Genomic DNA, 288358 nt, shown 5'->3' with positions numbered 1-288358 from the left:
GAAACCTTGTACACAGATAGAATAACAACAACATGTCCTAGAATTCAATATCTAAACCTTTGGTGACCTGTCATATTCTTAAAAACATGTAATACTCTTGTAATATTTACATTCAGGAGTTCTTCTAACAGGGTGGTCAGCTTTGTAATGATTGCCTTTAGGTATGGTGGATGCAGTTATAAAGGCTGACTTTAACTGTTCTGTTTTAATATTTAATTTAAGGATAGGATAGCCTTGGATGGACCAATAGACTCTTTGTTGTCCTATATATATATATAAACAAACATCATTCTCTTACAAACATCCAAATGTAGACACTAATAGAATAAAAAGTTACATTCTGATACTTATTTACTGATGGTATTTATTTCAACTATTACTCATTAGCTAACCCTTTTAATTTTTTTTTTAATTTCTCTCTAAGTGGAACTATTACGTAAATCATAAACTTGGAGAACATTCACTGTTTATTTTTATTTTCCCATTTTTTAAAAAAAAACTTATTAGATCATTTAGCATCACACACAAACATTGGGAATACTCTGCATGGTACTCTGACCACTAGAGTAAGTTCAACATCTCATCACTACAAATAACATTTATCACTCCACCGAAAACAAAAAGTTCTAGCGTTAACACCTTTACATTTTGCACTACTGAATACTAGTACATAAATAGTAACCTTCGACTCGAGGGGAAAGCACATTTGTGAAATACCGAACCAATAAATAACAATATCATTATGTTCCATTTGTGATTTATAACATTTATAGAGGTTTAATTCAGAACGCAAAAGTACTTCGAATATTAGAATAATGACAAAAACCTAAAAATGTTTTCTCCAAAATCAGCATATTATTAACCGTACTCTTATATATTCCATGTAAATAAAATGTTACCGGTGTAAAAAGTAACAATCATAAATGCCCGAAAAACTACAAGGTTAACTTACATTTTATTGGTTATTACAACTTAAATCTCAAGCTAACAGGGACACTTGTCTGCGAATCGAGATACCGTGTTTCTCCGATAATAAGACCTACCCATAAAATAAGACCTAGTGTGATTTTTGGGGATAGTTTTAAAATAAGCCCTAGTTAAGAGTGGCAGGAAGAGGAAAGAAATAAAAAATAATAATTTATTAAATAGTTTAATAGTTAGTTAATTAGTTTGTTTAAGTATTAATCAGTTAGTTTAATAATAGTTTTACTTTGTAACTTCATTTTTTTAATATATCAAAATAAGACATCCCCCGAAAATAAGCCCTAGTGTCATATTTTGGAGTGAAAATTAATATAAGCCATGTCTTATTTTCGAGAAACACGGTAGCTTCGCTAATTTACAATACTTTTCGATATACATGTTGAAAAATATCTTCATATATTAGCCGTGATATACTCTACTATTACAATTCTATAATTTCTAAAAATAAAATTTACGTTTTCGACAAAAATTCTAACGCAGCTAAGAGCATACCACACATACTTTGAACTTCACCCTGACTACGTCCATCATCACGATCCACCATCATTGTCTTCACAGAAAAGAATTTCACAATCTCGTTACCAGTCATGAGAGTCTGATTGACCTCGGCCAATCAAACAGAGCAGTAGCATCGCTCACTAGCGTAACTGAAAAATTCCGCTTTAAAAAAAAACGAAAACAAAATAATAACGTTCATACTTATATAGCTGATTTCTGTGAAAGTGATAATGAGAAAGAAAGCTGAACATATTCCAACAAAGTATTCTAGAAAATAATTCTAGCTTAGGGTAGAAATGGTTCTTAACGTTACTACAGTCTATCAACTCCAAACTATAATATGTAATACGCACAGATCGATGTAAACTTATCTTTGTCTTCTTCCTAGTGGCCCGGCATGGCCAGGTGGTTAAGGCACTCGACTTTTAATCCGAGAATTGCGGGTTCGAATCTCCGTTACACCAAACATGCTCTCCCTTTCAGCCGTGGAGTTGTTATAATGTACGGTCAATCCCACTATTCGTTGGTAAAAGAGTAGCCCAAGAGTTGGCGGTGGGTAGTGATGACTAGCAGCCTTCCCTCTAGTCAGTCTTACACTGTTAAATCAGGGACGGCTAGCGCAAATAATTCTCGAATAGCTTTGCACGAAATTCAAAACAAACCCAAATCTTCCTGGTTTAGAATAGAAAAACTGTAATTTTTTTATGAATAAATTTATACCGTGAGAAGTCACATTTTATTACATGTAACATACATAAGTCATTCTGACGTAGAGTCAGAAGCATCTATGAAGAAACGAACATTTTAACGCTTTATGTAAATTGTTTGTCCGAATTTCGTGCACAGGTCCACTAGGGCCATCTGTGCCAAAACATCCTAATTTTGAATTCGTAGATTAGAGTCAAGAGTACACGTACTGATCCAGATATGAACACTTATTTTTATAACAAAGTCACAAATTATATACTAAACAGTAAAGAATAGTTTGAACCAATTTTCCCAACAAGTATATCTGAAACAAACACAAGACACGTAACAAACTAAGAAGACATGATACAAACAAAAGAAATATCCATACATGAAGCAATAAAAACACATAAAACAAATCACCGGGTAAAGATGAGATACAAGCCATCCTCCTAAAAAAAGGCACTCCAAAACTGTTTGACTACCTAAAAGCACTTTTTAATTTATCACTATCCTCTGGATACATACCAATTTTTTAGAAGCATACTAACATATTAATGTTTCATAAGAAAGAAAAGCCAGCCAATAAACCTAATAGCTACCGACCAATCAGTCTGACCAGCTGTGTAGGCAAAATTTTAGAATACATAATTAGCAATAGACTCTCCACATACTTGAAAATAACTTCTAAATTGCCTGAAAAACAAAATGGCTTCAGAAAATTTAGACAAACAACCGATCACTTAGATTAACTGAAGAGATAATAGATAACTATAACAAAAAACAGTGCACTGTCGCCTGCTTACTTGACACTGAGAAAGCAGTTAACACTGTATGGCATAACGGTCTACAGTTCCATATGCATGAAATGGGACTACCATGTGGAATTACTCGCTGGTTATCTAACTTTTTGGAAAACAGAAAATGTAGAACAAATGTAGATGAAACATTTTCTGAGTACTTTACTCCAGAAGCTGGCATCGTTCAGGGAGAGGTGGTTAGCCACTGAAGGATCCTAATAATGGATCCTCATCACAGTTCACTGATGATGTGGCAGTCTGGAAAAGTCCTCGAACACCAGCAATAGTAGCCACAAACATACAACCACAATTAAATAACAAGTGAATACCGCCAAAATATAGAATAAAAGTAAATACAGCAAAAACACAACTTGTCGTATTTACCAAGCTGACAAAGCACAAAAAGGAACAGCTGTAAATATATATATAAATGGAACACTACTTCAGACTGCCACAGCGGCCATATTTCTAGGTCTAACCTACGACTCAAAATTAACATGGATTAGCCATTTAAATGAAATTACAATGTAAAGTCTGGCGAAGAATTAACTATGCTAGAAGTCTGGCGAAGAACAGTGAAGCATCAACGGACAATGTAATAAATATTTACACAACATACATTAGACCAGTAATGGACTATGTAGCTCCAGCTTGGATTACTGTAAGTGACAAAATAATCAAAACCAAGCTACAAAAATACAAAACACACTTCTCACAACAGTATACAGTTCCCAGAACTACATCAACTAATTTCATACACAAATATTCAAACATACCAACTATAGTAGATTGACTCCTACATAGTACAATAACGTATATTGATAAAAATGGATGAAAAATGAATTATTATGCGAACTAGACAGGTACTGCATACACGATGAAGATAGTCCTAAACATCTCTCCCCGATCAACATATATTTTAAACACAAAAATAAATTTAAATAATAATAATATATCTATAAAAGGGAAAAGAAAAGGCGACCATCAAACCAGACTTCCTACTGATTGGGCAAATAACATCTATGAAACCAGTACATGGACATTGCCATGAAAAGGGTCGGATAAATTCAGCCCACCCTGACCCTTAAGCAGTAGCCATACCAACCGACACTGCATGATCGTATAAGTAAAAGAAGGAGGCAGAGGTCAAAGCGCACCTGACCCTCCAGAGTGCACATGATTACCCAAATTCCGAGACAGAGAGAGAGAGTGCACGTCAGTTCGTGGGTTAGTGTTTCTCTTGCCTGATCGAATAATGGTATTTGAACGTTTCTCTTATAACACCAAAGTGCCTAATACGATTTTGTTTTCAAGTGATAACCGTTGAACATGAGATACATGACCTTGTGCGGCTCATTTCCATAAAAGTTTATCTGAATACCTTTTACCTACGCCATTACAGCATACTGTTTCAAACAAGACTGTTGTAGGGTTTTTTGGTGAAAATTCAGACGCCAGTCGCTTACTATTCCTTAACAATATTTCAATTAAGCACGTGTTTATCTCTATCACATACTCTGTGCAGCGCATGGCCAAATCATTAGCTTATCGAACTTTGGTTGTGTGCTTACATTATATCAATGACTTTCAAATCCCACTATTTAATTAAAGTAACCCACGATTAGACGACGGGTGGTGTTGACTAGCTTCCGCCCCCATAATTCATTAGTGGGCGATTAAGCGGATAGCCCTCGAGTAACTTTCCGTGAATATTCAAAACAATCATTCAAGCAATAATGTGGATAAAAATAAGAAAGAATAAGGTTACACTTCCTTTTGTTACTCTTGACATGATTTAATATTTATTACTTCAAACACATAGTTTCCCTATTGGACAATATTAAGTGTTTGGATTTACAATGCTAAAATAAGATGTTCGATTTCCACAAAGTTGCCACAACACTTAGCCCGATGTGGCTTTGCTATAAGGAAGTGCACACTCAAAGAAATATTCTGTTTTTCTAAAAGTAAGCCACCTTAACACATGTTTGGAACTATCAGTCAGTCTTATATTAAGATAAAATTTAACCTGTATTTTTCACTTGGTTCTGGATGTGTAAAAAATACAATAAATGTGATGGCTAGATAGATGGAGTTGAATATTTCTAGTGGTTTTATCTGTTTTATAAATAAAGAATAACTGTATTCACTTTTTTAAAGCCTGATTAGTGTGAGTGTGGTACAGCGGTAATTATAGAGATTTGCAACTCTAAAATCTGGGATTCAATTCCCACTGTAAAGATATCAGATAATCCAGAGTGGTTTCACTATAAAACAAACAAGGAAACTAAATACAGTTTATTAATGTCAAGCACAAAGCTGCACGCTGGGCTATCCATTCTGTGGCCACCACTGGTATCGAAACCTAGTTTATGGCGTTATGAAGCGTTAGACCTACCACTGAGTCACTGAAGGGTCAAAAAGTAGTTTTATGTTTGTTGTGAAGGTTAAAGTTCCATAAAGGGGTTTCTGGGTTCTGCCCACTGCAGGTATCGAAACCTAATTTTAACATTATAAGTTTATTGATCTGTCGTTGACCCACCACTCAACAGCTCTTGTGATACTCTAATCCGCGGTTCTAAAGTGCAAAGCACGATGTTTTTGCAACAAACAGACGCATATCACTAGGCAACACCCGGACCTAAAATGACTTTAACCGTTCAAGCAATTAATAATATCCATATCAAAATCTATTGTATTACACTGATTTTATAAACGGGTTGTTAGAAGCTGTAAGGATCCCTAATGGCACAGCGGTATGTCTTCGGACTTACGCTAGAAACAGAATTTCGATACCCGTGGTGGGAAGAGCACAGATAGCCAATCTGTAGCTTTCTGCTGAATTACAAACAAACGAAACAGTTAGGAAAGAAATAAAGACTTTTCAATATCTGTTCACTTATTTGACATATATAACATCTCGAAAATATACAAAGGTGTGGTTGTTTGAATTGTATCCAAAGGACAATTGTTAGAGAAAACGAGTTTACACGAATTTACCTAATGACAAGAGTAGTGATAAAGCCAGGAAGCCTAATCACGAGAATACACTGATGAAGACAGTAATCCTCGTCACGAGAATACAGTGATAAAAACAGTAGGCCTAGTCACGAAAATACAGTGATGAAGACAGTAAGCCTCGTCACGAGAATACAGTGATAAAAACAGTAGGCCTAGTCACGAAAATACAGTGATGAAGACAGTAAGCCTCATCACGAGAATACAGTGATAAAAACAGTAGGCCTAATCACGAGAATACAGTGATGAAGACAGTAAGGCTAATCACGAGAATACAGTGATGAAGACAGTAAGCCTAATCACGAGAATGTAGTGATGAAGACAGTAAGGCTAATCACTAGTCTGTTCATTACTGTTACTTAAAATAACATTCTGACTTTTTTTTTCTCGGCTTTTAGCGAAACAATTTGGGTACCAAAATATTTATTGCCATCAAATACTCACTAACTTACTCGCTTTTATATAACAAGATTAAAAAGTCACCAACTAACTCACTCCCTTTTATATAACAAGATTAAAAAGTCACCAACTAACTCACTCGCTTTTATATAACAAGATTAAAAAGTCACCAACTAACTCACTCGCTTTTATATAACAAGATTAAAAAGTCATTAACTAACTAACTAACTCACTTTTATATAACAAGATTAAAAAGTCACCAACTAACTCACTCGCTTTTATATAACGAGATTAAAAAGTCACTGACTAACTAACTCACTTTTATATAACAAGATTAAAAAGTCACTAACTGACTTACTCACTTTTATACAAAAATTGACGGATACATCAAATCTAGACACAATAAAATTTTGATCATTACACATCATGCCAAAACTCTCTTTTGCAAAACATTTAAGTTGAAATTTGATAAACATAGCTCACAACATGGCCCTCTATCCAGATTGTGAAGTACATGTGGCTTGAATTCACTGTTCTTCTAGATTCTATAAATCACATCTTTAATTCTTTTTACTGTAGTGTATACACCCAAAACATGTTTCATTATAGAGACGTGACTTCTGAATCTTCAACCCGCATCAGGTGTTAGGCGTGAGTTATTTACTTTTGTCTAATTCGACAGATCCAACTCGTTTCGTCAAGCTGTTCTCAAACACAAATATACCATACATATTTTTACTCTTAACGTACGATGAATAAGTGGTGTTTCAGCAAACAATTAAATAAATAGTCATACACCACTTTAGTCAACAATATGTTGTAGTGGCTGTTATAACACTGTTATAACAAGGATAAATATATTTTTACAGGTATATTTGAACATAATTTCTTGTCTTTGTTAAAATAACTATTTTGGTTAGTACTCTAGACCCTAAGAAGAAATGAGAAAAGGAACTTGACGATGGTTTTCTTCTCGGCTTACCATCTTGAGGATGTTTTAAAAAATGTTATTAAACTGCTATTGTAAATATTGCTTTATATTTACAGCTTTCCTGATTAGTTATTAACGGATTTTAAATAACTTGTATGTGAAAATTACATTTCAAAGAAGTCGTTTCAAATAGAGGACATATCTACACTGCTAATTTTTCACAATATTACACAGTTATAGTAAAAGTAAGGCCTTTAAGCAGTGACTTATGTCAGACAATACATATACTGCTATTTGTACACCTTTGGACCCTTTTACGTAAATAACTATTTGAGAAAAATGAGAAAAGTCTTCCTCGCTCAAGCGTATTTTAATGTGTTTTTTACTATAAAAGTTTCATAGTTTCACTAATAGACACATATAGAGGGAGTTATCAACACAACAGGCCATAGATATTGTGAAATGCACTTTGGGAGAACACGTTCGTGGGTTATTTGATATAGAGAACACCAAGTCTAGTTCACATAACCGTAGAGAAATAACTTATTCCTTCAAAGACATTAGCTACAAGCTCAGTTCACTTCGACACAAATTGTAGGCCTATGTTTGCAAACAATGTTTCAACAAAAACTGTCATAGTAAGGTACTTTACACAATGAAAAATATAAAAGAATATTTTTTATTGAAATCAACGTTTCGCCTTTGCGGCTTCTTCAGGGTTAGTATACATTTATAATATATATGTAAAAGGGTACATTTTCTTAACTTTTATCAAAATCTGTAAATTCCTTCAGTATGCACTACAAATGTTTAAAGACAACATAGTAATGTCCGCCTAACTTGCAAGTAAAATGATTTTTCTCGCCAATTAAGCGAGTAACCAAAATGATGTAATAACTCTCATTATTAACATTGAACTAAATTACTCACAGATTACTTATTGAATACTTCACTGAATTTTCATTCAATCTTCACAAAGTAATTGCTAGTATTTATAATATACTCTGTTTCTTAAAATGTCGCGAAATTTTTAGATGACTACTTGATCAGTATCCTAGGTTTTCCATATCTACTATTATTCTACAGTACGTGACATGGATTCTTAAGATGGCTGGTATGAGTATTAGAACTTTAATTAAAATAAATTACAAAACAATGTTTCGACCTTAGGCCGTCTTCAGTTTAACAAGAGAAAATTTGCAACTGATCGTTGCTAGGCGAATTTTTATGAGACGAGAGTATAAACGGGTATGGGATTGTAGAGGGCGTTAGAGGTGAATATCAGGTTATTAATTAGTATAGGTATAAAGGTGTTCCTTTATATTGGTTTACTTTTGACTTTAGTTGTTTAAGTAGGGCTTCTTTGATTTTGCGTTTATTTATATTTGTTTCTCGAATTAATATCTGAGTGTTTTCTATGATTATGCTGTATTTATTTGATTTACAGTGTTTAAAAACGTGTAAATGTGTATTTTTTTGTGTTATTTGAATCTGGTTTCCACTTTTCTGCTTGTTTCTCCAATATAGAAGTTGTGACAGTTATTGCATTGTAGTTTATAAATAATGTTGGTGTTGTCAGTGTAGTTTTCACATAGAAACTTAGTTTTGTACCTGGATTTTGAATAAATTTGGTGTTTACTGGAATGCTGTGTTTTGTCATAAGTTTTTTTGTTTTTTTTCTTTTCTTCCAAATGTTGGTTGTGTTTTCGCTGATATCGGGAATATATGGTATGCTGCAGTGTAAAGTTTTGTAGTTTGTTGTTTATTGGCATTTATTACCATTTGTTTTTTGTTGACCGTGTTGTTGATCTAGTTGTTTGTATATAATTTTCACAACGGTTTTTGGAGGAAGTTTGTTGATACTGATGAAGTGTTGTTTTATTTTGTTGGTTTTATCGGATGAGCATAGTTTTACAGCTGTGTTTATTTGGTTTCTTAATAAGTTGAGATTTTGTTTTGTTTAATGTGCTGAGTCCCAGAGAATGTGTAGACCAGTAAGGGTAATTTTTCTGTGGATTTCTGTTTTGAATTGTGTATCGGTTCTTATGATCTTGAGGATGAGAAATGCTATTTGATTAGTTTTTCGTGTTCACAGGTGAAATTAAGGTTGGGGTGTATGGAGTTAACTGGGTTGAAAATATTAAGTGCGTGTTATTTAGCGATCAATTCAGCCTTACACCCACCACTATACTTGTACAGATAGGTTGACGATAAAATTGCTGGATTTACACCTAAAGATCCAAGTTTTCAATAATGTAAGTTGTGTCTTTAGTCTACTAGTTGTTTCGTATTTTTTAAAATCTAAATAAATGTTAGTTACTAAGCTTAATAAATTATAGTATAATTCTATGGTATAAGTGTAGTTATTTATGATTTTTTTTATTATTCTACTGTATATATAAAACATAAAAAAGAATCTCGTTTGATATCCTCCACGTCGAAATTTTAAAAGGCTTAGCAACCTATGTGCAGCAACAACCGAGTACAGAGGACGTAGCGAGAAGAGATAATTGTCTGCTTTACTTTTAATTTATTGTTCTATATTTTAAGAAAAATAAGTTTAATAATTTATTTCTAAATAGTAATAATCTATATACACATATATAATAATTGAAATGTGACTGGATATTACAAAATACTTGCCCACTAAAACACAGCCAAGACACGGAAGACTTAAAGTCAGTTTTATATCACTGAATACGTGACCTGAGTGCACGTGCATAAATTTTACCCCCGCTAGTACAGCGATATGTCTACGGATTTACAACGCTAAAACAATGAATTCGATTTCCCTCGGTGGACTCGGCAAATAGCCCAATGCGGCTTTGCTGTAAGAAAACACACACACACACACGTTATGTAATGTTAGGTAGGCATGACTCGAAGGTCAATATAATAAAAATATATATATGTTCATCTATAGCGTTATCAAAGTTAAGCTATTTAAACTAAACATTTGTAATTTGTGTTATAATATTTAGTCATTCCAGCACGAAAAAAGGATAATTTATTAATTATTTCCTGATAGTTTTATGATGGTTACGAGGTTGGTTAAGTGACATACCCATATAGAGTATAGAAAGTAACATAAAATATAAAGTCACACTGAAAACAAACATTTGAAATAAATTTAGAATGTTTTAGAGATTACTCAAACCATGTTTGAGATTTTTGTGATGAAGCATAGTGTTTGTAAATATCATAGTATGAAATCACTTTGCGCTCTGACAAGTAACGAAACAGACTCTATTTTCACAAACAGATCTCTGGACAACCCATATCATTAAAGATCTGATTATTTGTACACACAATATTTGTAAAAGGGATAGACACACACACACACGCGCGCGTATGCATGTACACACAAATATGTGTGTTTCTTATAGTAAACCCACATCAGACCATCTGGTAAACCCACGGAGAGGAATCGAACGCTTAATCTCACCGTTGTAAATCCGTAGACTTACCTCTGTACTAGCGGGAGGTAGATATATGTAGAAATACATAATTTACTGTATAAAACCATTTAAGTGTTGGTAGAACTAAAGCGAGAAATATTATAAGAAATTTGAAAAGTCAATGTAACCCACTGGGTGAAAGGTTCCCATGTCAAAAATTATTTTGTTTTCTTGTAATTTATGATTATGTTTGTTTGCCGGGTTAATTATAATATTGAAATATAACTTGAATGTTGAGAGAGCGCTACACTGATCACATGAAATTTACACGCCAAGTTGAAGTCATAGGTGTTTGAAGAAATACAAGATTAGTACTTAAGCCTAAAGCTGTAAAAACATGCTAGTACAAGGTTAGTGTGTTAACTTATTTTAAAATTAGAAATTATTTGTGTTACCTGAATAAAAACATTTGTTTTCAAACTTGTTAAATACATAGTACTTTTATAAATATTAATGTCAAGAAGGCCACATTTATTTATTATTATTCACTGGCGTTGACGGTCTCATTTCGAACTTAACATTTTGATATTACATAATACATTGAGCGATTGTAATTTGCCAGTAATGATACGATGTAGGCATAATTTCTAAAATATGTTACTTAAGCAATGTACTCAATGAAAAGTTAATTATTTCTATGTTACCCTGGGTTTCATTTGCATACTGCCCTAGTTTTAATATATCAGTTTGGCCTTTAAGTTCAACTTACTGAAGCTTCAGGTTTCGCGTACATAACTATTCGCTATAATACCTGTTCAGCAATTCTGCTAACTTTAATGACCTCAGAAGATACCATTGTTCTTAAAGTTTCAGTAATAGATATAACCTCCTGCTCGGAAGTTTCCTAAGTACAGAACGAGTATTGAATAAAGCCTCGCGACATATTAGAGCTTCGTACCATTGCAATGTATCGTACTAGTAGGCTATACTTTCAATCATAAATTAGTTGTTTTATAGAGGGCACTATTAACTAAAATAATGTAACAATCCCAGTTTCGTCTAATATTTACTAGCAAAAAAACATTACTTAACAAATATTGAGTAATCAGTTTATGAATATCCAGTGAGTTTGAGTGCAGTATCGAAAAGTTGTTCACCGTTAGAAGTGAGATTTATCGTGTCCACTTAGTTTTAGGAATGATTATTTAGGATGTTCTGTTTGTTTGATGTACTTTAATCAAAGAAATATCTACTGACATGTTTGGGTATTTGGAGTTACCACTACATTAAGTATATACATACACAGTGGTATCCTTCACGGAACAATAAAGTAAACACTTTTATGTGAAAGAATGTTTGTTAAGCTTCGTTACTTTTTGTAACGTTCATCTGCAAATATCACTCACTTAGATGAAATATTCACTTCATAAACACGCATACAGCGATTTATCAATACAGCGAGTTTTGCTAAGACAATACTGTAAAATAGTCATTGTTAATATTCAGATATGGTAAAGGTAGTTTTAAAAGGGGTGATTTTTATGACCGCTATTTTGTTTCATCGCGATACCTACTTTTATTTATTATCGTGCTTAATAATTATCGAAGTGCCTGAACATCAAACGTTATGGTGTAAAATAAGTTAGATTGGTATAATTTCTATCAATTTGATACGATTAATCTATAGCTAGGGCGAAGATTAATAACATTATATTATTTATTCATATTTAAACCATTAACATTTGGAATTAGTTTTTGAATTTTGCCCAAAGCTATACGGGGGGCTATCTTGCGTTAGTCATACCTAACTTAGCAATGTAAGACAAGAGGGGAGGCAGCTGGTCATCACCACCCACCGCCAGTATTTGGACTGCTTTTACCAACGAATAGTGGGATTCACCGTACGTTATAACGCTTCCCCGTCATACCAAACATGCCCTTTCAGCCGTGGAAGCGTTATAACGTACATATAGTTTTATTATGAAGTACGATGAAAACTCCAACAGAACACTAGACTTTCTTATCATATATAGGAAGTAATATTTTTATATAATAATGTCACCACGCGTCTAGAACAAATATTCATTGATAACGTATACTCGAAATACAGGTTGTTGATATAATGGTTTTCTGTATCTTAACCTTCAGATGTCACTTTAGAAGTACTTATTTTGCAAGTGGTTTTGTAAGACGAAGGCCTAATATTCTGGAACAAATATCCAACAAGATACCGCTAAAATCCATATTTTGGACATGATGATTCACTCTGTCTTATCCTGTCCTTCATGTATACATGTTTTCATATTGCAAAGTCACACCGGGCTGTCTGCTGTATCCATCACGGGACTGTCCTGACAAAGTAAGTCCTCTTGGTAGGAAAGCGTTAAATCTATAAACTTGCAACGCTAAAATTCAGTTTAATTTCGCCATTGGACACAGCAGATGGCTGAACGCGATGTGCTATGATATAATCCATCAATTGTTTAAGTCCTTGTTTTACAGATGCGAACACGAAGAATCCTTTTAATAATGGAAACGAACATGAGATGTACTTCCTATATCCGTGTGTGTTTGTCTAGAAATGCACGGTAATAAGACGGACTTAACAATTTACAACCATAGAACTGAATCGTTTCTGGTAATTTTAAAAGGTAATATTTACAGTTTAAACTGCAGAAGTAACTTTAATTGAAAACACAAAACAAAACAATGTTTTATTCAATATTAAAATTCACCATTCGTCTATTTAATATTTGTTCCAACTTAACATGGCAGACACTGGTAACCATGGTAACCAACATTTACATAACCCTCTTGTAAAATGTAACAATATTCTTAATTGTTTAACCCTAGAATTATTAAAAAGGCTAACGTTTCTTGATGACGAGAAACCCACTTAACCTGAAGATGACCTAGGAAGGTCGAAACGTTGTTCTCTCCTTATCAGTAACGGTGTTACTACCCATACCAGCCGTTCTGAGATACAATAGTGTTAATACCCATACCAGCCGTTCTGAGATACGAGGCCAACGCTTATATTGTTTAATAACCTGATTCCATGACGTTTAGTGATAAGATGTGTTGGTGTCCCCTAAGTCTTTTGACGAAATTGTGATCGAGTTCAAGTCTCTTACTTTTCATGCTGGGTATTATAACACATAACAAGTTGTGGATAATACATTTTCTCTACATTGGGAAAACCCTCTAGACAGAACAGGTTCTGGTAATCCACAAGAAATGTTCCAGTTCTTCAAACTACTGAAAGAATATAAAACAACTGGACTGGTTGGCCATTACTTTATTGTTTAACACCAGTATAAACAATAAGGCTATTCATTCTCCTCCGACCGGTTCGAGCATTAGCATTGGTCACTCTGATGGCTAACTGCTGAGCTCTCTCGATGATTTCTTTCCTCTTTCTAGAAGAAACTCCGTGGGCAATTTCAGCACAGTACCGTCTGTTCTGCATCATTAACATTTCAAGATCCTATGGTTAAAATATAAACATGTATGTCTTTACAAACAGCCACACACTACTTGACAAGTAATCAAACCCAACATTTTTAAACAATCACCACATCACATCCATAGAGAATGTATAAAACAATAAAAATTGTCTCTAACACATTTCAACCACAGCTAAATGTTCAGTAACTTAATGTATATTAAGTAATTCTACATGTAATAAGAGTAACTTGTTGTAAGATGACCTGTCAATGTATATTAAGTTATTATACATGCAATTTTTACTTTTTCTGACAACTTGGATACAAATTTAAAGTAAATGTTAATAATATGATGTGGTGACTGTATCTGAAAATAATAATACTCTCAAAACACTTTGTGTAAGTCATTAATTCTATTTGTAGTTAAGTAATCAATGACAATATACCATTTAAATCAAAACCTTCAATTTCAGAAAACACCAGTGAATGTTGCATCTAAAGATTAACTCTTTAGCAGAGGAATGAAGAGACAGAAAAACTTTAACTAGCAATGTTTTATACATTGTAGTCCAAACCTAATGTCACAAATGTTCATAACATATGAATTCCAGACAGCCACATCTTTTTTGTTGGGAACCAAAATCGTGTCTTCTTCTACCAAACTCTTACAAGACACAGAAATGCTTTAGAAAATGAATTAATAGAATATTGTAATTTTAAAAGTACTACACAAGGGCAGTCTAGATTCAACAGAATTTTTGTCTACAAACTAATGCATGCTTCCAATACTTCTGGACAGATGAATGAGTTACTTTCTTTCCACATATACCCAAGAACAGATCTGGACACAGTGGTAATGAATTAACTATGGGAAAGGACTTGAGTAACATTGTTCTGGAGTCAACAGAAGCTTTCCTAGACACACAATACATACACCCAAGAACAGATCTGGACACAGTGGTAATGAATTAACTATGGGAAAGGACTTGAGTAACATTGTTCTGGAGTCAACAGAAGCTTTCCTAGACACACAATAATGGGTGAGAAAAACTAATTCAATTTTTTGGAAAGTTCCATGGACATAAGAACATACTTCATCGAACTAGGACGTCACCCTAAGAACAAAGTAAGATGCAAATAATTCAGTTCTGAGATACTTTAGGATCTAATTTTACTTTCACTCAAGCTACAGGATAAGGCAGTTTTCTTTGTGTTCTATACCAAGGTGTAACTATGAAACAAAGTGGTATTACAGTCCTGACCTGAACTTTTACCTGTGAAATTAGTAAAACATAGATGTAATAATCTTTTCTCCAATGTCTCACAACCAAAACAGTGGATTCCATATACAACTTTAACGATAAAAATGTCTGTATTATTCACCTTCTGATACTTAACATGACAAACAACTTGATTATAGCACTAAATTTGTAATTATTTTATCATTCATTACAAACATCTGTTAAATGGATTTTGTACTTCCTAACGTATTATCCAATTATAGTTTTAATAACAGCTGGAAGATACCAACACTTATGGTACATTGGTCCAGGTTTTAAAATGGAAGACAGTGATTGGTCCAAGTGTATTAAAATGAACAGGTGTGCTATTTAAGAAGTCAAACAACAGTAACAACTAATATAAATGTATCAGAACCAGTGTTTCCTCTAAGCTGCACAACAACTAAAGCACATCCTTGATAACTGAAAGGAGTCTCAAAATGTTAACAGCCTTAATGACCCTGGCAGTCAATAGGCCTAAAGCCCAAATAAACAAATGGCAGAATTACAGAGCAGCTAACTATGCAAGAGAGTTAATGGTCTAAACATACCACTTCCAATGTCCACATCACACTGACACTAGTGCATATGAAAAAATTAAACACTGATCAAAACTACACTGTGATAGTTTGGATTTCTGTAAACAGCGTGATACAACTAAAAATGGATTGTTTTTGTAAACAGTATTTAGAACACTTCTCTAAAAGTATATTTATACACTCAGATAATAATTAAAGATGTGCTCAACACATCCTTTTTACTAGCCGTACTGGAAAACAAAAGAATATGAAGCAATTTGGGACACTACCACCATCCAGAAAAACACCTGCAACAAGTAATTTTCCAGTTACAATAAATGAAGGAATGCAACATTGTAACAGGTGAGAATCCATGAAGGTCAGAGGCAAAAGCCATCTAGTATCCCTAGGTATAAGTACCTAACATAACCAAAACGATCAAGAAAGCGGGCCAACAGAGTACTAGTTTGTAATGATAAGGCTTTCAACAAATACACATTGTTCAACTTTCTTATACCTCAAACAGCTGGAGAATGAAGTAAGTTGTTCCTGGTATTGTATATGAAGACAAAGTCAAGTCACCAGACCTAACATGTACAAATTTCTGTGTGACCAAATGCAACAAAACTGTTGTCTGACACTGCTGGATGCATCATGGAAAGCCAGAAGGGATGTGCTGTGCTTTGGACAAAATGGCAGAGTAATGAGAGACATTCGCAATAAAAACTACATTTTAATATCAGAGTCCAGACATACAGTTGTCAAAGCAACATGGACCATAAACACATGGCAACATTCCAAGACCCACTTGTTCTCCAGAGAATGTTCATTGAACATGGACTAAAACACACAGCAATGCTCCAAGATGTACTCATTCTCCATAGAATGTTTATTGAACATGGACCAGAAACACAAAGGCTGACGTTCTAAGATGTACTCATTTCCCACAGAATGTTTATTGAACATGGACCAGAAACACAAGGCGACGTTCTAAGATGTACTCATTTCCCACAGAATGTTCATTAAACATGGACCATAAAACACAAGGCCACGTTCTAAGATGTACTCATTTCCCACAGAATGTTCATTAAACATGGACCATAAACACAAGGCCGCGTTCTAAGATGTACTCATTTCCCACAGAATGTTCATTAAACATGGACCATAAACACAAGGCCACGTTCTAAGATGTACTCATTTCCCACAGAATGTTCATTAAACATGGACCATAAACACAAGGCCACGTTCTAAGATGTACTCATTTCCCACAGAATGTTCATTAAACATGGACCATAAACACAAGGCCACGTTCTAAGATGTACTCATTTCCCACAGAATGTTCATTAAACATGGACCATAAACACAAGGCCGTTCTAAGATGTACTCATTTCCCACAGAATGTTCATTAAACATGGACCATAAACACAAGGCCACGTTCTAAGATGTACTCATTTCCCACAGAATGTTCATTAAACATGGACCATAAACACAAGGCCACGTTCTAAGATGTACTCATTTCCCACAGAATGTTCATTAAACATGGACCATAAACACAAGGCCACGTTCTAAGATGTACTCATTTCCCACAGAATGTTCATTAAACATGGACCATAAACACAAGGCCGTTCTAAGATGTACTCATTTCCCACAGAATGTTCATTAAACATGGACCATAAACACAAGGCCGCGTTCTAAGATGTACTCATTTCCACAGAATGTTCATTAAACATGGACCATAAACACAAGGCCACGTTCTAAGATGTACTCATTTTCCACAGAATGTTCATTAAACATGGACCATAAACACAAGGCCACGTTCTAAGATGCACTCGTTCTATGCAGAACATTCACTGTTTTCACAATACTTCAAAAACCATAATTATAGGACCTAGTTCTCAATAAAACTCAAGTTTGATTTTTACATAATTCATTCTCTCATCAGTACAGTAACAGTTCTACTTACCCTGGAATTATGGACAAGGACTTTTTTGAATCCATTGGGAAGAATATGTTTTATCTTTTTTGCAGTTCCATACCCGATATTGGGCATCAGATACTGACCCTTGAAACGTCTTCTAACCCTGTTGTCTATACCCTTTGGTTTTCTCCAGTTTGGCTGAAACCAAAACAACAAGAATTAGACAAGGTTTTAATCAGAATATTTTAATACCATTTTGCAAGGAAAACATATTTTCTATACCAATGACATAAAATATTTGCATTAATGAACACCATCATGTTTACATTTCTTCGAAACAGAACCTTGGCAGGGGTTTAGTTTAGAGAGAGAGAGCCTGAGGAACTCTCTCCACAACAGGGGTATTCAGGTAGTAATCACAATACATTTCTTCAAAACCAAAATAATTCATTAAAGGGTGGAGAACTTGATAATATTAACCTGTATTTAAGAGTCCATACAAGACTACACACACACACGAACCAGGATTAATTTCTGGAATAAGTCCTGAAGATTTATTTTTGGGATATGTTATTTATTTTAATGACAAAAATAACTTGCATTTCCTGTTTTAGTAAATGGTTGTGACTGATCAAAGCTAAACAACAAAACTGAAAAATATAGAAAATTAGCATACAGTTGTTCTTGCACACAAACAAACAGAAAAACCTCCAAAAGTTGAAATTTATTCTGTACAACAAAACCAATTTATTTACTTTCATAATACAATTTTCGATTTTGAGTTGGTATTAGAATGGTCTGAATAAAATCACTAGTTTGAAAAATTCAAAAATGTTTTCCTGATGATAGTACAGCACTTGTAAGTCACAATGATTTCACCAATTTTTAATGTTTTCCTGATGATAGTATAGCACTTGTAAGCCACGATGATTTCACCGATTTTTAATGTTTTCCTGATCATAGTATAGCACTTGTAAGCCACGATGATTTCACCGATTTTTAATGTTTTCCTGATCATAGTATAGCACTTGTAAGCCACAATGATTTCTCTGATTTTTAATGTTTTCCAGATAGCACTTGTCCAGAAAGCTCTCTTTCTCTGTTATTATAGCTTTTAGTTAACCTTAATCTACACAGGTCATGAGTCAAAGGCCATGTCATCACATTTGTTATCTCAGATTCAAAATTTTATTGAACTATTATGAATGTACATCAATAAGTTTGGTACAAACTGTAGATTCTAATACAAAGTTTATTATTATACATTGTTTAGTTCCTGAATTTAAAAGTAAATATAAAAGATAACATCAATGTTTGTTATGTGGAACACACTGCTGGTTAAAATTAAGTGTTTCTGATGTCAAAATACAAAGCAAGTCCCATCTTTACGATTCACTAAGATATCGCTACATGTAGAGTCAAACACAGTGACTTTACTCACATCTATGTTTTGGAAATGGTCACTTATATAAACTTACTGTTCATAAATGTACATACATCTAAATGTATAATTTTAAAAAATTTAAGCTGCTTTCATGAAAAACATGAATTATATTAATTTTTTATGGTGGTTACAAGATCAGTCAAATCTACTAATCTCACAGATATTCGTTAGTGAAAATAACAGCTAAATTATAAAGGTTTTTCTTAAGAAACATATGAAAACTTTCTGAACATTACAAATATTTTGTATGTGAAATTTGGTAAAAAAATATTCTGATTCATGAAAATATTTTTAATCTTAAAATTACTTCAAAAACATTGGATAACCAACATGCAAATATAAGAAAGGCACAAGAAATACACTCAGCAATTTAAAGATAGATACATGTACACTATAACCAAGCACAAAATGGTTATGAGATGAGACCCATGGACCAAGTCCGTGATGAAGAGTTGAGCATGTTTAGATAGAAGTCAGGACATAATGATGAAAGCTTAGCTAAGCAGTGTTGGAAAGCTTTATGTTACACATTTGATTTCTTTTAGAGCTTGCAAAAAAAAAAAAAACCTTATATTATACAGATGTTACAGTAAAAGTTAATCATGAATATGACTAAAATATGAAACATTAAAAGAAGTGAAAAACAGACATTAAAGACTCACCTTTATCTTTACGTATCTGTCAGACTGATGACGAATGAATTTTTTTAAGCCTTTTTTTCACAATTCTGTGTTTTACCAATGGTCGAATCGTCATTTTGAAACAATATCTGAAAACAATAAACAAAACTAATATCTTAACTCATAATTGCTGAACATAAGATTAATATAAAAGACATTTCAACTAATATTTATACATTGTAACTGACCCAGTTAAGAAAACTGGTTATATGTGAAAGGTTTCATCAGCTGTGTGAAGAACAGTCAATATCGTTCACTATGTAATAGTTTTACAGTCAAAGTGTTTAATATAGTTCTTCACTATGTATCAGTTTTACAGTCAAAGTGTTTAATATCGTTCTTCACTATGTAATAGTTTTGCAGTCAAAGTGTTTAATATCGTTCCTTCACTATGTGATAGTTTTACAGTCAGTGTTTAAGTGTTTATGTGATATTTTACAGTCAAAGTGTTTAATATCACTATGTGATAGTTTTACAGTCAAAGTGTTTAATAGTATAAAGTCCTTCACTATGTAATAGTTTTACAGTCAAAGTGTTTAATATCGTTCTTCACTATGTAATAGTTTTACAGTCAAAGTGTTTAATATCGTTCTTCACTATGTGATAGTTTTACAGTCAAAGTGTTTAATATAGTTTTACTTCACTATGTTTAATATCGTTCTTCATAGTTTTTTACAGTCAAAGTGTTTAATATCGTTCTTCACTATGTAATAGTTTTACAGTCAAAGTTTTAACATCGTCAAAGTGTTTAAGTCAAAGTGTTTAATATCGTTCTTCACTATGTGATAGTTTTACAGTCAAAGTGTTTAATATCGTTCTTCACTATGTGATAGTTTTACAGTCAGTTTTAATATCATCCAGTCAAAGTGTTTAATATCGTTCTTCACTATGTAATAGTTTTACAGTCAAAGTGTTTAATATCGTTCTTCACTATGTAATAGTTTTACAGTCAAAGTGTTTAATATCGTTCTTCACTATGTGATAGTTTTACAGTCAAAGTGTTTAATATCGTTCTTCACTATGTAATAGTTTTGCAGTCAAAGTGTTTAATATAGTTCTTCACTATGTAATAGTTTTACAGTCAAAGTGTTTAATATCGTTCTTCACTATGTAATAGTTTTACAGTCAAAGTGTTTAATATCGTCCTTCACTATGTAATAGTTTTACAGTCAAAGTGTTTAATATCATTCTTCACTATGTAATAGTTTTACAGTCAGTGTTTAATATCGTTCTTCACTATGTGATAGTTTTACAGTCAAAGTGTTTAATATCGTCCTTCACTATGTAATAGTTTTACAGTCAAAGTGTTTAATATCGTTCTTCACTATGTAATAGTTTTACAGTCAGTGTTTAATATCGTTCTTCACTATGTGATAGTTTTACAGTCAAAGTGTTTAATATCGTTCTTCACTATGTAATAGTTTTACAGTCAGTGTTTAATATCGCTCTTCACTATGTGATAGTTTTACAGTCAGTGTTTAATATCGTTCTTCACTATATGATAGTTTTACAGTCAAAGTGTTTAATATCGTTCTTCACTATGTGATAGTTTTACAGTCAAAGTGTTTACTATGTGATAGTTTTACAGTCAGTGTTTAATATCTTCACTATATGATAGTTTTACAGTCAAAGTGTTTAATATCGTCCTTCACTATGTGATAGTTTTACAGTCAAAGTGTTTAATATCGTTCTTCACTATGTAATAGTTTTACAGTCAAAGTGTTTAATATCGTCCTTCACTATGTAATAGTTTTACAGTCAAAGTGTTTAATATCGTCCTTCACTATGTAATAGTTTTACAGTCAAAGTGTTTAATATCGTCCTTCACTATGTAATAGTTTTACAGTCAGTGTTTAATATCATTCTTCACTATGTAATAGTTTTACAGTCAGTGTTTAATATCGTTCTTCACTATGTGATAGTTTTACAGTCAAAGTGTTTAATATCATTCTTCACTATGTAATAGTTTTACAGTCAAAGTGTTTAATATCGTTCTTCACTATGTAATAGTTTTACTTGTTCTTCCAAAAGTATATGCAGAATAATGACAAACTGTAGTGGACCACGGACAACAGTCTTAAAAATAGTTTTCAACCATAACTTAAGAATTACCATAATTATTACAAGACGACAATTAAAATATCGATTTCACATAATGAACGTAATACTGAATAGCACGTACAACGTTGGAATGTAATGTTACCAAACACACACACACTGGCTCTGCTAAATATTAGAAGCTGTTAATCTAGCTGATTTTTACCATTTATTATTCTATGAATACATCTCCTTAACAATGGAAAAACATGAGAGACCATTGTGTTTGATTTACTATATGAGCCATATCTTAGCATACAGAAGAGGTTCTTATTTTATATTCCAACTTGTTAGTATTAGTAATTTGAGTTCTTTATTTGTACAATGTTATAGACTTTACATTTTGACATTACAAACATTAATTTTAAACAGCGCTGCATTCAACATACTACGTGACATACAGAAATCAATATTTAGGTGTTTTTTAATATTTAATTTGAAATTAAGAAATCACCTCACATATAACATTAAAATTTGAATTATAACTTAATCTACAATTTGATACCAAACTTACTTATGCAAGTTCATGAAACAGAACTTCAGTCAAGTTCTTAATGCAAATAAACAAATTTAATGATATATAATGATAGAACCTTTTTCCTGTCTGGAAAATGATGTTAAACAGATAAAAGCTGACTTTTGAATTTTTGTTTCTTATACAGTTTCACTAGCGTGACAGCCAAGCTGGACCAATGGTCCTGTGTACAGGGTGGCCCATAAGTCTCTACCCATCCATGTTATTATGTTATACTAATGATGGGTTGAAGGCAGCTGTTACTGCAGCATTTGAAACAATAACTCCTGCTATGTTGAGGAAAATGTCTCAGAACATGGCATCACATAACATTATGCAGTGAGAATGAGGGACAGCACACAGATACACAAGATTTATGGATGGGTAGGGACTTACGGGCCACCCTGTATCTTTAACTTCTATTTATATATTGATAACATTTAAAATATTCAAAGATTATCTTTATACATGTAGAGTTATGAGATGTATTGTCCATTACTGGGTAGAACTTTAGTATTACTAGACTACCAGTACGTTTGTTTAAATTAATGGCCACAAAAATTATGATGTTTAATGTTATTGTGAAAAAACATGCATACATACTTATCTGTACTGAAGTAGCATTTCGAATTAAAGCACACTTTTAATTCACTTAGCTGTCACAGATATTTCTAACACTAACAGACTGATTGGCTAAAAATGAATTACCTTCAGCAGGAGTGTAGTCTAAAGGATAAGAGTGAATTTATCTTGGATTATTGGAAGTTTGGAAATCAGGACTAAAGGAGAAATCGCTTATTTTCTAAATAATTAAGGGTAAATCTATACCTTTACTTTTCTTAAGGGATAACGTGGAAGCAAAATCCTATATTGAATGGTACCTTGATGTTTTATACTAAGCCGCAAATATAAGTTACACAAAACCATAGTCGTAGCGATAATAGTATATTAATATTACCTGAAACAACGTTAGAGCTCGAAATAAGCCTAACCGAAGTAATCCATTTTCTATAAGCAAATATCAGAATATGCGGCAAACACACTGACATTTACCCCTTACATTTCGAAAATAAAGTCCTAAACATAACCTTTATTATTCAAATTAAAATTAAGTAAGAAATCTTATATATTTTAAAATAAATTAATACAAGATTATAAAAGATTCTCCTTGCCCTTTACTTACCCAGAGAGCCGACGTCAATATTAATGAGGAATGTAAAGAAATCTATTGGGAAAGTGCCATCTGCTAGATTTAAACTTTATATTATTATTATATTATATTAAATTCCATTTTAAACCAGAGACAACTATTATAGTATCATAAACAAAATGCATTTTATGTGTTATTTTTGTGATCATATCTCACAGTTAAAAACAAAACGTTGTATAGAAATGAATGTTATCTCAGAAATAGCTGTTTCTAAACTTCACATGGTTTATATAATTTTGACTAACATGAAACATTTTCCTCATTACAAAAGGCAATATAATGCAGTGGATTTTGAGCGCGGACATAAGATGAAAAGAAAAAAAAATGACGAAAGTTGATCTGAAAAATTATAAAATTATTTATGCAGCATGATGCAAAGAAATAACGTGGTGTCGAAAATAAGATCAATCATAAACTAAAGAATTACGATATCTTGAGTGCACTCTGAACAACGGAGATCTAGCTTCTGAAAATGTTCAAGTTTTAGAATTTCGTTATGTTTTCTAACTATTTTGGCTCGGCATGGCCAGATGGGTTAAGGCGTACGACTCGTAATCTGAAGGTCGCGGGTTCGAATCCCCATCACACCAAACATGCTTGCCCTTTCAGCCATGGGGGCGTTATAATGTGACGGTCAATACCACTATTCGTTGGTAAAAGAGAAGCCTTAAAGTTGGCGGTGGGTGGTGATAACTAGCTGCCTTTCCTCTAGTCTTACACTATTTAATTAGGGATGGCTAGCTGAGATAGCTCTCGACGAGTTTTGGGCCACGCCCCCGTTAGTACAGCGGTAAGTCTACGGATTTCCAACGCTAAAATCAGGGGTTCGATTCCCATCAGTGGGCTCCGCAGATAGCTCGATGTGGCTTTGCTATAAGAAAACACACACACACACTTTTTGCGTGAAATTCAAAACAAACATTCTCAAAGCTAAATTAAAATAACTTAAAAATTTAAAATCAGCCTTCATCATTCATATGCTTAAAAAGCTATATCTTAAACTCACTCAATTTTAGTACATCTTCAACATTCAAAGGAAGCACATTTCAGTACTCTGATTGTCAAAGTGTTTACGTTCAACCAAGCGCCTGTAAACGGCTGGAGTATCCATGACTCTCTATATCTTTGTTAAAATTGAAATACGGACTTCTTCATATTCGTTCAAATATCTATCGCGGAAGGAGCAATTTTTATTAAGAGCTGCAGAGCTGGATGCCCACATATGCAGTTGGTATAGTTCAATCTACCGTGCAAGTATTTTACGACACGTTTCCGTTTGCTTCAAAATTCAAGATATAAAGATGTCATATAGGAACCAAGAATTTATGATGGTTATTCGAAGTGATTATAAAAATCCAATCTGACTATTATTGACGATACGAATACGATACGATACGTATGAGAAACGAAAGTGCATCAACACCATTTATTCCCTTTAGGATCTTAAACGACTCAATCAAATCCTCCTAACTCTTCTTTTTTCAAGATAAAACAATTTAAGAGAATTCAGTCTCTCTTTATATGACAATTTCTCCATCACAGGCATCATTCTAGTGACCTTTCTCTGAACCCTTTCCAACATTTCAAAGTCTTTTCTAAGGTAAAGAACCCAAGACTGTAAACAATATTCCAAATGACCAATGACCTGTATGATGAAATTATAACCTATTAAGAGTTGTCTTTAATATTTCTGTTGGTACAACATAAAATTCTATTTGCCCAACCACTAGCAACATACTACTTGAATGGCTCGAGCCACTGATCAATCATTACATCTAAATTCCTTTCCTTCATAATATTGTTAAGGTTATTCCCACTCAAACTACACTTATAATTCAAATTATTATAGCCCACCTGGATTATCTTACATTTATTATAATTATAATCCAACTGGCATTTATTTTTCTTACTAACTAGAGCTAAATCCCTTTGTAAATCAGCAACATCCTCTTCGCTGCCAGCAACACCCAGCACCTTTGATATCATTTGTAGTTTTAAGTAACTTATCCATAATTCCTTCATCTATAATTTGATATAAATCAAAAAGAGTAAAAGTCTTAAGACTGGTCCCTGGTACTTGTGTCATTAATCCAGATTGACTGAACTTCACATGATTAGTTTGTTTTGTTTTGAATTTTGCACAAAACTACACGAGGGTTATTTGCGCTAGCCGTTCCTAATTTAGCAGTGTAAGACCAGAGAGAAAGAAGGCAGCCAGTCATCACCACCCACCGTCAACTCTTGAGCTACTCTTTTACCAACGAATAGTGGAATTGACAGCCACATTATAACGTCCCCACGGCTGAAATGGCGAGAATGTGTGGTGTTATGGGGAACTCTATATGAACTCCATTTGTTAAATGACTGTGCAAAACAACTTTTAACAGACTTTCCAATACTGATGTAAGACTGATGGGTCTGTAATTACTGGGACAGTTTTCATCACCTCTCTTAAAAGAGAAGTTACATTATCCAACTTCCAATCATCTGGTTCCTGCCCTTAACAAATGTCACATCTGATCAGTGTCTCCAGATAACTCATCTGGCTAATTCACAAAAGATGTTTTTTTTTGATTTTAAGATACAGTTGCCCAAGTCTCCTTGTATAATCGTGTGTCTATAAATTCACAATAAGAAACAAAACAACAAAGGAGTCATTGTAGCTTCTTAAAGTTCAAACTCTTCTTCTGTGAGGATTAAAAAAAATATTTCAAGGTTCAGGTTCGGCATGGCCAGGGGGGTTAAGACGTTCGACTCGTAATCTGAGGGACGTGGGTTCCAATCCCCGTCGCGCCAAACATGCTCGTCCTTTCAGCTGTGGAACGTTGTGATGTAACAGTTAATCTCACTATTCGTTGGTAAATGAGTAGCCCAAGAGTTGGTGGTGGGTGGTGGTAACTAACTGCCTTTTCTCTAACTTTTCACTGCTAAAATTATGGACGGCTAGCGCAGATAGTCCTCGTGTAGCTTTGCAAGAAATTCAAAACAAACCAAACCAAAATATTGTCAAATTTCATTATCCTAACCGAATATACAACGATAAACATCTGAGCATTTAACCTTTCACGTTTGTCATTTTATTTAACTTCACCAAATATCATAATGGGTCAACTATTTACCATAGTGAATATATATCAACTATAGTTGATGACCCTGCTTAGATCACATATAAACACAGTTGCTATAGGATATAAATAACTTCTTTTATCATGGTCATAAATACTTTAACATAATTCTAAGCATTTATCACACTACGTCATAACTGTTATCTCTGGCTGTCTTTAAATTCTAACTTTTCTTAAATTAACCACCCATTTTTAAGAACTGGTCACCGTTTATTTATTTCCTTTATAAGCTACTTTTCAAGTAATTCATTAAGTTTTAGCTATTTGTAGTACCAGCTAGACTATTGTAGTACCAGCTAGACTATTTGTAGTACCAGCTAGACTAATATATGCAGCCTCTAAACTTTGCAACTAGGAATAATGTGGCGTATAAAACTTTTGCTTCGACGTCTGGTAATTTCGCTAAGCAGGTACTTATGTGTTCTTGGGTTAAGGGCCGAAAACACCGCTAGCAGCGAAGGTACCCAGTTGATGACATAATCTTGTTCTTTCAACATTACCATACATTGGAATATAAAATGATTTTGGGAACTGATGTCAATTATTTTTAAACTATCGAACCAAATCTCCCTGCTTTTGTTTAAAATAGTGTTAATCTGTAGTATTCCGCTGTTTAGTATATTTGTTGAGAGTACAGTTCGGAAACTAGGTCATATTGTTAATCACAGGTTGCCAATTAAATTTCAGATGTCATAATGAACTGAGAAAGACAACCTAGAGTAGACCAGAAAGTTATCACAACATTTCTGTGACAAAATTTTTTTTAATTCTTAAAAAATATAATTCGTAATTTATCTGTTGTTTTCTTTGATGATATATTAAAAAATATGAAGCTAATTGTGCCTCTTAGATAATATTTATTTATTTTAGAGCAAAGTTACAGAATGGGGAAGGTCCATTGCTTGATTAATTGGTTGATTTAGTGTTTTATGGCAAAAGCAGCTGGGCTATCTGCGCCAAACGTCCAGTAAAAAAGGTAAAAGTAAAGTAAATGTAGTAAGATTCGTAAAAGGAAACAAAGATATAAACTAAACAGCAATTAAAAACAGAAAATGGCATAAAACCAATGTTGACATCCAGTCTACAAAGTTGTAAAGGGCTTTCTCTAGCAAAATGGTAATGATCATAACCTGCCAGGAAGACTTACAGGTAAGTACAAGAACCACCGTCAGTCACCTGAAGTTGGCCTTTCCAGTCCTGGTTCCGGTTTATGTGTCAGTGTGGCCAGTACTAAAAGGTAAAGTAATAAGAGTGTTAAATGACATGCAGCTAAAGTGTAATAACAACTCACCAGAACGACTAACGGGAAGTTCAAACGGATAGTTCAAACAGCAGCGTTAGTCACCTGAAGTTGGCCTTTCCAGGTCTGATGTCGAGTTATTTAATGTTCTGGTCATTTTTCAATGTCAAATTGAACTCGAGAGATTGAGACTCTGAAAAGGGAACCACAATTAAAAGGTGTAATGAATAAATATCAAACACTTAACTGAGGTTAAAAAGATTAATGGCCATTAAAAAACTAAAAACTTTATCAAGGTGGACAGTGTCACCATCACCAATGACACTGTCTAACGTTATGGACAAACCTGGTGCGGTCGTTGAGAGTCGTAACGATGGCAAGAAAGTAAAATGTAGCTTATTGTGATCTGAGTGTTACACAAACTACACACTGGTGAATCAGTTACAGATAAAAGAAAATGATGATTTAAAAAACTGTGACCAATGTGTAGTCTAGTTAGAACAACTTCCTCTTTCCGATCCTTATGAAAACTAGATGGCCAAAGTGCAATATAGGGTTTTATTTGGAAAAGCTTGTTGTCACGTTGCCCACACCAAGTGGACTGCCAGCTGGCACGGAGCTGAGCCTTGAATATAGGGCCATAGTCCATGTACAGAATAGACACAGTGGTGATAGTGCCAGAGCAGATAGATTTAGCTGCCGTGTCTGCAAGCTCGTTCCCGCGAATACCAACGTGGCCCGATATCCAGAAAAACTGGATAGAAGTAGATGTTAAAGAGAAATGGGCCAGTTGGTTTTGTATATCAGCGAGAACGGTAGTTTGAAGGAATCTTGGGATCTTTCCCTGGCTTAGAGAAAGGTAAGATAATAGCCTGGCACCAGGCATCAGGAGAAACATTCTCCTGCCAGATACGGTTAAAAAACAATTAGAAGGACATCAAGAGAAGCAAGAGATAGATGATGCAGCATGTCATAGTGTACATCATCAGGTCCAACAGATGTACTGCCAGACTGATGAAGGGCCATTTTCAGTTCCACCAGTGTAAAGGGACAATTATAGTCAAAAAGACAGTCAGTTTGAATGGAAAGACATGAACGCTCTCCCCGAGTCTTGATGGCAAAGAAGGTGGTGGAACAAGCAGAAGTGCTCGATACCTGGCAAAAGCTTTCACCTAGAATATCGGCGATGCTCCGGACATCAACTACCTCTTGGCCATCAGAGAGTAAGATGGAGAGGGGGACAGAATTGTAGTGCCCACTGACGTTTCGAATTCTGTCTCATATGACCTTGGAACTGGTGGTAGAAGATATGTTAGTTGTGAACTTAATCCAAGATTCCTTCTGGCTTTGACGTCTTACCCACCTAGCATGTGCACGGGCCTGTTGGAAAGCGATGCGGTTCGAAAGTGTGGGATATCTACGGAAAGTATCCCAGGTCCGTTTTTGAGCCTTTCGTGCCAAGTGGCAAGCAGGATTCCACCACGGACGAGGATATCGTGGAAAACGTGTCGAGGTTTTAGGAATACACTGAGCAGCTGCTTGTATAATACAGCCAGTTACCGCTGCCACACAGTCATCTATTGATGGCTGATTCACGATGGCAGGATCAAGTTCTGCGAGAGCAGTGAAAGTGGACAAATCTGCCTGATCCAGCTTCCAACGGGGCAGGCGGGTAGAGTGGCATCGACCGCGGCCAGTCTCTCTCAAGATTACAGGAAAATGATCACTGCCTAGTGGATTATTGTCAACCCTCCATGAAAAAAATGGGAGAATAATGAAGGGGAGCAAACCTAGAGATCAATAGCAGTAAAAGAGTGACTAGGTGCATGAAAATAAGTAGAAGAACCAGTATTGAAAAGAGAAAGATTGTGATCAGAGAGCATACGCTCTACAGAGCAACCCCTCCTATCAATAACAGCATTTCTCCAGAGGGGAAGATGTCCATTAAAGTCCCCAGGATTAGAAATGGAGACGGCAACTGTTCAACGAGTGCATCAAGGTTTGATTGATCATATGTCTCTCCAGGGGACAGGTAGAGAGAACAAACATTGATAGTGTGACCCAAGGAAACACGGATGGTTACGGCCTCCAAGGGTGTGTTGAGTGACAAAGACAGGGTGGGCACGTGTTGATCAACCAACAGTGCCACCCCTCCATGTACTCGACCATCACACAACCTGTCATTTCTGTACAGAGAAAACTGCCGAATGGAGACAGTATCAGCAGTTTTGAGAAATGTTTCTTGTAAAGAAAGGCAAACAGGATGGTAGGAAGCAATCAGCGTTTTGATATCATCCAGATTAGTACGTAAATCTCGACAGTTCTATTGTATCAAGGTGGCCATTTTTAATGACGGGTAGGCGAAGTGGCTGGAGAACCCTTCTGTTTACGACCACATCTTTTTTCCTTACTGTCCTTATTCGGAGGAGGTCTATCGACCTCCATGGATCCTGCCCTGGGTCGATTGGGCAGGTCTTTGTTGTTGGAAGGGGATTCCAGTGACTGAGGACACAAACAAATGATTGTTTTGCATCGTGGGGTTGAAGAAAAAGATGTATCAGAAGAAATGCCTGTATTTGAAACTGAAGGACGTGGATCTTGAGGTTTGTTGGAATGTATGGGAGGAACAGAGATGGGTGTAGAAGTCGATTCATCAACCTTTTTAACCATGGAGGTCAAAAGGCTTTTCATTTGTTTTGAAGACGATTCTCTTGGAGGCACAGAGAGATCTGTCTGCACTCCCACTGTAGTTGTGGAACGAAGTGCAACAGCATATATCCGAGATGGAGTGGCGAGCAGCAATTTCCAAGCCTCAGGATAACTAATGTTATGAGTCGTCTTCAAACGCTGCACCTCTTTTTCCTCCAACCATTTTGGGCAAGAACAAAAGTAGGAAGGGTGGGAACCATTGCAATTGACACAATGTGGGTCCGTGTGACACTCATAGGCATTGTGGTCCTTGCCACCACAACGAGTACATGTCAGGAAACCACGACAGGACGTCTTTGAGTGGCCGAACCTCTGACATTGTAAACATCGAAGAGGGTTTGGAATGTACGTCCATACCATGCAAATTAGATAAACTGCCTTGATGGTGGCAGGTGCACGTGGTGATGCAAATGTCAAAACGAGGATATTTGTCGGCAGTGTAACGGAGATGCGCCTCACTGCAGAAACTCCTTGAGTGAAGAGACCAGCGAGAATCTCTGACTCTGGGACATTCTTCAAATCCCTCTCAACAATAGCTCCTCGTGATGAATTCAAGGTAGCATGAGGGGTAACCTCAATAGGTATATCTCCAATTGCCTTTGAATTCAAAAGGTGTTCACTATCTTGGGATGTGGATGTTTCAACCAAAATCTCTCCAGATCGAAGCTTCTTGACTGACTTTGGAGAGCCAGCAAGTCCCTCTAGTCCCTTCTGAATAAAAAAGGGGGACATTTGCCTTAAAGGTTTTTCTGAAAAAGAATGTAATATAAGAAAATGGGGTACAGGTGTTACAGATGTTGAAGATTGCTGCTCAGAGTTTTCAACATGTGGTCGTTTACCTATTGACTGTTTTTTCACTATTTTATTTAATTTTTTTGTTGGAGAATCCATAGGAAAAAAGGAAAATTTCGGTACCTACTGACCCCACCCACCATGGAGCCCTACGAGGGGATGCACTACAATGTCATGCAAGGACATTGCAGCAACGCCAGGTTTCGTGAACACTATACCCAAACACCAGCATCAGACACAATGTCCACAACACCCGTTGAGAACTTCCAACACTGGTACTTGGTTGATTCTAGCCCAAGTGGACCAGCTGATTGACCCAAAGGGAGCCACCCAAAGGCCGCCCGTCTACAGGAATTAAAGACCAAAGTGGTGTGTTAGGGTTGGACCCTCAACCACCAGGATCCTCTCCTCCCCTTCACGGGTCGCCACGCACGGCAAACACGTGGGTGGATGTTTAGATCTCAGAGGAAGTAAACTGAAAGAACAGAACCTTCTCTGGGAGGTCCCCTCACCACGTACAGGAATCTACACGTGGGGCAACGATGCAATCTGAGTATTAGTTTTATAAACCTTTTAGTTTACTGCCGAGTTACCAGAGAACTTGTAAAAACAATAACGCCTCTTTGTTCCTTGATATTAAATAAAATATTAAAAAGAAATCATACTATATGGAACTTTTGCTTATATGATACTGGAAAAATATTTTTATTACGCGATGTGCAACCCCAACTTCGTTAACTTTTTATCCTGTGTGCATGTAGATTTACGATAGGTGTCACGATTTTCCCGTCACGGAGAACTTTATTATTCTCCATTCTCAGAGTGCATACATGACGTCATGAAACGTCACACGTCATACTATAATGGAACTCTTGCTTATAGGTATAATACTGGAATACTTTTTATTGTGCGATATTTTCATTTCGCCTTCACGGAGAACTTTTATTTTTCTACATTCTCAGGGTGTAGATATGATGTCATAAATACGTCACACGCGGATCTCATACACTAGCGCCACGGGTAATCGGCTAGTATATCTAATTTGGGAAATTAAATGCTGTGGAATTAGTTTTTTAAGAAATCCATTTAGTAATAAAATAAAAAGATTCATGTATTGCATATCAGTCGCTTATCATTACTACCTAGAAAATAAAGAACGACTTATATAAACATAAAGCTAAAATATTTCACCATCAATAATTACCACGACTAATACTAAACTTTTATGTGTCTAATACTGTAATGGGTGTGTTGAATATTACTTTCAAATTATTGGTGAAACAAATTGTAAATATGTAACTAATGTTTCCGTTTTTATTAAATGACTACAAAACTAAAACATTCGGACTCGATTTGGTTTGTTTCGAATTTCGCGCAAAGCAACTCAAGGGCTATCTGCGCTAGCCGTTCATAATTTAGCAGTGTGTTGTTGTTTTGTTGTTGTTTTGAATTAAGCACAAAGCTACACAATGGGCTATCCGTGCTCTGCCCACCACGGGTATCGAAACCCGGATTTTTGCGTGTAAGTCCACAGACATACCGCTGAGCCACTGGGGGGTTAGCAGTGTGAGACTAGAGGGAAGGCAGCTAGTCATCAACAATCACCGCTAACTCTTGGGCTACTCTTTTACCAACGAATAGTGGGATTGACAGTTACATTATAACGCCCCCACGGCTGAAAGGGCTGGCATCTTTGGTACGACGGGGATTCGAACCCGCGACCCTCAGATAACAAGATGAGTGCCATAACCACCGAACTAGAAAAATAATCAAAATACGTTTATATTTTTACAATTTCTCAATTGTGTATATCCTTAACGTATACCAGTTTTCTAATTTTTATAAAATAAGCACAGGGGGTAGATGAAAAAGTGGTCCTTTTTGAAGATATTGTTAATTTATCATATATTTTATTAGTTAACCCAAAAAATATGTAAAACTATATGTGTTTAGAACATATTCGATGACATCTGTTTAAATATGATCTCAAATCCTAATTTTAATACTGGCTTTAGTTAATACCAGAACTTTTCATGATTTTAGTTACATTTTCTCACAACACATGGTGTGCTCGTGCTGTAGGTTCTTAGATCATCTTATTCTGATTAGTCATAGCCTGAACAACGCCGGACAGTTATCTTACATAACTCAAAATACCCTAACAACGCCGACAGTTATCTTACAAAACTCAAAATACCCTAACAACGCCGGATAGTTGTCTTACAAAACTCAAAATACCCTAACAACGCCGGACAGTTGTCTTACAAAACTCAAAATACCCTAACAACGCCGGACAGTTATTTTACAAAACTCAAAATACCCTAACAACGCCGGACAGTTTTCTTACAAAACTCAAAATACCCTAACAACGCCGGACAGTTGTCTTAAAAAACTCAAAATACACTAACAACGCCGGACAGTTATCTTACAAAACTCAAAATACACTAACAACGCCGGACAGTTATCTTACAAAACTCAAAATACACTAACAACGTCGGACAGTTGTCTTAAAAAACTCAAAATACACTAACAACGCCGGACAGTTATCTTACAAAACTCAAAATACACTAACAACGCCGGACAGTTATCTTACAAAACTCAAAATACACTAACAACGCCGGACAGTTGTCTTAAAAAACTCAAAATACACTAACAACGCCGGACAGTTATCTTACAAAACTCAAAGTACCCTAACAGTGTTCCAACTGTAAAAAGATCCCAGAATTATTTCTCTATACATTAATCAGAGATATAATTCCACTGCTTAACAGGTGTTAACCTTGTTTTCCACGTCTGTAAAGTTTGTGTCAGTAAAATGAAACACGTATTACCTCTACAGATAAGACACAGGAATTATACATAAGTCAGATTTTTAGTAATAGTTAAAATTAGATATCACCAAATATTTTCAGGGAACTTCAGCTGTGTTATATCCGGAATAAATATAAGCAGTTATTCACAACAACTAATACATTCGATGCCAACAAAGCCTTTCATGAACTTCCAAGGGTCGCCAGGCTGGTTACGACACAACAAACACGGTAGTGGTTTAGCTACTTCTAATAACTTTCATGAACGACATTAATTAAGTTGATATGATTATTATTAATTATATTTACGTCATTTAGAAACCAGTGAAATGTTGTGTAATTCAAAGATTACGTATCGACATATTTAAAGGTTTTCAAGAAGTCAGTGTTTCAACTGCAATATACAGAGAAACCAATACTTCGAACATTATATAACAAACACGTGAACACCAGTTAGTGAACCAAGCTACCAGACTATGAAGATATAAATATGATATACATTGCACGAGGTAGTTGAAGACACATTCCGTATCTTGACCTAGAGACACGGAAATAACCAGCTACGGACTCCAGTTGTTGTATACTGAGGTAAAACCGCACTTATTTAGTGAAAACTCCTGAAGAAATGAATCATTGTCATCAAAACAGTTAGTAGGACGACGAGGAAGACACTGAGCGAATTAATTTCAGTGAAGACACGTGGGTAACACATGTCTTCATTGACCGTGCCATTGAGCCTTGCAAGCTCTGTAAGGACCAGTAACAAAGTGGGTTTTGGTTACAGCCCGATGGAATAGTCCATTTGTTGCTGGAATGTCCCATTTGTACCAATAGAGTTAAGATAACTACTTTTTAAAAATAGATTGGATAGACGTCTTCAATAATCTAAAAATATAATGACTGTTTTTCCGACTCAAAATCTTAAGCTAACTGTTCTGACTCCAGAAGATGAAAGTAATTTAAATCTACAAGAATTTCACCACACACAAAATACTTGTAAATACACTATTTGTGATCGATTATAACAGCGTTTCGCTTAAAACTCAATTATGTATAAAAGATAAACTTGTCAAGTTCTAGCTGTGCTAGAGTAGGTTTGATAATTCTTGTAGTAAAACTACTGAAAAATGTCTTAGTAGAATTGTTAATACAGTTATACGTATTATCACTGAGAGAATATTTCGTGTCAACTCAGTTGATACTAAACTAATGACGAGTCTATATTACTCAACATAATAGAAGGTCTTAGATCTTCAAAGTGATTTAGAATTAGTGTTGTTTGAAGGCAACCTCGAGCGTTTCAGTATAGATGAAATGCTCAGCTGTATACAAATAAATTCATGATGTGCTGAAAACACGTAGGCCCAAGAAGTTTTGATAAAACCTAAATAGGAATCCTTATAACCCGAGCTCCGGTTATGTGTTTCTATTTCAGTATATAAATAAAGTTATTTTACTTATATTCATTTATTTCTGTGTAAGTTATTTATTTCACACGTAAATAAAATTAATGATGAAACCAGTATTGCGTGATTAACTTTACATGTGATACACATTTTACTGTTTAATTACGATTGAAAACAATGAATTTTCTTTGTGTTGGTATTAACCGAATAATTTGATCTGACAATGTCAAAACGCTTCACTAGAGGGCTCAAATTTCATGGGTCGAATTTTGTTGTTCAGAGTTTCGCTAGAACGCACTCTGTATTGAAAAATGGTTAAGGCAGTAAAGCAGTAATAAACAACTTGATTGGGAAATACAAGATTGCTAAACAATGCTTTACATGTTAATTTGTTATTGTTAGAATTTTCACCTTTTAAACCATATACATTTTCGTTGCTAATAAAACAGGTGTACAATTACACTTGTATTAAAACAGTAACAAGATCATTATAACTTTTTGTCACCCGCTAGGACAGCGGTAAGTCTGCGGATGTACGACGCTAAAACCAGGGTTTTTATTCCTCTCGCTTGACATGGCACATAAACCCGTTGCGGTTTTGGTGTTAGAATAACACATACTATCGAATTTTTAAGGTGTTTAACTTTTACCTTACTTAGTTTTAAACATCGTTAACTTCAAAATGATTCAAAATCCAATTTCAGCTTAATCTTAATAAAGAAATATAACAACAAAAGAAAATGAACAGCAGTTTCGATATCGTTGGCCTGTAAAGTACGGTTAAATCACTTCGTTGCTTTGCGCTCAACAAGCAAGTTTTATACATTACCTAGCATGTGGGCCCGGCATGGCCAAGCGCGTAAGGCGTGCGACTCGTAATCTGAGGGTCGCGGGTTCGCGCCCGCGTCACGCTAAACATGCTCGCCCTCCCAGCCGTGGGGGTGTATAATGTGACGGTCAATCCCACTATTCGTTGGTAAAAGAATAGCCCAAGAGTTGGCGGTGGGTGGTGATGACTAGCTGCCTTCCCTCTAGTCTTACACTGCTAAATTAGGGACGGCTAGCACAGATAGCCCTCGAGTAGCTTTGTGCGAAATTCCAAAACAAACCAAACAAACAAACCTAGCATGTGCTGTCATCTAGTAGTAAATATTAATACTATATAGTCAATAGTCTTTGTCGTGTAACACAAATATGAAACTTTCATGTATTAAATTTTTAAACTGCAGTTTTTATTGTCCTTGAAACAAAAAAAAAAACGATATTGAAGCAATCAACGTAATTACTTAAAATACGTTCGGTGTATTTTATTTTTATGGAAGTTTAAAATTAATTTTAAAATAATGACCACGCAGTTTTTAACAAGAGACACTCCAGTTTGATTAATGTGAGCCAAGATGTCTTCAGTTAATACGACATTTGTATACGTAACACTGAATGAGATATAGCATGACGAATATATTTAAACAACTTTTACTCACAACAGTACTATCGTAATAAGACCAAATTCAAATATCGTTTTGGTAATAAATCTAAATTTATCTGGATGATAGCCTACATCATTTAGCAGATTCTTCTCTGAAGTTAGTTCATTGCGAACGATGTGTCAAACAAATAAATTCTAGTTTCATTACTATTATGCCTGGTACAGTCACGTAGGAATTTTCCATAATTGGAAGAGCCGTCCCAGCATGGCCAGGTGGTTAAGGCGCTCGACTCGTCATCTTAGGGTCGCGGGTTCGAATCCCTGTCGCACCAAATATGCTCGCCTTTTCAGCAGTTGGGGTATTATAATGTGATGGTGAGTTCCAGTATTTATTGGTAAAAGTGTAGACCAATAGTTGGCGGAGGGTGGTAATGTCTAGCTTCCTTCTCTCTAGTCTTACACTGCTAAATTATAGAAAGCTAGTGCAGATAGCTCTCGTGTAGTTTTGTGCGAAATTAAAAAAACAACAAATAAAATTAGAAGAGTGCATATAAAAGAAAAGGATGCTAATTATTACCACCAACTAGTATACTGCATGTTTGATGTGACGAGGATTCGAGCACATGATCCTCAGTCGAGCGCCCTCATCACCTGGTTCTGGCAGTCCGAATTCGTGTTACTTAACCATATAGTAATTTAAATTACTTTAGATTTTCCTTGAGGATACCTCGCTCAAAAACTTTCAGAAGTAGGCGGATATAAAGAATTATTGTTATTATTTTTGCCTGTTAGTAAAAATGTATTTACTTCTGTCTTGTATCAAAGGCTGGAAGTGATATTGTTATCACGAGAAAATGTAGCAAATTACAAAATAGCTGCTTTTTCACTGAAATTAATTCGCTCAGTGTCTTCCTCGTCGTTCTACTAACTGTTTTGATGACAATGATTCATTTCTTCAGGAGTTTTGTCTAAATAAGTGCGGTTTTACCTCAGTATACAACAACTGGAGTCCGTAGCTGGTTATTTCCGTGTCTCTAGGTCAAGATACGGAATGTGTCTTCAACTACCTCGTGCAATGAATATCATATTTATATCTTAATAGTCTGGTAGCTTGGTTCACTAACTGGTGTTCACGTGTTTGCTATATAATGTTCGAAGTATTGGTTTCTCTGTATATTGTAGTTGAAACACTGACTTCTTGAAAACCTTTAAATATGTCGATACGTAATCTTTGTATTACACAACATTTCACTGGTTTCTAAATGACGTAAATATAATTAATAATAATCATATCAACTTAATTAATGTCGTTCATGAAAGTTATTAGAAGTAGCTAAACCACTACCGTGTTTGTTGTGTCGTAACCAGCCTGGCGACCCTTGGAAGTTCATGAAAGGCTTTGTTGGCATCGAATGTATTAGTTGTTGTGAATAACTGCTTATATTTATTCCGGATATAACACAGCTGAAGTTCCCTGAAAATATTTGGTGATATCTAATTTTAACTATTACTAAAAATCTGACTTATGTATAATTCCTGTGTCTTATCTGTGGAGGTAATACGTGTTTCATTTTACTGACACAAACTTTACAGACGTGGAAAACAAGGTTAACACCTGTTCAGCAGTGGAATTATATCTCTGATTAATGTACAGAGAAATAATTCTGGGATCTTTTCAGATGTGCAAGTGTATTTTGAGTTTTGTAAGATAACAGCTCGAACTTTGTTAGGGTATTTTTAGTTTTGTAAAAAAACAATCCGAACTTTGTTAGGGTATTTTTAGTTTTGTAATAAAACAAATCGAACTTTGTTAGGGTATTTTTAGTTTTGTAATAAAACAAATCGAACTTTGTTAGGGTATTTTTTGTTTTGTAATAAAACAAATCGAACTTTGTTGGGGTATTTTTAGTTTTGTAATAAAACAAATCGAACGTTGTTAGTGTATTTTTAGTTTTGTAATAAAACAAATCGAACGTTTTTAGGGTATTTTTAGTTTTGTAAAAAAACAAATCGAACGTTGTTAGGGTATTTTTAGTTTTGTAATAAAACAAGTCGAACGTTGTTAGTGTATTTTTAGTTTTGTAATAAAACAAATCGAACGTTGTTAGGGTATTTTTAGTTTTGTAAAAAAACAAATCGAACGTTGTTAGGGTATTTTTAGTTTTGTAAAAAAACAAATCGAACGTTGTTAGGGTATTTTTAGTTTTGTAAAAAAACAAATCGAACGTTGTTAGGGTATTTTTAGTTTTGTAAAAAAACAAATCGAACGTTGTTAGGGTATTTTTAGTTTTGTAAAAAAACAAGTCGAACGTTGTTAGGGTATGAGTTTTGTGTGATAACACTATATAACACAAATTTTGTAGCTAGTTAGTATGTGTTATTTCTTAATTGCTTATGTTGTAAAAGTACATAAAATGGTCATTATTCCCTTCAAACTTTGCTTTTGTGACCTGGATAATGAAATTTAAAAATTAACCTATTTTCTAAATAAAAACGGACAAATTTGCACATTTTCATTTACATAAGGTCTGAATAAAACAACATATGAATCAAGATTTACATGTATTTATACTAAAGTTATACAGAAATGTTTAGAAGTGAGTAATTTTTCGACATTTGCGACTGTAATGTATATCACTTTTACGTGTCAGCCTCCAAATATAGTCTCCAATCATGTTTTCTTTATACGCTCCTTGGTAGCGGCGTTCAAAGTCCAGTATATCTTGGTGGAAGCGCTCGCCTTACTCCTCTGAGTATGCTCCCATGTTTTCCTTGAATTTATCAAGATGAGCGTCAAGGATATGGACTTTCAGGGACATCCTGCAGCCCATTTTGCCATAGTTCTTCACCAGAGCCTCAACCAGTTCCACATAATTTTCGGCCTTGTGATTGTCCAAGAAGCCCCGAACCACTACGACTAAGTATATCACTTTTACGTGTCAGCCTCCAAATATAGTCTCCAATCATGTTTTCTTTATACGCTCCTTGGTAGCGGCGTTCAAAGTCCAGTATATCTTGGTGGAAGCGCTCGCCTTACTCCTCTGAGTATGCTCCCATGTTTTCCTTGAATTTATCAAGATGAGCGTCAAGGATATGGACTTTCAGGGACATCCTGCAGCCCATTTTGCCATAGTTCTTCACCAGAGCCTCAACCAGTTCCACATAATTTTCGGCCTTGTGATTGTCCAAGAAGCCCCGAACCTCTACGACTAAGCTATCCTAAGTTTTTTCCTTCCTACTGAGCTTTTTGGGGAATTCTGTGCACTCCAGGATCTTCTTTATTTGTGGTCCAACGAAGTCACCAGCTTTGACCTTTGCCTCAGACAGCTTAGGGAAGAAGTCTTAAAGGTACTTGAAGGTTGCAGACTCCTTATCAAGACCTGTGATAAATTGTTTCATAAGACCCAATTTTATGTGTAATGATGGGAACAACACCTTCTGGAGGTCCACTAGTGGCTCACACTTGACATTGTGAGTATGTGAGAACTCGGTCCGTTGTGGCCAGTGCTTCCTGTTGTAATGCTCTGAGGAGTCCCTGCTGTCCCAAAGGCAAAGATAACAGGGAAACGTGGTAAAACCTCCTTGGAGACCAATCAGGAATGCCACCATTTTGAAGTCTCTGATAACCTCCCAGCCATACTCATCATACTTCAAGGCTTCTAGCAAGGTCTTGACACTGTTGTATTCCTCTTTGAGGTGCACCGAATGAGCCAGGAGAAGAGACGGATACTTATTCCCGTTATGGAGCAGCACAGCTTTGAGGCTTCTGGATGAGCTATCATTGAAGAGGCGCCATTCGTCCGGGTTACAGGCAATTTCAGTTGCCTCATACAAACCGGATACATTGTGGCAGAAGCAGAGCCCATCTTGATGAGTGAAGAAGCTAATAAAATGTCGGTGATGCTTCCTCTGACTTGTGACTTGCACACTTTCATCTAACAAATCTCACTCCTTGAGCCTAGATGTGAAAAGCTCGACATTCGACTTTGTTAGAGCGAGATCTCTGATTAAGTCATTGAGATCTCTTGGTTTGGAGTAGCAGGGGTTTCTCTCACCAGCTGAAGCTCTGAAATTGTAATCTGGATCTTCAAAATCTACCTCCTCTTCTGATTTGCTGCTCTCTTCTGAGGATGGCTACTTTCTCTCTGGCGGAGTGGATACAGGGAGCTCAGGGCAGTGTGGCTCTGAGGGATGGATGATGGAATGTCCGGATACATGATAGCAGCTGCATTCTTGCCAGCCTAGGTTACAAAAGCAAAGTTTGAAGAGAAAAATAGGTCTTTTCCATTTACTTTAGGCATAAGCAATTGGGAAATAAAACTTTCTGCCCAGGAATAAGAAAAAAGTAAAACTTCTGTTACATAATGTAAAACTTCGAACGTTGTTAGGGTATTTTGACTTTTGTAAGGTATCAGTTCGAACTTTGCTAGGGTATTTTGAGTTTTGTAAGATAACAGTTTGAAAGTTGTTTGGTTATTTTGAGTTTTGTAAGATAACAGTTCAAACGTTGTTAAGGTATTTTGAGTTTTGTAAGGTATCAGTTCGAACTTTGCTAGGGTATTTTGAGTTTTGTAAGATAACAGTTTGAAAGTTGTTTGGTTATTTTGAGTTTTGTAAGATAACAGTTCAATCGTTGTTAGGTTATTTTGAGTTTTGTAAGGTAACAGTTTGAAAATTGTTTGGTTATTTTGAGTTTTGTAAGATAACAGTTTGAACGTTGTTAGGGTATTTTGAGTTTTGTAAGATAACAGTTCGAACGTTGTTAGGGTATTTTGAGTTTTATAAGATAACAGTTCGAACTTTGCTAGGGTATTTTGAGTTTTGCAAGATAACAGTTCGAACTATGCTATGGTATTTTGAGTTTTGTAAGATAACAGTTCGAACGTTGTTCAGACTACGATTAGGAATGCTGAGGGTCGCGGGTTCGAATCCCCGTCACACCAAACATGCTCGCCCTTTCAGCTGTAGGGACGTTATAATGTAATGGTAAGTCCCGCTATTTGTTGGTAAAAGAGTAACCCTAAAATTTAAGGTGGTTGGTGATGGCTAGCTCCCTTCCCTCTAGTCTTACACTGCTAAATTAGGGACGGCTAGCATAGATAGCCCTGGAGTAGCTTTGCGCGAAATTCAAAAACAAACAAACGATTAGGAATGTAGTTGAAGGCGGTCTTAAAATTAAACAATGCGTTTCGTACTTACATTCATTTAAAATAAAAATATTAATAGATTTCTGATCCTAGAGTCCGATAGGTTCGGCAAATGTTGAACACTGGATTACACAGTTCATCATGAGTCCTCAGATCACCACGGGTATCGAAAAACAGGGTCAGAAAAACTCAGAATATAGATATAACTGTCCCTGTAATTTTGGAATTTTGATCAGAGAAAATGCTTCCAACCAGAGGCACTCGTTAGCAATAAATCTATTACTTTTATAACGCATTCCTAGCTAACAGTGTCAATCAAATTCCGGAGAACCACCACGTCTGAAAACAAGTAGAGCTTACTCTTAGAATGGGTTACGTTCGATATTTTTATCACTGTTTATGATTTTAGAAAAATTACCAAAACAAATTGAAGCTATGTGATGTGCTAAACCTACGTGTGCTGTTTAAAAGTGGATACAGTTGTTAACATGCTGGACTGTTTAGTTGAGATCATTGTTTATTACACTGGAGACATTGTTACGACTGTTTTATGAGGTAATACATTAATGGTAAAGTTAGATTATTATTTATTACACTGGAGACATTGTTACGACTGTTTTATGATATAATACATTAATGGTAAAGTTAGATTATTGTTTATTACACTGGAGACAATGTTACGACTGTTTTATGATATAATACATTAATGGTAAAGTTAGATTATTATTTATTACACTGGAGACATTGTTACGACTGTTTTATGATATAATACATTAATGGTAAAGTTAGATCATTGTTTATTACACTGGAGATATTGTTACGACTGTTTTATGATATAATACATTAACGGTAAAGTTAGATCATTGTTTATTACACTGGAGACAATGTTATGACTGTTTTATGATATAATACATTAATGGTAAAGTTAGATTATTGTTTATTACACTGGAGACAATGTTACGACTGTTTTATGATATAATACATTAATGGTAAAGTTAGATTATTATTTATTACACTGGAGACATTGTTACGACTGTTTTATGATATAATACATTAATGGTAAAGTTAGATCATTGTTTATTACACTGGAGACATTGTTACGACTGTTTTATGATATAATACATTAATGGTAAAGTTAGATTATTGTTTATTACACTGGAGACATTGTTACGACTGTTTTATGATATAATACATTAATGGTAAAGTTAGATTATTATTTATTACACTGGAGACATTGTTACGACTGTTTTATGATATAATACATTAATGGTAAAGTTAGATCATTGTTTATTACACTGGAGACATTGTTACGACTGTTTTATGATATAATACATTAATGGTAAAGTTAGATTATTGTTTATTACACTGGAGACATTGTTACGACTGTTTTATGATATAATACATTAATGGTAAAGTTAGATTATTGTTTATTACACTGGAGACAATGTTACGACTGTTTTATGATATAATACATTAATGGTAAAGTTAGATCATTGTTTATTACACTGGAGACATTGTTACGACTGTTTTATGATACAATACATTAATGGTAAAGTTAGATTATTATTTATTACACTGGAGACATTGTCACGACTGTTTTATGATATAATACATTAATGGTAAAGTTAGAATATTATTTATTACACTGGAGACATTGTTAGGACTGTTTTATGATATAATACATTAATGGTAAAGTTAGATTATTATTTATTACACAGGAGACATTGTCACGACTGTTTTATGATATAATACATTAATGGTAAAGTTAGATCATTGTTTATTACACTGGAGACATTGTTACGACTGTTTAATGATATAATACATTAATGGTAAAGTTAGATCATTGTTTATTACACTGGAGACATTGTTACGACTGTTAGATTCTTTATTAGAGTAGAAAATATAGATTTTGACATATAACAGTTAGATAAATTGACTTACGGCCTAACGTGGCCGAGTGGTTCGGGCACGAACTCGTAATCTGAGGGTCGCGGGTTTGAATGTCCGTCACACAAAATATGCTTGCCCTTTCAGCCTTGAGGACATTACAATGCACAATCAATCCCGCTTTTCTTTGGTAAAAGAGTAGTTCAAGAGTTGGTGATAGTTGATGATGACTAGCTGCCTTCCCTCTGGTCTTACACAGCTAAATTAGGGACGGTTAGCGCAGATAGCCGTCGTGTAGCTTCGTGCGAAATTCAAAAACAAACAAATAAACCTGGTTTGTTATGAAACATTTGGAAGCGACTGTTACAGCACTAGAATGAAATAAACCCAAAATATTCATACTTTAAACAACTTGAATATACTGGTACAACAATAAAAATCTTATTAATATATTGGTACAACAAAAAAACCTTATTAATATACTTGTACAACAATAAAAACCTTATTAATAAACTGGTACAACAACAAAAAACCTTATTAATATACTGGTACAACAATAAAACCTTATTAATATACTGGTACAACAATAAAACCTTATTAATATACTGGTACAACAATAAAAATCTTATTAATATACTACTACAGCAATAAAAAACCTTATAAATACATTGGTACAACAATAAAAACCTTATTAATATACTGGTACAACAATAAAAACATTACTAATACACTGGTGCAGCAATAAAACCTTATTAATATACTGGTACAACAATAAAAACCTTATTAATACACTGGTACAACAATAAAATCTTATTAATACACTGGTACAACAATAAAAACCTTATAAATATACTGGTACAACAATAAAAATCTTATTAATATACTGGTACAACAATAAAACCTTATTAATATACTGGTACAACAATAAAAATCTTATTAATATACTAGTACAACAATAAAAACCTTATTAATACACTGGTACAACAATAAAACCTTATTAATATACTGGTACAACAATAAAAATCTTATTAATAAACTGGTACAACAATAAAAATCTTATTAATATACTAGTACAAGAATAAAAACCTTATTAATACACTGGTACAACAATAAAACCTTATTAATATATTGGTACAACAATAAAAATCTTATTACTAAACTGGTAAAACAATAAAACCTTATTAATATACTGGTACAACAATAAAAATCTTATTAATATACTAGTACAACAATAAAAACCTTATTAATACACTGGTACAACAATAAAACCTTATTAATATACTGGTACAACAATAAAAATCTTATTAATATACTAGTACAACAATAAAAACCTTATTAATACACTGGTACAACAATAAAACCTTATTAATATACTGCTACAACAATAAAAATCTTATTAATATACTAGTACAACAATAAAAACCTTATTAATACACTGGTACAACAATAAAACCTTATTAATATACTGGTACAACAATAAAAATCTTATTAATATACTGGTACAACGATAAAAACCTTATTAATACACTGGTACAGCAATAAAAATCTTATTAATATACTGGTACAACGATAAAAACCTTATTAATACACTGGTACAACAATAAAAATCTTATTAATATACTGGTACAACGATAAAAACATTAATACACTGGTACAACAATAAAAACCTTATAAATATATTGGTACAACAATAAAAACCTTATTAATATACTGGTACAACAATAAAAACCTTATTAATATACTGGTACAACAATAAAAAACCTTATTAATATACTGGTGCAGCAATAAAACCTTATTAATATACTGGTACAACAATAAAAACCTTTTTAATACACTGGTACAACAATAAAATCTTATTAATACACTGGTACAACAATAAAAACCTTATAAATATATTGGTACAGCAATAAAAATCTTATTAATATACTAGTACAACAATAAAAACCTTATTAATATACTGGTACAACAATAAAAAACCTTATTAATATACTGGTACAACAATAAAAACCTTATTAATATACTATTACAGCAATAAAAAACCTTATTAATACCTTGGTACAACAATAAAAACCTTATTAATATACTGGTACAGCAATAAAGACCTTATTAATATACTGGTACAACAATAAAAACCTTATTAGTACACTGGTACAACAATAAAATCTTATTAATATCTGGTACAGCAATAAAAACCTTATTAATATACTGGTACAACAATAAAAACCTTATTAATATACTGGTACAACAATAACAATCTTATTAATATACTGGTACAACAATAAAAACCTTATTAATATACTGGTACAACAATAAAAAACCTTACTAATACACTGGTACAGCAATAAAACCTTATTAATATACTGGTACAACAATAAAAAACCTTATTAATACACTGGTACAACAATAAAAACCTTATTAATACACTGGTACAACAATAAAAATCTTATTAATATACTGGTAAAACAATAAAAACCTTATTAATACACTGGTACAACAATAAAAATCTTATTAATATACTGGTAAAACAATAAAAACCTTATTAATACACTGGTACAACAATAAAAAGCTTATTAATATACTGGTACAACAATAAAAACCTTATTTGATATATAATTTTGTACTGGAAACATTAATTATACCAGTTTCATATTTTCACATACACTCATATTCTTTAAACGTAACGTTATTACTTTGCTATCTGTTTGCAGGGTACTTATAGTGGAATTCTGTAGATGCATCATTACCGATAGAGTCACTCCCCCTATTTACAAGAACATTTGTTTGTTTTGAATTTCGCACAAAGCTACTCGAGGGTTATCTGTGCTAGCCGTCCCTAATTTTTCAGTGTAAGACTAGAGGGAAGACAGCTAGTCATCACCAACTATCACCAACTCTTGAACTACTCTTTTACCAAAGAATAGCGGGATTGACTGTGCATTATAATGCCCTCAAGGCAGAAAGGGCGAGCATATTTGGTGTGACGGACATTCAAACCCGCGACCCTCAGATTACGAGTTGGCGCCCTAACTACTCGGCCATGCCAGGCCTACAAGAACATAACAGTTAAATGAATAAAAAGAATGGCACGTTTCTTTGGAGGCCATTTTTGTATTTTGGAACTCCAAACGTTGCTTGGTAACAAATGTTTTTCGGCTTACCCCAAATCTCTTCAGATTTTTATCCATACCATTTATTTAAAAAAAAAAAGTGTAGTGTGATAACTAGAAACCTTGTTGTCTAGTGATATTTGTCTCGTGCAAAATTGTTAGATTACTCGCGTAAGACACCTGGTGGCGAGAGTAGCTTCATGTTCCTCTTTAAGTAATTATGTACATGTTAGTTTATATATATTTCTTGACTTCTACTGTCTCTCTTTAAATGTTTATTCTAGGAAAACGTTTTTGTAGACCAGCTGTTGTAGTGATTGATTAGTAGCTGAGATATGACACGAAGAGCAACAGACGGACAGAGGGAAAGTCCAGTGATAAATTGGAACGTGTAGAAACTAAACCATAATGTAGAAAGTGTGTAACAGAAAGGGCACATGTATAAGAAGATAATAACCAAAACAAAATATTCAACAGTTTTGGATCGAGTGAGTAAGAGTACAACCATGTCTAGTGTAATGTACAACCATGTCTAGTGTAATGTATAAACATGACGTATAGTTTTATGTTCTGGATAAACGTAGCTAGTGTAATGTATAAACATGATGTATAGTTTTATGTTCTGGAACTTTGAAGAGAAAAACAGGTCTCTTCCATTTACTTTAGGCATAAGCAATTGGGAAATAAAACTTTCTGCCCAGGAATAAGAAAAAAGTAAAACTTCTGTTACATAATGTAACACTTCGAACGTTGTTAGGGTATTTTGACTTTTGTAAGGTAACAGTTCGAACGTTGTTAGGGTATTTTGAGTTTTGTAAGGTAACAGTTCGAACGTTGTTAAGGTATTTTGAGTTTTGTAAGGTAACAGTTTGAAAGTTGTTTGGTTATTTTGAGTTTTGTAAGATAACAGTTTGAACGTTGTTAGGGTATTTTGAGTTTTGTAAGATAACAGTTCGAACGTTGTTCAGGCTACGATTAGGAATGTTGAGGGTCGCGGGTTCGAATCCCCGTCACACCAAACATGCTCGCCCTTTCAGCTGTACGGACGTTATAATGTAATGGTAAGTCCCGCTATTTGTTGGTAAAAGAGTAACCCTAAAATTTAAGGTGGTTGGTGATGGCTAGCTGCCTTCCCTTTAGTCTTACACTACAAAATTAGGGACGGCTAGCACAGATAGCCCTGGAGTAGCTTTGCGCGAAATTCAAAAACAAACAAACGATTAGGAATGTAGCTGAAGGCGTTCTTAAAATTAAACAATGCGTTTCGTACTTACATTCATTTAAAATAAAAATATACAACAATAAAAATCTTATTAATATACTCGTACAACAATAAAAACCTTATTAATATACTGGTACAACAATAAAAAACCTTATTAATACACTGGTACAACAATAAAACCTTATTAATATACTGGTACAACAATAAAAAACCTTATTAATACACTGGTACAACAATAAAACCTTATTAATATACTGGTACAACAATAAAAACCTTATTAATATACTGGTACAACAATAAAAATCTTATTAATATACTCGTACAACAATAAAAACCTTATTAATATACTAGTACAACAATAAAAACCTTATTAGTATACTGGTACAACAATAAAAATCTTATTAATATACTCGTACAACAATAAAAACCTTATTAATATACTGGTAGAACAATAAAAAACCTTATTAATACACTGGTACAACAATAAAACCTTATTACTATACTCGTACAACAATAAAAACCTTATTAATATACTGGTACAACAATAAGAAAACCTTATTAATACACTGGTACAACAATAAAACCTTATTAATATACTGGTACAACAATAAAAACCTTATTAATACACTGGTACAACAATAAAAACCTTATTAATAGACTGGTACAACAATAACAATCTTATTAATATACTGGTACAACAATAAAAACCTTATTAATATACTGGTAAAACAATAAAACCTTATTAATATACTGGTACAACAATAAAAACCTTATTAATATACTGGTACAACAATAAAAATCTTATTAATATACTCGTACAACAATAAAAACCTTATTAATATACTAGTACAACAATAAAAACCTTATTAGTATACTGGTACAACAATAAAAACCTTATTAATATACTAGTACAACAATAAAAACCTTATTAGTATACTGGTACAACAATAAAAATCTTATTAATATACTCGTACAACAATAAAAACCTTATTAATATACTGGTAGAACAATAAAAAACCTTATTAATACACTGGTACAACAATAAAACCTTATTACTATACTCGTACAACAATAAAAACCTTATTAATATACTGGTACAACAATAAAAAAACCTTATTAATACACTGGTACAACAATAAAACCTTATTAATATACTGGTACAACAATAAAAACCTTATTAATACACTGGTACAACAATAAAACCTTATTAATATACTGGTACAACAATAAAAACCTTATTAATACACTGGTACAACAGTAAAAACCTTATTAATAGACTGGTACAACAATAACAATCTTATTAATATACTGGTACAACAATAAAAACCTTATTAATATACTGGTAAAACAATAAAAACCTTATTAATACACTGGTACAACAATAAAAAGCTTATTAATATACTGGTACAACAATAAAAACCTTATTTGATATATAATTTTGTTCTGGAAACATTAATTATACCAGTTTCATATTTTCACATACACTCATATTCTTTAAACGTAACGTTATTACTTTGCTATCTGTTTGTGGGATACTTATAGTGGAATTCTGTAGATGCATCATTACCGATAGAGTCACTTCCCCTATTTACAAGAACATTTGTTTGTTTTGAATTTCGCACAAAGCTACTCGAGGGTTATCTGTGCTAGCCGTCCCTAATTTTTCAGTGTAAGACTAGAGGGAAGACAGCTAGTCATCACCAACTATCATTAACTCTTGAACTACTCTTTTACCAAAGAATAGCGGGATTGACTGTGCATTATAATGCCCTCAAGGCAGAAAGGGCGAGCATATTTGGTGTGACGGACATTCAAACCCGCGACCCTCAGATTACGAGTTGGCGCCCTAACTACTCGGCCATGCCAGGCCTACAAGAACATAACAGTTAAATGAATAAAAAGAATGGTACGTTTCTTTGGAGGCCAATTTTGTATTTTGGAACTCCAAACGTTGCTTGGTAACAAATGTTTTTCGGCTTACCCCAAGTCTCTTCAGATTTTTATCCATACCATTTATTTAAAAAAAAAGGTGTAGTGTGATAACTAGAAACCTTGTTGTCTAGTGATATTTGTCTCGTGCAAAATTGTTAGATTACTCGCGTGAGACACCTGGTGGCGAGAGTAGCTTCATGTTCCTCTTTAAGTAATTATGTACATGTTAGTTTATATATATTTCTTGACTTCTACTGTCTCTCTTTAAATGTTTATTCCAGGAAAACGTTTTTGTAGACCAGCTGTTGTAGTGATTGATTAGTAGCTGAGATATGACACGAAGAGCAACAGACGGACAGAGGGAAAGTCCAGTGATAAATTGGAACGTGTAGAAACTAAACCACAATGTAGAAAGTGTGTAACAGAAAGGGCACATGTATAAGAAGATAATAACCAAAACAAAATATTCAACAGTTTTGGATCGAGTGAGTAAGAGTACAACCATGTCTAGTGTAATGTATAAACATGACGTATAGTTTTATGTTCTGGATAAACATAGCTAGTGTAATGTATAAACATGATGTATAGTTTTATGTTCTGGATAAACATAGTTAGTGTATTGTATAAACATGATGTATAGTTTTATGTTCTGGATAAACATTGCTAGTGTAATGTATAAACATGATGTATAGTTTTATGTTCTGGATAAACATAGCTAGTGTAATGTATAAACATGATGTATAGTTTTATGTTCTGGATAAACACAGCTAGTGTAATGTATAAACATGATGTATAGTTTTATGTTCTGGATAAACATAGCTAGTGTAATGTATAAACATGATGTATAGTTTTATGTTCTGGATAAACATAGCTAGTGTAATGTATAAACATCATCTATAGTTTTATGTTCTGGATAAACATAGCTAGTGTAATGTATAAACATCATGTATAGTTCTCTATGCCTAAAATTAACATTAAATTAAACAAATAACATAAATATTTCAATTCTCTGTCGAAACTGTCAAACATGTTTTGTAAAATCGGTTGTTTTGCATATTTCGTTGACTAACATAATTTCAAGAGTGGTGACGCCATGACCACCTCTAGTGTGTGACAGTATAGTGCCCTTGTTAGATAAATTAATAAAAAACAAAAGATGTCGGTCAAAATGGTTAGATAAAACGTGTCCTACAAAAGTGATTTAATAATAGATATTTCCAGTTGACCTTTTGTACAAAACGTTTGACCACTCAGAGTGAGACAATAACTATACTCTAATAACGGTTTAGCCTTTCTCTATGTGAAAGTCGAAGTGACCTTTTACAGAAATGAGTAATTGTACTTTATAAGTTGTCTTCCGAAGTGACCTTTTACAGAAATGAGTAATTGTACTTTATAAGTTGTCTTCCGAAGTGACCTTTTACAGAAATGAGTAATTGTACTTTATAAGTTGTCTTCCGAAGTGATTTTTTACAGAAATGAGTAATTGTACTTTATAAGTTGTCTTCTTATACACTAGCCAATTTAAAACGTTTTGTGTGTTTTATCATGACAACTGAGACATTTTGGTTGTGTTATGACAGCAGAGACCTTTTGTTATATTTCACCATGACAACTGAGACATTTTGGGTGTTTTATCATGACAGCTGAGACATTTTGGTTGTGTTATGACAGCATAGACCTTTTATTATATTTCACCATGACAACTGAGACATTTTGGGTGTTATGACAGCTGAGACCTTTTGTTATATTTCACCATGACAACTGAGACATTTTGGTTGTGTTATGACAGCAAAGACCTTTTGTTATATTTCACCACGACAACTGAGACATTTTGGGTGTTTTATCATGACAGCTGAGACCTTTTGTTATATTTCACCATGACAACTGAGACATTTTGGGTGTTATGACAGCTGAGACCTTTTGTTATATTTCACCATGACAACTGAGACATTTTGGTTGTGTTATGACAGCAGAGACCTTTTGTTATATTTCACCATGACAACTGAGGCGTTTTGAGTGTTTTATCGTAAGAGCTCACATGTTTTGTTTCATACACTTCATTAGACAATCTCAGGTCTGAGATGTCTTTGAAACTAATTATCTTGTTGCTATCAACGTGATTATACACTACAACTCTAAGTTTAAATCTCTAATAGAATTAACTTCAGTGTTGGATAAGAAATGTTAACAAACTCTTCACTGACCATCAAACATACGAGTCTTCAACTGCCAAGGTCACTTCTTCGCTGACAAAATAGGGTTTGACAGACAACAACTGCTTTAATAAGAACGAAAGTCGAATAAAGCGGAGTAACATTGGACCCTATTTCATATTAAAACACTTGTTGAGTTCCAGGTTTGGCTAGAAACTGATGAGCGTCTGGTGTTGTTGTTCATTTGGTCGAACAGTTCTATTTGTAAATAAAGTGTCATGTGAATAGTATGGTTTAAATGGCTGTTGTAAGTTTTCATACAAACTCTCGAGACTTCCTGGAGAATGGTTATAACAGAACTATAGAGAAATAAGGATATTCAAGATGATTATCGTATCGTCAAATGAGCGAGATGTTCAATCAAATAAGTTGATGTTAAGAACATTCCAGTCGTCAACAACAAACATTACATTACAATGTATAAATAAAGTGTATTAACAATATATATTAATACTTCGCATGAATAAACAATCCAGAGTCTGTAGGTAAGATTGAATGGCTGCATGTAAGTTAATAGCACTAAAGAAATACTTCCCAGTTTGTTAGATATCTTTATAAACATTTTTATTATGTTGTATAATTACCTTCTTTGTAAGAGAAAGTACCCACGGTAGTCTTGGTGGTCCTAGTGAAATCAGCCATATAACACATAGGGTTTAATAACATTTATTGAGCTGGATAAGATATCATATTACACCGAGACAGAATTAAATACACTGTTTCTGTCTTTGTCCTAATCACTTCCACAGTATTGTAGTGTATTTTCTCTGATAATTTATTCTACTTAAAGTCAATCAGAGACGTGGCTCAGTTCGTTGTCATCGCAAGGTTTCCACAGTGACAATCAATTGGCAACCATTTGCTGCTGCCACATAGTGGTTTAATTAATGACATCGCAAACTGCACGTGCTAGAATGCGAGCACAATGCTTTTCACGTGATTTCGATGTCATTATGGGGTACCTTCTACTTTCTTGGCAAGTAGTTTCTCAGTTGCCAAGTAAACATCAACAACAAACACCCTTCTTCATGTGACGTCACCATTAAACAACACAATAAACGCACGTGTTTGTTACTTTACTCTTGTAAGTAACAGAGTAGATACCTTGTGGGTTATCGTATGAAGTAAACAAAGGAAACACAGATACGTTATCAGATGAAACTTTTCAGTACAGAACTTAGGCGTACATACAATATTTTAAAACAAAAGGATATCATAGGTATACTCATGGCCAGGTGGTTTAAGGCGTTATAATGTGACGGTCAATCCCATTATTCGTTGGTAAAAGAGTAGCCCAAGAGTTAGCAGTGGGTAGTGATGACTAACTGCCTTCTCTCTAGTCTTACACTGCAAAATTAGGGACGGTTAGCGCAGATAGCCCTCGAGTAGCTTTGTGCGAAATTCACAAACGAAAGAGATATACTTCTTTAAAACAAAATGACATTGTACATATAATCTTTCAAAACAAAATGATATAATAGGTATACTATTTTAAAACAAAATGATATAATAGGTATACTATTTTAAAACAAAATGATATAATAGGTATACTATTTTAAAACAAAATGGTTGAATGACTGTAGTGAACTGTACGTACTGACTAACACATAATGGTTGAACGACTGTAGTGAACTGTACGTACTGACTGACACATAATAGTTGAATGACTGTAGTGAACTGTACGTACTGACTGACACATAATGGTTGAAAGACTGTAGTGAACTGTACGTACTGACTGACACATAAGTTGAATGACTGTAGTGGACTATACGTACTGACTGACATGTAATGGTTGAATGATTGAAATGAACTGTACGTACTGACTGACACATAATGATTGAAGGACTGTAGTGAACTACATTTATCAAGTCCAAACAGACATGGAGTAATCCAAGTATTTCCCACTAGTTTCTAACCCTAAAGAGTACAACACCAGTATAGTTGAGGTACAGGGCGTCAAAGCAGATATTAGTACATGTGTTACTCTGAGGGATGGTGCCAAGTGTGCATACAATCGGTATAGCTGTTCCCCTGTTAAAAGTGAACAAATACATAGACTTCTCTTGACGGTGCGATTAAAAGGTGTTATTACACCCTATTTCTTTAACTATGCGTCAAGAATATCTTTTTTTTTCTTGTAAACTTTTAAGTTCAAACTTGTGATTATTTTAATATCGTGAAGAAACTGTTTCAAAGATAAAATATTCTATTACAAAGCAAATCTTCGATTTACAGAATTAGATCAGTCTTCCACGGTTCACTGTGTACGGCTCTAGAGAGAGCTATCTGTTCAGTTCTACCAGTTTCGCTGTGATTAGCATTAAAGGGGGCTATCTGTTCAGTTCCATCAGTCTCGCTGTGATTGGCATTAAAGGGGACTATCTCTTCAGTTCCATCAGTCTCGCTGTGATCGCCTCTAGAGGGTGCTATCTGTTCAGTTCCATAAGTCTCGCTGTGATTGGCATCAAAGGAGACTATATGTTCAGTTCAATCAGTCTCACTGTAATTGGCATTAAAGAAGGCTATCTGTTCAGTTCCATCAGTCTCACTGTAATTGGCATTAAAGGGGGCTATCTGTTCAGTTCCATCAGTCTCACTGTAATTGGCATTAAAGGGGGCTATCTGTTCAGTTCCATCAGTCTAGCTGTGATTGGCATTAAAGGGGAAAAACTGTTCAGTTCCATCAGTCGCACTGTAATTAGCATTAAAGGGGCTATCTGTTCAGTTACATCAGTCTCACTGTGTTCGGCTCTAGAGGGTGCTATCTGTTCAGTTCTACCAGTCTCGCTGTGATCGGCTTTAGAGGGAGCTATCTGTTCACTTCCATCAGTCTCACTGTAATTGGCATTAAAGGGGGCTATCTGTTTAGTTCCATCAGCCTCGAGGTGATTGGCATTAAAGGGGGCTATCTGTTTAGTTCCATCAGCCTCGAGGTGATTGGCATTAAAAAGGGCTATCTGTTCAGTTCCATCAGTCTCACTGTGTTCGGCTCTAGAGGGTGCTATCTGTTCAGTTCTACCAGTCTCACTATGATCGGCTCTAGATAGAGCTATCTGTTCAGTTCCATCAGTCTCACTGCGATCGGCTCTAGAGGGTGCTATCTGTTCAGTTCCATCAGTCTCACTGTGTTCGGCTCTAGAGGGTGCTATCTGTTCAGTTCTACCAGTCTCACTGTGATCGGCTCTAGAGGGTGCTATCTGTTCAGTTCCATCAGTCTCTCTGTAATTGGCATTAAAGGGGGCTATCTGTTCAGTTCCATCAGCCTCGCTGTGATTGGCATTAAAGGGGGCTATCTGATCAGTCCCATCAGTGTTACTGTTATTGGCATTTAAGGGGGCTATCTGTTCAGTTCCATCAGTCTCGCTGTGATTGGCATTAAAGGGGGCTAACTGTCCAGTTCCATCAGTCTCGCTGTGATTGGCATTACAGAAGCTATCTATTAAGTTCCATCAGTCTCGCTGTTATTCGCATTAAAGGGGGCTATTTGTTCAGTTCCATCTGTCTCACTGTAATTGGCATTAAATGGGACTATTTGTTCAGTTCCATCAGTCTCACTGTAATTAACATTAAAGGAGGCTATCTGTTCAGTTCAATCAGTCTCACTGTGATTGGATTAAAGTAGGCTATCTGTTCAGTTCCATCAGTCTCGCTGTGATTGGCATTAAAGGGGGCTAACTGTTCAGTTCCATCTGTCTCACTGTAATTGGCATTAAATGGGACTATTTGTTCAGTTCCATCAGTCTCACTGTGATTGGCATTAAAGGAAGCTATCTGTTCAGTTCAATCAGTCTCACTGTGATTGGCATTAAAGTAGGCTATCTGTTCAGTTCCATCTGTCTCGCTGTGATTGGCATTAAAGGGGCTAACTGTTCAGTTCCATCAGTCTCGCTGTGATTGGCATTAAAGGGAAAAGACTGTTCAGTTCCATCAGTCTCACTGTAATTAGCATTAAAGGGGGCTATCTGTTCAGTTCCATCAGTGTCACTGTGTTCGGCTAGAGGATGCTATCTGTTCAGTTCTACCAGTCTCGCTGTGATCGGCTCTAAAGGGAGCTATCTGTTCAGTTCCATCAGTCTCACTGTTATTGGCATTAAAGGGGTCTATTTGTTCAGTTCCATCAGTCTCACTGTAATTGGCATTAAAGGGGACTATCTCTTTAGTTCCATCAGTCTCACTGTGATTGGCATTAAAGGAAGCTCTCTGTTCAGTTCCATCAGTCTCACTGTTATTGGCATTAAAGGGGTCTATTTGTTCAGTTCCATCAGTCTCACTGTAATTGGCATTAAAGGGGACTATCTCTTTAGTTCCATCAGTCTCACTGTGATTGGCATTAAAGGAAGCTCTCTGTTCAGTTCCATCAGTCTCGCTGAGATTGGCATTAAAGGGGGCTATCTCTTAAGTTCAATCAGTGTCACTGTGTTCGGCTCTAGAGGATGCTATCTGTTCAGTTCCATCAGTATCGCTGTGATCGGCTCTAGAGGGAGCTATCTGTTCAGTTCCATCAGTCTCACTGTTATTGACATTAAAGGGGCTATCTGTTCAGTTCCATCAGTCTCACTGTGATTGGCATTAAAGGGGGCTATCTGTTCAGTTCCATCAGTCTCACTGCGATCGGCTCTAGAGGGTGGTATCTGTACAGTTCCCTCAGCCTCGCTGTGATTGGCATTAAAGGGGGCTATCTGATCAGTCCCATCAGTGTCACTGTTATTGGCATTAAAGGGGGCTATCTGTTCAGTTCCATCAGTCTCACTGTAATTGGCATTAAAGGGGGCTATCTGTTCAGTTCCATCAGCCTCGCTGTGATTGGCATTAAAGGGGGCTATCTGATCAGTCCCATCAGTCTCGCTGTGATTGGCATTAAAGGGGGCTAACTGTTCAGTTCCATCAGTCTCGCTGTGATTGGCATTAAAGGGACTATCTAGTAAGTTCCATCAGTCTCGCTGTTATTGGCATTAAAGGGGACTATTTGTTCAGTTCCATCAGTCTCACTGTAATTGGAATTAAAGGAGGCTATCTGTTCAGTTCAATCAGTCTCACTGTGATTGGCATTAAAGTAGGCTATCTGTTCAGTTCCATCAGTCTCAGTGTGTTCGGCTCTAGAGGATGCTATCTGTTCAGTTCCCTCAGCCTCGCTGTGATTGGCATTAAAGGGGGCTATCTGATCAATCCCATCAGTGTCACTGTTATTGGCATTAAAGGGGGCTATCTGTTCAGTTCCATCAGTCTCACTGTAATTGGCATTAAAGGGGTGTATCTGTTCAGTTCCATCAGCCTCTCTGTGATTGGCATTAAAGGGGGCTATCTGATCAGTCCCATCAGTGTCACTGTTATTGGAATTTAAGGGGGCTATCTGTTCAGTTCCATCAGTCTCGCTGTGATTGGCATTAAAGGGGCTATCTAGTATGTTCCATCAGTCTCGCTGTTATTGGCATTAAAGGGGGCTATTTGTTCAGTTCCATCTGTCTCACTGTAATTGGCATTAAATGGGACTATTTGTTCAGTTCCATCAGTCTCACTGTAATTGGCATTAAAGGAGGCTATCTGTTCAGTTCAATCAGTCTCACTGTGATTGGCATTAAAGTAGGCTATCTGTTCAGTTCCATCAGTCTCGCTGTGATTGACATTGAAGGAAGCTAACTGTTCAGTTCCATCTGTCTCACTGTAATTGGCATTAAATGGGACTATTTGTTCAGTTCCATCAGTCTCACTGTGATTGGCATTAAAGGAAGCTATCTGTTCAGTTCAATCAGTCTCACTGTGATTGGCATTAAAGGGGGCTAACTGTTCAGTTCCATCAGTCTCGCTGTGATAGGCATTAAAGGGTGATATCTGTTCAGTTCCATCAGTATCGCTGTGATTGGCTTTAAATGGGGCTATCTGTTCAGTTCAATCAGTCTCACTGTGATTGGCATTAAAGTAGGCTATCTGTTCAGTTCCATCAGTCTCGCTGTGATTGGCATTAAAGGGAAAAGACTGTTCAGTTCCATCAGTCTCACTGTAATTAGCATTAAAGGGGGCTATCTGTTCAGTTCCATCAGTGTCACTGTGTTCGGCTAGAGGATGCTATCTGTTCAGTTCTACCAGTCTCGCTGTGATCGGCTCTAGAGGGAGCTATCTGTTCAGTTCCATCAGTCTCACTGTTATTGACATTAAAGGGGCTATCTGTTCAGTTCCATCAGTCTCACTGTGTTCGGCTCTAGAGGGTGCTATCTGTTCAGTTCTACAAGACTCGCTGTGATTGGCATTAAAGGGAGCTATCTGTTCAGTTCCATCAGTCTCGTTGTGATTGGCATTAAAGGGGGCTATCTGTTCAGTTCCATCAGTCTCACTGTAATTGGCATTAAAGGGGACTATCTGATCAGTTCCATCAGTCTCACTGTGATTGGCATTAAAGGAGGCTATCTGTTCAGTTCCATCAGTCTCGTTGTGTTCGGCTATCGAGGGTGCTATCTGTTCAGTTCCATCAGTCTCGCTGTGATTGGCATTAAAGGGGAAAAACTGTTCAGTTCCATCAGTCTCAGTGTAATTAGCATTAAAGGGGGCTATTTGTTCAGTTCTACCAGTCTCGCTGTGATCGGCTTTAGAGGGAGCTATCTGTTCAGTTCCATCAGTCTCGTTGTGATTGGCATTACAGGGTGCTATCTGTTCACTTCAATCAGTCTCACTGTGATTGGCATTAAAGGGGGCTAACTGTTCAGTTCCATCAGTCTCGCTGTGATAGACATTAAAGGGTGATATCTGTTCAGTTCCATCAGTATCGCTGTGATTGGCTTTAAATGGGGCTATCTGTTCAGTTCCATCAGTCTCGCTGTGATTGGCTCTAGAGGGTGCTATCTGTTCAGTTCCATCAGTCTCGCTGTGATTGGCATTAAAGGGAAAAGACTGTTCAGTTCCATCAGTCTCACTGTAATTAGCATTAAAGGGGCTATCTGTTCAGTTCCATCAGTGTCACTGTGTTCGGCTAGAGGATGCTATCTGGTCAGTTCTACCAGTCTCGCTGTGATCGGCTTTAGAGGGACCTATCTGTTCAGTTCCATCAGTCTCACTGTGTTCGGCTCTAGAGGGTGCTATCTGTTCAGTTCTACCAGTCTCACTGTGATCGGCTCTAGAGGGAGCTATTTGTTCAGTTCCATCAGTCTCACTGCGATCGGCTCTAGAGGGTGCTATCTGTTCAGTTCCCTCAGCCTCGCTGTTATTGGCATTTAAGGGGGCTATCTGTTCAGTTCCATCAGCCTCGCTGTGATTGGCATTAAAGGGGGCTAACTGTTCAGTTCCATCAGTCTCGCTGTGATTGGCATTAAAGGGACTATCTAGTAAGTTCCATCAGTCTCGCTGTTATTGGCATTAAAGGGGACTATTTGTTCAGTTCCATCAGTCTCACTGTAATTGGAATTAAAGGAGGCTATCTGTTCAGTTCAATCAGTCTCACTGTGATTGGCATTAAAGTAGGCTATCTGTTCAGTTCCATCAGTCTCAGTGTGTTCGGCTCTAGAGGGTGCTATCTGTTCAGTTCCCTCAGCCTCGCTGTGATTGGCATTAAAGGGGGCTATCTGATCAATCCCATCAGTGTCACTGTTATTGGCATTAAAGGGGGCTATCTGTTCAGTTCCATCAGTCTCACTGTAATTGGCATTAAAGGGGTCTATCTGTTCAGTTCCATCAGCCTCTCTGTGATTGGCATTAAAGGGGGCTATCTGATCAGTCCCATCAGTGTCACTGTTATTGGAATTTAAGGGGGCTATCTGTTCAGTTCCATCAGTCTCGCTGTGATTGGCATTAAAGGGGCTATCTAGTATGTTCCATCAGTCTCTGCTGTTATTGGCATTAAAGGGGGCTATTTGTTCAGTTCCATCTGTCTCACTGTAATTGGCATTAAATGGGACTATTTGTACAGTTCCATCAGTCTCACTGTAATTGGCATTAAAGGAGGCTATCTGTTCAGTTCAATCAGTCTCACTGTGATTGGCATTAAAGTAGGCTATCTGTTCAGTTCAATCAGTCTCACTGTGATTGGCATTAAAGGGGGCTAACTGTTCAGTTCCATCAGTCTCGCTGTGATAGGCATTAAAGGGTGATATCTGTTCAGTTCCATCAGTATCGCTGTGATTGGCTTTAAATGGGGCTATCTGTTCAGTTCCATCAGTCTTGCTGTGATTGGCTCTAGAGGGTGCTATCTGTTCAGTTCCATCAGTCTCGCTGTGATTGGCATTAAAGGGAAAAGACTGTTCAGTTCCATCAGTCTCACTGTAATTAGCATTAAAGGGGGCTATCTGTTCAGTTCCATCAGTGTCACTGTGTTCGGCTAGAGGATGCTATCTGTTCAGTTCTACCAGTCTCGCTGTGATCGGCTCTAGAGGGAGCTATCTGTTCAGTTCCATCAGTCTCACTGTTATTGGCATTAAAGGGGTCTATTTGTTCAGTTCCATCAGTCTCACTGTAATTGGCATTAAAGGGGACTATCTCTTTAGTTCCATCAGTCTCACTGTGATTGGCATTAAAGGAAGCTCTCTGTTCAGTTCCATCAGTCTCACTGTTATTGGCATTAAAGGGGTCTATTTGTTCAGTTCCATCAGTCTCACTGTAATTGGCATTAAAGGGGACTATCTCTTTAGTTCCATCAGTCTCACTGTGATTGGCATTAAAGGAAGCTCTCTGTTCAGTTCCATCAGTCTCGCTGAGATTGGCATTAAAGGGGGCTATCTCTTAAGTTCAATCAGTGTCACTGTGTTCGGCTCTAGAGGATGCTATCTGTTCAGTTCCATCAGTATCGCTGTGATCGGCTCTAGAGGGAGCTATCTGTTCAGTTCCATCAGTCTCACTGTTATTGACATTAAAGGGGCTATCTGTTCAGTTCCATCAGTCTCACTGTGTTCGGCTCTAGAGGGTGCTATCTGTTCAGTTCTACAAGACTCGCTGTGATTGGCATTAAAGGGAGCTATCTGTTCAGTTCCATCAGTCTCGTTGTGATTGGCATTAAAGGGGGCTATCTGTTCAGTTCCATCAGTCTCACTGTAATTGGCATTAAAGGGGACTATCTGATCAGTTCCATCAGTCTCACTGTGATTGGCATTAAAGGAGGCTATCTGTTCAGTTCCATCAGTCTCGTTGTGTTCGGCTATCGAGGGTGCTATCTGTTCAGTTCCATCAGTCTCGCTGTGATTGGCATTAAAGGGAAAAGACTGTTCAGTTCCATCAGTCTCACTGTAATTAGCATTAAAGGGGGCTATCTGTTCAGTTCCATCAGTGTCACTGTGTTCGGCTAGAGGATGCTATCTGGTCAGTTCTACCAGTCTCGCTGTGATCGGCTTTAGAGGGACCTATCTGTTCAGTTCCATCAGTCTCACTGTGTTCGGCTCTAGAGGGTGCTATCTGTTCAGTTCTACCAGTCTCACTGTGATCGGCTCTAGAGGGAGCTATCTGTTCAGTTCCATCAGTCTCACTGCGATCGGCTCTAGAGGGTGCTATCTGTTCAGTTCCCTCAGCCTCGCTGTTATTGGCATTTAAGGGGGCTATCTGTTCAGTTCCATCAGTCTCGCTGTGATTGGCATTAAAGGGGGCTAACTGTTCAGCTCCATCAGTCTCACTGTAATTGGCATTAAAGGGGCTATCTGTTCAGTTCCATCAGCCTCGCTGTGATTGGCATTAAAGGGGGCTATCTGTTCAGTTCCATCAGACTCACTGTGTTCGGCTCTAGAGGGTGCTATCTGTTCAGTTCTACCAGTCTCACTGTGATCGGCTCTAGAGGGAGCTATCTGTTCAGATCCATCAGTCTCACTGCGATCGGCTCTAGAGGGTGCTATCTGTTCAGTTCCCTCAGTCTCGCTGTGATTGGCATTAAAGGGGGCTATCTGATCAGTCCCATCAGTGTCACTGTTATTGGCATTTAAGGGGGCTATCTGTTCAGTTCCATCAGTCTCGCTGTGATTGGCATTAAAGGGGCTAACTGTTCAGTTCCATCAGTCTCGCTGTGATTGGCATTAAAGGGGGCTATTTGTTCAGTTCCATCTGTCTCACTGTAATTGGCATTAAAGGGGACTATTTGTTCAGTTCCATCAGTCTCACTGTGATTGGCATTAAAGTAGGCTATCTGTTCAGTTCCTTTCGTCTCGCTGTGATTGGCATTAAAGAAGGCTAACTGTTCAGTTCCATCAGTCTCGCTGTGATAGGCATTAAAGGGTGATATCTGTTCAGTTACATCAGTCTCGCTGTGATTGGCTCTAGAGGGTGCTATCTGTTCAGTTCCATCAGTCTCGCTGTGATTGGCATTAAAGGGGGCTATCTGTTCAGTTCCATCAGTCTCACTGTGTTCGGCTCTAGAGGATGCTATCTGTTCAGTTCTACCAGTCTCGCTGTGATCGGCTCTGGAGGGTGCTCTCTGTTTAGTTCCATCAGTCTCGCTAAGATTGGCATTAAAGGGGGCTATCTGTTAAGTTCCATCAGTCTCGCTGTGATTGACATTAAAGGGTGCTATCTGTTCAGTCCCATCAGTGTCACTGTAATTGGCATTAAAGGGGGCTATCTGTTCAGTTCCATCAGTTTCGCTGTGATTGGCATTAAAGGGGCTATCTCTTAAGTTCCATCATCTCACTGTGATTGGCATTAAGGGAGGCTATATGTTGAGTTCCCTCAGTCTCGCTGTGATCGGCTATCGAGGGTGCTATCTGTTCAGTTCCATCAGTATCGCTGTGATTGGCATTAAAGGGAAAAACTGTTCAGTTCCATCAGTCTCACTGTAATTAGCATTAAAGGGAGCTATCTGTTCAGTTCCATCAGTTTCGCTGTGATTGGCATTAAAGGGGGCTAACTGTTCAGTTCCATCAGTCTCGCTGTGATTGGCATTAAAGGGGCTATCTGTTAAGTTCCATCAGTCTCACTGTGATTGGCATTAAAGGAGGCTATCTGTTCAGTTCCATCAGTCTCGCTGTGATTGGCATTAAAGGGGACTATTTGTTCAGTTCTATCAGTCTCACTGTAATTGGCATTAAAGGAGGCTATCTGTTCAGTTACATCAGTCGCACTGTGATCGGCTCTAGAGGGTGCTATCTGTTCAGTTAAATCAGTCTCGTTGTGATTGGCATTAAAGGGTGCTATCTGTTCAGTTCCATCAGTATCGCTGTGATTGGCATTAAAGGGGCTATCTGTTCAGTTCCATCTGTCTCGCTGTGATTGGCATTAAAGGGGGTATCTGTTCAGTTTCATCAGTCGCACTGAGATCGGCTCTATAGGGTGCTATCTGTTCAGTTAAATCAGTCTCGTTGTGATTGGCATTAAAGGGGGTATCTGTTCAGTTTCATCAGTCGCACTGAGATCGGCTCTATAGGGTGCTATCTGTTCAGTTTCATCAGTATCGCTGTGATTGGCTTTAAAGGGGGCTATCTGCTCAGTTCCATCAGTCTCGCTGTGATTGGCAGTAAAGGAATGCTATCTGTTCAGTTCCATCAGTCTCGCTGTGATTGGCATTAAAGGGGGCTAACTGATAGTGACTACTACAAACAAACCACTGATCCCATCTTTACTGCAACATTGTTATACATTCAACTGATAGTAACTACAACAAACAAACCACTGATCCTGTCTTTACTGTATACATTATTATACAGTCAACTGATAGTAACTGCTGCAAACAAATGACTGATCCTATCTTTACTGTATACATTGTTATACAGTCAACTGATAGTAACTACAACAAACAAACCACTGATCTTATCTTCTCATTATACATTGTTATACATTCAACTGATAGTAACTACTACAAACAAATGACTGATCCTATCTTTACTGTATACATTGTTATGCAGTCAACTGATAGTAACTACAACAAACAAACCACTGATCTTATCTTCTCATTATACATTGTTATACATTCAACTGATAGTAACTACTACAAACAAATGACTGATCCTATCTTTACATTATACATTGTTATGCAGTCAACTGATAGTAACTACTACAAACAAACCACTGATCCTATATTTACATTATTCATTGTTATACAGTCAACTGATAGTAACTACAACAAATAAACCACTGATCCTATCTACTGTATACTTTGTTATACAGTCAAGTGATAGCAACTACTAAAAACAAACCACTGATTTTATCTTTACATTGTACATTGTTATAGAGTCAACTGATAGTAACTACTACAAACAAGCCACTGATCCTATCTTTACTGTATATATTGTTATACAGTCAACTGATAGTAACTACTACAAACAAACCACTGATCCCATCTTTACTGCATACATTGTTATACATTCAACTGATAGTAACTACAAGAAACAAACCACTGATCCTGTCTTTACTGTATACATTATTATACAGTCAACTGATAGTAACTACTGCAAACAAATGACTGATCCTATCTTTACTGTATACATTGTTATACAGTCAACTGATAGTAACTACAACAAACAAACCACTGATCTTATCTTCTCATTATACATTGTTATACATTCAACTGATAGTAACTACTACAAACAAATGACTGATCCTATCTTTACATTATACATTGTTATGCAGTCAACTGATAGTAACTACTACAAACAAACCATTGATCCTATATTTACATTATACATTGTTATACAGTCAACTGATAGTAACTACTACAAACAAACCACTGATCCTATCTTTACATTATACATTATTATACAATCAACTGATAGTAACTACTACAAACAAACTACTGATCCTATCTTTACTGTATACATTGTTATACAGTCAACTGATAATAACTACAACAAACAAACCACAGATCCTATCTTTACATTATACATTGTTATACAGTCAACTGATAGTACCTACAACAAACAAACCACTGATCCTATCTTTACTGTATACATTGTTATACAGTCAACTGATAATAACTACAACAAACAAGCCACTGATTCTATCTTTACATTATACATTGTTATACAGTCAACTGATAGTAACTACAACAAACAAACCAATGATCCTATCTTGTCATTATACATTGTTATACAGTCAACTGATAGTAACTACAATAAACAAACTACTGATCCTATCTTTACATTAAACATTGTTATACAGTCAACTGATAGTAACTACTACAAACAAACCACTGATCCTATCTTTACATTATACATTGTTATACAGTCAACTGATAGTAACTACAACAAACAAGCCACTGATCCTATCTTTACATTATACATTGTTATACAGTCAACTGATAGTAACTACAACAAACAAACCACTGATCCTATCTTCTCATTATACATTGTTATACATTCAACTGATAGTAACTACAACAAACAAGCCACTGATCCTATCTTTACATTATACATTGTTATACATTCAACTGATAGTAACTACAACAAACAAACCACTGATCCTATCTTCTCATTATACATTGTTATACATTCAACTGATAGTAACTACAACAAAGAAGCCACTGATCCTATCTTTACATTATACATTGTTATACAGTCAACTGATAGTAACTACAACAAACAAACTACTGATCCTATCTTTACATTAAACATTGTTATACAGTCAACTGATAGTAACTACAACAAACAAACAACTGATCCTATCTTTACATTATACATTGTTATACAGTCAACTGATAGTAACTACAACAAACAAACCACTGATCCTATCTTTACTGTATACATTGTTATACAGTCAACTGATAGTAACTACTAGAAACAAACCACTGATCCTATCTTTACTGTATACATTGTTACACAGTCAACTGATAGTAACTACAACAAACAAATCCCTGATCCTATCTTTACTGTATACATTATTATACAGTCAACTGATAGTAACTACTACAAACAAGCCACTGATCCTAGCTTTACATTATACATTGTTATACAGTCAACTGATAGTAACTACAACAAACAAATCACTGATCCTATCTTTACTGTATACATTGTTATACAGTCAACTGATAGTAACCACTACAAACAAACCACTGATTCTATATTTACTGTATACATTGTTATACATTCAACTGATAGTAATTACTACAAACAAACCACTGATCCTATCTTTACTGTATACATTGTTATACAGTCACCTGATAGTAACTAATACAAACAATTCACTGATCCTATCTTTACTGTATACATTGTTATACGGTCAACTGATAGTAACTACAACAAATAAACCACTGGTCCTATCTTTACTGTATACATTGTTATACAGTCAACTGATAGTAACTACAACAAACAAACCACTGGTCCTATCTTTACTGTATACATTGTTATACAGTCAACTGATAGTAACTGCTACAAATAAACCACTGGTCCTTACATTTAATGTATACATTGTTATACAGTGATAAACGTTATTCTGAAGATCGCCTGTTTGTCTGATATTTATTGAATACTTAATGAGTAATTTTATTTGTTAAGAGTGTTTGCGTGTGTTTGGTTGGGTGTTTAATGTTAAGCACATTCCACATAATTGGTGATATGTGTTCTGGCCACCACAGGTATTGCTACCCTGTATTCTAGCGTTGTAAGTTTGTTTCTGTGCTTCTAGAGGACAGCGTGTTTGTGTGTGTGGTAGGAGCTGATTCTGAAACTTACAAACATACATACGAGGAGTTGAGGAACTTCAGAAATATCTTTATGGTAAAACTCTTCTGAGAACCTTAAGTGGTTCCTCATAAGTCGATTCTTTTACCCACATATCTTTTAAAGATGCTTTAATAAAGAGGACATTTGTAATGGTATAATTGTTTTGTTTTGTATAATTGTTTTGTTTTGTACAATTGTTTTGTTTTGTACAATTTTTTTGTTTTGTATAATTGTTTTGTTTTGTACCATTGTTTTGTTTTGTACAATTGTTTTGTTTTGTTTTTTACAAATGTTTTGTTTTGTATAATTGTTTTGTTTTGTATAATTGTTTTGTTTTGTACAATTGTTTTGTTTTGTACAATTGTTTTGTTTTGTTTTTTACAATTGTTTTGTTTTGTATAATTGTTTTGTTTTGAATAATTGTTTTGTTTTGAATAATTGTTTTGTTTTGTACAATTGTTTTGTTTTGTACAATTTTTTTGTTTTGTATAATTGTTTTGTTTTGTACCATTGTTTTGTTTTTTACAATTGTTTTGTTTTGTATAATTGTTTTGTTTTGTACAATTGTTTTGTTTTGTTTTGTACAATTGTTTTGTTTTGTTTTGTACCATTGTTTTGTTTTGTACAATTGTTTTGTTTTGTATAATTGTTTTGTTTTGTACAATTGTTTTGTTTTGTATAATTGTTTTGTTTTGTACAATTGTTTTATTTTGTACAATTGTTTTGTTTTGTATAATTGTTTTGTTTTGTACAATTGTTTTGTTTTGTACAATTGTTTTGTTTTGTATAATTGTTTTGTTTTCTATAATTGTTTTGTTTTGTACAATTGTTTTGTTTTGTACAATTTTTTTGTTTTGTATAATTGTTTTGTTTTGTATAATTGTTTTATTTTGTACCATTGTTTTGTTTTGTTTTATATAATTGTTTTGTTTTGTACAATTGTTTTGTTTTGTACAATTGTTTTGTTTTGTACAATTGTTTTGTTTTGTATAATTGTTTTGTTTTGTATAATTGTTTTGTTTTGTATAATTGTTTTGTTTTATATAATTGTTTTGTTTTGTACAATTGTTTTTTGTACAATTGTTTTGTTTTGTATAATTGTTTTGTTTTGTATAATTGTTTTGTTTTGTACCATTGTTTTGTTTTGTACAATTGTTTTGTTTTGTATAATTGTTTTGTTTTGCACAATTGTTTTGTTTTGTATAATTGTTTTCTTTTTTACAATTGTTTTGTTTTGTATAATTGTTTTGTTTTGTACAATTGTTTTGTTTTGTACAATTCTTTTGTTTTGTATAATTGTTTTGTTTTGTATAATTGTTTTGTTTTGTACAATTGTTTTGTTTTGTAAAATTGTTTTGTTTTGTACAATTGTTTTGTTTTGTATAATTGTTTTGTTTTGTATAATTGTTTTGTTTTGTACAATTGTTTTGTTTTGTTTTTTACAATTGTTTTGTTTTGTATAATTGTTTTGTTTTGTATAATTGTTTTGTTTTTTACAATTGTTTTGATTTGTATAATTGTTTTGTTTTGTACAATTGTTTTGTTTTGTACAATTGTTTTGTTTTGTATAATTGTTTTGTTTTGTATAATTGTTTTGTTTTGTATACAATTGTTTTGTTTTGTACAACTGTTTTGTTTTGTACAATTCTTTTGTTTTGTATAATTGTTTTGTTTTGTATAATTGTTTTGTTTTGTACAATTGTTTTGTTTTGTTTTGTACAATTGTTTTGTTTTGTATAATTGTTTTGTTTTGTACAATTGTTTTGTTTTGTACCATTGTTTTGTTTTGTACAATTGTTTTGTTTTGTACAATTGTTTTGTTTTGTATAATTGTTTTGTTTTGTACAATTGTTTTGTTTTGTATAATTGTTTTGTTTTGTACAATTGTTTTGTTTTGTATAATTGTTTTGTTTTGTACAATTGTTTTGTTTTGTATAATTGTTTTGTTTTGTATAATTGTTTTGTTTTCTATAATTGTTTTGTTTTGTACAATTGTTTTGTTTTGTACAATTTTTTTGTTTTGTATAATTGTTTTGTTTTGTATAATTGTTTTGTTTTGTACCATTGTTTTGTTTTGTATAATTGTTTTGTTTTGTATAATTGTTTTATTTTGTACCATTGTTTTGTTTTGTTTTATATAATTGTTTTGTTTTGTATAATTGTTTTGTTTTGTATAATTGTTTTGTTTTTTACAATTGTTTTGATTTGTATAATTGTTTTGTTTTGTACAATTGTTTTGTTTTGTATAATTGTTTTGTTTTGTACAATTGTTTTGTTTTGTATAATTGTTTTGTTTTGTACCATTGTTTTGTTTTGTACAATTGTTTTGTTTTATATAATTGTTTTGTTTTGTACAATTGTTTTGTTTTGTATAATTGTTTTGTTTTGTACAATTGTTTTGATTTGTATAATTGTTTTGTTTTGTATAATTGTTTTGTTTTATATAATTGTTTTGTTTTGTACAATTGTTTTGTTTTGTACAATTTTTTTGTTTTGTATAATTGTTTTGTTTTGTATAATTGTTTTGTTTTGTACCATTGTTTTGTTTTGTACAATTGTTTTGTTTTGTATAATTGTTTTGTTTTGTATAATTGTTTTGTTTTGTACAATTGTTTTGTTTTGTATAATTGTTTTATTTTTTACAATTGTTTTGTTTTGTATAATTGTTTTGTTTTGTACAATTGTTTTGTTTTGTATAATTGTTTTGTTTTGTACAATTGTTTTGTTTTGTACAATTCTTTTGTTTTGTATAATTGTTTTGTTTTGTATAATTGTTTTGTTTTGTACAATTGTTTTGTTTTGTTAAATTGTTTTGTTTTGTACAATTGTTTTGTTTTGTATAATTGTTTTGTTTTGTATAATTGTTTTGTTTTGTACAATTGTTTTGTTTTGTACAATTGTTTTGTTTTGTTTTTTACAATTGTTTTGTTTTGTATAATTGTTTTGTTTTTTACAATTGTTTTGATTTGTATAATTGTTTTGTTTTGTACAATTGTTTTGTTTTGTACAATTGTTTTGTTTTGTACAATTGTTTTGTTTTGTATAATTGTTTTGTTACGAATAAAGAAATAAGTTATTTTATGATCATTTTATACGAATTTATTAGTATCCATATTTATTGTTTTTTCTGTTAAGAATTCTATTCTGTAATTCGGTATTGACGTTAAACTATCTTCAAGAGGGGATTTTTATTACGTTCTTACGTACATGATTCTTGCCAACATATCTGATTGTTGTTGTTTTGTATTTATTTTGTGAAATGTGAATTAGATTGTAATGGTTTTCTGAGAACAACGCGTCTCGTTATGAAGCTGGAAACGTTCGCGTACAGTGAAAGAACTTGTCACGATACTGGTAGTATGAACCGTCGAGGTGTTGGACGAAGTTCAGCTCTGCGGTAAGGACGAGAACGAAACCCAGGTTTTGTGGAAGACGATAATTAATATCTATTTCCGAGTTAATGGAAATTGGTTTTTTTGGGGTGTTCGTATGAACAGCATGTGCGAGTTCAAGATCTAGTATAAAAACTGACATTAGCACGTGTTACATTCCTCGCTACTTTTCGCTCCTTCTACTGGTGAATCACCAAGGTGATCTACTGCGAGACAAAAGCATGCGAACAAAACCACTTCTAACTAATACTGCGCGTGCGCTTTGTCCTAGAACGTTGCGCAGATGCTCAGACGTAGCTACACAAAGTGCCGTCGTATGTGTTTTCCAACACTTTACCCATTGGCGGACTGAAACTACGTCCAAAATTCATTCCATTCACCAATCGTTAAAATCCATCCAAAGTTGGAGAATCGTTCAATGAATCCGGGCTATCATTAAAACATGGAAAACACAAGTTTATTAGGTGGACAGAGCAGTAGTAGTGAAACAGGCGTTGCAGTGGTCGACTCAGTTATATCTCTCGAGGCAGTCGGTGGCCGTGTTGAGCCTGTTTCAGATCCTCACGTGCTGTTGTCGGGTCACCTAATCGCTTCGGACGCTGTCCCCTCTGACTCGAACGCAATGATCGACGCTTCAGACTCGCGAGGTTTCACTGAACCTAACTTTCGAAGTCTGAGTGGCCGAATGTCTCCTGGAGTGTCGGCAGCTAACAGCTTCCTTACCCTCACAACTCTTCAGCCCCTGCCATCCATCTCTACCATGTCGGACAAGTTCGGTCGCTATGGTAATGTTGGGGGCACCTTTAGTCTGGTGCAGAACAGTAGTCTGGGAATGAACAGTTATCAATATGACAAACTCGGTCACATGGGAGGCATGAGCCCCATGAACATGGACTCCTCGTTCGGGGCATCTCATCACTCTGCAATGTTTATGATGAACGGCAATGGACTAGGGGCCATAGCAGAGCAGACACCCCGGAATGGTGTTCACTCCCCAGAGAAAACCCTGTCCCGCAGTGGCTATGACTCCTATGCACATCATCGAGACTTGTCACGCGGCCTGGGGTTCTGTCAGAGCCCCACTGTGGCGAATCTACCTTCTCCAACAAATGTGATGAATACGTTGAACGGACTAAATGCACCACCGTCGGCGCACCTCCATGCACCCGTGACACCTCCCGAACACCACGACATCAAACCCGTAAACGTGCCTAATGCCAGTTTAGGGGTCTCTTCCTGCATTGGAGAGAACGTCTCTCAGGCGAAGGCAAACCTGAGTCCCATTACGATTCAAAACAGATGCACTAATTCTGTTTGTAGCGGAGTAACGACGGGAAGTCGTCCCGTAGTGACGACCAAGAGCTCGGGAGGGCAAGCTCTTCACAAGGAAGAAGTCACAGAAGACACCGAAGAGATTAACACCAAAGAACTGGCCCAGAGAATAAGCGCAGAGCTAAAGCGCTACAGTATTCCTCAGGCGATATTCGCCCAGCGGGTGTTGTGCAGATCCCAGGGAACTCTTTCTGACCTGTTACGTAATCCGAAACCTTGGAGCAAGCTGAAATCCGGGAGAGAGACTTTCCGTCGGATGTTCCGGTGGCTAGAGGAACCAGAGTTCCAGCGGATGTCGGCCCTAAGATTAGCAGGTATGGATGTAACTCTGTGTGTACTTTACAATAAGACATTCTTGTGCCAGGACTGATTGTGTACATTGTACTTTATAAACATGTCTTCGTCATGTTATACATGATAATTTATAAACTGTTTTCGTCAGGTTATAAATGATGTTTGAAACGATACAAAACATGATTATTATAATATATACTTTAGTTTACTGTATCCCTGATTATTATAGTAATTAATGTAGTTTACTGTATCCATGTATCTGTTCGTGTTAATACAAGTTATATGTATCCGTGAAACATGTCTTTACTGTCTACCAGCAACCTAATGGTGAGATTATCAAATATCACGTGGAAATGCTTCATTGGAAAAGAGAATACATATCTTGATCGGGGATTGAACTTGGGGTCCTCAGTTTTGACCACTTCTCTTAGATTTAAGTTGTACAACTTAAGAAGAGGTCTCGAGCTGCTAACTCCTCATAGCTATTGTTACAATACGACATTATTTAAAGAGAACTGGAAGTGACCAACTGGCACTTTGAGTTACAACAACTTTGGCCCCTGTACATATGTCTTTTCCTGTGAGCTGCACTGTGAGGGAGAAACACGAAACCTGACAGTTGTTCTGTATCTATAAATCCGTTTCTTTTTATTTTCACGGAACATTTGGGATCAGTAAGTCCAACCAAATTTGTTTCTTGTTCTTCCAGAGATATTTTCTGGCTCAGGAAAGGTTCTTCATTTGACGTCACTTACCAAATGTTTCCTCTCCGATGACTCGTGACGTCGCTGCTCTCGTGCTTGTAAACACCTTCTACATAGAAAAGGTGGTGCGAGTAGACCGTCCATAGTGTCTCTTCATGCGTAGCAAATCTTCCAAGATGTCTTTTAATGATTTTTTTCTCGTAGGAGAGATTCCACTGTGAATAATACTGAGATAAAATGTGTAAAAGTTTTTAAGCTAGAATTTAAATCCTTCATCAAAGTGAGCCCTCCTTAAAATGGTAAACATGCAAGTATACCTACGACTTTAGATTTGCTCAGTTTAATAGATAGGCGGACTGTGCTCCAAGTTAGTCGATCTCTCTATCTTTCAGCTGAAGGAAAACAATATAAACAAGGAAGGTTTTGTTGGAATTGGAACAGAAACAGGAAATGTTTGGATGAAATTCTTTTATTAAAAAAACACAAATACGACAAAACACTTGCTTGAACATTTAACCATAACCTTTTTTTGTTAACCCGAAGATGACCTAGAAAGGTCAAAACGTTTTTCTATGCTTATCAATAAAAGTGTTAAAACCCACACCAGCCGTTATAAGATACACTTTTATTTCAAGTGGGTTTCTCGTCATCAAGAATTTAACCATGGCTTTCATATACGTGATCGAAAATCAATAAATTCCTAATTCGAATGTTTTAAGTTGTCGACTAGTTTTCTTGTAAGCTGTACATGACCTCTAACCTTTAATACTTCCCAAGTAATGCTATTCATGTAAAACTGCTTACTTGGTATGTATTTACTTTAATGTATTACAGCACAAACTGAGCTGTTAAAACACATGCGTGACAGTAAAGTTTTGAATTCCCTGTGATTTTCATATTGTTATAACTTTATATCTAAGGTGAAAGAGATTTCACAGTAAAGTTGTGGGTAAATGTAACTTAGAGAGTAGTGAGAAACACATAAAAAATAACTTAAAACCAGACGTCGTTTCCTGTTAGAGAAATTATAGTTTGTAAGTAGATTCACGTAACAGGAACGAACCTTGTGTTACAAAGTTTAAGAAATGATGGCTAATACTGGGTTGTATAAGATGGGTTTAATGTTTGTGTTATCCGGACGAAAATATATTATGAAACTGAAGACCCTGACTAAAAACACAAGATGAAGTTATTCTAATTCTGAACGACTGAGACACATGCTCATTATTAGAAGGTTCACGTTTTCTTTCTCAGGACATGAAATTCTGTAACTGTTCTCACACATTCACTACACTTGGAACAAAACAACTCGAGGATGTGTTCAGGCTGTCACACGAACTGATAAACGACCACTCTAACAGGGCAGCAGGTGACGCAGCAAGAAGGTAATTACTAAAGTAATCCTAGATTCTTTGTGACTAAACACGGCTGGAAAAATTTACTGCAGTAAAAATATCAGTTATTTTGTTTGTCTGTCCGTCATTTGTACTGATCCTTCTACTCACCTATCAAAAACAAAGGACTAAAAGCACGTGAAGCCACCTATAATAACAACAGACTTAGGAATGTGAAGTTATCTATAATAACAACAAACTTAAGAAATGTGAAGTCAGCTATAATAACAACAGACTTAAGAAATGTGAAGTCACCTATAATAACAACAGACTAAGGAATGTGAAGTTATCTATAATAACAACAAACTTAAGAAATGTGAAGTCACCTATAATAACAACAGACTAAGGAATGTGAAGTTATCTATAATAACAACAAACTTAAGAAATGTGAAGTCACCTATAATAATAACAGACTAGGGAATGTGAAGTTATCTATAATAACAACAGACTAAGGAATGTGAAGTCACCTATAATAACAACAGACTAAGGAATGTGAAGTTATCTATAATAGCAACAAACTTAAGAAATGTGAAGTCACATATAATAACAACAAACTTAAGAATGTGAAGTTATCTATAATAACAACAGACTCAGGAATGTGAAGTTATCTATAATAACAACAGACTAAAAGCACGTGAAGCCACCTATAATAACAACAGACTAAAGAATGTGAAGTTATCTATAATAACAACAGACTAAGGAATGTGAAGTTATCTATAATAACAACAAACTAAAGAATGTGAAGTTATCTATAATAACAACAGACAAAGGAATGTGAAGTTACTTATAATAACAACAAACTTAAGAAAAGTGAAGTCACCTATAATAACAAAAGACTAAAGAAAGTGAAGTTATCTATAATAACAACAAACTTAAGAAATGTGAAGTCACCTATAATAACAACAGACTAAGGAATGTGAAGTTATCTATAATAACAACAAACTTAAGAATGTGAAGTTATCTATAATAACAACAGACAAAGGAATGTGAAGTTACTTATGATAACAACAAACTTAAGAAAAGTGAAGTCACCTATAATAACAAAAGACTAAAGAAAGTGAAGTTATCTATAATAACAACAAACTTAAGAAATGTGAAGTCACCTATAATAATAACAGACTAGGGAATGTGAAGTTATCTATAATAACAACAGACTAAGGAATGTGAAGTTATCTATAATAACAACAGACTAAGGAATGTGAAGTTATCTATAATAACAACAGACTTAAGAAATGTGAAGTCACATATAATAACAACAAACTTAAGAATGTGAAGTTATCTATAATAACAACAGACTCAGGAATGTGAAGTTATCTATAATAACAACAGACTAAAAGCACGTGAAGCCACCTATAATAACAACAGACTAAAGAATGTGAAGTTATCTATAATAACAACAAACTTAAGAAATGTGAAGTCAGCTATAATAACAACAGACTTAAGAAATGTGAAGTCACCTATAATAACAACAGACTAAGGAATGTGAAGTTATCTATAATAACAACAAACTTAAGAAATGTGAAGTCACCTATAATAACAACAGACTAAGGAATGTGAAGTTATCTATAATAACAACAAACTTAAGAAATGTGAAGTCACCTATAATAACAACAGACTAAGGAATGTGAAGTTATCTATAATAACAACAAACTTAAGAAATGTGAAGTCACCTATAATAACAACAGACTAAGGAATGTGAAGTTATCTATAATAACAACAAACTTAAGAATGTGAAGTTATCTATAATAACAACAGACAAAGGAATGTGAAGTTACTTATAATAACAACAAACTTAAGAAAAGTGAAGTCACCTATAATAACAAAAGACTAAAGAAAGTGAAGTTATCTATAATAACAACAAACTTAAGAAATGTGAAGTCACCTATAATAATAACAGACTAGGGAATGTGAAGTTATCTATAATAACAACAGACTAAGGAATGTGAAGTTATCTATAATAACAACAGACTAAGGAATGTGAAGTTATCTATAATAACAACAGACTAAGGAATGTGAAGTCACCTATAATAACAACAGATTAAGGAATGTGAAGTTATCTATAATAACAACAAACTTAAGAATGTGAAGTTATCTATAATAACAACAGACTAAAGAATGTGAAGTTATCTATAATAACAACAGACTCAGGAATGTGAAGTTATCTATAATAACAACAGACTAAGGAATGTGAAGTTATCTATAATAACAACAGACTTAGGAATGTGAAGTTATCTATAATAACAACAGACTAAAGAATGTGAGGTTATCTATAATAACAACAGACTCAGGAATGTGAAGTTATCTATAATAACAACAGACTAAGGAATGTGAAGTTATCTATAATAACAACAAACTTAAGAAATGTGAAGTCACCTATAATAACAACAGACTAAGAAATGTGAAGTTATCTATAATAACAACAAACTTAAGAATGTAAAGTTATCTATAATAACAACAGACTAAGGAATGTAAAGTTATCTATAATAACAACAGACTTAAGAAATGTGAAGTTACCTATAATAACAACAGACTAAGGAATGTGAAGTTATCTATAATAAGAACAGACTTAGGAATGTGAAGTTATCTATAATAACAACAGACTAAGGAATGTGAAGTTATCTATAATAACAACAAACTTAAGAAATGTGAAGTCACCTATAATAATAACAGACTAGGGAATGTGAAGTTATCTATAATAACAACAGACTAAGGAATGTGAAGTCACCTATAATAACAACAGACTAAGGAATGTGAAGTTATCTATAATAGCAACAAACTTAAGAAATGTGAAGTCACATATAATAACAACAAACTTAAGAATGTGAAGTTATCTATAATAACAACAGACTCAGGAATGTGAAGTTATCTATAATAACAACAGACTAAAGAATGTGAAGTTATCTATAATAACAACAGACTAAAGAATGTGAAGTTATCTATAATAACAACAGACTTAGGAATGTGAAGTTATCTATAATAACAACAGACTAAAGAATGTGAAGTTATCTATAATAACAACAGACTCAGGAATGTGAAGTTATCTATAATAACAACAGACTAAGGAATGTGAAGTTATCTAAAATAACAACAAACTTAAGATATGTGAAGTCACCTATAATAACAACAGACTAAGGAATGTGAAGTAATCTATAATAACAACAGACTTAGGAATGTGAAGTTATCTATAATAGCAACAGACTTAGGAATGTGAAGTTATCTATAATAACAACAAACTTAAGAAATCTGAAGTCACCTATAATAACAACAGACTTAGGAATGTGAAGTTATCAATAATAACAACAAACTTAAGAAATGTTAAGTCACCTATAATAACAACAGACTAAGGAATGTGAAGTCACCTATAATAACAACAGATTAAGGAATGTGAAGTTATCTATAATAACAACAAACTTAAGAATGTGAAGTTATCTATAATAACAACAGACTCAGGAATGTGAAGTTATCTATAATAACAACAGACTCAGGAATGTGAAGTTATCTATAATAACAACAGACTAAGGAATGTGAAGTTATCTATAATAACAACAGACTAAAGAATGTGAAGTTATCTATAATAACAACAGACTCAGGAATGTGAAGTTATCTATAATAACAACAGACTAAGGAATGTTAAGTTATCTATAATAACAACAAACTTAAGAAATGTGAAGTCACCTATAATAACAACAGACTAAGGAATGTGAAGTTATCTATAATAACAACAAACTTAAGAATGTAAAGTTATCTATAATAACAACAGACTAAGGAATGTAAAGTTATCTATAATAACAACAGACTTAAGAAATGTGAAGTTACCTATAATAATAACAGACTAAGGAATGTGATGTTATTTATAATAACAACAGACTAAAGAATGTGAAGTTATCTATAATAACAACAGACTCAGGAATGTGAAGTTATCTATATTAACAACAGACTAAGGAATGTGAAGTTATCTATAATAACAACAGACTAAAGAATGTGAAGTTATCTATAATAACAACAGACTCAGGAATGTGAAGTTATCTATATTAACAACAGACTAAGGAATGTGAAGTTATCTATAATAACAACAGACTAAAGAATGTGAAGTTATCTATAATAACAACAGATTCAGGAATGTGAAGTCACCTATAATAACAACAGACTAAGGAATGTGAAGTTATCTATAATAACAACAGACTAAGGAATGTGAAGTTATCTATAATAAGAGCAGACTTAGGAATGTGAAGTTATCTATAATAACAACAGACTAAGGAATGTGAAGTTATCTATAATAACAACAAACTTAAGAAATGTAAAGTCACCTATAATAATAACAGACTAGGGAATGTGAAGTTATCTATAATAACAACAGACTAAGGAATGTGAAGTTATCTATAATAACAACAGACTAAGAAATGTGAAGTCACCTATAATAACAACAGACTAAGGAATGTAAAGTTATCTATAATAACAACAAACTTAAGAATGTGAAGTTATCTATAATAACAACAGACTCAGGAATGTGAAGTTATCTATAATAACAACAGACTAAAGAATGTGAAGTTATCTATAATAACAACAGACTAAGGAATGTGAAGTTATCTATAATAACAACAGACTTAGGAATGTGAAGTTATCTATAATAACAACAGACTAAAGAATGTGAAGTTATCTAGAATAACAACAGACTCAGGAATGTGAAGTTATCTATAATAACAACAGACTAAGGAATGTGAAGTTATCTATAATAACAACAAACTTAAGAAATGTGAAGTCACCTATAATAACAAGAGACTAAGGAATGTGAAGTAATCTATAATAACAACAGACTTAGGAATGTGAAGTTATCTATAATAGCAACAGACTTAGGAATGTGAAGTTATCTATAATAACAACAAACTTAAGAAATCTGAAGTCACCTATAATAACAACAGACTTAGGAATGTGAAGTTATCAATAATAACAACAAACTTAAGAAATGTTAAGTCACCTATAATAACAACAGACTAAGGAATGTAAAGTTATCTATAATAACAACAGACTAAGGAATGTGAAGTCACCTATAATAACAACAGACTAAGGAATGTGAAGTTATCTATAATAGCAACAAACTTAAGAAATGTGAAGTCACATATAATAACAACAGACTTAGGAATGTAAAGTTATCTATAGTAACAACAAACGTAAGAAATGTGAAGTTACCTATAATAACAACAGACTAAGGAATGTGATGTTATTTATAATAACAACAGACTAAAGAATGTGAAGTTATCTATAATAACAACAGACTCAGGAATGTGAAGTTATCTATAATAACAACAGACTAAGGAATGTGAAGTTATCTATAATAACAACAGACTAAAGAATGTGAAGTTATCTATAATAACAACAGATTCAGGAATGTGAAGTCACCTATAATAACAACAGACTAAGGAATGTGAGGTTATCTATAATAACATCAAACTTAAGAATGTGACGTTATCTATAATAACAACAGACTAAGGAATGTGAAGTTATGTATAATAACAACAGACTAATGAATGTGAAGTTATCTATAATAAGAACAGACTTAGGAATGTGAAGTTATCTATAATAACAACAGACTAAGGAATGTGGAGTTATCTATAATAACAACAAACTTAAGAAATGTGAAGTCACCTTTAATAACAACAGACTAAGAAATGTGAAGTCACCTATAATAACAACAGACTAAGGAATGTGAAGTTATCTATAATAACAACAGACTGAGAAATGTGAAGTCACCTATAATAACAACAGACTAAGGAATGTGAAGTTATCTAGAATAACAGCAAACTTAAGAATGTTAAGTTATCTATAATAACAACTGACTCAGGAATGTGAAGTTATCTATAATAACAACAGACTAAGGAATGTGAAGTTATCTATAATAACAACAGACTTAGGAATGTGAAGTTATCTATAATAACAACAGACTAAAGAATGTGAAGTTATCTATAATAACAACAGACTCAGGAATGTGAAGTTATCTATAATAACAACAGACTAAGGAATGTGAAGTTATCTATAATAACAACAAACTTAAGATATGTGAAGTCACCTATAATAACAACAGACTAAGGAATGTGAAGTAATCTATAATAACAACAGACTTAGGAATGTGAAGTTATCTATAATAGCAACAGACTTAGGAATGTGAAGTTATCTATAATAACAACAAACTTAAGAAATCTGAAGTCACCTATAATAACAACAGACTAAGGAATGTGAAGTTATCTGTATTAACAACAGAATAAGGAATGTGAAGTCACCTATAATAACAACAGACTAAGGAATGTGAAGTTATCTGTATTAACAACAGAATAAGGAATGTGAAGTCACCTATAATAACAACAGACTAAGGAATGTGAAGTTATCTATAATAGCAACAAACTTAAGAAATGTGAAGTCACATATAATAACAACAGACTTAGGAATGTAAAGTTATCTATAGTAACAACAATCGTAAGAAATGTGAAGTCGCCTATAATAAGACCAGAAATAAGAAATCTGAGGTCACCTTTATCAGGTTCGCAACTGAACTGTCAGTATAGAGATTTAAAATGTTTAAATACAGGTTGTTTTTGTTTTGTTTACAGCAGACGTGAAACTCAAAGCTGAGTTCACTTATTATTTAATTGTCGTTTATTACAAACAAATTAGAACCCACGGATTATTTCAGTAATCACAACCTTTTCTGTTTCTCTTTTTTATAACACACAATATTCACAATAACGCCCCTGGGGTGAGGTGTGGTCATGCCCCCAAAGTGGCTTCTTCTAAATAACAGGTGAGGTGTGGTCACGCCCCCAAAGTGGCTTCTTCTCAATAACAGGTGAGGTGTGGTCGTGCCCCCAAAATGGCTTCTTCTAAATAACAAAGAATGTTGACAAGTACTAAAGTTGATTCAACATTTTATATTTATAAGAAAGATTTCAGCTTTAAAAGTAATGAAACACAGGGACTTGTAGGTATAGGTAGAAGAAATAATATTCGTGATACGCTATTAAGTGAATAAGCAAGAAGACCGTGTTTAGTGTTAGATGTTAAAATGTTTATAAGACCGACTGAACAAGATGATACGTTTGTTTCTAATTAATCTAAGAGTTACGAGGGGTAACACACGTTTCCTCTAATCTCTCCATATAAAAACACACTGTATTAGTTAGAATGTTTGTAATGTATTGTGTTTTACACACTGTATTAGTTAAAATGTTTGTAATGTATTGTGTTTTACACACTGTATTAGTTAAAATGTTTGTAATGTATTGTGTTTTACACACTGTATTAGTTAGAATGTTTGTAATGTATCGTGTTTTACACACTGTATTAGTTAGAATGTTTGAAATGTATCGTGTTTTACACACTGTATTAGTTAGAATGTTTGTAATGTATTGTGTTTTACACACTGTATTAGTTAAAATGTTTGTAATGTATTGTGTTTTACACACTGTATTAGTTAGAATGTTTGTAATGTATCGCGTTTTACACACTGTATTAGTTAAAATGTTTGTAATGTATCGTGTTTCACACACTGTATTAGTTAAAATGTTTGTAATGTATCGTGTTTTACACACTGTATTAGTTAAAATGTTTGTAATGTATTGTGTTTTACACACTGTATTAGTTAAAATGTTTGTAATGTATTGTGTTTTACACACTGTATTAGTTAGAATGTTTGTAATGTATCGTGTTTCACACACTGTATTAGTTAAAATGTTTGTAATGTATTGTGTTTTACACACTGTATTAGTTAGAATGTTTGTAATGTATCGTGTTTCACACACTGTATTAGTTAAAATGTTTGTAATGTATCGTGTTTTACACACTGTATTAGTTAGAATGTTTGTAATGTATCGCGTTTTACACACTGTATTAGTTAAAATGTTTGTAATGTATTGTGTTTTACACACTGTATTAGTTAGAATGTTTGTAATGTATCGTGTTTCACACACTGTATTAGTTAAAATGTTTGTAATGTATCGTGTTTTACACACTGTATTAGTTAGAATGGTTGTAATGTATCGTGTTTTACACACTGTATTAGTTAGGATGTTTGTAATGTATCGTGTTTTACACACTGTATTAGTTAGAATGTTTGTAATGTATCGCGTTTTACACACTGTATTAGTTAGAATGTTTGTAATGTATCGTGTTTTACACGCTGTATTAGTTAGAATGTTTGTAATGTATCGTGTTTTACACACTGTATTAGTTAAAATGTTTGTAATGTATGGTGTTTTACACACTGTATTAGTTAGAATGTTTGTAATGTATGGTGTTTTACACACTGTATTAGTTAGAATGTTTGTAATGTATCGTGTTTTACACACTGTACTAGTTAAAATGTTTGTAATGTATCGTGTTTTACATACTGTATTAGTTAAAATGTTTGTAATGTATCGTGTTTTACACACTGTATTAGTTAAAATGTTTGTAATGTATCGTGTTTTACACACTGTATTAGTTAGAATGTTTGTGATGTATCGTGTTTTACACACTGTATTAGTTAAAATGTTTGTAATGTATCGTGTTTTACACACTGTATTAGTTAAAATGTTTGTAATGTATCGTGTTTTACACACTGTACTAGTTAAAATGTTTGTAATGTATCGTGTTTTACACACTGTACTAGTTAAAATGTTTGTAATGTATCGTGTTTTACATACTGTATTAGTTAGAATGTTTGTAATGTATCGTGTTTTACACACTGTATTAGTTAAAATGTTTGTAATGTATCGTGTTTTACACACTGTATTAGTTAAAATGTTTGTAATGTATCGTGTTTTACACACTGTATTAGTTAAAATGTTTGTAATGTATCGTGTTTTTGTCAACGGGATCTGTTCTTGTAATGTTCTCTGGGGAACGAGTATTGAAAGATAGTAGAAAACAGTTGGTATACATTCACCGTCAGTTGGTTCTACGTACAAATTGTAGGGTACAGACTCACCGTCAGTTGGTTCTACGTACAAATTATAGGCTACAGACTCACCGTCAGTTGGTTCTACGTATAAATTATAGGGTACAGACTCACCGTCAGTTGGTTCTACGTATAAATTATAGGGTACAGACTCACCGTCAGTTGGTTCTACATATAAATTATAGGGTACACTCTCACCGTCAGTTGGTTCTACGTATAAATGATAGGGTACAGACTCACCGTCAGTTGGTTCTACGTACAAATTATAGGGTACACACTAACCGTCAGTTGGTTCTACGTACAAATTATAGGGTACAGACTCACCGTCAGTTGGTTCTACGTATAAATTATAGGGTACAGACTCACCGTCAGTTGGTTCTACGTATAAATTATAGGGTACACACTCACCGTCAGTTGGTTCAACGTATAAATTATAGGGTACAGACTCACCGTCAGTTGGTTATACGTATAAATTATAGGGTACAGACTCACCGACGAATTAGAGCTGTTTCATTTTTAGATTTACGAACCTTTACATTTAAATAGTTTTGTCTGGTGTCTTGGAGTTGGATAAATGAAATGGTCCTCAACAAGCAGGATCGTTTTTTAAAAATTTCATTTTAAGGACTTTCGTGCTGAACTATATAACACTCCGGTGTATTGTTATACGTTAAATATACTAAACGTACTGTTTACCAGTATTAGGGCTTTCCTGCTGAACTATATAGCACTTCTGTGTATTGTTATACGTTAAATATACTAAACGTACTGTTTACCAGTATTAGGGCTTTCCTGGTGAACTATATAACACTTCTGTGAAGTATGTTGTGTTATTTATTAGTGATTATTTGTCACAGCGTATAAATATTGTGTAAATAATATTTAAACCTAAAGATGTTGTCACTGACTTTGAAGCAACTAGGATGTAGTAAATTATATTTGTTATAAAACATCGTTGTTTAGGCTATTTTTAAACACTACGTTCTATGTCTTGTCGCTCAGACATTTTGAAGAACAACAAAAGTTTATAATAAAATATTTCATTTGTGACGACGGTTTTCTTTCAAACCAGACATCATCAAGCAGACTAGGGTAGAACAAACATAGTAGTGGTCGAAAAACATATTTATAGAAGTAATTTGTTATGTCCATGTAAAAATCTCTATTCTTGTAAATCAAAGCTTGTTTTATTTTAATATAAATAGAGTTTATATAGATCAGACGCTGCTTGCAATTCTGGGTTCAATCCCAGTAGTGCATTGCGCAGCTTTATGCATAAGAAAAGACACGAAGTAACTTTAGTCACTGTCGAATTTTCCTTATCCCCGAATTCTGTGGTCGTACGTACCCTAAATGTATTTCTTTTGGTTATAATCTTGTTTAGTAGATCCATATTACCAATAACACCGGTGACGTATTAGTTAGAAAAATCTAACTTCAGTAAAAGTGCACCCAAAGAATAACTAGCGCCACCTAGTATTGCAGTTCTATGACAGTATTGGTTATTGTAAGTGCCTTGGTAACTCTATAATATAGAACTATTCATCTTTCTACTTATATTTCTAAATTATTCACAAGTAAGTGTGGTTATCCTGGAGGTTTTTGTTAACCCTAATAACACACGAGTCACACAAACATGTAAGAAAAGCACCAATAATGAACCTACTAATTACTCCAGGAGTTTTCTATGTACTGTTCTTATAAAGTAACTGATTTCACTCAGTATACTTGTTTATGTAACTCAATCTTCTTTGTAGAGTGTATCTCATCACCAGTGAAGACAAGTCACTGATCATGGAGCTAAATTCTCTACACTAGCAACAAATTATTTCAATGTTTAATATGTAACTTCTTATAATAAGATTGTTTGCCGGAAATACTGAGACGGAAAATGTATTTAATAATTAGAGTAGACGACCTCTAGACATATAGGTAGTTATGTTCCCCTACATGTTATGAGCTGCTGAGTTCAGGGGAGTTTGTGAAATGAAATTGTTTCGGTGATGCCTCACTCTCTGTAACATTTAACTTATTTCAAGGATAAGTAACCAACAGTAGAGGAATCATTTAAGATATCTCAAGGGTAGCTCGCCAACTGCAAATGTAACATTAAACGTATCACAGGCGTAGCTCACCAACTGTAAAAAAAATATTTGACTTGTTACAGGGGTAGTTCACCAATGATAAAGATAACATTTAACGTATTTAAGGGGTAGCTCATCAACTGTAGAGATAACATTTAACGTATTTTAGGGGTAGCTCATCAACTGTAAAGATAACATTTAATGTATTTTAGGGGTAGCTCATCAACTTTAAAGATAACATTTAACGTATTTTAGAAGTAGCTCATCAACTGTAGAGATAACATTTAACGTATTTTAGGGGTAGCTCATCAACTGTAGAGATAACATTTAACGTATTTTAGGGGTAGCTCATCAACTGTAGAGATAACATTTAATGAACTTTAGGGGTAGCTCATCAACTGTAAAGATAACATTTAACGTATTTTAGGGGTAGCTCATCAACTGTAGAGATAACATTTAATGAACTTTAGGGGTAGCTCACCAACTGTAAAGATAACATTTAACGTATTTTAGGGGTAGCTCATCAACTGTAGAGATAACATTTAACGTATTTTAGGGGTAGCTCATCAACTGTAGAGATAACATTTAATGTATTTTAGGGGAAGCTCACCAACTGTAAAGATAACATTTAATGTATTTTAGGGATACCTTGCCAACTTTAAAGATAACATTTAATGTATTTTAGGGGAAGCTCACCAACTGTAAAGATAACATTTAATATATTTTAGGGGTACCTTGCCAACTGTAATGATAACATTTAATGTATTTTAGGGGTAGCTCATCAACTGTAAAGATAACATTTAATGTATTTTAGGTGTAGCTCACCAACTCTAAAGATAACATTTAACGTATTTTAGGGGTACCTTGCCAACTGTAAAGATAACATTTAATGTATTTTAGGGGTAGCTCACCAACTGTAAAGATAACATTTAACGTATTTTAGGGGTACCTTGCCAACTGTAAAGATAACATTTAATGTATTTTAGGGGTAGCTCATCAACTGTAAAGATAACATTTAACGTATTTTAGGGGTAGCTCATCAACTGTAAAGATAACATTTAATGTATTTTAGGTGTAGCTCACCAACTGTAAAGATAACATTTAACGTATTTTAGGGGTAGCTCATCAACTGTAAAAATAGCATTTAATGTATTTTAGGGGTACCTGCCAACTGTAAAGATAACATTTAATGTATTTTAGGGGTAGCTCACCAACCGTAAAGATAACATTTAACGTATTTTAGGGGTAGCTCATCAACTGTAAAAATAGCATTTAATGTATTTTAGGGGTACCTTGCAAACTGTAAAGATAACCTTTAATGTATTTTAGGGGTATCTCATTCACCTTTCTTCAAATATTAAGTTCAGTGTTTTGATCACCTGCTTAAGAGCCTAAATTATAAACTTATAATGATTTTCCACAGTTGTAGGAGATAATGATACATTGAGAGAATAACAAATGTTGTGAATGAATTTAAATACAGCTTAGACAAATGTGACTGGAAGTTTCAGCTACGTCACTAAAACAACCACAAAATAAAACTAAAATCTCGCGCAAGCTCGATAAACCGATCACGTTCACGTGTTCTGTGTCCACGTGCTTCCTCATACGAGCCGTATCCAACGTTCAAAAGACTTTGGTTTGTAACCTAATCATGTAGAATGTTTGAAAGTGTGGGAAGGGGGTGACAGATGTTTTGAAGCCCCACTTTCTGGACAACACTTGTTATTCTAGTTGGATCATGTCAACGTATTTTAGTGTATCCCACTAGAGCGTCAAATAAAAAAACGTATATCTTATTCATTGATTATTACTTGTACACGCTCTGGCTTGGATACAGGAAGGAAAGATGGAAGTTGCCAATGGAGATTTTTTCTCTTACACAGATTTAGTAAAGTTTTTAGTTCGGATACGGACCGTCAAAGCAAAAGATAATATTCTCGAATAGCGATGTCTTTCTTTGAGACAAATAAAATTAAACTATTTTGGTTTTTCTTTTAATCACTTGTTTACAAAGATATAATGACCTGTTAATATAGTACTAACATTTATCTGTTAATATAGTACTAACATTTATCTGTTAATATAGTACTAACATTTACCTGTTAATATAGTACTAACATTTATCCGGAGAAGAAACAAGTTATTTGACCAAGTCCTTAGTTGAGTCCTAATGTTCTGGAAAAGGTTTAACCCATATCGTTTGCTAATTGTTCGTAATGGATGTGGTTATTGTTTCTTGTTCGTAATGCTAATTGTCTGTAATGGATGTGGTTATTGTTTCTTGTTCGTAATGCTAATTGTCTGTAATGGATGTGGTTATTGTTTCTTGTTCGTAATGCTAATTGCCTGTAATGGATGTGGTTATTGTTTCTTGTTCGTAATGCTAATTGTCTGTAATGGATGTGGTTATTGTTTCTTGTTCGTAATGCTAATTGTTTGTAATGGATGTGATTATTGTTTCTTGTTCGTAATTAATCAACAACTTTCATGTTGAAGCAATGTTGTGAAAGACCCGTTTAAACTCTTATCTGTATGCAAACTACAGATGTTTTAATATTTGAAGCAAAAAAGGAAACCTGAATTACAAAGATGTAACTGTTAATAGCAGTTAATTTAATCGCGTTTACAGTACTTCTCACCGTTTAACGTCTTCCATTATTGTTTCTGAATTTCGCGCAAAGCTACACGAGGGCTATCTGTGCTAGTCGTCCCTATTTTTGCAGTGTAAGACTAGAGGGAAGGCAGCTAGTCATCACCACCCACCGTCAACTCTTGGGCTACTCTTTTACTTACGAATAGTGGGATTCACCGTAACTTTATAACGCCCCCACGGCTGAAAGGACGAGCATATTTGGTGCGACGGGGATTCGAACTCACGACCCTCAGATTACGAGTCTGGCGCCTTAACCACCTGGCCATCCTGGGCTGTTTACTATTAAAATAACTATCTCAACAGTCACTCTAATCTCGAGTAATACACGTTCTGTGTATTCGTCTACTAGTATTCGAATCTAACGCCACCTATCTCTCAATGCCTATATAATCTCGAGTATAGCGCTTTGTTCGTTTCCACTTTGAAATGAAACCAAGAGTGTTTTGAACAAGTGCAAACAAATGAATTATTTTGAAAACAGAATCCTTGTAGCAGAGTAATGAGTCGATATTCTGGTGACTCCTCTGTCTGTGTATCCTTTAAGTTGTAATTTTATTTTAAAAGTACAACTCAGAATTTTTAGCACTTGCATGGATTACTTGTATCAGTGATATGTTTCCAAACTACTCATTCATCTATGAAGACTGGTCAAACAATTAAATATTTAATAAAACTCACCACGTGTACTTGTATAATAGGCGAAACTCAAGTCTAGAAAGAAACGGAGATTTTTGAAAATTAAGGATCTTAAGATGTAACCAGGACTCCAGAAGATCCGGTATAAAACCATGTTTAAGCATTGCTTCAGTATAAAACCAGGTTTAAGCATTGCTCCAGTATAAAACCAGGTTTAAGCATTGCTCCAGTATAAAACCATGTTTAAGCATTGCTCCAGTATAAAACCAGGTTTAAGTATTGCTCTAGTATAAAACCAGGTTTAAGCATTGCTCCAGTATAAAACCAGGTTTAAGTATTGCTCCAGTATAAAACCAGGTTTAAGCATTGCTCCAGTATAAAACCATGTTTAAGCATTGCTCCAGTATAAAACCAGGTTTAAGCATTGCTCCAGTATAAAACCATGTTTAAGCATTGCTCCAGTATAAAACCAGGTTTAAGCATTGCTCCAGTATAAAACCAGGTTTCAGAAACTAGGAATTGTAGTACCTCCAAGTTCTGCGACGACAAAAGAGAACTGATGTTTGTGATTGTTTTTTGAACTTCGCGCAAAGCTACAAGAAGGCTATCTGCGCTAGTCGTCCCTAATTTAGCAATGTAAGACTAGAGGGAAGGCAGTTAGTCATCACTACCCACCGCCAACTATTGGGCTACTCGTTTACTAACGAATAGTAGGATTGACCGTCACATTATAACGATCCCATGGCTGAAAGGGCGAGTATATTTAGTGTGACGGGAATTCGAACCCGCGACCCTCAGATTACGAGTCGAACACATTAATCACCTCGTCATGTCGGGCCTGGTTTGTTTTATAAGTTAATGTTGGCTTTTTAGTTCTCAATTCAAGTAACTTTATACTGAGCTGGCTCTTCTGGTGAACATATCTCTTCCAGGAAGATTTCAGTAGGTCCTGATGAGAGAGACTAATCAGATGAGTTTTTACAGACTGCTAGATGCGTTTTTACAGAATGCAAGATGAGTTTTTACAGACTGCCAGATGAGTTTTAACAGACTGCCAGATGAGTTTTTACAGACTGTCAGATGAGTTTTTACAGACTGGTAGATGCGTTTTTACAGAATGCAAGATGAGTTTTTACAGACTGCCAGATGAGTTTTTACAGACTGCCAGATGAGTTTTAACAGACTGCCAGATGAGTTTTTACAGACTGCTAGATGCGTTTTTACAGAATGCAAGATGAGTTTTTACAGACTGCCAGATGAGTTTTAACAGACTGCCAGATGAGTTTTTACAGACTGCTAGATGCGTTTTAACAGACTAATCAGATGAGTTTTTACAGACTGCTAGATGCGTTTTTACGGAATGCAAGATGAGTTTTTACAGACTGCCAGATGAGTTTTAACAGACTGCCAGATGAGTTTTAATTCCTTTCTAACAGCTGCACAGTTGGTGGTTTTGTTGCATGAACTGACGTTCTAACAGCTGCACAGTTGGTGGTTTTGTTGCATGAACTGACGTTCTAACAGCTGCACAGTTGGTGGTTTTGTTGCATGAACTGACGTTCTAACAGCTGCACAGCTGGTGGTTTTGTTGCATGAACTGACGTTCTAACAGCTGCACAGCTGGTGGTTTTGTTGCATGAACTGACGTTCTAACAGCTGCACAGCTGGTGGTTTCGTTGCATGAACTGACGTATGCTTCATGAACTGTCTGGTGTTACGCACTGCTAACTTGTAGCTCGATCATTCTCGAAGCAAAACGCCACTTAGTTCATAATATTCTATTTTTAACACTAAAAGTGAAAGATGTTATATTAACATATTGAAAACAAAATATAATTTGTTTTATTTTATCTTTGTGTAATAAATGGACTCTTAATATTTAGCTGCAAGTAAAACCAGACTCACTTCAGAACTCTGTCATGTAATTTTTATAACCATGTTAAATCTTCTATCATTTTCATGTTATACTCACTAGGTTCCATGTAATTTCTATAACCATGTTAAATCTTCTATCATTTTCATGTAATACTCACTAGGTTCCATGTGATTTCTATAACCATGTTAAATCTTCTATCATTTTCATTTTATACCCACTAGGTTCCATGTAATTTCTATAACCATGTTAAATCTTCTATCATTTTCATGTAATACTCACTAGGTTCCATGTGATTTCTATAACCATGTTAAATCTTCTATCATTTTCATTTTATACCCACTAGGTTCCATGTAATTTCTATAACCATGTTAAATCTTCTATCATTTTCATGTAATACTTACTAAGTTGTTTAATCTACTTCAACTTAGTAAAATGTAAGGATTTAAACATAAAAATACTAGTGTATATATATATATAAGATCTGGTACATTGATATATAACTTTTTCTAACACTCTACCTATTACGACCTCTAGTGGTTCAGTTCAATTCATGTGCGTGACTTGTAATGACTCTCAACACATATTTCATGTGACTTAAAAACTATGTGGCTGAAAACAAAGTATGAATAAGTATTTTAACATGTTAACATGAGAGTGTTTGGTTATAAGTTCTTAGCAGTACGTGCAATGATTCAGATACGAATTATTTACTCGGTAAGTGATGAAGAAACAGGTTGTTAGAAAACAAAACACATTAATGTCACGTTGCTCAGCTAATAACAACGTGGGGGTGGGCGGATTCCATACCAAACAGAAGACAACATGTTGACGGGTAGAGTAAATACTAAACAGAAGACAACATGTTGATGGTTGGATTCCATACCAAACAGAAGACAACATGTTGATGGGTGGATTCCATACCAAACCGAAGACAACATTTTGATGGATGGATTCCATACCAAACAGAAGACAACATGTTGATGGGTAGAATACATACCAAACAGAAGACATGTTGATGGGTAGAGTACATACCAAACAGAAGACAACATGTTGATGGGTGGAGTACATGTGAAAGAGTAATTAGTAATTCTTTGTGAATATTATGAATTTTTTGATAATTCATTGACAGTATTATGATATTTTTAATGATTAATTTACAATATTATGACGCTTCATTGACAGTATTATGATGTTTCTTTAATAATCCATTGACAATATTACGTGTCTTTATTATTAATTCATTGACAATACTATGGGTATTTAGTAATTCATTGACAATATTATGCTTTTTTTTAATTCATTGACAGTATTGTGGCTCCTTAGTAGTTCACTGACAGTATTATGGATTTTCTTTATTAATTTATTAACAGTATTATGGGTTCTGGTAATTCATTGACAGCATTATGGGATTCCTTTATTAATTGATTGAAAATATTATGGGTTTTTAGTAATTGACATACAATATTATTTTTTGATTAATTCCTTGATATTATTATTATTTTTCATTAATACCTGGACAATATTATTATTTTTTATTAATTCCGAGACAATATTATTTTTTATTAATACCTCGACAATATTATTATTTTTTATTAATTCCTAAACAATATTATTTTTATTAATTCCTAGACAATATTATTACTTTTTATTAATTCCTAGACAATATTATTATTTTTTATTAATTCCTAGACAATATTATTATTTTTTATTAATTCCTAGACAATATTTTTTATTAATTCCTAAACGACAATATTATTATTATTTTATTAATTCCTAGACAATATTATTATTTTTATTAATTCCTAGACAATATTATTTTTTATTAATTCCTAGACAATATTATTACTTTTTATTAATTCCTAGACAATATTATTATTTTTTATTAATTCCTAGACAATATTATTTTTTATTAATTCCTAGACAATATTATTACTTTTTACTAATTCCTAGACAATATTATTATTTTTTTATTAATTCCTAGACAATATTATTATTTTTTATTAATTCCTAGACAATATTATTATTTTTTATTAATTACTAGACAATATTATTATTTTTTATCAATTCCTAGACAATATTATTATTATTTTATTAATTCCTGGACAATATTATTATTTTTTATTAATTCCTAGACAATATTATTATTTTTTATTAATTCCTAGACAATATTATTATTTTTTATCAATTCCTAGACAATATTATTATTATTTTATTAATTCCTGGACAATATTATTATTTTTTATTAATTCCTGGACAATATTATTTTTTATTAATACCTCGACAGTATTATTATTTTTTATTAATTCCTAAACAATATTATTATTTTTTATTAATTCCTAGACAATATTATTATTTTTTATTAATTCCTAGACAATATTATTATTTTTTATTAATTCCTAGACAATATTATTATTTTTTATTAATTCCTAGACAATATTATTCATCAGGAAACGCCATATTCTTGATTTATTTCGAAAGATACACTATAGAATGTTACAACATACGATTTATTTCTACTTCTTTAAGGAAAATCCATGTTATTTAAGTAACAAATATAAAACTACTAGGTAGCGCTCGAGTGCCTTACCATGACGTGCTAACTATTATGATTATGGTAAAAGATATACAAAGATTAGAGTGATATGATTATATATATAATTCCAATTGTTCAAAGTGAAGTCTTTAGTTTAAGTTGTTTGATAGAGAAGTGATTGTTTAATCTGACTGGGTGTAATACTATGTCCGGATTGTTAATCCGAAGGTTCAGTGTTTCTGTTTCGTTACCGTTGAACATGATGTGTAATTTATCACGATATGTACACCATAAGAGTAAAGATTACATTCATTTATTCGCTGTGATAAGAGTAGTTCACAAGGCGGATAGTGCTTTCCCTTTCGTCAGTCAGCTCAGAATTATGTACGCTATTTAGACGTAATACTTTATTATCTTTACATGAGAATAACAACAGAAATATTCCTGTTTACAAATAACATTTGCAAACGTTTTCATTTGATTGAAACTGTAGACAATAGACACCGTACTCTCGGAAAATAAGACCTGGTTAGAACTTCAGTGAGTTATTGTTCGCTATACTTGGCATGGTGACCTTTCCTCAGTGCAGAAAGTCGAACAGAATAACGGTTAGGGTTTTCCAAATTATACAACGATTCACCAGCCTCTTCTCTGAGAATCTTCAGGACATATTCTAATGTCAGACTTTATAGAAAATCTGTAGGAATTTGTTCTAATCATTGTGGAGAAAAGCACAAAATTAAAAAAAAAAATTTTTGAAAACTGGAAAACAAACAAATAATTATTAGATAACGTAGGTACGGAACTCATTTAGGTAAAAGTTCAGATGTGGGATTTCGAACAATTGTTTAGCCTAAAACTTTCAGGGAAAGATTCTGTACCATGCGTGTGCAAGCTAAAGTCACGTCAAAGTTTTCAGAACTGTATTATAAAAAGGACGATTGATGAGGAAGGTCTCCAGTTTTCTGATATTTCAAGGAAACAATATAAATTGTGTGCTTCCGTTTGGTTTCGAATATGAGGTTTCTTTCGGAAAATAAAACAGTTTAAGGAAAGAGCTACTAATATGCCAAACTGTTTTCCTCACTGAACTGTAGAACATATAAATACGTACAAGGAGTTTATTGGATGTTTCACTCGCACCCTAAAGTTGAAAGGATGGAAGTTTTAGACAGATAACGGTGACTAATAGAAGATATGACAACAAAAACGGATTTTTTTGAGTAAGTGCATACCGTGAGAATCATCATTTCAATAGCAAGCTGTGAAGTGTATGAGTTTATTAAACTGGATTAATGAAAAGGATAATTTATCCGAGCTGAATGTTTCTTCTGTCTATCAGAAGTCGTTAATAAAGATTATAAATTGTTTTGAGTGTCGTTACTTGAGTTTAAAAACTCCGATACATGACGTCACACCGTTTCGCTTGAAACCAGATTTCTGTGTTTTGTTTTTATTACAGCTTGAAATATAATTTATTTTCTAAATACTTTAGTGATGTGTTATATGAGCCTTACCTTAAAGAATATTGTTTGGGATGTGTCGCTGCATATATTAACTTTATATTTTGTTAAAAGTAAATTACCAAATTGTTTAGCAAAGTAACTTTATCACAGACAAACGTTTCGCTTTATTTATACAAAAGATCCATTTTCTTAATATGTGTTCTCGCAAACTAAGCTTGTAGAGTGGAACAGAACCAAACATCTCAATGTGACGAAACTGAAAGAACTGAAGAAGACGAAAAACAGTAAACCTAGATCAACGTCTAAAGTAATAATAAAATACACGTGTCTTCCAACGTTTCGGTTCACATTTTCTAAAAATATAAGATCACAGAAGAGAAACCATATTGGTTTTCTCGTGCATACTGTGACAATTAAATACCTGTACAATTAATTACTGTGGTTATGGTAGTGGTATCTAGTACATGTAATAAATTCATTGTGGTAGTAATGGTAGTGGTATCTGGTTCGTGTAATAAATTAACTACTGTGGTTATGGTGGTGGTATCTAGAACGTAATAAATTAACAACAGTGATTGTGGTGGTGGTATCTGGTTCGTGTAATAAATTAACTGTGGTGGTTATGGTAGTGGTATCCAGTACCTGTAATAAATTAACTGTGGTAGTAATGGTAGTGGTATCTAGTACTTGTAATAAATTAACTGTAGTAGTTATGGTAGTGGTATCTAGTACATGTAATAAATTAACCGTGGTAGTAATGGTAGTGGTATCCAGTACATGTAATAAATCAACCGTGGTAGCAATGGTAGTGGTATCCAGCACGTGTAATAAATTAACTGTAGTAGTTATGGCAGTGGTATGTAGCACGTGCAATAAATTAACTGTGGTAGTTATGGTAGTGGCATCCAGCACCTGTAATAAATTAACCGTAGTAGTTATGGTAGTGGCATCCAGTACACGTAATAAATTAACTGTGGTAGTAATGGCAGTGGCATCCAGCACGCGTAATAAATTAACTGTAGTAGTTATGGCAGTGGCATGCAGCACGTGCAACAAATTAACTGTGGCAGTTATGGCAGTGGCATCCAGCACCTGTAATAAATTAACTGCAGCAGTTATGGTAGTGGCATCCAGCACACGTAATAAATTAACCGCAGTAGTTATGGCAGTGGCATCCAGCACCTGTAATAAATCAACTGTAGTAGTTATGGCAGTGGTATGCAGCACGTGCAATAAATTAACTGTGGTAGTTATGGCAGTGGCATCCAGCACACGTAACAAATTAAGCGCAGTAGCCATGGCAGTGGCATCCAGCACACGTGATAAATTAATTGTAATAGTTATGGTAGTGGCATCCAGTACGTGTAATAAATTAACCGTAACAGTTATGGCAGTGGCATGTAGCAACGTGTAATAAATAAATTGTGGTAGTAATAGTAGTGGTATGTAGCACGCGTAACAAATTAATTGTGGTAGTGGTATCCAGCACCTGTAATAAATTAACTGTGGTAGTTATGGCAGTGGCATCCATTACGTGTAATAAATTAACTGTAGTAGTTATGGTAGTGGCATCCAGCACCTGTAATAAATTAACTGTAGTAGTTATGGTAGTGGCATCCAGTACACGTAATAAATTAACCGTGGTAGTAATGGCAGTGGCATGCAGCACGTGTAATAAATTAAATGTGGTAGTTTTGGTAGTGGCATCCAGCACCTGTAATAAATCAACTGTAGTAGTTATGGCAGTGGCATCCAGCACACGTAACAAATTAACTGCAGTAGTTATGGTAGTGGCATCCAGCACGCGTAATAAATTAATTGTGGTAGTTATGGTAACGGCATCCAGTAATACGTAATAAATCAACAACAGTGATTGTGGTAGTGGTATCCGGTCCGTGTAATAAAATCAACTGTAGTAGTTATGGCAGTGGCATCCAGTACACGTAATAAATTAACCGTGGTAGTAATGGTAGTGGCATCCAGCACGCGCACAAATTAACCGTAGTAGTTATGGCAGTGGTATGTAGTACGTGTAATAAATCAACTGTGGTAGTTATGGCAGTGGCATCCAGCACCTGTAACAAATTAACTGTAGTAGTTATGGGAGTGGCATCCAGCACACGTAACAAACTAACCGTGGCAGTAATGGTAGTGGCATCCAGCACGCGTAATAAATTAACCGTAGTAGTTATGGTAGTGGTATGTAGCACGTGTAATAAATTAATTGTGGTAGTTATGGTAGTGGCATCCAGCACCTGTAATAAATCAACTGTAGTAGTTATGGCAGTGGCATCCAGCACACGTAATAAATTAACTGTAGTAGTTATGGTAGTGGCATCCAGCACCTGTAATAAATTAACTGTAGTAGTTATGGCAGTGGTATGTAGCAACGCGTAACAAACAATCAGTGGTAGTTATGGTAGTGGCATCCAGCACACGTAATAAATTAAGTGTAGTAGTTATGGTAGCGGCATCCAGCACACGTGATAAATCAACTGTGGTAGTTATGGTAGTGGCATCCAGCACTTGTAATAAATTAACTGTAGTAGTTATGGTAGTGGCATGTAGCACGTGTAATAAATTAACTGTAGTAGTTATGGCAGTGGCATCCAATACATGTACAAATTAACTGTGGTAGTAATGGTAGTGGCATCCAGTACGTGTAATAAATTAACTGTAGTAGTTATGGCAGTGGCATCCAGCACTTGTAATAAATTAACTGCAGCAGTTATGGTAGTGGCATGTAGCACGCGTAATAAATTAATTGTGCAGTGGCATCCAGCACCTGTAACAAATTAATTGTGGTAGTTATGGTAGTGGCATCTATCACGTGTAATAAATTAACCGCGGCAGTAATGGTAGTGGTATCCAGCACGCGTAATAAATTAACTGTGGTAGTGGCGGTAGTGGCATCTATTACGTGTAACAAATTAACCGTGGCAGTAATGGTGAGTGGTATCCAGCACGTGTAATAAATCAACTGTGGTAGTAATGGCAGTGGCATCCAGCACTTGTAATAAATTAATTGTGGTAGTTATGGTAGTGGCATCTATTACGCGTAACAAATTAACCGTGGCAGTAATGGTAGTGGCATCCAGCACGTGTAATAAATTAATTGTGGTAGTTATGATAGTGGTATCCATTACGTAACAAATCAACTGTGGTAGTATTGGCAGTGGCATCCAGCACGTGTAATAAATTAACCGTGGTAGTTATGGTAGTGGTATCTAGTATATGTAATAAATTAACCGTGGTAGTTATGGTAGTGGTATCCAGAACATGTAATAAATTAATTGTGGTGGTTATGGTAGTGGTATCCAGAACATGTAATAAATTAATTGTGGTGGTTATGGTAGTGGTATCTAGAACATGTAATAAATTAACTACTGTGATTATGGTAGTGGTATCTAGTACGTGTAATAAATTAACTGTGGTTGTTATGGTAGTGGTATCTAGTACGTGTAATAAATTAATTATGGTGGTTATGGTGGTGGTATAATATTTTATAACAAGCGATGGAAATAGAAAGGCCCCATTGCTGCAACAGGTTTTATCAACAAACATGTAAGATATACGCATGCGTGTTGTGAAGGGTTTGTCAGGAAGTGGAGTGCGGGTTCGTTACTATGGTTACTATAATTGTCCATAGACCTACTTAAGTAAATCAACCTGTTTTGTTAGTACAAAGTAATAGGCCTGAGTCTGGTCGTCCAAGAGAGATTTGAAGAACAAAAGACTAGCTAAACGAGGAGGGGTAGTTCGCACGAGGGTGTTTGAGTTCTGATTTGTGTTTCATCTCTGAATAATACACGCATTTTGTGTAGAACATATTTGTGTTTTCCACGGTTTTAGTTTCTTTCTGGTTTCGACAAGAGACAAATGTTGGACTTTGTTTGTGTTTCTGTTACAATACAAATGAACTGGTTAAACGTGTTTTGTGTAACAACACGCCTTCCACCGAAATAATTTATATTTAACAAGTTAAAGAGCAGAATAACTCAGTCTAAAATGAAGTATAAAAAAGAAGCCATGTTTGGCTTAACGATCCTGAAAGCAAGAGTCTAGTGTGTCAGACTTGTGTGTAATGTACTAAACACCATTACGAGATTCCATCTAACATTTTGAACTTTTGGAAATTTGATAATTATTTGTTATTTTGTAAAGCACATCTTAGTAATATTTTTGATATATTATTCCTTCTGGAGACTCCCACAAACAAACAGTTTTGTGTTTCTAGTAGAAATCGTACGAATAATTTTGGGTTTATAGAATTAAATATGTTGTGAAGTGGTATTCTGTATATAACAATTGCGTCACGCTATCTACATGTTTCAGGTTCTCTCGACGAGAAATAAAGATCTGTTTAACAACAATCGGTTCTGTATAATTCAGGATATGAAGATGGGTCAGAATTTTATCTTTTTATTGTGGATAGTTACCACAGGAGATAAACAGTTACTTGTTACTTTATTACCCTGTGTTCTTATCTTTGTGACTTCTGTAACAAACGTTGTTTAAATTAAACACAAGTCTCTGCCTCTGTTCTTAGAGTTCCTTAACCAAGTTAAAATAAACGTCCATCATTATACAACACTAGATGTGTTTATTATAAGACATCGTGTTATGATGATGTCCCCAACCACAAGGCAAGCTCTATATTTAAACAATTTTATTGGTTTTGAAGTATAAATCACTAACATACTAGCTTGCTGGATAATATACACAGAAGGAACATGCTGATTGGGTAAAAGCTAAAAACATTCTGAATGATTGTAAAGTAAACAGGTTAAAAATATTGTGATTGGCTATGAAGTAAACAAGCTAGGAAGGTTCTGATTGGCTATGAAGTAAACAAGGTAGGAAGGTTCTGATTGGTTATGAGGTAAACAAGTTAGGTAGGTTCTGATTGGCTATAAAGTAAGTAACCTGGAAACGTCTTGAATTCTATCACACGTTGTTTTTCTTACAGTATGTTGGTTGTTATGTTATCTATGTTCGTAGGTCTATCAACACATTTTATTATGACCGTTGAGACCTACTAATTAGTTCTGTCAGTAATATCTTAGTACATAAGTCTTAGTATCCCCACAAGTCGAGAACCTCATGACATCGTAGGAATGTTGTAGTTATATTATAACACGATCCTATATCATGATACTATAACAATACAATAACATGATAATATAACACGATACTCTAAACGTAATACAATAACACGATACTCTAAACGTAATACAATAACACGATACCATAACATAAAAAAGTATGTGTGTTTTTTATAGCAAAGCCACATCGGGATATCTGCTGAGTCCACCGAGGGAAATCGAACCCCTTATTTTAGCGTTGTAAATCCGTAGACTTACTGCTGTACTAGCGGAGCCATATAAAAAAAGTAAAACGATACCACAACATAATACAGTAACATGATAACATAACACGATTCTGCAACCTAATACACTAACACGATACCATAACATAATACAGTAACATGATAACAAAACACGATTCTGGAACCTAATACACTAACACGATAACATAACATAATACAGTAGCATGATAACATAACACGATTCTGCAACCTAATACACTAACACGATACCATAACATAATAATATAACATGATAACATGACACGACTCTGCAACCTAATACACTAACACGATACCATAACATAATACAGTAACATGTTAACATAACACGATTCTGCAACCTGATACAATAACATGATGCTATAACATAATAACATGACCCGATACCATAGCATAATAATATAACATGATAACATAACACGATTCTGCAACCTAATACAATAACACGATGCTATAACATAATAACCCGATGCCATAACATAATAATATAACATGATAACATAACACGATTCTGCAACCTAATACAATAACACGATGCTATAACATAATAACCCGATACCATAGCATAATAATATAACATGATAACATAACACGATACTTCAACCTAATACAATAACACGATGCTATAACATAATAAACCGATACCATAACATAATAATATAACATGATAACATAACACGATGCTATAACATAATAACATAACCCGATACCATAACATAAAAATATAACATGATAACATAACACGATTCTGCAACCTAATACACTAACACGAAACCATAACATAAAAATATAACATGATAACATAACACGATTCTGCAACCTAATACACTAACACGACACCATAACATAATACAGTAACATGATAACATAACACGATTCTGCAACCTTATACACTAACACGATACCATAACATAATACAGTAACATGATAACATAACACGATTCTGCAACCTAATACAATAACACAATGCCATAACATAATACAGTAACATGATAACATAACACGATTCTGCAACCTAATACACTAACACGATACCATAACATAATACAGTAACATGATAAAATAACACGATTCTGCAACCTAATACACTAACACGATACCATAACATAATAACATAACCCGATACCATGACATAATAATATAACATGATAACATAACACGATTCTGCAACCTAATACACTAACACGATACCATAACATAATAATATAACATGATAACATAACACGATTCTGCAACCTAATACACTAACACGATACCATAACATAATAATATAACATGGTAACATAACACGATACTTCAACCTAATACAATAACCCGATACCATAACATAATAATATAACATGATAACATAACACAATTCTGCAACCTAATACACTAACACGATACCATAACATAATAATATAACATGATAACATGACACGACTCTGCAACCTAATACACTAACACGATACCATAACATAATACAGTAACATGATAACATAACACGATTCTGCAACCTAATACACTAACACGATACCATAATATAATACAGTAACATGATAACATAACACGATTCTGCAACCTAATACACTAACACGATGCTATAACATAACCCGATACCATAATATAATAATATAACACGATACCATTATATAATACAGTAACATGATAACATAACACTGTACTACATACGTTTTTTTCTGTTCAAGAAACTGTTTAGTTTTGGGTATATTTAAGTAACTGTACATATATTGGTTAACATTCCCTGTTGCAGACTGTAAAGTGAATTTACTATTTTATTGCTACAACAGCTGGGCTCCAAACTTTCCTTCCTCTTCTGGTTCATGTCTTCTCTTTGAAGACAGTCCTCTATTTCTATTTACATGACATTTTATGTCAGAAAACATTTGTCTTCCTCACAAACGTCTTAAAATCTTAGTAAAATCGGTGTTGGTGTTATTCCAGATGGTGATATATCTTTTGTTGTTCACATTGTTCAAATCCCCATCTGCTACGGTGTTGGTAAAACATGTTGTTTACATAAATCAAGCTTGGTTGTGTTTGTAATAGGGAAATATTATTATTATTGTTGTATTATTTTTATTTTCTAAAGAAACATGCAGTGAAGTCGAACCCAGTAAAGGTTGGTTTCTCATTAGGAGAATCACCTCTCGAAAACGTCACTCTGAATATAAAATATCAGAATTTCTGAAAGAGTAAACTTGACGAAAACACACCCCACACCTTTGTTCTGCCGTAAAGTTCATGGAACCTAAGTTAAAACAAGTCTTGAGATGTTTGATGTCGAGCCACGAAATCAGAAATACTTTAAATATTAAATTTCTATATATATCATGATGAACCAGTCCAAAATTAGTTTCATTATGCAAGTTAACCTACAACCTTTAACTCGTATCCTCACCTAAGCATTACATTTAATTTTGGATGAAAATGTACGAAAGGTTTTAACAGGTATGAGAGTAAATTATGATACTGGTTTAAATATGAAGTTTACATATATATATATATATATTATCTCGTTCTGATGTCTACAAACTACTTCTTCTAATGTTATCCATCCTACTGGTTTAAATATGAAGTTTGGTTATATATATATTATCTGGTTCTGGTGTCTACAAACTACTTCTTCTGATGTCTTCCATGCTACTGGTTTAAATATGAGGTTAACTTATATATATATTCTCTCCTTCTGGTGTCTACAAACTACTTCTTCTGATGTTATCCATCCTACTGGTTTAAATATGAAGTTTGGTTATATATATATATTATCTGGTTCTGGTGTCTACAAACTACTTCTTCTGATGTCTTCCATGCTACTGGTTTAAATATGAGGTTAACTTATATATATATTCTCTGGTTCTGGTGTCTACAAACTACTTCTTCTAATGTTATCCATACTACTGGTTTAAATATGAAGTTTGGTTATATATATATTATCTGGTTCTGGTGTCTACAAGCTATTTCTTCTGATGTTATCCATCCTACTGGTTTAAATATGAGGTTTGCTTATATATATATTATCTGGTTCTGGTGTCTACAAACTACTTCTTCTGATGTCTTCCATGCTACTGGTTTAAATATGAAGTTTGGTTATATATATATTATCTGGTTCTGGTGTCCACAAACTACTTCTTCTGATGTCTTCCATGCTACTGGTTTAAATATGAAGTTTGGTTATATATATATTATCTGGTTCTGGTGTTTACAAACTACTTCTTCTAATGTTACCCATCCTACTGGTTTAAATATGAGGTTTGGTTATATATATATTATCTGGTTCTGGTGTCTACAAACTACTTCTTCTGATGTTATCCATCCTACTGGTTTAAATATGAAGTTTGGTTATATATATATTATCTCGTTCTGATGTCTACAAACTACTTCTTCTAATGTTATCCATCCTACTGGTTTAAATATGAGGTTTGGTTATATATATATTATCTGGTTCTGGTGTCTACAAACTACTTCTTCTGATGTTATCCATGATACTGGTTTAAATATGAGGTTTGGTTATATATATATTCTCTCGTTCTGGTGTCTACAAACTACTTCTTCTAATGTTATCCATCCTACTGGTTTAAATATGAAGTTTACATATATATATATTCCCTCGTTCTGATGTCTACAAACCACTTCTTCTAATGTTATCCATCCTACTGGTTTAAATATGACGTTTGGTTATATATATATTCTCTCCTTCTGATGTCTGCAAACTACATCTTCTGATGTTATCCATGCTACTGGTTTAAATATGAGGTTTGCTTATATATATATTCTCTCCTTCTGATGTCTGCAAACTACATCTTCTAATGTTATCCATGCTACTGGTTTAAATATGAGGTTTGGTTATATATATTCTCTCGTTCTGATGTCTACAAACTACTTCTTCTAATGTTATCCATGATACTGGTTTAAATATGTGGTTTGCTTATATATATATTCTCTCGTTCTGATGTCTAGAAACCACTTCTTCTAATGTTATCCATGCTACTGGTTTAAATATGACGTTTGGTTATATATATATTCTCTCGTTCTGATGTCTACAAACTACTTCTAATGTTATCCATGCTACTGGTTTAAATATGAGGTTTGCATATATATATTCTCTCGTTCTGATGTCTACAAACTATTTCTTCTAATGTTATCCATGCTACTGGTTTAGATATGAGGTTTGGTTATATATATTCTCTCGTTCTGATGTCTACAAACTACTTCTAATGTAATCCATGATACTGGTTTAAATATGAGGTTTCTTTGCACACAAACGTCCCTTTGATGTTTAAAAAGACTTTTTTGTGAGGTCTTTCTTCCATGGTGCTAGTTTAAGTATAAAGTTTCTTTATCACCTTCCTCAAACAGCATCTGTCTATCTGGTTTAGTAAAAACATTTTCTCCATATAGTTTTATAGTTTTTACTACATCGTTTTAAGACGCGGTAAAAATTATTATTCGAAGGCTATTGTGATTAGGCTTGTAATTATTTTCTGAGAACTCTTTTCATGAGGGGAATTTCTTTCTGAGACAAACTATTACCAGCTGAAAATCAGTAAGTATGACTCCGTAATTTCAGAAGTAATTGTAATACGAAATAATAATTTATTTCGCTAAAATCTGATCTTTAACACGTTATAAAAATATAGACTAGACATAGGCCTAATTCAGAAGCCAAAAGTGTCTGTAAGGTCTAAACAAGTATGATATACAAAAATGTTCGAACTGTAAAAAATTCTTTGAAGCATTGAAACACGACATGAGGTGAATTTTGTCTGTACCACTTTCAAACAGAGTTAAATGTCCGTTTTCACATTTTGTTTCCAGAGTTAAAGCGGTAACAGTTGTCAACACTGAAGCAAGACATAAAACCTCCATGGCTGTTTAATATTTTTACAAGTACAAACTGAGTGGAGACAACAACACTTATTGTCTTTCTCTATTCTCCTTTTCACATAAGACAATTCTTTAGAATTTCTATATTATTCCAAACACTTCAAACCATTAAAAAAACAATACTTTATATTTCTACACAAATAACAGAAGACTACGTGTTATCAAACTATATTCTTTATCAAACTGTAAATTTTAGAGTATACCATGCCAACCTATGAGCCGCCAGTTAGTATACCACTGTTAAAGCGTGAGTCTATAGTTAGTATACCACTGTTAAAGCGTCAGACTATAGTTAATAAACCACTGTTAAAGCGTGAGTCTATAGTTAGTATACCACTGTTAAAGCGTGAGTCTATAGTTACTATACCACTGTTAAAGCGTCAGACTATAGTTAGTATACCACTGTTAAAGCGTCAGACTATAGTTAGTATACCACTGTTAAAGTGTGAGTCTATAGTTAGTATACCACTGTTAAAGCGTCAGACTATAGTTAGTATACCACTGTTAAAGCGTCAGACTATAGTTAGTATACCACTGTTAAAGCGTGAGTCTATAGTTAGTATACCACTGTTAAAGCGTCAGACTATAGTTAGTATACCACTGTTAAAGCGTCAGACTATAGTTAGTATACCACTGTTAAAGCGTCAGACTATAGTTAGTATACCACTGTTAAAGCGTGAGTCTATAGTTAGTATACCACTGTCAAAGCGTCAGACTATAGTTAGTATACCACTGTTAAAGTGTGAGTCTATAGTTAGTATACCACTGTTAAAGCGTGAGTCTATAGTTAGTATACCACTGTTAAAGTGTGAGTCTATAGTTAGTATACCACTGTTAAAGCGTGAGTCTATAGTTAGTATACCACTGTTAAAGCGTGAGTCTATAGTTAGTATACCACTGTTAAAGTGTGAGTCTATAGTTAGTATACCACTGTTAAAGTGTGAGTCTATAGTTAGTATACCACTGTTAAAGCGTCAGACTATAGTTAGTATACCACTGTTAAAGCGTCAGACTATAGTTAGTATACCACTGTTAAAGCGTCAGACTATAGTTAGTATACCACTGTTAAAGCGTGAGTCTATAGTTAGTATACCACTGTTAAAGCGTGAGTCTATAGTTAGTATACCACTGTTAAAGTGTGAGTCTATAGTTAGTATACCACTGTTAAAGCGTGAGTCTATAGTTAGTATACCACTGTTAAAGCGTCAGACTATAGTTAGTATACCACTGTTAAAGTGTGAGTCTATAGTTAGTATACCACTGTTAAAGCGTGAGTCTATAGTTAGTATACCACTGTTAAAGCGTCAGACTATAGTTAGTATACCACTGTTAAAGCGTGAGTCTATAGTTACTATACCACTGTTATAGCGTGAGCCTATACTTAGTATACCACTATTAAAGCGTCAGACTATAGTTAGTACACCACTGTTAAAGTGTGAACCTATAGTTAGTATACCGCTGTTAAAGTGTAACCTATAATTAGTATACTACTAATATTAACTGTTATCATCACTACTAATATCGGCTGTTATCATCACTACTAATATTAACTGTTGTTATCATCACTACTAATATAAACTATCATCACCACTGCAAAGTATTGGCTATCATCACCACTGCTAATTATTGGCTATCGTCACTTTTCGCTGCTAGTATTGGCTGTTGTCATCACTGCTACTTATGGCTGTTGTCGTCACTGTTAATATTGGCTGTCTATGTCGTCATACGCAGCTAATGATGGCTTTGTCGTCATCGCTGCTAATGTTGGCTGTCGTCACTGCCACTGCTATTATTAACTAATCGTCATCTGCTACTATTGGCTATTGGCTGCTAATGATTGGTCATCGTCTGCTAATATTGGCTATCGTCGCCACTGCTATTATTGGCTGTCGTCGTCGTCGGCTGCTATTATGGACTGTCGTCGCCGGTGCTATTATTGGCTATCGTCGTCACTGCTAGTCGTGACTATCGTCGCCGCTGCTATTATTGGCTGTCATCGTCACCGCTGCTGGTATTTGGCTATTGTCACTCGCTGCTATTGGTATTGACTGTCGTCGTCGCTGCTGATATTGACTATCGTCGTCGCTGCTATTGTTGAACATCGTCGTCGTCACTGCTAGTGTAGGGCTATCGTCGCCGCTGCTGGTATTGACTGTCGTCACTTGCTGCTGCTGTATTGACTTGATCGTCGCCGCTGCTGGTGTATTGGCTGTTGTCGTCGCTGCTAATTATTGGCTGTTGTCGTCGCTGCTATTAATTGACTTTATCGTCGTCGCTGCCAGGTATTTGACTATCGTCGCCGCTGCTGGTATTGGCTGTTTGTCGTCGCTGCTATTATTGGCTGTTGTCGTCACTGCTATGATTGACTGTTATCGTCGCTGCTATTAATTGACTAATCGTCGCCGCTGCTAGTATTGGCTTTATCGTCGCCGCTGCTAGTATTGACTGTCGTCGTCGCTGCTAGTATTGACTTGTCGTCACTCGCTGCTGGTAATTGGCTATCGTCGTCGCTGCTAGTATTGGCTGAGTTACATCGTCGCTGCTAGTAATTGACTATCGTCACTCACTGCTGCCTAATTGGCTGTTGTCGTCGCTGCTATTGTTGACTGTCGTCGTCGCCGCTGCTATTGATTGACTTCGTCGTCGCCACTGCTATTATTGGCTGTTGTCGTCGTCGCTGCTAGTATTGGCTGTCGTCATCGCTGCTATTATTGACTGTCATCGTCGCTGCTATTATTGACTGTTGTCGTCGCTGCCCAGTGATTGACTGTCGTCGTCGCTGCTGGTATACTGGCTGTTGTCGTCGCTGCTATTATTGAGCTATGATCGTCGCTGCTAATGATATTGGCTGTTACGTCGTCGCTGCTAGTATTGACTGTTGTCGTCGCTGCTATTATTGGCTTATCGTCGTCGCTGCTATTATTGGCTGGTATCGTCGCTGCTATTATTGCGTATGTCACTGCTGATAAATTGACTCGCGCTGCTGATTATTGACTTTATCGTCGTCGCTGCTAGTATTGACTGCTATCGTCGTCGCTGCTGTTTATTGGCTATCGTCGCCGCTGCTGATATTGGCTGTCGTCGCCGTACTATTATTGACTGTCGTCGTCGCTGCTTTGATTATTGGCTGTCGTCGTCGCTGCTAAGTATTGACTGTCGTCGTCGCGCTGCTATTATTGGCTATCGTCACGCCGCTGCTGATTATTGAGCTGTCGTCGTCGCTACTGATATTGACTTATGTCGTCGTCGCTGCCGATTGTTGACTATCGTCGCCGCTGCGTCTGGACTGTCGTCGCATGCTGCTGTGACGTCGTCGTCACTTTGCTGTAGTGGCTGTCATCGTCGTCGCTGCTATTATTTGACTGTCGTCATCGCTGCTATTATTGACTATCGTCGTCGCTGCTGAGTGTGTCACTGGTATTGTCGTCGCTGCTATTATTAATGGAAGTCATCTTGCTGCTGCTATTGACTGTTGTCGTCACTGCTGCTATTGTTGGCTATGAGTCGTCGCTGCTATAGTGACTTGACTGTTGTCGTCGCTGCTGAATATTGGCTGTTGTCGTCGCTGCTGATATTGACTGTCGTCGCGCTACTGCTATTATGGCTGTTGTCGTCGCTGCTACAATTGGCTTTGTTGTCGTCGCTGCTATGATATTGACTGTCGTCGTCGCTGCTATGCTATATTGGCTGTCGTCGTCGCTGCTATTATGAGCTATCGTCGCCGCTGCTAGTATTGACTATCGTCGCCGCTGCTATTATTGGCAGTCGTCGCCGCTGCTGAATCGATTGGCTGTTTATCGTCGCTGCTAATGATTGGCACCGGTTGTCGTCGCTGCTAATAATTGGCTGTTTATGTCGTCGCTGCTGCCGATGGACTTTAATCGTCGTCGCTGCTATTATTGGCTATCGTCGTCGCTGCCAGGAGTATTGGCTGTCGTCGTCGTACCAGATATTGACTGACTATCGTCGCCGCTGCTAGTATTGGCTGTTTGTCGTCGCTGCTGATTGAAACTGCTGTTTGTCGTCGTCTGCTTTACTTATTGGCTATCGTCGTCGCTGCTATTAATTGACTGTTATCGTCGTCGCTGCTATTGATTGGCTGTTATCGTCGCTGCTAGTATTGGCTATCGTCGCCGCTGCTGGTATTGGCTATCGTCGCCGCTGCTGGTATTGGCTGTCGTCGTCGCTGCTGAGTATTGACTTTCGTCGTCGCTCACTGCTGGGTATTGACTGTCGTCACTCGCTGCTGTTATTGACTATCGTCGCCGCTGCTTTGGTGTTGGCTGCGATAAAGTCACTCGCTGCTAGTGATTGACTGTCGTCGTCGCTGCTGCTATTGGTATTATCGTCATGCTGGCTGCTGATATTGGCTGTTGTCGTCGCTGCTGAATATTGACTATCGTCGCCGCTGCTAATATTGACTGTTGTCGTCGCTGCTATTATTGGCTTTGATCGTCGCTGCTATTGATGGAGCTGTGATCGTCGCTGCTATTATTGGCTGTTGTCGTCGCTGCTGCTAGTATTGGCTGTTGTCGTCGCTGCTTAGTATTGACTGTCGTCGCCGCTGCTGATTATTGGCTGTTGTCGTCGCTGCTATTATTGGCTTTGTCGTCGGCTGCTAGTATTGGCTGTCGTCGTCGCTGCTGGTATTATTGGCTGTTATCGTCACTGCTATAGTATTGGCTGTTGTCGTCACTGCTAATATTGACTGTCAAATCGCCGCTGCTAGTATTGGCTGTTGTCGTCGCTGCTGGTATTGGCTGTTGTCGTCGCTGCTGATATTGGCTATCGTGATCACTGCTGGTATTGGCTGTTATCGTCGCTGGTGATATTGACTATCGTCGTCGCTGCTACTTTGTATTGACTATCATCGTCGCTGCTGGTATTGACTGTCGTCGCCGCTGCTGATATTGGCTATCGTCGTCGCTGCTGATGATTGGCTGTATTGTCGTCGCTGCTGATATTGACTGTATCACGCCGCTGCTATAGTATTGGCTGTCGTCGTCGCTGCTATTGGTATTGATTATCGTCGTCACTGCTATTATTGGCTATCGTCGCCGCTGCTAATATTAACTGTCGTCGCCGCTGCTAGTATTGGCTGATCGTCGTCGCTGCTGGTAATTGGCTATCGTCGTCGCTGCTAGTATTGACTGTCGTCGCCGCTCTGCTAGTATTGGCTGTTGTCGTCGCTGCTGGTATTGGCTGTTTGTCGTCACTGCTAATATTGGCTGTTGTCAAATCGCTGCTAGTATTGGCTGTTGTCATCGCTGCTAATAATTGACTGTCGTCATCGCTGCTAGTATTGACTGTCGTTGTCGCTGCTATTATTGGCTTTATCATCGCCGCTGCTGATATTGACTGTCGTCGTCGCTGCTAGTGTTGGCTGTTATCGTCGCTGCTAGTATTGGCTGTTGTCGTCTGCACTGCTGATATTGGCTGTTTGTCGTCACTGCTATTATTGTGATCTGTCATGATCGCTGCTAATATTGGCTGTTGCATCGTCGCTGGTATTATTAACTATCGTCGTCGCTGCTGATGATTACGGCTATCGTCATCGCTGCTAATGTGACGACTTATCGTCACTTACTGCTATTATTGACTATCGTCGTCGCTGCTTTAGTGTTGGCTGTTATCGTCGCTGCTATTATTAACTATCATCGCTGGCACTTTGACTCGCTATTATTGACTATTGTCGTCGCTGCTGATATTGGCTGTCGTCGTCACTGCTAGATATTGGCTATCGTCGTTGCTGCTATTATTGGCTATATTAATCGTCATCACTGCTTTGTATTGACTATCGTCGTCGCTGCTATTATATGGCTGTCGTCGTTAGCCGTACTACTAATATTGACTGTCGTCGTCGCTGCTGCTATTGACTATCGTCGTCACTTTTACTAGTGATTGGCTGTCGTCATCGCTGCTGATATTGACTATCGTCATCACTGCTAATATTGACTATCATCACTGCCGCTTTCGCCGATATTGGCTATCATCGCCGCTGCTGATATTGGCTGTCGTCGCCATTGCTAATATTGGCTTATCATCGTCACTGCTATATTAACTATCATCATCACTGCTAATATTAACTATCATCACCACTACTGATTATTGGCTGTCATCACATCTACCGATATTAACTATCATCACCACTACTAATATTAACTGTCATCACCATACTAATATTAACTATCATCATCACTACTAATATTAACTATCATCATCACTACTAATATTAACTATCATCACCACTACTGATATTAACTGTCATCATCACTACCGATATTAACTATCACAACCAGTGATATTAATATTTATTGTTACTTACTTTCAGTCGGTCTCTAGTTTTTAATGTTTAACAAAATATGTTTTTCACATCATCTATATTTGTTTGAAGTATGACAGAAGGAACATTACCACCCTCCGGATTATCTGAGCATGTTGTCTTTGTTAGCAGCTGCAATACTTCTCATGTCTGTTTGTATGCACGAGGACACGCGGTGGATAGTAGACATTGATGACAAAAGTCTGGCTCTCCACGTTCTTTTGTCGACTTTCAATAGATGAAAGATAAAGAAAGAGGTTTTATAGTTTTCACCACGACAAAAGTCATGAATCTGATTCTATAATGTGACCACAAATATACGTTTCCTTGTTCCAATGGTATCGACAAGATGAAACAGAAACACAGACTAAAATTACTTGTTATCTTCCTTACAATAACACAGACTACAATTACTTGTTATCTTCCTTACAATGACACAGACTAGAATTACTTGTTATCTTCCTTACAATAACACAGACTAGAATTACTTGTTATCTTCCTTACAATAACACAGACTACAATTACTTGTTATCTTCCTTACAATGACACAGACTAGAATTACTTGTTATCTTCCTTACAATAACACAGACTAGAATTACTTGTTATCTTCCTTACAATAACACAGACTACAATTACTTGTTATCTTCCTTACAATAACACAGACTACAATTACTTGTTATCTTCCTTACAATAACACAGACTACAATTACTTGTTATCTTCCTTACAATAACACAGACTACAATTACTTGTTATCTTCCTTACAATAACACAGACTACAATTACTTGTTATCTTCCTTACAATAACACAGACTACAATTACTTGTTATCTTCCTTACAATAACACAGACTAGAATTACTTGTTATCTTCCTTACAATAACACAGACTACAATTACTTGTTATCTTCCTTACAATAACACAGACTACAATTACTTGTTATCTTCCTTACAATAACACAGACTACAATTACTTGTTATCTTCCTTACAATAACACAGACTAGAATTACTTGTTATCTTCCTTACAATAACACAGACTACAATTACTTGTTATCTTCCTTACAATAACACAGACTACAATTACTTGTTATCTTCCTTACAATAACACAGACTACAATTACTTGTTATCTTCCTTACAATAACACAGACTACAATTACTTGTTATCTTCCTTACAATAACACAGACTACAATTACTTGTTATCTTCCTTACAATAAACTCACTTTGAGTTAGAGGAAACAAATTTCAAATGCTACCCCGAGACCAAAGTTTCCTTCGTTACCATGGCAACAGATGTAAACTAGGCTAAACACATGAAACAGGTCTTATATATTATACTGAAACCATAGATATAAGTTTCCTTCGTTACCATGGCCACAGATGTAAACTAGGCTGGACACATGAAACAAGTCTTATATATTATACTGAAACCATATATATAAGTTTCCTTCGTTACCATGGCCACCGATATAAACTAGGCTAAACACATGAAACAGGTCTTATATATTATACTGAAACCATAGATATAAGTTTCCTTCGTTACCATGGCCACAGATGTAAACTAGGCTGGACACATGAAACAAGTCTTATATATTACACTGAAACCATATATATAAGTTTCCTTCGTTACCATGGCCACAGATGTAAACTAGGCTGGACACATGAAACAAGTCTTATACATTATACAGAAACCATAGATATAAGTTTCCTTCGTTACCATGGCCACCGATATAAACTAGGCTAAACACATGAAACAGGTCTTATATATTATACTGAAACCATAGATATAAGTTTCCTTCGTTACCATGGCCACAGATGTAAACTAGGCTGGACACATGAAACAAGTCTTATATATTATACTGAAACCATATATATAAGTTTCCTTCGTTACCATGGCCACAGATGTAAACTAGGCTGGACACATGAAACAAGTCTTATACATTATACAGAAACCATAGATATAAGTTTCCTTCGTTACTATGGCCACCGATATAAACTAGGCTAAACACATGAAACAGGTCTTATATATTACACTGAAACCATAGATATAAGTTTCCTTTGTTACCATGGCCACAGATATAAACTAGGCTAAACACATGAAACAGGTCTTATACATTATACTGAAACCATAGATATAAGTTTCCTTCGTGTAGACACAAAAAATGTTGATTTCATGGCTATTATGGAAATGGTTAAACTTTATGTACTATATTACATCTCTAGACGTGTTATGTACTATATTACATCTCTAGACATGTTATGTACTATATTACATCTCTAGACGTGTTATGTACTATATTACATCAGTACACATTGTGTTCTCTTTATAAAATTTTAAAAAGTTATTTTTATTATTAAGTTTTATTTTTTAGACACAGCACACCTACTTGTGGTTACAGAATTATTGTTTTGAAAGAACGTTTGATTTCAGTTTCGTATTGGTCGTTATTTTTATTGACGTCATCGCGATCCATAGAATAGATCCGATTTTTTTTTCAAATTTAAACTATTGCTTCATATCTCCGTCATCTTTTGACTGATTTGAGATCTAATTATTGTTCAGTACTGAGGAGATCAAATCCTTTCGATTTATATATTTAACTATGCAAAATCTCGTAGATTAATTTATAGTAAGTCTGCCTAAAGGTTTATTTGTTTCTTTATAATTGAACATAAAGCTACAAAATGGGCTATCTGTGCTCTCCCCACCAGGAGTATTGAAACCTGGTTTCCAGCGATGCGAGTCCGCCCTCAATGCCAGTAGGGGCGTACGTAAAATAATTTCAATATCAGGGTAGACATCCTATAATCATATCGAATCGGGTATGCGCATGCTCAGTGGTTGATACAAAATATAGCTAATAAAAAGAAAGGATATCTTAGATTAATTTATTCCAAGCCAGCCTAAAAGATTTTCCAGTGCGGCGGTTATTGAGGATTTCCTCTTGTTTACGGTTATATTTAATTATCTATTTCCTAGCCTTTAATATGTAGTTTTAGAAACTACTTTTATTTAATTTTCTTTAAATGTAATCGTGGTTTATTTTCCTGTTACGATTGATTATGGACAAGTTAAAACTTTCCCTGTTATGTCTCAACGTACATTAACTCCAGTCTTTGCTTATATTTCTCACTTCATATCACTTATGGGTAGGATATGGCCGAGTGAGTACAAACAGTGAATCCGGAGATTTATGGTTTATTGTTCATTTCTGTAAAACCTACACCAAAAGAGAGCCGTGAGAGGCGGTGTCATGAAACCTTATATGTGTACTGAGTGTTGATACAATAAACCTAAAGTAAAGACATACTGAGGGATCACATAGCTAAGAACCAAGTGCATAAAATTTATCACGAAACGAAATATATCGATTCAGTTTTAAACTTAAATCGTTTCTCAATTAAACAAGCTTATGTTATATCACCAACGTTTTTAATAAAAGACAGACATTTAATCAACAGAGAGCCTAAAGTAAGAAATCAACAAATATTTTCCAGTTTTGTTGTCAATACATTTCATTTCATACTTTCAGTTCGTAGACTGACGATAATATTAGGATATACTTTGTTGCTAAGCGACATGACATAAAAGCCATTATTGGAAGGTATTGTTACCGAGGCTTATCAGCTTTTCTATATATCAGAACCTGTTAATCTAACTTATTTTAACCAATAATTATTCTATCATACGTCATATATTCAATGATCTTAATTTTGATTGGTTCACAAGGTTTGAATGTTTCTACTGCAACGTTTTCTCTCTTTCTTAACGAATCTTGATTTCACAAACTTTCATATGAACTGTTAGGTTAGGGTGTAGGTGGTTGTGCTTGCTACACGCTAGTTTATAATAATCGTAACAAATAAAACAAATACAGAACAATAGAAGTTTTCTGGATTTAATTGTGATTTATGTTCATAAAAAAATTCAGTAAAGAAACGTAAAAATGAGAGATTAACAGTTCCAGTTCTCTAACAAATAAAACTAGATTGACAGTTCCAGTTCTCTAACAAATAAAACTAGATTGACAGTTCTAGTTCTCTCACAAATAAAACTAGATTGACAGTTCCAGTTCTCTAACAAATAAAACTAGATTGACAGTTCCAGTTCTCTAACAAATAAAACTAGATTGACAGTTCTAGTTCTCTCACAAATAAAACTAGATTGACAGTTCCAGTTCTCTAACAAATAAAACTAGATTGACAGTTCCAGTTCTCTAACAAATAAAACTAAAGGCTTAGGTTCTTTGCTGACTCTTTTGATCTTTCAAACATATTTTTATACACAAAGTGTTTATGGGCTCACGAGCTATTCCAAATAAAAACTTCAAAAATAAATAATATTAAATCTATTGCAGTATTGACTACTTGAACCCCCTGTGTCACTATTAGGTTCCCCTGCGTGTTTTACACATGTGAAGGGTTATTTCAACCGAAATTCGGTTCTTAAAACTAACTGTTGTCGAGGACAAATATATAAAAGTAACTCTAGGTGTAGGCCCTCCATGTACTATACGTCATAAAATAAAGCGGAAACTTTGTGTCAATAACAATAAAAGATATCAGTGGATGTTTTAACATTGTTCCAATGTATATGTAACCAGTGGTTCATTTGGTCTTCAATTCGGATTCTTCTATTGTCTGACCTAATAACACGTTCAGTTTTGTGTACCTCCCCAGCGGCAAGTCACACTGCTAGAAACCAGATTTCGAAACCCATGGTGGGCAGAGCACAGATAGCCCATTGTGTAGCTTTGTGCTTAACTACAAACAAATAAAGGGTTTGATGTAATAGTGGTAATGTCTGATTGGTTTTTAAAATTTTCAAACGTAAAGGGACGAGATATATATTTTTCAAATTATTTTATAAAACAATCGACTGGTGTCTTTTTATTTCTTTTTTCACAAACTAATAAACCAAATTTGATTTTATGGTTTGTGTTTCATAAACAAGTTTAAAACTACAAGAATTGAGAAACAAAACCCAATAATGCTATTTCTAGTTTGTGAATTAAATCTCATGTTACGACTTGTGTTAATTGACAGCGATGTTACATTATTAGATTACATTGAATTAAATCTCATGTTACGACTTGTGTTTATTGACAGCGATGTTACATTATTAGATTACATTGTATTAAATCTCATGTTACGACTTGTGTTTATTGACAGCGATGTTACATTATTAGATTACATTGTATTAAATCTCATGTTACGACTTGTGTTAATTGACAGCGATGTTACATTATTAGATTACATTGTATTAAATCTCATGTTACGACTTGTGTTAATTGACAGCGATGTTACATTATTAGATTACATTGTATTAAATCTCATGTTACGACTTGTGTTTACTGACAGCGATGTTACATTATTAGATTACATTGTATTAAATCTAATGTTACGACTTGTGTTTATTGACAGCGATGTTACATTATTAGATTACATTGTATTAAATCTCATGTTACGACTTGTGTTTATTGACAGCGATGTTACATTATTAGATTACATTGTATTAAATCTCATGTTACGACTTGTGTTTATTGACAGCGATGTTACATTATTAGATTACATTGTATTAAATCTCATGTTACGACTTGTGTTTATTGACAGCGATGTTACATTATTAGATTACATTGTATTAAATCTCATGTTACGACTTGTGTTTATTGACAGCGATGTTACATTATTAGATTACATTGTATTAAATCTCATGTTACGACTTGTGTTTATTGACAGCGATGTTACATTATTAGATTACATTGTATTAAATCTCATGTTACGACTTGTGTTTATTGACAGCGATGTTACATTATTAGATTACATTGTATTAAATCTCATGTTACGACTTGTGTTTATTGACAGCGATGTTACATTATTAGATTATATTGTATATTGAGTGTCTTCAAGTTTCCACCTACTACAGCTGTCAAAGTGAAACAACAAAATGAAAGTATATAAATCATTCATATATGTCAACTACACAAGAAATAACCCCCCTAGTGGCTTAGAGGTAAGTCTGAAACAATATAACACTATAAGCCTGGTTTCGATACCTTTAGTGAGCACGGTACATATATAATTGTTTACCTTCAATGAAATAGAAATAAGGAACCTCAACAACAGCCAGTCTATTAACAACAGTTGTAGATTACATTTACCTCTAAGACTTATACGTGATTAGAAATATTGGACTTCCAAGCGACTAGGTGCTTAGCATATATGTATGAAACAGCCAATAGGGTTCCTTGCTAATTTCAGTGGATAACGGTTGGAAGAGTTGTTTATGTCAGAAAAAATCTAGTGTTACTGTTCGTATTATTGGTTCTGATAAGTATACCAAAATTTATTAAACCTAAATGCAGCATTGAATGGGACGAAACACTTTGTGACATGAGAATCTATTAGAAGTATCTTTTAACTGAACAGTTGTAAAGCATTACAGAAAAAACGTATTTACAGGCGTGTTTCTTCGTTGTCATGAGAACTGAATTAGTAATCTTTGACAGATGTGTTTTCATGAAACATTATTATAGTTTCTCTGAAGATGACCTAGGAAGTCAAAACGTTATTCTCTTCTTATCAATAAAAGTGTTAATACCAGCCGTACTGAGATACATTACTATTACGGTTTCTCCATTATCCTGGAATCCTCTGGAAGACGACTCAAGAGTCCAGAGGATTCAGTGTTTGGAAAGCTGGTGAACGATGTAACCAGCCTGCTTACAAAGTGAATTGGTAGCTTCGTGTCATTAGCTGTTTGAAGAAATAAAAGACACCTAGGTCTAATCATAATACACAGATTGTTCTTCATCACACTTGTTAATGTATAAAGATATTTCAAATGCACATTGTTCCGCGAGGTAATCTCTCATCACATTTATTACCTTAATACGGTTTGTTTTCATCATTATTGACTCTTAGAATACAGTTAAATAATATTAAAGTTTTCTTACATTATTAACATTAACTATGGTAACATGAGGAAACAGGAACCAATTACAGTGTAATGAGCTGAAAAATAAATTTACTTGTTTAAATTTCTACATACGAAAGAAAGGTTAGGAAGAGCCAGCAGCTCTGATGTGACCATCTAAATTCACAGTTACCGTCTACATAAAAAACATGAAAACTTGTGTTTACATGAGATGTCTTGTTAGTGCTGTAAACAACTTACAGTATAAAATTAGAGCCACCCTTCAATGTGCGTTAACCCTCATTTTCTCATCAGTGTATTTTCTAGATCTTTCCACTATAAACCAGATGAAGACAAAAGCGAAGTCCCGAAGCTTCAATTATTAGATTTTTTTACATTTTAAACCACTAGGTAAAGAGACAGTAACATGGGTTTCGTGACGTTTCGATCACAAAGAAATATTTCGCAAGGTATTAGAAGTAAATCACAAATTTTCTTACGTTAATGAACAAAAGAAAAGTCTTCATCTATCAAGGTGTTTTTATCAAACAGAAAGTTATGTGTTCCATGATGTTTAGGTTAAACTACTTCCCTTTGTAGGCTTAAACGAAAGTCAAGAAACATTCATAATTTTAAAAAAAATCAGCACTTGTTTTGTGATCTGATCTAAGAAGATAAACTTGAGAAAACAAACGAATATTTCCACATTAAAGTAATGTGCAAATTAAGTGACGATTCAAGTGAGTCGCTCGAGAGGACATAACTTCATTCACATCAGAAAAATGAACGCTTCACGTGTACCAAGGAGGCACATGTTGCAGTATTGTCTACTGTGAGACGATTGTCTATTATTGTGATATTCATTATTAAATTTCTTCTGGTTCTCTTCTTATATTATTGTCAACAGTAACACACTAGTGCTACTTTATACACCTGTATCATTAATTATTCCAACTGTTAATCAGCTAAGCCTAATCTCCAATTGATGACGAGCTCTTGAAAGCTAATGAATGCTTGAATTTTAATAACGCTCCTTATTAGCTCTTGAAAGCTTTGTTTGTTTTGAATTTCGCCCAAAGCTACTCAAGGGCTATCTGCGCTAGCCGTCCCTAATTTAGCAGTGTAAGACTAGAGGGAAGGCAGCTAGTCATCACCATCCACCGCCAACTTTTGGGCTACTCTTTTACTGACAAATAGTGGGATTGACCGTCACATAATGACGCCTCTACGGCTGAAAGGGCGAGCATGTTTGGTGCGACCTGGATTCGAACCCGCGACCCTCGGATTACGAGTCTAACGCCTTAACTCGCTTGGCCATTCCGGGCCTCTTGAAAGCTAATGAATGCTTTTAATTTGAAAATTATCCACGTAGAAGAACAATGTTGAGAGAATCATACTAAAATGGAACTTTTACTTATATGATACTGAAAAAAATATTTTTACTACGTGATGTGCAACACCAAACTTCGCGAAATTGTTATTGTGTGTGCATGTAAATTTACAATAAGGGGAAACGATTTTCCCGTTTCCCCTCCGTTCCTCGTCACGGAGGACTTTATTTTTCTCCATTCTCAGGGTGAAGATATGACGTCATGGATACGTCACACATTGATCTAATCCACTGGCGCTATCTATATATAAATTTAATAATACGGTCTTTGGTGTGTCTATGTAAATACTTCGCAGGGTATGGATGGATCTTCAACAAAATTTGTATGGAGATTTAATATGCTCATGGGGAAATACACACCAATTTTCAACTTTGCAATGGTTCATGAGCGTTTCTATAGGGTGTTTTTACTACCACTGCGCCTCCTGTTGATGGATCTTAACCAAATTTGGTACGAAAGTTTGTTTGGTCAGTGAGGAGATACAATTCGTGTTTTGTTGCTTTTATGAGTGTTTTGTTTTAAAATTATATACGTATAAAGGAAACAAGTTTTCATATTCTAAGCTAACCTTCATTAATCATGAATTTCCGTCCGGGGTATAGATACCCCAGCTTGTGTTTAGTGATTTATTTATGCAGCAATGTTCGAAACACAAGTAATTCCCCCAGTCTAGGCTATACACATTGTTGTTTAAGTATCAATGATACTAAGCTAAACCATACTTCATTGTTTTGACGAAATTCTATTGTGGAAATCGCTCAAGATTTCATTTAAGAACATGAGATCGAGAAAGTCGGTCACTGATAAACTGAGATTACGCCAGGGCCAAAGGTCAACTTCGTGAGACATGTCGATAGACCTACTCAACACTTTAGGCTGTGGATGGACATCACAGACAGTTCTCATTATTTGGTAGCCATATATACTGGTTGCCTCTCTCTGTTCGTTAGCTCAGAATTATAGATTGTTATATATGAGTCTTAGGTTCTCTCAGCTGGCTATTGAACAGGTAAGAGGTATATAATATTTCAACAGTTACCGAGTAACATCAAAGTTTTTTCTATACTTTTCTTCAGTACGTATCATGATGGAGATATTAAATATCCTGCTATTTACGCACGTGTTACCTCAACCATATCTGTCAATATCAAATGGATTAGTGGACCAACCACGACTTCTATCAGAACGACTAAAACGCGAACCTTTGTTGTTTCATGGAAAGGATTCCTGCGGCGATTCGAAACGCCCTTGCTAATGAATACGTCACGACGAAGTTAAGTGGACACCTATCATGGTGTACTAGGGAGAGAACTGTTTCCATAGAAACTATCTTACGTCTGTTTCTCTCCGGGTGTGAGATATCGAATTCATGTTACATGTTATTATTGTGCCAGAGAAGCAGAAGAGTTAGGACTGGTCAACGACAGCTGGAGTCATTGTAAACACGCGTTTTGAGACCTTCTTTCCGCTGAGCACCGCCCTTTCACATGTGACCTTTACATTTGGATTCATTTATCAAATTACTTCTCATTTGCTAAGTACAGTACAATATCTATAGGTTACACCTCAGCTGATAGTCTACCAATACTGTAAGTTGTTTGTTACGACGGATAAGGATTATGTTTCAGTTATTGTTTTAATTGCACAGATATGAACATGTTACATGCCTGTCTGCTTAGTTGTCTATTACTGTGTTTAATTTTACGATTTTAGTCCAAAGTTTTACAACTTATATTTTAGTAATAATATTTCAACAAGTTAAAACTTTTAACATCATTCTTAAGTCTGTGTTCCTTATATAATAGTTTTCGTAAAACTAATATAACAATTTTTGTTTGTTTTTATGAATTTCTCGCAAAGCTACACGAGGACTATCTACGCCATCTGTCCCTAATATAGAGAGTTTGTTTTTGTTTTTTTAATTTCTCGCAAAGCTACACGAGGACTATCTACGCCATCTGTCCCTAATATAGAGAGTTTGTTTTGGTTTTTTTAATTTCTCGCAAAGCTACACGAGGACTATCTACGCCATCTGTCCCTAACATAGAGAGTTTGTTTTTTGTTTTTTAATTTCGCCCAAAGCTACTCGAGGGCTATCTGCGCTAGCCGTCCTTAATTTAGCAGTGTAAGACTAGAGGGAAGGCAGCTAATCATCACCACCCACCGCCAACTCTTGGGCTACTCTTTTACCAACGAATAGTGGGATTGACCGTCATAATATAACGCCCCCACGGCTGAAAGGGCGAGCATGTTTGGCGCGATGGGGATGCGAACCCGCGACCCTCAAATTACGAGTCGCACGCCTAAACCCACCTGGCCATGCCGGGCCAATATAGAGAGAAGGCAGCTAGTCAACACCACCCACCGCAAAAGCTTGGTCTACTCTTTTATTAATGAAAAATTGGATTGAAGAGGACATTATGATGCCTACATTCCCCGTAGTTGAAAGAGTGAGCAGGTGACAGCATTTGAACCCGAGATCCGCAGATTGCTCTTACCACTAGGTGATGCTAGGCCTAAAATATTTTAGTCAAAGATCAGTAATTTATTAAAACCAAAAGTGAATTTGAAACTCGTTTATCTATTGAAACTATTTAAGTGGATATAACACAGTATTCGACCTCAAAACGTACAGCTCTATGGCTTCTTTCTTAGGCCCTCATGTAGTAATAGATTCAAATCTATTAACGTACCTATAAGAAATTTGTAAACATATTAAACATTAGCGCTTTTTCGATATTACTTGCTATGAGGTGTCCGTCTTGGTGGATCTTTTTGACACCTGTAGGGTGGATATCGGACGGTGAAAAGAGATAAAGATGATAGAAGACAGTATTAAACCTGTAGGGTGGATATCGGACGGTGAAAAGAGATAAAGATGATAGAAGACAGTATTAAACCTGTAGGGTGGATATCGGATGATGAAAATAGATAAAAATGATAGAAGACAGTATTGAATCTGTAGGGTGGATATCGGATGATGAAAATAGATAAAAATGATAGAAGACAGTATTAAACCTGCAGGGTGGATATCGGATGATGAAAATAGATAAAAATGATAGATCCAGGGTAAGCTACATGTTACCATTTTAACTTGTGGTGTGGTAACGATTAGATATATCTCAGACAAGGAACAGAAATAAAGCAGTTGTTAGGAGGAGTGTATGTTCTTTAGACATCCATTAATCCTCATTCATATCCGAGTAACACTCACATGTTAACTACACTGTGACTTTTGTTCCATAGTCTTAGATTGTGATACTAGGGAGAGCCTGAGGAACAGTATTTCCTGTTTTGGTAGTGGCCAAGGTTTGATTCCGATTCTTTTTGATAAAAGTTTGGTCTCCGCCGATAGAACTTGGACCAACTATTTGAATTATTTCGAGAAGGGCATCCGGTATCCGGATCTTTCTGAAGTACATCATAGGATGACTAAGTGTGTTACCGGATCTTTCTGATGTGTATGATAGGTTGACTAAGTGTGTTACCGGATCTTTCTGATGTACATGATAGGTTGACTAACTGTGTTACCGGATCTTTCTGATGTACATGATAGGTTGACTAAGTGTGTTACCGGATCTTTCTGATGTGTATGATAGGTTGACTAAGTGTGTTACCTGATCTTTCTGATGTACATGATTGGTTGACTAAGTGTGTTACCGGATCTTTCTGATGTACATGATAGGTTGACTAAGTGTGTTACCGAATCTTTCTGATGTACATGATTGGTTGACTAAGTGTGTTACCGAATCTTTCTGATGTACATGATAGGTTGACTAAGTGTGTTACCGAATCTTTCTGATGTATATGATAGGTTGACTAAGTGTGTTACCGGATCTTTCTGATGTACATCATAGGTTGACTAAGTGTTACCGGATCTTTCTGATGTATATGATAGGTTGACTAAGTGTGTTACCTGATCTTTCTGATGTACATGATTGGTTGACTAAGTGTGTTACCGAATCTTTCTGATGTACATGATAGGTTGACTAAGTGTGTTACCGGATCTTTCTGATGTACATCATAGGTTGACTAAGTGTTACCGGATCTTTCTGATGTACATGATTGGTTGACTAAGTGTGTTACCGGATCTTTCTGATGTACATGATAGGTTGACTAAGTGTGTTACCGAATCTTTCTGATGTACATGATTGGTTGACTAAGTGTGTTACCGAATCTTTCTGATGTACATGATAGGTTGACTAAGTGTGTTACCGAATCTTTCTGATGTATATGATAGGTTGACTAAGTGTGTTACCGGATCTTTCTGATGTACATCATAGGTTGACTAAGTGTAACCGGATCTTTCTGATGTATATGATAGGTTGACTAAGTGTGTTACCTGATCTTTCTGATGTACATGATTGGTTGACCAAGTGTGTTACCGAATCTTTCTGATGTACATGATAGGTTGACTAAGTGTGTTACCGAATCTTTCTGATGTATATGATAGGTTGACTAAGTGTGTTACCTGATCTTTCTGATGTACATGATAGGTTGACTAAGTGTGTTACCGGATCTTTCTGATGTACATGATAGGTTGACTAAGTGTGTTACCGGATCTTTCTGATGTACATCATAAGTTGACTAAGTGTGTTACCGGATCTTTCTGATATACATGATAGGTTGACTAAGTGTGTTACCTAATCTTTCTGATGTATATGATAGGTTAACTAAGTGTGTTACCGGATCTTTCTGATGTACATGATAGGTTGACTAAGTGTGTTACCGGATCTTTCTGATGTGCACCATAGGTTGACTAAGTGTGTTACCGGATCTTTCTGATGTACATCATTGGTTGACTAAGTGTGTTACCGAATCTTTCTGATGTATATGATAGGTTGACTAAGTGTGTTACCGGATCTTTCTGATGTGTATGATAGGTTGACTAAGTGTGTTACCGTATCTTTCTGATGTACATCATAGGTTGACTAAGTGTGTTACCGGATCTTTCTGATGTACATGATAGGTTGACTAAGTGTGTTACCGAATCTTTCTGATGTACATGATAGGTTGACTAAGTGTGTTACCGGATCTTTCTGATGTACATGATAGGTTGTCTAAGTGTGTTACCGGATCTTTCTGATGTATATGATAGGTTGACTAAGTGTGTTACCTGATCTTTCTGATGTACATGATTGGTTGACTAAGTGTGTTACCGAATCTTTCTGATGTACATGATAGGTTGACTAAGTGTGTTACCGGATCTTTCTGATGTACATCATAGGTTGACTAAGTGTTACCGGATCTTTCTGATGTGCATGATAGGTTGACTAAGTGTGTTACCTGATCTTTCTGATGTACATGATTGGTTGACTAAGTGTGTTACCGGATCTTTCTGATGTACATGATAGGTTGACTAAGTGTGTTACCGAATCTTTCTGATGTACATGATTGGTTGACTAAGTGTGTTACCGAATCTTTCTGATGTACATGATAGGTTGACTAAGTGTGTTACCGAATCTTTCTGATGTATATGATAGGTTGACTAAGTGTGTTACCGGATCTTTCTGATGTACATCATAGGTTGACTAAGTGTAACCGGATCTTTCTGATGTATATGATAGGTTGACTAAGTGTGTTACCTGATCTTTCTGATGTACATGATTGGTTGACTAAGTGTGTTACCGAATCTTTCTGATGTACATGATAGGTTGACTAAGTGTGTTACCGAATCTTTCTGATGTATATGATAGGTTGACTAAGTGTGTTACCTGATCTTTCTGATGTACATGATAGGTTGACTAAGTGTGTTACCGGATCTTTCTGATGTACATGATAGGTTGACTAAGTGTGTTACCGGATCTTTCTGATGTACATCATAAGTTGACTAAGTGTGTTACCGGATCTTTCTGATATACATGATAGGTTGACTAAGTGTGTTACCTAATCTTTCTGATGTATATGATAGGTTGACTAAGTGTGTTACCGGATCTTTCTGATGTACATGATAGGTTGACTAAGTGTGTTACCGGATCTTTCTGATGTACACCATAGGTTGACTAAGTGTGTTACCGGATCTTTCTGATGTACATCATTGGTTGACTAAGTGTGTTACCGAATCTTTCTGATGTATATGATAGGTTGACTAAGTGTGTTACCGGATCTTTCTGATGTGTATGATAGGTTGACTAAGTGTGTTACCGTATCTTTCTGATGTACATCATAAGTTGACTAAGTGTGTTACCGGATCTTTCTGATATACATGATAGGTTGACTAAGTGCGTTACCGAATCTTTCTGATGTACATGATAGGTTGACTAAGTGTGTTACCGGATCTTTCTGATGTACATGATAGGTTGTCTAAGTGTGTTACCGGATCTTTCTGATGTGTATGATAGGTTGACTAAGTGTGTTACCGCATCTTTCTGATGTACATCATAGGTTGACTAAGTGTGTTACCGGATCTTTCTGATGTACATGATAGGTTGACTAAGTGTGTTACCGGATCTTTCTGATGTACATGATAGGTTGACTAAGTGTGTTACCGCATCTTTCTGATGTGTATGATAGGTTGACTAAGTGTGTTACCGCATCTTTCTGATGTGTATGATAGGTTGACTAAGTGTGTTACCGGATCTTTCTGATGTGTATGATAGGTTGACTAAGTGTGTTACCGCATCTTTCTGATGTACATCATAGGTTGACTAAGTGTGTTACCGGATCTTTCTGATGTACATGATTGGTTGACTAAGTGTGTTACCGAATCTTTCTGATGTATATGATAGGTTGACTAAGTGTGTTAACGGATCTCTCTGATGTACAGCATAGGTTGACTAAGTGTGTTACCGGATCTTTCTGATGTACATCATAGGTTGACTAAGTGTGTTACCGGATCTTTCTGATGTACATGATAGGTTGACTAAGTGTGTTACCGAATCTTTCTGATGTACATCATAGGTTGACTAAGTGTGTTACCGGATCTTTTTGATGTACATCACAGGTTGACTGTGTTACCGGATCTATCTGATGTACATGATAGGTTGACTAAGTGTGTTACCGAATCTTTTGATGTACATCATAGGTTGACTAAGTGTGTTACCGGATCTTTCTGATGTACATCATAAGTTGACTAAGTGTGTTACCGGATCTTTCTGATGTACATCATAAGTTGACTAAGTGTGTTACCGGATCTTTCTGATATACATGATAGGTTGACTAAGTGTGTTACCGGATCTTTCTGATGTGTATGATAGGTTGTCTAAGTGTGTTACCGGATCTTTCTGATGTACATGATTGGTTGACTAAGTGTGTTACCGGATCTTTTTGATGTACATCATAGGTTGACTAAGTGTGTTACCGGATCTTTCTGATGTACATGATAGATTGACTAAGTGTGTTACGGGATCTTTCTGATGTGTATGATACGTTGACTAAGTGTGTTACCGGATCTTTCTGATATACATGATAGGTTGACTAAGTGTGTTACCGGATCTTTCTGATGTACATGATAGGTTGACTAAGTGTGTTACCGAATCTTTCTGATGTACATCATAGGTTGACTAAGTGTGTTAACGGATCTTTCTGATGTACATCATAGGTTGACTGTGTTACCGGATCTTTTTGATGTACATCATAGGTTGACTAAGTGTGTTACCGGATCTTTCTGATGTACATGATAGGTTGACTAAGTGTGTTACCTGATCTTTCTGATGTGTATGATAGGTTGACTAAGTGTGTTACCGTATCTTTCTGATGTACATGATTGGTTGACTAAGTGTGTTACCGGATCTTTCTGATGTACATGATTGGTTGACTAAGTGTGTTACCTAATCTTTCTGATGTACATGATAGGTTGACTAAGTGTGTTACCTGATCTTTCTGATGTGTATGATAGGTTGACTAAGTGTGTTACCGTATCTTTCTGATGTACATGATTGGTTGACTAAGTGTGTTACCTAATCTTTCTGATGTATATGATAGGTTAACTAAGTGTGTTACCGGATCTTTCTGATGTACATGATAGGTTGACTAAGTGTGTTACCGGATCTTTCTGATGTACATGATAGGTTGACTAAGTGTGTTACCGGATCTTTCTGATGTGTATGATAGGTTGACTAAGTGTGTTACCGCATCTTTCTGATGTACATCATAGGTTGACTAAGTGTGTTACCGGATCTTTCTGATGTACATGATTGGTTGACTAAGTGTGTTACCGAATCTTTCTGATGTATATGATAGGTTGACTAAGTGTGTTAACGGATCTCTCTGATGTACAGCATAGGTTGACTAAGTGTGTTACCGGATCTTTCTGATGTACATCATAGGTTGACTAAGTGTGTTACCGGATCTTTCTGATGTACATCATTGGTTGACTAAGTGTGTTACCGAATCTTTCTGATGTATATGATAGGTTGACTAAGTGTGTTAACGGATCTTTCTGATGTACATCATAGGTTGACTGTGTTACCGGATCTATCTGATGTACATGATAGGTTGACTAAGTGTGTTACCGAATCTTTCTGATGTACATCATAGGTTGACTAAGTGTGTTACCGGATCTTTCTGATGTACATCATAAGTTGACTAAGTGTGTTACCGGATCTTTCTGATATACATGATAGGTTGACTAAGTGTGTTACCGGATCTTTCTGATGTACATGATAGGTTGACTAAGTGTGTTACCGAATCTTTCTGATGTACATCATAGGTTGACTAAGTGTGTTACCGGATCTTTTTCATGTACATCATAGGTTGACTAAGTGTGTTACCGGATGTTTCTGATGTACATGATAGGTTGACTAAGTGTGTTACCTGATCTTTCTGATGTGTATGATAGGTTGACTAAGTGTGTTACCGTATCTTTCTGATGTACATGATTGGTTGACTAAGTGTGTTACCGGATCTTTCTGATGTACATGATTGGTTGACTAAGTGTGTTACCGGATCTTTCTGATGTACATGATTGGTTGACTAAGTGTGTTACCTAATCTTTCTGATGTATATGATAGGTTGACTAAGTGTGTTACCGGATCTTTCTGATGTACATGATAGGTTGACTAAGTGTGTTACCTGATCTTTCTGATGTACATGATTGGTTGACTAAGTGTGTTACCGAATCTTTCTGATGTACATGATAGGTTGACTAAGTGTGTTACCGAATCTTTCTGATGTATATGATAGGTTGACTAAGTGTGTTACCTGATCTTTCTGATGTACATGATAGGTTGACTAAGTGTGTTACCGGATCTTTCTGATGTACATGATAGGTTGTCTAAGTGTGTTACCGGATCTTTCTGATGTACATCATAAGTTGACTAAGTGTGTTACCGGATCTTTCTGATATACATGATAGGTTGACTAAGTGTGTTACCTAATCTTTCTGATGTATATGATAGGTTAACTAAGTGTGTTACCGGATCTTTCTGATGTACATGATAGGTTGACTAAGTGTGTTACCGGATCTTTCTGATGTACACCATAGGTTGACTAAGTGTGTTACCGACCGTATCTTTCTGATGTACCTGATTGGTTGACTAAGTGTGTTACCGGATCTTTCTGATGTACATGATTGGTTGACTAAGTGTGTTACCTAATCTTTCTGATGTAAATGATAGGTTGATTAAGTGTGTTACCGGATCTTTCTGATGTACATGATTGGTTGATTAAGTGTGTTACCGGATCTTTCTGATGTGTATGATAGGTTGTCTAAGTGTGTTACAGGATCTTTCTGATGTACATCATAGGTTGACTAAGTGTGTTACCGGATCTTTCTGATGTGTATGATAGGTTGTCTAAGTGTGTTACCGGATCTTTCTGATGTACATGATTGGTTGACTAAGTGTGTTACCGGATCTTTCTGATGTACATGATTGGTTGACTAAGTGTGTTACCTAATCTTTCTGATGTACATGATAGGTTGACTAAGTGTGTTACCGGATCTTTCTGATGTACATGATAGGTTGACTAAGTGTGTTACCTGATCTTTCTGATGTGTATGATAGGTTGACTAAGTGTGTTACCGTATCTTTCTGATGTACCTGATTGGTTGACTAAGTGTGTTACCGGATCTTTCTGATGTACATGATTGGTTGACTAAGTGTGTTACCTAATCTTTCTGATGTAAATGATAGGTTGATTAAGTGTGTTACCTAATCTTTCTGATGTAAATGATAGGTTGATTAAGTGTGTTACCGGATCTTTCTGATGTGTATGATAGGTTGTCTAAGTGTGTTACAGGATCTTTCTGATGTACATCATAGGTTGACTAAGTGTGTTACCGGATCTTTCTGATGTGTATGATAGGTTGTCTAAGTGTGTTACCGGATCTTTCTGATGTGTATGATAGGTTGACTAAGTGTGTTACCGAATCTTTCTGATGTACATCATAGGTTGACTAAGTGTGTTACCGGATCTTTCTGATGTACATGATTGGTTGACTAAGTGTGTTACCGAATCTTTCTGATGTATATGATAGGTTGACTAAGTGTGTTAACGGATCTTTTTGATGTACATCATAGGTTGACTAAGTGTGTTACCGGATCTTTTTGATGTACATCATAGGTTGACTAAGTGTGTTACCGTATCTTTCTGATGTACATGATTGGTTGACGAAGTGTGTTACCGAATCTTTTTGATGTACATCATAGGTTGACTAAGTGTGTTACCGGATCTTTCTGATGTACATCATAGATTGACTAAGTGTGTTATCAGATCTTTCTGATGTACATCATAGGTTGACTAAGTGTGTTACCGGATCTTTCTGATGTACATGATAGGTTGACTAAGTGTGTTACCGAATCTTCCTGATGTACATGATAGGTTGACTAAGTGTGTTACCGGATCTTTCTGATGTACCTGATAGGTTGACTAAGTGTGTTACCTGATCTTTCTGATGTGTATGATAGGTTGACTAAGTGTGTTACCGACCGTATCTTTCTGATGTACCTGATTGGTTGACTAAGTGTGTTACCGAATCTTTTTGATGTACATCATAGGTTGACTAAGTGTGTTACCGGATCTTTCTGATGTACATCATAGGTTGACTAAGTGTGTTATCAGATCTTTCTGATGTACATCATAGGTTGACTAAGTGTGTTACCTGATCTTTCTGATGTGTATGATAGGTTGACTAAGTGTGTTACCGACCGTATCTTTCTGATGTACATGATTGGTTTACGAAGTGTGTTACCGAATCTTTTTGATGTACATCATAGGTTGACTAAGTGTGTTACCGGATCTTTCTGATGTACATCATAGGTTGACTAAGTGTGTTATCAGATCTTTCTGATGTACATCATAGGTTGACTAAGTGTGTTACCGGATCTTTCTGATGTACATGATAGGTTGACTAAGTGTGTTACCGGATCTTTCTGATGTGTATGATAGGTTGACTAAGTGTGTTACCGACCGTATCTTTCTGATGTACCTGATTGGTTGACTATGTGTGTTACCGGATCTTTCTGATGTGTATGATAGGGTGACTAAGTGTGTTACCGGATCTTTCTGATGTATATGATAGGTTGACTAAGTGTGTTACCGGATCTTTCTGATGTACATCATAGGTTGACTAAGTGTGTTACCGGATCTTTCTGATGTACATCATAGGTTGACTAAGTGTGTTACCGGATCTTTCTGATGTGTATGATAGGTTGACTAAGTGTGTTACCGTATCTTTCTGATGTACATCATAGGTTGACTAAGTGTGTTACCGGATCTTTCTGATGTGTATGATAGGTTGACTAAGTGTGTTATCAGTTAGGTAGATGTAAAATGCTTCTTTGAATTTTCCTTTCTTCACATATGATTCATGTTTTACTATTTCAGGGTTATTTTAATTTATTGCATGGTCCCTTATCTGGCCTAATTGGCTGTTACAGAAAGGTTGGTGAAAAATGTGTTAACTTAGGTAATTGCATAGGCTAGTAACCATGACAACGATTGATATCCGATCGCCACAAGCTCACAGTAAGTACCTGATGAAATTAGCCACTGATAAACTGATGGTATGATTTTAATAGTTTCTTGGCATGAACAACTTTGAGAGAAAGATATCTTTCAATAGTAAAATCCATGCTGGTGAAGTCCTTATTGTTGTGGACTTTTCAGCTCACAGAAGATCAAGAAATTTGGAGAGAGGAAGTATTCGGATTGTAAAGATAGGAAGTACTCGGACTTTAAAAGATAAGAAGTACTTGGTATATAGAGATAGGAAGTACGAGGGATGTGAAAATAGGAAGTACTTGGTATGTAGAGATAGGAAGTACTAGGAATGTGAAAATAGGAAGTACTTAGTATGTAGAGGTAGGAAGAACTAGGAATGTGAAAATAGGAAGTACTTAGTATGTAGAGATAGGAAGTACTAGGAATGTGAAAATAGGAAGTACTTGGTATATAGAGATAGGAAGTACTAGGGATGTGAAAATAGGAAGTACTTGGTATGTAGAGATAGGAAGTACTAGGAATGTGAAAATAGGAAGTACTTAGTATGTAAAGATAGGAAGTACTTGGTATATAGAGATAGGAAGTACTAGAAATGTGAAAATAGGAAGTACTTGGTATGTAGAAATAGGAAGTACTAGGAATGTGAAAATAGGAAGTACTTAGTATGTAGAGATAGGAAGAACTAGGAATGTGAAAATAGGAAGTACTTAGTATGTAAAGATTGGAAGTGCCTTGGTATATAGAGATAGGAAGCACCTGGTATGTAGAGATAGGAAGTACTTGGTATGTAGAGATAGGAAGTACTAGGAATGTGAAAATAGAAAGTACTTGGTATGTAGAGATAGAAAGTACTTGGTATGTTGAGATAGGAAGTACTAGGAATGTGAAAATAGGAAGTACTTAGTATGTAGAGATAGGAAGTACTTGGTATATAGAGATAGGAAGTACTAGGAATGTGAAAACAGGAAGTACTTGGTATGTAGAGATAGGAAGTACTAGGAATGTGAAAATAGGAAGTAATTGGTATGTAGAGATAGGAAGTACTTGGTATGTAGAGATAGGAAGTACTAGGAATGTGAAAATAGGAAGTACTTGGTATGTAGAGCTAGAAAGTACTTGGTATGTAGAGATAGGAAGTACTTGATATGTTGAGATAGGAAGTACTAGGAATGTGAAAATAGGAAGTACTTGGTATGTAGAGATAGAAAGTACTAACCTAACCTAACCTAACCTAACCAGAAGACTAAAAACACATAATAAATATTAACAATGAAAATATTATATTTACAGTGTTCTCGTTAGAGGGGGATGAAGACAGAAAAAAACTAAAATTCATTTGTTTTGAATTTCGGGCAAAGCTACACGAGGGCTACCTGTGCTAGCCGCCCATAATTTAGCAGTGTAAGACTTGAGGGAAGGTAACTAGTCATCACCACCCACCGCCAACTCTTGGACTACTCTTTTACCAAAGAATAGTGAAATTGATCGTCACATTATAATGCCCCCATGGCCGAAAGGGCGAGCATGTTTCTTGTGACGGGGATTCGAACCCGCGACCATCGGATTACGAGTCGAGTGCCTTAACACCCCATCCCCCCCGGCCATGCCAGGCCACTAAAAATGGTCAAGTGGAATATTTCAAAAATGGTTTTGTTTATGCACGTGAAATAAAGTGTAGTCCGAGAATAAAATGTAGGAAAGAAAAATTTCAAATAATATTTAATCAAGTAATGTATAATAAAATAATGTATAATAAAATAATGTATAATAAAATAATGTATAATAAAATAATGTATAATCAAATAATATATAATATACAATATTTAATCAAATAATGTATAATAAACAATATTTAATCAAATAATGTATAATCAAATAATATATAATCAAATAATGTATAATAAAATAATGTATAATAAAATAATGTATAATAAAATAATATATAATCAAATAATGTATAATCAAATAATATATAATAAACAATATTTAATCAAATAATGTATAATAAACAATATTTAATCAAATAATGTATAATAAAATAATATATAATCAAATAATGTATAATAAAATAATGTATAATAAAATAATATTTAATCAAGTAATGTATAATCAAATAATGTATAATAAAATAATATATAATCAAATAATGTATAATAAACAATATTTAATCAAATAATGTATAATCAAATAATATTTAGTCCAGAGCTTGAGAAACTGAAGGTAGTCGCTTGGTTCAAAACGTTTTATTTAGTTTTATTTGCATCTGCTACTTGGCGAATAATTTGTAAGATTTTTACTAAGTTTATTTGGACCATTGAATACGAAAGACATCGAATTGATTTTCCATAGTTTGATGTGATAAGCTGTATAAACAGTTCATTAAAATGCGACCAAAAGCACATTGTTTCATAGTTAAATAAATTTTAAAATTATCCTGACCACATTTTAATGTTTTACAAAATATTCTTCACAGAGTTCAGTCCGGGGTTTGATTCCCGATGTTGCTTTGGTCTGAGACAAATAAAAATAGTCGAATCGGCAGCAAGATTTCCTTGGTTAATAGCTGGAATACGTTTAGTAGTCTTTACCGAGAACTTTATCCAGTAAATACATTATTTATAGATAAAGGTTAACACCAGGATTATTACATAAGTTCCATTCTGAATGATCTCCAATGGTAAACGTGATAACCCAGATTTATATTTACTATATACAGAACCTTCTCCTTTTATCACATGTATATAAAATAATTAAACAATTTTCGGAATACTAAGTTTATTATATCTGCTCTTGCGTGGTTACATATACAATGTGAAGAAACGTATAGTGGCTAATAACACTTTTCCTTCACCACCTCTATCTAATTTATACGTTTTTCTCACAGTGATTATAAAGTACATTCACACCAACAGTATGTTACTTATACTCGTGTTACACACGTGTTATAACTTGTTTTTGTTTCCTTTTAAGCGCAAAGGTGTATAATGGACTGTCTGTGCTTAGCAACTAACAACAACAGTTTAGAACAGCTTAAAATGAGTCATGTTTAAAACTATTCTTCCTATACCTATCTTAACACTGAATGTAGGGTTTGATCCTTACGGTGGGCTAAAAGGCCATTCACAATCTTCCAAATTTAGTTTACACACAGTCAATGTGACGTCTTCAATAGTAAGATGACGTATAGTGAGCGCCTTTCAAATTTTGTTTGTGGCTCAACCCGAACATCGTTTCACGTGTTTCTTAAAGTAGCAAGGAGGTTCTTGCAATTTGGTACAACTTCAAATAACTTTGCGCCAATTACGTAAAATAAAATCGATTTTACACAAGTTTTATTTTGAACAGGTTGTACAATTGATTTAAACTAAAGACATTCTAACATTTATTGTTAATAAAATACTCGTTTTAAAACTTGTTACTCGGTCTTTCCACAGACGTTCGTAACTTTAAAACGAGTATTTTATTAACAATAAATGTTAGAATGTCTTTAGTTTAAATCAATTGTACAACCTGTTCAAAATAAAACTTGTGTAAAATCGATTTTATTTTACGTAATTGGCGCAAAGTTATTTGAAGTTGTACCAAATTGCAAGAACCTCCTTTGCTACTTTAAGAAACACGTGAAACGATGTTCGGGTTGAGCCACAAACAAAATTTGAAAGGCGCTCACTATACGTCATCTTACGCTATTGAAGACGTCAGAGCTCACTATACGTCATCTTACGCTATTGAAGACGTCCATTGACTGTGTAAACTAAATTTGGAAGATTGTGAATGGCCTTTTAACCATTTGTTAGGAATGATTCAAGTACCGTTTCCTAGTAAATAATTGGATATTACAAAAAACGTGGATTAAATAAAACATGACTTACTTGTGGTTAACAAGACCCTTGTCTTGTTTAGTTCTGGTCCTTCAAAGAAATAGCTCGGGTATACAAGGATAAAGCAGGTTTTAATATATGTTACACATGTTATGTAGTATTTGTTTTAATATATGTTACACATGTTATGTAATATTTGTTTCAATATATGTTACACATGTTATGTAGTATTTGTTTTAATACATGTTACACATGTTATATAGTATTTGTTTTAATATATGTTACACATGTTATGTAGTATTTGTTTTAATATATGTTACACATGTTATGTAGTATTTATTTCAATATATGTTTACACATGTTATGTAGTATTTGTTTTATTAACAATATATGTTACACATGTTATGTAGTATTTGTTTCAATATATGTTACACATGTTATGTATATTTGTTTCAATATATGTTACACATGTTATGTAGTATTTGTTTCAATATATGTTACACATGTTTATGTAGTATTTGTTTCAATATATGTTACACATGTTATGTATGTATTTCTTTCAATATATGTTACACATGTTATGTAGTTATTGTTTTTAATACATGTTACACATGTTATGTAGTATTTGTTTCAATATATGTTACATGTTATGTAGTATTTGTTTTAATATATGTTACACGTGTTATGTATGTTTTGTTTTAATAATATATGTTACACATGTGTTATGTAGTATTTGTTTATTTAATATTATGTTATGTTACAAATTATGTTATGTAGCATTTGTTCAATTTTTTATATATATATATGTTACACATGTTATGTAGTATTTGTTTATGTTACATATTATATGTTACATGTTATATATGTTACACATGTTATGTAGTATTTGTTTCAAATATATGTTACACATGTTATGTAGTATTTGTTTTAATATATGTTACACATGTTATGTAGTATTTGTTTTTAATATATGTTACACATGTTATGTAGTATTTGTTTTTAATATATGTTACACATGTTATGTAGCATTTGTTTTTAATATATGTTACACATGTTATGTAGTATTTGTTTTAATATGTAGTATTTGTTACACATGTTATGTAGTATTTGTTTTTAATATATGTTACACATGTTATGTAGTATTTGTTTTAATATATGTTACACATGTTATGTAGTATTTGTTTTAATATATGTTACACATGTTATGTAGTATTTGTTTTAATATATGTTACACATGTTATGTAGTATTTGTTTTTTAATATATGTTACACATGTTATGTTAGTATTTTGTTTTTAATATATGTTACACATGTTATGTAGCATTTGTTTTAATATATGTTACACATGTTATGTAGTATTTGTTTCAATATATATTACACATGTTATGTAGTATTTGTTTTAATATATGTTACACATGTTATGTAGTATTTGTTTTTAATATATGTTACACATGTTATGTAGTATTTGTTTTAATATATGTTACACATGTTATGTAGTATTTGTTTTAATATATGTTACACATGTTATGTAGCATTTGTTTTAATATATGTAGCATGTTACACATGTTATGTAGTATTTGTTTCAATATATGTTACACATGTTATGTAGTATTTGTTTTAATATATGTTACACATGTTATGTAGTATTTGTTTTTTAATATATGTTACACATGTTATGTAGTATTTGTTTTAATATATGTTACACATGTTATGTAGTATTTGTTTTAATATATACGTTACACATGTTATGTGTATTTGTTTTATTATGTTGTTTAATATGTCACACATGTTATGTGCAGTATTTGTTTTAATATATGTTACACATGTTATGTAGTATTTGTTTTAATATATGTTACACATGTTATGTAGTATTTGTTTTTAATATATGTGTACTTACGTCATACGTTACACACGTTATGCCATGTTACATACGTATCAATATGTTATGTAGCATATTATCGTCACACACATGTTATGTAGTATTTGTTTTAATATATGTTACACATGTTATGTAGTATCTATTTACGTATGTTACACGTTATGTCGTAGCATTTTTGTTTTTATGCAATATATGTTACACATGTTATGTAGTATTGTTTTAATATATGTTACACATGTTATGTAGCATTTGTTTTAATATATGTTACACATGTTATGTAGTATTTGTTTCAATATATGTTACACATGTTATGTAGTATTTGTTTTAATATACGTTACACATGTTATGTAGTATTTGTTTTAATATACGTTACACATGTTATGTAGTATTTGTTTTAATATATGTTACACATGTTATGTAGTATTTGTTTTAATATATGTTACACATGTTATGTAGTATTTGTTTTTAATATATGTTACACATGTTATGTAGTATTTGTTTTAATATATGTTACACATGTTATGTAGTATTTGTTTTAATATATGTTACACATGTTATGTAGTATTTGTTTCAATATATGTTACACATGTTATGTAGTATTTGTTTTAATATATGTTACACATGTTATGTAGTATTTGTTTTAATATATGTTACACATGTTATGTATCGACAGGATCAAGAACTGTAACGTGCAAATGTACATCGTAACACTATTCTTTAAGTACGCATAAGAAAAGTTTCGTAACCTTTATAATAAACTTATGAATATTCTGTATATCACAGCTAAATAATACGTTCTTTTGTTACATTTAAGTCTGTACGTTTTATATTTTTACCATGGACTTTGTGAGATTTGTTTACCTAATCATTTTACTACAAATGAAGAGACACTATGTTTGTGATGAGATTTCACTCATATAAAGCATATATATTATGATAACACCCTGGTGGTGATTATTTCAAAGTTTGGTTACAATATTCCGTTGAGAACAAAGGTATCTCGTTCTCTCTCGGTTGGTTCAGAAACTATAATAACAATGCTGGCTTGGTTCAGAAACTATTGTAATAATTGTGGTTTGGCTCAGAAACTATTGTAATAATTGTGGTTTGGCTCAGAAACTATTGTAATAATTCTGGCTTGGCTCAGAAATCATTATAATATTGCTGGCTTGACTCAGCGACTATTTTAACAATTCTGGCTTGGTTCAGAAACTATTGTAACAATTCTGGCTTGGTTCAAAAACTATTGTAATAATGTTGGCTTGGCTCAGCGACTATTTTAATAATTTTGGCTTGGTTCAGAAACTATTGTAATAATTCTGGCTTGGCTCATAAACTATTGTAATAATTGTGGCTTGGCTCACAAACTATTGTAATAATTCTAGCTTGGCTTAGAAACTATTGTAATAATTCTGGCTTAGCTCATAAATTATTGTAATAATGCTGACTTGGTTCAGAAATTATTGTAATAATGATGGCTTGGTTCAAAGGTATTGTAATAATTCTGGCTTGGTTCAAAAAATATTGTAATAATTCTGGCTTGGTTCAGAAACTATTGTAATAATGGTGGCTTGCCTCAGAAACTATTGTAATAATTGTGGCTTGGCTCATTAACTATTGTAATAATGCTGGCTTGGCTCAGAAACTATTGTAATAATTCTGGCTTGGTTCAGAAACTATTGAAATAATTGTGGCTTGGCTCAGAAACTCTTGAAATAATTCTGGCTTGGTTCAGAAACTATTATAATAATTCTGGCTTGGTTCAGAAACTATTGTATTAATTCTGCTTGGTTCAGAAACTATTGTAATAATTCTGGCTTGGCTCAGAAACTATTGTAATAATTCTGGCTTGGCTCAGAAACTATTGTAATAATTCTGGCTTAGCTCATAAACTTGTAATAATTGTGGCTTGGCTCACAAACTATTGTAATAATTCTGGCTTGGCTTATAAACTATTGTAATAATTCTGGCTTGGCTCATAAATTATTGATATAATGCTGGCTTGGTTCAGAAATTATTGTAATAATAATGGCTTGGTTCAAAAACTACTGTAATAATTCTGGCTTGGTTCAAAAAATATTGTAATAATTCTGGCTTGCCTCAGCGACTATTTTAATAATTCTGGCTTGGTTCAGAACCTATTGTAATAATTGTGGTTTGGCTCAGAAACTATTGTAATAATTCTGGCTTGGCTCAGAAATCATTGTAATAATGCTGGCTTGACTCAGCGACTATTTTAACAATTCTGGCTTGGTTCAGAAACTATTGTAATAATGCTGACTTGGTTCAGAAACTATTGTAATAATGTTGGCTTGGCTCAGCGACTATTTTAATAATTCTGGCTTGGCTCATAAACTATTGTAATAATTGTGGCCTGGCTCACAATCTATTGTAATAATTCTGGCTTGGCTTAGAAACTATTGTAATAATTCTGGCTTGGCTCATACACTATTGAAATAATGCTGGCTTGGTTCAGACATTATTGTAATAATGATGGCTTGGTTCAAAAACTACTGTAATAATTCTGGCTTGGTTCAAAGGTATTGTAATAATTCTGGCTTTCCTTAGCGACTATTGTAATAATTCTGGCTTGGTTCAGAAACTACTGTAATAATTCCGGCTTGGCTTATAAATTATTGTAATAATGCTGGCTTGGCTCAGCGATTATTTTAATTATTCTGGCTTGGCTCAGCGAATATTTTAATAATTCTGGCTTGGTTCAGAATCTTTTGTAATAATGCTGGCTTGGCTCAGAAACTATTGTAATAATTCTGACTTGGCTCAGAAACTATTGTAATAATTCTGGCTTGGTTCAGAAACTATTGTAATAATGCTGGCTTGGCTCAGAAACTATTGTAATAATTGTGGCTTGGCTCAGAAACTATTGTAATAATGCTGGCTTGGCTCAGAAACTATTGTAATAATTCTGGCTTGGTTCAGAAAATATTGTAATAGTTGTGGCTTGGCTCAGAAACTATTGTAATAATTCTGGCTTGGCTCAGAAACTATTGTAATAATTCTGGCTTGGTTCTAAATATAAATATAAGAGCGTATAGTAATAGTATTCCAATCACACTACATCAACACAATAGACATAGTGTGGTTACAATACTATCAGCATACACTCTTTTAGCTCTTGAGACTCGATTACATATATATTCTTAAAATACCATTGGCTTAATGTCTTATAAGACGTATAACTGGAGTCTCATATGTAATAATTTAAAGAAGAGCTTTACAGAATTTATTATGAGAATATTTTTAACATGTACAAGGGTCGGTTTTATCTAGTCCCTTAGCAGATACGTAATTAAGACTACTCATAAATGTTCTTATGAGCAGTAACGTGGCACTTGTCTCACAATTTAGTACCACTATACAGATTAGTACCTTGAAAAATAATATATGTCGTTGCTGTTGATTTAATATATTAATAGCACATAGAAATAAAATTTAGATTTTTCCATAAAACAGGTTAGGATGCGAAGAAGTACAGTTATAAAAAACGCAGTTGAGAATGTTCGCTTATGAATGCATTTTCTACGCAAGAGAGCATTGGAAAGTTAGGCCTAACTGATTAATACCAGTATTCCTCATTGTGCAAAGATAGGCCTAAACGGGTATCTTCATCCTTGTGTGAAATTGTATATAGTCTCTAGGGGCTCGTATAACTGACAGGTTCAGTTTGAACAGAATCCTACAAATACACATTTTTTTCAATACACTCCAGCAGTATCGAGAATAAAGAATCACCAATAGACAGAAGTTTTTGTTGAAGATCCCACATATGTCGATCTATAGGCTTCTAAAGATTAATTTTAAAGTTCGATTGGTCGATCTTTTATACAGCATATTACACGTATTCTATACACGATACTTCGGCAACGGAAGTTTAACATTACAAACATATAGAAACGAAACAAATCTATAGGAGTCATGTTTCTCCACCTTTGGAGTAAATACACATAAAATGGTGTTAATTATTTAAAATAATAATTAAAAATTTCCTCATCCGCACAAGGTCGCCACATGAATAACGTAAGTTACTGCGAATGTTTGTTTGTTTTGAACTTCGCACAAAGCTAGTCGAGGGATATCTGTGCTAGCCGTCCCTAATTTAGCACTGTAAGACTAGAGGAAAGGCAGCTACTCATCACCACCCACCGTCAACTGTTGGGCTACTCTTTTGCCAACGAATAGTGGGATTGACTGTACATTATAACGCCCCCACGGCTGAAAGGGGCGAGCACGTTTGGCGCGACGGGGATGCAAACCCGCGACCCTCAGATTACGATTCTAACGCCAAAACTCGCTTGGCTATTCCGGGCCTCTTGAAAGCTAATGAATGCTTGTATTTTAATAAAGCTTCTTATTTCATGGTGAGAATACAAAAGTATGTATTATTTGTTGAACACGCTTGGCCATGCCGGGCCATGAACGTTACAAAACCAGGTTCGTTATTAGTACACAACTGAACTTCTTGGAGAAACGGTGGAACTTTGGTTAGGCTTAGTCATCAAGATGTCGTTCTGGTACGAGTGAACAGTCAAGTTTAATGTGCTACTCCGCTAAGTTTACTGACTTACAAGCTAAAATCCTGGTTCGATTACCTGCTGTGAACAAAGCAGACAGCCCGATATGTTTTTGCTTTAATCCAAATGAACAAGTTTAGTGAGTTTCTTCGAATGTAAATGTTTGAATAATTTTCAGAGATGAATCATTAAATAATGTTTCATTAGTCAGTTGAAAGCAAGAGATGATTTATGATTTAATATATACATTAAATGTTTTAAACACAAGTATATAATTTGAAAGTTATAATATATGCATTCACGCAATCCTAAGGACTTTCTATAACATTCGCGTTACGTGTGACCTTGTAGCTATGTTATTAAAACAATCCTAGGGCTTCCAATAACAATCGCTTTACGGATGATCCATAGTTAAAACCTGTCTTTCGGCTTTTTTATTGCAGAAAATATCAATTTGTTTTAGTTGTAACCTAACCTGCTCTACTCTATCTTTTTACAGATTTATTTTCCCAATAACACACGAACATGTTTTATTATTTTAATATTCGTGATACCACGATTCGATATAACTGTTGTTATTCGTTATTAGGTACAAAGCTGCACAAAGAGCTATTTGTGCTTTGCTCACCAAGGATATCAAAAGCCAACCAGTTTCCAACACAATAATTCCGTTGTCACTCTCGATACTAACAATACGCGATATAATCAATGAATTATTCTCTGTTCATAATTTAACAATATTTGAATAACTTATGTAGCTGAACATTAACCAGAAAAATATCTAAAACATCAAATTTGTTACTGTTACATATACTTTAAAATCAGGCAAGAGTGACCAAGGTTTTATCATTGCTAGATATACAGGACTATTTTATTTAAATCTAACACGAGGTGTATGATTCAGATAGTTATAAAGTGTTGAATTTAGAAGCGATAATTTATGGCAGGTTTGCTTATTTAACTGTTTATAAATAATTTGCTGTTTCTACAGCCAGATAGTTAAAATGCTCAGCTCTACGTTTGTAGGTCGTGAGTTCTAAACTTGCGCACCCTTTCAGCTTAGAAGCGTTATAACATTCGATCAATCCCACTATTCGTTGGTAAAAGAGTCATCCAAGAGTTGGCGGTGATGATTGACTGTTATTTTTCTCTAGTCTTACACTGCTAGCTAAATTATGAATTGTTAGTGAAGATAGCCCTCGTGTAGCTTTGCGCGATACATATATATATGAGCAACCAATTTAGTACAAAAAATGCTAAGTTAGTGAAAGTACAAGCGAAGTTAAACTGCACGTAAGTATAGCCATATAGAGAGTATAGTGACGATTTCTAAAATGAATTTCACAACTTGTATTGTAATAACAGAGATAGAGGAAAATAATTTGTCTTATCAAAGGGTATAATAAAGTAACTGAACCCGCATGTGTAGACTTTGACGGAAAAGAGGCAATTATTTAAAGGTCTAGATACTACTATGATAACCAGTAGTGTAAGGAATTTTTCTTACACGTGATTTTCTTGTTTTAAATATATTGTTTTAAAACAAGTGGATTGTGTGGTATCCGTTTATTGTTGAAATTTATCGTATATGCCTTCTATAAAGAATCCGGCCCTATAAAAAAACTTAACAATTATTCAAAACCCATATAACAACTTAAAATAAATTAAACCGAAATCACTAAAAACAAAGCATTAAAACTGTTTACGAACCTTGTTTGTGGTTCTTTAACAGAATGACATTTCTATGATAGCTGTAAAAGTTTTTACTGAAACCAGTTTTGTCGTTATACCTAAAGGATTCCCAAGTAAAAAAAATCGGAATACAGACTTGATATTCTTATAAATGAATTAAACAACTGAACAATCAGTGCATAGTAGTTTTACAGACACAGTTTCTCAGTAACACAGTATATATCTGTGAGGCTTATTTTATTGTCTGACTTAGCCTGTTTGTGGAACATTAACTTAATAGAATTAATGATACATTTGTTTCATATTCTTTGTAAATCTTGTGGTCAAAATGAGGAAGTTAAAAACACCATAAGAAGGAGTACTAATACTTCGTATAATTCTAATGTATATAATATATATTATATGGACTTCATAACACTAGAACTGTTATTGTTGCTTCATCAGTAGTATAGTTACCAGAAAAAAAAGTTGAATAAGATGGCCAGAATTCAAAGAAATAAATAATATTCTGGAAAGCGTGTTAAACGTATTAATAGTAGCTTCAGGTGTTGTAGGCTTAGGGACAGATTATCGTAGAAGTTGAAACATGGAAACATCACGCCCTCTTTAGGAGCAAAGCTATTAACTGGTGGCCGTAACTATGGAAACCAAAAGTTACAATCAGATCGATCAAACATGAAAGTATTTGCGATATTTTAATTTATTTCAAATTAGTGAGAGCACAGAGGGCGTTAACAGTATGTAGTTTGACAGCAAAGGTGTATTTAATCTACACTGTCAAAATATTGGACCAAGACTATAGTTAGTACCATAATGAAATGGTTGAGTACAGTACACTAGTTTTAATTCTTAGTCTTCCGGGAGGGTAGAAAAAAAGAGACTGCCTTTTGCGTGGTCAGTTTGACCTTATACTCTCTCTCCTGTTTTTCTTTGGAAGCTAGGAAAACACTAGAAGTCTTTTTAGTGGTTATTTCATTCCTGATGACGAGAAACCCACTTGAAGTGAAAATGAATCTCAGGACGACTGGCATGGGTATTACAACTTCTACTAATAAAGCAGAGAACAACGTTTCGACCTTTTTAGGTCATACCCATGTTAACAAACTTCTCTTTGTTAATCTGTTTACCTATATATTTTTCTATCTGTGGGTGTTTGTCTGCATGTCTACCAATCCGTTTACCTGTGCATTTATCTATCTGTAGGTGTTTGTCTGCCTGTCTGGCTCTTTGTCTATCTTGAGTACATGTGCACACTGGTTCGTCTAATATCCCAGCCTTGAGTAGGGGTTCAATTCCTCTTTCCATGCTGTGTTTGTTTGCAGCTTATAATAAAATGCCGTTTTGCTGACTTGGATTACTTTAGCGTTATTACCAGTTGGCGACTTAGTGTGCTCTGGCTAGAATGACGTGGCTGTTGCCAGGATGTGTTGCTTCTCATGGAGTGTGTGCTCTGACTAGAATGACGTGGCTGTTGCCAGGATGTGTTGCTTCTCATGGAGTGTGTGCTCTGACTAGAATGACGTGGCTGTTGCCAGGATGTGTTGCTTCTCATGGAGTGCGTAACTTCCTTTGGAGAGATATACCACGACTTCGGCCTGGTTTCTAGGAACCTCCTTAATCATAGACCGCTAGGGCATAAAGAAACAAATAATTACTGTGCCAGTAGGCCTTACGAAACTGTCTTAATTGTTTGCAACTGTGAATGTTTTCTTTAATTTTAGTATTAACTAGAACATTACTTCAGTGTGTGGGGAAAGTAGTTACGTAATAACGAGTAGTAACGTTAAGTAACACATTTTCTATCTGTTTCTTAGTCTGTCTATTCATAATATTTTGTGAGTATCGGTAATGTAATTTATTGGCGTAGATCTATTCGTTCTATTTATTTACGTATCCATGACCTTCGGGGGATCAGCGGTATGATTTAAGTCTTATACCGCTCAAAATCGGGTTTTGATACCTGTGACAAGAAAAATAATAAATAGCAGATGGTTATTTTATATACCTTTCCCTATGTTTCGTATATTACTGATATACTGATACACTGATAACATACTGATATACTAATATGCTAATAATATACTAATATTGATTTTGTTTCAGACTTATGGAATATTTTATAAGATAACCCATTAGTGGAATATGTTATGTTATGATATTGTCCACACCACACAAACATGTTAAATGAGATAACCCATTAGTGGAATATGTTACGTTATGATATTGTCCACACCACACAAACATGTTGAATGAGATAACCCATTAGTGGAATATGTTACGTTATGTTATTGTCCACACCACACAAACATGTTGAATGAGATAACCCATTAGTGGAATATGTTACGTTATGTTATTGTCCACCAAACATGTTAAATGAGATAACCCATTAGTGGAATATGTTACGTTATGTTATTGTCCACCACACACAAACATGTTAAATGAGATAACCCATTAGTGGAATATGTTACGTTATGTTATTGTCCACACGAACATATCAGATGAGAAAATCTGTCAGTGGAATATGTTATGTTATGTTATTGTCCACACGACGGACACCGATTCCTTCTCTACTTTCTGAATACCATTGTGTTTTTTCCTTGCAAGCCTCTGACAGACACCAATGCAGGACGTTATATGAGGAACTGTTATTTCATATCAGCAATTATCACGTGCTATAACACTGCGTTCATTTTGTATTCTCGAAGCACGTGACACTCGGCTAGTGATAAACTTCTGCTGCACGTGCATAACGCTATCTTTAACCTATTAGTGCTTAGACTGGAATACTGTTATGTAAGAAAGGTGTCTCATTGGCTCGCTTACTTGTTGTTGGATCTGCAGTTCCTACTTCCCTGAATGTGAGACTCGGGCATGGCATTTAATAAGAAACAAAAACTCTAGAAACAATAAGTTATGATGTAATATATTTGTAATATTTCACTCAAATTTAGTCACGAGCATGTTAGATACGGTAAACAATAATTCATGTTAAAATTATATTTAAAGAGAAACAGGCTTGAAACTGGAAGGGTCAGTTTGTTGTAAGAGCGAAGCCACATTGGGCTATCTGCTGTGTCCACCAGGGGTATCGAGCTCTAGATTTCACATTCGTAAGTCCCTAAACTTCACGCTGTCACACCGAGGAACAATCGTGAAATGTCTTGAGAAATACTCAAAGTAATTAAAACTAAATGTTTCTACATCCTAAACGCGGCCTGGAAGCAAGAGATAAAAGCTGAATGTGTAACACACACGCATGTGAATTCACCGTTACACTCGTGGGACAGAGCTACAGGTGATGCCCCAAGTTTACAGACAAATATAAACAAATAAATAAAAGTTTTAAAAATCTGTATACCTTAGCTTTGAGATTCGAACATTGTAACTCGACGTTTACAGAAGTTAGCTAAAGATGTCTCTCGTTATGCATTAAAACATTGCGCGTGTTTCATTTGTTATGGGGTGGTCGTGATAGCAATCAACAAAACGTTTCATCTTTCATTTCTGTTGGCCCCCTCGGGGGCACAGCGGTATGTCTGTTAGAAACCGGGTGTCGATACCTGTGTTGGTCAGAACACAAATCGACTTCTGTGAGTAGCTTCGTGTTTAATTTCAAATAAACACGAATCGTTTTTATTGTAATCGAAGGTTAAAGTTGTGATCATTGTCTATACATTTGTATCACGGCTTAAAGGACTTGAATTTTTCATTGGAGTAAGGGAACGGTATCATTGAGAAGAACAGGAAGTCGTGACCTAAAGCATCTGAGAAACTGTATTTAAACATAATATTCTGCATAACAGAAAACGAAAAACTGTAATTTTTGGCTTTTCATGAGTTAGAAGACAATGAAATCTAATACCTAGACTACACGGCGTTAACTCTACCTTGATTCATAGATTGAATAACTTTGAGTTTCTGTACACTTTAAAACACTAATTTTATAGTTTAATTAACGATTACCATCGATGAATACGTGGTTTCTCGTGTTTTGGGTTCTGACAACAGGAGAAACCGTGTAGTTAATAAAATAAGGATTTGCCTATTGTCCGTCTTATTCAGCGAATATAGGATAACAGGAAAATCGAGTTTTAAAAGTAATCTTGTAAGTAGTAAATCGATATTCTATTATGAACCACTTTGTGTATATCCTTTCAATACTGGCATAGATTTTATGGTAGATTTATTCAGAGTCCGTTAAGTTCGATTACTTGATCATGAATAACACAATATTCTTAGTTATCCGTTAGGCACATACTCTCGTTTACAGTACTTCTGACCTACAAACAGTAAGCCTAATATAAAGCACATACTCTTTTACTTACAGTACTTCTGACCTACAAACAGTAAGCCTAATATAAAGCACATACTCTCGTTTACAGTACTTCTGACCTAGAAATAGTAAGCCTTATATAAAGAACATACTCTCGTGTACAGTACTTCTGACCTACAAACAGTAAGCCTTATATAAAGCACATACTCTCGTGTACAGTACTTCTGACCTACAAACAGTAAGCCTAATATAAAGCAGATACTCTCGTTTACAGTACTTCTGACCTAGAAATAGTAAGCCTTATATAAAGAACATACTCTCGTTTACAGTACTTCTGACCTACAAACAGTAAGCCTTATATAAAGCACATACTCTCGTTTACAGTACTTCTGACCTACAAACAGTAAGCCTAATATAAAGTACATACTCTCGTGTACAGTATTTCTGACCTACAAACAGAAAGCCTTATATAAAAACTAAATAATTGTTCCACTCGATGTTTATCAATTTTTTCCAATGTTTAGCTCAGTTTTTAAAATGGTGGACAGAGTACAGACGATGAATTAACAAACGGCTCCCAACAAAAAAAAAAAAAAACAAATCCTAAGTGTCATCCTCTCCAATATTTATATCGTCAAATAAAGTCTGGATCAGGAATGAGAGGCAATTTTCTATAACAAATCAATTATAAAAAGCTGTGTGTTTCCTCTGCTCTATAATATCAGGTCATCACATAAGTAACGCCCGAACTGTGTGTTTCCTCTGATCTATAATATCAGGTCATCACATAAGTAACGCCCGAACTATGTGTTTCCTCTGCTCTATAATATCAGGTCATCACATAAGTAACGCCCAAAATGTGTTTCCCCAAAATTGTCTATAATATCAGGTCATCCCATAAGTAATGCCCAAAATGTGTTTCCTTTGGTCTATAATATCAGGCCATCACATAAGTAATGCCCCAACTGTGTGTTTCCTCTGCTCTATAATATAAAGTCATAACATAAGTAACGCCCGAACTGTTTGTTTCCTCTGCCCTATAATCTCAGGTCATAACATAAGTAACGCCCGAACTGTTTGTTTCCTCTGCTCTATAATATCAGGTCATCTTATAAGTAATGCCCGAACTGTGTGTTTCCTCTGGTCTATAATATCAGGTCATCACATAAGTAATGCCCGAACTGTGTGTTTCCTCTGGTCTATAATATCAGGTCATCCCATAAGTAACGCCCGAACTGTGTGTTTCCTCTGGTCTATAATATCAGGTCATCACATAAGTAATGCCCGAACTGTGTGTTTCCTCTGCCCTATAATATCAGCAGAAACTACACAAAACATTCAAGGTGTTTATGATGCGAAGAAAATGTCGAAGGTAGTTTCAGAAGTTCATATCACGTGACTACAGCTTAAGTGATGCGTCACGTTCAGGTCGTCCTGTTGAGTTAAATGATAACTTGCTGCTGGCTGCACTTGATTAAGATTGTGCTGTAACAGTTGAAGAACTAGTACAGAAACTTAATTCAACCCAATTCACAGTTCACCGTCATCTACAACAGCTTGAAAAGGTGTCACAACTTGAAAAATTGGTCTCCCATGATTTGTCAGAAGCCAAATTTAGACCAAGAGTGGACATTTTCACTTGTCTACAATTTCATGAACGTACTCACCTTTTTTTGGACAGGTCTGTAACTCGAGGTGAAACATAGATATATTATAAAAATGTTACACGCGGCAAACAATGGCTCAGTGCAGGTAAACTGGCTAAAGCACAGCCCAAAATGTACCTCCACCCTAGGAAATTCTTGTTAAGTGTTTGGTGGGATATTGTTGGTGTGATACATTTTAAGTTTCTGCCTCTCAATGTAACAATTACATCAGACTTCTACTGTCAACAGTTAGAGCGCTTGAATGCTGCACTGAAAGTTTCAAGACTTGCTTTGATCAATTATAAAGGTGTTGTGTTATACCAGGATAATACACAGCCCCATACAACAAGGATCACATCTGCAAAGATTGAAGAGCTAGAGTGGGAAAAACTTCCACATCCTCCTTATTCTCCAGACCTTGTCCCATCTGATTATTATTTATTCTGAAGTTTACAAAACTATCTTGGTGGAAAAAGCTTGGAACACAGGAATATGTCAAAACTACCTTCCCTACATTCTTTTCCTACAAACCCCAAGAATTTAATATAAATGACATTCAGAAGCTTGTGAATCGTAATTCATAATAATAGAACATACATTATTAATTAAATAACATTACAAGCGTTTGAAATCCTTTCTCTTTATCTAAACTGAAATCGGACATTGCTTAAAGGTGAATTTTACAGAAAAAAGAAAACTTTACAGTCAAAAGAACTACCCATACTGATTAATTTTGCAGGTTCACATTTGTTATAAAAAATATGTGCTAATAAATGAAACATAGAACTTGGTGCAGAAAGAGCCCTTTAAGAGAGGCAATCCAAACGTTTTAGTTTTTACGTTTGCCGCTAGGAAAAGTATTGTGACGTAATAGTTGCCAAATAAACCGCCAACGCCAGCGCGTTGAATGTAAATAAACATGGCCAGTGCATACAGAGAAACAGAGACGGAGTCTGTTTTGACTTTGTGTTCTGAACAGTGTCGAGTAGCGCCATATCAATTCGAACCTACTCTGAACGAACCTAGAACAGTTACTTTTGATACAGATCTGACAAGTTCTAGTGATGAGGACAGTTCCACGAGCGAGTAGTGGAACTGTGAGTGATACTGATAGCGCCCAGGCCGGTTACGAGTCGGTCATACCTCCAGTGGAAGTATGGTAAGCCTAAGTCATGATAACAAATATGGTCTGTATTATTTCACGTGCAATTTTAAGCATCTCGAAACCTGTCTGGTGTTTATAAATTATTGGTATCACAGACTGGGTTTTATTTGTTTATACTTTGCCGACTATGGTAACTAATACTCGGCTCTTCCACAATAATTGTACCGGGTATTTATGACTCGTAACAAGATGGTGGGAACGATCCTGTCTACTGCCGATGGTTTTTCAGTCTCAACCTGCCTGTCTTGAAACCAACGGAATCCAAAACAGTGGGATCTGACACAAAACATGAGCGTTCAAAGTGATCTTGACAAAGCTTTGCATGGTGTGAAGGAGTCCAGTTCTTCCTGTTGACCATCCGCACCCACTGTCGCCACCTTGACGGTTCCTTCTCCTTGCACGGAAACGAAAAGAAGCTTTTGCCCGATGCCGAAACGTTTTTACAAACATAAGCAACGCAGTAAACCATGTTATCATAAAACAAACATAAAGTAACAATATCAAGACAAAAATAGTCTCACAAAGTATGTAATCCGATAAAAAGCACCGATAGATTTACATAAAACACCAGCACTGAAAGGAACACAATGGTCATCGCGCAACGAAGCGTGTTTGGCAACTATTACGTCATAGTTGTAAAACGTCACGGAAACAGCCGAACGACCGAGAGGAACTTGAGGTCAAGGACCCGCACATTTTGTTTCATTTTTCACTCAAAAACTAAAGTGTTTAAAAACATGGTAACTACACAGGAATTATACCTAACCAAAGTACAGTTTCTAAGACAATTATTAAATTTGTTGAAAATTCACCTTTAAGCAATGACCTGATATAATAAACCACAGTAGCGATTCATAATAGGGATCGTTCTTTTTATCACTATTGTAGTTCCGCCAGCTTACACAAAAAAACAGCAACAAAAAAAAACGGGCGCAAGTATTACCATTAAACTGGAGTAATATTATTAAACCGATCATTGCGAATTACTTAAAGTACTTTTAAAAGTTATTTGTATATTTTTCGTTGCTAAAAAGACATAATTGTACTCTAAAGTATAATATCATTACCCCTTGAAGACAGTTCTGTTACAAACATCTTACATCTTCTTTTAAGAACCTTACGTACAGGGCGAAATGGGAATTATTAGCCAACAATAGACGAACATTATATGGATGTAACATTTAGAATGACCAATGTTTTGTACACTATACAATCGGTGTCTTTATAGAGCCAATGCCTATATCATGTATGTAGTGAAGGAGTATAAAAATTGCAATATTACATGTTATAGCACATGGTTTAAAATACACGGTTTGTTTAAAGCGATGTTTTATGTGCATATTTAATTTGAGAAACCTGCTTTTCTATTGATAAAATTTGTACTTGCATGGTGGGAATTGTGTCTCAGTCTATAGAATTTGTTTAGATAGTATTAGTACTGATAGAATTAAGTAACTTAAGACGAAATCAAAAGGAAGGACTACGTTAAAAAAGGAAATCCAAACTTCTGACTAATTAGTTTGTTATGACCAAAAACAACTGTCTGCACGCACTGAAGGGTGATATAGGTGTGTGACGTTTTGGATTTGAGCACCCACATCTCGCTCTCCTAATTTTCATTTCTATATCTATTATTTCAATTTTAATTTCTATTGCTATTCCTTTGCTTTAAGTGAGACTGGCGAATGGAGGTTAAGATTGATAGACGGTGTATCCCCACCGCAATGTGGTTCCTACCTCCAAAACCCAGGCTACATTTTATATTACACATTACAGCTTGTACCCTGGGATCCGTTCAATTGGTGCAGCGTGTTTTGTTTTTTTTTACTTTGATTATATCAAACTAATATATAAAGTTTGTTACATAAATAGTACAGGTGTTTACTATATTTAAAACAAATCTCCATGACAATCTTCAGCTACAACTTAATATTTTACACCTGAAAATAATGCGATCAACTATTCAATAACCACAATAAATCATCATGAACCTACTAACTGATCTTCCGCAACAGATATCTTTAAACCGTAGTTTAAAGGGTAGTATGAAGCTCAGTTTCGATCATCGAATCAGCAATAACGACGATTTCCAATCCTAAATATCGAATTATAGCCCAGACTGCCTGAAGGCGAAATTTATAGATACGGCAGATAAAGTAGCCATCATTGAAGTTGATAATGACAAGTGCGAAGCATCGTGGGAGCAGCAGGTGGCGATACGAAAACTAAGCAGACATTTTGTAGTTATATATTTTATTGAGAAAATATTTAGTTTAGTATGCAGCATGCAGCAGTGACGGCCCACCCTATGAAACATGCAGTAGTGACGGCCCACCCTATGAAGCATGCAGTAGTGACGGCCCACCCTATGAAGCATGCAGTAGTGACGGCCCAAACTGCATGAGAAATGGAGGGTAAAGATATATTAATATAATCATCTCTACAGTATCGGCAGCCTTCTCTCATTACCTTGTTTATCTTGTAAAACTAGAAAGGTCATCAAACAACTTCCAGGGAAGCAAGACATGACATTCGGAAATATATTTAATATTCAAACACTAATAGTTACTTAACAATTGTTTATTGAGAAAATGTAAGGTATAAACAACTCAAAGTGTAATACTAGACGTAAAGTACAAAGTTCAACACGAGGTGTAACACTAGACGTAAAATACAAGGTTCAACACAAGGTATAACACTAGACGTAAAGTACAAGGTTCAATATAAGGTGTAATACTAGACGTATAGTACAAGGTTCAATACAAGGTATAATACTAGACGTAAAGTACAAAGTTCAACACAAGGTATAACACTAGACGTAAAGTACAAGGTTCAATATAAGGTGTAATACTAGACGTAAAGTACAAAGTTCAACACGAGGTGTAATACTATTTGTAAAGCACAAAGTTAAACACAAGATGTAATACTACATATAATGTACACGGTTCAAAACAAGATACAATACTACATGTAAAGCACAGGGCTCATGTAAAAATAATAGTGCATTGTGCAAATTTTGTTTTTCTTTGTATTTTCTGTCAGTAGTAAGTTCATAATCGGTTTGCCAGTCCCTGTGTGTTACCACTTGATTGTTATACACGTGTGTGTGTTTAATATAACACTAAAACGACGTTCTCTCATAGAGAATATTCCAGTCGATACGTAGGTTATAAATATTCAGTAATTATTTTCTCTCGAGGACAATAAACCTTTAAATATGCAGTTCGACTGTTAAGAGTCGAGCTATCAATCGAATATAAACGAATGATTTTCCACGAAGTTTGGTTGATGGCGGTTCTTGCTGGTTGTCCACATTGAAACTTCTTACATTAATCAGCATTAAAGGGGAGGAGACACACTAGATGTTTGACCTCCCCTCTACCCAGCTGAAAACGATGACCGAGGTTAGCTAAAAGCTGAATTTTAAGTGGTATTTTTTATGCTGTAACTGATATCTTTAAGTAGAGTTCTCTATGCCACGTGGGAATGAGCCCAGCCGGTGCTCTGGTCGTGGTACATCTAGTCTCTTTCTTCGTCTTTTCACGTGCAATTAAACTGAGGTGTTTGTTCTTCATGACTGTCTATCTTCGAAGCATCAAAATAATGCTGCAGTAATAACAGCGTAGCGGCTACACTGGGTTCGGTGTGTTGCCATTAAACACGTTTTTTTTACATTCCTCTGTGAAGTCACATACAAACTGTCCAATAGGATCATTGTTACCAAACTTCAGGAGTCTAGCTAAATGATTCACCAATTTTTATGATATTTATGTCGTAAATTGAGAGGTATTAGAAGATTAAGACTGCGGATACTCGCGAAATGACCACTGTAATGGTAGGGTAGGTCACCGTCAGTCCAGTACAATTGAACGTACTAAGTACAGGACTTCTTTCACAAAAACATTCCTTCTTCTTTAGAGCCCATAGAATGTGACGTTGATGAATTGTGTCACATGACTTGTTACAACTACACAAGTCCACACTGAAACTAAATTTATAGGGAATACTGACCCTAGCCTCCGACTAGTTTAATATGAGCTTTGAGTATTTTTTTCTCGAAAATGACCCAAGAAATATCTGAACGAGTCCTAAAAGCAAGTAATGATAAAAGCGTGTTTTCAGCAAGCTACATATTGTGAGAATTCTACATCTTAGTGAGCCAACCCATGCAAGCTACATATTGTGAGAATTCTACACCTTAGTAACCCAACCCACGCAAGCTACATATTGTGACAATTCTACACCTTAGTAACCCAACCCACGCAAGCTACATATTGTGACAATTCTACATCTTAGTAAGCCAACCCACGCAAGCTACATATTGTGAGAATTCTACATCTTAGTAAGCCAACCCACGCAAGATACATATTGTGAGAATTCTACATCTTAGTAAGCCAACCCACGCAAGCTACATATTGTGAGAATTCTACATCTTAGTAAGCCAACCCACGCAAGCTACATATTGTGAAAATTCTACATCTTAGTAAGCCAACCCACGCAAGCTACATATTGCGAGAATTCTACACCTTAGTAAGCCAACCCACGCAAGCTACATATTGTGAGAATTCTACATCTTAGTAAGCCAACCCACGCAAGCTACATATTGTGAGAATTCTACACCTTAGTAAGCCAACCCACGCAAGCTACATATTGTGAGAATTCTACACCTTAGTAAGCCAATCCACGCAAGCTACATATTGTGAGAATTCTACACCTTAGTAAGCCAACCCACGCAAGCTACATATTGTGAGAATTCTACATCTTAGTAAGCCAACCCACGCAAGCTACATATTGTGAGAATTCTACACCTTAGTAAGCCAACCCACGCAAGCTACATATTGTGAGAATTCTACACCTTAGTAAGCCAACCCACGCAAGCTACATATTGTGAGAATTCTACACCTTAGTAAGCCAACCCACGCAAGCTACATATTGTGAGAATTCTACACCTTAGTAAGCCAGCCCACGCAAGCTACATATTGTGAGAATTCTACACCTTAGTAAGCCAACCCACGCAAGCTACATATTGTGAGAATTCTACACCTTAGTAAGCCAACCCACGCAAGCTACATATTGTGAGAATTCTACACCTTAGTAAGCCAACCCACGCAAGCTACATATTGTGAGAATTCTACACCTTAGTAAGCCAGCCCACGCAAGCTACATATTGTGAGAATTCTACACCTTAGTAAGCCAACCCACGCAAGCTACATATTGTGAGAATTCTACACCTTAGTAAGCCAACCCACGCAAGCTACATATTGTGAGAATTCTACATCTTAGTAAGCCAACCCACGCAAGCTACATATTGTGAGAATTCTACATCTTAGTAAGCCAACCCACGCAAGCTACATATTGTGAGAATTCTACACCTTAGTAAGCCAACCCACGCAAGCTACATATTGTGAGAATTCTACACCTTAGTAAGCCAACCCACGCAAGCTACATATTGTGAGAATTCTACATCTTAGTAAGCCAACCCACGCAAGCTACATATTGACTTATCTACACCGTTATACGTCATTGTTACCACAAGCACTTGACTTATCTACACCGTTATACGTCATTGTTACCACAAGCACTTGACTTGTCTACACCGTTATACGTCACTGTTACCACAAGCACTTGACTTGTCTACACCGTTATACGTCACCGTTACCACAAGCACTTGACTTGTCTACACCGTTATACGTCACCGTTACCACAAGCACTTGACTTGTCTACACCGTTATGTCATTGTTACCACAAGCACTTGACTTTTCTACACCGTTATATGTCATTGTTACCACAAGCACTTGACTTGTCTACACCGTTATACGTCACTGTTACCACAAGCACTTGACTTGTCTACACCGTTATACGTCACTGTTACCACAAGCACTTGACTTGTCTACACCGTTATACGTCACTGTTACCACAAGCACTTGACTTGTCTACACCGTTATACGTCACTGTTACCACATACATAATACACTGCCTTCTACACACCAAACATAAATTCATAATGGTTAAATATCCATTTAAAATCAAGTCGGTTCCCTCATTAACAGTATTTTCTTCGACGTAACGATAACCCTAATACATGAGATTTGAACCTCGCATGTTACATTGAATATATTTATCTTACATACTGTACGTGAAGAATTGAACTATCTAAAGTGCTGGACCGGACTACCATCCAGTCATCTCTTGAGGTACAACGTTTCGAGCATTCTTTAATTTGTAGAAACTTCGAACATGGACTTGTTACGTGTTCTGGAAAGTCCGCTTAAAGTCTATAGATATGAAAATAGAATGTTAACAACTACCAACTTGAAACACATGTCATGTTATAGTTCAGTGGTTTGGAAACTTTCTATGCAGACTTGATCACGTTTTCCACATCTTACAAGTTCCGTAGATATCTAGATATTGGTGACAAAGTGTTTTTCAAGTTACTATTGGCCCGGAGGTATGCTCGTGAGAAGAGCAGCAGCCAGTATATTGATTAAACCATCCATTACTTTGAACTCAAGCAGCTATTGGCCAGTAACTATTTAAATAACATCACAACCACGTATAGAAGTAGTTGATAGATTAAAGGCAGTTATTGTTTTCTTTTACAAAAACAAGAAACTATCTTTTAATATGAAAACTACTAACAAAAACAAGAAACCGTCTTTTAATATGGAAACTACAAGCAAAAACAAGAAACCGTCTTTTAATATGGAAACTACTAACAAAAACAAAAATCATCTTTTAATATGGAAACTACTAACAAAAACAAAAAAAAACCGTCTTTTAATATGGAAACTACTAACAAAAACAAGAAACCGTCTTTTAATATGGAAACTACAAGCAAAAACAAGAAACGGTCTTTTAATATGGAAACTACTAACAAAAACAAGAAATCATCTTTTAATATGGAAACTACTAACAAAAACAAGAAACCATCTTTTAATATGGAAACTACTAACAAAAACAAAAAAAAAACGTCTTTTAATATGGAATCTACAAGCAAAAACAAAAATCATCTTTTAATGTCGAAACTACTAACAAAAACAAGAAACCATCTTTTAATATGGAAACTACTAACAAAAACAAAAATCATCTTTTAATATGGAAACTACTAACAAAAACAAGAAACCGTCTTTTAATATGGAAACTACTAACAAAAACAAGAAATCATCTTTTAATGTGGAAACTACCAACAAAAACAAGAAACCATCTTTTAATATGGAAACTACTAACAAAAACAAGAAATCATCTTTTAATATGGAAACTACTAACAAAAACAAGAAACCATCTTTTAATATGGAAACTACTAACAAAAACAAAAAAAAACGTCTTTTAATATGGAAACTACAAGCAAAAACAAAAATCATCTTTTAATGTCGAAACTACTAACAAAAACAAGAAACCATCTTTTAATATGGAAACTACTAACAAAACCAAAAATCATCTTTTAATATGGAAACTACTAACAAAAACAAGAAACCGTCTTTTAATATGGAAACTACTAACAAAAACAAGAAATCATCTTTTAATGTGGAAACTACCAACAAAACAAGAAACCATCTTTTAATATGGAAACTACTAACAAAACAAAAAAAAAACGTCTTTTAATATGGAAACTACAAGCAAAAACAAAAATCATCTTTTAATGTCGAAACTACTAACAAAAACAAGAAACCATCTTTTAATATGGAAACTACTAACAAAAACAAAAATCATCTTTTAATATGGAAACTACTAACAAAAACAAGAAACCGTCTTTTAATATGGAAACTACTAACAAAAACAAGAAATCATCTTTTAATGTGGAAACTACCAACAAAAACAAGAAACCATCTTTTAATATGGAAACTACTAACAAAAACAAAAATCATCTTTTAATATGGAAACTACTAACAAAAACAAGAAACCGTCTTTTAATGTGGAAACTACTAACAAAAACAAAAATCATCTTTTAATATGGAAACTACTAACAAAAACAAGAAACCGTCTTTTAATATGGAAACTACTAACAAAAACAAGAAACCGTCTTTTAATATGGAAACTACTAACAAAAACAAGAATTCATCTTTTAATGTGGAAACTACTAACAAAACAAGAAACCATCTTTTAATATGGAGACTACTAACAAAAAAAAAAAAACCGTCTTTAATATGGAAACTACTAACAAAAAAACAAGAAACCGTCTTTTAATATGGAAACTACTAACAAAAACAAGAAACCGTCTTTTAATATGGAAACTACTAACAAAAACAAAAAAAAACGTCTTTTAATATGGAAACTACAAGCAAAAACAAAAATCATCTTTTAATGTCGAAACTACTAACAAAAACAAGAAACCATCTTTTAATATGGAAACTACTAACAAAAACAAAAAATCATCTTTAATATGGAAACTACTAACAAAAACAAGAAACCGTCTTTTAATATGGAAACTACTAACAAAAACAAGAAATCATCTTTTAATGTGGAAACTACCAACAAAAACAAGAAACCATCTTTTAATATGGAAACTACTAACAAAAACAAAAATCATCTTTTAATATGGAAACTACTAACAAAAACAAGAAACCGTCTTTTAATGTGGAAACTACTAACAAAAACAAAAAATCATCTTTAATATGGAAACTACTAACAAAACAAGAAACCGTCTTTTAATATGGAAACTACTAACAAAAACAAGAAACCGTCTTTTAATATGGAAACTACTAACAAAAACAAGAATTCATCTTTAATGTGGAAACTACTAACAAAAAAACAAGAAACCATCTTTTAATATGGAGACTACTAACAAAAACAAAAAAAACCGTCTTTTAATATGGAAACTACTAACAAAAACAAGAAACCGTCTTTTAATATGGAAACTACTAACAAAAACAAAAAAAAACGTCTTTTAATATGGAAACTACAAGCAAAAACAAAAATCATCTTTTAATGTCGAAACTACTAACAAAAACAAGAAACCATCTTTTAATATGGAAACTACTAACAAAAACAAAAATCATCTTTTAATATGGAAACTACTAACAAAAACAAGAAACCGTCTTTTAATGTGGAAACTACTAACAAAAACAAAAATCATCTTTTAATATGGAAACTACTAACAAAAACAAGAAACCGTCTTTTAATATGGAAACTACTAACAAAAACAAGAAACCGTCTTTTAATATGGAAACTACTAACAAAAACAAGAATTCATCTTTTAATGTGGAAACTACTAACAAAAACAAGAAACCATCTTTTAATATGGAGACTACTAACAAAAACAAAAAAAACCGTCTTTTAATATGGAAACTACTAACAAAAACAAGAAACCGTCTTTTAATATGGAAACTACTAACAAAAACAAGAAACCATCTTTTAATATGGAAACTACTAACAAAAACAAAAAAAAACGTCTTTTAATATGGAAACTACAAGCAAAACCAAAAATCATCTTTTAATGTCGAAACTACTAACAAAAACAAGAAACCATCTTTTAATATGGAAACTACTAACAAAACAAAATCATCTTTTAATATGGAAACTACTAACAAAAACAAGAAACCGTCTTTTAATATGGAAACTACTAACAAAAACAAGAAATCATCTTTTAATGTGGAAACTACCAACAAAAACAAGAAACCATCTTTTAATATGGAAACTACTAACAAAAACAAAAATCATCTTTTAATATGGAAACTACTAACAAAAACAAGAAACCGTCTTTTAATGTGGAAACTACTAACAAAAACAAAAATCATCTTTTAATATGGAAACTACTAACAAAAACAAGAAACCGTCTTTTAATATGGAAACTACTAACAAAAACAAGAAACCGTCTTTTAATATGGAAACTACTAACAAAAAACAAGAATTCATCTTTTAATGTGGAAACTACTAACAAAAACAAGAAACCATCTTTTAATATGGAGACTACTAACAAAAACAAAAAAAACCGTCTTTTAATATGGAAACTACTAACAAAAACAAGAAACCGTCTTTTAATATGGAAACTACTAACAAAAACAAGAAATCATCTTTTAATGTGGAAACTACTAACAAAAACAAGAAACCATCTTTTAATATTGAAACTACTAACAAAAACAAAAAAACCGTCTTTTAATATGGAAACTACTAACAAAAACAAGAAACCGTCTTTTAATATGGAAACTACTAACAAAACCAAAAATCATCTTTTAATATGGAAACTACAAGCAAAAACAAGAAACCATCTTTTAATATGGAAACTACTAACAAAAACAAGAAACCATCTTTTAATAGGGAAACTACTAACAAAAACAAAAAAACCGTCTTTTAAAATGGAAACTACTAACAAAAACAAGAAACCATCTTTTAATATGGAAACTACTAACAAAAACAAAAATCATCTTTTAATAGGGAAACTACTAACAAAAACAAAAAAACCGTCTTTTAAAATGGAAACTACTAACAAAAACAAAAAACCGTCTTTTAAAATGGAAACTACTAACAAAAACAAAAAAACCGTCTTTTAAAATGGAAACTACTAACAAAAACAAAAATCATCTTTTAATATGGAAACTACTAACAAAAACAAGAAACCGTCTTTTAATATGGAAACTACAAGCAAAAACAAGAAACCGTCTTTTAATATGGAAACTACTAACAAAAACAAGAAATCATCTTTTAATGTGGAAACTACTAACAAAAACAAAAAAACCGTCTTTTAATATGGAAACTACTAACAAAAACAAAAAAACCGTCTTTTAATATGGAAACTACTAACTAAAACAAAAAACCGTCTTTTAATGTGGAACTCACTAACAAAACAAAAAACCGTCTTTTGATATGGAAACTACTAACAAAAACAAGAAATCATCTTTAAATATGTAAACCACTAGCAAAAACATGAAACCATCTTTAAATATGGAATCCTTTAATAAGAAACCTAACCTGTCATAACTTGGTAACAAAACGTTTTTTTTTATTTTGATAAAGATATCAGATTGTATGTCCCTCTGGTGTCCTTAAAATGAAATAACAAGGCTTATGAGTAAATGTGTTCTCAACATTTCCCGTCCTGCTTGTTTTCTGAACATAGTACTGAAATAAGTATAACTTAGAATGTTGTTAGCTGGAAACAACTTGCATGTTATTTGTTGATATTTCACTATCCACGTGATAGGTTTTCATTAGATAGAGACAAAGAAAATGTTGTTTTCACATGTTAGCTTTCCATTACGTGAAGATTAAGGAACCGTTTTTGTCACTCACGTTGCGGTAAAGAAAATATTTTGTCACGTGATAAGTTTCCATTAGGTTAAGTTAAAGGAAATTGTCACGTGATAGCTTTCATCACGTTAAGATAAAGGAAATGGTTTTGTCACGTGATAGATGGGTCACTATACTGTTAAATAAAACGGACTGAAAACCAGTTATATAAACTGACTTTTACAAAGTGTCTGGTTTCATGTTTTAGTAAAGTAGAGTTGAAACATATTAATTCATGCTGTGATATATCATTAGTTGTTATATACTTTAACAGGTATTTCTAGACAATAACATACAGTCTACGATCACTTGTTTCATTAGTTGTTATATACTTTAACAGGTATTTCTAGACAATAACGTACAGTCTACGATCATTTGTTTCATTAGTTGTTATATACTTTAACAGGTATTTCTAGACAATAACATACAGTCTACGATCACTTGTATCATTAGTTGTTATATACTTTAACAGGTATTTCTAGACAATAACATACAGTCTACGATCACTTGTATCATTAGTTGTTATATACTTTAACAGGTATTTCTAGACAATAACATACAGTCTACGATCATTTGTTTCATTAGTTGTTATATACTTTAACAGGTATTTCTAGACAATAACATACAGTCTACTATCATTTGTTTCATTAGTTGTTATATACTTTAACAGGTATTTCTAGACAATAACGTACAGTCTACGATCACTTGTTTCATTAGTTGTTATATACTTTAACAGGTATTTCTAGACAATAACGTACAGTCTACGATCATTTGTTTCATTAGTTGTTATATACTTTAACAGGTATTTCTAGACAATAACATACAGTCTACGATCACTTGTTTCATTAGTTGTTATATACTTTAACAGGTATTTCTAGACAATAACATACAGACCACGATCACTTGTTTCATTAGTTGTTATATACTTTAACAGGTATTTCTAGACAATAACATACAGACCACGATCACTTGTTTCATTAGTTGTTATATACTTTAACAGGTATTTCTAGACAATAACATACAGACCACGATCACTTGTTTCATTAGTTGTTATATACTTTAACAGGTATTTCTAGACAATAACATACAGTCTACGATCACTTGTTTCATTAGTTGTTATATACTTTAACAGGTATTTCTAGACAATAACATACAGACCACGATCACTTGTTTCATTAGTTGTTATATACTTTAACAGGTATTTCTAGACAATAACATACAGACCACGATCACTTGTTTCATTAGTTGTTATATACTTTAACAGGTATTTCTAGACAATAACATACAGTCTACGATCACTTGTTTCATTAGTTGTTATATACTTTAACAGGTATTTCTAGACAATAACATACAGACCACGATCACTTGTTTCATTAGTTGTTATATACTTTAACAGGTATTTCTAGACAATAACATACAGACCACGATCACTTGTTTCATTAGTTGTTATATACTTTAACAGGTATTTCTAGACAATAACATACAGTCTACGATCACTTGTTTCATTAGTTGTTATATACTTTAACAGGTATTTCTAGACAATAACATACAGACCACGATCACTTGTTTCATTAGTTGTTATATACTTTAACAGGTATTTCTAGACAATAACATACAGTCTACGATCACTTGTTTCATTAGTTGTTATATACTTTAACAGGTATTTCTAGACAATAACATACAGACCACGATCACTTGTTTCATTAGTTGTTATATACTTTAACAGGTATTTCTAGACAATAACATACAGACCACGATCACTTGTTTCATTAGTTGTTATATACTTTAACAGGTATTTCTAGACAATAACATACAGTCTACGATCACTTGTTTCATTAGTTGTTATATACTTTAACAGGTATTTCTAGACAATAACATACAGACCACGATCACTTGTTTCATTAGTTGTTATATACTTTAACAGGTATTTCTAGACAATAACATACAGACCACGATCACTTGTTTCATTAGTTGTTATATACTTTAACAGGTATTTCTAGACAATAACATACAGTCTACGATCACTTGTTTCATTAGTTGTTATATACTTTAACAGGTATTTCTAGACAATAACATACAGACCACGATCACTTGTTTCATTAGTTGTTATATACTTTAACAGGTATTTCTAGACAATAACATACAGACCACGATCACTTGTTTCATTAGTTGTTATATACTTTAACAGGTATTTCTAGACAATAACATACAGTCTACGATCACTTGTTTCATTAGTTGTTATATACTTTAACAGGTATTTCTAGACAATAACATACAGACCACGATCACTTGTTTCATTAGTTGTTATATACTTTAACAGGTATTTCTAGACAATAACATACAGACCACGATCACTTGTTTCATTAGTTGTTATATACTTTAACAGGTATTTCTAGACAATAACATACAGTCTACGATCATTTGTTTCTAAAATGAAATAATTCTAAACCTGCGATTGTTCGTTATTTAGAGACACGTGTCCAAGGTTTTCTGAGTTACATTTGTACAGTGTGATGAAGAACTTGTTCCAGTAAGTCTCGTGTTTCAGGGTATTGATGTTGATACGATGATTGTTCGTTATTTAGAGACACGTGTCCAAGGTTTCATGAGTTACATTTGTACAGTGTGATGAAGAACTTGTTCCAGTAAGTCTCGTGTTTCAGGGTATTGATGGATAGGATATATGTTTACATGTCATCTACGTTGACAGTATTAATTCCATAACTTATCAGTCTTCTCCACTGTTGACAGAAGTTATACCTAATGAGAAATGTAAAACACATTCAACATGTATATTATACATACAGCTTTCAGAAACTCAGACTCTTCCAATGGAACTATTTAAAGAAACACCAAATATAACTTTTCGTAGTGTTATCCACTGAGAGGTATATATATTCTAATAAATTGAGTTGAAATTCAAACAGTTATAGAGTAACAACTGAACCACATTACATAACTAACACGTTTCTTCACCCCTCACAACAAAATACTCCTGGTTTAATGACGTATAACAACATTAAAAATACATTTAAGTTTAATTAAGAACAGGTAAAAGTTAATTAGATGTTCCTTTGCATATGGGCCAGATAGTTAAGGGGCTTGACTTCTAATCTAAGGGTCGAGGATTCAAATCCCCATCACACCAAACATGCTCGCCCTTTCAGCCATGAGGGCGTTATAATGTGACGTTCACTCTCACTATCCGTTGGTAAAAAAGTAGCACAAGAGTTGGCGATGGGTGGTTATGACTTGCTGCCTTCTCTCTAATCTTACACTTCTAAATTAGGGATAGCAAGTAGCCCTCGTGTAGCTTTGTACGATATCCATATCTTTACATGCTCACATTTTGCATGAGAATGTTTAAGGGGACAGAACTGGAATTCTATCAACTCATTGATCAAATGTGTATCTTTTCTTCTAACCTCACTGAATATTCAACGTGTCTTCCTGTGACGCCTTGTTGACTTTGAAATTAGGTTGTAATTTCATGCATCATTCGGTATGCTAGAAACACCTCACTTACCTGTCTGATTCCGAACCTACCAGGAACTTCCTGGATTAGGAAATGTTACAACTTCCGATAACGCTTCCTGTTTTGAAAACGTGCCAAACAGTTTTCCTACAACAGAACATCATTTTTCACCATGACAACCGCTGCCACTAGAAAGGATCTGGAAGAAAAATGGTTTTCCATCAGGGAGGCTTGAACAGCGATCATAGTTCCACGAAGCTTACAAGGTCTGTCACAGAAACGTCATTCTTCTGGGGCTGTTCGATACATAGAAACACCCAGAATATTGGGCATAATTAAGTAGATTTCATGTGAAGTATAGAACCAGAGAATGGATAAAACATGATCTCCAGAAGATCAAATCATAGTTTCTGTTATGATTTCGTCAGATACTTTGACTCAGCTAAGATCTTTTCAATAATATTTATCAATTACATCAGGTGTATTATAACAGAATTCGTTATGTTTACCTCGTTGTTTGATACATGAGATTTACCTGGTTTATTAACCCTTATTCTGAAGTAATAATAACAACATCTGAGAAAAAGAAAATGAACTCTATATATTTCAGAACCACGAAATACAAAGAACAGGTTAGCACTACACAATGTAAGAAATCAACACAAAAGAAGACTTAGAGCCTATAACGATTAGACTGCATCGATTTATCTGTCAGGCAGTCTCGCTATTCAAGACGTTTCTGGCCATAATCCCAACAATATTTTATTAAGTTGAGTAAAAGTATTATGACTTTGAATTAAATAATTTTATTTAGTAAAAATATATACATATTTAACAAATACGTTGATCTTATACTTGGTGACTTGTTTTTATTTAGTTTTCTTTAAAAAATTTTGCGCTGTTTGGAATGTTTAGACTTGTTTATATTGTTTGTTTAGACTTGTTTATATTGTTTGTTTAGACTTGTTTATATTGTTTGTTTAGCCTGATTTACATGGTTTGTAACAAGATTTCTATAACGTTCTTGTTTACAATCTTAATTTTCACAACCAGTGTTATTAAGCAAGATTATATACTATTTATACATGTAATAAAGACATGTAGTAAAGACGTTTCTTTCTTCTGTAGTCTTAGTCTTGGTTTCAACCATAAATACTCTAAATATAGATATTTGTTTACACGTTTAAAATATAATTCTCTGAAATAATGAACATCAACATGGTACTTCAGTAGTGGACATTACTGTTTTCTGTTCACACGAACTAATAATGTACGTTAACATGGTACTTCAGTAGTGTACGTTACTGTTTTCTGTTCACCCGAACTAATAATGAACATCAACATGGTACTTCAGTAGTGGACGTTACTGTTTTCTGTTCACACAAACTAATAATGAACATCAACATGGTACTTTAGTAGTGGACGTTACTGTTTTCTGTTCACACGAACTAACAATGTACATCAACATGGTACTTTAGTAGTGTACGTTACTGTTTTCTGTTCACAGGAAGTAATAATGTACATCAACATGGTACTTTAGTAGTGGACGTTACTGTTTTCTGTTCACAGGAACTAATAATGTACATCAACATGGTACTTCAGTAGTAGACGTTACTGTTTTCTGTTCACACGAACTAATAATGAACATCAACATGGTACCTCAGTAGTGTACGTTACTGTTTTCTGTTCACAGGAACTAATAATGTACATCAACATGGTACTTTAGTAGAGGACGTTACTGTTTTCTGTTCACACGAACTAATAATGTACATCAACATGGTACTTTAGTAGTGGACGTTACTGTTTTCTGTTCACCCGAACTAATAATGTACATCAACATGGTACTTTAGTAGTGGACGTTACTGTTTTCTGTTCCCCCAAACTAATAATGTACATCAACATGGTACTTTAATAGTGGACATTACTGTTTTCTGTTCACCCGAACTAATAATGAACATCAACATGGTACTTCAGTAGTGGACGTTACTGCTTTCTGTTCACAGGAACTAATAATGTACATCAACATGGTACTTTAGTAGAGGACGTTACTGTTTTCTGTTCACCCGAACTAATAATGAACATCAACATGGTACTTCAGTAGTGGACGTTACTGTTTTCTGTTCACACAAACTAATAATGAACATCAACATGGTACTTTAGTAGTGGACGTTACTGTTTTCTGTTCACACGAACTAACAATGTACATCAACATGGTACTTTAGTAGTGTACGTTACTGTTTTCTGTTCACAGGAAGTAATAATGTACATCAACATGGTACTTTAGTAGTGGACGTTACTGTTTTCTGTTCACAGGAACTAATAATGTACATCAACATGGTACTTCAGTAGTAGACGTTACTGTTTTCTGTTCACACGAACTAATAATGAACATCAACATGGTACCTCAGTAGTGTACGTTACTGTTTTCTGTTCACAGGAACTAATAATGTACATCAACATGGTACTTTAGTAGTGGACGTTACTGTTTTCTGTTCACACGAACTAATAATGTACATCAACATGGTACTTTAGTAGTGGACGTTACTGTTTTCTGTTCACCCGAACTAATAATGTACATCAACATGGTACTTTAGTAGTGGACGTTACTGTTTTCTGTTCCCCCAAACTAATAATGTACATCAACATGGTACTTTAATAGTGGACATTACTGTTTTCTGTTCACCCGAACTAATAATGTACATCAACATGGTACTTTAGTAGTGGACGTTACTGTTTTCTGTTCCCCCAAACTAATAATGTACATCAACATGGTACTTTAATAGTGGACATTACTGTTTTCTGTTCACAGGAACTAATAATGTACATCAACATGGTACTTCAGTAGTGGACATTACTGTTTTCTGTTCACAGGAACTAATAATGTACATCAACATGGTACATCAGTAGTGGACGTTACTGTTTTCTGTTCACCCGAACTAATAATGTACGTTAACATGGTACTTTAGTAGTGGACGTTACTGTTTTCTGTTCACCCGAACTAATAATGAACATCAACATGGTACTTCAGTAGTGGACGTTACTGTTTTCTGTTCACACGAACTAATAATGTACATCAACATGGTACTTTAGTAGTGGACATTACTGTTTTCTGTTCACAGGAACTAATAATGTACATCAACATGGTACTTCAGTAGTGGACGTTACTGTTTTCTGTTCACAGGAACTAATAATGTACGTTAACATGGTACTTTAGTAGTGGACATAACTGTTTTCTGTTCACACGAACTAATAATGTACATCAACATGGTACTTCAGTAGTGTACGTTACTGTTTTCTGTTCACACGAACTAATAATGTACATCAACATGGTACTTTAGTAGTGGACGTTACTGTTTTCTGTTCACCCGAACTAATAATGTACGTTAACATGGTACTTTAATAGTGGACGTTACTGTTTTCTGTTCACCCGAACTAATAATGTACGTTACTGTTTTCTGTTCACACGAACTAATAATGTACATCAACATGGTACTTTAGTAGTGGACGTTACTGTTTTCTGTTCACAGGAAGTAATAATGTACATCAACATGGTACTTTAGTAGTGGACGTTACTGTTTTCTGTTCACCCGAACTAATAATGTACGTTAACATGGTACTTTAATAGTGGACGTTACTGTTTTCTGTTCACCCGAACTAATAATGTACGTTACTGTTTTCTGTTCACACGAACTAATAATGTACATCAACATGGTACTTTAGTAGTGGACGTTACTGTTTTCTGTTCACCCGAACTAATAATGTACGTTAACATGGTACTTTAATAGTGGACGTTACTGTTTTCTGTTCACCCGAACTAATAATGTACGTTAACATGGTACTTTAATAGTGGACGTTACTGTTTTCTGTTCACCCGAACTAATAATGTACGTTAACATGGTACTTTAGTAGTGGACGTTACTATTTTCTTTTGACTCTCTTTTTACTATAATACATAAAATGTCTACATTAAATTTTCTTAACATCACAGATTTAATCAGGTATTTTGTTCCTGTTATTCTGAGGTGTGTGATGAATATATTAACAAGTGTTTTCATCGCACGCTGAGAAGTTGACGATCGCTTGACAACTCATCAAATAATGACCTTTCGAGTACAAACCACGAGTTTGTCTGCCTGATACCTACCACAGGAAAAGTTGCTATATATCTGTGACAAAGACAACATACCTACATAGTTACAACAAGTCAATGTTAAAATATTTCTGAATCCTTAGAGCGGTCGTTAACATGTAAAGTTTTTCAGCTTTTTTGTTTAAAGTTTCACTCTTTCTCAACGTTGGACTGACACCAGATCACGTGCGTTAAATATTTACAGTTTTCAGGCTCAAAGTTTCGTTTTAATCGAGAGTCTCCATTCTTGGAATAATTAGTTGAAAAACAACGTTAGATAACTCTTTAAACAATGTTGGTTAACGTGTTAAACAGTACTGGATAACTATGACGTAAGGTGTGGCTGTAGTATCTCTAGATAGTAGATAGGGACAGTGGGAATCTTGTTAATCCATTCATGTGCGTCACCAATTAGATGTTAACAATATAAATGACGTCATGGTCACATGATGAGTGAGTGACATACGTGATGTTCTCGGACTTCACCGACACGCGAATTCGATCTAGGCCTAATAATCTAGTATTTAACGTTAATAGCTGTTAAGTTAACAGTTTGAGGTTTAACCACCTTACACGTATTAAGTTGTCGTTACCACTGGATAAAAGCTATTTTAATTTGTGTCTTAGAACGTCGATTCTCAAACTTTATTAACACGAAGACTTCTTCTAATTAATTGTTTTTTGCAGACCACCAAACCTATCGATGGTTTTTTCGTTTTGAAAAAAAAAATTAAAACAAAAGCATGAAAAGCTGTTTTCCAAAAGTAAATATATTAATTCATGCAAATGATATATGACTAAAATATTTTGTAATGTATAAATCAAATCTTTTAAAATACTTGTTATGAAAGTTCAGACATGACTCAAGGCCCTAGTTTAAGAATCCTTGTCTTAGGATACTTAAATAAAACTATCAGATTGTCTACAATGATCTACCGCTTAGTTAAACCTGTTTAACACAGACACATTTATATATATATGTTTACCTACAGGTATTGGATATCCAGAAACAGGTTGTCCACAGTGTTGGACTCTTACATATGATGATTCGTTGGTAAAACAGCGTGGTGGTCATGACTAGCAATCTCCCTCTGGTCTATTACCTCTAAATTAGCGCAGATAGCCCTCATGTAGCTTTGCGTAAAATTAAAAAAACAAAGAAACGTACATAAATTTAGTTACAAGAAACAAACACCTGGAGACAAGATGTCGGCGATGTTGGACTTCTTAGATATACCTGTTTTACAGAAACACCCTCACACTTAGATATACCTGTTTTACAGAAACACACTCACACACAGATATACCTGTTTTACAGAAACACACTCACACACAGATATACCTGTTTTACAGAAACACACTCACACTTAGATATACCTGTTTTACAGAAACACACTCACACACAGATATACCTGTTTTACAGAAACACACTCACACACAGATATACCTGTTTTACAGAAACACACGCACACAGATATACCTGTTTTACAGAAACACACTCACACACAGATATACCTGTTTTACAGAAACACACTCACACACAGATATACCTGTTTTACAGAAACACACTCTCACACAGATATACCTGTTTTACAGAAACACACTCACACACAGATATACCTGTTTTACAGAAACACACTCACACACATATATAGCTGTTTTACAGAAACACACTCACACTTAGATATACCCGTTTTACAGAAACACACTCACACACAGATATACAGTTTTTACAGAAACACACTCACACACAGATATACCTGTTTTACAGAAACACACTCACACACAGATATACCTGTTTTACAGAAACACACTCACACACAGATATACCTGTTTTACAGAAACACACTCACACATAGATATACCTGTTTTACAGAAACACACTCACACATAGATATACCTGTTTTACAGAAACACACTCACACACAGATATACCTGTTTTACAGAAACACACTCACACTTAGATATACCTGTTTTACAGAAACACACTCACACACAGATATACCTGTTTTACAGAAACACACTCACACACAGATATACCTGTTTTACAGAAACACACTCACACACAGATATACCTGTTTTACAGAAACACACTCACACTTAGATATACCTGTTTTACAGAAACACACTCACACACAGATATACAGTTTTTACAGAAACACACTCACACTTAGATATACCTGTTTTACAGAAACACACTCACACACAGATATACAGTTTTTACAGAAACACACTCACACTTAGATATACCTGTTTTACAGAAACACACTCACACACAGATATACAGTTTTTACAGAAACACACTCACACATAGATATACCTGTTTTACAGAAACACACTCACACACAGATATACCTGTTTTACAGAAACACACTCACACACAGATATACAGTTTCTACAGAAACACACTCACACTTAGATATACCTGTTTTACAGAAACACACTCACACACAGATATACCTGTTTTACAGAAACACACTCACACACAGATATACCTGTTTTACAGAAACACACTCACACACAGATATACCTGTTTTACAGAAACACACTCACACACAGATATACCTGTTTTACAGAAACACACTCACACACAGATATACAGTTTTACAGAAACACACTCACACTTAGATATACCTGTTTTACAGAAACACACTCACACACAGATATACAGTTTTACAGAAACACACTCACACATAGATATACCTGTTTTACAGAAACACACTCACACACAGATATACCTGTTTTACAGAAACACACTCACACACAGATATACAGTTTTTACAGAAATACACTCACACATAGATATACCTGTTTTACAGAAACACACTCACACACAGATATACCTGTTTTACAGAAACACACTCACACACAGATATACCTGTTTTACAGAAACACACTCACACACAGATATACCTGTTTTACAGAAACACACTCACACTTAGATATACCTGTTTTACAGAAACACACTCACACACAGATATACCTGTTTTACAGAAACACACTCACACACAGATATACCTGTTTTACAGAAACACACTCATACACAGATATACCTGTTTTACAGAAACACACTCACACACAGATATACCTGTTTTACAGAAACACACTCACACACAGATATACAGTTTTACAGAAACACACTCACACTTAGATATACCTGTTTTACAGAAACACACTCACACACAGATATACAGTTTTTACAGAAACACACTCACACACAGATATACCTGTTTTACAGAAACACACTCACACACAGATATACCTGTTTTACAGAAACACACTCACACACAGATATACCTGTTTTACAGAAACACACTCACACACAGATATACCTGTTTTACAGAAACACACTCACACACAGATATACCTGTTTTACAGAAACACACTCACACACAGATATACAGTTTTACAGAAACACACTCACACACAGATATACAGTTTTTACAGAAACACACTCACACACAGATATACCTGTTTTACAGAAACACACTCACACACAGATATACAGTTTTTGCGACAGGAAATGAATATCCAGAAACTTTGAGCCGTTGCTACATCGTTTCGCTTCAGGCCACGAGACCTCTTTCAAAATGATTTAGTTACGATTTCTTATCATTCTGTTTAATCTTGTTCTGCTAATAAGAGGTCCACCAATCCTGTAATTAAAGAGGTTTACACCATTTCACACCAATTATATGTACGTGTACATTTCATCAATCCTGTAATTAAAGAGGTTTACACCATTTCACACCAATTATATGTACGTGTACATTTCATCAATCCTGTAATTAAAGAGGTTTACACCATTTCACACCGATTATATGTACGTGTACATTTCATCAAATTATTTACAATTTTGTTTTTCATATAAATTCAAAGCCAAATGTTTGATTGATTTGTCACGTGATCGCGAATATACCATTACTTGGCGTCAGTGACAGCTTGCTAGGCCTGAATAATTTTATCTTGGAACAGGAAATGGTGCAGCTAGAGCGAAGAAGAAATGACGAATTTAAAGGAATGCCACGTGACCTTGCATTGCAACGTTATTGGGTAGTTTTAATCACTCGTTCTTCGTAACTGTAAACGAAACAGATTTCTCATTTTTTATTTCGATTTTGTCGTAATGTATATGGTACTTCTACGTCTACATTTCAATTTTCCACTTGATTACAAGTTATAACCAGCTTAACTATTGTTCATAGATAATTTAAATATAACTTTCACTACAGAATCACACAACAGAAACGTTTAGTTTCATGGTAACTCACCACATGGTGACTTTAGGAAAGGTGGCTATATATCTATGACAAAGACAACATACCTACATAGTTACAACAAGACAATGTTAAAATATTAAATATTTCTCAATCCTTAGAGCGGTCGTTAACATGTAAAGTTTTTCAGCTTTTTTGTTTACAAGTTTCACCCTTTCTCAACAGTTACTATAACTCTTTAAACAATGTTGGTTAACATGTTAAACAGTATTGGATAACTGTGACGTATACTGTTTGCAGTGTTGGTTAACCTATGAAACAGTTTTGAATAGATTCGTAAACAGTATTGGATAACATGTTAAACAGTACTGAATTACATTAAGTAGGGTTGAGTAACTTATTAAATGTTAAGATTACCAGTACGTGTTGAAAGAAGACATATTTTAACTAAAGACATTTACTGGCTTATATAATGACATACTTTCCTGGAATATTATTTCTGACGTGAAACATTCAAAGAAACAATTCACTAGAATAACAAAAGGAATAGAAACACTTATGAACGAACTTTATTACAAGACTCTCAATAATTAAACATAACACATATAGATGACGTGGTTGTAGGTATTGAAGCACGTGAACTGAGGATGATTGGATACTGTTACCACGTGACTAGAAAGTATTAATCACATAAACATTGTGAGCGAATTGGACATAAAAAGATAGAGGAAAGGTATGAGTGGTTAAGTGAATGGACATCATATTACATATGTCTGAAGAAGAATAAGTTACAGTATCATATGCTTGTTTTGTTTTTATGAATTTCACACAAAGCTACTCGAGGGCTATCTGCGCTAGCCGTCCCTAATTTAGTAGTGTAAGACTAGAGGGAAGGCAGCTAGTCATCACCACCCACCGCCAACTCTTGGGATACTCTTTTACCAACGAATAGTAGGATTAGCAGTCACATTATAAAGCCCCCACGGCTGAAAGGGCGAGCATGTTTGGCGCAACGGGGATGCGAACCCGCGGCCTTCAGATTACGTGTCGCACGCCTTAACACGCTTGGCCATGACAGGCCCTAACGCAGCATATTATATGTATTTATATTGTCTGTGGAATTACTGAATAAAATGTTAATAAATGTGACCGGAATAATAAATATAATAAATATAGACAGAATATTCTTAACAATGTATGATACAACACATAATAATAAATATAGACAGAATGTTCTTAACAATGTATGATACAACACATAATAATAAATATAGACAGAATGTTCTTAACAATATATGATACAACACATAATAATAAATATAGACAGAATGTTCTTAACAATGTATGATACAACACATAATAATAAATATAGACAGAATGTTCTTAACAATGTATGATACAACACATAATAATAAATATAGACAGAATGTTCTTAACAATGTATGATACAACACATAATAAATATAGACAGAATGTTCTTAACAATGTATGATACAACACATAATAATAATAAACAGAATGTTCTTAACAATGTATGATACAACACATAATAAATATAGACAGAATGTTCTTAACAATGTATGATACAACACATAATAAATATAGACAGAATGTTCTTAACAATGTATGATACAACACATGATAAAAATATAGACAGAATGTTCTTAACAATGTATGATACAACACATAATAATAAATATAGTCAGAATGTTCTTAATAATGTATGATACAACACATAATAATAAATATAGACGGAATGTTCTTAACAATGTATGATACAACACATAATAAATATAGACAGAATGTTCTTAACAATGTATGATACAACACATAATAATAATAAACAGAATGTTCTTAACAATGTATGATACAACACATAATAAATATAGACAGAATGTTCTTAACAATGTATGATACAACACATAATAAATATAGACAGAATGTTCTTAACAATGTATGATACAACACATGATAAAAATATAGACAGAATGTTCTTAACAATGTATGATACAACACATAATAATAAATATAGTCAGAATGTTCTTAATAATGTATGATACAACACATAATAATAAACATAGACACAATGTTCTTAACAATGTATGATACAACACATAATAATAAATATAGACAGAATGTTCTTAACAATGTATGATACAACACATAATAAATATAGACAGAATGTTCTTAACAATGTATGATACAACACATAATAAATATAGACAGAATGTTCTTAACAATGTATGATACAACACATAATAAATATAGACCGAATGTTCTTAACAATGTATGATACAACACATAATAATAAATATAGACAGAATGTTCTTAACAGTGTATGATACAACACATGATAAATATAGACAGAATGTTCTTAACAATGTATGATACAACACATAATAAATATAGACAGAATGTTCTTAACAATGTATGATACAATACATAATAAATATAGACAGAATGTTCTTAACAATGTATGATACAACACATAATAATAAATATAGTCAGAATGTTCTTAATAATGTATGATACAACACATAATAATAATAGACAGAATGTTCTTAACAATGTATGATACAACACATAATAAATATAGACAGAATGTTCTTAACAATGTATGATACAACACATAATAATAAATATAGTCAGAATGTTCTTAATAATGTATGATACAACACATAATAATAATAGACAGAATGTTCTTAACAATGTATGATACAACACATAATAAATATAGACAGAATGTTCTTAACAATGTATGATACAACACATGATAAAAATATAGACAGAATGTTCTTAACAATGTATGATACAACACATAATAAATATAGACAGAATGTTCTTAACAGTGTATGATACAACACATTATTAAACTGTTTATAATTCACGTGAAAATGAAACCATCCAGACCATCACACTTTTATATAATAATGAGACCGTTTATAGATATAACATCAAACCTTTATATAATAACAAAACCGTCTAGACATGGACCATCACACCTTTATATAATAATGAGATCATCTAGATATGAAATATTACATCTTTATATAATAATGAAGCCATCTAAACATGGACCATAATACCTTTAAATAATAATGAGACCGTTTAGAGATATAACATCACACCTTCATTCAATAATAAAACGTCTGGATATGGACCATCAGACCTTTATATAATAATGAGATCATCTAGACATGGAACACCACACCTTCATATAATAATAAAACCATCTAGATATGGACCATCAGACCTTTATATAATAATGAGATCATCTAGACATGGAACACCACACCTTCATATAATAATAAAACCGTCTAGATATGGACCATCAGACCTTTATCTAATAATGAGATCATCTACACATGGAACACCACACCTTCATATAATAATAAAACCATCTAGATATGGACCATCAGACCTTTATCTAATAATGAGATCATCTAGACATGGAACACCACACCTTCATATAATAATAAAACCATCTAGATATGGACCATCAGACCTTTATATAATAATGAGATCATCTAGACATGGAACACCACACCTTCATATAATAATAAAACCGTCTAGATATGGACCATCAGACCTTTATCTAATAATGAGATCATCTACACATGGAACACCACACCTTCATATAATAATAAAACCATCTAGATATGGACCATCAGACCTTTATCTAATAATGAGATCATCTAGACATGGAACACCACACCTTCATATAATAATAAAACCATCTAGATATGGATCATCAGACCTTTATCTAATAATGAGATCATCTAGACATGGAACACCACACCTTCATATAATAATAAAACCATCTAGATATGGACCATCAGACCTTTATATAATAATGAGATCATCTAGACATGGAACACCACACCTTCATATAATAATAAAACCATCTAGATATGGACCATCAGACCTTTATATAATAATGAGATCATCTAGACATGGAACACCACACCTTTATATAATAATAAAACCGTCTAGATATGGACCATCAGATCTTTATCTAATAATGAGATCATCTACACATGGAACACCACACCTTCATATAATAATAAAACCATCTAGATATGGACCATCAGATCTTTATATAATAATGAGATCATCTAGACATGGAGCACCACACCTTCATATAATAATAAAACCATCTAGATATGGACCATCAGACCTTTATCTAATAATGAGATCATCTAGACATGGAACACCACACCTTCATATAATAATAAAACCATCTAGATATGGACCATCAGACCTTTATATAATAATGAGATCATCTAGACATGGAACACCACACCTTCATATAATAATAAAACCATCTAGATATGGACCATCAGACCTTTATATAATAATGAGATCATCTAGACATGGAACACCACACCTTTATATAATAATAAAACCGTCTAGATATGGACCATCAGACCTTTATATAATAATGAGATCATCTAGACATGGAACACAACACCTTCATATAATAATAAAACCATCTAGATATGGACCATCAGACCTTTATATAATAATGAGATCATCTAGACATGGAACACCACACCTTTATATAATAATAAAACCATCTAGATATGGACCATCAGACCTTTATATAATAATGAGATCATCTAGACATGGAACACTACACCTTCATATAATAATAAAACCATCTAGATATGGACCATCAGACCTTTATATAATAATGAGATCATCTAGACATGGAACACCACACCTTTATATAATAATAAAACCATCTAGATATGGACCATCAGACCTTTATATAATAATGAGATCATCTAGACATGGAGCACCACACCTTCATATAATAATAAAACCATCTAGATATGGACCATCAGATCTTTATATAATAATGAGATCATCTAGACATGGAGCACCACACCTTCATTCAATAATAAAACCATCTAGATATGGACCATCAGACCTTTATATAATAATGAGATCATCTAGACATGGAGCACCACACCTTCATATAATAATAAAACCATCTAGATATGGACCATCAGACCTTTATATAATAATGAGATCATCTAGACATGGAACACCACACCTTCATATAATAATAAAACCGTCTAGATATGGACCATCAGACCTTTATCTAATAATGAGATCATCTACACATGGAACACCACACCTTCATATAATAATAAAACCATCTAGATATGGACCATCAGACCTTTATCTAATAATGAGATCATCTAGACATGGAACACCACACCTTCATATAATAATAAAACCGTCTAGATATGGACCATGAGACCTTTATATAATAATGAGATCATCTAGATATGGAACACCACACCTACATATAATAATAAAACCGTCTAGATATGGACCATCAGACCTTTATCTAATAATGAGATCATCTAGACATGGAACACCACACCTTCATATAATAATAAAACCGTCTAGATATGGACCACGAGACCTTTATATAATAATGAGATCATCTAGATATGGAACACCACACCTACATATAATAATAAAACCGTCTAGATATGGACCATCAGACCTTTATCTAATAATGAGATCATCTAGACATGGAACACCACACCTTCATATAATAATAAAACCGTCTAGATATGGACCATCAGATCTTTATATAATAATGAGATCATCTAGACATGGAACACAACACCTTCATATAATAATAAAACCGTCTAGATATGGACCATCAGACCTTTATATAATAATGAGATCATCTAGACATGGAACACAACACCTTTATATAATAATAAAACCGTCTAGATATGGACCATCAGATCTTTATATAATAATGAGATCATCTAGACATGGAACACAACACCTTTATATAATAATAAAACCGTCTAGATATGGACCATCAGACCTTTATATAATAATGAGATCATCTAGACATGGGACTCCACAACTTAAAGTAATAGTGCAAATTTTTAATTAGTAATTAATATCTCTTGGATGTTAATCCCAAGATGATCTGATATTTATTAAAACCTACCTATAACTTTAATAATCTCTTCCTGATCCATGTTGTATTTTAAGGATGTTTTAAGATGTAACTGTACATCCGATATTCAATCCATGGAAATGACATTATATAAATAACTACAGTCCATAAGCCGTTATTTAACTCACAAGTGATAGATTAGACGGATTTTATTTAACCACACCACTTACTGCCAACTATAGTTATTTTGATCGAACAGTGAGATTTGACTGTTGCTCTCATAACGAATCCATTGTGGAACCAAAGCGCAAAACATGATTTTAAAATTCTCTTTTAGACGGTGACGTAGTGAGAGACACAGAACCTCAGGCGCTAAGTGCAGCAAACTAGCTACTAGGTAAAGCTCAGTTCTAGCTGTAAAGAATTATCTCTTAATTTTATGTATTTCATTTAGTATCGATATTAATAGGTTCATGAAAAAAGTATGACAAAAGTTTGGTCTAAGCCTCAGCAACAACAGCTTTATCAATGTCGTAAAGCATCAGTAAATCTAATTTAGTGAACACTTAAGCCTAAAGTAAATGGCAGTCCATATATAAAACTAATCTATAGTAAGGGTACCACAATCCGGTTAACAATCCATGTATAAAACTAGCTTATAACAAGGGTACCACAATTCGGTTAACAATCCATGTATAAAACTAGCTTATAACAAGGGTACCACAATTCGGTTAACAATCCATGTATAAAACTAATCTATAACATGGGTACCACAATCCGGTTAACAATCCATGTATAAAACTAGCTTATAACAAGGGTACCACAATTCGGTTAACAATCCATGTATAAAACTAATCCTATAACAAGGGTACCACAATCCGGTTAACAATCCATGTATAAAACTAGCTTATAACAAGGGTACCAGAATTTGGTTAACAATCCATGTATAAAACTAACCTATTACAAGGGTACCACAATCCGGTTAACAATCCATGTATAAAACTAGCTTATAACAAGGGTACCACAATTCGGTTAACAATCAATGTATACAACTAGCTTATAACAAGGGTACCACAATTCGGTTAACAATCGATGTATAAAACTAATCTATAACATGGGTACCACAATCCGGTTAACAATCCATGTATAAAACTAGCTTATAACAAGGGTACCACAATTCGGTTAACAATCCATGTATAAAACTAATCTATAACAAGGGTACCACAATCCGGTTAACAATCCATGTATAAAACTAGCTTATAACAAGGGTACCACAATTCGGTTAACAATCCATGTATAAAACTAATCTATAGTAAGGGTACCACAATCCGGTTAACAATCCATGTATAAAACTAGCTTATAACAAGGGTACCACAATCTGGTTAACAATCCATGTATAAAACTAGCTTATAACAAGGGTACCACAATTCGGTTAACAATCTATGTATAAAACTAATCTATAGTAAGGGTACCACAATTCGGTTAACAATCCATGTATAAAACTAGCTTATAACAAGGGTACCAGAATTTGGTTAACAATCCATGTATAAAACTAACCTATAACAAGGGTACCACAATCCAGTTAACAATCCATGTATAAAACTAGCTTATAACAAGGGTACCACAATTCGGTTAACAATCCATGTATAAAACTAATCTATAACAAGGGTACCACAATCCGGTTAACAATCCATGTATAAAACTAGCTTATAACAAGGGTACCACAATTCGGTTAACAATCCATGTATAAAACTAATCTATAACAAGGGTACCACAATCCGGTTAACAATCCATGTATAAAACTAGCTTATAACAAGGGTACCACAATTCGGTTAACAATCCATGTATAAAACTAGCTTATAACAAGGGTACCACAATTCGGTTAACAATCCATGTATAAAACTGATCTATAGTAAGGGTACCACAATTCGGTTAACAATCCATGTATAAAACTAGCTTATAACAAGGGTACCACAATCCGGTTAACAATCCATGTATAAATCTAGCTTACAACAAGGGTACCACAATTTGGTTAACAATCCATGTATACAACTAGCTTATAACAAGGGTACCACAATTCGGTTAACAATCCATGTATAAAACTAATCTATAACATGGGTACCACAATCCGGTTAACAATCCATGTATAAAACTAGCTTATAACAAGGGTACCACAATTCGGTTAACAATCCATGTATAAAACTAATCTATAACAAGGGTACCACAATCCGGTTAACAATCCATGTATAAAACTAGCTTATAACAAGGGTACCACAATTCGGTTAACAATCCATGTATAAAACTAATCTATAGTAAGGGTACCACAATCCGGTTAACAATCCATGTATAAAACTAGCTTATAACAAGGGTACCACAATTCGGTTAACAATCCATGTATAAAACTAGCTTATAACAAGGGTACCACAATCTGGTTAACAATCCATGTATAAAACTAGCTTATAACAAGGGTACCACAATTCGGTTAACAATCTATGTATAAAACTAATGTATAGTAAGGGTACCACAATTCGGTTAACAATCCATGTAAAAACTAGCTTATAACAAGGGTACCAGAATTTGGTTAACAATCCATGTATAAAACTAACCTATAACAAGGGTACCACAATCCAGTTAACAATCCATGTATAAAACTAGCTTATAACAAGGGTACCACAATTCGGTTAACAATCCATGTATAAAACTAATCCATAACAAGGGTACCACAATCCAGTTAACAATCCATGTATAAAACTAGCTTATAACAAGGGTACCACAATTCGGTTAACAATCCATGTATAAAACTAGCTTATAACAAGGGTACCACAATCCAGTTAACAATCCATGTATAAAACTAGCTTATAACAAGGGTACCACAATTCGGTTAACAATCCATGTATAAAACTAGCTTATAACAAGGGTACCACAATCCAGTTAACAATCCATGTATAAAACTAGCTTATAACAAGGGTACCACAATTCGGTTAACAATCCATGTATAAAACTAATCTATAGTAAGGGTACCACAATTCGGTTAACAATCCATGTATAAAACTAGCTTATAACAAGGGTACCACAATTCGGTTCACAATCCATGTATAAAACTAGCTTATAACAAGGGTACCACAATTCGGTTAACAATCCATGTATAAAACTAATCTATAGTAAGGGTACCACAATTCGGTTAACAATCCATGTATAAAAATACCTTATAACAAGGGTACCAGAATTTGGTTAACAATCCATGTATAAAACTAATCCTATAACAAGGGTACCACAATCCGGTTAACAATCCATGTATAAAACTAGCTTATAACAAGGGTACCAGAATTTGGTTAACAATCCATGTATAAAACTAACCTATTACAAGGGTACCACAATCCGGTTAACAATCCATGTATAAAACTAGCTTATAACAAGGGTACCACAATTCGGTTAACAATCAATGTATACAACTAGCTTATAACAAGGGTACCACAATTCGGTTAACAATCGATGTATAAAACTAATCTATAACATGGGTACCACAATCCGGTTAACAATCCATGTATAAAACTAGCTTATAACAAGGGTACCACAATTCGGTTAACAATCCATGTATAAAACTAATCTATAACAAGGGTACCACAATCCGGTTAACAATCCATGTATAAAACTAGCTTATAACAAGGGTACCACAATTCGGTTAACAATCCATGTATAAAACTAATCTATAGTAAGGGTACCACAATCCGGTTAACAATCCATGTATAAAACTAGCTTATAACAAGGGTACCACAATCTGGTTAACAATCCATGTATAAAACTAGCTTATAACAAGGGTACCACAATTCGGTTAACAATCTATGTATAAAACTAATCTATAGTAAGGGTACCACAATTCGGTTAACAATCCATGTATAAAACTAGCTTATAACAAGGGTACCAGAATTTGGTTAACAATCCATGTATAAAACTAACCTATAACAAGGGTACCACAATCCAGTTAACAATCCATGTATAAAACTAGCTTATAACAAGGGTACCACAATTCGGTTAACAATCCATGTATAAAACTAATCTATAACAAGGGTACCACAATCCGGTTAACAATCCATGTATAAAACTAGCTTATAACAAGGGTACCACAATTCGGTTAACAATCCATGTATAAAACTAATCTATAACAAGGGTACCACAATCCGGTTAACAATCCATGTATAAAACTAGCTTATAACAAGGGTACCACAATTCGGTTAACAATCCATGTATAAAACTAGCTTATAACAAGGGTACCACAATTCGGTTAACAATCCATGTATAAAACTGATCTATAGTAAGGGTACCACAATTCGGTTAACAATCCATGTATAAAACTAGCTTATAACAAGGGTACCACAATCCGGTTAACAATCCATGCATAAAACTAATCTATAGTAAGGGTACCACAATCCGGTTAACAATCCATGTATAAATCTAGCTTACAACAAGGGTACCACAATTTGGTTAACAATCCATGTATACAACTAGCTTATAACAAGGGTACCACAATTCGGTTAACAATCCATGTATAAAACTAATCTATAACATGGGTACCACAATCCGGTTAACAATCCATGTATAAAACTAGCTTATAACAAGGGTACCACAATTCGGTTAACAATCCATGTATAAAACTAATCTATAACAAGGGTACCACAATCCGGTTAACAATCCATGTATAAAACTAGCTTATAACAAGGGTACCACAATTCGGTTAACAATCCATGTATAAAACTAATCTATAGTAAGGGTACCACAATCCGGTTAACAATCCATGTATAAAACTAGCTTATAACAAGGGTACCACAATTCGGTTAACAATCCATGTATAAAACTAGCTTATAACAAGGGTACCACAATCTGGTTAACAATCCATGTATAAAACTAGCTTATAACAAGGGTACCACAATTCGGTTAACAATCTATGTATAAAACTAATGTATAGTAAGGGTACCACAATTCGGTTAACAATCCATGTAAAACTAGCTTATAACAAGGGTACCAGAATTTGGTTAACAATCCATGTATAAAACTAACCTATAACAAGGGTACCACAATCCAGTTAACAATCCATGTATAAAACTAGCTTATAACAAGGGTACCACAATTCGGTTAACAATCCATGTATAAAACTAATCCATAACAAGGGTACCACAATCCAGTTAACAATCCATGTATAAAACTAGCTTATAACAAGGGTACCACAATTCGGTTAACAATCCATGTATAAAACTAGCTTATAACAAGGGTACCACAATCCAGTTAACAATCCATGTATAAAACTAGCTTATAACAAGGGTACCACAATTCGGTTAACAATCCATGTATAAAACTAGCTTATAACAAGGGTACCACAATCCAGTTAACAATCCATGTATAAAACTAGCTTATAACAAGGGTACCACAATTCGGTTAACAATCCATGTATAAAACTAATCTATAGTAAGGGTACCACAATTCGGTTAACAATCCATGTATAAAACTAGCTTATAACAAGGGTACCACAATTCGGTTCACAATCCATGTATAAAACTAGCTTATAACAAGGGTACCACAATTCGGTTAACAATCCATGTATAAAACTAATCTATAGTAAGGGTACCACAATTCGGTTAACAATCCATGTATAAAAATACCTTATAACAAGGGTACCAGAATTTGGTTAACAATCCATGTATAAAACTAATCCTATAACAAGGGTACCACAATCCGGTTAACAATCCATGTATAAAACTAGCTTATAACAAGGGTACCAGAATTTGGTTAACAATCCATGTATAAAACTAACCTATAACAAGGGTACCACAATCCGGTTAACAATCCATGTATAAAACTAGCTTATAACAAGGGTACCACAATTCGGTTAACAATCCATGTATAAAACTAATCTATAACAAGGATACCACAATTCGGTTAACAATCCATGTATAAAACTAATCTATAGTAAGGGTACCACAATTCGGTTAACAATCCATGTATAAAACTAGCTTATAACAAGGGTACCACAATTCGGTTAACAATCCATGTATAAAACATGCTTATAACAAGGGTACCACAATCTGGTTAACAATCCATGTATAAAACTAGCTTATAACAAGGGTACCACAATTCGGTTACAATCTATGTATAAAACTAATCTATAGTAAGGGTACCACAATTCGGTTAACAATCCATGTATAAAACTAGCTTATAACAAGAGTACCAGAATTTGGTTAACAATCCATGTATAAAACTAACCTATAACAAGGGTACCACAATCCGGTTAACAATCCATGTATAAAACTAGCTTATAACAAGGGTACCACAATTCGGTTAACAATCCATGTATAAAACTAATCTATAACAAGGGTACCACAATCCGGTTAACAATCCATGTATAAAACTAGCTTATAACAAGGGTACCACAATTCGGTTAACAATCCATGTATAAAACTAGCTTATAACAAGAGTACCACAATTCGGTTAACAATCTATGTATAAAACTAACCTATAACAAGGGTACCACAATCCGGTTAACAATCCATGTATAAAACTAGCTTATAACAAGGGTACCACAATTCGGTTAACAATCCATGTATAAAACTGATCTATAGTAAGGGTACCACAATTCGGTTAACAATCCATGTATAAAACTAGCTTATAACAAGGGTACCACAATCCGGTTAACAATCCATGCATAAAACTAATCTATAGTAAGGGTACCACAATCCGGTTAACAATCCATGTATAAATCTAGCTTACAACAAGGGTACCACAATTCGGTTAACAATCCATGTATACAACTAGCTTATAACAAGGGTACCACAATTCGGTTAACAATCCATGTATAAAACTAATCTATAACATGGGTACCACAATCCGTTAACAATCCATGTATAAAACTAGCTTATAACAAGGGTACCACAATTCGGTTAACAATCCATGTATAAAACTAATCTATAACAAGGGTACCACAATCCGGTTAACAATCCATGTATAAAACTAATCTATAACAAGGGTACCACAATCCGGTTAACAATCCATGTATAAAACTAGCTTATAACAAGGGTACCACAATTCGGTTAACAATCCATGTATAAAACTAATCTATAGTAAGGGTACCACAATCCGGTTAACAATCCATGTATAAAACTAGCTTATAACAAGGGTACCACAATTCGGTTAACAATCCATGTATAAAACTAGCTTATAACAAGGGTACCACAATCTGGTTAACAATCCATGTATAAAACTAGCTTATAACAAGGGTACCACAATTAGGTTAACAATCTATGTATAAAACTAATCTATAGTAAGGGTACCACAATTGGTTAACAATCCATGTATAAAACTAGCTTATAACAAGGGTACCAGAATTTGGTTAACAATCCATGTATAAAACTAACCTATAACAAGGGTATCACAATCCAGTTAACAATCCATGTATAAAACTAGCTTATAACAAGGGTACCACAATTCGGTTAACAATCCATGTATAAAACTAATCTATAACAAGGGTACCACAATCCAGTTAACAATCCATGTATAAAACTAGCTTATAACAAGGGTACCACAATTCGGTTAACAATCCATGTATAAAACTAATCTATAACAAGGGTACCACAATCCGGTTAACAATCCATGTATAAAACTAGCTTATAACAAGGGTACCACAATTCGGTTAACAATCCATGTATAAAACTGATCTATAGTAAGGGTACCACAATTCGGTTAACAATCCATGTATAAAACTAGCTTATAACAAGGGTACCACAATCCGGTTAACAATCCATGCATAAAACTAATCTATAGTAAGGGTACCACAATCCGGTTAACAATCCATGTATAAATCTAGCTTACAACAAGGGTACCACAATTCAATTAACAATCCATGTATACAACTAGCTTATAACAAGGGTACCACAATTCGGTTAACAATCCATGTATAAAACTAATCTATAACATGGGTACCACAATCCGGTTAACAATCCATGTATAAAACTAGCTTATAACAAGGGTACCACAATTCGGTTAACAATCCATGTATAAAACTAATCTATAACAAGGGTACCACAATCCGGTTAACAATCCATGTATAAAACTAGCTTATAACAAGGGTACCACAATTCGGTTAACAATCCATGTATAAAACTAATCTATAGTAAGGGTACCACAATCCGGTTAACAATCCATGTATAAAACTAGCTTATAACAAGGGTACCACAATTCGGTTAACAATCCATGTATAAAACTAGCTTATAACAAGGGTACCACAATCTGGTTAACAATCCATGTATAAAACTAGCTTATAACAAGGGTACCACAATTCGGTTAACAATCTATGTATAAAACTAATCTATAGTAAGGGTACCACAATTCGGTTAACAATCCATGTATAAAACTAGCTTATAACAAGGGTACCAGAATTTGGTTAACAATCCATGTATAAAACTAACCTATAACAAGGGTACCACAATCCAGTTAACAATCCATGTATAAAACTAGCTTATAACAAGGGTACCACAATTCGGTTAACAATCCATGTATAAAACTAATCTATAACAAGGGTACCACAATCCAGTTAACAATCCATGTATAAAACTAGCTTATAACAAGGGTACCACAATTCGGTTAACAATCCATGTATAAAACTAATCTATAACAAGGGTACCACAATCCGGTTAACAATCCATGTATAAAACTAGCTTATAACAAGGGTACCACAATTCGGTTAACAATCCATGTATAAAACTAATCTATAGTAAGGGTACCACAATTCGGTTAACAATCCATGTATAAAACTAGCTTATAACAAGGGTACCACAATTCGGTTCACAATCCATGGATAAAACTAGCTTATAACAAGGGTACCACAATTCGGTTAACAATCCATGTATAAAACTAATCTATAGTAAGGGTACCACAATTCGGTTAACAATCCATGTATAAAACTACCTTATAACAAGGGTACCAGAATTTGGTTAACAATCCATGTATAAAACTAATCCTATAACAAGGGTACCACAATCCGGTTAACAATCCATGTATAAAACTAGCTTATAACAAGGGTACCAGAATTTGGTTAACAATCCATGTATAAAACTAACCTATAACAAGGGTACCACAATCCGGTTAACAATCCATGTATAAAACTAATCTATAACAAGGATACCACAATTCGGTTAACAATCCATGTATAAAACTAATCTATAGTAAGGGTACCACAATTCGGTTAACAATCCATGTATAAAACTAGCTTATAACAAGGGTACCACAATTCGGTTAACAATCCATGTATAAAACTAGCTTATAAAAAGGGTACCACAATCTGGTTAACAATCCATGTATAAAACTAGCTTATAACAAGGGTACCACAATTCGGTTACAATCTATGTATAAAACTAATCTATAGTAATGGTACAACAATTCGGTTAACAATCCATGTATAAAACTAGCTTATAACAAGAGTACCAGAATTTGGTTAACAATCCATGTATAAAACTAACCTATAACAAGGGTACCACAATCCGGTTAACAATCCATGTATAAAACTAGCTTATAACAAGGGTACCACAATTCGGTTAACAATCCATGTATAAAACTAATCTATAACAAGGGTACCACAATCCGGTTAACAATCCATGTATAAAACTAGCTTATAACAAGGGTACCACAATTCGGTTAACAATCCATGTATAAAACTAGCTTATAACAAGAGTACCACAATTCGGTTAACAATCTATGTATAAAACTAATCTATAACAAGGGTACCACAATCCGGTTAACAATCCATGTATAAAACTAGCTTATAACAAGGGTACCACAATTCGGTTAACAATCCATGTATAAAACTGATCTATAGTAAGGGTACCACAATTCGGTTAACAATCCATGTATAAAACTAGCTTATAACAAGGGTACCACAATCCGGTTAACAATCCATGCATAAAACTAATCTATAGTAAGGGTACCACAATCCGGTTAACAATCCATGTATAAATCTAGCTTACAACAAGGGTACCACAATTCGGTTAACAATCCATGTATACAACTAGCTTATAACAAGGGTACCACAATTCGGTTAACAATCCATGTATAAAACTAATCTATAACATGGGTACCACAATCCGGTTAACAATCCATGTATAAAACTAGCTTATAACAAGGGTACCACAATTCGGTTAACAATCCATGTATAAAACTAATCTATAATAAGGGTACCACAATCTGGTTAACAATCCATGTATAAAACTAGCTTATAACAAGGGTACCACAATTCGGTTAACAATCCATGTATAAAACTAATCTATAGTAAGGGTACCACAATCCGGTTAACAATCCATGTATACAACTAGCTTATAACAAGGGTACCACAATCTGGTTAACAATCCATGTATAAAACTAGCTTATAACAAGGGTACCACAATTCGGTTAACAATCCATGTATAAAACTAATCTATAGTAAGGGTACCACAATCCGGTTAACAATCCATGTATACAACTAGCTTATAACAAGGGTACCACAATTCGGTTAACAATCCATGTATAAAACTAGCTTATAACAAGGGTACCACAATCTGGTTAACAATCCATGTATAAAACTAGCTTATAACAAGGGTACCACAATTCGGTTAACAATCTATGTATAAAACTAATCTATAGTAAGGGTACCACAATTCGGTTAACAATCCATGTATAAAACTAGCTTATAACAAGGGTACCAGAATTTGGTTAACAATCCATGTATAAAACTAACCTATAACAAGGGTACCACAATCCAATTAACAATCCATGTATAAAACTAGCTTATAACAAGGGTACCACAATTCGGTTAACAATCCATGTATAAAACTAATCTATAACAAGGGTACCACAATCCAGTTAACAATCCATGTATAAAACTAGCTTATAACAAGGGTACCACAATTCGGTTAACAATCCATGTATAAAACTAATCTATAACAAGGGTACCACAATCCGGTTAACAATCCATGTATAAAACTAGCTTATAACAAGGGTACCACAATTCGGTTAACAATCCATGTATAAAACTAATCTATAGTAAGGGTACCACAATTCGGTTAACAATCCATGTATAAAACTAGCTTATAACAAGTGTACCACAATTCGGTTAACAATCCATGTATAAAACTAGCTTATAACAAGAGTACCACAATTCGGTTAACAATCCATGTATAAAACTAATCTATAGTAAGGGTACCACAATTCGGTTAACAATCCATGTATAAAACTAGCTTATAACAAGGGTACCACAATCCGGTTAACAATCCATATATAAAACTAATCCTATAACAAGGGTACCAGAATTTGGTTAACAATCCATGTATAAAACTAATCCTATAACAAGGGTACCACAATCAGGTTAACAATCCATGTATAAAACTAGCTTATAACAAGGGTACCAGAATTTGGTTAACAATCCATGTATAAAACTAACCTATAACAAGGGTACCACAATCCGGTTAACAATCCATGTATAAAACTAGCTTATAACAAGGGTACCACAATTCGGTTAACAATCCATGTATAAAACTAATCTATAACAAGGGTACCACAATCCGGTTAACAATCCATGTATAAAACTAGCTTATAACAAGGGTACCACAATTCGGTTAACAATCCATGTATAAAACTAATCTATAACAAGGGTACCACAATCCGGTTAACAATCCATGTATAAAACTAGCCTATAACAAGGGTACCACAATCCGGTTAACAATCCATGTATAAAACTAGCCTATAACAAGGGTACCACAATCCGGTTAACAATCCATGTATAAAACTAGCCTATAACAAGGGTACCACAATCCGGTTAACAATCCATGTATAAAACTAATCGTATTTCACAAAATGCTATACCTGTTATAATTAACATACGTTATTGTTACAAACTTACGATGTTTCAATGTTTTGGGTGAGATAATTGTTTCGTTGTTTTTGTAACGTGTTTTTTGTTTTTTTACTGTTCATATACCAATAAGGGAGACTAACAGAAACTAACAACAATATAAATACCTACTTTAATAACCAAGGTTGTGATAATGGTGTTACTATACAACCTGAAACTGTCTGCCGTAATAACAACAATATAAATACCTACTTTAATAGCCAAGGTTGTAATAATGGTGTTACTATACAACCTGAAACTGTCTGCCGTAATAACAACAATATAAATACCTACTTTAATAACCAAGGTTGTAATAATGGTGTTACTATACAACCTGAAACTGTCTGCCGTAATAACAACAATATAAATACCTACTTTAATAACCAAGGTTGTAATAATGGTGTTACTATACAACCTGAAACTGTCTGCCGTAATAACAAGAATATAAATACCTACTTTAATAAACAAGGTTGTGATAATGGTGTTATTATACAACCTGAAACTGTCTGCCGTAATAACAACAATATAAATACCTACTTTAATAACCAAGGTTCTAATAATGGTGGTATTATACAACCTGAAACTGTCTGCTTTAATAACAACAATATAAATACCTACTTTAATAAACAATGTTGTAATAATGGTGGTATTATACAACCTGAAACTGTCTGCCGTAATAACAACAATATAAATACCTACTTTAATAACCAAGGTTCTAATAATGGTGTTATTATACAACCTGAAACTGTCTGCCGTAATAACAACAATATAAATACCTACTTTAATAACCAAGGTTGTAATAATGGTGTTATTATACAACCTAAAACTGTCTGCCGTAATAACAATAATATAAATACCTACTTTAATAACCAAGGTTGTAATAATGGTGGTATTATACAACCTGAAACTGTCTGCTTTAATAACAACAATATAAATACCTACTTTTATAACCAAGGTTCTAATAATGGTGTTACTATACAACCTGAAACTGTCTGCCGTAATAACAACAATATAAATACCTACTTTAATAACCAAGGTTGTAATAATGGTGGTATTATTCAACCTGAAACTGTCTGCTTTAATAACAACAATATAAATACCTCCTTTAATAACCAAGGTTGTGATAAAGGTGTTATTATACAACCTGAAACTGTCTGCCGTAATAACAACAATATAAATACCTACTTTAATAACCAAGGTTGTGATAATGGTGTTACTATACAACCTGAAACTGTCTGCCGTAATAACAACAATATAAATACCTACTTTAATAACCAAGGTTGTAATAATGGTGTTATTATACAACCTGAAACTGTCTGCTTTAATAACAACAATATAAATACCTACTTTAATAACCAAGGTTCTAATAATGGTGGTATTATACAACCTGAAACTGTCTGCCGTAATAACAACAATATAAATACCTACTTTAATAACCAAGGTTCTAATAATGGTGGTATTATACAACCTAAAACTGTCTGCCGTAATAACAATTATATAAATACCTACTTTAATAACTAAGGTTGTGATAAAGGTGTTATTATACAACCTGAAACTGTCTGCCGTAATAACAACAATATAAATACCTACTTTAATAAACAATGTTGTGATAATGGTGTTATTATACAACCTGAAACTGTCTGCCGTAATAACAATAATATAAATACCTACTTTAATAACCAAGGTTGTAATAATGGTGGTATTATACAACCTGAAACTGTCTGCCGTAATAACAACAATATAAATACCTACTTTAATAAACAATGTTGTGATAATGGTGTTATTATACAACCTGAAACTGTCTGCCGTGATAACAACAATATAAATACCTACTTTAATAACCAAGGTTCTAATAATGGTGGTATTATACAACCTGAAACTGTCTGCCGTAATAACAACAATATAAATACCTACTTTAATAAACAATGTTGTAATAATGGTGGTATTATACAACCTGAAACTGTCTGCCGTAATAACAACAATATAAATACCTACTTTAATAACCAAGGTTCTAATAATGGTGTTATTATACAACCTAAAACTGTCTGCCGTAATAACAATAATATAAATACCTACTTTAATAACCAAGGTTGTAATAATGGTGGTATTATACAACCTGAAACTGTCTGCTTTAATAACAACAATATAAATACCTACTTTTATAACCAAGGTTCTAATAATGGTGTTACTATACAATCTGAAACTGTCTGCCGTAATAACAACAATATAAATACCTACTTTAATAACCAAGGTTGTAATAATGGTGGTATTATTCAACCTGAAACTGTCTGCCGTAATAACAACAATATAAATACCTACTTTAATAACCAAGGTTGTGATAAAGGTGTTATTATACAACCTGAAACTGTCTGCCGTAATAACAACAATATAAATACCTACTTTAATAACCAAGGTTGTAATAATGGTGGTATTATACAACCTGAAACTGTCTGCCGTAATAACAACAATATAAATACCTACTTTAATAAACAATGTTGTGATAATGGTGTTATTATACAACCTGAAACTGTCTGCCGTGATAACAACAATATAAATACCTACTTTAATAACCAAGGTTGTAATAATGGTGGTATTATACAACCTGAAACTGTCTGCCGTAATAACAACAATATAAATACCTACTTTAATAACCAAGGTTGTAATAATGGTGTTATTATACAACCTGAAACTGTCTGCCGTGATAACAACAATATAAATACCTACTTTAATAACCAAGGTTGTAATAATGGTGTTATTATACAACCTGAAACTGTCTGCCGTGATAACAACAATATAAATACCTACTTTAATAACCAAGGTTGTAATAATGGTGGTATTATACAACCTGAAACTGTCTGCTTTAATAACAACAATATAAATACCTACTTTAATAACCAAGGTTCTAATAATGGTGGTATTATACAACCTGAAACTGTCTGCCGTAATAACAACAATATAAATACCTACTTTAACAACCAAGGTTCTAATAATGGTGGTATTATACAACCTGAAACTGTCTGCCGTAATAACAACAATATAAATACGTACTTTAATAAACAAAGTTGTGATAATGGTTTATTTTTTGTACAACGTGAAACTGTCTGCTGTTATAACAACAATATAAATACCTACTTTAATAACCAAGGTTGTAATAATGGTTTATTTTTTGAAACTGTCTACCATAAAAGGCAATTTTACCTTCAGTAGATTTATTGTGGTATACGGATTGAACAAGTAAATGATATTGTAAACCCTCTAATGGATTTGTATTGTTCGGCTAACACTATTTATATATTACTGTATTGTTAATCCAATATCTTATGGTGATTTACTATTTATTTTAACCTATTTTATTATTACTTTACCTTGGTTAACGACATACATGAAGCGTTTGTGTATCATGGTTTGAACCTTTGTATTGTTCTTTGGTACATTTAATTATTGCAGATTTGGTATTGTTCCTTATTTTATTACCTTTTATCATTATCAAAAAACATGTGTGCTGTTTTTTAGATCACATTATAATTTAAATTGAGCGAAATTTTCCCACAGATTAAAGAAACATATATATCAGTTTACCTTGAGAAAAATATGTCTTTCATGTATATAATGCAATATTTATTTGACTTTCAGATAAAGTTAACATTCGTTTATGTGGGATGAGTGCGCCTGAATAGTCGTTAAACTATTTGATCTGAGAACGCCCTCTGTTGGCATTTGTGTCATATTTTACTCAGTTCTACTCTCTTTTCATTGACTTCTTTGTGGAAATGGTCAGTTTGTTTTCCAACACGTGACAACAAGAATTTGACATTAAAGGAAACATTCTGATGATGGTCTGTTATAAAGTAGGACAGTAATCGTTATTGTTTTTTAAAAAGTTGATAATTGAAATAATTTAAAATGCCAAACGACGTTAAGAAATTGAACACAAGCTACAACTAATGATTCGAGAGTCTGGTGATACGTAGTTTAAACAATCGCACGTTCTGTCTTGAAAACCAAAAACCACTGAGTTGTATTTGAAGTAATACGGAATAATAATTTCGTTGTGAAGTAGCAGTCAGTGTAAAACTAATCTGTGAAACAAATTTTATAAAAAGAATAACGAAATAAAAAATAATATTTATAGTTATGGAGGATCGAGTGAATCTATTCACCGTCAACTTTCTGTTGTTGGTTTCAAAGAGCGGTGACTGTAAGCCTACTGTCTATGCAATACAAAACCAATACTAAGCTGTACTTATGTTTTGAAATTAACTTTTGTGTGGACTGCAACACATGTGGTAAACGTTTATAAAATACGTTGGGAATAAGGAACGTAGAGGGTTTGGGTAAATCATGTATGTTGAAATGAAACACCCGCTCCTACAGACAGTGGTGTATCAATATACCATTATCTACAGCATTACAAATTACCTACTTATTTCTACCTTTAATAAACCAATAATAAATATTTTAAAGTGTTTGAGAGACAGATAAAAAACCACACACAAAATTACAAGTCGTAGAACCACTTGTCAGCAGAGAAGACACAAGAAACTACAAGTTTCTCAGTCTAACTGGCTGACACTGTTTTACATTTCTAGCTGTGTAACAAATAGACTTACCATAGTTGTAAGTGTTTCAAATAAAACAACAGCACACAACTTCAAATCACACTACATTACCCAAATAAAACTGAACATTATAGAGTGTGCTTCACATGTACACTCACAATCTGTGCACCATAAGTGAAGAGAATGTCACATGTACACTCACAATCTGTGCACCATAAGTGAAGAGAATGTCACATGTACACTCACAATCTGTGCACCATAAGTGAAGAGAATGTCACATGTACACTCAAAATCTGTGCACCATAAGTGAAGAGAATGTCACATGTACACTCACAATCTGTGCACCATAAGTGAAGAGAATGCACACCACACATGCATATGACAATATGGCCACACTCACACTGATGTTATATATACCATGAATAAATGACACATAAGATGATATAACCTTGTATGCAAAAACTCCATTAACAACTAGAATTGATTATTTAAAAAAATGGAAGTATAGAAATGGGTACACCAAAAAGTGTGGAAACAGGGTAGGAATGGGCGTGTTCTAATAAAACTTATTCTGTATAAGGTGTGTCTAACACCCACCCCATGTAGACTTTGTTTATCTGTCTTCTTGGTATTATACAAACTTATGGGCACGTACAAAAGTGTGTGTATAATTCTTCTACTTTGTACAAACAGCAATAAATCCATAACACCAATATACAGAAAACTCTTCATATATTAAACTACCTGTATAACTAATGGACGACATTCTGTTGTCTTCTCATGCAGTTACGGAATGACGGACATGTTGTAAAGACAAAACATACAAGTTATTCGTTTACATGAATATCTGATTCTTCTGGTATAACATAAACAGACTTTACAATATATTTATAGTCTCCAATAATTTGATTCACAGAAATGTAAAGTCATTGTATCATAAGCATAAGTGAGATTAATGTTTATACTGGCTTATTGTATACAGGATATACAAAATAAACGAAGTAGACAAGGATAGGACGTTGGATACGTCCATTGGTGTGATAATACAGAGGAAGCATCATTACAACACGCCCATCCTAACTTGTTTTCTTACTGTGTGGTGCACTCAATAATACACTTTCAATTTTTTATGACTCACGGTTAGGAAAAACCTTCCCTCTAGGGCTCGCTCCAAATTTTGAAATATTATGTCTCAAAAGGCGCTGATTGGTAGAAATAAACTGCCTGATTCAACCATTCAGAATCTTTTTCTTTCATATTTGAAATCCATGAAGTATAAAAAAGATACAGCTGTATATAACAGTAATGGTTTTAGAGGTTTCAGCGTTTCCAGAATCAATATCATAGACTTTTAATAATAAAGCAAAGAAACACTTCTCAGGTCATTTTCAATTCGAAATGTATTTCTTTATCAGTAAAATTGTTAATACCCATACCAGCCGTCCTAAGATATAGCTCTACTTCAAATCGGTTTCTCGTCATTAGGGACGCCGTGCACTTTGACCTCTTCTAATTTAATTCTGTTTTGACCTCTCAGGTCACTTGTTCTTCCTATTACTCTTATTTCTACACTTTCAACATCATTTATTCAGTAAATATGATTTCATTTATTACAACACGAATTTAAAGATAAACAACATCTTGATGACGAGAAACCCACTTGTATTAAAAATATATTCTATAAACGGTTGGTATGAACGTTAAAACTTTTATTAAAATAATGAACAGAACAACGTTTGACCTTCTTAAGTCACCTAAGTTTTAATACCCATACTAGCGGTCTTGAGTAAACAACATATACAAATACTGCGAGTCTTGAGTAAACAACATATACAAATACTGCGAGTCTTGAGTAAACAACATATACAAATACTGCGAGTCTTGAGTAAACAACATATACAAATACTGCGAGTCTTGAGTAAACAACATATACAAATACTGCGAGTCTTGAGTAAACAACATACACAAATACTGCGAGTCTTGAGTAAACAACATATACAAATACTGCGAGTCTTGAGTAAACAACATATACAAATACTGCGAGTCTTCAGTAAACAACATATACAAATACTGCGAGTCTTGAGTAAACAACATATACAAATACTGCGAGTCTTGAGTAAACAACATATACAAATGCTGCGAGTCTTGAGTAAACAACATATACAAATACTGCGAGTCTTCAGTAAACAACATATACAAATGCTGCGAGTCTTGAGTAAACAACATATACAAATACTGCGAGTCTTGAGTAAACAACATATACAAATACTGCGAGTCTTGAGTAAACAACATATACAAATGCTGCGAGTCTTGAGTAAACAACATATACAAATGCTGCGAGTCTTGAGTAAACAACATATACAAATGCTGCGAGTCTTGAGTAAACAACATATACAAATACTGCGAGTCATGAGTAAACAACATATACAAATGCTGCGAGTCTTGAGTAAACAACATATACAAATACTGCGAGTCTTGAGTAAACAACATATACAAATACTGCGAGTCTTGAGTAAACAACATATACAAATACTGCGAGTCTTGAGTAAACAACATATACAAATGCTGCGAGTCTTGAGTAAACAACATATACAAATGCTGCGAGTCTTGAGTAAACAACATATACAAATACTGCGAGTCTTGAGTAAACAACATATACAAATACTGCGAGTCTTGAGTAAACAACATATACAAATACTGCGAGTCTTGAGTAAACAACATATACAAATGCTGCGAGTCTTGAGTAAACAGCATATACAAATACTGCGAGTCTTGAGTAAACAGCATATACAAATACTGCGAGTCTTGAGTAAACAACATATACAAATACTGCGAGTCTTGAGTAAACAGCATATACAAATACTGCGAGTCTTGAGTAAACAACATATACAAATACTGCGAGTCTTGAGTAAACAACATATACAAATACTGCGAGTCTTCAGTAAACAACATATACAAATACTGCGAGTCTTGAGTAAACAACATATACAAATGCTGCGAGTCTTGAGTAAACAACATATACAAATGCTGCGAGTCTTGAGTAAACAACATATACAAATGCTGCGAGTCTTGAGTAAACAACATATACAAATACTGCGAGTCATGAGTAAACAACATATACAAATGCTGCGAGTCTTGAGTAAACAACATATACAAATACTGCGAGTCTTGAGTAAACAACATATACAAATACTGCGAGTCTTGAGTAAACAACATATACAAATACTGCGAGTCTTGAGTAAACAACATATACAAATGCTGCGAGTCTTGAGTAAACAACATATACAAATGCTGCGAGTCTTGAGTAAACAACATATACAAATGCTGCGAGTCTTGAGTAAACAACATATACAAATACTGCGAGTCATGAGTAAACAACATATACAAATACTGCGAGTCTTGAGTAAACAACATATACAAATGCTGCGAGTCTTGAGTAAACAACATATACAAATATTGCGAGTCTTGAGTAAACAACATATACAAATACTGCGAGTCTTGAGTAAACAACATATACAAATACTGCGAGTCTTGAGTAAACAACATATACAAATGCTGCGAGTCTTGAGTAAACAGCATATACAAATACTGCGAGTCTTGAGTAAACAGCATATACAAATACTGCGAGTCTTGAGTAAACAACATATACAAATACTGCGAGTCTTGAGTAAACAGCATATACAAATACTGCGAGTCTTCAGTAAACAACATATACAAATACTGCGAGTCTTCAGTAAACAACATATACAAATACTGCGAGTCTTGAGTAAACAACATATACAAATACTGCGAGTCTTGAGTAAACAACATATACAAATACTGCGAGTCTTGAGTAAACAACATATACAAATACTGCGAGTCTTCAGTAAACAACATATACAAATACTGCGAGTCTTCAGTAAACAACATATACAAATACTGCGAGTCTTCAGTAAACAACATATACAAATACTGCGAGTCTTGAGTAAACAACATATACAAATACTGCGAGTCTTCAGTAAACAACATATACAAATACTGCGAGTCTTGAGTAAACAACATATACAAATACTGCGAGTCTTCAGTAAACAACATATACAAATACTGCGAGTCTTCAGTAAACAACATATACAAATGCTGCGAGTCTTCAGTAAACAACATATACAAATGCTGCGAGTCTTGAAAAAACAGCATATACAAATGCTGCGAGTCTTGAGTAAACAGCATATACAAATACTGCGAGTCTTGAGTAAACAGCATATACAAATACTGCGAGTCTTGAGTAAACAACATATACAAATACTGCGAGTCTTGAGTAAACAGCATATACAAATACTGCGAGTCTTGAGTAAACAACATATACAAATACTGCGAGTCTTGAGTAAACAACATATACAAATACTGCGAGTCTTCAGTAAACAACATATACAAATACTGCGAGTCTTGAGTAAACAACATATACAAATGCTGCGAGTCTTGAGTAAACAACATATACAAATGCTGCGAGTCTTGAGTAAACAACATATACAAATGCTGCGAGTCTTGAGTAAACAACATATACAAATACTGCGAGTCATGAGTAAACAACATATACAAATGCTGCGAGTCTTGAGTAAACAACATATACAAATACTGCGAGTCTTGAGTAAACAACATATACAAATGCTGCGAGTCTTGAGTAAACAACATATACAAATGCTGCGAGTCTTGAGTAAACAACATATACAAATACTGCGAGTCATGAGTAAACAACATATACAAATACTGCGAGTCTTGAGTAAACAACATATACAAATGCTGCGAGTCTTGAGTAAACAACATATACAAATATTGCGAGTCTTGAGTAAACAACATATACAAATACTGCGAGTCTTGAGTAAACAACATATACAAATACTGCGAGTCTTGAGTAAACAACATATACAAATGCTGCGAGTCTTGAGTAAACAGCATATACAAATACTGCGAGTCTTGAGTAAACAGCATATACAAATACTGCGAGTCTTGAGTAAACAACATATACAAATACTGCGAGTCTTGAGTAAACAGCATATACAAATACTGCGAGAGTCTTCAGTAAACAACATATACAAATACTGCGAGTCTTCAGTAAACAACATATACAAATACTGCGAGTCTTGAGTAAACAACATATACAAATACTGCGAGTCTTGAGTAAACAACATATACAAATACTGCGAGTCTTCAGTAAACAACATATACAAATACTGCGAGTCTTCAGTAAACAACATATACAAATACTGCGAGTCTTGAGTAAACAACATATACAAATACTGCGAGTCTTGAGTAAACAACATATACAAATACCGCGAGTCTTCAGTAAACAACATATACAAATACTGCGAGTCTTGAGTAAACAACATATACAAATACTGCGAGTCTTCAGTAAACAACATATACAAATACTGCGAGTCTTCAGTAAACAACATATACAAATGCTGCGAGTCTTCAGTAAACAACATATACAAATGCTGCGAGTCTTGAAAAAACAGCATATACAAATGCTGCGAGTCTTGAGTAAACAACATATACAAATACTGCGAGTCTTGAGTAAACAACATATACAAATGCTGCGAGTCTTGAGTAAACAACATATACAAATGCTGCGAGTCTTGAGTAAACAACATATACAAATACTGCGAGTCTTGAGTAAACAACATATACAAATGCTGCGAGTCTTGAGTAAACAACATATACAAATACTGCGAGTCTTGAGTAAACAACATATACAAATGCTGCGAGTCTTGAGTAAACAACATATAGAAATACTGCGAGTCTTGAGTAAACAACATATACAAATGCTGCGAGTCTTGAAAAAACAGCATATACAAATACTGCGAGTCTTGAGTAAACAACATATAGAAATACTGCGAGTCTTGAGTAAACAACATATACAAATGCTGCGAGTCTTGAGTAAACAACATATACAAATGCTGCGAGTCTTGAGTAAACAACATATACAAATGCTGCGAGTCTTGAGTAAACAACATATACAAATGCTGCGAGTCTTGAGTAAACAACATATACAAATGCTGCGAGTCTTGAGTAAACAACATATACAAATACTGCGAGTCTTGAGTAAACAACATATACAAATACTGCAGTCTTGAGTAAACAACATATACAAATGCTGCGAGTCTTGAGTAAACAACATATACAAATACTGCGAGTCTTGAGTAAACAACATATACAAATGCTGCGAGTCTTGAGTAAACAACATATACAAATACTGCGAGTCTTGAGTAAACAACATATACAAATACTGCGAGTCATGAGTAAACAACATATACAAATACTGCGAGTCTTGAGTAAACAACATATACAAATGCTGCAAGTCTTGAGTAAACAACATATACAAATACTGCGAGTCTTGAGTAAACAACATATACAAATGCTGCGAGTCTTGAGTAAACAACATATACAAATACTGCGAGTCTTGAGTAAACAACATATACAAATACTGCGAGTCTTGAGTAAACAACATATACAAATACTGCGAGTCTTCAGTAAACAACATATACAAATACTGCGAGTCATGAGTAAACAACATATACAAATACTGCGAGTCTTGAGTAAACAACATATACAAATGCTGCGAGTCTTGAGTAAACAACATATACAAATACTGCGAGTCTTGAGTAAACAACATATACAAATGCTGCGAGTCTTGAGTAAACAACATATACAAATACTGCGAGTCTTGAGTAAACAACATATACAAATACTGCGAGTCTTCAGTAAACAACATATACAAATACTGCGAGTCATGAGTAAACAACATATACAAATACTGCGAGTCTTGAGTAAACAACATATACAAATGCTGCGAGTCTTGAGTAAACAACATATACAAATACTGCGAGTCTTGAGTAAACAACATATACAAATGCTGCGAGTCTTGAGTAAACAACATATACAAATACTGCGAGTCTTGAGTAAACAACATATACAAATGCTGCGAGTCTTGAGTAAACAACATATACAAATGCTGCGAGTCTTGAGTAAACAACATATACAAATACTGCGAGTCATGAGTAAACAACATATACAAATGCTGCGAGTCTTGAGTAAACAACATATACAAATACTGCGAGTCATGAGTAAACAACATATACAAATACTGCGAGTCTTGAGTAAACAACATATACAAATACTGCGAGTCTTGAGTAAACAACATATACAAATACTGCGAGTCATGAGTAAACAACATATACAAATACTGCGAGTCTTGAGTAAACAACATATACAAATGCTGCGAGTCTTGAGTAAACAACATATACAAATGCTGCGAGTCTTGAGTAAACAACATATACAAATGCTGCGAGTCTTGAGTAAACAACATATACAAATACTGCGAGTCTTGAGTAAACAACATATACAAATACTGCGAGTCTTGAGTAAACAACATATACAAATACTGCGAGTCATGAGTAAACAACATATACAAATACTGCGAGTCTTGAGTAAACAACATATACAAATGCTGCGAGTCTTGAGTAAACAACATATACAAATACTGCGAGTCTTGAGTAAACAACATATACAAATGCTGCGAGTCTTGAGTAAACAACATATACAAATACTGCGAGTCTTGAGTAAACAACATATACAAATGCTGCGAGTCTTGAGTAAACAACATATACAAATACTGCGAGTCTTGAGTAAACAACATATACAAATACTGCGAGTCTTCAGTAAACAACATATACAAATACTGCGAGTCATGAGTAAACAACATATACAAATACTGCGAGTCTTGAGTAAACAACATATACAAATGCTGCGAGTCTTGAGTAAACAACATATACAAATACTGCGAGTCTTGAGTAAACAACATATACAAATGCTGCGAGTCTTGAGTAAACAACATATACAAATACTGCGAGTCTTGAGTAAACAACATATACAAATGCTGCGAGTCTTGAGTAAACAACATATACAAATGCTGCGAGTCTTGAGTAAACAACATATACAAATACTGCGAGTCATGAGTAAACAACATATACAAATGCTGCGAGTCTTGAGTAAACAACATATACAAATACTGCGAGTCATGAGTAAACAACATATACAAATACTGCGAGTCTTGAGTAAACAACATATACAAATACTGCGAGTCTTGAGTAAACAACATATACAAATACTGCGAGTCATGAGTAAACAACATATACAAATACTGCGAGTCTTGAGTAAACAACATATACAAATGCTGCGAGTCTTGAGTAAACAACATATACAAATGCTGCGAGTCTTGAGTAAACAACATATACAAATGCTGCGAGTCTTGAGTAAACAACATATACAAATACTGCGAGTCTTGAGTAAACAACATATACAAATACTGCGAGTCTTGAGTAAACAACATATACAAATACTGCGAGTCATGAGTAAACAACATATACAAATACTGCGAGTCTTGAGTAAACAACATATACAAATGCTGCGAGTCTTGAGTAAACAACATATACAAATACTGCGAGTCTTGAGTAAACAACATATACAAATGCTGCGAGTCTTGAGTAAACAACATATACAAATACTGCGAGTCTTGAGTAAACAACATATACAAATACTGCGAGTCTTGAGTAAACAACATATACAAATGCTGCGACTCTTGAGTAAACAACATATACAAATGCTGAGAACACTACAGGATCCTTCCTTTCTATGGTTCTGTTCCTGTCAAAACATTCTACTTATAAATATATTTTATTCCATCAGAAGATGAACAGTTTTAGATTGTATTATATGGTTATGTAGTCTGGTGCTTCCAATCAGGTTTTCGGCTCTAACGTTTATGTTTCTAAATTTGGACCGATTCGTTTGTTTGTTTTTGAGCTTCGCACAAAGCTACATGAGAGCTATCTGCGCTAACCATCCCTAGTTTAGTAGTGTAAGACTAGAGGGAAGGCAGCTAGTCATTACCACCCAAAGCCAACTCTTGGGTTACTCTTTTACCAAGGAATAGTGGGATTGACCGCCACATTATAACGCTCCCTCGGCTAAAATGGCTAGCATGTTCGGTGTGAGGGGGATTCGAACCCGCGATCCTCAGATTATAAGTCGAGCGCTTTAACCACCTGGCCTATAGAGTATACGTAACGATAAAATGTTGCATTTGTTGTTGTTTACTCAAGGAGATGTTCTTCACGAATGGTATAGGTTTCGGTTTGTCAGTAGTGCTGCAAGATTTGTTTGTGTATCTCACACGACAGATGGTATGAAGTATTTGTTCAAGATTTGTTAATGTTTCTTATACGACAGATGGTATGAAGTATTTGTTCAAGATTTGTTAATGTTTCTTATACGACAGATGGTATGAAGTATTTGTTCAAGATTTGTTAATGTTTCTTATACGACATATGGTATGTAGTATTTGTTCAAGATTTGTTAGTGTTTCTTATACGACAGATGGTATGTAGTATTTGTTCAAGATTTGTTAGTGTTTCTTATACGACAGATGGTATGTAGTATTTGTTCAAGATTTGTTAGTGTTTCTTATACGACAGATTGTATGAAGTATTTGTTCAAGATTTGTTAGTGTTTCTTATACGACAGATGGTATGAAGTATTTGTTCATGATTTGTTAATGTTTCTTATACGACAGATGGTATGAAGTATTTGTTCAAGATTTGTTAGTGTTTCTTATACGACAGATGGTATGTAGTATTTGTTCAAGATTTGTTAGTGTTTCTTATACGACAGATGGTATGAAGTATTTGTTCAAGATTTGTTAATGTTTCTTATACGACAGATGGCATGAAGTATTTGTTCAAGATTTGTTAGTGTTTCTTATACGACAGATGGTATGAAGTATTTGTTCAAGATTTGTTAGTGTTTCTTATACGACATATGGTATGTAGTATTTGTTTAAGATTTGTTAGTGTTTCTTATACGACAGATGGTATGAAGTATTTGTTCAAGATTTGTTAGTGTTTCTTATACGACAGATGGTATGTAGTATTTGTTCAAGATTTGTTAGTGTTTCTTATACGACAGATGGTATGAAGTATTTGTTCAAGATTTGTTAGTGTTTCTTATACGACAGATGGTATGTATTATTTGTTCAAGATTTGTTAGTGTTTCTTATACGACAGATTGTATGAAGTATTTGTTCAAGATTTGTTAGTGTTTCTTATACGACAGATGGTATGAAGTATTTGTTCATGATTTGTTAATGTTTCTTATACGACAAATGGTATGAAGTATTTGTTCATGATTTGTTAATGTTTCTTATACGACAAATGGTATGAAGTATTTGTTCAAGATTTGTTAGTGTTTCTTATAGGACAGATGGTATGAAGTATTTGTTCAAGATTTGTTAGTGTTTCTTATACGACAGATGGTATGTAGTATTTGTTCAAGATTTGTTAGTGTTTCTTATACGACAGATGGTATGTAGTATTTGTTCAAGATTTGTTAGTGTTTCTTATACGACAGATTGTATGAAGTATTTGTTCAAGATTTGTTAGTGTTTCTTATACGACAGATGGTATGAAGTATTTGTTCATGATTTGTTAATGTTTCTTATACGACAAATGGTATGAAGTATTTGTTCATGATTTGTTAATGTTTCTTATACGACAAATGGTATGAAGTATTTGTTCAAGATTTTTCAGTGTTTCTTATACGACAGATGGTATGAAGTATTTGTTCAAGATTTGTCTGTGTTTCTTATACGACAGATGGTATGAAGTATTTGTTCATGATTTGTTAATGTTTCTTATACGACAAATGGTATGAAGTATTTGTTCAAGATTTGTTAATGTTTCTTATACGACGGATTGTATGAAGTATTTGTTCATGATTTGTTAATGTTTCTTATACGACAGATGGTATGAAGTATTTGTTCAAGATTTGTTAGTGTTTCTTATCCGACAGATTGTATGAAGTATTTGTTCAAGATTTGTTAATGTTTCTTATACGACAGATGGTATGAAGTATTTGTTCATGATTTGTTAATGTTTTTTATACGACAGATTGTATGAAGTATTTGTTCAAGATTTGTTAGTGTTTCTTATACGACAGATGGTATGAAGTATTTGTTCAAGATTTGTGAGTGTTTCTTATACGACAGATGGTATGTAGTATTTGTTCAAGATTTGTTAGTGTTTCTTATACGACAGATGGTATGTAGTATTTGTTCAAGATTTGTTAGTGTTTTTTATACGACAGATTGTATGAAGTATTTGTTCAAGATTTGTTAGTGTTTCTTATACGACAGATGGTATGAAGTATTTGTTCATGATTTGTTAATGTTTCTTATACGACAGATTCTATGAAGTATTTGTTCAAGATTTGTTAGTGTTTCTCATACGACAGATTCTATGAAGTATTTGTTCAAGATTTGTTAGTGTTTCTCATACGACAGATGGTATGAAGTATTTGTTCAAGATTTGTTAGTGTTTCTTATACGACAGATGGTATGTAGTATTTGTTCAAGATTTGTTAGTGTTTCTTATACGACAGATGGTATGAAGTATTTGTTCAAGATTTGTTAGTGTTTCTTATACGACAGATGGTATGTAGTATTTGTTCAAGATTTGTTAGTGTTTCTTATACGACAGATGGTATGTAGTATTTGTTCAAGATTTGTTAGTGTTTCTTATACGACAGATTGTATGAAGTATTTGTTCAAGATTTGTTAGTGTTTCTTATACGACAGATGGTATGAAGTATTTGTTCAAGATTTGTTAGTGTTTCTTATACGACAGATGGTATGTAGTATTTGTTCAAGATTTGTCAGTGTTTCTTATACGACAGATGGTATGTAGTATTTGTTCAAGATTTGTTAGTGTTTCTTATACGGCAGATGGTATGAAGTATTTGTTCAAGATTTGTTAGTGTTTCTTATACGACAGATTGTATGAAGTATTTGTTCAAGATTTGTTAGTGTTTCTTATACGACAGATGGTATGAAGTATTTGTTCAAGATTTGTTAGTGTTTCTTATACGACAGATGGTATGTAGTATTTGTTCAAGATTTGTCAGTGTTTCTTATACGACAGATGGTATGTAGTATTTGTTCAAGATTTGTCTGTGTTTCTTATACGACAGATGGTATGAAGTATTTGTTCAAGATTTGTTAGTGTTTCTTATACGACAGATGGTATGAAGTATTTGTTCAAGATTTGTCTGTGTTTCTTATACGACAGATGGTATGAAGTATTTGTTCAAGATTTGTGAGTGTTTCTTATACGACAGATGATATGAAGTATTTGTTCAAGATTTGTCTGTGTTTCTTATACGACAGATGGTATGAAGTATTTGTTCAAGATTTGTGAGTGTTTCTTCTACGACAGATGGTATGAAGTATTTGTTCAAGATTTTTCAGTGTTTCTTATACGACAGATGATATGAAGTATTTGTTCAAGATTTGTCAGTGTTTCTTATACGACAGATGATATGTAGTATTTGTTCAAGATTTGTCAGTGTTTCTTATACGACAGATGATATGAAGTATTTGTTCAAGATTTGTCAGTGTTTCTTATACGACAGATGGTATGTAGTATTTGTTCAAGATTTGTCAGTGTTTCTTATACGACAGATGGTATGAAGTATTTGTTCAAGATTTGTTGGTGTTTCTTATACGACAGATGGTATGAAGTATTTGTTCAAGATTTGTCTGTGTTTCTTATACGACAGATGGAATGAAGTATTTGTTCAAGATTTGTTAGTGTTTCTTATACGACAGATGGTATGTATTATTTGTTCAAGATTTGTTAGTGTTTCTCATACGACAGATGGTATGAAGTATTTGTTCAAGATTTGTCTGTGTTTCTTATACGACAGATGGTATGTAGTATTTGTTCAAGATTTGTCTGTGTTTCTTATACGACAGATGGTATGAAGTATTTGTTCAAGATTTGTCTGTGTTTCTTATACGACAGATGATATGAAGTATTTGTTCAAGATTTGTCTGTGTTTCTTATACGACAGATGGTATGTAGTATTTGTTCAAGATTTGTGAGTGTTTCTTATACGACAGATGGTATGTAGTATTTGTTCAAGATTTGTTAGTGTTTCTTCTACGACAGATGGTATGTAGTATTTGTTCAAGATTTGTTAGTGTTTCTTCTACGACAGATGGTATGTAGTATTTGTTCAAGATTTGTTAGTGTTTCTTCTACGACAGATGGTATGTAGTATTTGTTCAAGATTTGTCTGTGTTTCTTATACGACAGATGATATGAAGTATTTGTTCAAGATTTGTGAGTGTTTCTTATACGACAGATGGTATGAAGTATTTGTTCAAGATTTTTCAGTGTTTCTTATACGACAGATGATATGAAGTATTTGTTCAAGATTTGTCAGTGTTTCTTATACGACAGATGATATGAAGTATTTGTTCAAGATTTGTTAGTGTTTCTTATACGACAGATGGTATGAAGTATTTGTTCAAGATTTGTTAGTGTTTCTTATACGACAGATGGTATGTAGTATTTGTTCAAGATTTGTTAGTGTTTCTTATACGACAGATGGTATGTAGTATTTGTTCAAGATTTGTTAGTGTTTCTTATACGACAGATTGTATGAAGTATTTGTTCAAGATTTGTTAGTGTTTCTTATACGACAGATGGTATGAAGTATTTGTTCAAGATTTGTTAGTGTTTCTTATACGACAGATGGTATGTAGTATTTGTTCAAGATTTGTCAGTGTTTCTTATACGACAGATGGTATGTAGTATTTGTTCAAGATTTGTTAGTGTTTCTTATACGGCAGATGGTATGAAGTATTTGTTCAAGATTTGTTAGTGTTTCTTATACGACAGATTGTATGAAGTATTTGTTCAAGATTTGTTAGTGTTTCTTATACGACAGATGGTATGAAGTATTTGTTCAAGATTTGTTAGTGTTTCTTATACGACAGATGGTATGTAGTATTTGTTCAAGATTTGTCAGTGTTTCTTATACGACAGATGGTATGTAGTATTTGTTCAAGATTTGTCTGTGTTTCTTATACGACAGATGGTATGAAGTATTTGTTCAAGATTTGTTAGTGTTTCTTATACGACAGATGGTATGAAGTATTTGTTCAAGATTTGTCTGTGTTTCTTATACGACAGATGGTATGAAGTATTTGTTCAAGATTTGTGAGTGTTTCTTATACGACAGATGATATGAAGTATTTGTTCAAGATTTGTCTGTGTTTCTTATACGACAGATGGTATGAAGTATTTGTTCAAGATTTGTGAGTGTTTCTTTTACGACAGATGGTATGAAGTATTTGTTCAAGATTTTCAGTGTTTCTTATACGACAGATGATATGAAGTATTTGTTCAAGATTTGTCAGTGTTTCTTATACGACAGATGATATGTAGTATTTGTTCAAGATTTGTCAGTGTTTCTTATACGACAGATGATATGAAGTATTTGTTCAAGATTTGTCAGTGTTTCTTATACGACAGATGGTATGTAGTATTTGTTCAAGATTTGTCAGTGTTTCTTATACGACAGATGGTATGAAGTATTTGTTCAAGATTTGTTGGTGTTTCTTATACGACAGATGGTATGAAGTATTTGTTCAAGATTTGTCTGTGTTTCTTATACGACAGATGGAATGAAGTATTTGTTCAAGATTTGTTAGTGTTTCTTATACGACAGATGGTATGTATTATTTGTTCAAGATTTGTTAGTGTTTCTCATACGACAGATGGTATGAAGTATTTGTTCAAGATTTGTCTGTGTTTCTTATACGACAGATGGTATGTAGTATTTGTTCAAGATTTGTCTGTGTTTCTTATACGACAGATGGTATGAAGTATTTGTTCAAGATTTGTCTGTGTTTCTTATACGACAGATGATATGAAGTATTTGTTCAAGATTTGTCTGTGTTTCTTATACGACAGATGGTATGTAGTATTTGTTCAAGATTTGTGAGTGTTTCTTATACGACAGATGGTATGTAGTATTTGTTCAAGATTTGTTAGTGTTTCTTCTACGACAGATGGTATGTAGTATTTGTTCAAGATTTGTTAGTGTTTCTTCTACAACAGATGGTATGTAGTATTTGTTCAAGATTTGTTAGTGTTTCTTCTACGACAGATGGTATGTAGTATTTGTTCAAGATTTGTCTGTGTTTCTTATACGACAGATGATATGAAGTATTTGTTCAAGATTTGTGAGTGTTTCTTATACGACAGATGGTATGAAGTATTTGTTCAAGATTTTTCAGTGTTTCTTATACGACAGATGATATGAAGTATTTGTTCAAGATTTGTCAGTGTTTCTTATACGACAGATGATATGAAGTATTTGTTCAAGATTTGTCAGTGTTTCTTATACGACAGATGGTATGAAGTATTTGTTCAAGATTTGTTGGTGTTTCTTATACGACAGATGGTATGAAGTATTTGTTCAAGATTTGTCTGTGTTTCTTATACGACAGATGGTATGTAGTATTTGTTCAAGATTTGTCTGTGTTTCTTATACGACAGATGGTATGAAGTATTTGTTCAAGATTTGTCTGTGTTTCTTATACGACAGATGGTATGAAGTATTTGTTCAAGATTTGTCTGTGTTTCTTATACGACAGATGGTATGAAGTATTTGTTCAAGATTTGTCTGTGTTTCTTATACGACAGATGGTATGTAGTATTTGTTCAAGATTTGTCTGTGTTTCTTATACGACAGATGGTATGTAGTATTTGTTCAAGATTTGTCTGTGTTTCTTATACGACAGATGGTATGAAGTATTTGTTCAAGATTTGTCTGTGTTTCTTATACGACAGATGGTATGTAGTATTTGTTCAAGATTTGTCTGTGTTTCTTATACGACAGATGGTATGAAGTATTTGTTCAAGATTTGTTAGTGTTTCTTATACGACAGATGATATGTAGTATTTGTTCAAGATTTGTTAGTGTTTCTTATACGACAGATGATATGTAGTATTTGTTCAAGATTTGTCAGTGTTTCTTATACGACAGATGATATGAAGTATTTGTTCAAGATTTGTCTGTGTTTCTTATACGACAGATGGTATGAAGTATTTGTTCAAGATTTGTTAGTGTTTCTTATACGGCAGATGGTGTGAGGTATTTGTCCGTGACTGGTATCATTTGTAAATTGCTATTTTGTTATGAAGTATCAGATTTTTTAAACCAAAGTGACTAGAATAAGTGTTCCGGTACCTTCGTTACGTCAAGTTTTAGCTGTTTCTCTAATGACCCACTCATACGAATTTAAAAATAACCCTTTTACCAGCTAGCATTTAAAAGCAAGTAATAGCATTTGGCGACACCTATATATATATATATATATATATATACATTATGAGAAGGGGAAGCCATGTCTCGTTTGAGTGTAAAATCTGTTCCTAGATGGTGCTGTAAATGACATATAATAACTAAAATACAGCAATAGAAGTGAATTATATTTTTATAGTGTACTAATTATACGCATTATCTCCTGACCTGACATTGTTAATTAATTACATTTTCGCTAATTATGGTTTACAATACTCTTAATTATAGAAGATTAATTTATCTGTGTAAACTGATGTTTAAGCCTTGTCATTAACCAACATTTTCTGCTTTATGAGGAGGGGTATTACATCGATCGACTGAGAGACAAGAATTTCGTGATGACCCGGTTGTTTTGTTTTTGTACCACAGTATAAACGTGTGTACAACTATAAATACACCTGTTTTCACATATTCTATACGCCACACTCCAAAACTATTTTGATTTTCTATATTAGATTCCTAAGCTAGTTATTAAATAATGAATTCAGGACTATTTTTGATATCGTAAGATTACAAAGTAGCTTTGAGTAATGTTTATTACACTTGTGTAGACGGAACTGAAGAATATAAAAAATTTGTGAAACTTACAAAACCTTTCTTTAACTCAAGTCTGTAATAATAAAGTTTCATAAAGAATTAATTATATTAATTACACTTGTATACATGTGTAAACATGTTAGACATTTTATATCTAGTAAACATAGAGATCAACAGAGTTAGATTACAGAGTCAGAATATATAGTCAGACTATAGAGAAAGAAAGGTTAGACAATACAGTCAGAATTGTCAGACTATACAGTCAGAAAGGTCAGACTATAGAGTTAGTCTTTTTCCTTGTACTAGGTAGCACCTTTCCACATGACGGGAACACACAACTACTTCTCTCCAAGCACTCAACCCAACCTTAGAAACACATTTATAAGGAAACATGACTGTGATTAGAGTCAGCTTTTGTGGCTTATGTAATCGGATAACTCCTCCTAACATTTTATAGTAAGTTGTAACGAACGTTTTGGGAAAAAAGCGTTTGACAACCACTACATATGCTGAGTGAGATATAGCAATATTTCATCAGAAAAGACTTTTGAAAGTGTAAGACGATCGTTTGACACGTCCAGTGATGTATACAAGAACCTTTCTACAGAAACGACCTGTAAAGGTCTTGAATAATCGCTTAACTTAACCAGTAGCGCAACAACAATCATGTAACGTAGAATAATACTGACGTGTCAAAGATGTTCGACAGCACGTGATCAGTCGTATATATACACGCAGGAAAGTCCAGTCTGGTCGTCGTAATGATACTCATATTTCTGGTCATCGGGTCAATCGGATAAATTCGCTCTCTGACTCTTGCAGGATCTTAATGACAATAACGTGAATATTACTTTGTCTGTAACGAGGTGTTGACAACATAAAGTAATACTTGTACAGAATTACGGCTTTCAGTGATGGTTCTCTTAATTATTCAATGTTGCATCTTCAGTGTACTTATCAAAACGTTAGCTCTCACGTGTTTATATGATAATCGTTAACACATATGACCTGACTGGTGTACTCGCTAAGTACGTTTTAAACCTCTTATAACTTATTCGTTTGTAATTACTCCCAAAGCTGCACAACGGACATTCTGTGCTTTGCCCGTCACGGGTATCGAAACCTAGTTTCTAGCGTTGTAAATCCACAGATATACCGCTGTGCCATTGGGAAGCGTCTCCCATAGAAACTAACAAAGTAAAAATAAATCACGTGACCCCTTTCTGATTAAGGTCATTAATCATGAGAGGTCTTAACCAGCAGTAACTAGAGTTCAATATTCAGGTTCATAGAGTAATTTCAACAAGTTATAATTTATAAATAACTACTCTTATGTTTCTTACGCTAGCATTTTAAATAATGATTAATTTTTAGTTGTTATAAATTGTTTACACTTGGGTCGTATATAGTTGCTATTTTTTTGACAATCAAATTTTAAAAATTAAGAAAAACGAATAAAATAATCTTATGGCTGGTGAAACTGGTGTAAAACCACAGTTTATTGTATAAGGTACTTGTTAAATTTAAAAACTGGAATTTTAGGGCTAAAAGTGATTTATTAAGTTTGTTTATGGCTGGAACTTTGTGCCTCCTTGCTTGGGTTCCTAGTGGCTAATCATTAAATCTGAAGGCTTATAATGCTGAAAATCAGGTTTCGATACCTATTGTTGACACAACACCGGTAGTCGACTCTATAATTTTGTACCTAGCATGACACCAGTAGCCCACTGTGTAACTTTGAACAAAACATGACACCAGTAGCCCACTGTGTAACTTTGAACCTAGCATGACACAACACTAGTAGCCCACTGTGTAACTTTGTATCTAGCATGACACAACACCGGTAGTCCACTGTGTAACTTTGTACCTAGCATGACACAACACCGGCAGTCCACTGTGTAACTTTGTACCTAGCATGACACAACACCGGCAGTCCACTGTGTAACTTTGTACCTAGCATGACACAACACCGGTAGTCCACTGTGTAATTTTGTACCTAGCATGACACCAGTAGTCCACTGTGTAACTTTGTACCTAGCATGACACAACACCGGCAGTCCACTGTGTAACTTGTACCTAGCATGACACAACACCGGTAGTCCGCTGTGTAATTTTGTACCTAGCATGACACCAGTAGCCCACTGTGTAACTTTGTACCTAGCATGACACAACACCGGTAGTCCACTGTATAACTTTGTATCTAGCATGACACAACACCGGTAGTCCACTGTGTAACTTTGTACCTAGCATGACACAACACCGGCAGTCCACTGTGTAACTTTGTACCTAGCATGACACAACACCGGCAGTCCACTGTGTAACTTTGTACCTAGCATGACACAACACCGGTAGTCCACTGTGTAATTTTGTACCTAGCATGACACCAGTAGCCCACTGTGTAACTTTGTACCTAGCATGACACAACACCGGTAGTCCACTGTATAACTTTGTATCTAGCATGACACAACACTGGTAGTCCACTGTGTAACTTTGTACCTAGCATGACACAACACCGGCAGTCCACTGTGTAACTTTGTACCTAGCATGACACAACACCGGTAGTCCACTGTGTAATTTTGTACCTAGCATGACACCAGTAGCCCACTGTGTAACTTTGTACCTAGCATGACACAACACCGGTAGTCCACTGTATAACTTTGTATCTAGCATGACACAACACCGGTAGTCCACTGTGTAACTTTGTACCTAGCATGACACAACACTGGTAGTCCACTGTGTAACTTTGTGCCTAGCATGACACAACACCGGTAGTCCACTGTGTAACTTTGTACCTAGCATGACACAACACTGGTAGTCCACTGTGTAACTTTGTACCTAGCATGACACAACACCGGTAGTCCACTGTGTAACTTTGTACCTAGCAAAAGACAAAATTTCCTTACTGACTTGAAAGCGCACACGTAAGAACGTTAGGATGAAGAGAAAAACAAAAAAAATATGTCTATTTCTTCATATAATTATGAATTAATAAACTAATAAAAACATTACAAATTTGATGTTGATATAATGTGTTCTAATTATCTCTGAATTATACCGTGCAGTGTGGAAAAACATAACGGTATTGGTTCTTTAGTAGCGTTTAATGTTCATTTCTTTTACATACATTCAAGTATGTAAAACGCACGAGAATTACTTTTTCGGACTATTGAAAAACAAGTAGAGAAGAACCAATTACGTGACAAAACTGTTAACCCTGACAATACATCACGTCATGTACTGTTAACCCTGACAATACATCACGTCATGTACTGTTAACCCTGACAATACATCACGTCATGTACTGTTAACCCTGGCAATACATCACGTCATGTACTGTTAACCCTGACAATACATCACGTCATGTACTGTTAACCCTGACAATACATCACGTCATGTACTGTTAACCCTGGCAATACATCACGTCATGTACTGTTAACCCTGGCAATACATCACGTCATGTACTGTTAACCCTGACAATACATCACGTCATGTACTGTTAACCCTGACAATACATCACGTCATGTTTAAATACAGAGAAAAAAACACTTTTGTAGATAACTTTACAGAGTTTCTTGTAATGAAGAGATTACTGTAACTTTGCATATAAACGATGTGTTATCGAACTGATATAAAAAAGTACTTTTGTCTTAGCACCTGTTCAGATGAGAACTTTCCCACTTTTAAAGTAATCACGTGATCAAAATACAAAACTGGCTACTGTAACCATAGTAACTGTCAGAGGTTTCCTTCCCTGACGTATTGTTTTGTTTTGTCTGACACTGAACGTAAAGTTCTTATTTCAAATGTTAATATCTATGGCTTTTGTTACAGCAATTTCATCATACGTAATGTTTAATAACTGAAATCGTTGTCACTAAGTCACTGTATTTCAAGCTAGTAAATAAACGATTTCTCCTTATATATTGTTCAATAACTGAAATCGTTGTCACTAAGTCACTGTATTTCAAGCTAGTAAATAAACGATTTCTCCTTATATATTGTTCAATAACTGAAATCTTTGTCACTAAGTCACTGTATTTCAAGCTAGTAAATAAACGATTTCTCCTTATATATTGTTCAATAACTGAAATCGTTGTCACTAAGTTACTGTATTTCAAGCTAGTAAATAAACGATTTCTCCTTATATATTGTTTAATAACTGAAATCGTTGTCACTAAGTTACTGTATTTCAAGCTAGTAAATAAACGATTTCTCCTTATATATTGTTTAATAACTGAAATCGTTGTCACTAAGTCACTGTATTTCAAGCTAGTAAATAAACGATTTCTCCTTATATATTGTTTAATAACTGAAATCGTTGTCACTAAGTCACTGTATTTCAAGCTAGTAAATAAACGATTTCTCCTTATATATTGTTTAATAACTGAAATCGTTGTCACTAAGTCACTGTATTTCAAGCTAGTAAATAAACGATTTCTCCTTATATATTGTTTAATAACTGAAATCGTTGTCACTAAATCACTGTATTTCAAGCTAGTAAATAAACGATTTCTCCTTATATATTGTTTAATAACTGAAATCGTTGTCACTAAGTGACTGAATTTCAAGCTAGTAAATGAACTAGTTCACCTTATATATTGTTCAATAATTCAAATCGTTGTCACTGCTTGATCAAGACAAATACATGCTCATGGATAAAGACCTCTGGCCTGATGTTAATCTATCTATTTTACTATAGAGACATCCAGCGTGTAAGTCATTTTATTGTGTTTGTACATTGTTTTTCACTTACGTATTACGTATGAGTAAAGTCACCCAGTAAATACTAGTCTTCAGATCTGTCTACATTTGTTAGTTTACTGTGAGTCGCATATCAGTCTCACTTGAGGTATCCGTCAGTTATTTAAAACTCGAAGCTAATATTGGACAGTTTTGTGAACACTTACTTGTGAGTAACTATTCTTTAATTTGTGAACGTGTCTCTTGTTATAAGCTTCAAGACAAGCGAACCTGGATTTTCTGACTGTCCAAACTAAAGGTGCTTCCACCTTCAAATAGGTATCTAGAAATAGTTCACCTTTATAAGTTCATTGCATAAGGTCAGGAGTTTCTGTAATTGTTGGTTCCAAATTGTTTTTTTGTTTAAAAAATCATTACCAGATTCTTAGTTTTATAAGTGTTATACCTGTAGATAAAATGACTTAAAAGGATTTGAAATGGCTATCGTTATCGGCTCAGGGACAATGGTTACTGATACTGGTTTAGGGACAATGTTTATTGTTACCGGTTTAGAATTATTGTTACCTGTATAGGGACAGTGGTTACCGTTACGGTTCAAGTTTAACAACTATTAATAATAATGATACAATGAATACTCATCTTTGTCTGTATGTCTTTTCCAAAAACCATTTATTCCTAATTCTACTTTGACAAGCAATTGGACTAACCAAGCACGTGCGCTTTATCCCATGAAAAGACGCCAGCTGGCTAGAGACAATGACTTGTCTGTAAATGTCTCTTTGATGGACAGTACCAATTAATCACCCAGATGCCGCTGAACTGAACTTTATCTGCATGTTTATTTTACCTATCACTTTCTCTCTCCGTTTTCTGTTACTTGGTGAATGTCTTTTGGAAATTCCATTTCTAATCTCTTCTTTTCTACCTTTCTAGCATCTTTTCCACCTGTTTAAACCTTCTACCTTTCTAGCATCCTTCTACCTACTATAAGCCTTCCTTACCTTCTAGCTTACCTTTCTACCTACTAAACCTTCTACCTACTTAAACTTTCTGACTCTTCTAGTATCTTTTACCTGCTTAAACCTTACTATTTTCTAGCACCTTCTACCTTCTAACCTCCTTTCACCTTCTAGCACTCCTTCTACCTACTAAACCATCTACTATCTTTCTAGCACCATTCTACCTACTAAACCTTCTACCTACTAAACCTTCTACCTATCTAGGCACCTTCCTACTCTACTAATTTGCTTACCTTCTACTAGTATTCTGCCTACTTCTTATTTCACCTTCCACTTTTTCTAGCACCTGCTAAGGGCTTTCTAATTTCTTACCTTTCTAGCTTCTACCTATAACCCTTCCTACCTTCTAGCACTTTCTCCTACTAAACCTTTCCTACCTTACTATTTCTTTCTATGATTTCTTGCTCTTTGTTGTTTCAACTGTTTTTCGTGTTGAACTACTTCCGCCTATTCTATCTTTGGTTATTTCTATTTTCTCGGCTATTATAAAAGAGTGTTGTGACGTATTTTCACACTTAATGCATATTAAGATTATTTCTTGTACGTCAGTGACACAAATGACGTTGAATCTGTTTGTTTGTTGGTTTTTTTGTTTTTAGATTTCGCGCAAAGCTACTCGAGAGCTATCTGCGCTAGACGCCCCTAATTTAGCAGTGTAAGACTAGAGGGAAGGCAGCTAGTCATCACCACCCACCACCAAATCTTGGACTACTCTTTACCAACGAATAGTGGGATTGACCGTCACATTATAACGCCCCCACGGCTGAAAGGGCGAGCATGTTTGGTGTAACTGGGATTCGAACCCGCGACCCTCAGATTACGAGTCGAACGCCTTAACTCACCTGGCCATGCCAGACCCCGTTGAATCTGTACTTATAGGATAAGATTCTACGTAAGTGTATAGAACCTACGTTAATTCAAGGTGTATCTGAATATTGCATAGTAGTCAGTTTAAATAAGGTTTGAGTTTATTTTCAGTTTTAATATATTTAAGCTTCTCTTCTATTAATTGCTCAAGTTATCTAAGTAGATGACAATTACACCACTCACACTACAAACACACAAAACTTTTGTTTCTCAATGTTTCATTTCCGAATTCGAAACTTTCTGTATACACTATGAGTTTGTCTCCTTTTAATGAAACTCCACTTTTCCACGTGTTCTACTATAATTTGTATCGCACGAGTTATGACGTGTAAACTTTTAATTTTGTATTTGTTTAACTTTTGGACTTAGTAGCTGAGATGTGTATAAACGAATCAGTGCTAGATACATGTCCTTATTTATGAGCAAGTGCACTAAGGAGGGAGTGAAATTAGTACTAATGTTCACCGTTTGTTCGACACACATCGATTTCTTTGTTTATGGAGCGTCAAATGAGACAATACTACTAATACCTCGTTAGAACAGCGATACGTTTGCAGATTTCTAATGCGAAAATCCGGGACTCGATTCTCTTCGGGGGACAGAGTGCTTTGCATGAAGAAAACAGCAGCTATTATACCCCCTCACAAAAGATGCATCGTTAAATAAGAACTGGTTAAGACAAGTCAATAAAGTATTATCAGTTCTTTTAATTAGACGATAGTTTTCCTTACCTCATGACTGAGGATGCCTACACTTTATCCTCAGTATGAAAAACGAACGCCAAAGAACCACTGACATCAGCGCCTTCTGACGACAATAACATAAAAAGATGCATTTATTCAGTCTATGATAGAACTTGTTTCGTTCTTTTCTTAAAATATATCTCTACCAACAAATTAATACCTTCGTCATAAAGTTCGTAGTGACAATACACAGCAAAAACAGTTTATTCAGAAAACAGATGACCACTGACATATGACCTCGCCACTTTTAAACGCGGGTCTATATATTACAAAAAAAAACATTAAAGCTGTTAGATCACTGCTCCTGTCTAGGATTGTATCAAGTCCTAATTTGATAACAGTCGCTACTGCTTCACTTTCTTTCTTACATGATTAATGCAGTAAACTCAAGGCCAGTCTTTTGTAACAGTAAACTCAAGGCCAGTCTTTTGTAACAGTAAACTCAAGGCCAGTCTTTTGTAACAATATGTTTTTTCACTGCTATCGAGGCTACATTTAGAAAAGCACGAGAGCCGTGCAGAGGACTTTTTTGTTTTGTGTTTTTTTTAATTTCGCGCAAAGCTACACGAGGGCTATCTCCGCTAGCCGTCCCTAATTTAGCAGTGTAAGACTAGAGGGAAGGCAGCTAGTCATCACCACCCACTGCCAACTCTTGGGCTACTCTTTTACTAACAAATAGTGGGATTGACCGCTACATTATAACGCCCCCATGGCTGAAAGGGTGAATATGTTTGATACGATGGAGATTCGAACCCGTGACCCTCAGATTACGAGTCGAACGCCTTAACCCACCTTGCCATACCGGGCCACCCCTGCACACGAATAACTACACACACACGTGCATATATTGTTTACAAGTAACACATACCTGGTGTTATATATATAAAATACTGGTATATAAACGCCTGAGAGTCCATGCTTTGTTCGTTAAACATGCAACTGGTCCATAAATGCAAGCGATGCATAAACAATATCCAAGAAAGTATGGCGGTTTTGGAACAAGGCTTAGGAAAAGAACTCTCAAATTTGTCTTCAGGTTACCAGTTGAGTGTCATGCGTACCTGATCAATGCCTGAATAGAATTAGATTCAGAGTTAACTGAACGTTGAAGGACGTTATACAAATAATTTATATGTGGCGCGTGCATATTAATAACCACATCACATTATTATAGATTTGGACAACTTGTTAATTGTCCGTTCAACGAGAGGTTAACACAAACTTTTGTCACTGATGTTACTCTTTTATTACTTCATTTAATATATTAAAGTAGAGTAAGGAAAATCGAACATTGTCTATATAACACCAATAACTCACTTATCAAAGATATTAAGTTATACATTAATAACTGCTCCTTACAACTCATTACTCTAATAACGAACTTGTACGTAAAACAGTCATGGAGATAATTTGATTATTTACTATTTCCTTATTTAATGACTGAATAATCGATTATTAACCTGGCCCAGCATGGCCAGGTGGTTAAGGCACTCGACTCGTAATCTGAGGGTCGCGAATTCGAATTCCTGTCACACAAAACATGCTCGCCCTTTCAGCCGTGAGGGCGTTATAAGATTATGGTCAATCCCACTATTCGTTGATGAATGAGAAATCCAAGAGTTAGCGGTGGGATGTGATGACTAGGTGCCTTCACTATAGTCTTACACTGCTAAATTAGGGACGGCTAGCGCAGATAGCCCTCGTGTTGCTTTGCGCGAAATTCAGAACAAATTAAAACCAATTGATTATTAACCAAGAAAGACAGACTCTCAAACACAAGTATGTAATATGAATTACAAACAGAGGAAGATAGATCACGGAAGCAATCATTGTATGAAACAAATATAGTCAGCTCATATCTCCAGCGTTGTACCTGTTTTAGTAATAAATAAAACGTTCCCACTCATGGAACTTTAGTTATAATTGTATAGTTTGTGCCCAGTATTATATAGATTAGTTTATAATGCTACATACCACCTTGCTGTTTATATATACATGCTTACATATCCTTGTCTTTTATTTCTCTATGTATAATCATATTTCCATCTTTCTGTTTGTCTGTCTTATTTATTTTTGTATGTCTATTCATCTGTTTCTCAATCTCTCTCTCTGCCTATCCATTTCTCTAACTCCGTCTCACTATTTTCCTCTGTCTGTCTATCTGTCTCTTTACCTCTCTATTCTCATCCAGTGACTCAATGTTGAACGTATATATTTATAACGATACAATTCGGGTTTCGATACCAGTGATGGACACAGACTTAACGTAAACAATAACAATCACTTCTATGTCTCCCTCTAAATATATATACGTAAATGTCACTTTGTTGATTCATAGAAATGTTACAAAAAGTATCACATGGGTCTCTACTTCTTCAATGTGAAGTTGAATATATATACGTAAATGTCACTTTGTTGATTCATAGAAATGTTACAAGAAGTGTCACATGGGTCTCTACTTCTTCAATGTGAAGTTGAATATATATACGTAAATGTCACTTTGTTGATTCATAGAAATGTTACAAGAAGTGTCACATGGGTCTCTACTTCTTCAATGTGAAGTTGAATATATATACGTAAATGTCACTTTGTTGATTCATAGAAATGTTACAAGAAGTATCACATGGATCTCTACTTCTTCAATGTGAAGTTGAGAAACACACCGCCATGAAACTAATCTACTTATCATTAGAAAGTACAGTTGATATAACACGTAGTGCTTGTTTCGTATCTCTTTTGACTACTGTAGTGGGTTCTTCACGTGGTTCTCATTATGAAAACAAACCACGCAAACAAACACGTGCCTCAAGCACGTGCAGGCATTTCATATGTATATTGTCATATACACAAACACGAGGATACCTAAGGAATAATTCGATTGTCACCGGTGTTCAACTAATCTACCGGTGTTGAAACACCCGGCGATACCCATGTCCTATTTTCATACAATTAAAACAGTCCAAATAACCCATTCTTCTTAAATATTCATCACAGTCTAGATAAAACAGAAATAATGATTTCGTGTTACATACACAACATGTAGTTTTCATGCGCTGAGAGTGGCTCGTGTAAGCGTGAGATAGTATCGGTTTGTCTAGTCTTGACCTGGGAAGAAACTTCAGTGTTTTAAAAGTATTTCTCTACATTCTTTCTGGTTGGTCAACAAAATAAAAAAACTAGCCTCTTTTATAAAGGGACAGAACGTAATATAACAAAATCGATAAAATGTTGTAAGTTTTGTGAAAGTGGATTTCATTAGATTTTCCTCGAAAGAAACATTTTTAGTATATTATCTGAAATTTCACACGGACATTAGTAACAAGTCTTGTTACACGTACTTCAGTAACAAGTTTTGTTACATGTAACGATTGTTATCTTGAGAATGTTACATAGACTTCAATAACAAGTCTTGTAACATGTAAATGATTTTCTTTCACTGATATCATGATGTTTTCCTGTAAGTTTTCAGGTGTTTTTGTTGTTTAAACTTCTAAATCAAGTGTCGTACTAATACAACACATATATGTATTAGTGAAATTAAATAAATACATTCAAATGAAGTTAAATGAATAAACAAAATCATGACTAAGGACTGCATTAGAAACAGTAAATCCTAATGCCTGATTAATTAATACTATAAATATATTTTTAAGCCCAAACAAAATACATTAAAATGAAAGAAAACGAGCTGCATTTTTATATGTATACATATTTACATACATGTATATTTGTATATAATAATTGTATATACATATTATTTAGATTTAGAATTTAAAATAATTAATAAACAGAATATCAATGTAAATATTTTTGAAAAAAATAAAATATTTTGTCTTTCCAGTACATGATTTACCTTCCTTACATAGTACTCTACCATACCTACTGTTATAAACACTATAACTTAACAGTTATTCATATATTGTTTACCTTCCTTACATAGTAATGTACCATACCTTCTGTTATAAACATTATAACTTAACAGTTATTCATATATTGTTTATTCTCCTTACATAGTACTGTACCATACCTTCTGTTATAAACACTATAACTTAACAGTTATTCATATATTGTTTACCCTCCTTACATGGTAATGTACCACACCTTCTGTTACAAACATTATAACTTAACAGTTATTCATATGTTGTTTACCTTCCTTACATGGTAATGTACCATACCTTCTGTTACAAACATTATAACTTAACAGTTATTCACATATTGTTTACCTTCCTTACATGGTGATGTACCATACCTTCTGTTATAAACACTATAACTTAACAGTTATTCATATATTGTTTACCCTCCTTACATGGTGATGTACCATACCTTCTGTTATAAACACTATAACTTAACAGGTTATTCATATATTGTTTACCCTCCTTACATGGTGATGTACCATACCTTCTGTTACAAACATTATAACTTAACAGTTATTCACATATTGTTTACCTTCCTTACATGGTAATGTACCATACCTTCTGTTATAAACACTATAACTTAACAGTTATTCATATATTGTTTACCCTCCTTACATAGTAATGTACCATACCTTCTGTTACAAACATTATAACTTAACAGTTATTCATATATTGTTTACCCTCCTTACATAGTAATGTGCCATACCTTCTGTTATAAACACTATAACTTAACAGTTATTCATATATTGTTTACCCTCCTTACATGGTAATGTACCATACCTTCTGTTATAAAACATTATAACTTAACAGTTATTCATATATTGTTTACCCTCCTTACATGGTAATGTGCCATACCTTGTGTTATAAACATTATAACTTAACAGTTATTCATATATTGTTTACCCTCCTTACATGGTAATGTACCATACCTTCTGTTATAAACATTATAACTTAACAGTTATTCATATATTGTTTACCCTCCTTACATGGTGTATGTACCATACCTTCTGTTATAAACATTATAACTTAACAGTTATTCATATATTGTTTACCCTCCTTACATGGTAATGTACCATACCTTCTGTTATAAACATTATAACTTAACAGTTATTCATATATTGTTTACCCTCCTTACATGGTAATGTACCATACCTTCTGTTATAAACATTATAACTTAACAGTTATTCATATATTGTTTACCCTCCTTACATGGTAACGTACCATACCTTCTGTTATAAACATTATAACTTAACAGTTATTCAGATATTGTTTACCCTCCTTACATGGTAATGTACCATACCTTCTGTTATAAACATTATAACTTAACAGTTATTCATATATTGTTTACCCTCCTTACATGGTAACGTACCATACCTTCTGTTATAAACATTATAACTTAACAGTTATTCAGATATTGTTTACCCTCCTTACATGGTAATGTACCATACCTTCTGTTATAAACATTATAACTTAACAGTTATTCATATATAGTTTACCCTACTTACATGGTAATGTACCATACCTTCTGTTATAAACATTATAACTTAACAGTTATTCATATATAGTTTACCCTACTTACATGGTAATGTACCATACCTTCTGTTATAAACATTATAACTTAACAGTTATTCATATATAGTTTACCCTACTTACATGGTAATGTACCATACCTTCTGTTATAAACATTATAACTTAACAGTTATTCAGATATTGTTTACCCTCCTTACATGGTACTGTACCATACCTTCTGTTATAAACATTATAACGTAACAGTTATTCATATATTGTTTACCCTCCTTACATGGTACTGTACCACACCTTCTGTTATAAACACTATAACTTAACAGTTATTCATATATTGTTTACCCTCCTTACATGGTAATGCACCATACCTTCTGTTATAAACATTATAACGTAACAGTTATTCATATATTGTTTACCCTCCTTACATGGTAATGCACCATACCTTCTGTTATAAACATTATAAATTAGCACCCACATCTCGTTTTCCTAATTTATAGTCTAATTGTGTCTATTTCTTATGTGAGACTATCGAAATGGAGTTTATGACCGATAGATGGTGTATTCCCACCGCAGTGTGGGTCCTACATGCAGCCACCTCCAAACCCAAGGATACATTTTATAATCCCAAGTTGTAGCTTGTACCCAAAGATCTTTTTTTTTTTTTAATGTAGCGTATTTTGTTTAATTTTAATGTGTTTTGTTTTGGTTTAAAGTTATGGTTATAATTTATATAGTAGTTAATTACATTGCCTTTATACATGTGTATGTATATATGGGTTAAACTCACGTGAATGATATATTAAAGTGAAAGTTTTTTGGTGAGTCTAGAATGACAGATTATAGTCAGAGATGAAGTGGGTCTGAGAAGGTATTCAAAACTGGAATATACATGTTTCTAGATATTGTGTGGAATAATATGTCCAGTACCAGTTCACATGTTGCTAGGTGCGGTGTAAAACTGCTGTATAATCAGAAGGTTTGTGATGTATTAATCAAGGACTGTGTTTCCGTTACTATTTATGTACAACGAAATGGAGAATCCTGACGTAAGATTTGTCCATGTCTAGGTCTTTAATTCTGAAACAACTAAATATTAACTGAGAGGTTAAATGAATAATATCTTGAAACTAACAACCGTGTCCGTGTCGCCCTAGGGTCAAGGTATCGTTGTATTTACTCTGAGTGTGTAAAAGCACGAGACGTGATTGCACGAGAAAAGGAACAGTAAAACTGCTTGGAAGAGAACGAGCGAGAACAGATGCACGCAGTCCAATTATAATCAATTTCACCTCATTAGAGGTTTTGAGAGAAGATATTTATCCTAGCAGCGAGATCGTAGCGCTACGTGATAGTTGAATTTCCTCCAATAACCCTATCATGCTGTGTTTAAACAAATGATAGACTGTAGTTGTGTGTTTTTTAAACAAATGATAGACTGTAGTTGTGTGTTTTTTAAACAAACGATAGACTGTAGTTGTGTGTTTTTTAAACAAATGATAGACTGTAGTTGTGTGTTTTTTAAACAAATGATAGACTGTAGTTGTGTGTTTTTTAAACAAATGATAGACTGTAGTTGTGTGTTTTTTAAACAAACGATAGACTGTAGTTGTGTGTTTTTTAAACAAATGATAGACTGTAGTTGTGTGTTTTTTAAACAAATTATAGACTGTAGTTGTGTGTTTTTTAAACAAATTATAGACTGTAGTTGTGTGTTTTCACAGGACTTCGGTTGGCATGAAGAGAAATTAATGATTATCGATGAAAAAAATGTAAGAAGTAAAAATACATTTTTGCCAGTTAGATAAAACGAGGGGCAGATTCAGTTTTAATCTGGTTGTAAAACGGGAAATGTAGATTTCTTTTTCAATTAGACTTGTTATAAGGCAGTGGTTCTTAACTTTGTTGGAGTAGATATTTTATCAGTGCACAAAATGAACCATGTATCAGTTGCACACAATATCACTGTGTTGAAAGAACAAAACCAACAAAACATAAATTTCACACAAAAACAAAAACATAACTTAATGAATATTTACTGTAAATCAATGTGACTTTTGCTGTTGCCTTTCAGAGACAAGTTCAGAAATGCGCGGCTTCACCTTGGCAAGTGCCACTCTCATATCATTTTAACAACAAAGTATGTTCCTTTTCTTCGTTTTTATGTCTACCATCCTCGAAAAGGATTGCTCGCAAAGATACGTTGTAACAAACGGTATGAGCATCTCAAGGGCTTTCTTAGCAATAAGAGGGTACGCTACGATTTGGTGACACCAAAACGTTGAGAGCGTTGTTGTTCTGAAAAGTTGCTGTTGAACCTGGTTCTGCTGGAGTTCAATGATTTCGTCAAGGTATTCATCATTGACATCTGCTGTCGCAACACTAAACGTGTACGGCTGGTTCACCCATGCTGGATATGACTCTCTGGTGGGGAAGTATCCGTCAAAAGACTTTACGAGCTCATCTAAGTGCATGGCAATTGCTTACTTCAGTTCCCCGGGTACAGAAATGTCTCTGATTTCAGACACATGTTCGACCTTACTTACATAGTCGTCCAGCAGGGGAAAGTTTGCGAAGTTATCATTCTCTGTTCGTCGTTTCCATAATGGTAGCTTTTCTGAAAAGCCTTCAGATTTTCTTTCGCTTCCATGATGTTGACTCTACCGCCCTGCATCTGTTGATTGAGAGCATTGAAGATATCGGCCATGTACGCCAAAATGAGAATGAACTCAGTGCATGAAGCAATCTGCATGACAATGTTGGTGCTCTCGCAAAAACGGAGCTAATTCTACACGCATGGCAAAACACGACTCAGCACCTTTCCCCGGGATAACGTTAGAATGGTACAGAAGTACCTCGAATTCAGAGCCCATTTCATTACACATTCTTTGAAGATGCGGTGGTTCAGGGCATTATTTCACACAAAGTTCACACATTCCACTACAATTTTTAATACTTCTGCCAGTTTTGAAGGCTAGATTTTTGTTGCCAACGCATGCCTGTGAAGAACACAGTGTGTTGCAATGATGTGTGGTGCATCGGCTTTCACCAGCGCACCAAAACCAGAGTTTTGCCCCAGCATGACTGGAGCTCCGTCCGAACAAACTGCAGAAACCATATCCCACGAAAGATCGTTGTCTCTCAAAAAGTCATCTGCAAGTTTCTTCACGTCGGCTGCCTTAGTTGTTGTTGTAACAAAATAAAAAAATCTTTTATCTCGTTGTTCTTCACAAAGAGCACGAATACAACAAGCTGGCTTAGATTGGAGACGTCGGTGGTCTCGTCGAGTTGAAGGCTGAATTTTGCTGAGCTTGAAATCAGATCTGCAAGTACTTGAGCCAAGATGTCATTCATCGCTCATGTCATCTATTCTGCTGCTGATGGTGTCATTTTAAAGAGGAATTTGGAATAACGTATTTTAAGCAGCTTTTCCCAGCATGATATTCGCCAACAGGCAAAGTAGCCTTTTCATCGAACCTGGCTCTCTTTACCTTGAATTCAGCAAGCGTTGTGTTCTTGCATTTCCAATCTCCATGCAGCTTTAGGGAGTGTTCTAGACTAGAATTGCTCAACTTGGCATTGCAAATCATGCATTGAGGACGCTGACTCCCATCATGTTCAGTTATACACATGAATCCATATTGTACATATTCGTCCGACCACTTTCTGTTTTGCTCGACATAGTTAGTATGAAGGGATTGAAAGATTAGGAAAAAAATCACAAATAACGCACGATAACTACAGTCAAAAGTCGACTGCTAAGCGCACAAAGTTCCCTGCAGCACAAATATAAGGCCAAATGATGTGACGTGGGAGTCGCAGCCAATGATGGCCAAGTGGAGCATGACGTCACGAATCATACGAGTGGGGTAAACGGAACGGACACACACACAGTGTGTGTGTCTTGACCTCCGCCAAACCCATGAGACTGACTCACTGTACCCCTGGGGTTCAATTGAACCCAGATTCAGAACCACTGTTATAAGGGTAGTTCTTAAAAATCAAATGGCACATAGATATCACGAAAGTTTTCCACAGGGAAGTTTTCAAAACTAACACTTATTTACACAGATTATTTACTATTATTTACTATGTCATGATACGCGTCTGTTCATAAGATTTCTGCTGAAACTAATGTAAAATCATTCAAACAAAATACAGAGAAAAATAAATAATTAATGGACGAAGTTTAAAACTGGGACAAGGTAAACTACTGGATGTTTTACTGATGACAGTGTGAACTACTGGATGTTTTACTTGTGACAGTGTAAATAACTGGATATTTTACCTGGGACATTGTAAAGTACTGGATGTTTTACTTGTGACAGTGTAAAATACTGGATCTTTTACTTGTGACAGTGTAAACTACTGGATGTTTTACTGGTGACATTGTAAACTACTGGATGTTTTACTTGTGACAGTGTAAACTACTGGATGTTTTACTGGTGACATTGTAAACTACTGGATGTTTTACTTGTGACAGTGTAAACTACTGGATGTTTTACTTGTGACAGTGTAAACAACTGGATATTTTACTTGTGACAGTGTAAAATACTGGATCTTTTACTTGTCACAGTGTGAACTACTGGATGTTTTACTTGTCACAGTGTGAACTACTGGATGTTTTACTGGTGACAGTGTAAACAACTGGATGTTTTACTTGTGACAGTGTGAACTACTGGATGTTTTACTGGTGACAGTGTAAACTACTGGATGTTTTACTGGTGACAGTGTAAACAACTGGATGTTTTACTTGTGACAGTGTAAACTAATGGATGTTTTACTGGTGACAATGTGAACTACTGGATGTTTTACTGGTGACACTGTAAACTACTGGATGTTTTACTTTTGACAGTGTAAAATACTGGATCTTTTACTTGTGACAGTGTGAACTACTGGATGTTTTACTGGTGACATTGTAAACTACTGGATGTTTTACTTGTGACAGTGTAAACTACTGGATGTTTTACTTGTGACAGTGTAAAATACTGGATCTTTTACTTGTGAAAGTGTGAATTACTGGATGTTTTACTGGTGACATTGTAAAGTACTGGATGTTTTACTTGTGACAGTGTAAAATACTGGATCTTTTACTTGTGACAGTGTAAACTACTGGATGTTTTACTGGTGACATTGTACTTGTGACAGTGTAAACTACTGGATGTTTTACTTGTGACAGTGACAGTGTAAACAGTGTACTGGATCTTTTACTTGTGACAGTGTGAACTACTGGATGTTTTACTCACAGTGTGAACTACTTTTACTGGTGACAGTGTAAACAACTGGACTGGATGTGAACTTTGTTTTACTGGTGACAGTGTAAACTACTGGATGTTTTACTGTGACAGTAACTGGATGTTTTACTTGTGACAGTGTAAACAATGGATGTTTTAACTACTGGATGTTTTACTTAAACTACTGGATGTTTTACTTGTGACAGTGTAAACAACTGGATGTTTTACTTTTGACAGTGTAAACAACTGGATGTTTTACTTTTGACAGTGTAAACAACTGGATATTTTACTTCGGACAGTGTAAAATACTGGATCTTTTACTTGTGACAGTGTGAACTACTGGATATTTTACTGGTGGCAGTGAAAACTACTGGATGTTTTACTTGTGACAGTGTAAACAACTGGATGTTTTACTTGTGACAGTCTAAACAACTGGATGTTTTACTTGTGACAGTGTAAACAACTGGATGTTTTACTGGTGACAGTGTAAACAACTAAATGTTTTACTTGTGAGAGTGTGAACTACTGGATATTTTACTTGTGACAGTGTGAACTACTGGATGTTTTATTGGTGACAGTGTAAACAACTGGATGTTTTACTTGTGACAGTGTAAACAACTGGATATTTTACTTGTGACAGTGTAAAATACTGGATCTTTTACTTGTGACAGTGTGAACTACTGGATCTTTTACTTGTGACAGTGTGAACTACTGGATGTTTTACTGGTGACAGTGTAAAAACTGGATGTTTTACTTGTGACAGTGTGAACTACTGGATGTTTTACTGGTGACAGTGTAAAAAACTGGATGTTTTACTGGTGACAGTGTGAACTACTGGATGTTTTACTGGTGACAGTGTAAACAACTGGATGTTTTACTTGTGACAGTGTAAACAACTGGATATTTTACTAGTGACAGTGTAAAATACTGGATCTTTTACTTGTGACAGTGTGAACTACTGGATGTTTTACTGGTGACAGTGTAAAAACTGGATGTTTTACTTGTGACAGTGTGAACTACTGGATGTTTCACTTGTGACGGTGTAAAATACTGGATGTTTCACTGGCAGTGTAAACTAGTGGATGTTTCACTGGTGACAGTGAAAAGTACTGGATGTTTTACTTGTGATTATACATTATCAATTGTTGTGGTCAATTCGTCCGTATAACAGTATCCTAAGAGTTAACGGTATGTGGTGTTGTCTAACTGCTTTCCTGCTAGTTTATCAGTTAAAAATTAGGGACAACTAGTAAAATTCTTTGCTCGACAATTGAACAAAAAGCTTCTCCGTTCATTATGTTTTGATCAATACTCTACCAAAATAATTAAATAAAATATTTATTTGTTATAAATGTAATAATATATAATATAATAACAATAAATATATATGTATGAAAACCGTATTTTTACTTCAGAAGTATTTTTTTTGTGTTTGTAGCATGTAGTAGCTTCTATTTTGTTTGTTTCTTGTGAAGCACAAAGCTACACAATGAGATATCTGTTATACCCACCATCAGGATAAAACTCAGTTGTTAGCCTGCTGTGCCTCAAGATTTCGCCCTGAGCCACTATGAGATTTTAGTGTAGCAAGTGAAACTCGCACGTTTCCTAATGGCGTTATTTTCTCGATTTCAACCAGAGTAAATCTGATTTATGATAAAATCCAATAATTATTTCTTAGAAATCAACTTACTTTATTCAATGTTCTGTCTTCCATAATATCTTGTGTTAGGCCTTAAATTCTGTTCCAGAATATCTGACGTAGGACTAACACTATTCCACCTTCGAGCAATACGGCAATTTCTTCCAAAATATCTATGTTAGGCTTAGGCTTCTGTTCTAGAATATGTGAAGTAAACCTCAAATCTTGTTCCATCTTTAGGCTAAACGTAAAAATATTACCTTTATAAAAATAAACAAGAAATTCTAAATCCATTTTATGGGGATATCTGAACAGTACACTATATTATCAAATACTAGTAAATGCACCCGTATCTTCACAAACACAGTTGGCTGGCGTGCGTGTATATCATTCTAACGAATGCGAACAATCAGCGCCTTACTTGCTGCATTAAACGTTAATTTATGTTAGCGTCAATAAACACAGAAATGCAAACGGTTTGTCCAACTATTTATCCATCTAAAATCGATCTTTGTAGAGAGGGGGTGGCCCTACCAAAGTTACTTGAAATTGGTTTAACCTGTACCTCATTGTTAGTTACGTAAAAACAACGGACAGATAAACAATTCAGGTTTTTATCTACAGAAAAGCCAAATAATCCATATTATCCTTGCCCCAAATGGGGTTTGTACACCTTTGCATCTTAGGATAAAGTCATTTCCTGCCAGATTAATATTAAGAAAAGTCACGCAGTGATTATAACAACTGCCTATACGAAAAAAAATGTAAGAACAACGCTAAAAATCGGGATTAGATCCCCCGTGACGGACATACAGCAGATGTCCCACTGTGTAGCTTTAAGACACAGAAAATATTTGGGTCAACGTTTATATTTCCCAGGCCATACTGGTAGGGCCATAATTCAGGCTAAAGAGTCATCCAGAATCTAAACGAGAAAACAGACAATAAAAAAAACGACATGAAACAAACATTTCCATGATGTTGTGACCATTCTGTGTTAATAGCAGCGTTTGAAATACTTGGTTCGAAATTTATTGTATTATCACTGCAAAAACGTCACCAAAGAGAGGATTTGATTTTAGTAGCTCACAATCCTTACAAATCATGTGATACAATCAGTTTTGTTCTCGCAATCACCCCTTTAAATGTAACTAAAGTTCCCTTTTCATCTGGTCCTTGGTCAGGAAGCACGTGACATCCTTACGTTAGTGCAGGCTTTACTGGATGAAAAGCCCTCCTAACGGCTAGAGAAGGTATTAACGACTCGACAAGTCTGTCACAGTGAACCGTTAACCAAAGAAAAATGTCTTGTGTTTGAGAACGGCTGTCTAATGGTGAATATTACCGAATCTTTATTTAACTATTGACAACAGAAACTGTAGACATTAGTACCACTTAACAATTCGATCAATAAGTTGTAGCTGAGTCTATTTAGGGACAGTGTTGGGAGTCTGTGAAATAGTTCAAACACGTACACAAATGAATACCTGCCCTTATTGGCAAAATACGTTAAACCTAATTAAAATACAATTAGCAAACGTAAAGTCGCTAGACGTAAGTCTTGGTCAAAGTGACAAATGAGCTAGCTAATCACGCGAAGGTCAAACACGCAGTCAGATGGAGCAGGCATCGCCTGTGTTGATGATTGCGTTCAATGAGTTAGAAAGGGAGAGGGCAGTTAGAGAGATGGGCACATCTTGGCAGGTTCCAGTTACTGAGAATTTAGAGCAATGTCTATCTGTCTGGTATCCAGCTGCTAAATCTTAATTTCTAAACATAAATACTAATTATGACGGTGTAGAGAGAGGTAAATAAAGTGGTGGGAAGCAGATATAAAGAAATTACTATTTACAGTTAACACCTATACACTGTGTGAAGAAAGGACTCACTACAGTTAACACTTGTACACTGTGTGAAGAAAGGACTCACTACAGTTAACACTTGTACACTGTGTGAAGAAAGGACTCACTACAGTTAACACTTGTACACTGTGTGAAGAAAGGACTCACTACAGTTAACACTTGTACACTGTGTGAAGTAAGGACTCACTACAGTTAACACTTGTACACTGTGTGAAGTAAGGACTCACTACAGTTAACACTTGTACACTGTGTGAAGTAAGGACTCACTACAGTTAACACTTGTACACTGTGTGAAGTAAGGACTCACTACAGTTAACACTTGTACACTGTGTGAGGTAAGGACTCACTACAGTTAACACTTGTACACCGTGTGAAGAATGGACTCACTACAGTTAACACTTGTACACTGTGTGAAGTAAGGACTCACTACAGCTAGCACTTGTACACTGTGTGAAGTAACAACTCACTACAGTTAACACGTGTACACTGTGTGAAGTAACAACTCACTACAGCTAGCACTTGTACACTGTGTGAAGTAAGGACTCACTACAGTTAACACTTGTACACTGTGTGAAGTAAGGACTCACTACAGTTAACACGTGTACACTGTGTGAAGTAAGGACTCACTACAGTTAACACATGTACACAGTGTGAAGAAAGGACTCACTACAGTTAACACTTGTACACTGTGTGAAGAAAGGACTCACACTAACACTTGTACACTGTGTGAAGTAAGGACACTACAGTTAACACTTGTACACTGTGTGAAGAAAGGACTCACTACAGTTAACACTTGTACACTGTGTGAAGTAAAGACTCACTACAGTTAACACTTGTACACTGTGTGAAGTAAGGACTCACTACAGTTAACACTTGTACACTGTGTGAGGTAAGGACTCACTACAGTTAACACTTGTACACTGTGTGAAGAAAGGACTCACTACAGTTAACACTTGTACACTGTGTGAAGTAAGGACTCACTACAGTTAACTTTTGTACACTGTGTGAAGAAAGGACTCACTACAGTTAACACTTGTACACTGTGTGAAGTAAGGACTCACTACAGTTAACACTTGTACACTGTGTGAAGTAACAACTCACTACAGTTAACACTTGTACACTGTGTGAAGAAAGGACTCACTACAGTTAACACTTGTACATTGTGTGAAGAAAGGACTCACTACAGTTAACACTTATAAACTGTGAGAAGTAAGGACTCACTACAGTTAACACTTGCACACTGTGTGAAGAAAAGACTCACTACAGTTAACACTTGTACACTGAGTGAAGAAAGGACTCACTACAGTTAACACTTGTACACTGTGTGAAGTAACAACTCACTACAGTTAACACTTGTACACTGTGTGAAGTAACAACTCACTACAGTTAACACTTGTACACTGTGTGAAGTAAGGACTCACTACAGTTAACACGTGTACACTGTGTGAAGAAAGGACTCACTATAGTTAACACTTGTACACTGTGTGAAGAAAGGACTCACTACAGTTAACACTTGTACACTGTGTGAAGTAAGGATTCATTACAGTTAACACGTATTCACTGTGTGAAGAAAGGACTCACTACAGTTAACACTTGTACACTGTGTGAAGTAAGGATTCATTACAGTTAACACGTATTCACTGTGTGAAGAAAGGACTCACTACAGTTAACACTTGTACACTGTGTGAAGTAAGGATTCATTACAGTTAACACGTATTCACTGTGTGAAGAAAGGACTCACTACAGCCCTTGTTTTAAAGATAATTTTCAACACCCATTTCTTGTCTATAATGTCATACAACTACAGCATAATAACTCATTTTTTCTTCTTATTTTCCTGAATACTGAAGTAACTTACTTCCTACATTTAACACCGCTGTTTGTATCGAGACTAATTAGTAATAACGGTTTTGTGTTAACATTTTATTTCTACTGATACGTTTTTCCCTACAAGCACGTGTTTGGTCAACGGTGGCAAAGTTTTATCTTAATATATTATCATTTTCAATTATCTGTTATATACACTTCTTGTTAAATATGTTTATTTCTTATCCTTTATATCAATATTAAAAGCGAAAAATTATTTTAATGGCTATCTATGCATTTGGGAGAAATATACACACATATGAGTTAATATTATGTACACATCCACGGTTAGGGTTGTGTTCTATGAAGTGTTAAAATGTTCTGAGGTTTATTAATATTTCAGTTTTATTGTGTTCTAGTTCAACTTGGCCCGGAAGAGAGGTTTAATTTGGAGATTAGTGTGTATGGTAACAAACATTCTTCTTTTTTGTTTGTTTTAATTATTGCGTTCTAAATCTCATAATCCTGCTTAGATTTCGATGAAGCAGACGTACGATTCTAGATTCGATTCCTACATGCGTATAGTTTCAGTTGCGATAAAAAGTATTAATATCAAAATAAATTGAAAGAGTTCTTACTAACTGATTGAAACAGTCTTTCTGAATAAGCGAACTCAATCCGCCTCTCTTGTCTCATTGCAGAGTATCAGAGTCGCAATGAACACCAGAGGGCAGGAGCTCCTAAAGGCAGGAGATGGGCACACCCCCAGTGAGTCATGTTTCCCTATTTATTTTCATTAACGCCCCTATTCGTTGTCGCTGTTTTATATCATATAATGATATTAAGTATTTAGAAGAAAACGGTCACGCGACTCTGTCACGTGATAAAAAATTTTGGTGCCAAAGGTAGAAACAAATTGATGCAGTTTCGCTAAATAAAAGATCTAATAAAAATAAAGTATGATAAGATAAGACATCTAATTTGTCAGTTACTTAACTTATAACCTGTTATTAGTCTTTCTGTGTATATAAAATCATTGACTCAATGTCGAATTTTCATTCAAGAAGCGACAGATAATTCTGTTTTCACGTATCAGTGTTTGAACAACTCAATAAAACTCCTTTACCCTACGTTTTTACTAAGCGAAACTAAGTTTTGATCCGAAACGTTCTATTGTATACGCTAATTTGTTTCTTAAGAATGAATTTAATTGTTCTAACTACGTAAACAAATTAATGGAATATATTTTACACTGTAACACTATCACCGTAATTCTTTATGCAATCGTAGAACTTCGCTAGAGGTTTGTATTGATTAGGCACGATCCAATGATAAAACAGTATGACAGAAACGCACGTGGGTCCAGCCCCATCTAAGCAGTCCGTCCAAATGTAAAATATCGAAAGCAGTTGTACTTAAAATGGGTGTCGTTCTAAATTGTAAGGGGCGTTTTCTGTATCAAACCTGTTTGATTCTGTCATAAATATATGTATATTGTCCCATCGATTTAGGTTTCTGGAAACACTGGTTTCGATCAGTCGCTCGTTTTTCAAGCAAATTCGTGTAAATATAAACAGCACACGAGAAAGAAAAAATGTAACTTCAGTTTGTTTAAATTGAGCCAATCGATGATAAAGGTACGTAAATACAATCGGAAAATTCAAACTTCTCCATACAGGGTGTATACACCCATCCACCTACAGAATATACACACATGTTTATATATATTAATGATGTCACCTTTCTTTTCTCGCTGTATCACTCAGGTCTGAGTAAGTGAACACTGAATAAATGATATGGGTTACTTAGGACTATGTGTATGTATGGTACAAGAGAAACGTCCTAACGTTGTAGATGTTCCGTAATTGTTTCAGTGTATGTATGGTACAAGAGAAACGTGCTAACGTTGTAGATGTTCCGTAATTGTTTCAGTGTATGTATGGTACAAGAGAAACGTCCTAACGTTGTAGATGTTCCGTAATTGTTTCAGTGTATGTATGGTACAAGACAAACGTGCTAATGTTGTAGATGTTCCGTAATTGTTTCAACCATTAAGTTCTCGATATGTTTCCCCTGCATTATTTATACATCAGAAAACTTTTGGTTTGTGTTCAAAACCATATTTTTGAAACAATGTGTTATAAAACTTGGTGCCTTCCAGTGGCACAGCCGTATATCTGCGAATTTACAACACTAAAAATGGAATTTCGATACTTGTGGTGGGCAGAACACATGCAGCCTGTGATGAAGCTTTGCGCTTAACTTCAACCAAACAAACAGATAAAACTTGGTTATGTTTGTCGATATCATAAAGTGTGTTCTTTGTAACAAGTGGTGAGACAAACAACAGTGGAACATTACAGAACACGCTAGATTTAAGTAGGAAGGGTTGGACCGGGTAAAAATGTCCGAAACATATTATGGGTTGTTTTTCATAGCCTTAAACTGCTGTTATAACACTCTGTAAAAGATTTCTAAACATATAAAAGCACAGAAAGATAAACTGACGGATAGCAATGAAAGAGAGACAGAGAAAGAATAAATAACGTTACTCAGAATGCAGATAAATATTCACCAAGAGAAATAACAAGGTTTATCAACGTGTTTATCTATCAACTATAAGTTTGTATCACTAGAATTACAAGTGTCAGTTAGTAGTTGTATCTATATTACCAGGATTCTACGTGTTTATCAACTATGATGTTGTATCTACTAGTTACAAGTGTTAGTTAGTAATTGTATCTATATTACCAGGATTCTACGTGTTTATCAACTATGATGTTGTATCTACTAGTTACAATTGTTAGTTAGTAGTTGTATCTATATTACCAGGATTCTACGTGTTTATCAACTATGATATTGTATCTACTAGAATTACAAGTGTTAGTTAGTAGTTGTATCTATATTACCAGGATTCTACGTGTTTATCAACTATGATGTTGTATCTACTAGTTACAAGTATTGGTTAGTAGTTGTATCTATATTACCAGGATTCTACGTGTTTATCAACTATGATGTTGTATCTACTAGTTACAAGTGTTAGTTAGTAGTTGTATCTATATTACCAGGATTCTACGTGTTTATCAACTATGATGTTGTATCTACTAGTTACAAGTGTTAGTTAGTAATTGTATCTATATTACCAGGATTCTAGGTGTTTATCAACTATGATGTTGTATCTATATTACCAGGATTCTACGTGTTTATCAACTATGATGTTGTATCTACTATTTACAAGTGTTAGTTAGTAGTTGTATCTATATTACCAGGATTCTACGTGTTTATCAACTATGATGTTGTATCTACTAGTTACAAGTGTTAGTTAGTAGTTGTATCTATATTACCAGGATTCTACGTGTTTATCAACTATGATGTTGTATCTACTAGTTACAAGTGTTAGTTGGTAGTTGTATCTACTAGAATTACAAGTGTTAGTTAGTAGTTGTATCTATATTACCAGGATTCTACGTGTTTATCAACTATGATGTTGTATCTACTAGTTACAAGTGTTAGTTAGTAGTTGTATCTATATTATCAGGATTCTACGTGTTTATCAACTATGATGTTGTATCTACTAGTTACAAGTGTTAGTTAGTAGTTGTATCTATATTACCAGGATTCTACGTGTTTATCAACTATGATGTTGTATCTACTAGTTACAAGTGTTAGTTGGTAGTTGTATCTACTATTTACAAGTGTTAGTTAGTAGTTGTATCTATATTACCAGGATTCTACGTGTTTATCAACTATGATGTTGTATCTACTAGTTACAAGTGTTAGTTAGTAGTTGTATCTATATTACCAGGATTCTACGTGTTTATCAACTATGATGTTGTATCTACTAGTTACAAGTGTTAGTTGGTAGTTGTATCTACTAGAATTACAAGTGTTAGTTAGTAGTTGTATCTATATTACCAGGATTCTACGTGTTTATCAACTATGATGTTGTATCTACTAGTTACAAGTGTTAGTTAGTAGTTGTATCTATATTATCAGGATTCTACGTGTTTATCAACTATGATGTTGTATCTACTAGTTACAAGTGTTAGTTAGTAGTTGTATCTATATTACCAGGATTCTACGTGTTTATCAACTATGATGTTGTATCTACTAGTTACAAGTGTTAGTTAGTAGTTGTATCTATATTACCAGGATTCTACGTGTTTATCAACTATGATGTTGTATCTACTAGAATTACAAGTGTTAGTTAGTAGTTGTATCTATATTACCAGGATTCTACGTGTTTATCAACTATGATGTTGTATCTATATTACCAGGATTCTACGTGTTTATCAACTATGATGTTCTATCTACTAGTTACAAGTGTTAGTTACTAGTTGTATCTATATTACCAGGATTCTACGTGTTTATCAACTATGATGTTGTATCTACTAGAATTACAAGTGTTAGTTAGTAGTTGTATCTACTAGAATTACAAGTGTTAGTTAGTAGTTGTATCTATATTACCAGGATTCTACGTGTTTATCAACTATGATGTTGTATCTACTAGAATTACAAGTGTTAGTTAGTAGTTGTATCTACTAGAATTACAAGTGTTAGTTAGTAGTTGTATCTATATTACCAGGATTCTACGTGTTTATCAACTATGATGTTGTATCTACTAGTTACAAGTGTTAGTTGGTAGTTGTATCTACTAGAATTACAAGTGTTAGTTAGTAGTTGTATCTATATTACCAGGATTCTACGTGTTTATCAACTATGATGTTGTATCTACTAGTTACAAGTGTTAGTTAGTAGTTGTATCTATATTACTAGTATTCTGCGTGTTTATCAACTGTGATGTTGTATCTACTAGTTACAAGTGTTAGTTAGTAGTTGTATCTATATTACCAGGATTCTACGTGTTTATCAACTATGATGTTCTATCTACTAGTTACAATTGTTAGTTAGTAGTTGTATCTATATTACCAGTATTCTGCGTGTTTATCAACTGTGATGTTGTATCTACTAGTTACAAGTGTTAGTTAGTAGTTGTATCTATATTACCAGATTACGTCTTTGTCAGTTAAGATGTTTTATCCACTCGAGTACAAACAGTTTTTAAACATGTTAATTGTCTAATATAGTACACGACACATTTTGTTTCCTACTGAACTAAAATACATTGTTTATTAGTCATGTTATTAATTCGTCATGGTCCGATGACGTCTCGCTGAGAAACGATAACTAGTCTGTAGTGTTCACTATGGAATTAAACAGCGATAACTAGTCTGTAGCGTTTACTATGGAATTAAACAGCGATAACATGTCTGTAGTGTTTACTATGGAATTAAACAGCGATAACTAGTCTGTAGTGTTTACTATGGATTTAAACAACGATAACATGTCTGTAGTGTTTACTATGGATTTAAACAACGATAACATGTCTGTAGTGTTTACCATGGATTTAAACAACGGTAACATGTCTGTAGTGTTTACTGTGGATTTAAACAACGATAACATGTCTGTAGTGTTTGCCATGGAATAAAACAGCGATAACATGTTTGTATTGTTTACTATGGAATTAAACAACGATAACATGTCTGTAGTGTTTACCATGGAATTAAACAGCGATAACATATGTGTAGTGTTTACCATGGATTTAAACAGCGATAACATGTCTTTTGTGTTTACTATGGATTTAAACAACGATAACATGTCTGTAGTGTTTACTATGGAATTAAACAGCGATAACATGTCTGTAGTGTTTACCATGGAATTAAACAACGATAACATGTCTGTAGTGTTTACCATGGATTTAAACAACGATAACATGTCTGTAGTGTTTACAACGGGTTTAAACAACGATAACATGTCTGTAGTGTTTACAACGGGTTTAAACAACGATAACATGTCTGTAGTGTTTAGTATGGATTTAAACAGCGATAACATGTCTGTAGTGTTTACTATGGAATTAAACAGCGATAACATGTCTTTTGTGTTTACTATGGATTTAAACAGCGATAACATGTCTGTAGTGTTTACTATGGATTTAAACAGCGATAACATGTCTGTAGTGTTTACCATGGATTTAAACAGCGATAACATGTCTTTAGTGTTTACCATGGATTTAAACAACGATAACTTGTCTCTAGTGTTTACCATGGATTTAAACGACAATAACATGTCTGTAGTGTTTACCATGGATTTAAACAACGATAACGTCTCGCTGTAGAACTATAACTTGTCTGTAGTGTTAACCATGGATTTAAACAACGATAACTTGTCTCTAGTGTTTACCATGGATTTAAACAAGAATAACGTTTCGCTTTAGAAAGATAACCTGTCCATATTGTTTGTTATTAGCAGACTCATGGCATACATATCAGTTTTCTAGGGTGTAACAATTCCGTGATACTAACATGCCAGTTGAACTCTTGAGTTTTACTGACATGGAGTTTGTTGTTCTTTTTGCTGTAGTTTGAACCTCTGTAAGCTTAATTCAAGTTTGTAACTTTTCAGTTTGAATCTCTGCTTTATGAGAGTTGAATTTCTCTTGTATCATAATAAAACATCGTGTTTTTCAAGTATATTCTTTAATTATTTCATATTTCTTTTATTCTACTGACGTTTTCTTCACGAAATGTCAGCGTCAATTATTTCACAACGATGACGTCAGAATATACCGGCGGTTGATACCCACAATCCTCCTCGTGTATGACTTATCAGTGAAACCCGCCCTGGCGAGAAATTAAATGTAGGCTTCTGGCAAACTATTCGTTTACAATCCACCTGAGTATGTCCCTGCAAATTAGTAATCTGATTTTCAGGAAACCTCTGAAACTGAAGTGAAACCTGAATATTATATCCAGTTTCATTTGGTCACCATGTCTACAGGATCCTCAGTATCGTCTGTTATCAAATATTAAGCATGCAAGACACTAAGAACCTCGAGTCTCTAATCAAATATACTGGTTATCTTTCCTGTACACCTGAATTACCATAATATAATATTCCAAAGCAAATTTAGCGTTCTCCATGAAATAAAGAAACCCTCACGGCAAACAAATATTATCTACGAAAATAAGCTTGAAGGTTCTTATGTGATAAACTGACTTTCTCGAATATGTAAGAACCGGATGCTAGTTATGCTGGTGAGTGCGATAAACCTAAGAAACCTGTTAAGGTTTTTTAATAACGCCATATTTAAGTTAGCAATTTAAACATTTCAGTAAAATGGAACATTATGTATAAAATTTACCTCTAGATTCTACTGGAAGGAGTTTCGAACTATTTAGAAAAACGTTGAATACAAATCTGAAAAAATAATTCAGAAAAAATACACTTCAACTGCTAAGCCTAAAGGAGGTTCGTTCATTTCTTTAATAGTGTCTGTTTTTATTCCATTGGTTAGAATGGGAGAAACTGTTAAAGAAGAGATTAGATATTCTAAAACTATAAATTAGATAAAATGAGATACAAGTTAAACAAAACGTTGACATCAGGCATAAATATAAAAATGGCTACCGTTGTTAAGATGAACAGCGCTATACAACACTAGGTGGTGTAGCGAATGAAATAACAGTTTCTTGCTGTACACAGGAAGAGAGATGGAAGAAGTGATTAGAGATGTAGTGATGGAAGAAGTGAATAGTGATGTAGTGATGGAAGAAGTGAATAGCGATGTAGTGATGGAAGAAGGGAAAAGTGATGTAGTGATGGAAGAAGTGATTGTTCATACGTATTGTTACTAGAGAGTGACAGATGAAATAAGAGTATCTTTGTTGTAGTGGTATCTTATATTTTTAACCATAAAATTAAAAATATGGAAGGAAGACCCATAACTAATGGAGAAATATATAAAGAAACCCTTTGTTATGATCCTGTGTACATTATTTAAACATGTGACCTACAGAAGTATTATATCCAGACAGGCTTCATACAAAGTCGTAAGAATTATTTCTGTTTGTTCGACCGTTTCCAAAAGTAGAAAATAAACGTACAAACAAGTTTTAGAAAAAGTTAAAAACCGAATTTCATAAAAGTACATCTTCAAGTAGCTGGCTTTTCTAATGTTTTAGATTGTTAGACAATCCGGGTATATAATACAAACACACATATACTCTCGCTACCAGACAACTCGTACTAACTGTGTACATAAGCAGTAGAACTTTATTGGCTCGAGCTGATAATGTAATCAACCGTTGTGACGTAGGTTGTCCTCCAATACGACTCAGGTAAGGCACAAGAAACAGACAAGTCGTACACCATTAATGTTTTCTGTAACTAAAATCGTTTTATTAATGTTCTATTGATATTTTATTTTTTGTTCTCTCTGACTATTTCACTGTTTATATCATTACATAACGTTAGAGATAGAGTGACAAAACACACGAGTATATCTTACTTTCCTATCTTTTTATCTCCATTTTAGATACTAAGAAACAGGAAGTGTCGCCTTAATAAAAACCGAAGTTTATAAACACGTAACAAGATCCATATAACAAAACTACAGAACCCTGATGACAAATGGTGCTAACACATTAATTGTTTCAGTGATTTAAAACACTGTTTTGTAATTACAGAATGTGCACCAGCACATTACTTTCTCTACCTGCCGCATGTACAGAACCTTGATGACAAATGTTGCTAACACACTAATTGTTTCAGTGATTTAAAACACTGTTTTGTAATTACAGAATGTGCACCAGCACATTACTTTCTCTACCTATCGCATCTTAGGAAAGTTCTTCCTATACACCAAAATTTGGGGTTCGATTCACCGCGATGGACAAATAGTCCACTGAGTAGCTTTGTTCGTAATTACAGAAATCAAACACATTAAAATTGAACAAGCATTTCAGATACTCTAGGAACTCAATGTAACATGAGTGAATAATTTTACTTGAAACTTTTATCTTAGTTTAATTATCTAAGTTACTAGTAAAATTTGCCCCTGTTTAAATCACATCAGTAATTCTAGTTTCCTTGTTATAATTCTAGTTTCCTTCTTCTTATTGTTATAAGTTCTTTCTTTTTTCTTTCTTGAATATGTCATGCACGCGTGACTTATGCCACGTTCCCAGTCGAAGATCTATCTTGACTATATTATGTGGTGTTGTCACTGACCTTTGTGTTATAAGGAGCCAGTTGGGGTAGGATATATTATAGGTTTCTTCCTGGATGGTCCACATTATTTTGGCAATGCCATTAGACTGAACATATCCTTAAAAATGAGCATGTGGATGTTTTACACCAACAAGGGGTACTACGAACCCTTTCTATAAGAATCAATTTTCGATAGCATCAAGCTACCAACGAAATGGCAAGTAGTATGAAAATATAGTTCTGATACATTCTAAACTAAACTAAACTAACGTGGCAGGGGTTCAGTTTAGAGTGAGAGAAATCCGAAGAGTTCTCTCTCCAACTGGGGTGTTCAGGAACTTTGTAGTTCCTCTTCGTTCTGATACATTCTGTTCCACAGCGACTTTATATCGAGAGTGACTGTCACGTGATTTGCTTAGTTTCATATTATAAATCTTTTTATATAACGCACTGAATTATGTCTCTTAAAACACATTTAATCTTGTTAATTAAAACTGACTTTGTAAGTAAATTATATTGAAAAACTTTGAGTAGTAGCAACTAACTAGTTCTCAAGTCTTCCTGAATTGTTATGTTGTTGTCAGTAATTACCATTACCGTTAACCCTAGATGCAAATTATGAAATATCTAACTGCCAATAAGTCAGGTTTTCTGACGAGAATATGGCTTAAAATAACTCTGGACTTGAATGGCTTTTTAAATAATTAATAGACGTAAATAATTCAACTTTGTTTTATTTTCCAGTTTCATCAAAGTTTAAAAGTTTCAAAGAACCACAGCTGTAAGATATAAAAAACAACAAAAGTGATACACATTAAATCACGGGCGGAAGTTTGACTGAAATGTGGATACAACATGAAAGAAATTCTGACGTAACTCTTTGCAGAAAGTTAGAAACAGGCCTCAGATGTAAACATTCATGGGAATATTACGACAATTCCAACACAAAACTAAATATTAACTACATCTAAACGATATGGTATAAGTTTCCTTTCTAATCCAGTGAAACGACCAGTAAATACAAATATATAATAAACACGTTATCGGAAACATACACGAAATATACTTTCACAATGTGGCGCTTGAAAGCAAATAATAAGGTTTCCCCCTACCGCGTGCAAAAAGTGTTAAAACGATAATTCTACCTTCTCCGTCATCTCGTTAAATAATTAACTCAAAGCTCAGTGTCGTCAGGTGTAAGACCTCTCAGAGTTTCTTACTGGTTGTAAACAAATAAATACACAGGCCTCTTTCCAACACGATCGTTCATAAACCACGAGTCTCGAACTGTTTTGGTTTTTTACATATCAAAAACCTACTTGTGACGTAACATCTACTCGGGACTGAATAACATCAAATTCCTACAGATCTGTTGTCACAGTAACGATTGGATTTTTTTAAACCAATTTATCAGAAACATAAGCCTAAAAACCAGAACATAAGTACGTATAAAAAAACCTTACTTTTAGAGACGTACTTACAGTTAAGTACATCAATAGAAACTTAAACATGGTTAGGTAACTCAACAAAGACTTATTTATGACTCAACGTATCAGTGTGGTTTTACTTGATACCGTTAAAAACATTCTTTACGAGGGGAAGTAGCACGTGATGTTCACTGCTTCCTGTGTAAATCACATTATTTGTTTATATCTATCCTTGAGTAAGACATTCCTGGTTAATGGTGTTATTTGTTTATATCTATCCTTGAGTAAGACATTCCTGGTTCATGGTGTTATTTGTTTATATCTATCCTTGAGTAAGACATTCCTGGTTAATGGTGTTATTTGTTTATATCTATCCTTGAGTAAGACATTCCTGGTTAATGGTGTTATTTGTTTATATCTATCCTTGAGTAAGACATTCCTGGTTCATGGTGTTATTTGTTTATATCTATCCTTGAGTAAGACATTCCTGGTTAATGGTGTTATTTGTTTATATCTATCCTTGAGTAAGACATTCCTGGTTAATGGTGTTATTTGTTTATATCTATCCTTCAGTAAGACATTCCTGGTTAATGGTATTTAGTAGAATGTTAATGTAGTATGATAAGTTATTTTTATACAGAGGAACTTCTGTAACACCAGACCTCAACAAGAAAAACTAACATTTAACTCTACTGTCAATTTGATCGTGTTTCTGATAACTTGTAAAACTACAACTAACGGTTTGGTTCAATTGTTAGTTGAACCCAAATAGTTTCTCAACTTCAAACTGTGTATAGTAGCGCTATTTGGAAGTCGAGCTGTGTGATATGTATTACAACACTACGTGTAGCAAGTGAACAGTGCGGTATGTATGATAACACTACATGTAGCTTGTGAACTATATGGTATGTATGATAACACTACATGTAGCTTGTGAACTGTGTGATATGTATGATAACACTACATGTAGCTTGTGAACTGTATGGTATGTATGATAACACTACATGTAGCTTGTGAACTGTGCGATATGTATGATAACACTACATGTAGCTTGTGAACTGTACGGTATGTATGATAACACTACATGTAGCTTGTGAACTGTATGGTATGTATGATAACACTACATGTAGCTTGTGAACTGTGCGATATGTATGATAACACTACATGTAGCTTGTGAACTGTACGGTATGTATGATAACATGTAGCTTGTGAACTATATGGTATGTATGATAACACTACATGTAGCTTGTGAACTGTGTGATATGTATGATAACACTACATGTAGCTTGTGAACTGTATGGTATGTATGATAACACTACATGTAGCTTGTGAACTGTGCGATATGTATGATAACACTACATGTAGCTTGTGAACTGTATGGTATGTATGATAACACTACATGTAGCTAGTGAACTGTATGGTATGTATGATAACATGTAGCTTGTGAACTGTTTGGTATGTATGATAACACTACATGTAGCTTGTGAACTGTTTGGTATGTATGATAACACTACATGTAGCTTGTGAACTGTATGGTATGTATGATAACACTACATGTAGCTTGTGAACTGTATGGTATGTATGATAACACTACATGTAGCTTGTGAACTGTACGGTATGTATGATAACACTACATGTAGCTTGTGAACTGTATGGTATGTATGATAACATGTAGCTTGTGAACTGTATGGTATGTATGATAACATGTAGCTTGTGAACTGTATGGTATGTATGATAACATGTAGCTTGTGAACTGTATGGTATGTATGATAACATGTAGCTAGTGAACTGTATGGTACGTATGATAACATGTAGCTTGTGAACTGTATGGTATGTATGATAACACTACTTGTAGCTTGTGAACTGTATGGTATGTATGATAACACTACATGTAGCTTGTGAACTGTATGGTATGTATGATAACACTACATGTAGCTTGTGAACTGTATGGTATGTATGATAACACTACTTGTAGCTTGTGAACTGTATGGTATGTATGATAACACTACTTGTAGCTTGTGAACTGTATGGTATGTATGATAACACTACTTGTAGCTTGTGAACTGTATGGTATGTATGATAACACTACTTGTAGCTTGTGAATTGTATGGTATGTATGATAAAACTACATGTAGCTTGTGAACTGTTTGGTATGTATGATAAAACTACATGTAGCTTGTGAACTGTTTGGTAGGTATGATAACACTACATGTAGCTTGTGAACTGTATGGTATGTATGATAACATGTAGCTTGTGAACTGTATGGTATGTATGATAACACTACATGTACCTAGTGAACTGTATGGTATGTATGATAACATGTAGCTTGTGAACTGTATGGTATGTATGATAACACTACATGTAGCTTGTGAACTGTACGGTATGTATGATAACACTACATGTAGCTTGTGAACTGTACGGTATGTATGATAACACTACATGTAGCTTGTGAACTGTATGGTATGTATGATAACATGTAGCTTGTGAACTGTATGGTAGGTATGATAACACTACATGTACCTAGTGAACTGTATGGTATGTATGATAACACTACATGTAGCTAGTGAACTGTATGGTATGTATGATAACACTACTTGTAGCTTGTGAACTGTATGGTATGTATGATAACACTACTTGTAGCTTGTGAACTGTATGGTATGTATGATAACACTACTTGTAGCTTGTGAACTGTATGGTATGTATGATAACACTACATGTAGCTTGTGAACTGTTTGGTATGTATGATAAAACTACATGTAGCTTGTGAACTGTTTGGTATGTATGATAAAACTACATGTAGCTTGTGAACTGTTTGGTAGGTATGATAACACTACATGTAGCTTGTGAACTGTATGGTATGTATGATAACATGTAGCTTGTGAACTGTATGGTATGTATGATAACACTACATGTACCTAGTGAACTGTATGGTATGTATGATAACATGTAGCTTGTGAACTGTATGGTATGTATGATAACACTACATGTAGCTTGTGAACTGTACGGTATGTATGATAACACTACATGTAGCTTGTGAACTGTACGGTATGTATGATAACACTACATGTAGCTTGTGAACTGTATGGTATGTATGATAACATGTAGCTTGTGAACTGTATGGTAGGTATGATAACACTACATGTACCTAGTGAACTGTATGGTATGTATGATAACACTACATGTAGCTAGTGAACTGTATGGTATGTATGATAACATGTAGCTTGTGAACTGTATGGTATGTATGATAACACTCTATATAGCTTGTGAACTGTATGGTATGTATGATAACACTCTATATAGCTTGTGAACTGTATGGTATGTATGATAACATTACATGTAGCTAGTGAACTGTATGGTATGTATGATAACACTACATGTAGCTAGTGAACTGTATGGTATGTATGATAACACTACATGTAGCTTGTGAACTGTATGGTATGTATGATAACACTACATGTAGCTTGTGAACTGTATGGTATGTATGATAACACTACATGTTGCTTGTGAACTGTGCGATATGTATGATAACACTACATGTAGCTTGTGAACTGTATGGTATGTATGATAACACTACATGTAGCTAGTGAACTGTATGGTATGTATGATAACATGTAGCTTGTGAACTGTATGGTATGTATGATAACACTACATGTAGCTTGTGAACTGTATGGTATGTATGATAACATTACATGTAGCTTGTGAACTGTATGGTATGTATGATAACACTACATGTTGCTTGTGAACTGTATGGTATGTATGATAACACTACATGTAGCTTGTGAGCTGTGTGGTATGTATGATAACATGTAGCTTGTGAACTGTATGGTATGTATGACAACACTACATGTAGCTAGTGAACTGTATGGTATGTATGATAACACTACATGTTGCTTGTGAACTGTATGGTATGTATGATAACACTACATGTAGTTTGTGAACTGTTTGGTATGTATGATAACACTACATGTTTATCACAACCACTGTGGACTAATTCCTGTCTCTCTCCTCACATGTTGTTATCATAACCACTGTGGACTAATTCCTGTTTCTCTCCTCACATGTTGTTATCATAACCACTGTGGACTAATTCCTGTCTCTCTCCTCACATGTTGTTATCATAACCACTGTGGACTAATTCCTGTCTCTCTCCTCACATGTTGTTATCATAACCACTGTGGACTAATTCCTGTCTCTCTCCTCACATGTTTTTATCATAACCACTGTGCACTAATTCCTGTCTCTCTCCTCACATGTTGTTATCATAACCACTGTGGACTAATTACTGTCTCTCTCCTCACATGTTTTTATCATAACCACTGCGCACTAATTCCTGTCTCTCTCCTCACATGTTGTTATCACAACCACTGTGGACTAATTCCTGTCTCTCTCCTTACATGTTTTTATCATAACCACTGTGGACTAATTCCTGTCTCCCCACATGTTGTTATCATAACCACTGTGTACTAATTCCTGTCTCTCTCCCCACATGTTGTTATCATAACCACTGTGTACTAATTCCTGTCTCTCTCCCCACATGTTGTTATCATTACCACTGTGGACTAATTCTTGTCTCTCTCCTCACATGTTTTTATCATAACCACTGTGGACTAATTCCTGTCTCTCTCCTCACATGTTGTTATCATAACCACTGTGAACTAATTCCTGTCTCTCTCCTCACATGTTTTTATCATAACCACTGTGGACTAATTCCTGTCTCTCTTCTCACATGTTGTTATTATAACCACTGTGGACTAATTCCTGTCTCTCTCCTCACATGATGTTATCATAACCACTTAATATTTATTGGATCTCTCTACTTCTGTCTTGGTAATAAGACAATATTTTGAGCTCTGTTGTATTCGAAATGTGAATTCAAAATTTCACGATTTGCATTTCGTTGTCACAAAATCGCTCTCCCGCCTTTGTGGGTTGTGGAGCTCTGTGAGTGTGACAGACACATCTATCTATTCAGTTAACCAAAGAGAGTTGTTGCTTGACACCGTTGAATACCCATATGGTCTTATCGATTCAAAAAACAAAAGTACGGCTTGTGAAAATAATCCTTATAGCTGACCCCTGAGGGCAAATCAGTATCTGTGAAGACTTTTAACGCTAAAAATGAGATTTTGATTTCCGGTAGTGGACAGCACAGATAGCCCATTATGCAGCTTAACAACAAACAAATAAGCAGCCAATGGGACCAAACTTATAACTCCTGAAGCATGCTGGGAAATAAAATGGTGACAAAAGAACATTACAGAATCACGATAATTACAGATAAGTTGTTGATGATGTTAACGAACTGTTGAATTAAACTTAGCAATGTAAACAACAGCACACGTGATTATACCACAGTGTGTATAAAACATGTGGATTATGTACTCTACTTCAGGGGTTCACAAACCACAGTGTATATAAAACATGTGGATTATGTACTCTATTTCAGGGTTCACAAACCACAGTGTGTATAAAACATGTGGATTATGTACTCTATTTCAGGGGTTCACAAACCACAGTGTGTATAAAACATGTGGATTATGTACTCTATTTCAAGGGTTCAGAAACCACAGTGTGTATAAAACATGTGGATTATGTACTCTATTTCAGGGGTTCACAAACCACAGTGTGTATAAAACATGTGGATTATGTACTCTATTTCAGGGTTCACAAACCACAGTGTGTATGAAACATGTGGATTATGTACTCTATTTCAGGGGTTCACAAACCACAGTGTGTATAAAACATGTGGATTATGTACTCTATTTCAGGGGTTCACAAACCACAGTGTGTATAAAACATGTGGATTATGTACTCTATTTCAGGGGTTCACAAACCACAGTGTGTATAAAAACATGTGGATTATGTACTCTATTTCAGGGGTTCACAAACCACAGTGTGTATGAAACATGTAGATTATGTACTTTATTTCAGGAGTTCACAAACCACAGTGTGTATAAAACATGTGGATTATGTACTCTATTTCAGTGGTTCACAAACCAGAGTTTGTATAAAACATGTGGATTATGTACTCTATTTCAGGGGTTCACAAACCACAGTGTGTATAAAACATGTGGATTATGTACTTTATTTCAGGAGTTCACAAACCACAGTGTGTATAAAACATGTGGATTATGTACTCTATTTCAGGGTTCACAAACCACAGTGTGTATGAAACATGTGGATTATGTACTTTTATTTCAGGAGTTCACAAACCACAGTGTGTGTAAAACATGTGGATTATGTACTCTATTTCAGGGTTCACAAACCACAGTGTGTATAAAACATGTGGATTATGTACTCTATTTCAGGGTTCACAAACCACAGTGTGTATGAAACATGTGGATTCTGTACTTTATTTCAGGAGTTCACAAACCACAGTGTGTATAAAACATGTGGATTATGTACTCTATTTCAGGGGTTCACAAACCACAGTGTGTATAAAACATGTGGATTATGTACTCTATTTCAGGAGTTCACAAACCACAGTGTGTATAAAACATGTGGATTATGTACTCTATTTCAGGGGTTCACAAACCACAGTGTGTATGAAACATGTGGATTATGTACTTTATTTCAGGAGTTCACAAACCACAGTGTGTATAAAACATGTGAATTATGTACTCTATTTCAGGGGTTCACAAACCACAGTGTGTATGAAACATGTGGATTCTGTACTTTATTTCAGGAGTTCACAAACCACAGTGTGTATAAAACATGTGGATTATGTACTCTATTTCAGGGGTTCACAAACTACAGTGTGTATAAAACATGTGGATTATGTACTCTATTTCAGGGGTTCAGAAACCACAGTGTGTATAAAACATGTGGATTATGTACTCTATTTCAGGGGTTCACAAACCACAGTGTGTATAAAACATGTGGATTATGTACTCTATTTCAGGTTCACAAACCACAGTGTGTATGAAACATGTGGATTATGTACTCTATTTCAGGGGTTCACAAACCACAGTGTGTATAAAACATGTGGATTATGTACTCTATTTCAGGGGTTCACAAACCACAGTGTGTATAAAACATGTGGATTATGTACTCTATTTCAGGGGTTCACAAACCACAGTGTGTATAAAACATGTGGATTATGTACTCTATTTCAGGGGTTCACAAACCACAGTGTGTATGAAACATGTAGATTATGTACTTTATTTCAGGAGTTCACAAACCACAGTGTGTATAAAACATGTGGATTATGTACTCTATTTCAGTGGTTCACAAACCACAGTGTGTATAAAACATGTGGATTATGTACTCTATTTCAGGGGTTCACAAACCACAGTGTGTATGAAACATGTGGATTATGTACTTTATTTCAGGAGTTCACAAACCACAGTGTGTATAAAACATGTGGATTATGTACTCTATTTCAGGGGTTCACAAACCACAGTGTGTATGAAACATGTGGATTCTGTACTTTATTTCAGGAGTTCACAAACCACAGTGTGTATAAAACATGTGGATTATGTACTCTATTTCAGGGTTCACAAACCACAGTGTGTATAAAACATGTGGATTATGTACTCTATTTCAGGGGTTCACAAACCACAGTGTGTATAAAACATGTGGATTATGTACTCTATTTCAGGGGTTCACAAACTTTTCAGACCTGCGGAGCTTCACATCAGAAAAAGAACAAACATTCTGTAGGCTTAATAAAAAATACACTAAAAATAGAAACAAGCGGCCACTAACTCCAGATGAAGTTTACTTCAAACTTTTAGAATATAAATTTATTTAAAATATCAATATTTAAAGAAACATTTTTACTTCTACTTGTTCATACCATTCTACTTACAAAATTTATATCAATAAAAGTACGCTGTACTTATTTATTTATTAGTGGTTCGGACGGACTTGCTTTTGTTCACAAAGTAGTTCAATATTTGGTCGTCACCTGTAAGCACAAATCATCTTCAATATTTAGCCTGTTTCTAAATTTGGTCTTTGTCGCTATATACAGTGAAAATGTTTGCTCACAAAGATATGTAGTTGGAAAACGTATCAGAATGATCAAAGCTCTGTTACTTATTTCACAGTATTTCATGGCTATTTGAATCTAAAATTGTGTAATTTCCATAAGTATACATTCACCCCACAGTTTTAGCTTACGTTGAAGCGCTTCCATTTTACTCTGAGCTTTGAATTACGTTACCCTGGTACCCTGTATTGTAGCATTCACTCCATTTGATAGGCAAATACGTCCGAAAGGTAAAGCCACTTTCTGTATCCAGTATTTGTACCTTAATTTGCATCCAATTTCAAAATGGCATTCGAATAAAAATAAACCTATCTCCTCACATAGTTAATAAAACCAAGCAAGCACTTTTCTACGAAAAGAACCATCGGACTTCAGTATGAAGCAGGAAATGTTTATGCAAACTTCCCATATCCTCACAGAGTAAACTGAATATCCTCGCATCGAGTGGTCTTGATTTTATAAAATTAACTATTTTTATGACATCACCCAATACCTCTTTTAAATTTCCTAGTATCCGTTTCATTGCATGTGTATGACGATGAAGACAGCAGTGGATACTCTCGATGTCAGGGATTTTCTTTTTTATGTGTACCACTGCGCCTGAAAATTTTCCAATCATAGCTGCAGCCCCATCAGTGCAAATACTTGAGCAAAGCTGCCATTGGATCTCATGTTCTTCCATAAATATATCGATCAGTTTAAATATTTCTTTGCTTGTTGTTTGAGTTTGCAAATTAGCATGTCTTCTTCAGTACTAGCTTCGTGAACATAACGAACAAACACAAGCAACATCGGGTAACCTGCGACATTTGTTGATTCATTCATCTAAAGTGAAAATTCTGGACTACTCGCCTTATTAACCCCGTTAAGCAATTTTCTGACATATCCTTGATTCTTCGAGAAACCGAGTTGTCAGAAAAAGGGCACAGAGTTAACGTTTTAAATACATTTCTCATCAATCGTGCATTCTACCAAATCTTTTGCACATGGTTTTATCAAATCTTCTGCAATTGTACGAGCTTCACCTACTTTTGCAATACGGTAAATAACACGATATGAAGCAATAAGAGCACATTTGTTGTCCTGATGGACAAACGAACGAAACGTAGCTTTTCTCGCATTTAACTGCAAACACTTTCTTTTGAAATATTCGGAAGTTGGATTTTTTAATTGTGAGTGTTTGGTTTCTAGATGTCGTTTTAACTTTGCTGGTTTGGTTTGTTTTGAATTTCGCGCAAATCTACACGAGGGCTGTTTGCACTAGCCGTCCCTTATTTAGCAGTGTAAGTTTAGAGGGAAGGGCGATAGTCATGACCACCCACCGCTAACTCTTGGGCTACTCTTTACCAACGAATAGTGTGATCGACCGTCACATTATAACGTCTCCACGGCTGAAAGGGCGAGCATGTTTGGTGTGACAGGGATTCGAACCTGTGACCCTAGAATTACGAGTCGAATGCCTTAACCACCTGGCCATGCTGGGCCCTTTGCTGGATGCAAACTACTGTTACTCAACACTGTTCCACATTCAACACACAACCCACTAGGTCCATCTTCATTACCTGTTCATGTAAAACCTGTTACTCAACACTGTTCCACATTCAACACACAACCCACTAGGTCCATCTTCATTACCTGTTCATGTAAAACGTGTTACTCAACACTGTTCCACATTCAACACACAACCCACTATGTCCATCTTCATTACCTGTTCATGTAAAACCTGTTACTCAACACTGTTCCACATTCAACACACAACCCACTAGGTCCATCTTCATTACCTGTTCATGTAAAACCTGTTACTCATCACTGTTCCACATTCAACACACAACCCACTAGGTCCATTACCTGTTCATGTAAAACCTGTTACTCAACACTGTTCCACATTCAACACACAACCCACTAGGTCCATCTTCATTACCTGTTCATGTACAAACCTGTTACTCAACATTGTTCCACATTCAGCACACACACCTACTAGGTCCATCTTCATTACCTGTTCATGTAAAACCTGTTACTCAACACTGTTCCACATTCAACACACAACCCACTAGGTCCATCTTCATTACCTGTTCATGTAAAACCTGTTACTCAACACTGTTCCACATTCAACACACAACCCACTAGGTCCATCTTCATTACCTGTCCATGTAAAACCTGTTACTCAACATTGTTCCACATTCAACACACAACCCACTAGGTCCATCTTCATTACCTGTTCATGTAAAACGTGTTACTCAACACTGTTCCACATTCAACACACAACCCACTAGGTCCATCTTCATTACCTGTTCATGTAAAGGTTGTTGCTCAACACTGTTCCACATTCAACACACAACCCACTAGGTCCATCTTCATTACCTGTTCATGTAAAACCTGTTACTGAACACTGTTCCACATTCAACCCACAACCCACTAGGTCCATTATCATCACCTGTTCATGTAAAACCTGTTACTCATCACTGTTCCACATTCAACACACAACCCACTAGGTCCATCTTCATTACCTGTTCATGTAAAACCTGTTACTCAACACTGTTCCACATTCAACACACAACCCACTAGGTCCATCTTCATTACCTGTTCATGTAAAACGTGTTACTCAACACTGTTCCACATTCAACACACAACCCACTAGGTCCATTATCATTACCTGTTCATGTAAAACCTGTTACTCAACACTGTTCCACATTCAACACACAAAACCCACTAGGTCCATCTTTCATTACCTGTTCATAGTAAAACCTGTTACTCAACACTGTTCCACGTTCAACACACAACCCACTGGGTCCATCTTCATTACCTGTTCATGTAAAACCTGTTACTCATCACTGTTCCACATTCAACACACAACCCACTAGGTCCATTATCATTACCTGTTCATGTAAAACCTGTTACTCAACACTGTTCCACATTCAACACACAACCCACTAGGTCCATCTTCATTACCTGTTCATGTAAAACCTGTTACTCAACACTGTTCCACATTCAACACACAACCCACTAGATCCATTATCATTACCTGTTCATGTAAAACCTGTTACTCATCACTGTTCCACATTCAACACACAACCCACTAGGGTCCATCTTTCCATTACTTGTTCATGTAAAACGTGTTACTCAACACTGTTCCACATTCAACACACAACCCACTAGGTCCATCTTCATTACCTGTTCATGTAAAACCTGTTACTCAACACTGTTCCACATTCAACACACAACCCACTAGATCCATCTTCATTACCTGTTCATGTAAAACGTGTTACTCAACACTGTTCCACATTCAACACACAACCCACTAGGTCCATCTTCATTACCTGTTCATGTAAAACCTGTTACTCAACACTGTTCCACATTCAACACACAACCCACTAGATCCATCTTCATTACCTGTTCATGTAAAGGCAGTGTTACTCAACACTGTTCCATTCAACACACAACCCACTAGGTCCATCTTCATTACCTGTCCATGTAAAACCTGTTACTCAACACTGTTCTACATTCAACACACAACCCACTAGGTCCATCTTCATTACCTGTTCATGTAAAACCTGTTACTCATCACTGTTCCATTCATTCAACACACACCCACTAGGTCCATCTTCATTACTTGTTCATGTAAAACCTGTTACTCAACACTGTTCCATTCAACACACAACCCACTGGGTCCATCTTCATTTACCTGTTCATAAAAAACCTGTTACTCATCACTGTTCCCACATTCAACACACAACCCACTGGGTCCATCTTCATTACCTGTTCATGTAAAACCTGTTACTCAACACTGTTCCACATTCAACACACAACCCACTAGGTCCATCTTCATTACCTGTCCATGTAAAACCTGTTACTCAACACTGTTCCACATTCAACACACAACCCACTAGGTCCATCTTCATTACCTGTCCATGTAAAACCTGTTACTCAACACTGTTCCACATTCAACACACAATTACTAGGTCCATCTTCATTACCTGTTCATGTAAAACCTGTTACTCAACACTGTTCCACATTCAACACAATACCCACTAGGTCCATCTTCATTACCTGTCCATGTAAAACCATATTTCATCAAACTTTACTTTCTTTATTGTTTCACTACTTCTTGCATTATCCTGCGTTGACATGCTTGCACGCGACGATCATGCCGATGAATTGGTATTAGTGATGTCGAGAAACCCACTTGTAGAGAAATATATATATGTAAAAAAGGCTCTTTCTTTGTGAACCGGACGATGACCGAAGAAGGTCGAAACGTTGTTCGCTCTTCTACGTAAAATATTTTCTCAACCCAAACGAGCCGTTTTTGCATATGAATTTCTATTAGGCCTAGGCATATTACGATTTTTATTCGTATCAGATTTGTTACTAATATTCAGCCACTTATCCATTATGGTGGTGACAACTAATTATTAATTAGTCTAAAAACGTATTATTATATGTTTAACACTTCAAAATTAGTCTAAAAACGTATTATTATATGTTTAACACTTCAAAATTAGTCTAAAAACGTATTATTATATGTTTAACACTTCAAAATTAGTCTAAAAACGTATTATTATATGTTTAACACTTCAAAATTAGTCTAAAAACGTATTATTATATGTTTAACACTTCAAAATTAGTCTAAAAACGTATTATTATATGTTTAACACTTCAAAATTATTTTCACAAAATAACTTCTTATTGAAAACCCGTTCGAGCACTTGGGTTTTATCACCATACAATGTCATGCTGATCTAGGATTAGTCTTACCATAACTAAGTCAGAAATATAGATTTGTGGAAAAAGCTAGGCCTCTATAATAATATGTTTTCTAAAGGAAAGAAGTAACCATTTATTTTTACAATTTTGTTTGTTTTTAACGGGACATTTTAAGCCAAATAACAAAATATTAAGCCCTATCTGACGTGCGTCAAATCTACAGCAAAATGAAACATGACGTCATTTGGGCGTATGACGTCATAAAGTCCATTGGTACCAAGCTTTTCTAATTAAAATACAACGAATCTAACAATTATCAATTATAATTGTCATAAACATAATCATACTTCATATAAATATACTTTGAAATTGAAACAACTGATACTGCATCTAATTGCATCACAATGTTTCAAATTTGGACAAGTTTCAGCTATGACGTCATGCTTCATTTTGTTTCATTTTGTTCAAGAATTAGCTGCTAATCCAGATCTGGCTTTTAAAAGACAGTTGACATCACTACCCAGGGTTGACCGATGTTTCATACGAAAATTACTAGGCTATCTTGCATCTCCAATGACGCATGTAATCTTGAGATGGTGTCATATCTACTAGCAATCAGTGGCGCCACTGTCGAAGCTAATTGAGATTGTATTAACACTTTCACCGCAAGAACTTCCCCTAAGCTAAATAAAATCGTCTGGCCTTAAGCAGAATAAAATATTAAAGGGCCCAATACGTGATAAACGTGTTATATTAAAGATATATTTTACTTTTTATATTTTTGTACAGCGTATTCTGATTCAATTTTATAGTTTTAAGAAGAAATATTAACATTATAAAATCTTTCCGCAGAGCCCAAGGGCTTTGCGGAGCATAGTTTGAAAAACCATGCTCTATTTCGTCAGCGCAATTGTGGCGAGAAACGTGAGATTCTGAATAGCGAAGTAGCCCACTTCTTCTAACGATCTGTATTTATTCGCTTTAGGGTTCATTCAAACTTCTAACTGTTTGAAGTAAAGACCAATGTGTTCATTTGTCACCATTCTATGTTTGTGTTTAGTAACATTTGTATTCCGCCAAACAAGTAGCATAAAGAAAACATATTTCCAATATATATATGTAAAAACGGCTCGTTTGGGTTGAGAAAATATTTTACGTAGAGAAGCGAACAACGTTTCGACCTTCTTCGGTCATCGTCAGGTTCACAAAGAAAGAAAGAGCCGTTTTTTTATATATATTTCTCTACAAGTGGGTTTTCCCGACATCACTGAAAACATATTTCCATTGTATGGATGTACTGCCATCTAGTGAACATTTATTCAAATATATTTTCGGACAAGCAATAATAAAATTGTTGTTGTTTTGAATTAAGCACAAAGCTACACAACCCGGTTTTTAGCGTTGTAAGTCCGCAGACATACCGCTGAGCAAGCGGGATCTAGCAATAATATAAATACTTCAGTAGAATTTATTTAAAAGAAGCATGCTTTGTAAGACTTACTTCTTAAGTTTTACGTTACGTGTGAACATTCAAAAACTAATTGTTATAGAAATATTGATTCTCATCAGATACAAAGTTGGAGTTATATTTATATTGATATATCCCTAGCAGTCAAACCAGCAACGTCCAAACATACGTTTTTCAGAAATCTTCATAAATACTAAAATTATTACTAGTTTCACACTATTTCCGATAGGTTGTGTTATCTCCTGTGGATGGTCATTGTCAACCTCTAGGGTGTAGATTGTAACATGAAGAAAAGGGTGATTGTGTCTCATCCAGTGTGAACGATTTTGCATCTAATTAAAAACACCTTAGGTGAAGGTATGATTAAAAAAATATGCGGCTAAAATAGGACTTGACTTCGCTTTTGGTGTTGGGTGTTCAGGTCAAGTACACTTTCCACCAGTTCCTTCTTACTGAACTATTAATAAAACAACAACTGTCAAATGGTTCTTATGTCATCTAACACAAAATACTGATTTAGTTAACTTCTACTTTTCAAGGTCGTGTCCTTGAATATAATGCTGGTATCATTTAGTATAATTTTTATTGTTCTCTTAATTTGGTCAACACACTAATAAACAGTTCCTAATGTAGCATTTTGCTTTATTTGGTCGTATATGATCACAGTTTCGATATTAAATCACACTTGTTATAAACACCAACAGGTATTTACATATAAATACCCTTTTTGAAATACATCAAGTGCTATCTTAATCTTGGTATTTCTCATTAAGTTTAATGTCTAGTGAAGGTGGTCTTAATTTTAAAGTAGAACTTTAATGGTGAGAATCCGGCATGGCTAGGTACGTTGAGGCATTTATTAACATTTTATTCAGTAATTCCACAGACAATATAAGTACATATAATATGGTGCGTTAGGGCCCGGCATGGCCAAGCGTGTTAAGGCGTGCGACTCGTAATCTGAGGGCCGCGGATTCGAAACTTCGTCACCCCAAAAATGCTCGCCCTTTTAGCCGTGGGGGCATTATTATGTGATGGTCAATCCCACTATTCGTTGGTAAAAGAGCTGCCCAAGAGTTGGCGGTTGGTGGTGATGACTAGCTGCCTTCCTTCTAGTCTTACACTGCTAAATTAGGGACGGCTAACGCAGATATCCCTCGTGTAGCTATGCGCGAAATTCTTAAAACAAACAAACAAACAAACATTTAATGGTGAGAGGAACCTAGCGGTGAACCTATCATCATCAAGTATGGTACAGCGTTTCTGTTAAAAATCCTTTTTGGACACACTTGTATGAAAGCAGTGGAAAGAGCAGTCTAGTAATCTGTCTTTTGGTGGAAATCGGTTTGTATAATTTTGTAGAGATGTTGAGTTTGTGGATATTGGTGTTCCGAAAGCTGTAGTGAATGTTGTGGTGGATATCGGTGTTCCGAAAGCTGTAGTGAATGTTGTGGTGGATATTGGTGTTCTGAAAGCTGTAGTGAATGTTGCGATGGGTATTGGTGCTCTGAAAGCTGGAGTGAATGTTGTAGTGGATATCGGTGCTCTGAAAGCTGTAGTGAATGTTGTGGTGGATATCGGTGCTCTGAAAGCTGTAGTGAATGTTGTGGTGGATATCGGTGCTCTGAAAGCTGTAGTGAATGTTGTGATGGGTATTGGTGTTCTGAAAGCTGTAGTGAATGTTGTGGTGGATATTGGTGTTCTGAAAGCTCTAGTGAATGTTGTGATGAGTATTGGTGCTCTGAAAGCTGTAGTGAATGTTGTGATGGGTATTGGTGTTCTGAAAGCTGGAGTGAATGTTGTGATGGGTATTGGTGTTCTGAAAGCTGTAGTGAATGTTGTGATGGGTATTGGTGCTCTGAAAGCTGTAGTGAATGTTGTGATGGGTATTGGTGTTCTGAAAGCTGTAGTGAATGTTGTGATGGGTATTGGTGCTCTGAAAGCTGGAGTGAATGTTGTAGTGGATATCGGTGCTCTGAAAGCTGGAGTGAATGTTGTGGTGGATATCGGTGCTCTGAAAGCTGTAGTGAATGTTGTGGTGGATATCGGTGCTCTGAAAGCTGTAGTGAATGTTGTGGCAGATATCGGTGCTCTGAAAGCTGTAGTGAATGTTGTGGTGGATATCGGTGCTCTGAAAGCTGTAGTGAATGTTGTGATGGGTATTGGTGTTCTGAAAGCTGTAGTGAATGTTGTGGTGGATATTGGTGTTCTGAAAGCTGTAGTGAATGTTGTGATGGGTATTGGTGCTCTGAAAGCTGTAGTGAATGTTGTGATGGGTATTGGTGTTCTGAAAGCTGGAGTGAATGTTGTGATGGGTATTGGTGTTCTGAAAGCTGTAGTGAATGTTGTGATGGGTATTGGTGCTCTGAAAGCTGTAGTGAATGTTGTGATGGGTATTGGTGTTCTGAAAGCTGTAGTGAATATTGTGATGGGTATTGGTGCTCTGAAAGCTGGAGTGAATGTTGTAGTGGATATCGGTGCTCTGAAAGCTGGAGTGAATGTTGTGGTGGATATCGGTGCTCTGATAGCTGTAGTGAATGTTGTGGTGGATATCGGTGCTCTGAAAGCTGTAGTGAATGTTGTGGTGGATATCGGTGCTCTGAAAGCTGTAGTGAATGTTGTGATGGGTATTGGTGCTCTGAAAGCTGTAGTGAATGCTGTGATGGGTATTGGTGTTCTGATAGCTGTAGTGAATGTTGTGATGGGTATTGGTGCTCTGAAAGCTGGAGTGAATGTTGTGGTGGATATCGGTGCTCTGAAAGCTGTAGTGAATGTTGTGGTGGATATCGGTGCTCTGAAAGCTGCAGTGAATGTTGTAGTGGATATCGGTGCTCTGAAAGCTGGAGTGAATGTTGTAGTGGATATTATTTTCGATTTCTTAAGATCTGTTTCGCTACATTAAAACATGTTGATCATGTATATTTTACTACTAGTCCAACATAATGTTCATAAATTTTAATAACGTTTTCTGTGGATGTTCCTGTAAACTATCTTAAAATATTAATAGGAAAATCACAGGAACATCATTTCTCAGTCTAAAGCGTTTTATAACTGTTCTATCTTTATCGAGAAATAAATTAATACTGTAGTTTGTGTACGTTTCTTTACTTTAGTTTGGGCTAAACTTAACCATACTTAATGCTAAAACAAGTAAACTTAATGTTATCTTACAACTTTAACGTTAGACGGCCTGGCATGGCCAAGCGCGTAAGGCGTGCGACTCGTAATCCGAGGGTCGCGGGTTCGCGCCCTCGTCGCGCTAAACATGCTCGCCCTCCCAGCCGTGGGGGTGTGTAATGTGACGGTCAATCCCACTATTCGTTGGTAAAAGAGTAGCCCAAGAGTTGGCGGTGGGTGGTGATGACTAGCTGCCTTCCCTCTAGTCTTACACTGCTAAATTAGGGACGGCTAGCACAGATAGCCCTCGAGTAGCTTTGTGCGAAATTCCCAAACAAACAAACAAACAAATTAACGTTAGACAGTTTTCAAAAACTTTAAGCCTTTAATGTATTGTTATAAACGATGTCTCCTAAAGTGTGTTTATATCCGCCTTTTGTTTACATACGTTGAAATGAAATGGATATTATTATAATATATTTCCAAAATGTCTTACCAAACACATTTGATTTCAGTAACTAACTTACCATTTCTCAAATCGTCACTCAAGTCAGTGTGATGGTCTTTATTTTCCTACTAAATATCCTCGTACCCTTTGAATCCTATGTTTTTAGGCTAAAGAATGCAGTGCATTATAAGTCTACATCTAATTTATTATTATTTCTTGTTATTTTGAAGCATCATTACTAATTAACGTTTAAACGAAATATTCAAATGAATTTCCCTTGATAAGAAGGTAAGACGTCTCTTCTCCTACCCAATCTTGGTTAGGCCCGCGCAACCCAAAGACACGCACTACTGTTGTAGAACCGGGTGAAATACGATTCGAGAGTATGGTTGTTTGTGTGTGTTGAAAACATAACGTACAAAGTGTTTAACTTGACGGCACCGAGTGAGCCATTTTGCAGCTTCAGGATAATGAGTTGTAATATGTAGTTTGAGCCCAAGGCTTAGTTTGAATGAAATACTTTTTTTAAATTTCAAATAATCGAAATGTAAATATTAAACAGTTTCAAGGAAATAAATTATTCAATGCCCTATTTATAATCTTAGTTTGGAAGATTACTTCTACTGTTTTAAAAGGAGTTTGATATAGATTAAAATTAAAACATTGTTTGAATTAGTTTATAAACTAATATGAATGACATGACAAACTAGTTAAGCCAAGTAACGTATGATTTGCATACATTCAACACAAAATGGCATTTAACATCTGGTTTTCGACTCCATTTCGCACTTTCTTTTAGCTTTAAATTTCTTTGAAAGTTTGTCAATACAGTCTGCCATGGCCAGGTGGTTAAAGCGTTCGACTCGGCCTAGTGCGTTAAGGCGTGCGTTTCGTAATCTGAGGGTCGCGGGTTCGCGCCCGAGTCGCGCCAAACATGCTCGCCCTTTCACCCGTGGGGGGGCGTTATAATGTATGGTTAATCGCACCATTCTTCAGCAAAAGAGTAGCCCAAGATTTGACGGTGGGTGGTCTTAAACTACTAAATTAGGGACGGCTAGCGCAGATAACTCTCGTGTTGCTTTGCGTCAAATTTAAAAAAAACAAACAGGACAGACTTTGTCAACAGTTCTAGTGGTATTAATATTAACTGATTATCTTACAGTTAGACTAGTTTGAACTTCCCCTTAAAAGAGATAAGGAGTAGGACAGTGGCACAACCATCATCTTTATCATTCACGAGATTAGCTTGCGCTCGTCACGCAGTGCACAGTGCAGGTGGTTCAGTTCCCATGGTTAACTCCTCTATGCTTTGGCTGCGAAATGGCACGCGCACGAGAACCACCCTCTATGCTATATCACAGAGCTATTCGAGCCATGTCATAAATTTGTCTATTTCCCTAAGTACCCCGCCTCCACGCTGGCAACTTATTACTGTCAGCAAATCTATCCTTTTCTAAACTAATGTTTTACAAAGGCCTTTTAGAAGATCCTGGCCATCTGTTTCCCCTACTTTTACCAATGTCTTATACCTATTGCACCACTCTGTAAATTAGCAGACATTGTTTAAAAAAACGCTGTGTTTAAATGACTTTTCATTGTCATTATCTACTCAAGTTCTTGTATTAAATACATTATTTGTATGCAATCAACTCTTGTTTTTATATCCACTTTATATCGTTTAATATATTCATCATTTCCTATTCAAATATACTTTCTGTAATTTATGTTTGTGATTGAGTGAACATCGAAATGTTACGATCTTTTTTTTTATTATATAAAAATATTTTCTTCCATCCCTTAGGACTTATGATTGAAATGAAGTACATATGAACACATTTTTAATAAAAACAGGTAAAATATAGTACTTATTCCATGCTTGTAGAAAATGAAAAGTAATTCCGAGAGATTTAAAAACAAGTCTATAAATAAATCAAAAGACGTGTTTGCATTTTTTAGAGGTCGTAATTTCACACACAAACAAGAAACCTTATAGGCTTAACTTAAACATACCAGATAGGCCGATCTTATTAGGTGTTAGGGGATTTAGGGCTAAAACTGCGTTAGGAATAATGATAGTGCTTGTTGATTTGAAACATACTTTTATACCACGTGGAATGGATGTAAAATCCATGTGTATGTGATGTGATGTACACATGTATGTATCGGTATGAAGTCTTTGAAACTTATTTCTTTCATGTTTAAGTGCAAAGATACACAACGAGCTGTCTGCGCTGTACTCATCAATAGCATTGAAACTCAATGTTTTTTTAGTCATAAAGTCAAGCCTATGAAGCCACAAGGAGTGTGGTAGTGGCGTTACAAAGTGCACAGTATATCCTGATAGTAACTTGCGTTTTTCTTTTCTCTCTCTTTGAAACAGAGTGATTGTTTTCCACTAATTTATGTATTTATATAACTTAACATTTCTAGATCTGTTTTACTAGCTCACTCACTCCATATTCAACAGTCATATAACGTATCGGTTCTGACACTCTTTCAAATTAAAGTCTTGGAGGTTCCTTTTTATACGTTTGTTGTACGAAATGGTGTTTACAGGTTAACTACATGAGATTTTTTTTATAATATGTAAGAACTGATTTTTATACATTAACTATATGAGATTTTTTTAATAAATTAACTGTACGAGATGTTTTTTTATAAATTAATTTTACGAGATGTTTTTATAAATTAACTGTACGAGATGTTTTATAAGCTAGCTGTATGAGATGTTTTTTTTTTTATAAATTAACTGTACGAGATGTTTTATAAGCTAGCTGTATGAGATGTTTTATAAGCTAGCTGTATGAGATGTTTTTATAAGCTAGCTGTACGAGATGTTTTATAAGCTAGCTGTACGAGATGTTTTATAAGCTAGCTGTATAAGATGTTTTATAAGCTAGCTGTATGAGATGTTTTATAAGCTAGTGTGTGAGATGTTTTATAAGCTAGCTGTATGAGATGTTTTATAAGCTAGCTGTATGAGATGATTTATAAGCTAGCTGTATGAGATCTTTTATAAGCTAGCTGTATGAGATGTTTTATAAGCTAGTGTGTGAGATGTTTTATAAGCTAGTGTGTGAGATGTTTTATAAGCTAGCTGTATGAGATGATTATATGCTAGCTGTATGAGATGTTTTATAAGCTAGCTGTATGAGATGTTTTATAAGCTAGCTGTATGAGATGTTTTATAAGCTAGCTGTATGAGATGATTTATAAGCTAGCTGTATGAGATGTTTTATAAGCTAGCTGTACGAGATGTTTTATAAGCTAGCTGTATGAGATGTTTTATAAGCTAGCTGTGTGAGATGTTTTATAAGCTAGCGTGTGAGATGTTTTATAAGCTAGCTGAGATGTTTTATAAGCTAGCTGTATGAGATGTTTATAAGCTAGCTGTATGAGATGTTTTATAAGCTAGCTGTATGAGATGTTTTATAAGCTAGCTGTATGAGATGTTTTATAAGCTAGCTGTATGAGATGTTTTATAAGCTAGCTGTATGAGATGTTTTATAAGCTAGCTGTATGAGATGTTTTATAAGCTAGCTGTATGAGATGTTTTATAAGCTAGCTGTATGAGATGTTTTATAAGCTAGCTGTATGAGATGTTTTATAAATTAACTGTATGAGATGTTTTATAAGCTAGCTGTATGAGATGTTTTATAAGCTAGCTGTATGAGATGTTTTATAAGCTAGCTGTATGCTAGCTGTATGAGATGTTTTATAAGCTAGCTGTATGAGATGTTTTATAAGCTAGCTGTATGAGATGTTTTATAAGCTAGCTGTATGAGATGTTTTATAAGCTAGCTGTATGAGATGTTTTATAAGCTAGCTGTATGAGATGTTTTATAAGCTAGCTGTATGAGATGTTTTATAAGCTAGCTGTATGAGATGTTTTATAAGCTAGCTGTATGAGATGTTTTATAAGCTAGCTGTATGAGATGTTTTATAAGCTAGCTGTATGAGATGTTTTAGCTAGCTGTATGAGATGTTTTATAAGCTAGCTGTATGAGATGTTTTATAAGCTAGCTGTATGAGATGTTTTATAAGCTAGCTGTATGAGATGTTTTATAAGCTAGCTGTGTGAGATGTTTTTTATAAGCTAGCTGTATGAGATGTTTTATAAGCTAGCTGTATGAGATGCTAGCTTTATAAGCTAGCTGTATGAGATGTTTTATAAGCTAGCTGTGTGAGATGTTTTATAAGCTAGCTGTATGAGATGTTTTATAAGCTAGCTGTATGAGATGTTTATAAGCTAGCTGTATGAGATGTTTTATAAGCTAGCTGTATGAGATGTTTTATAAGCTAGCTGTATGAGATGTTTTATAAGCTAGCTGTATGAGATGTTTTATAAGCTAGCTGTATGAGATGATAAGCTAGCTGTATGAGATGTTTTATAAGCTAGCTGTATGAGATGTTTTATAAGCTAGCTGTATGAGATGTTTTATAAGCTAGCTGTATGAGATGTTTTATAAGCTAGCTGTATGAGATGTTTTATAAGCTAAGAGATGTTTTATAAGCTAGCTGTGAGATGAGATGTTTTATAAGCTAGCTGTATGAGATGTTTTATAAGCTAGCTGTATGAGATGTTTTATAAGCTAGCTGTATGAGATGTTTTATAAGCTAGCTGTATGAGATGTTTTATAAGCTAGCTGTATGAGATGTTTTATAAGCTAGCTGTATGAGATGTTTTATAAGCTAGCTGTGTGAGATGTTTTATAAGCTAGCTGTATGAGATGTTTTATAAGCTAGCTGTATGAGATGTTTTATAAGCTAGCTGTATGAGATGTTTTATAAGCTAGCTGTATGAGATGTTTTATAAGCTAGCTGAGATGATTTTATAAGCTAGCTGTATGAGATGTTTTATAAGCTAGCTGTATGAGATGTTTTATAAGCTAGCTGTATGAGATGTTTTATAAGCTAGCTGTATGAGATGTTTTATAAGCTAGCTGTATGAGATGTTTTATAAGCTAGCTGTATGAGATGTTTTATAAGCTAGCTGTATGAGATGTTTTATAAGCTAGCTGTATGAGATGTTTTATAAGCTAGCTGTATGAGATGTTTTATAAGCTAGCTGTATGAGATGTTTTATAAGCTAGCTGTATGAGATGTTTTATAAGCTAGCTGTATGAGATGTTTTATAAGCTAGCTGTATGAGATGTTTTATAAGCTAGCTGTATAAGCTAGCTGTATGAGATGTTTTATAAGCTAGCTGTATGAGATGTTTTATAAGCTAGCTGTATGAGATGTTTTATAAGCTAGCTGTATGAGATGTTTTATAAGCTAGCTGTATGAGATGTTTTATAAGCTAGCTGTATGAGATGTTTTATAAGCTAGCTGTATGAGATGTTTTATAAGCTAGCTGTATGAGATGTTTTATAAGCTAGCTGTATGAGATGTTTTATAAGCTAGCTGAGATGTTTTATAAGCTAGATGTTTTATAAGCTAGCTGTATGCGATGTTTTATAAGCTAGCTGTATGAGATGTTTTATAAATTAACTGTATGAGATGTTTTATAAGCTAGCTGTATGAGATGTTTTATAAGCTAGCTGTATGAGATGTTTTATAAGCTAGCTGTATGAGATGTTTTATAAGCTAGCTGTATGAGATGAGATGTTTTTTTATAAGCTAGCTGTATGAGATGTTTTATAAGCTAGCTGTATGAGATGTTTTATAAGCTAGCTGTATGAGATGTTTTATAAGCTAGCTGTATGAGATGTTTTATAAGCTAGCTGTATGAGATGTTTTATAAGCTAGCTGTATGAGATGTTTTATAAGCTAGCTGTATGTGATGAGATGTTTTATAAGCTAAGCTAGCTAGTGTATGAGATGTTTTATAAGCTAGCTGTATGAGATGTTTTATAAGCTAACTGTATGCGATGTTTTATAAGCTAGCTGTACGAGATGTTTTATAAACTAGCTGTACGAGATGTTTTATAAGCTAGCTGTATGAGATGTTTTATAAGCTAGCTGTATGAGATGTTTTATAAGCTAGCTGTATGAGATGTTTTATAAGCTAGCTGTATGAGATGTTTTATAAATTAACTGTATGAGATGTTTTATAAGCTAGCTGTATGAGATGTTTTATAAGCTAGCTGTACGAGATGTTTTATAAGCTAGCTGTATGAGATGTTTTATAAATTAACAGTATGAGATGTTTTATAAGCTAGCTGTATGAGATGTTTTATAAATTAACTGTATGAGATGTTTTATAAGCTAGCTGTATGAGATGTTTTATAAGCTAGCTGTACGAGATGTTTTATAAGCTAGCTGTATGAGATGTTTTATAAATTAACTGTACGAGATGTTTTATAAGCTAGCTGTATGAGATGTTTTATAAGCTAGCTGTATGAGATGTTTTATAAGCTAGCTGTACGAGATGTTTTATAAGCTAGCTGTATGAGATGTTTTATAAGCTAGCTGTACGAGATGTTTTATAAGCTAGCTGTATGAGATGTTATATAAATTAACTGTACGAGATGTTTTATAAGCTAGCTGTATGATATGTTTTATAAGCTAGCTGTACGAGATGTTTTATAAGCTAGCTGTATGAGTTGTTTTCACAGGCTAGCTGTATGAGTTGTTTTCACAGGCTAGCTGTATGAGTTGTTTTCACAGGCTAGCTGTATGGCTGTGGTTAAACTGTCCTCCGAAATATATATTTACGTATAATTAATAGTTTCTATTTATTAAAAGAGAGGAAACCAAAGCCAAACTGTCACTTATACGACAGTCTTAGTGCGTTATATAAGAGTGGAGACAGTGTGTTACGTTACATGTTACAGTAACTACTGGGGACTCTTTAAATTGAATTTTAATATGACAGTACAAGAAAACAATGTTAGTTTTCCCTTATGGTTACAGAGATCCATTTGTTTTTTAGAATGTCTTTGTAACTAATTGTACTTGTCAATAATATAAGACCTGTGATATTTCAAAAACTACGTGATTCGTTTAGTTCCTTAGGAGTTTTTTGACAATTGGAAGAGTATATAGTCATAGTATTCGAACTACACAATTTTCGCGTTTTCCATTATCGACGACGCGTTTTGTTGAATACAGAACTCATCTGACTCTAAAGCCGTATCGTATTGCGATTTAGAAAGGAGTCAAAGATTCCAGAAGTTTTGTTACAGTTATTTAGGTGGAGTATAAATAGAGTTTTCCTTAATTGGCATTCAAGAGAAATATCCTACATCTACTTTATGTTGTGTGTTTTGTAAACATTCTCTGTTATTTGGCCCGGTGGTTGAGGCACTCGACTCGCAATATGAGGGTCGCGAGTTCGAATCCCCATCATACCAAACACGCTAGCTCTTTCAGCCCTGGGGCCTATATAATGTGACGGTCAGTCCCCCTATTCGTTGGTAAAAGAGTAGCCCAAGAGTTGGTGGTGGGTGGTGATGACTAGCTGCTTTCCCTTTAGCATTATGCTGCTAAATTACGGACGACTAACGCAGATAGCCCTCGTGTAGCTTTGCGTGAAATTCAAACTACTCTGTTATTATAAGATAATCAAAAACCTCGTCTTTCAAATTTAAAGTAACCATTGAAAGAAAGTAGTTCACTATCTCTGTTAAAGTAACCATTGAAACAAAGTAGTTCACTATCTCTGTTAAAGTAACCATTGAAACAAAGTAGTTCACTATCTCTGTTAAAGTAACCATTGAAAGAAAGTAGTTCACTATCTCTGTTAAAGTAACCATTGAAAGAAAGTAGTTCACTATCTCTGTTAAAGTAACCATTGAAGCAAAGTAGTTCACTATCTCTGTTAAAGTAACCATTGAAAGAAAGTAGTTCACTATCTCTGTTAAAGTAACCATTGAAAGAAAGTAGTTCACTATCTCTGTTAAAGTAACCATTGAAATAAAGTAGTTCACTATCTCTGTTAAAGTAACCATTGAAACAAAGTAGTTCACTATCTCTGTTAAAGTAACCATTGAAACAAAGTAGTTCACTATCTCTGTTAAAGTAACCATTGAAACAAAGTAGTTCACTATCTCTGTTAAAGTAACCATTGAAACAAAGTAGTTCACTATCTCTGTTAAAGTAACCATTGAAATAAAGTAGTTCACTATCTCTGTTAAAGTAACCATTGAAATAAAGTAGTTCACTATCTCTGTTAAAGTAACCATTGAAACAAAGTAGTTCACTATCTCTGTTAAAGTAACCATTGAAACAAAGTAGTTCACTATCTCTGTTAAAGTAACCATTGAAACAAAGTAGTTCACTATCTCTGTTAAAGTAACCATTGAAACAAAGTAGTTCACTATCTCTGTTAAAGTAACCATTGAAATAAAGTAGTTCACTATCTCTGTTAAAGTAACCATTGAAACAAAGTAGTTCACTATCTCTGTTAAAGTAACCATTGAAACAAAGTAGTTCACTATCTCTGTTAAAGTAACCATTGAAACAAAGTAGTTCACTATCTCTGTTAAAGTAACCATTGAAATAAAGTAGTTCACTATCTCTGTTAAAGTAACCATTGAAACAAAGTAGTTCACTATCTCTGTTAAAGTAACCATTGAAATAAAGTAGTTCACTATCTCTGTTAAAGTAACCATTGAAATAAAGTAGTTCACTATCTCTGTTAAAGTAACCATTGAAATAAAGTAGTTCACTATCTCTGTTAAAGTAACCATTGAAAGAAAGTAGTTCACTATCTCTGTTAAAGTAACCATTGAAAAAAAGTAGTTCACTATCTCTGTTAAAGTAACCATTGAAACAAAGTAGTTCACTATCTCTGTTAAAGCAACCATTGAAACAAAGTAGTTCACTATCTCTGTTAAAGTAACCATTGAAAGAAAGTAGTTCACTATCTCTGTTAAAGTAACCATTGAAATAAAGTAGTTCACTATCTCTGTTAAAGTAACCATTGAAAGAAAGTAGTTCACTATCTCTGTTAAAGTAACCATTGAAAGAAAGTAGTTCACTATCTCTGTTAAAGTAACCATTGAAATAAAGTAGTTCACTATCTCTGTTAAAGTAACCATTGAAAGAAAGTAGTTCACTATCTCTGTTAAAGTAACCATTGAAATAAAGTAGTTCACTATCTCTGTTAAAGTAACCATTGAAATAAAGTAGTTCACTATCTCTGTTAAAGTAACCATTGAAATAAAGTAGTTCACTATCTCTGTTAAAGTAACCATTGAAATAAAGTAGTTCACTATCTCTGTTAAAGTAACCATTGAAATAAAGTAGTTCACTATCTCTGTTAAAGTAACCATTGAAACAAAGTAGTTCACTATCTCTGTTAAAGTAACCATTGAAATAAAGTAGTTCACTATCTCTGTTAAAGTAACCATTGAAATAAAGTAGTTCACTATCTCTGTTAAAGTAACCATTGAAATAAAGTAGTTCACTATCTCTGTTAAAGTAACCATTGAAATAAAGTAGTTCACTATCTCTGTTAAAGTAACCATTGAAATAAAGTAGTTCACTATCTCTGTTAAAGTAACCATTGAAACAAAGTAGTTCACTATCTCTGTTAAAGTAACCATTGAAATAAAGTAGTTCACTATCTCTGTTAAAGTAACCATTGAAATAAAGTAGTTCACTATCTCTGTTAAAGTAACCATTGAAAGAAAGTAGTTCACTATCTCTGTTAAAGTAACCATTGAAAGAAAGTAGTTCACTATCTCTGTTAAAGTAACCATTGAAACAAAGTAGTTCACTATCTCTGTTAAAGTAACCATTGAAACAAAGTAGTTCACTATCTCTGTTAAAGTAACCATTGAAATAAAGTAGTTCACTATCTCTGTTAAAGTAATCATTGAAAGAAAGTAGTTCACTATCTCTGTTAAAGTAACCATTGAAAGAAAGTAGTTCACTATCTCTGTTAAAGTAACCATTGAAATAAAGTAGTTCACTATCTCTGTTAAAGTAACCATTGAAATAAAGTAGTTCACTATCTCTGTTAAAGTAACCATTGAAATAAAGTAGTTCACTATCTCTGTTAAAGTAACCATTGAAATAAAGTAGTTCACTATCTCTGTTAAAGTAACCATTGAAATAAAGTAGTTCACTATCTCTGTTAAAGTAACCATTGAAACAAAGTAGTTCACTATCTCTGTTAAAGTAACCATTGAAACAAAGTAGTTCACTATCTCTGTTAAAGTAACCATTGAAATAAAGTAGTTCGCTATCTCTGTTAAAGTAACCATTGAAAGAAAGTAGTTCACTATCTTTGTTAAAGTAACCATTGAAATAAAGTAGTTCACTATCTCTGTTAAAGTAACCATTGAAATAAAGTAGTTCACTATCTCTGTTACAGTTTATTATAAATTGTGTAAAACAAATTTACTAACAAAATTCTTCTCAAAAGGAAACATTTCTTGTGAATCTTTCAGTTATAATGTATAAACAAACATATATCCACTCATACTCAGAAAGGATACTTCATCACTTTTAAATAGAACTTTGTGAGATATGTAAAGATGTTTTCTCTTTAATATACTTCCCAATGAATAGTTCGACTCATAATTTATTTCAAGGAATATTACGTTGTAAAACCAAAACACAAGAACGTAGCCTAGTTTAATTTTTCATGCAGTAGCGTCTTTGTCTTTACTGTGCATATTGGAATATTCGAAAATTTTATTACATATCTGGCTATTAATTTTTATAATTACTAATGTTCTTTCACGTTTATTGTGAGTGCATTAATTATTTTACAAAGCACGTCATAAAGTAATTATATATATATAAGAAACATACTAATTCCATAACCTTTAGAATAATAAATATGCTTTAGTCTACGTCTTTCTCGGTGGTAAGATATCTTTGAATGTCTAAAGCTCTCGAAATAATATATTATTCAGTTGCTATTCAACACAAATGTAGATAATGAAAACATGTTTCCATTCAGTAGTATACATTTGATATAATTATTGTATCTTGAAGAAAACACATAACTTTCTCTACAATTAATGATTAAGCAGGGAAATGACAGTCCCTACGTGGTAAAACCTGAGAGAAATATTCTTGTAACGTTTATTCTATGTGAGTTTAATATAACTACAGAAATTTGAAACGAAGATGGATACAACTGGTTTTATATTGCTATCCAGTAGACGATGCATTGTTGATACACAAAAAAGTAAAGTGATTTCTTTGAAATTTTCAGTGTTGTATATTCAAATGAGTTTCTTTCAATTTTTGAATGTTTTATTTACAAATATATCGTTTAGTGACTAAACCAGTAAGCTCTAAAATTGAAACTTCTTTTGTTTTGAGAATATGACTTTCAATATCCTTAGATATTCACTTGATTTGTAATTATTCATAATATTACTTATTTGTACAGTTCTAGTATACATAAATGAAAAAAAGGATTGTACTTTTTTGCAGCCTGCAAGCGGAAAGAAGAAGAACAACAGTTGAAAACCCACAACTACCCCAAGAAACCCCGTTTAGTTTTTACAGATCTCCAGCGTCGTACCCTGCAAGCTATTTTTAAAGAAACCAAACGCCCTTCTAAAGAAATACAAATAACAGTAGCTCAACAGCTTGGACTGCAACTAAACACCGTAGGAAATTTTTTTATGAACGCTAGGCGGCGCTCGCATGACAAGTGGTTGGACGAAGATAAATCCATGTTGGGTAGAGAAGCGGTTCACAACACAAATTGTCACATGCATGGGATGAAAATCAGTTCCCAATCACAGTTGCAAAATTCAGTTCCAACAGCAACCTTTATTTATGCAAGTCCCGCCAGTATCATTACTACGTCATAACACTAACTATTTGTTCTTGCTACAACATCTTCTGTTGGAAACTAAACTTTCAAATCAATTGTGATTTGAACTGAGAGGACGATATAATGTTTATTTTCAACTCAATTTTCGTCAACATGGTGCACATGTATCACTTTTGTTGAGTCTTAGACGTAATAATTTAACTGTTTTTATCACGCACCAGGTCTAATTGTCATGTTTAAAAACTTTGTTAAAGTAATGACCAATTAGACTTGAAACTTGCAATATTCTAAATGATAGACTACAAGAGTGGAATTATTTCATTCACAATCATTAAAAAAGAAAAGGCTCAAAATTTTATGTATCTGAAAGAATTGGACATTTATAGAGTTCGCGTGAAATGAAAACATTGTGCGTAGTGATTGTAGGAATAATATAGATTGTTCATTTTTCTTATTCCTTTTGTGAGAAATAGTTTAAACTGACATCAAGCTTTCAAAGTACATTTACAGGAGATACTGTTTCGAACTTTAATTATTGAACAAGTTTAGTATTTGTGATAAAAGCACTTCAAATTATTGTTTTAAAGGTAAGATTTCTGATATAGTGGGGATGTTAGGCCTAGATCTACGTTGCTCCACAAACGCTAGTGTTAATATGCATTCAAGGCTTAAGCCTAAAGTAGTCTAAAGAAAGAGTTTATATATCATTAATCATTTGAAAGAATGTTTTTTATGAAAACTCTTTATCTTTAACTAAATAAAAAAAGATTATAATACACCGAAGAAACAATAAGCACTGAAATTCAAAAAAATGGAATTTGTGAAAAACGAAAAGTTTTAAAAGCACTTTATTACCATTGAAATAAAAATATTTAAGAATAACAATGTTATTATAGTAAATATACTGTGGTTAATGTTTTATTTTGTTAAGAAAGTTTATTTATTTTCGTAATTGGGTGATTTTGCATCTGGGTTTAACATAATGCTTTTATATTTATATATTTTTACCGTATTTACATATTTACTCTTTTTGTATTTATAGTTTTTACTTTAAAAAGTTTATCTTAAATTTTAGCTCGACATTTTTGTTGTTTATTTTTATAGAGAGAAGTTACGATTTTTGTTATTTTGAGGTATTCATATTTTATATTATTAATGGTATTCCATAATTTAAAAAAGAGACATCTGGTATGTCTTAGAATTACTTTAACGTGAAGAAAGTTTGAAAGTGTACAATATATTATTTTTGGCTTCTATAATCGTGGTTTTATACCTTCGTTCGGACTTTCAAGGAGTTTTCACATGGTTTTATGAATTTCCACATAATTCAAAAGATTCCAGTATTGTATGTTTTGTGATCTAATTAGTTCAAATGTTTCTCACCTATGAAGAGAAACAGTTAGCCTTCGCTGTTGTGAATTAAAACTATTCTACGAATCATTTCCTTAATATTAGTGTAAATATTGTGGTAAACTAATGCTCAAATGTTCTAACTAATCGAATACGTAGATATATAAATAATGGGAAAGATGCGCTTAATATAATTTAAAACATGACATCCTCCAAACGTGCAATTACAAAATAGCCTAAACTCTTTGTACACAGTTAGTAATCAAATTAGGGAATATTTATTGTGTTTACTACTTGTAATATACGAAAATGTGTTATTTTTTGTGGGGTTTTTTTTGACAGTCTTAGCAAGTTTTGTAGTAATTAGAAAGGTTAAGATATTTTGTAGTTTTTAGGTTGATAATAGCGACGATATACGTTTTATTAAAATGAATTTTATGCTGGTTAATAAATTTTATTTAGACTACATAAGGTGACAATAAAAAAGTAATTTATTAAAAGTTTCTTAGCCCTTATCAATTTGAATTTGATAATACTCAAACATGTGTTCTAAACTTAAATTACAGTGAAACATCAGTCGTAATAAATAATTATGTCTGCCATCATCAAAATTTGATAACTTTCTGGTGATTTCTATCACTAACGTGTTTTAGCGTTACTTTAACTCTTCGCTTTTGTAACACAATGGCTTGTTGAGAGATACTGTACACACACTGGTTAAGGCTATATATAATAGGTATCATTTACCAGGTAAATATCGCGATTATTGCCCAATAGTCTCGGATTTTTGGTGTTTGAAATATAAGTCAAAACTACATAAAAAATAAATTCGTAGATCCATAATAGATGAATACAATATCAAATGGTTTAAAAGATAGATCTTAGAAGGATTCGTGGTACATGTTTAAAAGATAGATCTTAGAAGGATTCGGGGTACATGTTGATTACTCTCGTTTTGAAAACAAACGATTGAATCAGCATTTTAGTGTACAAGACATTGCATTAGTTCTGTGTTAAGATTATTTTACTGACTGGAAGCTATCAACATGTTTAATAAGTCGGTGATTAGCATTCGTTGTCAAGCACTGAGAAACAAAAAGCTCGAATGTCTGTTCTCCTAGAAGAACCAGATTCCCAAGTAACATTCGTTGTCAAGCACTGAGAAAGAAAAATCTTGAATGTCCATCCTCCTAGAAGAACCAGATTCCCAAGTAACATTCGTTGTCAAGCACTGAGAAAGAAAAATCTTGAATGTCCATCCTCCTAGAAGAACCAGATTCCCAAGTAACATTCGTTGTCAAGCACTGAGAAAGAAAAATCTTGAATGTCCATCCTCCCAGAAGAACCAGATTCCCAAGTAACATTCGTTGTCAAGCACTGAGAAAGAAAAATCTTGAATGTCCATCCTCTTAGAAGAACCAGATTCTCAAGTAACATTCGTTGTCAAGCACTGAGAAAGAAAAATCTTGAATGTCCATCCTCCTAGAAGATCCAGATTCCCAAGTAACATTTGTTGTCAAGCACTGAGAAAGAAAAATCTTGAATGTCCATCCTCTTAGAAGATCCAAATTCCCAAGTAACATTCGTTGTCAAGCACCGAGAAAGAAAAATCTTGAATGTCCATCCTCCTAGAAGAACCAGATTCCCAAGTAACATTCGTTGTCAAGCACTGAGAAAGAAAAATCTTGAATGTCCATCCTCCAGAAGAACCAGATTCCCAAGTAACATTCGTTGTCAAGCACTGAGAAAGAAAAAGCTCGAATGTCTGTTCTCCTAGAAGAACCAGATTCCCAAGTAACATTCGTTGTCAAGCACTGAGAAAGAAAAATCTTGAATGTCCATCCTCCCAGAAGAACCAGATTCCCAAGTAACATTCGTTGTCAAGCACTGAGAAAGAAAAAGCTCGAATGTCTGTTCTCCTAGAAGAACCAGATTCTCAAGTAACATTTGTTGTCAAGCACTGAGAAAGAAAAATCTTGAATTTCCATCCTCCTAGAAGATCCAGACTCCCAGGTAACATTCGTTGTCAAGCACTGAGGAATAAGAATCTTGGACTATTCTTTTACCAACGAATAGTGGGATTGACCGTCATATTATAATAACCCCACAGCTGAAAGGGTGGACATGTTGGTATGACGGAGATTGGAACTCGCGACCCTCAGATTACAAGTCGATCGCCCTGACCACCTGGCCATGCCGGGGCCAGCGAAGTTTGACTGAGAGACTTCATTCTTAAGGATAATTCATTTTTCTTCAGGTGTTACCAGTTGTAAAGTGTAGAGAATCATATAAGTTTGGTTTAACGTAATCCATGTGCATGCTTGAGTTGGGTCTACTTTATTGTGATTATGCTTACTATTAGAATATAAGTTGTAGTGTAGTAAAACATTCGTATCTTTGCTAGGACAGTGTCAAAATAGATATAAGTATTTTAACATATATCCTGTTTTGTTTTTTATTTTCTGTGTAATTCTTCAAACGTTTCACCATCTTGTTCCGTCGGAATAGTACTAGAGACGTACAATAATTTCTGTTGAACGTCTGCATCAATCCTGGGTCGAATAATAACAAGTCTATTCTGATGTTATTAGCAGAAAACATCCAAACATAGACACTATATCCTGCACCAAACTCAAAGAAGAAAAGCTAAAGCTAACGTGATGTTTTAACTTCTGACATAACCCTCTCCATCTTCCTAACGGTTAATTGATGAAGTGTATTATTACTGTTGTCCGGCAGTTTAACTGATACTAAGTTTATGTATCTACGAACCCAAGTTTTATTCTACGCGATGAAAAGTGTTAAAATCTTTTATGTAAATTAGAGTATTCCATGTAAACATGTTTTTACAGTGCTCGTGTTTCCGCTTCTTCCTATTTGGTTCATTCAGTTTCTAAGGTTAACATTAGAACAGGACAGCTGAATTCAAATAATGCACACAATTAACGTGATAAATACCTCAAACGTCGTTTCTCGGTCAGAATAAAAAGAGAGGTTAATTTAGGTTTTTAACTTGTTTTTGTCTGTTAGTTCGTCTGACTATCTAAAGTGAATATTATGCTTTCACGTCGTGTCTGTTTACTGTTATATTTTTTGTCTTTCCAGCCTGCCCGGGTTATCACACGACTGTTGTTGCCCTGGTTAAACGAAAAGTGAATTAAACGTTTTAATACTGCGCCAGGCAATAGGTCCCCCGCTAGTACAACAGTATGTTTACGGACTTACAATCACGGTTTCGATTCCCCTCGGGGGTCCCAGAAGATAGCCTCATGTGGTTTTGCTATAAGAAAACACAAGCAGTCAATGAAAAGAACTTTAATACTTTCTAGGAATGAGTTGATTTTCACTTTTGAATAAGGATTATAAATACGGAAATCTTAAAACAACATCAGTATTTAAATTAAATATTATTTTATATCGGACTGTGCTGTTACACATTTACAATGAAATTCTCCAAGTAAAGCAATCCATTAAGAACTGTTCTCATAGTCTTCTGATACTGTAAATAAAGACAACGAAAGTCTTTTCAGACAAGTTGAGGAAAAGTATACGTGGCGCCATTATTTATTTACCTGATAGATGTCGTATTTGTGTGCTGGCTAAATACAGTCCTTCCTCCAATGACTGTCACCAAGAGTGCTAGCTAAATACAGTCCTTCCTCCAATGACTGTCACCAAGAGTGCTGGATAAATACAGTCCTTCCTCCAATGACTGTCACCAAGAGTGCTGGCTAAATACAGTCCTTCCTCCAATGACTGTCACCAAGAGTACTGGCTAAATACAGTCCTTCCTCCAATAACTGTCACCAAGAGTACTGGCTAAATACAGTCCTTCCTTCAATAACTGTCACCAAGAGTACTGGCTAAATCCAGTCCTTCCTCCAATAACTGTCACCAAGAGTAGTGGCTAAATACAGTCCTTCCTCCAATAACTGTCACCAAGAGTACTGGCTAAATACAGTCCTTCCTCCAATAACTGTCACCAAGAGTAGTGGCTAAATACAGTCCTTCCTCCAATAACTGTCACCAAGAGTAGTGGCTAAATACAGTCCTTCCTCCAATGACTGTCACCAAGAGTGTTAGCTAAATACAGTCCTTCCTCCAATAACTGTCACCAAGAGTAGTGGCTAAATACAGTCCTTCCTCCAATAACTGTCACCAAGGTACTGGCTAAATACAGTCCTTCCTCCAATGACTGTCACCAAGGTAGTGGCTAAATACAGTCCTTCCTCCAATAACTGTCACCAAGAGTAGTGGCTAAATACAGTCCTTCCTCCAATAATTGTCACCAAGAGTACTGGCTAAATACAGTCCTTCCTTTAGTGACTGTCACCAAGAGTGCTGGCTAAATACAGTCTTTCCTCCAATGACTGTCACCAAGAGTGCTGGCTAAATACAGTCTTTCCTCCAATGACTGTCACCAAGAGTGCTGGCTAAATACAGTCCTTCCTTTAGTGACTGTCACCAAGAGTGCTGGCTAAATACAGTCTTTCCTTTAGTGACTGTCACCAAGAGTGCTGGCTAAATACAGTCCTTCCTTTAGTGACTGTCACCAAGAGTGCTGGCTAAATACAGTCCTTCCTTTAGTGACTGTCACCAAGAGTGCTGGCTAAATACAGTCTTTCCTCCAATGACTGTCACCAAGAGTGCTGGCTAAATACAGTCTTTCCTCCAATGACTGTCACCAAGAGTGCTGGCTAAATACAGTCCTTCCTTTAGTGACTGTCACCAAGAGTGCTGGCTAAATACAGTCTTTCCTCCAATGACTGTCACCAAGAGTGCTGTCTAAATACAGTCTTTCCTCCAATGACTGTCACCAAGAGTGCTGGCTAAATACAGTCTTTCCTCCAATGACTGTCACCAAGAGTGCTGGCTAAATACAGTCTTTCCTCCAGTGACTGTCACCAAGAGTGCTGGCTAAATACAGTCTTTCCTCCAATGACTGTCACCAAGAGTGCTGGCTAAATACAGTCCTTCCTCCAATGACTGTCATGGTAACAGTTTCAGATGATAGAGAACGCTGTTCATTTGTAATTAGCTTGACTAATGTGACCTAAGTTTGATCTACATGAATTTTCCCTAGCGGAAATTATCTTAGAAAATGAAGTATAATGTATATATATATATATCAGGCCTGGCATGGCCTAGCGCCTTAAGGCGTGCGCTTCGTAATCTGAGAGTCGTGGGTTCGCGCCCGAATCGCGCCAAACATGCTCGCCCTCCTAGCCGTGGGGTGTTATAATGTGACGGTCAATCCCACTTCTCGTTGGTAAAAGAGTAGCACAAGAGTTGGCGGTGGGTGGTGATGACTAGCTGCCTTCCCTCTAGTCTTACACTGCTAAATTAGGGACGGCTAGCACAGCTATAGCCCTCGAGTAGCTTTGTGCGAAATTCCAAAACAAACAAACAAAACAAATATATGTATATTTATCATGTAAATAGCACCTGTGTATTGAGATTACCACAGTATCCAAGGGGTGTATGTTACATCCAGAATATCCAACTGTGCTGAGAAAAGATGTTAATTACACATTTATATACTCTTTGAAGTTAGATCAGCTATCTTGTTCTTTAGCAGTGGAACAAATACGTGGAAATGTGCACAATTAAAGTAATATTTTGTAATAAATGTTGTTTATTACATTTCTCTGTACATCCTGTACTTTTTGTTACGTATTCTCTTATACAGTGCTTAGTTTGGTTCAGTTTGTTACGTAATTAATATTGTAACAGTCTGATTTTAATTATTTTCGTGAAAAATATAAATCAACTAAATCTAATTTGTCATTACTGACTTCATATTTACAGTTTTCTAACTCGTCTGTACCTAAAGTTTTCGCTGTTGTTGTTTTGAACGAGGTATTAATTATATTATATATCGACAAATCATCAGATGTGTATAGTCCACTGTTTTATCCACATGTCACTAACAAATCATCGATATGTATGGTCCATAGTTCTATCAACTTGTCACTAACACGTCATCAGATATGTATAGTCCACTGTTCTATCAACTTGTCACTAACAAATCATCGATATGTATAGTCCACAGTTCTATCAACTTGTCACTCACGACTCCTCAGATGTGTATAGTCCACAGTTCTATCAACTTGTCACTAACAAATCATCGATATGTATAGTCCACAGTTCTATCAACTTGTCACTCACAAATCATCAGATGTGTATAGTCCACAGTTCTATCAACTTGTCACTAACAAATCATCGATATGTATAGTCCACAGTTCTATCAACTTGTCACTCACAAATCATCAGATGTGTATAGTCCACTGTTCTATCCACGTGTCACTAACAAATCATCGATATGTATAGTCCACAGTTCTATCAACTTGTCACTTACAAATCATCAGATGTGTATAGCCCACTGTTCTAACCACGTGTCACTAACAAGTCATCAGACGTATATAGCCCACTGTTCTATCCACGTGTCACAAACACGTCATCAAATATGTATAGCCCACTGTTCTTTTCACGTGTCACTAACAAGTCCTCAGATGTGTGTAGTCCACTCTTCTATCAACTTGTCACAAACAAGTCCTCAGATGTGTATAGCTCACTGTTCTTTTCACGTGTCACTAACAAGTCATCAGATGTGCATAGTCCACTGTTCTCACCACGTGTCACTAACAAGTCATCAGATATGTATAGTCCATTGTTCTATCAACTTGTCACTAACAAGTCCTCAGATGTGTATAGTCCACTGTTCTAACCACGTGTCACTAACAAGTCCTCAGATGTGTATAGTACACTGTTCTAACCACGTGTCACTAAGAAGTCATCAGATGTGCATAGTCCACTGTTCTAACCACGTGTCACTAACAAGTCCTCAGATGTGTATAGTCTACTGTTCTATCAACTTGTAACTAACAAGTCATCAGATGTGTATAGTCCACAGTTCTATCAACTTGTCACGAACAAGTCATCAAATGTGTGTAGTCCACTCTTCTAACCACCTGTCACTAACAAGTCATCAGATGTGCATAGTCCACCGTTCTATCAACTTGTCACTAACAAGTCATCAGATGTGCATAGTCCACTGTTCTAACCACGTGTCACTAACAAGTCATCAGATATGTATAGTCCACTGTTCTATCAACTTGTCACTCACAAGTCCTCAGATGTGTATAGTCCACTGTTCTAAACCACGTGTCCTAACAAGTCCTCAGATGTGTATAGTCCACTGTTCTAACCACGTGTCACTAACAACTCATCGATATGTATAGTCCACAGTTCTATCAAATTCTCACTAACAATTCATCAGATGTGCATAGTCCACTGTTCTAACCACGTGTCACTAACAAGTCATCGATATGTATAGTCCACAGTTCTATCAACTTGTCACTAACAAATCATCAGATGTGTATAGTCCCCACTTCTATCAACTTGTCAGTCACAAGTCCTCAGATGTGTATAGTTCCCTCTTCTATCAACTTGTCAGTCACAAGTCCTCAGATGTGTATAGTCCACTGTTCTATCCACGTGTCACTAACAAATCATCGATATGTATAGTCCACAGTTCTATCAACTTGTCACTCACAAATCATCAGATGTGTATAGCCCACTGTTCTAACCACGTGTCACTAACATGTCATCAGACGTATATAGCCCACTGTTCTATCCACGTGTCACTAACACGTAATCAGATATGTATAGCCCACTGTTCTATCCACGTGTCACAAACACGTCATCAGAAGTGTATAGCCCACTGTTCTTTTCACGTGTCACTAACAAGTCCTCAGATGTGTGTAGTCCACTCTTCTATCAACTTGTCACAAACAAGTCCTCAGATGTGTATAGCTCACTGTTCTTTACACGTGTCACTAACAAGTCATCAGATGTGCATAGTCCACTGTTCTCACCACGTGTCACTAACAAGTCATCAGATATGTATAGTCCATTGTTCTATCAACTTGTCACTGACAAGTCCTCAGATGTGTATAGTTCACTGTTCTAACCACGTGTCACTAACAAGTCCTCAGATGTGTATAGTCCACTGTTCTAACCACGTGTCACTAACAAGTCCTCAGATGTGTATAGTACACTGTTCTAACCACGTGTCACTAAGAAGTCATCAGATGTGCATAGTCCACTGTTCTAACCACGTGTCACTAACAAGTCCTCAGATGTGTATAGTCTACTGTTCTATCAACTTGTAACTAACAAGTCATCAGATGTGTATAGTCCACAGTTCTATCAACTTGTCACGAACAAGTCATCAAATGTGTGTAGTCCACTCTTCTAACCACGTGTCACTAACAAGTCATCAGATGTGCATAGTCCACCGTTCTATCAACTTGTCACTAACAAGTCATCAGATGTGCATAGTCCACTGTTCTAACCACGTGTCACTAACAAGTCATCAGATATGTATAGTCCACTGTTCTATCAACTTGTCACTCACAAGTCCTCAGATGTGTATAGTCCACTGTTCTAACCACGTGTCCCTAACAAGTCCTCAGATGTGTATAGTCCACTGTTCTAACCACGTGTCACTAACAACTCATCGATATGTATAGTCCACAGTTCTATCAAATTCTCACTAACAATTCATCAGATGTGCATAGTCCACTGTTCTAACCACGTGTCACTAACAAGTCATCGATATGTATAGTCCACAGTTCTATCAACTTGTCACTAACAAATCATCAGATGTGTATAGTCCCCACTTCTATCAACTTGTCAGTCACAAGTCCTCAGATGTGTATAGTTCCCTCTTCTATCAACTTGTCAGTCACAAGTCCTCAGATGTGTATAGTCCACTGTTCTATCCACGTGTCACTAACAAATCATCATATATGTATAGTCCACAGTTCTATCAACTTGTCACTCACAAATCATCAGATGTGTATAGCCCACTGTTCTAACCACGTGTCACTAACATGTCATCAGACGTATATAGCCCACTGTTCTATCCACGTGTCACTAACACGTAATCAGATATGTATAGCCCACTGTTCTATCCACGTGTCACAAACACGTCATCAGAAGTGTATAGTCCACTGTTCTATCCACGTGTCACTAACACGTCATCAGATGTGTATAGTCCACTGTTCTATCCACGTGTCACTAACACGTCATCAGATGTGTATAGTCCACTGTTCTATCCACGTGACACTAACACGTCATCAGATGTGTATAGTCCACTGTTTTATCCACGTGTCACTAACACGTCATCAGATGTGTATAGTCCACTGTTCTATCCACGTGTCACTAATAAGTCTACAGATGTGTATAGTCCACTGTTTTATCCACGTGTCACTAACACGTCATCAGATGTGTATAGTCCACTGTTCTATCCACGTGTCACTAATAAGTCATGAAATGTGTATAGTCCACTGTATTATCCACGTGTCACTAACACGTCATCACATGTGTATAGCCCACTGATCTATCCACGTGTCACTCATAAGTCCTCAGATGTGTACAGTCCACTGTTCCAACCACGTGTCACTAACAAATCATCGATATCTATAGTCCACAGTTTTATCAACTTGTCACTAACAATTCATCAAATGTGTGATGTCCACTCTTCTATCAACTTGTCACTCATAAGTCCTCAGATGTGTATAGCCCACTGTTCTTTTCATGTGTCACAACAAGTCATCAGATATGTATAGTTCACTGTTCTATCAACTTGTCAGTCACAAGTCCTCAGATGTGTAGTGCACTGTTCTAACCACGTGTCACTAAGAAGTCATCAGATGTGAATAGTCCACTGTTCTAACCACGTGTCACTAACAAGTCCTCAGATGTGTATAGTCTACTGTTCTATCAACTTGTCACTAACAAGTCATCAGATGTGTATAGTCCACAGTTCTATCAACTTGTCACTCACAAGTCCTCAGATGTGTATAGTCTACTGTTCTAACCACGTGCCACTATCAAGTCATCAGATGTGTATAGTCCACTCTTCTATCAACTTGTCACTAACAAATCATCGATATGTATAGTCCACAGTTCTATCAACTTGTCACTAACACGTCATCAAATGTGTGTAGTCCACTCTTCTATCAACTTGTCACAAACAAGTCCTCAGATGTGTATAGCTCACTGTTCTTTTCACGTGTGACTAACAAGTCCTCAGATGTGTGTAGTCCACAGTTCTATCAACTTGTCACTCACAAGTCCTCAGATGTGCATAGTCCACTATTCCAACCACGTGTCACTAACACGTCATCAGATGTGTATAGTCCACTGTTCTATCCACGTGTCACTAATAAGTCATCAGATGTGTATAGTCCACTGTATTATCCACGTGTCACGAACACGTCTTCAGATGTGTATAGTCCACTGTTTTATCCACGTGTCACTAACCCGTCATCAGATGTGTATAGTCCACTGTTCTATCCACGTGTCACTAATAAGTCATGAAATGTGTATAGTCCACTGTATTATGCACGTGTCACTAACACGTCATCAGATGTGTATAGTCCACTGATCTATCCACATGTCACTAATAAGTCATCAGATGTGTATAGTCCACTGTATTATCCACGTGTCACTAACATGTTATCAGACTATATAGCTCACTGTTCTGTAAGTCATCAGATGTGTATAGTCCACTGTTCTGTAAGTCATCAGATGTGTATAGTCCACTGTTCTATCAACTTGTCACTCACAAGTCCTCAGATGTGTATAGCCCACAGTTCTATCAACTTGTCACTCATAAGTCCTCAGATGTGTACACTCCACTGTTCCAACCACGTGTCACTAACAAATCATCGATATGTATGGTCCATAGTTCTATCAACTTGTCACTAACACGTCATCAGATATGTATAGTCCACTGTTCTATCAACTTGTCACTAACAAATCATCGATATGTATAGTCCACAGTTCTATCAACTTGTCACTCACGACTCCTCAGATGTGTATAGTCCACAGTTCTATCAACTTGTCACTAACAAATCATCGATATGTATAGTCCACAGTTCTATCAACTTGTCACTCACAAATCATCAGATGTGTATAGTCCACAGTTCTATCAACTTGTCACTAACAAATCATCGATATGTATAGTCCACAGTTCTATCAACTTGTCACTCACAAATCATCAGATGTGTATAGTCCACTGTTCTATCCACGTGTCACTAACAAATCATCG

The 288358-nt window shown here is 34.5% G+C and overlaps 1 protein-coding gene, 1 long non-coding RNA gene and 1 pseudogene across 3 annotated transcripts in view; 1 reads left to right on the top strand and 2 right to left on the bottom strand.

Annotated features, from left to right (window-relative positions):
• Positions 1-1615, bottom strand: part of LOC143232004 (uncharacterized) — a 20272-nt gene extending 18657 nt beyond the window's left edge. The window contains exon 1 of the long non-coding RNA XR_013017331.1: positions 1486-1615. This is a non-coding gene — a long non-coding RNA (uncharacterized LOC143232004). The remainder of the gene's footprint in view (positions 1-1485) is intronic.
• An 11812-nt stretch (positions 1616-13427) lies between these two features.
• LOC143231995 (large ribosomal subunit protein eL32-like) lies at positions 13428-20085 on the bottom strand (annotated as a pseudogene). Its single transcript, XR_013017323.1, has 3 exons — positions 19984-20085; positions 17923-18075; positions 13428-14202 (listed from the first exon to the last, which is right to left on the bottom strand). The product of XR_013017323.1 is annotated as a large ribosomal subunit protein eL32-like (transcript).
• Positions 20086-70672: 50587 nt separating this feature from the next.
• LOC143231960 (one cut domain family member 2-like) lies at positions 70673-276573 on the top strand. Its single transcript, XM_076466858.1, has 2 exons — positions 70673-72428; positions 275538-276573. Exons 1-2 carry the CDS (start codon positions 71225-71227, stop codon positions 275921-275923), a joined length of 1590 nt encoding a protein of 529 aa, XP_076322973.1. The 5' UTR covers positions 70673-71224; the 3' UTR covers positions 275924-276573.
• Positions 276574-288358: the final 11785 nt, after the last annotated feature.

The sequence above is a fragment of the Tachypleus tridentatus genome, chromosome 1 (genome assembly GCF_004210375.1).
Source record: "Tachypleus tridentatus isolate NWPU-2018 chromosome 1, ASM421037v1, whole genome shotgun sequence".
NCBI classification, from domain to species: Eukaryota; Metazoa; Arthropoda; class Merostomata; order Xiphosura; family Limulidae; genus Tachypleus; species Tachypleus tridentatus.
The sequence above is the reverse complement of the archived record's forward strand: the minus strand, read 5'-3'. Positions and strand labels throughout refer to the sequence as shown.

Excerpts from the sequence above, each read along its gene's own strand:
- LOC143231960 (XM_076466858.1), top strand. The coding sequence starts at position 71,225 with ATGGAAAACACAAGTTTATTAGGTGGACAGAGCAGTAGTAGTGAAACA. Across the intron at positions 72,429-275,537 it reads GTCGGCCCTAAGATTAGCAG|CCTGCAAGCGGAAAGAAGAA; the intron begins GTATGGATGTAA and ends ACTTTTTTGCAG.